The sequence below is a fragment of the Scyliorhinus torazame genome, chromosome 11 (assembly GCF_047496885.1).
Source record: "Scyliorhinus torazame isolate Kashiwa2021f chromosome 11, sScyTor2.1, whole genome shotgun sequence".
Lineage (NCBI taxonomy): Eukaryota > Metazoa > Chordata > Chondrichthyes > Carcharhiniformes > Scyliorhinidae > Scyliorhinus > Scyliorhinus torazame.
The window spans coordinates 19402434-19638805 of NC_092717.1; the positions used below are offsets into that span (position 1 = coordinate 19402434).

At 48.1% G+C, this 236372-nt stretch overlaps 2 protein-coding genes across 2 annotated transcripts; one reads left to right on the plus strand and one right to left on the minus strand.

The window, feature by feature from the left end:
• Positions 1–67399: 67399 nt before the first annotated feature.
• On the plus strand, positions 67400–100653 carry txndc5 (thioredoxin domain containing 5). Its single transcript, XM_072467004.1, has 10 exons — positions 67400–67758; positions 70908–71057; positions 71850–71955; positions 83727–83823; positions 88255–88367; positions 89929–90015; positions 90698–90853; positions 92273–92355; positions 94595–94724; positions 99446–100653. The coding sequence occupies exons 1-10, from the start codon at positions 67580–67582 to the stop codon at positions 99566–99568; spliced, it is 1224 nt and encodes a 407-aa protein (XP_072323105.1). The 5' UTR covers positions 67400–67579; the 3' UTR covers positions 99569–100653.
• Positions 100053–236164, minus strand: bmp6 (bone morphogenetic protein 6). The gene is made up of 7 exons (XM_072467003.1): positions 235520–236164; positions 179799–179991; positions 167731–167879; positions 147824–148021; positions 118587–118663; positions 105451–105561; positions 100053–101234 (listed from the first exon to the last, which is right to left on the minus strand). The coding sequence occupies exons 1-7, from the start codon at positions 235965–235967 to the stop codon at positions 101085–101087; spliced, it is 1326 nt and encodes a 441-aa protein (XP_072323104.1). The 5' UTR covers positions 235968–236164; the 3' UTR covers positions 100053–101084.
• Between the last annotated feature and the right edge of the window lie 208 nt (positions 236165–236372).

Below are 236372 nucleotides of genomic sequence, written 5' to 3' on the forward strand. Positions count from 1 at the left end.
CTGGGTTGCAGGTGGAGCAGACGGTGGTTGGAGGAGTGGGTGGGGGGGCCTGGGTTGTAGGTGGGGCAGACGGTGGTTGGAGGAGTGGGTGGGGGGGCCTGGGTTGCAGGTGGAGCAGACGGTGGTTGGAGGAGTGGGTGGGGGGCCTGGGTTGTAGGTGGAGCAGACGGTGGTTGGAGGAGTGGGTGGGTGGGGGGCCTGGGTTGCAGGTGGAGCAGACGGTGGTTGGAGCAGTGGGTGGGGGGCCTGGGTTGTAGGTGGAGCAGACGGTGGTTGGAGTGGGTGGGTGGGTGGCCTGGGTTGTAGGTGGAGCAGACGGTGGTTGGAGGAGTGGGTGGGGGGCCTGGGTTGTAGGTGGAGCAGACGGTGGTTGGAGTGGGTGGGTGGGGGGCCTGGTTGTAGGTGGAGCAGACAGTGGTTGGAGGAGTGGGTGGGGGCCTGGGTTGTAGGTGGAGCAGACGGTGGTTGGAGGAGTGGGTGGGGGGCCTGGGTTGTAGGTGGAGCAGACGGTGGTTGGAGGAGTGGGTGGGGGGCCTGGGTTGTAGGCGGAGCAGACAGTGGTTGGAGGAGTGGGTGGGGGGCCTGGGTTGTAGGTGGAGCAGACGGTGGTTGGAGGAGTGGGTGGGGGGCCTGGGTTGTAGGTGGAGCAGACGGTGGTTGGAGGTGTGGGTGGGGGGCCTGGGTTGTAGGTGGAGCAAACGGTGGTTGGAGGAGTGGGTGGGGGGCCTGGGTTGTAGGTGGAGCAGACGGTGGTTGGAGGTGTGGGTGGGGGGCCTGGGTTGTAGGTGGAGCAAACGGTGGTTGGAGTGGGTGGTTGGGGGGCCTGGGTTGTTGGTGGAGCAGACGGTGGTTGGAGGAGTGGGGTGGGGGGGCCTGGGTTGTAGGTGGAGCAAACGGTGGTTGGAGGAGTGGGTGGTTGGGGGGCCTGGGTTGTTGGTGGAGCAGACGGTGGTTGGAGGAGTGGGTGGGTGGGGGGCCTGGGTTGTTGGTGGAGCAGACGGTGGTTGGAGGAGTGGGGGGCCTGGGTTGTAGGTGGGGCAGACGGTGGTTGGAGGAGTGGGTGGGGGCGGGGGGGGGGGGCTGGGCTGCCACGTGTTTCTTTTGCCATCGCCATTTGGTTTCTGCTTCGTCTCGCGATGAAACTCCAGGTGTTCGGTTCCTACCCGGATGCTCTTTCTCCGCTTCAGGCAGTCTTGGGCCAGGGATTCCCGGTGTCAGTGGGATGTTGCACTTTTGCGAGGAGGCTTTGAGGGTGTCCTTGAAGCATTTCCTCTGCCCTCATGGGGCTCGCTCGCTATGTTGAGGTTCCACGTAGAGCGCTTGTTTCGGGAGTCTAGTTTCAGGCATGTGGACGATATGGACCCACCCATTGGTATTGATCAAGCTGCCCTGTTCATCGGTGGTGGAAGGATTGAATGTTTGTGGAAGGGGGAACAATCAACATTGAATGTCAAGGGGCAATGGTTAGACCCCCCCTTGTTGGAGATGGTCATTGCCTGGCACTTGTGAGGTGCAAATATAACTTGCCACTTGTCAGCCCGAGCCTGGAGATTGTCCAGGTCTTGCTGCATTTGGACAGGGACTGCTTCATTATCTGAGGAGCCGCAAATGGTACTGAACATTGTGCAGTCGTCCGCAAACATCCCCACTTCTGACCTTATGATGGAAGGGAGGTGATTGATGAAGCAGCTGAAGATGGTTGGGCTGAGGACATGACCCTGAGGAGCACCTGCAGTGATGTCTTGGAGCTGAGAATATTGACCTCCAACCACCACAACCATCTTCCTTTATGACTCCAACTAACGGAGAGTTTTCCCCCTGATTCCCATTGACTCCAGTTTTGCTAGAGCTGCTTGGTGCCAAACTCGGTCAAATGCTGCCTTGATGTCAAGGGCAGTCACATTCATTTCATCTCTGAAATTCAACTCTTTTGTCCATGTTTGAATCAAGGCTGTAATGAGGTCAGGAGCTGAGTGACCCTGGCGGAACCCAAACTGAGCATCCGAGAGCAGATTATTGCTGTGTAAGTGCCGCTTGATAGCACTGTTGATGATCCCTTCCATCATTTTGCTGATGATTGTGTGGTAACAAGATCAGAAAGCCACAGTTTGAGACAGGAGGAGGAAAAACCAAGGAGTGCAGAAAGGGAGGCTGAGGTTCCTGTTGGTCAAAGTCATACTCCTGGGTGAAATATCCTTTCCTCACAGTTTTACAATTTTTAAAAAAGTGTTTGGGTTCCTCGTCTGGTGTCCTGACAAATGTTGGCGTCTGCTCTGGGATCTTAACACTTCCTTGGTTAACGGTGGTTGATTTGCCCCATTCCTAGAATCCTCCTTCCCCACTGGGATATATCTTTGTCGTGAGTCATTAACTATTTTCAGAATTGTCTGCTATTGCTGATCAACCACCCTTCCTGCTAAATTCCTTTCCCAGTCCGTTCCATCATCATAGAATTTACAGTGCAGAAGGAGGCCATTCGGCCCATCGAGTCTGCACCGGCTCTTGGAAAGAGCACCCCACCCAAGGTCAACACCTCCACCCTATCCCCGTAACCCAGTAACCCCACCAACACTAAGGGCAATTTTGGACACTAAGGGCAATTTATCATGGCCAATCCACCTCAACTCAGTCAACTCAGCCCTCAGTCCTTTATAATTACCCTTATTTTAAAGGTAGGTCAGTAGTTTCTGACCCACATTTCTCACTCTCAAACTGAATGCTAAATTTTGCCATGTTATGGTCACTGCTTCCTAGTGTATCTTTTATTCTGAGATTGTTGATTAAACCTGCCTCATTACACATTACGAAATCCAAAATAGTCTAATCCCTGGTTGGATCCACAACATATTGTTGCAGGAAACTGTCCCGAATATAGTCGATGAATTCTTCCTCATGGCTACCTCTGGGAATTTGATTTTCCCAATCTACACGAAGGTTAGAATTACCCATGATTAAAGTCCTGCCTTTTTTACATGCTTTCATTATCTTCAGATGGATTCTCCATCCTACAGTATAGCTACAGTTTAGGGGCCTATAAACTATTCCCACCAGTGTCTTCTTCCCCTTGTTATTTCCTACCTCCACCCATATGGTTTCTACGTATGGGCGGCGCGCTAGCACAGTGGTGAGCACTGTTGCTTCACAGCACCAGAGACCCAGGTTCGATTCCCGGCTTGGGTCACTGTCTGTGCGGAGTTTGCACGTTCTCCCTGTGTCTGCGTGGGTTTCCTCCGGGTGCTCCGGTTTCCTTCCATAAGTCCCGAAAGACATGCTGTTAGATGAATTGGACATTCTGAATTCTCCCTTTCTGTACCCGAACAGGCGCCGGAATGTGGCAACTAGGGGATTTTCACATTAACGTCATTGCAGTGTTAATGTAAATCTACTTGTGACAATAATGAGGATTATTATTATTCCGATCCAAGATATTTTCTTGCCATTGTACTTTTTCCATCTCGTACTAACAAAGCTATTCCATCCTCCTGCCTGTCCTGGTGAAAAGTCACACACCCCTGAATTTTTAGTTCCCAGTTTTGATCTTCCTGTAACCACCGATGCGATTTAACCAAGAGATTTCGAAGTGTCATTTTGAGAAGGTTTGTTGGAGTGTTCCCCACCAGCGTTTGGCGTGCGATCCACACCGGTATTCACCCACACTTGGGGCGTGATCATACTGCCTCGTCGCACCCAACGTGGGATGCGACAAGGCCGTTAAATTTTGCGAGAGGCCTCTCGCGGGATTCGCGACGCTTCGGATGCCTCACTGTGCCACCCTGATCATGCGCCTACCTCGTGAGACATCGCGATCTGGATCTCACCCTCACTGGGCGGGATCCTGGTTTGCATATTTAAGTGAGCAGTTTGGCTCACAAAGCACTGGTTCACGGTGGACCAGGCATAACAGCGCCGGGGTGGGGGGGGGGGGGGGGTCTCCCAGGCTGTCACTGCCAGCCTAGCACTGTCATCTGGGAACCATGCCAGTGCCACCTGGTCAAACTGGCAGTGCCACCCTGGCACTCTAGGGTGCCTGGCAGGCAGGCAGGGGCACTGCCAGGGTATCAGGCTGGTAGGGCCAAGGTGCCGTGGTGCCAGGTTGCTCATGCCGGGGATCGGATCCGTGGGTGCCCTGTCCTTATGAGGTGGGTTGAGGATTCCCTAACACGTAGGTGGGGGGGGGGGGAGATTGACGTGGCATTTCTAAACGGTTCCCTGATCTCTTCCTGTACTGATGAGCTGAGATAACCAGTGCAGGAAATTAAGGTGAGTGCAGCCTCGGCAAGGCCTCCTCACTGAGGCCAGAAAAAAAGAGACCCGTTTGATATTGGGGTAATTCTCGGTGCTGTGGGTGCCAAGGAACACCTCGCTATATGCGTCCAAAACGGGACTCTGTTTTGTTCCTGTTAAATCGCGCCCTTAGTAATATTTTTGGACCTTGGGGAGTTCCTCTTCAGGCTAGCCCACACTCAGAAATGTTTCCATCACTGGGGAGCTGAACTCACTGGCCAGACCGGCTCCTCAGAGATCAGGCCGCCATTTTGAAAGGGTGCCCTAATCTCTAAATCAGCTTGAGGGTCCCCCACACCCCTCACCCATGGACAATGTGACCCCCCCCCCCCCCCTCCCCACCCCCAGTGAGGGTACCCTGCTACTTTCCAGGCCTCCCTATCACTCATCAGGTACTGCCGCCCCCGTTCAGGAATCCCATCCTTCTCTCCCCAATCTTTATGAGGCCCCTTCTTACCCAGCATTCACCCCCCCCCCCACCCCCACCCCCAACCATTCACACTCTCACTCATCCCCCCTTTTATGGGAATACCCCTCCTCAGGCTCTGACCCTTGGCAGTGCCAACGTGGTTATGCCAAGGTGCCAGGCTGGCAGTATCAAGGTGCCCAGGTGGCAGAAGCAGTGCCAGGGTGCCACACTGCCCTGCCCCCCACTACGAAGGGGGAATCCACTCCAATGGCCTGGGACCCCCCCCCCCCCCCCACCCCTCTCTGCTTCCCTAGTTATGCGGTTCGCAAGAACACTGGCCCCAACACAGTTCAGATGCTGGCCGCCCCAGCGGTGTAGCCCCCACATCCCCCAGGACTGATGCCAATGCTGTACAAACTGACACCCACTCTCCCATACTATGCTTTGAGCCACGTACTCATCTCTCTAATTTTATGTACCCTATTCAATTTGCACGTGGGTCAGAGAACAATCCAGAGATTATAATTTTGGAGGTTCTGTTGTTTAATTTAGTGCCTTGCTCCCCAAACTCTGTGCAGAAACTCCTTCCTCGTTCTATCTATGTTGTTGGTACCTACATAGACCATGACAATGGCATCCTCCCCCTCCAGTTGTAAGTTTGTCTCCTACCCGGTGCTGATGTCCTGAACCCTGGCATCGGGCAGGCAACACAGCCTTCAGGGCTCTTGATCCTGGCAACAGAGAACAGTGTCTATACCCCTAACAATACTATCCCCAACTGCGATTATATATTTTTTTTCCCCCCACTTTAATAGTTCCTGTACCATGGTGCCATGGTCAGTTTACTCATCCTCGCTACAGTTCCCGCTCTCGTCCACACAGGGAGCAAGAATCTCGAACCTGTTGGACAAGGGTGACCACTAAAATGAGGTTGTAGTCCAACTGAAGGCTTTAATAAGCTAGATGTTTCCCCAGCAGCTCAGGTACAGAAAGAAGGCTGCTGGGGCGGCACGGGCTCTTATACCCTGCCTTGCAGGGCAGAGCTACCATACAGCTTGACCAATAGGAAACATACAATATCTACCAATGGTGTTCCAGCATTACCAGGTACCGTAATACCTCTACACAGACTACCACATTCACCCCCTGTTAAAAAAGAGTCCAGCAGGGGTAGTGGCTTGATATTACAAAATGATAACGTGGTAGAAATTATAGTTATGGAGGTACCGTAATACCTCCGTACAGTGTTTTTGTCTTATTGCCGTACTATTTACAGATTCACAATTAACTATATACACTTTAAAATGAAGCAATCAGTCGATCGGGGGCCCTGGTCATCCTCTATGATCGTCGAAGCTTCGGTGGTGACTCCGGTGGAGGCTCGGGCGTCTGTGACTCCGGGAACGTGGCCTCGATCTCTGTGGCAGCTTCGACACCCCTAGACGGCGCTGGTGGGGAAAATGGTTGACCTGGGAAGGGAGCGTCTGCGGGGTGCATCGGTGGGTGGGGGGGCCTAGACGGGGCCGGCGGAAGGACCGATCCTCCTGGGAAGGGGGCGGCTGTAAGGTGCACCAGTGGGAGGGAGGGAGGGTGGGACTGGTGGCTGGGGTGTGCGTGGGGATCCGGCGGGCGCCAGGTCTCGAAGGGAGACCGTATCTTGCCGGCCGTCGGGGTACGCCACGTAGGCGTACTGGGGGTTAGCGTGGAGAAGATGGACCCTCTCGACCAACGGGTCCGACTTGAGTGCCCGCACGTGTTTTCGGAGCAGGATGGGTCCGGGAGCTGCCAGCCAGGTCGGGAGCGAGGTCCCAGAGGAGGACTTCCTGGGGAAGACAAGGAGACGTTCGTGAGATGTTTGGTTGGTCGTAGTACAAAACAGTGACCGGATGGAGTGAAGGGCATCCAGGAGAACTTCCTGTCAGTGGGAGACTGAGAGATTGCTGGACTGTAGGGCCAGTAGGACGGTCTTCCAGACTGTTCCGTTCTCCCTCTCTACCTGTCCGTTACCCCGGGGGTTGTAACTGGTCGTCCTGCTCGAGGCGATGCCCTTGCTGAGCAGGAATTGACGCAGTTCGTCGCTCATAAAGGAGGACCCCCTATCACTATGTATGTAAGCGGGGAACCCGAACAGTGTAAAGATGCTATGGAGGGCCTTGATGTCGGTGGTTGCGGTCATGTCGGGACAGGGGATGGTGAATGGGAACCGGGAGTACTCGTCAATCACGTTCAGGAAGTACGTGCTGCGGTCGGTGGATGGGAGGGGGCCTTTGAAGTCCATACTGAGGCGTTCAAAGGGACGGGAAGCCTTTATCAGGTGCACTTTCTCTGGCCTGTAAAAGTGCGGCTTGCACTCCGCGCAGATTTGGCAGTCCCTGGTGGCTGTCCTGACCTCCTCGATGGAGTCGGGCAGGTTGCGGGTCTTGATTAAGTGGAAGAAGCGAGTGACCCCCGGGTGGCAGAGGTCCTCGTGGAGGACTCGGAGGCGGTCCACTTGTGCGTTGGCACATGTGCCGCGGGACAGGGCATCAGGAGGCCCGTTTAGCTTCCCGGGACGATACAAGATCTCGTAGTTATAGGTGGAGAGTTCAATCCTCCACCGCAAGATCTTATCGTTTTTTATCTTGCCCCACTGTGCATTATCGAACATGAAAGCAACCTACCGTTGGTCAGTGAGGAGAGTGAATCTCCTGCCGGCCAGGTAATGCCTCCAATGTCGCACAGCTTCTACTATGGCCTGGGCCTCCTTTTCGACTGAGGAGTGACGGATTTCGGAAGCATGGAGAGTACGGGAGAAGAAGGCCACGGGTCTGCCCGCTTGGTTGAGGGTGGCCGCCAGAGCTACGTCAGACGCGTCGCTCTCGACCTGGAAAGGGAGGGACTCGTCGATGCCGTGCATCGTGGCCTTTGCAAAGTCTGCTTTGATGCGGCTGAAGGTCTGGCGGGCCTCTATCGACAGGGGAAAAATTGTGGATTGGATCAGGAGACGGGCCTTGTCCGCATAGTTGGGGACCCACTGGGCATAGTAAGAAAAAAACCCGAGGCAGCGCTTCAGGGCCTTGGAGCAGTGAGGGAGGGGGAACTCCATAAGGGGGCGCATGCGTTCAGGGTCGGGGCCTATAACTCCATTTCGCACTACATAGCCGAGGATGGCTAGGCGGCCGGTGCTAAACACGCATTTACCCTTATTATATGTAAGGTTAAGGATCTTTGCGGTCTGTAGGAACTTTCGGAGGTTGGTGTCGTGGTCCTGCTGGTCGTGGCCGCAGATGGTGACATTATCGAGATACGGGAACGTTGGCCATAAACCGTACCGGTCCACCATTCGGTCCATCTCGCGCTGGAAGACCGAGACCCCGTTAGTGACACCGAAGGGAACCCTTAACAAGTGGTAGAGCCAAGGCCTTTTTTAAGCGGGTCAGCAGGAGCATCATAGGTTTGTATAGGCGAAAAAGACCCCGAGGGTGAGAAGGGTGTTTCTGGAATGGAGCAGGGACAGAGGAGGGCAAGCGTTGCCTAATCTGTGTGGTTACTACTGGGCTGCCAATGTGGCGATGATACGCAAGTGGGTAATGGAGGGGGAGGGGGCGGCGTGGAAGAGGCTGGAGATGGCGTCCTGTATGGGCACGTGCTTGAGAGCGCTGGTGACGGCACCGCTGCCACTCCCGCTGACAAGGTACACCACGGGTCCAGTGGTGGCGGCGACCCTCAAAATTTGGGGGCAGTGGAGACGCCACAGGGGGGAGGCAGAGGCTTCGGTGTGGTCCCCGATCCAAGAGAACCATCGGTTTGTCCCGGGGAGAATGAGCTGGCACAGGGCAGATATTCGAAGGACGGGGGACATGTTTATACATGTTTATAGATGGGACGTTTGCGAGCCTTGGGGCATTGGAGGAAAAATTCGGGCTCCCCCGGGAAATACCTTCAGGGGGCGGGGACCGCGGCGACTGCACGGGCCTGGCATACCACCACGTAGTGGCCCTTTTTACCGCATCCCTTGCAGGTGGATGCGCGGGCCGGGCAGTGCTGCCGGGGGTGCTTGGCCTGCCCGCAAACGTAGCAGCGGAGCCCCCCGGGGTTGCCAGGCTGGCTTGCAGCACAAGCTTTTGGGGGGATGGGAGATATCTCGGGGTTAGCTGCGGAGGGGTTCCACGCTGCCCAGGGTGCTGCCGCGCGGTCGGGAACGTACGCGCGGGCGTTTTGGGAGGCCACATTCAGGGAGCCTGCAAGGGCCTGTGCCTCCTTGAGGCCTAGGGTGTCTTTTTCCAGCAATCACTGGCGGATTTGGAAGGACAGCATACCTGCTACGAAAGCGTCCCGGATCAAAAGTTCTGTGTGGTCGCTTGCCGAAACTTGTGGGCAGCTGCAGTTTCTCCCCAACACCAGGAGCGCATGGTAGAATTCTTCCAGCGATTCACCAGGGATTTGTCGCCTCGTTACTAGTAGATGTTGGGGGTAGACCTGGTTTACCGGGCGATTATAATGTCCTTTTAGCAGCTCCATTGCTGCATCGACGTCGTCCGCGTCCTCGATGAGGGTGTAAATTTCCGGGCTCACCCTCGAGTGCAGGACTTGCAATTTCTGTTCTCCCGTGGGTGTGTTTTCGGCCGTTCCGAGATATCCTTTAAAACATGCCAGCCAATGCTTGAAGGTTGCCACTGAGTTTGCCGCGTGGGGGCTGAGTTGCAGACACTCCGGCTTGATTTGGAGCTCCATCCTTTTAAATCTAGCTTATTAAATTGATGCACGATCAATGACCACTAAAGCGAGGTTGTAGTCCAACTGAAGGCTTTAATAAGCTAGATGTTTCCCCAGCAGCTCAGGTACAGAAAGAAGGCTGCTGGGGCGGCACGGGCTCTTATACCCCGCCTTGCAGGGCGGAGCTACCATACAGCTTGACCAATAGGAAACATACAATATCTACCAATGGTGTTCCAGCATTACCAGGTACCGTAATACCTCTACACAGACTACCATAAGGGACAAAGGCTGAGGCTCCTGCAGTGCTACCTCTTGGATTTCTCTACCTGCCTCACTCATAGTCACACCATCCTGTCTTAAACTGTGACAGACCCCACTGCCTCTCTGAAACTATGACAGGCCCCACTGCCTCTCTGAAACTGTGACAGGTCCCACTGCCTCTCTGAAACTGTGACAGGCCCCACTGCCTATAAAGAACAAAGAACAAAGAAAAATTACAGCACAGTAACAGGCCCTTCGGCCCTCCAAGCCTGCGCCGATCCAGATCCTCTATCTAAAACTGTCGCCTATTTTCTAAGGATCTGTATCCCTCTGCTCGCTGCCCATTCATGTATCTGTCCAGATACATCTTAAATGACGCTATCGTGCCCGCCTTTACCACCTCCGCTGGCAATGCGTTCCAGGCACCCACCACCCTCTGCGTAAAGAACTTTCCACGCATATCTCCCTTAAACTTTTCCCCTCTCACCTTGAACTCGTGACCCCTAGTAATTGAGTCCCCCACTCTGGGAAAAAGCTTCTTGCTATCCACCCTGTCTATACCTCTCATAATTTTGTAAACCTCAATGAGGTCCCCCCCTCAACCTCCGTCTTTCTAATGAAAATAATCCTAAACTACTCAACCTCTCTTCATAGCTACATACCAGACAACATCCTGGTGAACCTCCTCTGCACCTTCTCCAAAGCATCCATCCTTTTGGTAATTGGCTACCTGAACTGTACGCAGTATTCCAAATGTGGCCGAACCAAAGTCTTATACAACTGCAACATGACCTGCCAACTCTTGTACTTGTACCGATGAAGGAAAGCATGCCGTATGTCTTCTTGACCACTCTATTGACCTGCGTAGCCACCTTCAGGGTACAATGGACCTGAACACCCAGATCTCTCTGTACATCAATTTTCCCCAGGGCTTTTTCATTTACCGTATAATTCGCTCTTGAATTGGATCTTCCAAAATGCATCACCTCGCATTTGCCCGGATTGAACTCCATCTGCCATTTCTCCGCCCAGCTCTCCAATCTTCTATATTCTGCTGTATTCTCTGACAGTCCCCTTCACTATCTTAAACTGTGACAGGCCCCACTGCCTCTCTTAAACTGTGACAGGCCCCACTGCCTCTCTTAAACTGTGACAGGCCCCACCGCCTCTCTTAAACTGTGACAGACCCCACTGCCCCTCTCCCGCTGTGATGGGCCCACTGCCCCTCTCTCGCTGTGATAGGCCCACTGCCCCTCTCTCGCTGTGATAGGCCCGAGGTCGCACCGTGAGGGTCACGCGGCTGGCGGACCAGAGAATCCCGCCCGGGAGTTCTGATACAAACTGGGTGAGGTACATTTGTGTAGTATAAGGGTGTTGGGGTTAGTGAGGGTTAATGTGGAACTGGGGAAACAGTATGACCCACATTAGATGTAGAGGGTAACATGATGGTAGACTGTGTGTAGAGAGCATCTAAAAGAAGCCGGCATGAAAATAGCACCTGGATAGGGCTATACCTTGGAAATCTGTATATAGCTGTGTGTTAGCAATAAACAGTTTATGTTCAAACCTCTAGAACTCTTAGTAAGACACTAAGCAACCTTAAAATTTGTAATGACCTTTCATGCCTATCCACAGAGTTGCTGCTGTTTCCAGCTCCGTAAAATAGGCTTGGCCAGGGACAACAATTGGATTTGAGTCCCTATGCTACAAGAACCATACCCGTGCCTAAATTTGATGCTCTTCCCCGGCAGGTTCTGAGGTCGAGCTGGGCTGCGGGGTCGGGCGGGGTAAAATTGCATTATTGGGGCTCCCTCCGGGATTCCGCCCACACCAACTCGAACGTGATTTTTTTGGTGGGGCACTGGAAGCGCCTCAGAAGGGAAGCCCGCCCTTGCCCCAATTAAGTGGTCGCTTAAGGGCCTTCGTTCACCCAGCCTCCATTTTCAGACTGACGGATGCCAGATAATTCAAGGTGGGAAATTGAAAGAATTTACATCCTCGATCTCAGGTGGGAAGGGTGGGGGACGCGGGGAGTGCACCTCCAATGGAAGCCCTCCCCACATGGACCAGATACCTCCGGACATCATTCCCACCACCCCAGCCTATCCTCCGATAACCCAATTGCCCCTCTAGCCACCTCCAAGGCGTCCCTGCCTGGGACCCCTGCCACTTACCTTCACAACACCTGCCTGCACTTAGTCCCAGCCTCTTCCCGGCCACTGCAGCGGTGTTTCTGGTTGGGATGGAGAGCTGTCGACCAACTTGATTGGCTGACAGCCCTCCCAAACAGAACTTGTTTCCAATTGCAAACAATCATCCTTCCCACTGCCAATCAATGCTCGTTAAAATGGCAGCAGGCCCATTTGAATTGTCGGGATGCATTCTCCATCGACTCTCCAGCTGGTGTGGGGGGTGCCCCCGCCAGCCCCCCTCCATCTGAAAAATTCAACGGAGGATAGCAGAACTGAGAGGTTATACCAAACAGGGAATATTGAACAGGTTGGGGCACTTTTCCTCTGAAAGTGCGACGCTGAATTGTGACCTGATGGAGGCCTTTAAGGTTATGAAAGGGTAGACTTAGGGAAGAAGTTTTCACTTGTGGGAGATACCAAAACTCGGAGCCATCAATGTAAGCTAGTCACTCATAAATCCAATCGGGAATTCAGGAGAAGCCTCTTTACCCAGAGAATGATCGGAATGTGGGACTCGATATCAAACGGAATAGTTAACACTAACAGCAGAGATATGTCTAAAGGGAAGCTTTATGCGAGAGACAGGAATAGGGAGATAGGCTGATAGGGAAGGATGAAGAGGGAAGGATGAAGAGGAATAGGAGGCGGCACTTGTGGAGCATAAACACCGGCATGGATCAGTCGGCCTGTTTCTCTCTTGTACATTTTATGTAATTCTAAGAAATGCAAACTATCCGGTTCGATGATCCTCCTCTCACTGATCTGTTTTATCTACCACTTATTCTTCCCTTGCCACTGTACATCCTACTTTCCTCCATATAATTCTCAGGCAAACTGCCAGAGCTCTATCTCCAGTGGATGCTGTTTTCTCCAATCCCCATTGGTTGAAGCATCTCATCTGCTCTGGTCCACCTGAGATCTGATATGGAGACACAAACGCAGAGGGAAATTGCATACACCCCCCCATTCACAACAATATACTTGCAATTTCCAAATACAATTTCCTGTATTGCAACAGACCCCGCTGCCTCAGGAAGGCAGACAGCATTATCAGAGACCCCTCCCATCCAGGCGTTGCCTTCTTCCAGACCCTTCCATCAGGCAGAAGGTACAGAAGTCTGAAGACCCGCACATCCAGACATAGGAACAGTTTCTTCCCCACAGCTACAAGACTCCTCAACGACTCTCCCTCGGACTGATCTGTTCCCTGTAAGAACACTATTCACGACGCCCTATGCTGCTCTTGCTCATGCATTTGCTTTGTTTGACTCCTTGTTCCCCACTGTAACCAATCAGTTTGTCGATGTACCATTTGTCAATGTACTCTGTTGATTATTCTTTTTGTCTACTGTGTACGTACTGTGTACGTTCTCTTGGCCGCAGAAAAATACTTTTCACTGTACTTTGGTACATGTGACAATAAATCAAAGCAAAAACCCTCAATACTTCTGTTTATCTTCACCTTTCTTTGCTCAACCCAAGGGGCACGCTGATGTGAATGAAATTTGGCCGTTGGTTCTCAGCTTGCTGACCTGCCTGATTCCAGCTACCTCGGCAGCTGAAGTTGTTGAAGGGTTTGCCTGCATTAGGTTGCTTCCTTGCCATAAGTGGCCCATACCTCTTTGAAAAGGCAATGGTCACAATTGTTGTCAGGAGTGCAAGAAGCTATGGGCTCTCTAGTGTGGTCAAAATCATGAATGTGTAAAACCCAGTCCAGGAATGTAACATTGTGTTTCCACGTACCGTCCAAAGATTTAATCCAGCCTCTTCTGCAGTTCAAAGGCCTTCAGTCTGCTCTGTGTTATTCTGATGGTGCCTGCAATCAGACTGAATTCCTTTTGTCCAATCCTCAAATACTGCAGAGGAAATTCATGCTCAGAATTTATCGCTCTGTGTATTCGCAGACAATGTCCTATGTAACTGCAAGTCGTCAGCTTGACATTTCAGATAAGACTTTGGGATCTTCTTTGAGGTTTTGAAGACAAATTGTGGTAAGGAACACGTATAATAGGGCATGTAGCTAGTTCTCAAATGAATTGTGAATTGTCAGGAAGTTAATTCGGGAGCAGACTGTACATCATAAAAATAATGGTATTTCAGCAGTAGGGCGGCACGGGGGCACAGTGGTTGGCACCGCTGCCTCACAGCGCCAAAGACCCAGGCTCGATTCTGACCTCGGGTCACTGTCTGTACAGGGTCCGCACGTTCCCACCATGTCTGTGTGGGTTTCCTCCGGGTGCTCCGGTTTCCTCCCACAGACCAAAGATGTGCAGGTTAAGTGGATTATTCATGCCAAAATTTTCCCTTACTGTTCAAAGGTTAGATGGGGTTACAGGGTTATGTAGATAGGGCGGGAGAGTGGGCCAAGGTAAGGTGTTCTTACAGCGGGTTGATGCAGACTCAATGGGACAAATGGCCTCCTTCTGCACTGTAGGGATTCTGCGGAATAAACATTCACCTATGAGGAACTCGTGTTACAATTATTTTGGAAAATAGGTGTTCATATGGGGTAGTGCAATTCAGGGGTGGAGATACACAACTCAATTAAAGTAGCAACCCTTGTCAATTGGTGCACAAAACTGCAAATTGATCAATGGGTGTTACAAGGTTGTTTGGTGTTTCACTGAGGGGTCTGGATGCTTGTGTGTTTGATCATAGACCATTTATTGTCAACGTAAAACTACATACATATCTCCAAGGTATAGCCCTATCTAGGTGCAATCTTCATGCGATTTCTCTCAGACTCCACATACAGTCTACCATCATGTGACTCGACATCTAATGTGGGCAGTACTTTACTCCAGTTCCACATTGACCCTTGCAATGCTGAACACCCTGATAACATGGCCACGGGGATGACCCGAATGATCTCCCTGTGGGGATCGTGGGTGGAGGCCCATCAGCTGGGCTCACAGAATCAACCTTGGAAAGTCGGCCCACATTGGGACTGGCATGATCCGTAGTCCCGGTTGGGACTATGTACTGTACGCCCCGTTATAAATAAACCTCTGTTTGAATTACCTTCTCGGATCTCCTGAGCTTTTATACCAACATATCTACAATAGTCTTTCTTTATGTGCTGCACGTTCTCTCTCATAATGTGACTGTCTACGTCACAATGTGGGCAATACTGCTCTGCAATCCTACATTAACCCCTGCTATGCCAACACCTTTATACTACACCTCCCCCCCCAAAAAAAATCTTTACCCAACATATCTACAATACAGTCTTTTTTAAAAATCTTTATTGTCAGAAGTAGGCTTACATTAACACTACAATGAAGTTACTGTGAAAAGCCCTTAGTCGCCACACTCCGCCGCCTGTTCGGGTACACAGAGGGAGAATTCAGAATGTCGAAATTACCTGACAGCACGTCTTTTGGGACATGTGGGAGGAAACCGGAGCACCCGGAGGAAACCCACGCAGACACTGGGAGAACGTGCAGGCTGTGCACAGATAGTGACCCAAACCGGGAATCGAACCTGGGATGCTGAATCTGTGAAGCAACAGTGCTAACCACTGCGCTACCGGGCCGCCCGCAGTCTTTCTATATGTGCTACACCTTCTCTACCATCATGTGACTGTCTACATCACAATGTGGGCGGCACTGTTCTGCAGTCCCACATTAACCCTTGCTATGCCAAACACCTTTGTACTACTACTTGAGAAAGCAAATTGAAAAGCAGCAAAGTTATGTTACATTTGCACAGAACCTCCGCCAGACCACATTGTGAATAGTTCTGATCCCAATATGATAAAAATGATATAGAAGCATTGGACAAGGTGCAAAAATGGTGAACTAGAATGATATCAGAACTCGGAGGTTATAGATATCAGGACAGCGACGCCGAGGTCCCAGGTTCGATCCCGGCCCCGGGTCACTGTCCGTGTGAAGTTTGTACATTCTCCCCGTGTTTGCGTGGGTCTCACCCCCACAACCCAAAAGATGAGCAGGGTAGGTGGATTGGCCGCGCTAAATTGCCTCTTAATTGTTTTTTAAAAGGTACAAAAAACTATCAGGACAGATTAAATAGGTTGGAGGGTGATTTATTGGGGGCGGGGGGGGGGGCGGGGTGGTGGTCTTTAAGATCATCAAAGGGTTTGCAGGGATAGGTGTAGAGAAAAAGATTTGAGTTATGGACCAAAACCAGTGGTCACAAATATAAAGATGCTTGTGAACAAATTCATGAGAAGCTTCTTTGCCCAGCCAATGTGGAATTTGCTACCACAAGGACTAGCATGGATACATTTACAGGGAAGCTGGAGAAATGCATGAGGGCGAAAGGAATAGAAGGGTTGATGAGGTTAGATGGGTCAAGGCAGGAGGAGGCTTGTGTGATATATAAGCACCAGCATGACTGTGTTGGGTTCGAATGGCCTCTTTCTGTGCTGTAAATAGTCGGTCGCAATTAAAAAAAAAAAAAATTTAGAGTAGCCACAATTAATTTTTTCCAATTAATAATAATCGCTTATTGTCACGAGTAGGCTTCAATGAAGTTACTGTGAAAAGCCCCTAGTCGCCACATTCCGGCGCCTGTTCGGGGAATTAAGAGGCAATTCAGCATGGCCAATCCACCTACCCTGCACATCTTTGGGTTGTGGGGGGCGAAACCCACGCAAACACGGGGAGAATGTGCAAACTCCACACGGACAGTGACCCAGAGCTGGGGTCGAACCTGGGACCTCGGCGCCGTGAGGCAGCAGGGCTAACCCACTGCGCCACCGTGCTGCCCTTAGGCAGCAATTCTATTCACAGTTGATAAGCACTTTGAAACTGCAGCCCTCTTTGCCGACACTGCTGTGAGACACACCCTGTGAGTGCCACATGACATTGACTTACTTCTAAGCCGATATTTTTGTTTCCCTTGCATCACTTTCACAAGCCTTTTCCTGGTGCTAACTTGGTCTTGTTCGTAGGAGTCAAGATCATCAATGACTCCCCACAGTGACCTGCTGTCTAATGAGAGCAGCCTCCCTAATTAGGAGGACCAGGACAATGTGTCTTCCTCTTGTAAATCTGACGGTCGCGCAGTCTTAATCCTGAAAGAGAGGCACTTGTGAAGTCAGTGTGTGCTGCCTCCCCACACTCTTCCGCTTATCTGCTTTTTATTGAAACGGAAAAGAGATTACGTGGCGCGTCTGCTGGCATCCTCCCCAGGAAAACAGTGTGAGCACGATGGAATGCTACTTTTCCACACTGCTCTGTGTTAATTAGTGTCTCGCCCTCCCATTGTTCTCAATACGAAAGAAAAAAACAGTTTGCAAATTGTCAATAAGGTAGAATTATAGAAAGATACCAGTCAGAAGGCACCATCCAGCCCATCATGTCTACGCCGGCTCTTTGATCTATCCAATTAATCCCATTCCCCTGTACTTTCCTCGCAGTGCTGCAAAGTTTGCCCCTTCTATGCGTCCAATTCCCGTTTGAATTTGCTGCCAGCGTCCTTACAGGCAGCACATTCCAAGGCACGGCATGTCACTGTGTGAAACAGCTTCTCCTCACCCGGCCTCTTATTTCCCCATTTCTTTTTCGGGGGAATAAAATGTCAGCCTTTTTCTGAAATTTTCATTATTTTAGTTGTTGGTTTCAGCGTCAGTTTCCTTTTGTCAGTTCAAAGAGGGGGAAGGAAATAACTCCTGGGTTCCTAGCTGTGCCTGTCGCTGTGAGGAGTTCCATTAGAGCAGGCATTGCCAAACTCGGGGGCGCGACCCGCGGGTGGGTCGGGGGCGGGTGTCGGGAGGGTTGCGGAACTGTCCATTGCGGCACTTCCGATCGCGCAATTCTGCGCGCAACAGCCGCAGCAGCCGGTTGTTAGTAACGCTGGCTGCAAGCGGCCTTCAAAATGGCCGTGATCATGTAAAAAAAAGCGGCCACACTGTGCATGCGTGCCCGATCATCGCCGTGCATGTGCAAAACTATGCGCCTGAGCGCCGATGATCGGGCACGCATGCGCAGTGCGGCGGCTTTTTTTTTTTAACGGTCGCAGCTTTTGTTTTACAAGTTCGTGGGGGGGTTTATTCATTTTATTCATTTATTTTATTAATTTAATTTTTTTTTTACAAGTTCGGGGGGGAGGGTTTATTTGATAAAGTCTTACAGGAACAAAATGCAGTACTTTGGACATGTGGTAGTATGTATTGGGGGTCATGTGGGACTGGAAGCCCTAATGTCATTGGCTGACAGATCCCGGGTCCTGGTTGACCGTTGACCTCAAGCTCCGCCCTGAAGGCGAAGTATAAGAAGCCGGTGTCTTCCCCCGCAGGCCAGTTTACTATCGAGCTGCTGGGGAACAGACACGCTTAATAAAGCCTCATCGACTTCACTCTATTCGTCTCATGGAGTCTTTGTGCGCTACAGGACAGTTGGAGACTCCATACTTTCCGACACCGGAAGGCTTCACCTTCATCCAACAGGTTCCATTGGAGGAGTGTTAGAGGGCCAATGGGACCCAAAACCATTTCCTCCATTTTTGACAGCAGCAAACAAGGTAAGAGAAAATGGTGGGTCGCTCAGGTAGCCCGGAGTGGGTCGCGAATGTCGGCCGGCGTGGGTTGCAAATGTCGGCCGAGTTGGGTCCCGAAGGTTGGCCGTTTCGCAAAAATGTGTCCCCGGAAAAAAAGTTTGAAGAACACTGCATTAGAGCAGTCAAACCTCACTCGCTCCCTAATTATTCACATCTCCCTGAAGCCTCCATTCAGTTGCTTTCGATAATACTGCGGCTCTGAGTTAAGGAGACAATAGTTCTTCCTTGAGTTGCACGTAACAGATTAATCTTACAACATGTCACAGCACCTGTAGCATTAAGCAGCTCCGGAAACCTCGCCCAGGGCCAGGTGGGTAAAGGAATAAAGGAAAGAGAGGCCTGCATTTGTGTAGCGCCTTTCTCAAACTCTGGACATCCCCAAGTGTTTTACAGGCAATGAGGTCATTCTGAAGTGTGCTCACTTGGATGGGATTCATAAGGCGGAACTATATGGCCCTGTCGCGGTGGGGGCGGGACTGGAGAATGCAGAGAGCCATTCATCAGTCCATTGACTACGGCGGAACTGGAAAATCCCACCGGAGGGAGGGGCCATGAAATTCTGCCCACAGTCTGAAGAAATTGGTCTTTGGAAGATTTGGTAAACTAATGGTCTTGCCTGCCCATCATTATGTTTGTATGTAAACAGGAAAACTCAGAGATGTAAATGGAAGGGATCAAATGTTAACATGACAACTAATTTCTTTCATTTTGCTTACTTTGTATTTGATTTTTTTTTAAAAAGAGAGTCTAATCTACAAAGTATATATTGTGCTGTTTATATTCCCAATACATCCAGACTTGTTTGGAGCCTCATACAGTTGAACCCAATTTATGTGACAGGCCAATTCGACATGTCAGGGCACTTGAAATAGCATTCCGTGGGTCGTAGAGGTCAAAATGTTTCTACGATGATGACATAACAAGCTGGAGATTAACTTTCTTCTTGTCAGTGTAAAGGTGGGGGCTTTTTCTTTCAGGGTTTTTCCGTCTGGTAACACACCTTAGTCGAAAGGAATGAATGATTTCTCTGCATTGTTGAACTCTTCCAGGATGGTTGCACCCATGTGTGAAAGGTTGTGTTGAAGGTTTAGCATTCCTCTGTGGCAAAGGGACAAATCAGTGAACTGCTCTAAGCTCAATGGTTGTGACCTGCAACATCACTTTTCTTCCCCAAAGGAGGCCCGCGATTAATTGAAGCCCAAACAGCTCGTATCACTTTGCCGTACGTTGTGAGAAATCACACTGCAAAAGATCCTTCAGTTTGCTGACTCACCAAAATGCTTCGAGCAATGTGAAGTGATGTATGGGTTCCTTCATTTTCACCCGCTGAGAGAGGTACAGATAGATGTTATTCAGCACCTAGTCAGACATTGCAATAGCATGTATAAATTCATGAAGGCTCGGCCTTTTCAACCTTGCCCCTCGCCTGAGGTGTGGTGACCCTCAGGTTAAATCACCACCAGTCAGCTCCCCCCCACAAAGGGGAAAGCAGCCCATGGTCATCTGACTATGGCGACTTTACCTTTCATAGATCTGTGTAATCAGATTAGAGGTACATGGTTCCATCCCAAATCCCCCATCCACTCTACTGATAACTATGTCCAGGTCTTCAGCTCCTGAAGCCTCTTTGGCATTTTCCCTTGGAAAACCATCCGCATCCCTCCCCTTTAAGCCCTCATATCTGAGCTGGCTGAGTGACCAGCCTAAAATCACTCCTCCTTTAAAACTCTCCTTTAACCTTGACTTCTTAACCCAGCTCCAGGCCACACTTTCATAATCCAGTTTCTATGGGTGCGGTAACATCGTAGTCATCATACTGGACTAATAAGAAACAAGGTCAAATCGCAACAGGGCAGCCGAGGAATTTAAATTCAATTAATTAAATCAATCTCAATTTAAAAAAATATCTTGTCAGCACAGGTGACCTTTAGGACGTGAGAGCCAGACTGGGCCTGCGGCTGTTGGCGAGTGAAAAAGCTACTTCACCTCATCCTCGCCCATCTATCCAACATTCTACTGGCAGGAGTGACCACTGCACAGAAGGTGAAGTCCCGCCTTCGCATTGAGGATACCCTCCAGCGTGCTGTGTGGCCCTACCATCACGCTAAATGGAATAGATACAGAACATAGAACATACAGTGCAGAAGGAGGCCATTCAGCCCATCGAGTCTGCACCAACCCACTTAATCCTTCACTTACACCCTATCCCCATAACCCAATAACCCTTCCTAACCTTTTTTGGTCACTAAGGGCAATTTACCATGGCCAATCCACCTAACCTGCATGACTTTGAACTGTGGAGGAAACCGGAGCACCCGGAGGAAACCCACGCAGACACGGGGAGAATATGCAGACTCCGCACATAGAGTGACCCAGCAGGGAATCGAACCTGGAACCCTGGCGCTATGGAGCCACAGTGCTAATCACTTGTCCTACCGTTCTGCCCAAAGAGATTCAGCAGCTCATAACTGGGCATCCGTGAGGCACTGTGGATTATCAGCAGGACCAGAATTATATTCAACCATAACCTGTAACCTCACGGCTCGCCATATCCCCCTCTCTGGAATCACGCTCAAGCCAGTGGACTCCCGATCACGCAGGCCTGCCTGCCTGGTCCTCTGCAGCGTTGCCTCAAATTAAAAGCGGCCTCTCTCATTCTCCTTGCAGCCTCAGCAGCGGCTACTGCCCCCGGTGGCGATACCAAGTCTGCAGAACTGCCAGCCCTCTGATTGAGCCGGAAGACTGCAGAGCCTGTCCGCCAACCTCAATTACCTTGACGGCAGCCAATTAAGACGTCGCCTCTGGGAACATTGCCACCTGGTCCCGCTTTACCCCCTCTCCTCAAGACCCACCGATGTTCCCAACATCGTGGCTTATCCCTTCCCAAGAAAATCCCGGCTGGTATGTTTATCCATTGCGAACAGTTGCTGATGTGCCAAAAAAGTCTTAGCTGTACATTCTCTTCCCCAATCCTTTTCTGCACCTTGATTTCATTCCAGTTTTGACAGCTCTTCAAAACCTATTTCCTTTACCCCCAACTCCTGCCACTTCCCCTGACCCAGCTCTGTTCAAGTTGTTTTTCAGACTATTTTATCAGCCCACCTCCCACATCACGCAGTATTTTAATTATTAGTCCCACTGCACTTGGGAATACAACTGCTATTGTTGCAATATTTATTCGAGTGCTTTATTCGGCCAACTAACAATGACCTGGGTAGGGAGTTAATGCAACCAGTCGCCTAGCCCGCTGTGAGACATGGGCCAGTATAATCAGGGGAGAGGCTGTGCGGCCCATTTCTACCCGAAGGAAAGATGATCCCCATTTAGTCCATAGCACGAATTAGTCAAAGCAAGAACTCTGCCCAATGGATATCTAGGTTCATTATCGAGCCACTTAGAGTCCATTATCCTTGAGTCCACCGTGATTTAACGAGCGAGCAGTGATTCCCCGAAACGCGCTTCAGTCTCCCGTGCGTCATGACAACCGCCCAACCCAAACCTATTGAGCATTTCCAGCATTTTCTGTTTTTACGTTAGATCTCCAGAATCTGCTGTATTTTTCTTTTACATTATGGCTCCTCATCAGCAAATGTCAGGCTCTCCTGTGTTCGCTTGCTATCAATCGAGTAAGTTATACACAGGTAAAGGGCTTTTATGAATGGAATATGCTGCATTAATCTCTAATGCTTGCAATGTAGAAGTAATGTGTTGGTAAGGGGTGATCGCAAGACCCAGCCTTGTGAAGGGGACGCCCACCGAAAGCCCCCCCCCCCCCACTTCCCATGCCTTTGCATCTGGCCCGCACCCACCTGTCTGCAGGGATCCAGCAATGCTCCGTGGTAAAGGCCTCAGAGCTTTACCAGGGGCTGCCACCACCCTCGGTGGTGCTGCCAACGAGGAAGAACTGTCGACCTCTGATTGGCCAGTGGCTCGAGGGCAGTGTTCTTCAAACTTTTTTTCCGGGGACCCATTTTTACCAACCGGCCAACCTTCGCGACCCATGCCGGCCGACCTTCGCGACCCATGCTGGCCGACCTTCGCGACCCACGCCGGTCGACCTTCGCGACCCACGCCGGCCGACATTCGCGACCCATGCCAGCCGACCTTCGCGACCCACGCCGGCCGACCTTCGCGACCCACGCCGGCCGACCTTCGCGACCCACGCCGGCCGACCTTCGCGACCCATGCCGGCCGGCCTTCGCGACCCATGCCGGCCGGCCTTCGCGACCCATGCCGGCCGGCCTTCGCGACCCACGCCAGCCGATCTGCGCGACCCACCATTTTCTCTTACCTTGTTTGCCGCTGACAAAAATGGAGGAAATGGTTTTGGGTCCCTTTGGCCCTCGTATACGCTCCTCCAATGGAACCTGTTGGATGAAGGTGAAGCCTTCCGGTGTCGGAAAGTATGGAGTCTCCAACTGTCCAAAGTCCTGCACTTTTTTCCTGTAAAACAATATCAAATAAACCCTCCCCCCGAACTCGTAAAAAAAAATGAATAAAATAAATGAAAAAAATAAAAATTAAATGAATAAAACAAATGAATAAAACCCCCCCGAACTTGTAAAACAAAAAGCTGCGACCGTTTAAAAAAAAGCGTCCGCACTGCACATGCGTGCCCGATCATTGGCGCGCTTGCGCATAGTTTTGCACATTCGCGTCGATGATCTGGCGCGCATGCGCAGTGCGGCCGCATTTGTTTTACATGTTCGTGGCCATTTTGAAAGCCGCTTGCAGCCGGCGTTATTAACAGCCGACTGCTGTGGCTGTTGCGCGCAGATTTGCGCGATCGGGAGCGCAGCAACGGACGGCTCTGCGACGCTCCCGACACCCGCCCTCGACCCACCTGCGGGTTGCGCCCCCGAGTTTGAGAATGCCTGCTCTAGGGGACGGTATTTCCACCCAATCTGGTGAAATTCTGTGGGAGGCCTGATGCTGCCCACTGAAGTGCCTGATTGCAACTTGCATTGGGCTGGGCGCCCTCTGGAGGGCTAACTCTGGTTTCTCACTGCTTCCCCCATCGATGGGCTGAACCCGCATCGCCGACACTTAATTCCGTCCATGCTTTCTTTAAGGCATACAGTTCATCTCAAGATTACTGATTGAGGTTCCGGGTGTGATGAGGCTTTGGGAAAGCCAAGTTTCTGGTTGATGCAATCTCGCAAAATTAACACCAGGGGATGAATTTGTCGGTTGTGCATATAACTGGTGTCACGGATCAGTCTCAGAAACTAAGAATTGTGACAATGCAAAGGGAGGCCATTCAGCCCATGCACTGGCTCTTTCAATCAGCAAAGCAGCTGGTGCCATTTCCTCACCTTCACCCTGTAACCCTGACTTGCTTCCATTTCAGGTAATAATCCAATTTCCTTTCAAATGCCTCGATTGAACCTGCCTCCTCCACACTCTCAGGCAGCGCATTCCAGGTCTTTCACAAGTAGGCTTACATTAACACTGCAATGAAGTTACTGTGAAAATAACCCAGTCGCTACACTCCGGCGCCTTTTCGGGTACGCAGAGGGAGAATTCAGAATGTGCAATTCACCTAACAAGCGCGTCTTTCAGGACTTTGTGGGAGGAAACCGGCGCACCCGGAGATAACCCACATAGACACGGGGAGAATGTGCAGACTCCGCACAGACAGTGGCCCAAGCTGGGAATCGAACCAGGGTCTCTGGCGCTGTGAAGCAACAGTGCTAAACACTGTGCTACCGTGCTGCCCATAACTACTGGCTGCATGATAAAGTTTCTCCTCAACTCTTCATTGCTTCTTTAGCCAATTATCTTAAATCTGCACCCTCTCGTTTTCGATCTTTCTACCAATAGGAACAACTTTTCCCGATCTACCCTGTCTAGACACCTCATGATTTTAAATGTCTCTCAAACCTCCCAAGTCGCCCATTGTAGTCACTGATCTTGGAATGAAAATTAGGCATTATCTGGGAATGGGCCTTTGATCAATAATTCCTGTTTCGTATCCGCCTTCATTCGCCTTTTAGAAACAAAAGTACATCGAGCAAACCTCCTGTCATTTTGCAATTCTTGAGAGGCAGTTCGTCGTTCTTAACTCTTCTGAATCGGAGCAGTTTGTTTTTTATTCTGAGATCAGCTTGCATCTCTGCCAGCCACAGCCTGACAGAAACCAGCCAGCAATAACAATGGCCTTCCTTAGTCCGTCAGTGTAGAACAATTGAGCGTAACCTACACGGCGAATGACTTATCGTTGCTGACCACCGCGGTCACACTGAAAGAAACAGAGTTCCGAGAAGTAAAGGCTTGTTTTTGTCTTTACCACGGAGTCCGTCTGACTTCTGTGCCAATATATTTCAATGCCGTACATGCAGAGACAATAGCCTCCAGCGTGGATAGGCTGCAGTTAACAAACAGATACTTTGTACAGAGCCAGACCCAAGGTCACAAGACGTAAGTTGAGAAAGTAAGTGATATAGTGGTTTTCGACTATATATCTGTTCAATGTAGGACACTTTGTTTGCAAACAGTTCACAAACACAGAATACCCTGAACGAAACTGAGACATTGTGAATGACATTACACTGATTCCTGTTTGGTTTAACACAAGTGTATGTCTGCTTTGAGTTCCTGCATGCATGGCACACACACACTAAAAGGCAATTCTGGTATGTACATAACAGGGTAGGTGGATTGGCCACGCTAAATTGCCCCTTAATTGGAAAACCCCCCAGAATTGGGTACTCTAAATTTTATTTTTTTTAAAGAGTAGAAAAATATCCACTGTAGAAAAAATGCAGTCAGACAGGACACCTGCTCATTAATTTAATGGACCATGAAGTGCTATAAAAACAAAGCTAATCCCTTATTTTAGATAGCCATCAGCTGCCAATCAAGACATTTGGAAAAGTCAACGGGGTAGGAAATTCAATGTAAACAACCAAGTACACAGGGATAAAAGAAGGCATAGGTAAAGTCGCCATAGTTCCAGATGACCTTAGCCTGCTTTCCCCTTTGAGGGGGGGAGCTGACTAGTGGGGATTTAACCTGAGGATCACCACACCTCAGGCGAGGGGCAAGGTTGAGAAGGCGGGGCCTTCATGAATAACCTCAACAGGAATTGAACCCACGCTTCTGGCCTCACTCTGCATCGCGAATCAGCTGTCTAGCCAAGTGGGCTAAACCGACCTTCATAAGTACTCATGAAGTAAAAGAAGAAAATGTGCAATGATGTTGTCTTCCTGTGTATGCTAGCAGACTAGTCAACAAAGTCAAGAGGGAAAGTAAAACAGTGAAAGAGCTAGGAAGTTTAGCACCGTGAAGGCAAACCATTGGGAGAAAAGAAACAACTTGCATTAACCGCCTGTTGTTGGCTATTCTGGATAGGTGGCTGTGTCAGACCTTCGCATTGAACCACCGCAGTGTTGGTGCAATGGTGACTTTACACCGTATCGCCAAAAGCTGTCCTAAGGTTCAGTTGATTCACTGTTTTAATGAATTTTCAAAAGGTTTTGGGCATATGCCTCAGGTGGCTCACATGCCAGCAGGAGGCGATCCTGCCATGTGTCAAACATTGATGCCAATGGAAAAGGTCTCCACCATTGGCAAACTCAAGGGCGACTATGGAATGGCAATAACTGCAGGCTGAGCCAGCGATGCTCACCTCCCATAAGTGAATGAAAAAAAGACAATGGTCATGGAGGTGATGAGGCTGGAGTTTTCGCACCACAGGTTGTTTGCACATCTTCCCTTCCTTTTCTCTTTCTAACTCCGTCAGTCACGCATTCCACACTGAACACGACATTCCTCTCATCTGTCAGTGTTTATCCTTGTGTTTGCATCTTAACCCTTTGTGGTAGTACCAGGTATTGCGGTACCTGAGAGGTGGATGACCATTGGTTGGACCCAGGAGTCTACCATTGGCTGATGTACGTAGCTCCGCCCTGAGAGGCGGAGTATAAGAACCGATGCCGTCCCAGCAGCCTTTACTTTCTGTATCAAAGCTGCTGGGGAAGAGTTCTAGCAGATTAAAGCCTTCAGTTATGAATCACCTTGTCTTGAGAGTAATTGATTGCGCATCACCCTTGTCTTAGCCTAGCTCAGTTAGATGACCCCCATTGTTTCAGAGGGGCTGACAAAGCGACCCTTCCAGAAAGTGAGCCAATGCATGTTCTTACCTTGCAAAGCACCAGGAGAACATTCAGCCACCGGGCTGGACTTCAGTGGGTGAGTTTGAGGGGTCAATGGTGTGAGAATCAACCAACCATGAGTGAGCAAGAGCAGCTGGAGCTGTCATGGACAGCCCAGAAAACAGTCAGGGAAGAAGGCACCTTGAGCCCAGCCCTGCTGAAGAGGTGAGAGTTGCTAACTTCAGAGGCCTTTAAAGAAAGATTGATACGTGAGAACATAGAGTTACACCATTCAACACTTCGAACCTCTCCACCCATTCAGTTGGATCCATATCACAACTCCATTCATCCATTTCTGTTCCATATCCTTTGTTTAGTTAGTTACGGGGAGTCCACAGTGAGTAAAATACATGAATTTAAGCCAACCAATATTTACATGAGTCCTAGCTGAACCCCACCAGGTATTCGCTCCCTGACGGCCGATTCCATACTGGCTGATCTTTTATACAAGTACGGGTAAGCTTCCCCACCCCTGGAGGAGCATGGGGAAAAATTAGCCCACACTGTATGTCCCGTGCTGGTTATTGCACTTTGATACCATTACTTAACAAAAATCTATTGATCTCGGTCTTGGGAAAGTTCCAATTGACCGCCCCCCCCCCCCCCCTCCCCTCCCCGGCATCCACAGCCTTTTGGGAGAAGTAAGTTCCAGGTTTCCACTGCTCTTTGTGTGAAAGTGTGATAGATTTCGGAGCACCAACAATTGCTGAATGCACTGAACTGCTTGGCAGGGAAATACTGCAACATGTCAGAGTGTGGCAGAGTCCACTGCCAAACCTGGCGGCTTTCTCACACACGACATTAAAACTCTGCAGTCAACCATGGAGTACATGGCCACAGCCCTGCAGGAATCAGTGTCACCTGTAATAGCCCCCTTCAGGTTTGTTCACACCATGACCATACAAGCTCCTCTGCCTTGAACAAGGCCCACAATGATGCCAGTCAGGTCCGCCTCACTACTTGCCCCCTTGCAACTTTTTCTGCATTGTTAGGATTGCAAAATCTACGGCCAGTGATTTGCCTTTCCAATTATCCACCACAAGGTCTAGTAGCTTATATTTTTAAAAAGTGACTGCTTGCTGCTAGCCCCAGGGGCCGCTGAGGAATCCTAAGTGGAGCAGTCTTAGTTCCTGCCCCATCCGCCCGCCCATCACCAATCATTTTTAATGGGGTGGCACGGTGAGGCAGTGGTTAGCACTGCTGCCTACGCTGCTGAAGACCCGGGTTCGATCCCAGCCCTGGATCATTGTCCATATGGAGTTTGCACATTCTCCCTGTGTCTGCGTCGGTTTCACCCCTGTGGTATTATCATAACTGTAAGAACTGCAAGGGTTAATGAAGTGTCTGCAGTAGCCACTAGAGGGAGCTACAGTTACAACTATACAAGGCAGTGATGCTAAGCCTTGTGGGAGAGTGTGTGCAGGAGTTAGCTTGAGAGAGTCCGAAGTACAGAGAGTGTAACTGAGAGCAGACACAGAGAGTTTATATCAGTAGTGAGATGGGCTGTAGATGAGTGTAGTTTAAATGTTATTAATCAACTGTGTATTCTTTAGGAGTACGTGTCGAATCCACATTAGTAGTGTTAATAAATGTATAGCTTTGTTTAAGTTCAAGCTATTTTGTAGTCTTTGTGAACACTACGCCAACCATCCTGAAATAAGCAACACAAAGAACACCACAACCCCCACAACCCAAAGATGTGCAGGCTACGTGGATTGGCCATGCTAAATTGCCCCTTATTTGGAAAAAATAATTGGGTACTCTAAATTTATAGGAAAAGACTCCAATCAATTTTAACACGAGAGCCTTTAGGTTAGCTTTGTAAGGAGCCTAACACCTGTTTTGGGCAGCCACCAAGAGGTGCATGAAAAATGGTCCCAATTATTTTGGCGATGCCCTGAGCACATCTATTGATTAGGCGTGGGTTACCCAACTGCTGAATTTCTCCATGTTGCCCCCATTTTAACTCAGAAAAATCAGCGAAAATCCGATTTAAGATTAGGGAGGTTATGCTGCAATTGTATAAGGTGTTAGTGAGGCCACACCTGGAGTATTGTGTTCAGTTTTGATCTCCTTACCTGAGAAAGGACGTACAGGCGCTGGAGGGTGTGCAGAGGAGATTCACTAGGTTAATCCCAGAGCTGAAGGGGTTGGATTACGAGGAGAGGTTGAGTAGACTGGGACTGTACTCGTTGGAATTTAGAAGGATGCGGGGGGATCTTATAGAAACATATAAAATTATGAAGGGAATAGATAGGATAGATACGGGCAGGTTGTTTCCACTGGCGGGTGAAAGCAGAACTAGGGGGCATAGCCTCAAAATAAGGGGAAGTAGATTTAGGACTGAGTTTAGGAAGAACTTCTTCACCCAAAGGGTTGTGAATCTATGGAATTCCTTGCCCAGTGAAACAGTTGAGGCTCCTTCATTAAATGTTTTTAAGATAAAGATAGATAGTTTTATGAAAAATAAAGGGATTAAGGGTTATGGTGTTCGGGCCGGAAAGTGGAGCTGAGTCCACAAAAAATCAGCCATGATCTCATTGAATGGCGGAGCAGACGGGAGGGGCCAGATGGCTGACTCCTGCTCCCTCCATTCCTCCATCCACCGCCCCACCCCCTCCACTGCCACACTCCTTAAGAACTCGCTCTCCTAAAGGGTGGTGCAAGCAGGGACCAAAGGTTTCAAAAGAAAACTGGATGGGTCTTTCAAAGGAAAAAAAAAAAGGTGCAGGGTTTTGGACACTGAGCGGCAGAATGGGACTAACCGGATTGTCCTGCAGAGAGCGGGCATGGTCTAGGTGGGCCAAACGGCCGCCTTTTGTGTTGTGACGACTCTATGACAATACACAGCTCACGTTTTCAGTTAATAATTACTATCCCAGGACCGTGACTCTGACGGCTCTGGAAGCCACATCTAACAGCCCCGACATAGTGCAACAAAATCAGATAAATAGCGGAGGTTAGGTTCTCCAGGAGATTGAAGGCAAATGGCTTGCTGCCTGGAAAGGTGATTGTTAGTTGAGTGATTGATCAGGCATTGCACGGTTCCTGGTAATGGGAGCTGAAAGTCAGATGACGGGATTAGACTCCCACAGGGTTGCTTTTCAAATAATGGCACTGTGCCAGGCGGAGCTTCCCTTGCTTTTTGTTTTAATTGCCCATTCTTAGGACTGACTTGTTAAAAACAATCATTGAGGCTTGCCTTGTGCTTTGAATTTCCCCCCTCAACCACCCCCACCTCCTCTTATAGCCGCAGGAGCCCCTGCTGGAGTACAGATCCACAGGAGTAAACCAGCCTTTTTGTGTTTTTATCCTTTCACAGTGCGTGGCAAGGCCAGCATTTCTTGCCCATCCCTAGTTTCCCTTGAACTGAGCGCTGATTGCAGAGGACACTTAGGAGTCGACCACATCACTGTGGATCTGGAGTCACCACAGGTAAGGATAGTAGCCGTCTGCGTCACCATCTTTGTGACGCGCTCGCGATTCCAGATTTTTTTCTTAATTGAATTTGAATTCCACCAGCTGCTGGGGTGGGAATTGAACCCATATCCCCAGAACATTAGCAGGTTCCCCTCCTCCTCTGATGCCCAAGCAACCATAGGCGACGGCAGGGGGTGACGGAATTAAAATCAGGCCGGGGGTTCAAAGCGGTCAACAGTGGATCAGTCACCCGTTATAAATTCTGCCTAAATTTAATTACCCCTGTACCCCGGATAGTGTGTAATTCATTCCCCCCCCCCCCCCCAACCTCTTCCCACCCCCACAACCTATTCTTTCTAGAAATGGCTGCAGGTTTAGCACAGGGCTAAATAGCTGGCTTTTAAAGCAGACCAAGGCAGGCCAGCAGCACGGTCCAATTCCCGTTCCAGCCTCCCCGAACAGGCGCCGGAATGTGGCGACTAGGGGCTTTTCACAGTAACTTCATTTGAAGCCTACTTGTGACAATAAGCGACTTTCATTTTTAGTTACAAGTTTAGACTGGAAAAGTTGGGGTTGTTCTCGTTGGAGCAAAGGAGATCCGGGGGGGAGATTTGTTAGCAGTGTACAAGAGCAAGACGGGTTTAGAAAAGGTAGACCAGGAAAAACTCTTCCCAGGAGCTGATGGTGCAAGGACTAAGGGCAACAGATTTAACGTTTTGAGCAAAGAGAAGCAGCGGGGGTGTGCGTGGAAGAACATTTTTTGCACAGCGAGTGGGCCCGGAACCTCGCTTCCCACCAACGTGGTGGAGGAGAAAACAATCAATGACTCTGAAAGGAAACTTAATGGACAGTGCAAGAAAATAAACTTGTCAGGGCTGCAAGGATCGGGGGATTGAGATTAGCTGGATTGCGCCACAGTGACCCAGCAAAGACTCAATGGGCTGAATGGCCTCAATCTGCACCGTAAATAACTCCATGACTCTAAATGGTTACTTGGTTCTGTTAAGTAATGGGACCCCAATTGCTACTTTTCCCCTCTTTAAAGCATTATAATGCCAATCAGAGCTCCCGCAGGCACCCCAGCTGAGAACTAACCCAGGATGGACAGGGGTCTGAACCTGGCTCCTTCCCAGCTTAGTAAAACCGTAAACTTTTCACACAATGTCAGGAGTAAGGGAGCCAGCATTTGCAGCGTGTCCAGTGTACCTGAAAGTCACGGAGGTCAACATCGACAGAACAAAATTTTTAGATATAAGAATTGTCGTCAGTACATCAGAAAATTGCCAGCTTCTGTTACTCTCAGGAAGATCCTGCGCCAAAAACCCAGTTGAAGAAATAATCCCAGTATTGGCTAACTGAGCAGGCTTGTAACAGAGCAAATGTTCTCTCTACCTGTGTGTGCCGTTCTTTCACCTGACATTAAATGGCCTCCCAAATGTCCCATGTCAGCCATGCTTGGTTTATGAGCAATTGCAGTAATCCAAAGCTTATCATTACCTTTAGATAGCACACTGGTTAGCACAGTTGCTTCACAGCGCTAAGGTCCCAGGTTCGATTCCCGGCTTGGGTCACTGTCTGTCCGGAGTCTGCACGTTCTCCCTGTGACTGCGTGGGTTTCCTCCGGGTGCTCCGGTTTCCTCCCACAAGTCCCGAAAGACGTGCAGGTTAGGTGAATTGGGCATTCTGAATGCTCCCTCTGTGTACCCGAACAGGTGCCTGAATGTGGCGACTAGGGGCTTTTCACAGTAACTTCATTGCAGTGTTAATGTAAGCCTACTTGTGACAATAATAAAAATTATTATTCGATCTTTAGTGGTTAACAGTTCCCGTCGTCTTACACTAACAGGTTTCAGTGATGACTTTGCTGAAGTATAAAATTGCTGAGTCCACCTAAAATATGGGCGCAATAGATTTCAATTTCTCTCAGGTGGATTTGAGACCAGGAAGAGATCAGCCATGATCTGATTGAATGGAGGAGCAGGCTCGAAGGGCTGAATTGCCGACTTCTGTTCCTAATTCCTGTGTTTCCTATGTTATTCATTCTTGGCATGGGCGTGTCACAAGGTGATGTACCGTCAATTACCACGAGATGAGAATGGTGAAACAATCGAGGCTTTATTGAACAAGATGGTGTGCCTCCTGTAGCTGGAACCAGAATGGAATCAGCGCAGGAGAGCGTACACTTTTATACACCGCCTGCTGGGAGGAGCCAGCTGGCAGGGATTTACCGTTGTACCTGTAATATACAGGCAGTGCCGTAATACATACAATATACCACTAGTGGTGTTTGCCACACAAGGTCAGCATTTATTTCACATCCCTGATTGCCTTTGAGACGATTGTGGTGAGCCACCTACTTGAACCGCTGCAGTCCTCGCGATGTGACTGTGCCCACAATGCTACTTTCTATCACGGTTTGATTCCGCTAAGTGGCTGGCTAGGCCATTTCAGAGGGTCGTTAAGGGTTAACCATGTGACTGCGCATCTGGAGTCACATGAGGGCCAGACTGGGTAAGGATGGCAGATTTCTTCCTGTGAACCAGGTGGCTTTTTTGATGACAGTTTCAGGGTCATTATTACTGAGACCAGCATTTTATTCTAGATTTACTAATAAACTGAATTTAAATTCCCCCAGCTGCTGTGATGAGATTTGAGCTCAGGTCCACGAAGCGTCAGTCTGGGCCTCTGGATAACTAGTCCAGTAATGTCACCGCCTATGCTAATCACTAATGTATTTTACACAATGTTGTACTCACAAAATTAACACAGAACCCGCAGCTTCCAAGTTGCTTCCATTGCTATACTTCCCCAAGCCACAGGGAGGCGAGCAATAACAACCTGGGGCCAGTGATTTTCTCCATTGATGGAATAGAGACTAAAATGTCACGCAGTGATTGGAAATCAAACCTACTTCCTTCTTTTCTGCCACACCACAGTCTGGATTTGTTTCTTATAAGGAACGCCCAGTTTCTGGCTGTCTCCCGGGATCTGGCAAATTAACTGGAGGGAGGAATCGCTCCGCTGAATGCCACTTGCAATTTCCCTCCTGTTGTAATCTTTTATAACAAGCACGTCTTTCGGGACTTGTGGGAGGAAACCGGAGCATCCGGAGGAAACCCACGCAGATACAGGGAGAACGTACAGACTCCGCACAGACAGTGACCCAAGAGGCAATCGAACTTGGGACCCTGACGCTGTGTTGTAGTAGTAGGATCTGGTACATAAAGGGTTAATGTGGAACTGAGTGCAGTACTGCTACACAGTGATAAGGCATGTGATCCAGAGCCAGGGTCAGCGTAGAGATGGACAGAGATGTGTAAAGATCAAAGACTAGAATTAAAAGTCCAATGATTGTTGTACAAAAACCCACCTGGTTCACTAATTCTCTTTCGGGAAGGAAATCTGCCATCCTTACCCGGTCTGGTTTACATGTGACTCCACAGATACACAACAATGCAGTTGACTCTTGACGGCCTCGTCAAGGGCAATTAGGGATGCCCATGTCCCATAAAAGAGGGGTGGCACGGTGCTGTGGTTAGCACTGCTGCCTCACGGCGCTGAGGACCCGGGTTCGATCCCGGCTCCGGGTCACTGTCCGTGTGGAGTTTGCACATTCTCCCCGTGTCTGCGTGGGTCTCACCTCCACAACCCAAATATGTGCAAGGTAGGTGAATTGGCCATGCTAAATTGCCCCTTAATTGGAAAAAAAAATAGTTAGGTACTCTAAATTTTAAATGTCCCATAAAAGAATAAATTTTGAAATATAAATGTATAGTTATGAGTTGCTAAGTTTCAGACCATCAGGTTTAAATGGACAAATGTGCCAACCAGTTTTGCACCATTTATTGCCTCTGAAATTTGCTGTCGCTATCCAGGTACTGGATCTGTATGCAACACAACAACAACTTTCGGGAAGGAATTGCAGAACTTCAGGCCTAGGCAGCTGGAGGCACCCAAGAACATTAAGAATTAGGAGCACGAGTAGTGTTGCCAACTGAGATTTAATATATTCCTGGAGGTGTCATCACATGACTTCCCATCCACTCCAGTCATTAGTAGGCCAACACATCTATCCTTGTGATGTACTGCCTTCCAACACCAACTGGAAAGCAAAAAGGCTCATTATCTAATTGCCTGTCGGCCCCCTTTCTTTTCCCCCATTTTCAGTATTTTGATATCTGGTAAAGATAGGGGCTGGTTTAGCACAGGGCTAAATCACTGGCTTTTAAAGCAGACCAAGGCAGGCCAGCAGCACAGTTCAATTCCCGTACCAGCCTCCCCGAACAGGCGCCGGAATGTGGCGACTAGGGGCTTTTCACAGTAACTTCATTTGAAGCCTACTTGTGACAATGAGCGATTTTCATTCTCATTTCATTTCATTTTCAGAGAAATGTTCAAAGAAAATGAAGTAAAAATAATTGTTTTCCATGTCCCAATGATTTTTCTCCAGGGTCGTACACAGCAGTGTTCCTGGACATTGATCTTCAATTCTTGGAGACTCCAGCCAATCCTGGAGGGTTGGCAACCCGAAGGAGGAAAAGGACATTCGGTCCCAAGAGTCTATTCTGCCATTCAATATGATCATTGGTGATCTGATTGTGGCCTTGACTCCACTTTCCTGCCTGCCCCACAGAACCCTTGACTTCCTCAATCGAAAATCTGTCTAACTCAGCCTTGAACATATTCAATATCTCAGCCTTCACTGCTCTCTGTGGAAGAGAATACCAAACTCCAACAACCCTCTGGGGGAAGAAATTCCTCATCACCTCCGTCTTAAATGTGAGATCCCTTATGGCTGCTAATGGTGGTAGTCAAGGATATACAGGAGGCCAGAGAGGGTTGTGGGACAGGAGGAGGTTACAGAGACTGGGTGGGCAGGTGAGGCCACAGAGGGATTTCAAAGATGAGGAGTGGGATTTTCCAGCCAGAATCGTCCGGTCTCACCGAAAGTCACTGGACTTTTGGCCGGGCCGCCAAATCTCCAATGATTGGTCCCGCAATGGTAAGGTCGAAAAATCCCAGCTGAGAATTGTAAAATTGAGGCATTGCATGACTGGATGCCACGGTAAAGCCATGAGCACAGGGGTGATGAATGAACAAGTCTTTGTGTGAATTAGGGTGAATTGGTCGAAGGAAGGAGGTTAGGTAGGAGGGTGGCCAGAGCATTAGAATAGTGGAATCTGGAGGTAACAAAAGTATGGATGAGCGTTTTAGCAGCTAATAAAATAAGTGGAAGGATTTGCATCAATGAGGCTAAGCCTAACACAAGGCAGGGCATAAGTTGTTATGGCAATAGGAGTGGGCGATTTGAAGAAGGAGAGGAAATGGGGTCAGGCCTTCATCTCCGGGTCAAATTGAACAATAATTTGAGATCAGTGTAGGTCAGAAAGTGACCAGGGACTTCCGGTCGCGGCGATGACCAGCTAAGCCGCACGTTTCGGCGGCTCCAGCTCGAACGGACCTTCGGGCTCTTTTAAGAGCCCCAACGGGGAATTTTTTCGGGACGAAACCCGGTGTGGGGTGAGACAACAGGGAGTCCCCCCCCCCCCCCCCCAGCGGAAAAGAAAAATATCGGCGGTGGCGGCCAGATCTCGGAGAATCCTCGAGGGCAGCGGCAGAAGGAAGAAAGGAGCAAGATGGCGGCGGAGGGAGCCCAGGCGACATGGGGACCGGACCAGGACGAATCTTTAAGACGGTGTGTGGAGCTGCTGAAAAAGGAGGTGCTGGCCCCGATGCTACAGGCAATCGAAGGGCTTAAGGAGACACAAAAGGAGATGGAGCTCCGCGTGGTGGAGCAGAAGGTGACGGACAACGAGGACGAGATCCTGGGCCTGGCGGTCAAAATGCAGACGCACGAGGCGCTCCACAAAAAGTGCATTGAAAGGATTGAAGTCCTAGAAAACAGATCACGGAGTAAGAACCTCCGGATCCTGGGTCTCCCTGAGGGAACGGAAGGAGCGGACGGCGGGGCTTACGTGAGCACGATGCTACGCTCGCTAATGGGAGCTGAGGCCCCCTCGGGCCCCTTGGAAGTGGAAGGGGCCCACCAGGTCCCTGCAAGGAGACCAAAGGCTGGAGCACCACCTAGGGCGTTGATCGTGCGATTTCACCGCTTCAATGACAGAGGTGGTTCTGAGATGGGCCAAAAAGGTACGGAGTAGTAGATGGGAGAATGCGGTGGTACGAGTGTACCAGGATTGGAGTGCGGAAGTGGCGAGAAGGAGGGTGAGTTTCAATCGAGCCAAGGAGGTGCTGCACAAGAAGAAAGTGAAGTTCGGGATGTTGCAGCCGGCGCGACTGTGGGTCACGCACCAGGAGAGGCATCACTACTTCGAAACGGCGGAAGAAGCATGGACCTTCATTAAAAACGAGAAACTGGATCAGAACTGAGGGACTGATGTTGGAGGGGAAACGACAATGCTGATGTATATAGAGATGTAAATTGGGGAGGGGGGGACATGGAAAAATGTGGGTGCCGGTGGGGGGGAAGAAGAGACATAGGCGGGGGATGGGGAATGGGAGTGGGGCGGCAGAGGGAGCTGCGCCACGAGGGGCGGGACGGCTCTAGAGAACACGGGGTTTATTTTTCTTGCTCCCGCGCCAGAAAGGTGATGGCGGGAAGATAGGCGCAAGGTGGATGGGAGTTCCCCACACGGGGGGGGTCAAGGAGAGAGCGGGAGAAGCCGGGGTCAGTTGAAGTCAGCTGACCTTCGGAAGCAATATGGGGGGAGTAACCATGCTATGGATGGGGGGATAATTGGGTTGCTGCTGCAGAGATCGAAAAGGAACTGGTAAAAGAAAAGGTGGTCGGGGCGGGAATGCGCCGCCTGGGGAACGGGTGGGTGCGCGGAACCGGGACGTGGGACTGGCCCAGAGAGGGTGATGGCTAGTCGACAGGAGAGGGGGGCAGGCAGCCCCCCAGTTCGGCTGATCACGTGAAACGTACGAGGCCTAAATGGGCCGATTAAGAGGGCCCGAGTGTTCGCGCACTTAAAAGGACTGAAGGCTGACGTGGCCATGCTTCAGGAGACGCACCTGAAGGTGGCGGACCAAGTTAGGTTAAGGAAAGGATGGGTGGGACAGGTGTTCCACTCAGGGCTGGATGCAAAGAATAGAGGGGTGGCCATACTGGTGGGGAAACGGGTGTCATTCGAGGCTAGGAACATTGTAGCAGACAGCGGTGGCAGATATGTGATGGTGAGTGGCAGACTGGAGGGAATGGAGGTCGTGTTGGTTAATGTATATGCCCCAAATTGGGATGATGCGGGATCTATGAAGCGGATGCTGGGACGTATCCCGGACCTGGAGGTAGGAAACCTGATAATGGGGGGGACTTCAACACCGTGCTGGACCCAGTGTTAGATAGATCTAGATCTAGGACCGGAAGAAGGCCGGCAGCGGCCAAGGTGCTTAGGGGGTTTATGGACCAAATGGGGGAAGTGGATCCGTGGCGATTTGTTAGGCCGAAGGCCAAAGAGTTCTACTTCTTCTCCCATGTCCACAAGGTGTACTCCCGGATAGATTTCTTTGTTTTGGGAAGGTCACTGATTTCGAGGGTGGAAGGAACTGAGTATTCAGCCATAGCTGTTTCAGATCATGCCCCACACTGGGTGGATCTGGAATTAGGAGAGGAGAGGGAGCAGCGTCCACTCTGGCGACTGGATGTGGGATTATTGGCGGATGAGGGAGTCTGGGGAAGGGTGCGGGGATGTATCGAAAGGTACCTGGAGGCCAATGACGACAGGGAGGTCCGAGTGGGAGTAGTATGGGAAGCACTGAAGGCGGTGGTCAGAGGAGAGCTGATCTCCATCAGGGCCCACAAGGGGAAAACAGAGGCCAAGGAAAGGGAAAGACTACTGGGGGAGATTTTGAGGGTAGATAAAAAATATGCGGAGGCCCCAGATGAAGGACTATACAGGGAGAGGCGACAACACCAGACGGAGTTCAACCTGTTTTTTTAAAAAAATATGTTTTATTGAAAATTTTCTCGATAAAATTTTTTCCCTTTACAGATCAAACATAACAGTAAAGAAAGTTTAACAATAATCAAATGGCTAATCAACATGGTAATCTAATCGCTTAACATAAACTAAAACTTCCACACCACCCCCCCCCCCCCCCCCCCCACTTCCCCCAGGTTGCTGCTGCTGGTCATCTGTCTTCCCTCTAACGTTCCCCTAGGTAGTCGAGGAATGGCTGCCACCGCCTGGTGAACCCTTGAGCCGATCCTCTCAGGGCAAACTTTATCCGCTCCAGTTTTATGAACCCCGCCATATCGTTTACCCAGGCCTCCAGTCCGGGGGGTTTCGCCTCCTTCCACATGAGTAGAATCCTACGCCGGGCTACTAGGGACGCAAAGGCCACAACGTCAGCCTCTTTCGCCTCCTGCACTCCCGGCTCATCCGCAACTCCAAATAGAGCTAGCCCCCAGCCTGGTTTGACCCGGGCCTTCACCATCTTGGAAATCACTCCCGTCACTCCCTTCCAATACCCCTCCAGTGCCGGGCACGACCAAAACATATGTGCGTGGTTTGCCGGGCTTCCGCCGCACCTCCCACACTTGTCCTCAACTCCAAAGCACCTGCTCAGTCTTGCCCCCGTTATGTGTGCTCTATGTAGCACCTTGAATTGAATCAGGCTAAGCCTGGCGCACGAGGAAGAGGAATTTACCCTGCTTAGGGCATCAGCCCACATACCCTCCTCTATCTCCTCCCCTAGCTCTTCTTCCTATTTTCCTTTTAATTCGCCCACCAACTCCTCCCCCTCTTCCCTCATCTCTCGGTATATCTCTGACACCTTGCCCTCTCCGACCCACACCCCCGAAAGCACTCTGTCCTGAATCCCCTGTACCGGGAGCAGCGGAAATTCCCTCACCTGTTGTCTTGTGAACGCCCTCACCTGCATATATCTAAGGAAGTTTCCCCGGGGCAACTTATACTTTTCCTCCAATGCTCCCAAGCTCGCAAACGTCCCATCTATAAATAAATCTCCCACCCTCCTAATTCCCAACTGGTGCTCCTCCATCAATTCTTCCTGGGGAAACCTATGGTTGTTCCTGATTGGGGACCCCACCAGTGCTCCCCGCACACCTCTCTGTCGCCTCCATTGTCCCCAGATATTCAATGTTGCCGCCACCACCGGGTTCGTGGTAAACGTTTTTGGTGAGAGCGGTAGCGGCGCCGTCACCAGCGCCTCTAAGCTCATCCCTTTACAGGACTTTCTCTCCAGTCTTTTCCACGCCGCTCCCTCTCCCTCCATCATCCATTTACGAATCATCGCAACATTGGCGGCCCAATAGTAGTTGCCCAAATTCGGTAGCGCCAATCCTCCTCTGTCCCTGCTACGTTGTAGGAACCCCCTCCTTACCCTCGGGACTTTCCCTGCCCACACGAAGCTCGTGATGCTCCTGTCTATTTTTTTTAAAAAGGTCTTAGTGATTAGTATAGGGAGACATTGCAATACAAATAAGAACCTCGGGAGGACCATCATCTTAATTGCCTGCACTCTGCCCGCCAACGACAGAGGCTGCATGTCCCACCTCTTGAAGTCCTCCTCCATTTGTTCTACCAATCGTGTCAGATTAAGTCTGTGCAAGGTTCCCCAGCTCCTAGCGATCTGAATCCCCAGGTAGCGGAAGTTTCTTTCCACTTTCCTTAGAGGCAGGCCTTCTATCTCTCTACTCTGGTCCCCTGGGTGTATCACGAATAGTTCACTCTTCCCCATGTTAAGCCTATATCCTGAGAAATCTCCGAACTCCCTCAACATCTGCATAACCTCTATCATCCCCCCCGCTGGGTCCGACACATACAACAGTAGGTCATCCGCGTATAGCGAGACTCGGTGTTCTTCTCCCCCTCTAATCACCCCTCTCCATTTCCTGGAGTCTCTCACCGCCATGGCCAGAGGTTCAATTGCCAACGCGAACAACAGTGGAGACAGCGGGCATCCCTGCCTTGTTCCCCTATATAATCGGAAATACTCCGATCTTTGCCGACCCGTCACTACACTTGCCGTTGGGGCCCCATAAAGAAGTTTGACCCAGCTAATAAACCCGTTCCCGAACCCAAACCTCCTTAACACCTCCTATAAATACTCCCACTCCACCCTATCAAATGCCTTCTCTGCATCCATTGCCGCCACTATCTCTGCCTCCCCCTCCACTGGGGGCATCATTATCACCCCTAATAGTCGGCGCACGTTGACATTCAGTTGTCTCCCCTTTACGAACCCTGTCTGGTCTTCGTGCACCACCCCCGGGACACAGTCCTCTATCCTCGATGCCAGTACCTTTGCCAGCAATTTGGCGTCCACATTCAATAATGAAATAGGTCTATAGGACCCGCACGGCAACGGATCTTTATCCCTCTTCAGAATTAGCGATATCGTCGCCTCCGACATTGTCGGGGGTAAAGTCCCTCCTTCCCTGGCCTCATTGAACGTCCTCACCAACAACGGGGCCAACAAGTCCACGTATTTTCTGTAAAGTTCCACCGGGAACCCGTCTGGTCCCGGAGCCTTCCCTGCTTGCATGTTCCCCAGCCCCTTAATAACCTCGTCCACCCCAATCGGTGCCCCCAGGCCTTCCACCCCCTGCTCCTCCACCCTCGGGAACCTCAATTGATCCAGGAACTGCCGCAACCCCTCCTTTCCCTCTGGGGGTTGGGACCTATACAGTCCCTCATAAAAGGTCTTGAACACCTCGTTTATCTTCCCTGCTCTTCGCACCGTGGCTCCCTTTTCGTCTCTAATTCCCCCTATCTCCCTCGCCGCTGTCCTCTTTCGCAACTGATGAGCCAGCAGGCGACTAGCCTTTTCCCCATATTCATACCTCCTCCCCTGTGCCTTCCTCCACAGCACCTCCGCCTTTCTGGTGGTCAGGAGGTTAAACTCCGTCTGGAGTCGTCTCCTCTCCCTGTACAGTCCCTCCTCCGGGGTCTCTGCAAATTCCCTGTCCACCCTTAAAATCTCCCCCAGTAATCTTTCCCTTTCCTTGGCCTCTGTTTTCCCTTTGTGGGCCCCAATGGAGATCAGCTCTCCTCTGACCACCGCTTTTAGTGCTTCCCATACCACTCCCACACGGACCTCCCCATCGTCATTGACCTCCAGGTATCTCTCAATACACCCCCGCACTCTTCCACACACTCCCTCGTCCGCCATCAATCCCACATCTAATCGCCAGAGCGCTCTCTGCTCCCTTTCCTCTCCTAGTTCCAGGTCCACCCAGTGTGGGGCATGGTCCGAAACCGCTATGGCTGAATACTCAGCTTCTTCCACCCTTGAGATCAACGACCTTCCCAGAACAAAAGAATCTATCCGCTTTATGGACATGGGAGAAGAAGGAGAACTCCCTGGCCCTCGGTCTAAGAAATCGCCATGGATCCACTCCCCCCATTTGGTCCATAAACCCCTTGAGCACCTTGGCCGCTGCCGGCCTTCTTCCGGTCTTTGATCTGGATCTATCTAGCCCTAGGTCCAGCACGGTATTGAAGTCCCCTCCCAATATCAAGTTTCCTACCTCCAGGTCTGGTATACGACCCAGCATCCGTCTCATAAATCCCGCATCGTCCCAATTCGAGGCATATACATTAACCAACACGACCTCCATTCCCTCCAGCCTGCCACTCACCATTACATATCTACCTCCGCTATCTGCTACGATGTTCTTTGCTTCAAATACTACCCGTTTCCCCACCAATATGGCCACGCCTCTATTCTTTGCATCTAGTCCTGAGTGGAACACCTGTCCCACCCATCCTTTCCTTAACCTAACTTGGTCCGCCACCTTCAGGTGCGTCTCTTGGAGCATAGCCACGTCTGCCCTTAGTCCTTTCAAGTGCGCGAGCACTCGGGCCCTTTTAATCGGTCCGTTCAGGCCTCTCACGTTCCACGTGATCAGCCTCACTAGGGGGCTACCTGCCCCCCTCCCGTGTCGACTAGCCATCACCTTCTCTAGGCCAGTCCCATATCCCGCCTCCGCGCTCCCCCCTCCCCCCCCCCCCCCCCCGCTAGATCCCTTTCTAGCGTGATTGCTCCCCCCATATTACTTCCGCAAGTCAGCTGACTTCAACTGACCCCGGCTACTCCTGCTCTCTCCTTGACCCCCCCGTGTGGGGAACTCCCATCCGCCTTGCGCCTGTCTTCCCGCCATAATCTTTCTGGCGCGGGAACATCCCTTTATCTGACCCGCCTCTTGTGGTGCAGCTCCCTTTCCTCTCCCCCTCCCATTCCTCATTCTCCGCCTATGTCCCTTCTTTCCCCCCTCACCGGCGCCCACATTTCCTAGTGTCTCCCCCCATCCCAATTTACTTCTCTATTTACATCAACCATAACAATAACAATAACATTTCCTGCAGTATCAGTCCCTCAGTTCCGATCCAATTTCTCCTCTTTAATAAAAGTCCATGCTTCTTCCGCCGTATCGAAATAGTGATGTCTCTCCTGGTACGTGACCCATAGTCGTGCCGGCTGCAGCATCCCGAACTTCACCTTCTTTTTGTGTAACATCTCCTTGGCTCGGTTAAAACTCGCCCTCCTTCTCGCCACCTCCGCACTCCAATCCTGGTACACCCGTACCACTGCATTCTCCCATCTGCTACTCCGCACCTTTTTAGCCCATCTCAGGACCTCTTCTCTATCTTTAAGGCGGTGAAATCGCACGATTGTCGCCCTGGGTGGTTCTCCCGCTTTTGGTCTTCTCGCCGGGATCCGATGTGCCTACTCCACCTCCAAGGGGCCCGTAGGGGCCTCAGCTCCCATCAATGAGCTTAGCATCGTACTTACATAAGCTCCACAGTCCGCTCCTTCCACTCCCTCAGGGAGACCCAGTATCCGAAGGTTCTTCCTTCGCGCTCTGTTTTCTAGGGCCTCAATCCTTTCAATACACTTTTTATGGAGTGCCTCGTGCGTCTGTGTTTTGACCGCCAGGCCCAGGATCTCGTCCTCATTATCCGTCACCTTCTGCTCCACCACGCGGAGCTCTGTCTCCTGGGTCCTTTGTGCCTCCTTGAGCCCCTCAATTGCCTGTAGCATCGGGGTCAGCACCTCCCTCTTTAGTAGCTCCACACACCGTCTCAGAAATTCGTCTTGCTCGGGCCCCCATGTCGCCTGGGCTTTCTCCGCCGCCATCTTGTGTCTTCTCCCTTTCTGACCCTTTCGTCGACGATTCCTCGCGCTGCAGCCGCCGCCGCCGATATTTTCCTCTTTCGTTGGGGGGGGGGACTCTCTATTCACTCACCCCACACCGGGTTGCGTCGCCCCAAAATTTCCCATTGGGGCTCTCAAAAGAGCCCGAAGGTCCGTTGGAGCTGGAGCCGCCGAAACGTGCGGCTAGCTGGGCATCGCCGTAACCGGAAGTCGGAGTTCGACCTGTTGACCACAGGGAGGGCTGAGGCACAGTGGAGGAAGGCACAGGGGATGAGATATGAATATGGGGAAAAGGCGAGTCGCCTGTTGGCCCACCAGCTGCGAAAGAGGACAGCGGCGAGGGAGATAGGGGGAATTAGGGATGAAATGGGAGCCACGGTGCGGAGAGCAGGGAAGATAAACAAGGTGTTTAAGACCTTTTACGAGAGACTATACAGGTCCCAACCCCTGGAGGGAAAAGAGGGGATGCAGCAGTTTTTGGACCAATTAAGGTTCCCGAGGGTGGAGGAGCAGGAGGTGGAAGGCCTGGGGGCGCCAATTGGGGTGGACGAGGTTACCAAAGGGCTGGGGAACATGCAGGCAGGGAAGGCCCCGGGACCAGATGGGTTCCCGGTGGAATTCTATAGAAAATATGTGGACTTGTTGGCCCCGCTGCTGGCAAGGACCTTTAACAAGGCCAGAGAAGGGGGGGCCCTACCCCCGACAATGTCGGAGGCGACGATATCGCTAATCTTGAAGCGAGATAAAGATCCGCTGCAGTGCGGGTCCTATAGGCCTATCTCACTGCTAAATGTGGACGCCAAGTTGCTGGCAAAGGTGCTGGCAACGAGGATAGAGGATTGTGTCCCGGGGGTGGTGCACGAAGACCAGACAGGATTCGTAAAGGGGAGACAATTAAATGTCAACGTGCGACGGCTATTAGGGGTGATAATGATGCCCCCAGTAGAGGGGGAGGCAGAGATAGTGGCGGCAATGGATGCAGAGAAGGCATTTGATAGGGTGGAGTGGGAGTATCTATGGGAGGTGCTGAGGAGGTTCGGGTTCGGGGAGGGGTTTGTCAGTTGGGTTAAACTCCTATATGGGGCCCCAACGGCAAGTGTGGTCACAAATCGGCAAAGGTCGGAGTATTTTTGACTACACAGGGGAACAAGACAGGGATGCCCGTTGTCCCCATTACTGTTCGCGCTGGCAATTGAACCACTGGCCATAGCGCTGAGAGACTCCAGAAAATGGAGAGGGGTGATTAGAGGGGGAGAGGAACACCGAGTGTCACTCTACGCGGATGACCTACTGCTGTATGTGACGGATCCAGTGGGGGGGATGACAGAGGTCATGCAGATATTGAGGGAGTTTGGAGATTTCTCGGGATATAGGCTTAATATGGGAAAGAGTGAGCTTTTTGTGATACACCCTGGGGACCAGAGTAAAGGGGTAGATGGCCTACCGCTAAGGAGAGTGGAAAGAAACTTCCGATACCTGGGGATTCAGATAGCCAGGAGTTGGGGAACCTTACACAGACTCAATCTGACTCGACTGGTGGAACAAATGGAAGAGGATTTCAAAAGGTGGGACATGCAGCCGCTGTCACTGGCGGGCAGAATGCAGGCGATTAAGATGATGGTCCTCCCGAGGTTCCTATTCGTGTACCAATGTCTCCCTATACTGATCACTAAGGCCTTTTTAAAAAAGAATAGATAGAAACATCACGAGCTTTGTGTGGGCAGGGAAGGCCCCGAAGGTAAGGAGGGGGTTCCTACAACGTAGCAGAGACAGAGGGGGACTGGCGTTGCCGAATTTGGGCGATTACTATTGGGCCACCAACGTGACGATAATTCGTAAGTGGATGATGGAGGGAGAGGAGCGGCGTGGAAAAGGCTGGAGATGGCGTCCTGCAAAGGAACGAGCTTAAAAGCGCTGGTGACGGCGCCACTACCGCTCTCCCTGAAAGTTTTTACCACGAACCCAGTGGTGGCGGCAACATTAAGTATCTGGGGGCAATGGAGGTGAAAGAGGGGTGTGCTGGGAGCCTCGGTGTGGTCCCCGATCAGGAACAACCATAGGTTTGCCCCAGGGTGGTTGGACGGAGGGTTCCAGAGCTTTCACCGGGCAGGAATCAGGAGAGTGGGAGTCTTATTTATAGATGGGACGTTTGCGAGCTTGGGAGCGCTTGAAGAAAAGTATGAGCTGCCCCCGGGGAATATCTTTAGGTATATGCAGGTGAGAGCGTTCACGAGACAACTGGTGAGGGAATTTCCGCTGCTCCCGACACAAGTGATCCAGGACAGGGTGCTTTCGGTGGTGTGGGTCGGGGAGGGCAAAGTGTCAGAGATATACCGGGAGATGAGGGAAGAGGGGGAGGAGCTGGTGGACGAACTGGAGGGAAAATGGGAAGAATAGCTCGGGGAGGAGATTGAGGAGGGTTTGTGGGCTGATGCCCTAAGCAGGGTAAATTCCTCTTCCTCGTGTGCCAGGCTTAGCCTGATCCAATTTAAGGTGCTGCATAGAGCACACATAACGGGAGCTAGGTTGAGCAGGTTCTTCGGAGTGGAGGACAAGTGTGGGAGGTGCGGGGGAAGCCCGGCGAACCACACACATGTTTTGGTTGTGTCCGGCACTGGAGGGGTATTGGAGGGGAGTGGCGGGAGTGATCTTGAAGGTGGTGAAGGTCCGGGTCAAGCCAGGCTGGGGGTTAGCTATATTTGGAGTAGCGGATGAGCCGGGAGTGCAGGAGGCGAAAGGGGCCGATGTTGTGGCCTTTGCGTCCCTAGTAGCTCGGCGTAGGATTTTACTCATGTGGAAGGAAGCGAAACCCCCCGGACTGGAGGCCTGGATAAACGATATGGCGGGGTTCATAAAACTAGAGCGGATGAAGTTTGCGCTGAGAGGATCGGCTAAAGGGTTCACCAGACGGTGGCAACCGTTCCTCGACTACCTAGCGGAGCGTTAGGGGGAAGATAGACGGGCAGCAGCAGGAACCCGGGGGGGGGAGGGGGGGGTAAATTGTTGGTGGTTTTTTTTAGAGGGGGAGAGGGGGTGGGGGGAGCATTACTTCATGTTACTTGGTTAGTTTACTATGTTAGTTAAACAATGTTATATAGCAGTTATCATGTTACCATTTTTGTTGAAAAATTGTGTTTGAAAACTTTAATAAAATATATTTTTAAAAAAAGAAAGTGACCAGGAAAGTGAGAAATATTAACAGAAAATACTAGGCAATCTCAGCAGGTCTGACAGCATCTGTGGAGAGGAAAGGGAGCGAACGTTGTGAATCTGGATGACTCTTCGTTAAAGTGAGGAATAGAATTGTTGGCTCGGAGCAGGGTTTTGAGGTGGGGGCATCAATCTTCCCGATATTTAATAGGAGGACATTTCTGCTCATCTAACATTGGCTGTTGGGGGACAAGCAGCATGACGAACAAGAGGCAGTGGTGGGGAGGGGTCGAGAGAGGTGGTAATGGGGTAGAAACTGACTGTTAACAGTGTAGTGGTGAAAGCTGGCATTGTGTTTTTTAAGTGATGCCAATGAGGGGCAGCAGTGGGGATGAGAAATAGGATGGCATCCAAAGATAGATCTTTGAGGGACTCCAGAGGTTAATTTTCGGGTGTGGTAAGAGCAGCCAATGCACAAGTTTCATTGGCTTCCATCGAAATGGAATGAGCCCCGGCCTTGGATTCTGTTGAACTGGAAGTCAGACATGCCATTGGGAGTTTTGGCCTGGTTGGGGAATCTGTATGAGTTTCTCCAGTTGGAAAATATAAGTTTGTTTTTAGGGAATCGGAAGAGGGCTTTGAGGTATAGTGGAGGCCATTCATGACCATATTTGAGGAACGGTTTGTCGCGGGGGATGGGGGGGGGGGGGGGGGGGAGGGAGGGCTCAAAGGGGAAAAATGTACAAACTGTTAACCCTGTTTTGTTGGAACGTGGTTTTGTTGTTATCGTTTATGTTTGGAATAAAATATTTCTCAAAAAAGAAGAAATGGAATCAGACAAGTGCAGTTCAGCTGAGCAACGGAGGAGAGACTTTGGTGCAAGGTGATGCGAAGGACTGTCTCAAAGACTGCAGAAGAGCAAGGAGAGAAAGTTTACCAAGGCCACAGTTACATTTGTGACTTCAATAAAAGTTGTTTCATCAAGTGGTGGGGTGGAAACTTGATGGAGGGTTCAAACATGGCGCCACGGGAAAGGTGGGCATGGATTTGGGTGGCAACCAAACGTTCAAGGGCTTTTGAGAGGAAAGGGAAATGAGATCATAGTTAAGGATCATAGCTCAAGGGGGAATGATGGCAGATTTGAAGGGGAGAGGGAACAGTACTTAATGAGAGGGAACCATTCACAATATCAGCAAACATGGAGGTCAGGAAGGATAGTTGAGTGGTCAGCAGTTTGGGTGGGAATTATTTTTTTCATTCTTGGGTTGTCACTGGCTGGGCCAGCATGATTTGCCAATCCCAAATTTCTCTTGAACTGAGTGGCTCATTAGGCCATCTCAGAGGACATTTAAGAGTCAACCACATTACAGTGGATCTGGAGTCACATGTAAACCAGACTGGGTAAGGATGGCAGATTTCCTTCCATGAAGGACATTACAGGCGTGAGAGAGTTGTGGGATTCGTGATTAAGCTGAGCTTGGAGATAGGAGAGAAACTCGAAAAAGATGTGAGTTCGGGGCTGGGGGTCAAAGAGAACCTTGGGGGACATTTGGCTTGGTGGGCGAGGGGAAGGGAGGGAAGAAAAAACTGAATGGTTGATCTCAACCTTAATAACAAGGTCGTCACCTGCTCCTCGCATTTGCTGTTGGAGGTAATGATGGAGGGAGCTGGGGCAAAGGTTTAGGAAGACATTTTATAGTGGATAAGAGGTGCCAAGGGTTAGCTTTGTATTTGAGGGCGGCATGTGGTGCAGTGGTTAGCACTGGGACTGCGGCACTGAGGACCCGGTTTCGAATCCCGGTCCTGGTTCACTGTCCGTGTTGAGTTTGCACATTCTCCCCATGTCTGCGAGGGTTTCACCCCCAAAAGATGTGCAGGATAGGTGGATTGGCCATGTTAATTTGCCCACTTAATTGGAAAAAAAATAATTGGGTATTCTAAATTTTTTTTTTAAAAGCTTTGTATTTGAGGATAATCCTGCAATAGTGAATGGTTTTGGCAGGATCTGATATTGGAATGACAATGCGTGACTAAATCAATTGTCCACCATACACATTAAAGTCTGTATCCTTTCAACTTAGGGGTGTAGAAGTGGAGGCTACAACAGGTCCAATGATTGGGGTGACAGAGTTACTGGTTTTAATGGGGACAAGTGCATCAAAGGTAATGGGAGTGAATGAGAAGATTGAAAGAGAGTTCCACTAAATTTAGTGCAGTGTCCTGGAGAGATTAGGTCAATGGGCTGGATGGGGGAATTGTGCTGTGGCCACAGTCTGGCTCATGGAAGTGGGAAAACAGTCCTACATTTACTGAACGTCTGGAATGGGGCGATGTAGGAAACTAGCCCGCTTGCAGCTTGTTAATGAGCCACTTTGGGGAGATGGTGGTGTTGTGATAATCATAGAATTTACAGTGCAGAAGGAGGTCATTCGGCCCATCACGTCTGCACCAGCCCTTGGAACGAGCACCCTAACTAAGCCCACACCTCCACCCCATCCCCACAACGCATCAACACCATCAAACCTTTTTGGACACGAAGGGGAAATTTAGCCTGGCCAATCCACCAAACCTGCACATCTTTGGACTGTGGGAGGAAACCGGAGCACCCAGAATAAACCCACGCAGACACGGGGAGAACGTGCAAACTCCACACAGACAGTGACCCAAGCCGGGAATCGAACCTGGGACCCTGGAGCTGTGAAGCAACAGTGCTAACCACTGTGCTACCGTGCCAGCCACATGTCACTGAACTAGTAATCCAGAGGCCCAGGTTAATGCTCTGGGGGCGTGCGTCAAATCCCACCACGGCATTGGTGGAATTTAAATTAAGTTAATAAAGTCTGACTCAGTAATGGTGACCATGACAATTATCCTCAATTGTTGTAAAAAAACACATCAGGTTCACTAATGTCCCTTGGGAAGGCAACCTTCTGTCCTTACCTGGTCTACATGTGACTCTAGATTAATACTATTGTGGTTGATTCTTAAATACCCAAACAAGCCATTCAGTTCAGGGACAATTAGGGATGGGAACAAATGCTGGCCTTGCCAGCGATGCCCACACCCCGTAAAAGAATAAAAAAAGAAAACCTTAAGACTAATTATCCCTGAGCTCACTGGGATTTAACAGCGTCTCAGGGATCACACAGCCCTCCAAAAGTTTCCAGGAAGCCGCCCACCTATCGGGATTGCCAGCGGTCTGCTTGGGTGGGGTGGGAGGTGGGGGGGGGGGTGCACTCAGTGCCTGATGAGGGACCTGGCATTGGGAAGGTGCAGAAGCCACTGACCGCCAACAGCCTACCCTTGCAACCAATCCCCCTCCCCGCATAGCCAGCATCCCCGTAAACCCCAACCCTTCCCACTCACCTCTTTCCAGGGATCCAACGTTGACCCCTGGTGACGGGCCCAGTGATCAGCCATCCCTCCCGGTGGCACTGCTGGTAATAGAGGAGCTGCCGGCTTATGATTGACAGCGGCTTTTGAGGGTGGGATTTTCATGCCACTTGGGGACTTAATCTAAAGTGAGGCCTGACGCTGTCCAGGCAAGTGCCTGCTAACATTATAATTGCCTCCTGCAGAAAAACGACACAGGCTTCTCACTGATTCTCCAACTAATGGGTGGGACCCCAAACTCTAACACTAAATTCCACCCTAAAAAAATCTCTCTGAGGATCCTGTGCTTTGTGGAGGACTAAAGGATGGATGTAGGAGATTGCACCCTTATGCATGCAGGTATAGACCCTGCCACAGAGTCTTACAGATATGTAGATCCTAAGTAATGTTTCTTCTCGACAGTGTTTTTTTCCCCTGACTGAGATATTCCAGGTGATGGAATGTGGCTTGAAGTCTCTTTTCACCAGGAACACAGCCTTGCTTGTGGTTGGACAGGCAACAGCAGTACTTATCATTAAACACCCTCATGCTCCCATTTGATCCCTGATGTAGGCACATCAACCAGTCAGTCAGTCAGTAAGTCATTGCTGGATTGGTTACTGGAAGGATCTCCCTTCATATGGACCCAAGGCAGAGAGAGTGTGTGTCTGAGAGAGAGTGAGAGAAGGAATGAAAGAGAGAGAAATGGGGTGCCAACGTCTTTCGAGTGGCTGGAGTCCCACAAGTATTGGCTGCCATTTATGTCAACCATATGGTTATACCAACTGACGATCCTATCACTTTCACCAACAGGAAATGTTTGAGATGCATAACAGATTGATTAGCATCTAGAGAGAGGAAAAGCTTGATTAAAGAGTGAGTGTGACATTTTAAAACTGGGGTTTGAAAGCTTTGTTTTGATGATATTCAGTTACCCATATTCAATGTTTATTTAAAAAGGTTACATTAGTATATCATCAATCTGGGTTCCTCTCGGCTGCCACAGGGTCTAGAATACAGGCAGTTACAATAATGAGCCAGGTTGTCATGTGAATGTAGAACGTTCTGCCAGTTAGGGTTATTGTAGCTATGTGTTGGAAAAAGCTTCAGTCACAAATCAACATTATTATAGGAACCTAGGAAATAGGAGCAGGAGCAGACCATTCAGCCCCTCGAACCTGCTCCGTCATTCAACAAGATCATGGCTGATCTTCCACCTCAACAGCGTATTCCCGCTCAACCTCCTTGATATCTTTAATATCTAGAAATCTATCTACCTCTGCCTTGAACATACTCATTGACAGATATATCGGTGGTAAGATGTCAAATAAATGCACCTGGACTTAGTGATCTTGCATTGAAACCATTACATGGTTGCATGAACTTGGATTATATTCCCTCGGGTTGAGAGAGGGCTGATCTAATCTCGGTAAAAAGGATTTGATGGAGTTGCTGCAGAGGTGATAGTCAGAAAAAGAGGTCATTTTAAAATCCTAGGCCATGCTAAATTAGGAATCACTTCTTTTTTTTAAATATAAATTTAGATTACCCAATTATTTTTTCCAATTAAGAGGCAAATTAGTGTGGCCAATCCACCTAGTCGCACATTTTAGGGTTGTGGGGGCGAAACCCACACAGACACAGGGAGAACGTGCAAACTCCACACGGACAGTGACCCAGAATCGAACCTGGGACCTCAGCGCTGCGAGGCAGCTGTGCTAACCACTAGGCCACCGTGCTGCCCTAGGAATCACTTCTTCAAACCTAGGACATAGAACATTACAGCGCAGTACAGGCCCTTCGGCCCACGATGTTGCGCCGACCTGTGAAACCAATCTAAAGCCCATCTACACTATTCCCTTATCCATATGTTTATCCAATGACCATTTAAATGCCCTTAATGTTGGCGAGTCCACTATTGTTGCAGGCGGGTTCGAACCTAGAATTCCTATCAACAGACAATAGATGTGTTGTTGAAATCATTAAGGTAAGGGATGCAAATCAAAGGCAGGTTAGTGGAAATGAGGCTCAAATGAGTTAGAACCTAATTGAACAGCAGAACATGCTCAAAGCTCTGGACACCCTTCTCCCATGTCTGAAATACACAGCAATGAAATTGGTGGAAGCAGATTCAATAGTAACTTTCAACAGGGCATGTTTAGCGAAAACTGTAAATTACTGATACCAATTATGGAACATTAAGTGGCCACTTAAGGGCCTTCATCGGTGAATGGAGGGGTTTACCACCCGAGGCCCTGCCCACCCAGGCATGACATTGCATCTGGGTTTGGGCGGGCGGGTTTCTGGGCGGAATCACATCCATTCAATTTTACGCTCAAAGGGTGGGAGGGAGGCTGCCACTCAACCGAGCCTGGGTGGAGATGACAGAGGCCATGAGCACCATGGGCCCCACCGCAAGGTCCGGGCAGCAGTGCAGAAAGAAGCTGCCTGAAACCCTCAGGGCGGCCCGGATGAGTCACCACCTCTGTGCCCCTGGCACCACCCCATCCCACACTCCCCACACCCATCACCCACCCCCCATCCCCAACCCGGCAGTGCTGGGTGAGGATGGGCAACCCTCCATGCCAGCCAGGGTGAGTCACCAGCTCTGTGCTGCTGGCACCACCCTCGACCCACACGCCCATAACCCACTTACCCAATTTTGCTATACCTGAGCAGGAATATTTTGCAGGGCTAGGAGAAAAGAACAGAGCTGGCACAGGGACGATGGGCCAAATGACCTCCTTCTGTATTGTACAATGAGCAACTACTTGGAGAAGTTTTGCACCTTCACTTTGCAGGATGGAATCACAATGCGCAGTCGACCTGCTTCAACAGAACTGCCCACGCTGTGAAGATAAAAAATTAAGGTCCTTTCATTCACATCTTTAAAATCCTTGTAAAGTGTCCAGGATAAATTATTTTTCACTTGAAAGTCAAAATTACAGCTTGGACCATGGAAAGTGTGAACAATCAAACTGTTTGGAAACTTGTTCCTTCCCTCTGAAAATAAATATTGCGCCATCAATGTTTTTATCAGTAAATTCTAAATCCATCACTGCTGCAAACTGAGCTGTCGTCTATTTTAGGTTTCTCCCAGGCAGTAAAAAACGTTGGAAACATTTGTACCATAAATCAGGACGAGCTGAGTCCCACTGCATTTCACACAGATTCCTGACATTTTGAGCTGTCAGCTTTTATGGATTTGAAGCTTACTTGCTAGACTAAGAGATAATGGTAGTTACCAAATGAGGCATGCAAGGGTGGATTAATGACTAATTCACCAACTTAGTCACTAAGAACTGTGATCTGTCTTTACTGACCGATTCTTGCTTGTGCAGAGCCCTCTATTTGTGATACAAATTCAGGTCATTGTAACATTATACTTGTGGTGATATACATCAGTGTAAGTACACAATGGGTTAATGTACATACACTACACCTAGCTAGACATTAGAGGGAACACCAGAGACATGACACACAGGCAGTCAACCAATAGATCAGTAAGATAGGACACGACCAATGGGCAGTCACGATACACACAAAGGTGACACTACCACAGGAGGGCATTACACCAACCCATAAAAAAGGACACATCACACATGCTCAGTCTCTTTCCAGTGGAGACTCTCAGTAAGTACAGACACAGGGTTGATTGAACATCACTCCCACCACGTGGATTGTAGCAGACTGGTTCGTCAGTCTGAGTAGCTATAGCAGGATTAACAGTAGCGTCGAATCCAAGTAAGAGAATTGTTAATAGTTTAATAAATGTGTTATAGCTACCTCCAAGTCTGAACCTTCCTTTGTCAGAGTGCACATCAAGGATGCAGCTTATGCTACGTCAAGAGCACAACAAAACAATACTTGCAACGGCTATTTAATCGCAACTTGTGATATAAGAAGATGGCGTGTTCTTGCTATGTTGTCAGTGGTGGCGGTCCCCCAAAATCGAGGATGACGCCCACCAGGCTTGGTGACTCTTCTGCTTAGGGAGGAGCCTGACTCTGGTTCCACAAGATCTTTCCACAGAGGGGTCGTGTTGTTGCACGGGGAAAGTAAAGTGCCATACTCACCCCTGTCTGCATCAATGGTGGCGAGGTGGAGATAGTTGACAGCTTCAAATTCCTAGGTGTACACATCACCAACAATCTGTCCTGGTCCACCCACGTCGACGCTACGACCAAGAAAGCACAACAGCACCTATACTTCCTCAGGAAACTAAGGAAATTCGGCAGATCCACATTGACTCTTACCAATGTTTATAGCTGCACCATAGAAAGCATCATATCTGGCTGCAATACAGCCTGGTATGGTAACTGCTCAGCCCAAGACCGTAAGAAAGTACAGAGAGTTGTGAACACAGCCCAGTCCATCACACAAACCCGCCTCCCATCCATTGGCTCTCTCTACACCTCCCGCTGCCTGGGGAAAGCGGGCAGCATAAACAAAGACCCCCCCCCAACCTGGTTATTTTCTCTGCCAACCTCTTCCATCGGGCAGGAGATGCAAACGTCTGAGAACACGCACTAACAGGTTCAAAAACAGCATCTTCCCCGCTGTTACCAGTCTCCTGAATGACCCTCTTATGGACTAAACTGCTCACTCTACACATCTTCTCTATGAGTAGTACCACACTGTATGCTTCACCCGTTGTCTATGTCTTCTATTTACATAGTGTATTGATGCATGTCCTATATTTTTCATGCATGGAACGATCTGCCTGGACTGTACGCAGAACAATACTTTTCACTGTACTTCGGTACAGGTTACAATAAACCCACATTCAATCTAAATCCAATCCATGCTAGCTGGTTGGCTAGTTTAAAAAAAAAAAATTTAGAGTACCTAAATCTTTTTTCCAATTAAGGGGCAATTTAGCGTGGCCAATCCATCTAATCTGCACATCTTTGGTTGTGGGAGTGAGACCCACGCAGACACGGGGAGAATGTGCAAACTCCACACGGACAGTGACCTGGGGCGGGATCGAACCCTCGCCCCCAGCGTCGTGAGATAGCAGTGCTAACCACTAGCTGGTTGGCTGGTTAACGGGAGTGAAGTGAGGGGTGGATCTGTGGAGGGAGTGGGGGATGGGGGAGTGGTTGGGTTTTCTTTTTCTTTGTTTATGGGAGAAGGAGGAGAATGGGGGGCGGGGGGAGTGATGCTGATGTGGGTGGTGTTGATGTGGTGCAATTGGCTAAGGAGAGATGGCGGTGGACATCTTGGGGAGGGCCTGAGGGTGAGCGAGGCATGGACCTGGGGGAGTTGGTTAAAGAGGGGCTATGGCTGATTGGTGGGATATAGGGAGTGGCGGTGAGATTACATGGAACGTTCGGGGTTTGAATGGCCCGTTTGAAAGGTCTCGCATTTTCACGTATTTAAGGGGTTTGAAGGCGGATGTTGTGTTTCTTCAGGAGGCGCTCTTGAAATTGGAGGACCAGATGAGGCTGGGTGGAGCATTCAGGTTTGGATATGAAGACAAAGGGGGTGGCGGTGTTGATGGGGAGTATTGTGACTGACCCCAGGGGCAGGCTTGTGATGGTGAGTGGGAAGTTGGAGGGGGCGCCGTTGGTGCTGGTGAATGTTTATGCCCCAAATTGGGACAATGTGGAATCTCTGAGTGGGGTTTACAAAGATTCCTGACCTGGACCAGCTGATTATGGTGTTGGGGGGGGATTTTCATATGGTGCTGGGCCCTTGTTTGGACCGGTCATGCCCTAGGTCCCTGAATGTTTGGCCATGGCAAGGGAGCTGTTGGGTTTATAGAAGGCATGGGGGGAGCGGACCCGTGGCGGTTTGAGAGGCCGAGGGCAAAGGAGTTCTTGTATTTTCCGCACGTGCACTGGGTGTACTCCCGGATTAGTTTCTTTCTCTTGGATAAGGCGCTGATCAGAGTATTCGGCAATTGTGGTGTTGGACCATGTGCTGCATTGGCTGGACTTGTGCGTGGCGAAGGCGGATGACCAACGGCCAGAGTGGAAGTTGGATGTGGGGCCATTGGCGGAGAAGGGGGTTTGCGAAAGGGTGAGGGTGGCCATCTGGAATTATGTGGAGCAGAATAAGACGGGGGAGGTTTTGGCCTCCAAGCTGTGGGAGGCACTGAAGGCAGTGGTAAAAAGGGAGCTTATCTCAATTTGGGCACATAGGGAGAGGGTGGAGCGGACTGACAAGTTGAGAATGGTGGAGGCCATTCTGAGGGTTTCAAGCTGTTTATGGAACTTTGCTGTGTACAAAAAACTGTCACGTTTATCTCATTACAGCAGCGGCTACAGTTGAAAAAGAGCTTCGCTGGTTGCAATATACTTTGGGATGTTGCGACAGGTGCTTTATAAATTCAAGTCTTTCTTTATTCTCTTGACTCGTCCACTTGAGGGGTTTATTCTGATGATTGCCATGAGAGCCTTGAGGTAGTGCTTCCTTCACTTTCGTTGTGGGCCTTTAGCCCTTCAAGTGTTGGGAGCAATGGAATACAATACAAATTTCAGAAGGCTTTCATTATTGGGAGGAGTAAGTCACTCCTGTCCATGAAAGCTAAGCTGGCTTTTCCTCTGCTTTACTACGAACAGATAACATCTTAGCTAAACCGTGTTTTTTGTGCACTTAATCTCCTAAAGACCGATATCGAATTGTGTGATTAGAGTCACAAAATGGCTGCCTTTAACCCTTTCATTTGCCACAAAAGTAGCTTCCCTGAGGCCACCATGAAGGTTCGTTGAGGAAAAGTGTTGGGCTACTGGTTACAGAACACTAACAGGTTTGAGAACATTTTCAGCAGAGCAGCTTACAGAACAATTTAAGTGCATTTCCAGCACTAATGAGAAAAATCCCGTCCAGGAACAGAGGAAGGTATATGAATTGAATCCAACAAATCTGGTTGAGTTGGCCTGAAGTTGGCACTGTGTTAATTTTGGCTCGGTATTAAATTCTGTTTTACTTTGCAGGTTTGATTTGATGACAAAACACTCCTTCTCAGGGTTCTAGTGCAGTGGAAGTGGGCTGCCCTCACTAAATAACCTTGGATGGTCGCCCAGTGCCCCCGCATGCAGATTTTGTTCTGAAGCTTGAGGAACATGAGTGCTATGCAGTCTCGTTCTGTACTGCAGGGACATGCCCTTCAAACTCTCCTCTTCTAAGATGCTGCTGAGTGGTGTACTTACTCTTTGTGTGAAGGGGCCAAAGACTCTGTTAAGTGCTTGGGCAGTGGTGTACGGTGATACGCACCCACTATCCATAAATAACACTGCGTGATTACATTGCATTGCCAGCTCAGTGAAACAACTATAGTTGCTGAAGTTGCAATTGCTCAAGGGTGTTTCCAGTGATAACCTTGCACTCAGAATTTAACAGCAATTATTTATGAATGTGCAACATTTTTACAGGAAGGTTCAAAGATTAACCGTGGAAACGAGATCCCATACAATTTTAACATTTACATCCTTGTTTTGAAATGCCTCTATATGGCCTCACCCCAAATCACTTCAGTAACCTCCTCCAGGCCCACAAGTCTTGTGTTTTATTTCCCGTGGAATGGAATTAAAATGCTATGCTAAACCTGGACTGAACCTTGGATTGGATTGGATTGGATTTGTTTATTGTCACGTGTACCGAGATGCAGTGAAAAGTATTTTTCTGCGAGCAGCTCAACAGATCATTAAGTGCATGAGAAGAAAAGGGAATAAAAGAAAATACATAATAGGGCAACACAACATATACAATGTAACTACATAAGCACCGGCATCAGATGAAGCATACAGGGTGTAGTGTTAATGAAGTCAGTCCATAAGAGGGTCATTTAGGAGTCTGGTGACAGTGGGGAAGAAGCTGTTTTTGAGTCTGTTCGTGCGTGTTCTCAAACTTCTGTATCTCCTGCCCGATGGAAGAAGTTGGAAGAGTGAGTAAGCCGGGTGGGAGGGATCTTTGATTATACTGCCCGCTTTCCCCAGGCAGCGGGAGGTGTAGATGGAGTCAATGGATGGGAGGCAGGTTCGTGTGATGGACTGGGCAGTGTTCACGATTCTCTGAAGTTTCTTGCGGTCCTGGGCCGAGCAGTTGCCATACCAGGCTGTGATGCAGCCCGATAGGATGCTTTCTATGGTTAGATCATCTTTAGAGTACTGCGTGCGGCTCTGGTCGCCATATTATAAATCGCAGACTTGGCACAGCGCAGAAGAAGGCCATTCGGGCCACCATGTCTGCACCAGCTCGCCGAACGAGCATCGTGACTTAGTGCCATTTTCCTGCCTTTTCCCTGCACATTGTTGCCATTCAAATAATCATCCAATGCCCTCTTGAATGCCTCGATTGGACCTTCTCACCACACTTCCAGACAGTGCATTCGCGATTATACAAAGGACATAGAGGCACTGGAGAGGCTGCAGGCAGGATTTACGAGGATGATACCAGAAATGTGTGGACATACATACCAGGAAAGGTTTGGGACAGGCTGGGTCATTTCTCTTGAAAAAAGTAGGCTGAGGGTCACCTAATCAAGGTCTTTAGAATGATCCAAGGTTTTTGTGGAGTGAATGTCGAGAGACTGTCTGGGATTTTCCAGCCCTGCCTCCCGCCCGGATTTTCCGCTCCTGCCGAATGTCAATGGGCTTTTGGCTGGCCTGCTCAGTGCGGGTCCTGCCCCGGCGGGGCCGAAAAATCCCGGCCAATGTTTCCTCCTGCTGGGAAGACCATATCTAGAGACCATCAACGGAAGACAGTCACCAATACATCCAATAGGGAATTCAAGAGAAACCTCTTTACCAAGAGAGTGGTGAGGATGTGGATCTCGCCTGCACAAGGAGTGGTTGGTGCCGAAAGTGTGGATGGATTTAAGAGGAAAATATACAGGCATCTGAGGGAGAAAGCAATAGATGATTACAATGAGAGGTTTAGATTGGTAAAATTGGGAGGAGGCGCGAGTATTGCATGAATACTGGCATGAGCTGGTTGGGCCAAATGGCCTGTTTCTGTGTTATATATCCTATGTAATCCTACGTCCCAATTCTCTGCGTTTCTCCATCGCTGGCCTCTTGCACATTCCCAAGATTCAACACTCCGCCACCGGTGACTACTAGCAGTGGTGCAGGCCCGAAGCTCCGGAATTCCCTCCTTTCTGCTTCTACACCTCCCATGGCGCAATTAGGAACCTGACACCATTTTAAACCCAATAGCACAGAAGTCCTGCCCACGGATCAGCCTGCAACTAAACCTTTGTGCAATCAGCCTCTCACACCCTTACTTAAAAGGCCTCTGATTGTGCATTGAATTGGATCATTCTGACGTCTGAGCCGATTATCGGGAGAGTTTCCAGTTTCAAAGTCATATTGTTTTCTCTCTACTGACTCTCAGTAAGCTTTTATCTGCTTTATTATTGCCAATTTTATTTAGATAGAAAGAATTAAAATGCTAATCGCATTCGTAATGACCGTGAAACAAAGCATTTGGCTCACTGAGGTCCATCATAGGAGGAAATCTGCCACCCGACCAGGTCTGGCCTCAATGTGAATCCAGAGCCACAGCAAATGTGTTTGTTCCTGTAACCATTGAAGGGAAAAAAATTACTGTGGGTGCATCTACACTATCACCACATAGGCTGTAACCGGCCAAGAAGGTGGCTCTGCACCATCTTCTCAAAGGGCAATTAGGGATGGGTAAAACAATGCTGACAGTGCCAATGATGCCCACATCCCAAGAATGAATGTTAAAAATGCATGCCGTATCCCTGATGAGGATGAGCTGACCTTTTGAACCGCTGCGGTCCGTGTGATGTGGGTAACCCACAGTGCTGTCGGGGTAAGAGTTCTAGGATTCTGACCCAGGGGAAGGGGAACATGGGAGGGAGGGTCCCCAGTGAGGGAGGGAGAGTGGGGTTAGAGGAATGGGCAAGGGAGTGGCTTCCAGCAGGCACCTCGCATCTCACTGCTGAGCCTCTCGATGAGGCAACACTGAGTGTCCTTGAACAAGGGGCTACCTCCCAGAATGCCGGAAACAACCACAGCAAGATAGTGGGAATGAAGCTCTTATTCGGCCATTCCATTGATTTTCCCCTTAAGGGCCTCAATTGACATCCAAGCGGGATGGCCAATGTTGTAACCCCTACGAGACCCATAGGCATGACCCAATTGATCTCTGTGTGCGGCTTGTGGAATATGAGCTCCCTTGCTGAGGGACGGAGGCCCACCAGCGAGGCAGGTTAATCTCACCCGGGAAAAACCGGCCCAGAATGGATCCGGCATCTTCGGATGTTCCCAGCGGGGACCAGCCATGCTCTCCACCACTTTCCGGCTTTACTGTGCTTCAAAACAAAACAAACTATTCTAACCATTATCGGGACCCCTCGTGATTGTAATAACCACCCACAAGCCATCCCAGTCTGGATTTAAGTAGGTGGAGGAGGGGAGGCGTAGGGACCCCCATCCTGCAACTGCCCACCCAATCAAAAGCCCCCTCCGCACCTCAAACCTCACTTCCAGGTGAGGCATTAAATTTCATTCCAGTAAACTATCTCTGAATGTAACCACCTGGCCTGATACTTCAGTACGGTAGTGAGGGGGGGGTTGCATTATCGGAGGTGTCACCTTTCAGATGAAATGTTAAATCGAGGCCTCCTTCTGTCCTCTCAGGTGGTTGTAAAAGATCCCATGACACTATTTTGAAGAAGAAAAGGGAGTTATCCCCAGTGTCCTGATAATTATTTATCTGTCAATCAACATCACAGAAACAGATTATCATCTTGGTGTTTGTGGAGTTTACTGTGTACAAATTGGTTGCTGTGTTTCCTATCTCACAACAGCGACTAAACTTCAAAAGTGCTTGACCGGTTGTGAAACATTTTTGGATATCTGGTTGTCACTAGGCCCTATATGGGGCTGGTTTAGCTCATTGAGCTAGACAGCTGGTTTGTGATGCAGGACAAGGTCAGCAGCGCGGGTTCAACTCCTGTACCAGCTTACCTGAACAGGCGCCGGAATGTGGTTTCACAGTAACTTCACACTTGGTGACAATAAAAGGTTATTATTATTATGGGGCTGGTTTAGCACAGTGGGCTAAACCAGTGATCTTCAAACTCTTTTTCCGGGGACCCATTTTTACCAACCGGCCAACCTTCGGGACCCAACCCGACCGACTTTCGGAACCCAACCGCCCAACCTTCGTGACCCACGCCGGCTGACCTTCGCGACCCACGCCGGCCGACCTGAGCGACCCACCATTTTCTCTTACCTTGTTTGCTGCTGATAAAAATGGAGGTTTTGGGTCCTTGGCCCTCGTACACGCTCCTCCAATGGAACCTGTTGGATGAGGGTGAAGCCTTACGGTCTCGGAAAGTATGGAGTCTCCATCTGTCCAAAGTTCTGCATTTTCCCTGGAAAATTTTATTAAATAAAACCACCCCGAACTTGTAAAAAAAAATTTTTTTTTTAAATGAATAAAATAGATGAAAAAAATAAAAATTATATGAATAAAATAAATGAATAAAATGAATAAACCCCCCCCATAACTTGTAAAACAAAAGCTGCGACCGTTCAAAAAAATAGCGGCCGCACTGTGCATGCGCGCTCGATCATTGGAGCGCATGCGCAAAGCGGCCGAATTTCTTTTACATGTTCGCGGCTATTTTAAAGGCCGCTTGCAGCCGGCGTTATTAAAAGCCAGCTGCTGCGCAGGGATTTGCGCGATCGGGAGCGCCGAGAAGGACGGCTCCGCGACCCTCCCTACACCCGCCCGCGACCCACCCGCGGGTCGCGCCCCTGAGTTTGAAGAACACTGGGCTAAACAGCTGGCTTGTAATGCAGAACAAGGCCAGCAGCGCGGGTTCAATTCCTGTACCGGCCTCCCCGAACAGGCGCCGGAATGTGGGGACTAGGGGCTTTTCACAGTAACTTCATTGAAGTCTGCTTGTGCCAATAAGTGATTATTATTATTATTATAAATGTAACTGAATTCAAACTCTCCAGTTGCCCTTGTGGGGTTTGAACTGATACCTCCAGGTCGTTAGTGCAAATCGCTAATCTCTGTGCTGCCACTCCCAAAGCTACCAGGAGGAGGGTTGGGTGAGGCCATACGCAGACACAGGACACAGTCCAGGTGTTCCTGTTAGGAATCTGTCCTTGGAGCAGTATATAATTGAAGCACTTGTCCGAGCTGGCGCTTGGAGATTTCTGCAACCTCCTGAAATGACTTGCTGGAGGGGGTTGTCAAAATCACCAGAGCACTTTGTCCTTCCTGTCAACCTGTTGCAGAGAATTTCAGCCGCATCTTGCAGTCTGCACAGTCCACATAACTGCATTGAGCAGCTTAGAGATGATGACATTTCAGCTTCCCCTTTCACCTCAACAGTCAGGGTGAGGGAGCACAGGGGTTTGCATCTGGTTCCCTCATGTCCAGTGACTGCACACATGTTGGCCTCACGGCACCAGCCTTTACTAGCAGAAAAGGCCAGCCCTCCATTAATGACCAGGCGGTGTCAGATCTCAGAAATTGATAATGCAAACTTGTGTAGGCAGCTACCACGGCCTATTTACCCACTGGCAGTTCACCACTTTCTCATTATTTTTCCAGGAAGGTGGCAGGATGGCTGCTGGGGGACGAGATGTGAATCACAATTTCCCACCACAACCCCATTACCATTGACCAACACAAGAAGTATCATCCAAGTCACAGGGCTTCCAGGATCGTTAATGACCAGATCACCAGGATGCTGAACTTGAGGACTGGAGAGAGGTCTTCAGGATGGTTTCTGACAACACACCCAACAAAGTGGCTCCCCACATGGTAACGGGGTTCCGTTGCACAACGGAACCATACGGTGAGGCCTGCTTTGAGAAGGCAAAAGAGCCTCAGCAGCGCACACCCGCAGATGAGCAAGTGGCAGAACAGGAGGGGCTACTTCAACGTCAGGCGGAGGCAGGAGATGCGGAGGATCAGCTCGAGATTCTGAGATTCCACAGGCCTGCTCAAGTTCCTGTTCTGACAATCTTACACAAAGGTTGCCTGCATTAACGGTTCCTGTGACGTTCTTCACCAGTCCCCTTAATCCCCCATCAAAGACCAGCAAAGCAATTCTACCACCTATCATATTAATGATATACTGACCCTGCAGACCCAGAAGTTGCAACCAAACCACTCTTCAGACCAAAATCCAGGCAACAACACCAGACGGCATTTATATAGCGCCGCTGACATAATAAAATGTCTTGTGGCACTTCCCAGGAGTGTTCAAGGACACATCTTGACACTGAGCCACTCAAGGAGGTATTAGGACAGATGATTAAATCCTTGGTCAAAGGGGTAAATTTTAAGGAGTGCCTCAAATGAGAAAATTGAGGTAGAGAGGGAGAGGGGTAGAGGGAGGAAATTCTCGAGTTAAGGCAACTCCAATGTTGGAGTTAATCACTCCAATGTTGGAGTGATTAAAATCAGGAATGTACAAGAACTGGCAGAGCCTTGAGATCTGACAGAGGTTGTCGATTTGGAGGTGATTATCGAGCTAGGGAGGAGCCAGGCCAGGGAGAGATTTGAAAACGAGGAGGAGAATTTGAAAATTGAGGTTTTGCTTGATTGGGGCCCAGCGTCATATCAGTGAGCAGAGGGGAGATTGTGGGTGTGGTGAGGAAGCAGACATTTTGCACCTTGAGAGAGGGTAACAGATAGGTTCTATTGGGCGTCTCTCACTCCTTTGAGATGGAGGCTCGCCACTTCCACTGAGCTTCAGGAGGGAAGACTGCAGTGGTAATGGACTGAATGGCCTCATTCTGTGCTATAAGGTTCCATGAAGGTGAGTGTCTGCTTGAAAGCACTCATAGATTAGCTCCGTCATTCTCCCCTGGGTGAATGTCTGTGTTTAGAAGGCATTGCAGAGCCTGCCTGAACTTCCAGCAAAGCTGCCAAGGCTGGTGATGATGATGACGCCATTTTTGTGGACATTCCTGGAGGAGGTCCCGAAAACCGGGCAGAGTGGCCTGCAACCATTTGAGATGGCAGCACACAGGCTAGAAATAAACTCCTCCAGCCACAGTAGTTGTGAGGCTTTCCAGTGCCCGGCATAACGGCTTGCTGAGACGTGGTCGAGCTCCTGAATTTATCATCTCTGTCCTGCTCATTTAAGCTGGGAGAAGATGAGAGGTCCCTACAGTGCAGAAGGACATCATGGCCCATCAAGTCTGAACCAACACTCCGAAAGAGTCCATTCCCTTGTCCACCCTACCCTATCACCAAAACTCTGTAACCTAACCTGCACATCTTTGGACTGTGGGAGGAAGCTGGAGCATCCAGAGGAAACCCACACAGACACAGGGAGAACGTGCAAACTCCACACAGCCAGTCACCCAAGGCTGAAATTGAACCCGGGATCTTGGTGCTGTGAGGCAGCAGTGCTAACTGCTGTGACACCGTGCCGCCCATATCTCCCTGCCACCAGTACCTTCCACAACTCACTGGTGCCTCACCATGTGTGGACCCCTCTGATTTACTGTGTGATTGATATGGAACAGCAATACAATGGTGAGATGGACAGCGTGATAGTTTATCCTTCGGGGATTGGCCTTCTCTGAGGTGTTTACCCCCTGTGGCTTTATAAAAAACGTCATGAAATGTGGGCATCACTGGCAAGGCTGGCATTTGTTGTCCATCCCTAATTGCCCTTGAGAGCAGCTAAGGGTCAGCCACATTGCTGTGGGTGCAGAATCAGATGTAAGCCACACCAGGTAAGAATGGCAAATCCTCTTTATAAACCAGGTGGGCTTTGACAGCAATTAATGATAGTTTTACGGTCACTATTGCTGAGACTAGCTTTCCATTTCAGAATTATTAATTCATTGAATTTAAATTCCACTAGCTGCCATGGTGGGATTTGAGTAGTTCGTCGTCTTGGTTTAAAAAAATTGAGATGTGGGTGTTGCTGAAAAAGACGACATTTATTGCACATCCCTCGTTGCCCTGAGATTGTGGTAAATGTGCTGCTTTCTTGAATAAAATTGAGGGCAGTAAAGAATCAATTGATTTGGCGTCACATATAGATCAACAGGTTTCCTTCCCTCACGACATTAGTGGACCAGGCGGGTTTTGAAGACAATCCAGCAACTCGATGGCTGTTCTTGTTTTCAGCAGCTTTTGATTTTCAGCTTTTCAAAGTTAGTTTTAAATTGCCAAACTCATGTTCAGGCCCCTGGCTAACCAATCTTGCAACATAGGGGGAGGTGGTGGCATTGTGGTATTGTCTCTGGACTAGTAAATCAGAGACCTGGAGTACTTTCTGGGGACCTATGTTCAAATCCCGCCACTACAGATGGTGAAATTTTAATTCAATAAAAAATCTGGAGTTAAGGGCGTGATTCTCCGAGCCCCGCTCCGGGCTGGCGAATCGCTGCAACCGCGGCATGCCGCCCCCGTCGCCGGTGCACGATTCTCCGAGGTTCGAAGAATCGGCGCCATTTGCGCCGGCCCGAATGGGCCGAGCGGCCGCATGGAACAAGCAGAGTCCCGCCAGCGGCGTTCACCCCGGTCGTTGCCGGCGGGAACTCTGCGCGAAGGGTCGGGGGGAACCGGGAGGGGCCTCTGATGGCGCTGGCCCCCTGTGGGAGACAGAATCGGTCGTCCCCACGCCCGTTTCCGACGGCGTTCACAACGGCGTGATCACTTAGTCTCCATTTTGGAGAATCGCCCCCTAAAAGTCTAATGATGACCATGCAACCATTGTTGATTGTCGTAAGAGCCCATCTGGTTCATTGATGTCCTTTAGGAAGGAAATCTGCCATCCTTACCTGGTCTGGCCTACATGTGACTCCAGATCCACAGCAACATGCTTGACTCTTAACTGCTCCCTCAAGGGAAATTAGGGATGGGCAATAAATGCTGGCCCAGTCTGCAATGCCCACATCCCATGAACGAATAAAAAAAATAATCACTGCATCACTATAGCCCGTGTATTTTATGTTGAAGGATGAGTCAGAGAGGAAGGAATTGTGGTCAGGGACTCCCTATCTGCATAACTATCGACTGTCTGTCTCCCTGTTGCGTTTTTTCTAGATTCCCCTTCAAGTCACTCAGTTGGGAGCTCGCTCGCCTTGGGAGTCACCAGGTTGCAGATTCAAGTCCCATTCAAGAGATTTGAACACACATATCTCGGCTGACAGTCCGGTTCATCACTGAGGGTGTGCCGCAGTGACTGAGGTGCCATCTTTCGGGTGTGAATTCGTCCCTCTTGGGGTGCATATAAATGATTCCACGGCACTATTGGAAAGAAGAGCAGGGGAGAGTTCTCCCCGATGTCTTGCCCATTGCTTAGTGCTCAATCAACATTACCAAAACTAATGATCTGGTCATTATTGCATTGCTGCTTGTGAGAGCTGACAGTGTGTTAATTGGCTGCCGCGTTTCCTACATTACAACAGTGACTACACTTCAAAGAGCCATTGGTGCCGAACCACTTTGAGCTATTGTGAAAGTCACTATATAAATGCAGGTATAAAAAAATGCATCTTCAACAACTTCTTAGTGAGTTCCACATTCTCACTCCACTGTGAATAAAGACATTTCTCCTGAATGCCTGATTAGATTTATTAGTGATTTATGTGATTCCTGTAGAAATGCAAACATCTCATTTATGTCCACCCTTTCATATTTATTTGGGGGTAGATTTAATAGAGACATTCAAGATCATTTAAGGGTCTGGATAGGGTAAGTGGGGAGAAACTATTCTTATTGGTTGGGGAGGGGAGGAGGGGGGCTGCAGAATCAGAGGGCACAGACTCAAGGTGATTGGCAAAAGAAGCAATGGCAAAGTTAGCTTGACGCAGCGAGTGGTTGGGATACACAATGCTCTGCCTGAGAGTCCCGGCTTTCAAAAGAGACCATGGGCGGCACGGCAGCACAGTGGTTAGCACAGTTGCTTCACAGCTCCAGGGTCCCAGGTTCGATTCCCGGCTTGGGTCACTGTCTGTGCAGAGTCTGCACGTTCTCCCCGTGTCTGCGCGGGTTTCCTCCGGGTGCTCCGGTTTCCTCCCACAAGGCCAAAGATGTGCAGGGTTAGGTGGATTGGCTATGCTAAAATTGTCCTTAGTGTCCGAAAAAGGTTAGGTGGGGTTACAGGCATAGGGTGGAGGTGTGGGGATAGGTGGAGGTGTGGGCTGGGGTAGGGTGCTCTTTCCAAGGGCCGGTGCAGACTCGGTGGGCCGAATGGCCTCCTTTTGCACTATAAATTCTATGATTTTTAAAAAAGATTTAGAATACTCAATTAATTTTTTCCAATGAAGGGGCAATTTAGCGTGGTCAATCCACCTACCCTGCACATCTTTGGGTTGTGGGGGTGAAACCCACGCAAGCACGGGGAAAATGGGCAAACTCCACACGGACGGGGACCCAGAGCCGGGAGCGAACCTGGGACCCCGGCGCCGTGAGGCAGCAGTGCGCCACCGTGCTGCCCAGTAAATTCTATGGTGATCCGAAGGGGCAAAAGAAAACGGCAAGGCAATGCGGGGGGGGGGGGGGGGTGGGGGTGGAACTAGCCGTGTTGCTCTCGCAAGGAGGCAGCACAAGACATGACGGGCCGAACTCCGATGGAAGGTTTTCACTTGAAGGTTTCATTCAGATGCAGCCGAAATGTCGCAGGAAAAAGCTGGCATCTGTGTGTGTGCATGTTTGCAATCATTGCCAGCAATAGTGCTAACAAAGAGCTGTGTGCAACACCAGAGCTGCGAGCTGTGTAACATCCTGTGCACCACCCACTGGAAAGGCGAAGGTTCTGATTGACAGAGCAGGCGGTGCAAATGAATGTGTGTGTGTACTCCTTTACCCTGTGAACTGGCGTGAAGCTGTGGTAAAGCAGGCAGCTTCCCCCCTATTGAGTCTCTGCTAATTCGTTCAGTTTGCGGCTGCCAGACCACGTCGGCTGTTCCCAGGCACAGAGAGGATTGTGTTGGGTCTGCCCTCGCGTTCTTGCCTCTTGTTTAGGGCTGGTTGTTGATGTGAGTGAGTGAGTGATGGCCACGTCCAGGTACCTGTGCAGCCGACTCCTGTTCCTCTCTGCGCTGCTGGCCACCTTGCCTTTCTCTTCCCAGGATCAGGAGGAGGACGATCACAGCAAACACCTCTACACCACCGAACTCTTCAGCCACGCCGTGCAGACTGCCCCTCACTTCATCATGTTCTTTGCACCTTGGTACAGTTTTGCCATTTCTCTCTCCTCCCTCTTTTGTTAATCATTCAAATCCTTTTTGGGGGTGAAATTGACATTTTGTTAATCATTTAAATCCCTTTTGGAGTGAAATTGACATTTTGTTAATTTAAATCCCTTGGGGGGGGGGGTGCAATTGACATTTTGTTAATCATTAATTGTACAGAATTAGATCCCTTTTTGTTAATTTAGGGGATACAAAACTTTGTAGCCAGAAAAAAAATTACACTTGTGGGAAAGTTGCCTGGGAGTTTAAAATCTCGGGCACAGTTCCCAAATAAGAGGGGAAGGGGCAAGTTGTAAGGGGATAGTTCGCTGCTACAAGTTTTACTCGTTGCATTTGTCAATGTCTCTGTGTTTTAAATTTAGCTGCAGCTCTTTCAGTGTCTCCGCCTGTGTACGTGGCAACAGCCTGAGAATGGAGGAGATTACCTTACGTAACCGTGGTTTGCACATTCCAGCGATCCGTTTGTTTACTGGGGCGAGGTGGGGTTTTTTTTTGAGGACAGTTGTAATAGGAAGTGGCCCTGTTTAAAAAGAAAACCTCTGCCAGTGTAGTAGTGAGTGCGCGCGAACGTAGCTGCGATTTACACCAGATACATTGACACTCCCAGAATCAAACGCTACTGTTCCCTACGCTTCGATTGTTTCTGAGTTCTTGTTGAATGTGTGTGTGCAATGAGGGGAGCTGCTGACGACGAGGCAGTCAGGAGGCGCCTCAAGATCCAATACGTCAACTCCTTCCAATTTATGTTCTCCCTAGCAGGCCCCATGTTACACTGGATGCTGGAAACTCTGCAAGCAGCAATTTTTTATTCAATACTTTTGATTTTTCTTCTTCTGGGCACTGTTTCTTTTGAGTTGTATCAATGCCAGACACGGTGTTGGACATGGCTGATTTAGCAGAATTGCTAAGAATACTTTGAAGAAGTGTTTTTGCACTGTTAGTGCTGTGCGTTTTAAACTTTGAAATTTATTTATTGCAGTAACCCATTTAATTCTGAATGATTGGGAAGAGCAGGCTAGCTTGTCAACTCTTTCGGTGTCAGTTGGTGCAAGATCAATTTTTAAAACGGAGATTGTTAGATTTTTGTTCACCAGAGCTATGGAGCACAGTGGTTAGCACTGCGGCCTCACAGCTCCAGGGACCCGGGTTCAATTCCGGCCTGGGGTGACTGAGTAGAGTTTGCACATTCTCCCGTGTCCATGTGGGTTTCCTCCCGGTGCTCCTGTTTCCTCCCACAGTCCAAAGATGTGCAGGTTAGATGGATTGGTCAAGCTAAATTGCCCCTTAGTGTACAAAAGGTTAGGTGGGGTTTCGGGGTAGGGTGGAAACATGGGCTTAAGTAGGGTGCTCTTTTCAAGGGCCGGTGCAGGCTTGATGGGCCGAATGGCCTCCTTCTGCACTATCTGGATTCTATGATATGGAGCAAAACCAAATATATGCGGTTAGTTGAATGGTGGAACAGACTCAATGGGCTACATGGCTTCCTCCCCTTCCTATGTTCCTGTGAGCCCTTCCTATAACCTAAGTTTCAGAGCCAATTCTGTCTTGGTGGGTTTCTGTCTCCTTACTTTAGTAGTTTCAAAGCTTAAATTCAAAATAAATTCCTAATCCCTGGAGTGGATTTACACCGACAATTCTGGCTTAACTTCACATCACTTAAAAAAAATTGACTGATACCAAACCAGCTACGACATTAGAATTGGGGAATACATTGGCTGGCTGCAGTTTGCTTGAATTTAAATCTCAAATGGATACAGAGATGGTTGAGCTTTGGATGGAAATATCTTTGGATGTATAGAAGTGCAAGCAAAATTAATAACCTGTACTACAAAAAGAGAGGCTGGGTGTGTGTTCCAGTGTATGTGGATGCAACATGTCTGTGTGTATTGCATATCGCAGGAAATGTTCAACAATGAATAGCAAAACTATTTCATGGATTTTTCTTCCCCTGAAAGATTGTCACAAATTTAGACGGATAAAACATGCGGCATGTTGTCTCCAGTGTATGTGGAACATTCAGCTCCAGGTTGGAATATTAATTTCACCTTAAGCTGGCAAACCCGCATTCGACATTCTGACTGAATATACTCATTTTAGATTGGCATAATCTGGACAATATACGACTTGAGGGATGGGGGGAGAGGTTATAGAATCATAGAATTTACAGTGCAGAAGGAGGCCTTTCGGCCCATCGAGTCTGCACCGGCTCTTGGAAAGAGCACCCCACCCAAGGTCCACACCTCCACCCTATCCCCACAACCCAGTAACCCCACCCAACACCAAGGGCAATTTTGGACACTATGGGCAATTTAGCATGGCCAATCCACCTAACCCGCACATCTTTGGACTGTGGGAGGAAACCGGAGCACCCGGAGGAAACCCACGCACACACGGGGAGGATGTGCAGACTCCGCACAGACAGTGACCCAAGCCGGAATCGAACCTGGGACCCTGGAGCTGTGAAGCATTTGTGCTATCCACAATGCTACCGTGCTGCCCCAGGTTGCAGAGTCTGGCTGGGCAATGAGGGGAGCGGGCAGGGAGTTGGCTCAAACTGAAGGCGAGAGGGTGAGAAACAGGGTAAGGTTCTGTAAGTGGATGTGGGCAAGGTCTGAGCCTGTGGGTTTAACGGTGATACACTCACCATCAGGAAATGGAAGTTCATATCAGAGGCATTCAGGCAATATTATTATGTGCCCTGGAGGTTATATGTTTTTCTTATAAATTTGAGATCTGATAGGGCTTTGCTTAATATTTGACCTATAATGCTGCGTGCCAGCATTGGTACATAATAAAGCCCAGAGGAATATTACGTATATGCGTTAATTAGCCAGGTACTCAGATTAAAGTCGTGATTGTAATTGTTTATTTGCATTCTCTTTGTTTGAACGCCAAACATCAGGAAGTAAATACAAATTGGCCTCAAATTGGCATAACAATCTGCGCCTTCTGCTGAAGAAGACATTATATAAATGCAGTTCCTTTCTTCCTGCAGTTCTGCCCCATCACGAGTAGAGTGACGAGAATAAAGTTAACAGAGGTCCACAAGTTTTGAGACTTAAAAAAAAATCAATATTAATTCCATTCACCTGACTGTTCTACTGAATGTGCTGTATATTCTCCACAGGTGTGGGCATTGCCAGAGACTCCAATCAACGTGGAATGAGCTTGGGGACAAATACAACAGCATGGATAAACCTCCGGCAAATATAGCTAAGGTTGATTGCACCACAGATACGCAGACCTGTTCAGATCAGGGAGTTCGTGGATATCCTACGTAAGTGGGGTGTGGTTTTAAACGGGGCGGGGGTGGGTGGGGGGGGGGGGGGGTGACCTTGAATTGAAAAGGTTTTTTTAACATCATTCAGGTCCCAAAAAGATGAGTCACCTACTCAAGGGTATTTGCAACTTACCCGTCCATGCTGGACCTACTCTCTGATGATGTCAGCCATGTGTGACATTCAGTCATTTTCGATCTTGCTTTTGATTTGGGGAGGGGGTGGGGAAAGGCTGGGTTTTTTTAGTTTTTTAACATTTAGTGAGTGCTGGTTCATGTTAAGTTGGCCGTTACGCAACTGTATTCCTGCGATTATTCCTGGTGATTGGGCAGTTAAAATTGTAGAAATGAGAAAACCAGATGATTTAACCAATAAAATGCGCTGTCAAGTGCAGTGTTTTCTGCCAATATTTATTCTTCGTTCTGTCAGCAGATTGAGGGAGATGGCACAAGTTGTAATGTGGAAACGCATTGTTATGATAGATGTAATGTGTAGCTTTAATGCTGTGGTGAGCTCCAACCAACTCAACTGCATCTAAAACACAGTTTTAACCCTTTATCTGCTCAGTCCACCGTCGCCACCACCCCCCAATAAATTTTGAAAGATCACTTGTTCCCTGTGACCTATCCAATGTATTTTTCTTCTTTAATCTTACCCGATGCATTGTGCAAATATTTGTTTGTTACTTTTAAACAAACAGCATTTTGACACAAACTCTAGCTGTGTAGTCAGTTTGCTACTCTGGTTAGTTGATTTTTCATTAAAAAGTGGCTTTTCTGATTATCTGTCAGACTGAAGTTGTTCAGACCCGATCAGGAAGCAGTGAAATATCAGGGACCGCGAGATCTCCAGTCGCTGGAAACCTGGATGCTTCAGAACCTGAATGCTGAACCTGATGTAAGTCTTTAGTAAGCCACTTAATTCTCGTGCTCGGGAGCATTTTAGAATGTACACGGTCACTGAGAAATCAGTGTGGCCACCTGGATGTTCATAGGGCCAACTTGTTCCCCTCTTTCTGAACGAAACAGAGGTTAGAAAGCATGTTTGTTTGTCGCTTGACATTTGTAATCAGCGCACAGCCGACATGTGTAAATACAACTCTACAAATGACAGTTTTGTTCATTTTCACTTAATGCTGTGTATAGTGGGAGCATTTTATGTTGCTTATCCTGAGCAATGGAGGAAGAACGTACTGGGACACGGTCGGGGCGAAAACATGTGATAGGCTGAGCACTTTGCTCCTCTTCGCATATAAGTAGAAGTGATGGCTCAGAATACTTCAGATTGAGATTAAGCCCTGATACAATTTAAGGTTCTTCACAGGGCGCATATGACAGGGGCGAGGCTGAGCAGGTTCTTTGGGGTGGAAGACAGGTGTGTGAGGTGCTCGGTGAGCCCAGCAAATCACGCCCATATGTTCTGGGTATGCCTGGCGCTGGATGGGTTCTGGAGGGGCGTTGCGAGGACGGTGTCTAAGGTGGTGAACACCCGGTTTAAGCCGAGCTGGGGGTTGGCACTATTTGGGGTATCGGATGAGCCGGGAGTGCAGGAGGCGAAAGAGGCCGGTATTCTGGCCTTTGTGTCCCTGGTAGCCCGGCGGAGGATTCTGCTACAGTGGAAAGATGCGAGGCCCCCAAGCGTGGAAGCCTGGGTCAGTGACATGGATTCATTAAATTGGAGAAATTGTAAAATTTGCCTTGAGAGGGTCTGTGCAAGGGTTCTTCAGGCGGTGGCAACCGTTCCTAGACTTTCTAGCGGAGTGTTAGGAGGTGGTCAGCTGCAGCCGAGGTGGGGTGTGTGTGTGTGTGTGTGTGTGTGCTGTACTTTGTGTTTACTACTGTGTTTATTATTGCTTAATGGGGGGTTTGTATATTGGGGGACTTCGTGATGTAGTGGTAAGATGTTTATTTATGTGTTCTTTGTTTTTCTTTTTTCTGTAAGGGGGGGTTTGTTGAAAATATGTAAAAATCTGAATAAAAATATTTTTAAAAATGGAGATTAAGCCAGAAAGTGGTGGAAATTCTCAGCAGGTTGGGGAGCGTCTTTGGAAGGAGAAACCGAGTAATCGTTTCAGGCCTGTGACCTATCATCACAACTGAGAAAAATTAGAGATGTCATAGGTTTTGAGCAAATGAAAGAGGGGGAGCGAAAATAAGAACAAAAGGGAAGGCCCATGTTAGTGTGGTGGACAGAACAAGTTAAATGGTAAAAGACAATAAATGGTAGAAAAGTCAAAGTGGGTGGTAATTCGATACATAAAACAACAAAAGATATTTACAAATAATGTCCCATTATCAAGCAAACTATGGTTTGTGCCTTAAGAAATAACTGCTTCTTCGGGTAGGTCTCGATGAGGTGTGAATGGCCTGAACGTGGAGTAAAGGGATTAAGAAAGAAATGAGGAAAAACCGAAACAGCAAAAGTTACATGAAACAAAATGGGGTGAAGGTAGTCCAGAAGGCTGTGGAGTGCTGAGTTGAAAGATGAGGTGCCGCTCCCTGAGCTTGCTTTGAGTTTCATTGGAGAACTGCAGCAGGCCAAGGCTTTTGGAGCAAGGTAGAGAATTGAAGTGAGAGAGGATGCTTGGAGCCACGCTTTCAAACTGAACGAAGGTCTTCAGCAAAGTGGTTACCCAGCCTGCATTGGGTCGCCCCTAACGTAGAGAAGATTATTTAAATTATACCTGTAACTATACTTTTTGTTTTATGACTACCACAGAGAAGAGCAATATTATAATAAAGTGAGTTCCAATTTTTAAAAGCCTCGAACTATTTGCATTAGTACATGTTAAATGCAGACAATATTTGAAGTGTACAATGGTTTTAATATGATTATTCCGGTCTAAAGTCTTAACAATTATAATTCACTCCAGTCCAAAAAATGTGGCGTAGCTAGAAATTAACAGATAAATGCATCTTTTAAAGATATCAACTATCAACTAGGTACTCCACATATTTATTCAAAGATTGGGAAATGCTAGCACAGTGGGGGGTGCGTATTGGTTCAATACGGGGCAGGGTTGGGCTATAGGGTGATGTTGCTGGGGGGGGGGGGGGGGGGGGGAATTACTCTGGTGACGAGAGAGGGACCTGGGTTCGGTGATGGAGAGGAGGTTGGGGGTGAGGGCTACCTGGAGGCGGGCAGATGGCGGCGCGCGCATGGGCGGGGGGCGGGCCCAGAAAGAGGGATGGCTGATCGGTTTGTGGGGGGGGGGTGCGTGGGCCCCCCAACCAGGCGGATCACCTGGAACGTTAGAGGGCCGAATGGGCCGGTCAAGAGGGCCCGTGTGTTCGCACACCTGAGGGCTCTGAAGGCGGACATGGTGATGTTGCAGGAGATACACCTGAGAGTGGCGGATCAAGTTAGGCTGAGGAAGGGCTGGGTCAGTCAGGTCTTCAATTTGGGGCTGGAGGGGTGGCGATTTTAATTAATGAGCGGGTGCAATTCCAGGCGGGCAGTTTAGTTTCGGACGGGGGGGGGGGGGGGGGAGTGCCGTTATGTTATGGTGAGCGGTAAGCTGGAGGGGAGGAAGGTGGTATTGGTTAATGTCTAAGCGCCGAACTGGGACGATGTTGAATTCATCAAGAGGGTGCTGGGGAAGATACCAGATCTGGACTCGCACAAGCTGGTGATGGGAGGGGATTTTAATACGGTTATCGACCCCAGCCTGGACCGGTCGTGCTCGAAAACGCGGAGGGTGCCAGCAATGGCAAAGGAGCTGCTAGGGTTCATGGAGCAGATGGGGGGGATTGACCCATGGAGGTTTAGGCAGCCGACGGTTAGGGAGTTTTCTTCCTACTCGCACGTACATAAAGTGTATTCCCGGATTGATCTTTTCATTTTGATTAGGGATCTGCTGGCGGGGGTGGTGGATACTGGGTACTCGGCCATGCCCCACTCTGGGTAGAACTGCAGGTTAGTGAGGAGAGCTTCCAGCGCCCGCAATGGCGATTGGACGTGGGCTTGTTGGTGGACGAGGCGGTAGGGAAGTGCATGCAGGACTACCTGCAGGTCAATGACATGGGGGAAGTCTCAGCAGCGGTGGTCTGGGAGGCGCTGAAGGCAGTGGTGAGGGGGGAGTTGATTTCAATCTGAGCTCATAGGGACAGGACGGACAGGGCAGAGACGGACCGACTGATCAAGGAGATCCAACGGATAGACAGGAGGTATGCGGTGACCCCAGGGGCGGAACTGTTAAGGGAGCACCGGAGGCTGCAGGCTGAGTTTGGGGTACTGTCCACGGGCAAGGCAGTGGAGCAGCTTAGAAAGGCGAGGGGGATGCTGTATGAATATGGAGAGAAGGCCAGCAGAATGCTGGCACAGCAGTTGAGGAAGAGGGAGGCGGCTAGGGGAATTGATACGGTGGTCGACGGAGATGGGAACCTGGTAGGGGACTCGGCTGGGCTAAATGGGGCGTTTGGGGACTTTTATAGCGGACTTTACCGCTCGGAGCCCCCCGAGGAGATGAAACGCTTTCTGGACTGGTTGACTTTCCCGAGGGTGAGTAGGGAGCTGGTGGGCGAGTTGAGGGCTCCGATTAGGGCCAAAGACATTTCTGAGGGCTTGAAGGCGGTAAAGCTCCGGGACCAGACGGGTTCCCGGTGGAATTTTACAAGACATTTTCGGGGATATTAGGGCCGTTGCTGGTTAAGGTTTTTAATGAGGCGAGGGATAGAGGGGTGCTGCCCCCGACGATATCACAGGCCACCATCTCGCTAATATTGAAGCGGGACAAGAACCCGGAGGTATGTGGGTCCTATAGGCCGATCTCGTTGCTTAATGTGGACACTAAGTTGCTGGCCAAGGTGTTGGCCTCCAGGATTGAAGATTGTGTGCCGGAGGTGATTATGGAGCACCAAACCGGATTTGTCAAGGTTAGGCAGTTGGTAGCCAATATAAGAAGGCTGCTTAATGTGATTATGATGCCCCAGGAGAGAAGGGAAGTTGAGGTTGTTGTGGCCATGGACGCAGAGAAGGCGTTTGACCGGGTAGAGTGGGACTATCTATGGGAGGTGCTGGGACGGTTTGGGTTTGGTAGGGGCTTTATCGACTGGGTCAGGCTGTTGTACCAGGCACCGGAAGCCAGTGTAAGGACGAATAAGACGACCTCGGACTATTTTAGGCTGCACCAGGGGACAAGACAGGGATGTCCCCTCTCCCCACTGCTGTTTGAGTTAGCCATAGAGCCGCTGGCAATTGCTCTGAGAGCTTCTAGGGGCTGGAAAGGGCTGGTTAGGGTCGGAGGGGGGGAGGGTGGAGCATAGGGTATTGCTGAATGCGGATGACTTACTCCTATATGTAGCAGATCCAGGGGCAGGGATGAGGGAGATAATGGTGATTCTGGGGGAATTCGGCCGGTTTTCGGGATACAAATTGAATATGATGAAGAGTGAGATGTTTGTAGTCCAGGCAAGGGGTCAGGAGGGCCAGCTGGGGGAGTTACCATTCAGGTTTGTGGGAGACAAATCTGGTGATACATGTGGCGCACGACTGGGGCCGGTTACACAAGCTGAACTTGTCCTGGCTGGTTGAGCAGATGAGGGCGAGTTTCGGAGATGGCATGTGCTCCCGCTGTCACTGGCGGGGAGGGTGCAGACGGTTAAGATGACGATATTGCCGAGATTTTTATTTGTGTTCCAATGCCTCCCGATTTTCATCCCGCGGTCCTTTTTTAAGAGGATCAACAAAATTATTTTGGGCTTTGTTTGGGCGGGTAAGTCCCCACGGGTGATAAAAGTGATGCTCGAGAGGAATCGGGGGGGAGGGGGGGCTGGCCCTGCCAAATTTTAGTAATTATTATTGGGTGGCCAATATTGCAATGATAAGTAAGTGGGTAGTGGGGACGGGGGCGGCTTGGGAGCGGATGGAGGCAGCCTCATGCAGGGGCACCAGCTTGGGGGCGCTGATAACGGCACCGTTGCCGTTCCCGCCGGCGAGATATTCTACCAGTCCCGTGGTGGTGGCGGCCCTGAGGATTTGGGGTCAGTGGAGGAGGTACATTGGTGCAGTGGGTGCATTGGTTTGGTCCCCAATATGTGACAACCATCGGTTCGCTCCTGGGAGCCTAGATGGGGGATTTCGGGTATGGCAAAGGGCGGGAATTGAGAAGATGGGGGGCCTGTTTCTGGAAGGGAGCTTCCCCAGCTCGAGGGCGCTGGAGGAGAAGTTCAGGTTGGCAGCAGGGAATGATTTTAGATATCTTCAGGTGTGGGACTTTCTGCGCAGGCAGGTATCATCCTTCCCACTCCTACCACGAAGAGGGATTCAAGATCGGGTAGTGTCTAGGGGATGGGTGGGGGAGGGGAGCGTCTCGGACATCTACAAAGAATTAATGGGGGCGGAGGAGACGCATATAGAGGAGCTGAAGCGTAAGTGGGAGGAGGAACTGGGGGGTAAGATGGAAGACGGCCTATGGGCGGAGGCGTTGAGCAGGGTCAATGCGACCGCCACATGCACAAGGTTCAGCTTGATCCAATTTTCGGTGGTGCACCGAGCGCACATGACAGCGGCCCGGATGAGTAGATTTTTTGGGGTGGAAGACAAGTGTGTCAGGAGTGCGGGTGGACCAGCGAACCATGTCCACATGTTCTGGGCATGCCCAAAACTTAGGGGATATTGGCGGGGGTTCGCGGATGTCATGTCCAGGGTATTGAAGACAAGGGTGGAAATGAGTCCGGGGTAGCGATCTTTGGGGTGTTGGAAGACCCGGGTGTTCAGGAGAGGCAGATGTTCTGGGGGGGTTAGGGTAGTATAGAGTAGGGGGTTAAATAGGTGGGCCTTGGAGGGACGGATGTCAGCGGTTGCCTTTTGATTGCTGTTCTTTGTACTCTATGTTTTTGAACTGCGGTTGTTTGTTATGCCAAAAATACCTCATTAAAAATTGTTGAAAAAAAAAGATTGGGAAATGCCAGTCTCCTAAAACAGCTTATTTTATAGTTTTGTTTCAGCTACTTGATTTAAAAAAAAACCTAAACGCAGAATAAAAATCAATCTTTTGCTTGCTTGATTTCCCTATTTACGCCATCGTGCCTTCCACAATCTTATTTGAGGTCTTTGTCTCAGTTCTAACTTGTGCCCTTTGCCAACTTCTGTGTAACCTATTATTTGGAAATATCCACAACACATTTCACTTTGCCTGTTGGGGTTTTCAAATGGAGAATCATCATCGAGAAATGGTGTACGTGTCTTTTTTGCAAAATGGCAATCGTACGATGAACAGATAAAGCTTGCGCTACCCGGGTCCCTTGAGAGTTTGGTTTTTGTAAAATTCGTGAAAAGGAAATTCATAATTGTGATGACTCAGTAGCTCAATAAGCCAAGCTGTTAGTTTTGCATCCAAGAACCATCAGCAAGCGTGGATTTTTTTCAGCTTCTCGTCTTCACCATCATATCAGTCCCCTTCCTTGTGAGATGTGTGGAATAACATCTACTCATCGAGATACTGAGGGCTGTCTGGATAATTCACAAGTGTTTGAAATCAAAAGGGGAGCTTTGGGTTTCCATCAGCTAATTACACTTTTATTGAGGTCTGGTTTTTGTGGCCATGAAAGTCCAAATGATGTTCGGAGTTCATTGTCTCAATCCCTTACATACTCTGTTGAGCAATCTCGGCAGTTTTGTACTAATCGGTGATTACTTCTATTCCCACACCATCCAAAATTCATTAACTCCATTCCAGTGCCAGTTTTGGTAAGCTGCTCACTCTTGAAAAAGATTGGGAAAAGGATAATCCTTGAGTTTGCACTTGGGAACGGAAGAGAATAATAATTATAATAATCTTTATTAGTGACATATTGTGAATTCAACAGGAGTTCCTCATGTTGTGTGTCAATGTGTGTGTTTTTTTCAAACTTGACATCGGAAGGTCACTTGTTGGCTTAGGGACCCTGACAGCACAGTAATATTGCACCATTTTGGCACCAAAGCTGGTCAAGCCTCCAGATATCGGTTCCTTATTTTCAGAAGGTGAAGCTTTTATATTTAAAGAACGGTAGATAGGAAGGGGCTATTGTGCCGCGAAGTCATTTGCATGGCTGCGGGAGAAGTATGCAAATGTATTGCCCTGCAGCGTCAGCACTCCGTGAACATTGTGATAGTCCGAGTTCCAGCAAAAGCAAGTGAGGGTTTTTGTCAGGGTCTTCACTTTGCATTGTCTGACCTTGTTGTGTCCAGCTTTACCTTGTTCAAATAGCTTCAAGGAACTCTAGCAGGATGGGATAGATCTGAACCTCTAATGAGGGCAGGGGTTTGTCTGACAGTGATGACGCCCGTGTTGAATAACCCACTGACATCTCCTGTATAATCTCCTGTGATGACTGGCTACTTAGGTGAGATACACTTTGTAATGTAGGAACAGGAGAGGTCATGGCAGGTCTACTCCCATTTGTTTGATTTCTCCCCATGTCGAAAGAACCAGAGAATTCCTACAGTGCCCATCGAGTCTGTGCCGACCCTCTGAAAGAGAAACCCAACCTAGGCCCACTCCCCCACTCTAACCCTGTAACCCCATGTAACCTGCACATCTTTGGACACTAAGGGACAATTTAGCATGGCCAATCTGCCTAGCCTGCGCATCTTAGGACTGTGGGAAGAATCTGGAGCACCCGGAGGAAACCCGACGCAGACACGGGGAGAAAGTGCAAACTCCACACAGTCACCCGAGGCCGGAATCGAACCCGGGTCCCTGGCGCTGTGAGGCAGCAGTGCTAACCACTGTGCCGTCCCGTGAAACCTTTAACCAATAGAACTTTTATCGGACTCGTCTTGAAATGTTTAACTGTCGTTCCATCCAACATTTTGAGGCAGCGAGTTCCAGATTTCCACTGCCTCTGATGTGACAAAGTATTCCCTGGCTTCACTCCTAAATGGCCTGACTCTTAATTTAATTTAATAATCTTTAATAATTTAATAATCTTTATTGTTACAAGTAGGCTTCCAATGACACTGCAACTGAAGTTAACTGTGAGGTTATGGGTGAGATTTTCTGCCCCAACCCCCTCACCGTGGCGTGTTTTCCCGCAGCAGAGGTGGATGGCCCTGTCAACGTCGACGCCATTTTGTGAGATTCACCTGTCCTGCCATTGTGGGTGGGAGGTCACCTTTGGCGGGACAGGAACGTCCCACCAGCGGGAAGGGCCAGAAAATCCTGCCCTATGTCCTGCTCTGGATTACTTAATGAACCCCTTAATCAGTCAGGTACCCACTCCACCTTCTATACTCCAAAGAATAGAAGCCAGGTTTGTACGACCTATTCTCATAATTGAAGTCTTGGTATCTGTAAGGAGCTGTATCCCAGCACAAGACAGCATCTTCAAAACAAGAGGAGGACAAAACTGGCCAAGTTACTTACCTTAATCACACATTTATTTGAAGTGAGCTGCTCACAGTCTGAAAATGGAATGTGTTGTAATGGGGGAGGACTCTGCCTGCCATTGTACTTGCTATTCAGAGTATTTCTGCCGGTGCTGCCTGCTGTTGTAGGAGGTGATTGTGGAAGAGGTGCCTTATTGTTACTCTCTGTTCGAAATGTCACCCACCCCCCGCGTCAGCCCCCGGCCCAACCTGTTCAAGAACAGACAAAAAAAAACACATTCTGCACCAGAGTTCAATGGCTCAAACAGGCCAGCTGGGGTGACGTATGTGACATTGGGAATTGCAAGTGTTATCCTTTGGCCTGTCCTGAAGTGCTCTACATTAGCTCAGAATTCCCCACACTTTCGAGCCCTGGAAACCTTGGTGACCTCCCAAGAGCGTCGGGGGAACCCCAAGCATTGTCATAATGTCGACTCCCCTTTTTTTTGCCGTGAAATAGGTGTGAATAATGGCGGCGCAGCGGTTAGCACTGCTGCCTCATGGCGCTAAGGAACCGGGTTCGATCCCGGCCCCGGGTCACTGTCCCTGTGTAGTTTGCACATTCTCCCCGTGTCTGCGTGGGTCTCACCTCCACAAACCCAAAGCAGGGTAGGTGGATTGGCCACACTAAATTGCCCCTTAATTGGAAAAAGAAAAGAATTGGGTACTCTAAATATATATATTTTTTAAAGAAATAGGTGCGAACAGAGAAATCAAATGTAAGCATCCTTTACTAGCCGTATCTATGCACATTTTGCAATCAGGAAGAGATACACAGTCACAGGAACATTCGGCAGCCACACAGCCCTCCTCACATTAACCCCGGGGCAAACCACTCTTCCGTGGCCCCTTGACATTAACCCCTGGAAGTAATCTGTTAATAATAGTCAGCCTATCAGCATCCAGAGCTCCAGGAGACTGTGCTCTGATTGGCCTGTTTGATTTCTTTAATTATTTTTAAACACGTTCGAACCAGCGCCCGCCGGTCACATGCTTTGCAGATCCCCCTCCCGGAGAACTTTCACAGACCCCGGGGGTCTGCGGACCCCAGTTTGGGAATCCCTACATTAACACCATTCCTCGTATCAGAAGAATAGAATGAAGTACTTTTGGAGAATAGTCACCTTTGTAAAGTCGGAAATGCGGCATCCATTTGTGCCCAGCAAAGTCCAACAAACAGCAGTGAGTTAGGGAGCAGATAACCTCATTCTGTAATGCTGCTTGAGGGATGTATTCTAGCTGGGAGGCGGAGGAGGAATCCCTTGCTCGTCTTTGATCAGTGTCTTGGGATCATTTACACCACCTGAAAGGCGCTTTAACGTCTCGTTAATCTCTGACAGTGCAGTGCTCCCTCAATACTGCGCAGCGTCAGCTTAGGTGGCTGTGTTCAAGTTTCTGGAGTTGAACTTGAACCTGCAATCATCTATCTCTGATGTGGGAGTTCTATTGTGGAGCTGAGGTTAATGCTCGAAGCATTTAATTCATCACCTGAAATTCTAACCTTGATGTTGCATTGAAACTCCTGCAGCTGGCCATTCCAATAGTTGCCCCAACCCGTTCATAAGCTAGAGAGAAGTGGAATAATGGCCGCCTTGGGCTGCTGCTACTTTGAAGGTTGCACTGAAGTATTTCCTGATCAATGTGGGTTTCTGGGTTAAACCATAAATCCATAAGACATAGGAGCTGAATTAACATCATGGCTGATATGTTTCTCATCCCCATTCTCCTGCCTTCTCTCCATAACCCCTGATCCCCTTATTAATCAAGAACCTATCTATCTGTCTCTTAAAGACACTCAGTGATTTGGCCTCCACAGCCTTCTGCGGCAATGAGTTCTACAGATTCACCTCCCTCTGGCTGAAGAAATTCCTTCTCATTTCAATTTTAAGGATCATCCCCTTAGTCTGAGGCTGTGCCCTCATATTCTAGTATCTCCTACGAGTGGAAACATCCTCTCCACGTTCACTCTCTCTAGGCTTCTCAGTATTCTGTAAGTTTCAATAAGATCTCCCTTCGTCCTTCTAAACTCCATCGAGTACGACCCAGAGTCCTCAACCGCTTCTCATATGACAAGTCCTTCATTCCGGGGATCATTCTTGTGAACCTCCTCTGGACCCTCTCCAAGCCCAGCACATCCTTCCTGAGAAACGGGCCCAAACTGCGCACGATACTCCAAATAGAGTCTGGCCAGAGTCTTACACAGCCTCAGAAGTACATCCCTGCTCTTGTATTCTAGGGTTCTATGTTTAGGAGAGAGTAACTGCCCGAGGGTTTGCTGCTGAATGAATTACCATTGGAATTGTAACCACTACATAAATATTCGAAGCATAGGCAAGTAAGTCCTGAAGAGGGACCACTGTGGAATCTCAAGGCTGTTGTGTTTTCACTGGGATGTTAACATGGCACAGTGATGAGTGCGGAAAACCTATATGTTCCACATGAACTGTGAGAAGTGACTAACATTACGTGATGGATTTTTACCCTTTAAAGCTTGCGTTACACGCGGCGAGAACATTTTGAGGTACGTAGCAATAGTATGAGACATTTACCGTAGAGCTAAGACAAAATGAGACAAAGAATTCGGTCTGAGCCAGGTGACATATTGCACATTAAAGCGAACTGATTTAAATTGTGTTCACCAAACCTGTACCCACCCAGGATTATGTTGTCCATCTCCTAAATGAACCTACCGATGCTCAAAATGTAAGCGCAAGTCTTTTTCACTGAGATTATGTTCCTGGATCCAAGGTTTCCCTTATTGTCTTTCTTCCCAATGCTGTCACACTTTGGAGATTGAAGTTGTCTCCTTATACGTGTGTCAGTGTGGTCGGTATTCATTCATATCTGGTGTTTCTGCCGGGAGTCTGTTTTGTAAATGATCAGGCTTGATCTCAAAGGAAGTATCTGGTGCAGCATTGAGCTTTCGTCTTGATGATGAGTTGCTGCTGTTGACAGTCAAAGTTGCTTCCCTTTTGTTGGTTAAGTTTGTATATTTGCCCGTTCCCTATCAGACCGCTGGGTGAGCTTCACATCAGGACCTGGCAAGGGAGATACACAAGACTTCCTCACGTAGCTGGACTAATTAAGTTTGAGGTGGGAGAACGAGTGGCGTGGACTCCTCACCTGTCTCTCTTGCTGGGAGGGGAGTATTATCATCAAATGCAGCGTTAAGTAGATGAAGGGAGATAGTGTGTTATCCAGAGATACATCTCCTTTAAGGCAAAATCCGTATTGCTGAATATGTACTTTGCAATTTTGTCTCCCAATAACTAAGAAATGAATGCTGATTTTAAAACAATGTTATTTACCCTTGGTAGCAAGAAGAAACTGAACTGGAACCACCCACTGTCCCAGAAGCCAAGCAGGGTTTGTTTGAACTATCAGCCAATAACTTCAAACTTCATACGACACAAGGTATGTTTTACACCAGGTTATGAATTCTTTGTTTCTTTGGTGTTTTTAGGTCAGGATGAACTGGAGCGACATCATGGACTTTTAATCTCTGTTAGCAGTTTGTAGAATAACTCTGATCTCATCTAAAAGCAAAATATCGCAGGTGCTGGAAATGCTCAGCAAGTCCTGCACCATCTATGGAGAAAGAATGAGAGTTAACATTGGGCGCGATTTAAAAATAAAAAGTCCCATTTTGGGCGGGTTTAGTGGTGTCCTTCCCGGGAACAAGTGCCAAATGCACTCAGTCGCATTTTTTGCTCAGCTCACCAGTGCAGGATGAGATTGGGGCACCGTTTTCATCTCTTGAACCCCCCCACCATGACCCCCGAAACCACCCAACACCAAACTCACCTGTTGGGGGGGGGGTTGTCAAGCCATCTCATGCGGACAGGGCACTCCCGTGCTCCATCCTCAGCATAGGCAAAATGCCACACTGGTGTTAGACGTTTTAGTTGCTGTGATATGAAGAGTCTAAATTTCTGTTCCTTTTTTCACCAACACACATTTATTTCATTCCAACAGACTTTGCACAAAACTCTAACTCCACATCACCTGACAGAGGCCACCTGAAGCCCGTTTACATATCAGTGCCAATTAATGGATACTTAACATAAATGAGACAACTAATTGCAATGTCTCTTAACCCATTATCTAACAGTCTCCCCTTCCTTGGAGAAAAAATAATAATTAGGTGAAAACAAAATTTCAAGAAACTCAAAACACACATGATTTCCCCCCCTTTTTTTTACAGTTTTGTTCTGTTTGGATGAGAAAGAAAATAAAAAATAGTCACAGAAACAAGCGCCCTTCATTAGCAATATCCAAAAGTTTCTGTGAACTCCCCCCTCTTTTCGTAAAACAGTCTGACAGTTGATAGCTACTGTCGACCCATTTAATTTTTGTTATTTCTCCTCTGTCCAACATCTGCTTCATACTTGCGATGTCTATCCGTAACCACTTTTCATTGACACTTTTTGTAGAGTGCACATTTTCCCACAGGGATTTATTGTCAATGTGACAGTCAATAGGTATATTACCCAAATCCCCTAATCCCAAAATTTCTGTCAATATCTGACTTATATAAAAGGCCATATCCACCGCCTCTACAAGGCTTAACGTCTCAGCAGCCAAAGTGCTTTTACCACTCTCCTTATTTTCTTTGTTTCCCACACAAGCGGGCAACATATACCATTGTTTCCCAAAAGCAAAATTATAAAACCTCCTGCACTTGAAACCCCATCACATAAATTTGCGTAGGACGCATCACTATAAACTATGAGTTTCAAGTGCCTAAGGTCACCTAAAACCGTGAACGTCAAAACACACTCCTGCATTTTTAGTTTGGCCAACGCTTTATTTGCTCTTATTATGTCTTCCACTTTGGGATCATTCATTTTTGTACTCCACTCTAAGACATCAAAACTCGCGTCCGGTCTAGTCTGTCTACCTAAACCGTTCAGTTGCCCAATTAAACTTCGCAGTTGCTCTTTTTCTATCTTTGAACCATTGCGTCTTTTGTGAAACTTGGCCACGACTAATTGCTATTGGGCTGATGCTTTCCAAATAAGATTGCTGACGTAAAGTTGCCCCTAACTTAGTCTGTCCAATTTCCAGTCCAATATATTTAAATGCACCGGAAGCCTGACTTCCAACCCTGAATCTTTTCTCAAACCAGAGATTACAATAGCTTCAAAATCACTAGTCCCACCCCACAAAAAATCATCGACATGCATCATAAAGATGCCAGACAGATTTCCTTTATCGTGCCAGTAAAACATTGCAGGATCTGCTTTCAACTCGCAACAGCCTAACTTTAACAAAACTGACCTAACCGAAAAATACCAGACTCTAGATGCATCATTTAATCCATATACACATTTGTTCAACTTCCAGAGTACCCCTTCTGTGTTAGCTGCTCCTTTAGGAGGACGGAGAAAAATGTCTCTCTGGAGCTGATGCCCCTGCAAAAAGGCAGCTTTTATATCTATAGATTTGCATTCGCATGCCTTTGTGGCTAATAGAGCCAAGAAGATCTTTAAAATAACCTTTCCTGCTGTAGGTGAATCTACCCTTAAATCCTGATCTTCTAAGGTTTCTTCAAATCCCCTTGCACAAGCCTGGCCTTTGCCTTATAAGTTCCATCCGGAAGAACCTTTTCCATGCAAATCCATCTGTGGGATATAGCTCTTTGTCCTTATCCGGTACTTCCTTGTATACCCCAAATTTTCTCCAACTATGCAATCTTGCTGTTTAGGCATCTTTAATAACTTTTTCATCTCATTTATTTGAAGCCACCAAAATCTCATGTGCATGTGGGCTTCTACTCCTATTGGTATTCGTAGTCTTACTCATTTTCCGAGATCTTGATAAACTACGTCCCCCTCCCGCCTGGGTATCTCGTTCTGTACTGATACTGCTTGATCTTTCCCTTCTGCTGTGGGATGTCCTTTCAATAGTTCTCGACCCTTTTCCTGCGGACCTGTTCACTATCCGATGTAACTGTCTGAACTGGCACTGCGTTTCTGTGCCCTCCATTTTTAAACTTCGTTTTCCAATCCATTGTCTTGACTCCTTCCCCTGAATGCTGTACATTCAACCAATGTTTATACTTTCCAGTGCCTTCCCTGCTCTACTAATAACAGTTGCATTCTTCATTGACTAGACTCTTCAAGCAAGTATGTCACTTTTGTACCAACTTTTGGCAGTTGCCCTTTCGGAAAAATGACCTGTTCTAATTCATCAGAAGTGTTGTGTTCCTCTACAGAAACCCTGTCTATATCAGTTAACTGGTCCTCATAGTTCTGTAACACATGCATACCAGATGACTCTGGTTCCTTGTCATGTCTGTCTACTCTGTCTAAATTTGAAAATTTGTAATCTGTACCCATTATCCTTGATGAATGTACCCTAACAGTTTGATTACCATGTTGCAAAATAATTGTTTTGCCATCTATGCCTATGATCTTCCCTGGGCCTTTCCATTCATTAGAATTGTCTCTCTTATAGTATACCATGTCTCCTTGCTGAAAAACGGCATCTGATGGCCGTACGTTATGTCTTAAAGCTCTGCGAATTCTTTCAGAGACTTCTGCTTCCAAAAAAGCTTTTCTACTGCTATGTAATACATTTAAATGTTCAGCAAAACCAGAGCTAATTGTAGTCCCCTCCCAAGCTGGAGGCTGGTCATCAAAATGGACGGAATTTTAGGATTTCTACCAAACACTAATTGATAAGGACTATAGCCCCCAACCTCCATGCTAAAGCTGAATTTAGCTTGCATTTGGTCGATCTGCGAAATATTCCGAAGCATGTCACCGATGACAGCATGATCTCTTCCACAGACACCATTACTAAATGGGCTTTCTGCAGCCGTATTCATAACTCTGATATTCACGTTTTCACACATATCCTAAACTCATCATTAGCAAATTCTCCCCCATTGTCCGTAAGGAATTTTGCCGGTGGACCCATTCCCTGTCCCTATCCATTTTTCCATGATTTGATCCAGAATTACTCTCCTTTCTTTACTTCGTACAATCGTTGATTGACTAAACCTGGTGCTAAATCTACAAAATGCAAAATAAATATAATATTTGCTTTATCCCAGATCTTAAGGTCAATGGCCACAATGTCATTAAAATCCCTGGCCAAAGGTAGGTTAGTATCGGTCATGCTGGTGTCTTTCTGTACTTCCTACAAATTTCATAGCGGTCACTAACCTGTTTCTATCAGTTTAATATAGTCGACATCCCTTACCCTGCATCCTTTAATAAATTTTAATTGAGGCATTCAAGATGATCAGAGGATTGGATAGGGGTGACATAAGAGCCTTTTTCCTCGGATGGTGATGTCTGGCACGAGGGGACATAGCTTTAAATTGAGGGGAGATAGATATAGGACAGATGTCAGAGGTAGGTTCTTTACTCAGAGAGTAGTAAAGGGCGTGGAATGCCCTGCCTGCAACAGTAGTGGACTCGCCAACACTAAGGGTATTCAAATGGTCATTGGATAGACATTGGACGATAAGGGAATAGTGTAGATGGGCTTTAGAGTGGTTTCACAGGTCGCGCAACATCTTGGGCCGAAGGGCCTGTACTGAGCTGTAATGTTCTATGTTCTACCTGACAGCACAGTGGGAGGCAGTTCAAGGGGACCGACCCGCTTTCCACTGGAAGCTGGTGTTGCCAACAGTGCCAGCAACCCAAATTATTCTTTTGAACCCCCTGTCAGTTTGCCTCTGTGGTAAGAGCCTGTGCTTTTTGAAGAACAATTTTCCCCGCACTCCTTTCTAGGTGAATTCTCAGAAATTATATTAGACTTTCATGTGCATTCTTTTATTTTGAGACAACTTGTGTAACATGCGACGTTTTTAACAAAACATATATTTTCCAGGTTTTCACTTCATTAAGTTCATTGCTCCATGGTGTGGGCACTGCAAGGCTCTGGCTCCAACCTGGGAACAACTGGGCATCGATCTTGAGCATTCAGATGTGAAAATTGGCAAGGTGGGCGCTTCAGAAGCAACTCTCTCTGAGAGTTTTGAAGAGTACGCTTAACAAATTGTGTGTGTATAGCTGCGTGTACGTCAGATCACAGGATTTAATAGGGATGCTTGATTATTGATAAGGATTTGTTCAGCAGAGAGGAATTCGGACATGGAAAGAGCCTGATAGCCCACAACATTATTTGTTATTAGTGCAAATTGTACAGACCCGTTTCCTTTTATATTCGATTGCAATTGAACATAATTATTGGAAAGTAGAAGTGAGTGGGGTGTGGCAGAGAAATCTCAGAGATGGTTCTCTGTATTCACTCTTGGCTGCAAACTTTACCTGGGAATCTGTCATAATCCCCTGAGTTACAAGATCACTGGGGGTGTCTGATGATCCCGACGCTGAAGTGTGGAATCTTTAGACCGTGCTTCCTGCAACCCTAGATCATTGGATGCTAATTGTGCCCAACACAGTGTCTATTCCCGAAGCCCAATTCTGTTAGAGCTTTGTAGCCACCACAGCAGAAACACCTGTGGTTCAATTGTTGGGATTCAAAGCATTGAAGAACCCGTACAGTGCAGAGGAGGCCATTCAGCCATCGAGTCTGTGCTGACCCATGCAAAAGAGCACCCTACCGAGTCCCACTCCCCTGCCCTATCTGCGGAACCCCACCTTGAGCTTTGGACACTGAGGGCCAATTTAGCATGGCCAATCCACCAAACCTTACCCAATAGATTGGAGCAGCATTAACATCATGCGACAAACCTGATCGTGAAGCGCATAAATCGCACCATGTCCATAATTATTCTGGAGACCCACCGCCCCAGCCCCCCCCCCCCCCCCCCCCCCCGCAGCTAAATAGTTTCCCACTGCCCTGTGAAGCCACAGTAGACCAAGGGGCATTTGACCTCCGACAGTGGTCCCACTACACCAGGGCCGCTTTTGTGAGTCATTGCAGCCTCTTGCCGTATAAACTAGAGCGATGAAAGACGAATGCTCTCTCAGGAAAGGCTTTGGATGGAAAGGTGACTGGGGCTTCTTGTACAATCCATGGCACATCAACAGGCTGTAACTTTGAGCAGCGTGGCTGGCTAGGTATGATTTCGATTTGTGGTTTAAGGACTTTGAAATGAAATGAAAATTGCTTATTGTCACAAGTAGGCTTCAAATGAAGTTACTGTGAAAAGCTTTAGCTCCCCCCCCCCCCTGTGTTCTGCGGCGAGGCGGGATCTTCCGGTCCTGCCAATATCTGTAGCGTTTTGCATGACTCGCACTGGGGGGGGGGGGGGGGGGGGGGCGCGCAGGGTTGGTCACCATTGCCTGGCGGGACGAGTGGGAAAATTCAGCCAATTGATTTAATTTCCACTCGATCAAGGCTGTTGCCCTGTTAAAAGGGGGAGCTGTGCACACCTTTCAGTCACATTTTCTCCCAGGTATACCTTGCAAGTCAAAATTTATTGTTAAAACTGGGCATTTTGCTGGCTAATATGCGTGTGTTCACTTCAGATGTCAAAACTTCCCAACAACTTGTTCATTTCTTAACTGCAGCGTTTTCCTTCCAATCTGATTCTAGGTTGATTGCACTGCCCACCAGCAGTTGTGCTCAGAGAACCAAGTGCGCGGGTACCCGACTCTCCTTTGGTTTAAGGATGGGGAGAAGGCAAGTATCGTTTTTACTTTAAGCAGTGTTCGATGTAATTCTCCCCCCCCCCCCTCACTCCTGGCCTGATGCAATCATGTGCTGACTTCCCTGCAAATCCGGGGCTTCCACTGAGCTTTGGGACAGTCACGGGTTTGTCCTTGGTGCTCAATATGTGCAGAAGTGATATCTAAAGCTTGTCCAACCAGGTCAAACCCTGTCCACAGTGGCGTGGGCAGATGTCCACCTGCGAGATAGCATCTCCAAACGCTTTGGAGCACCCATCCATATTAAAATGTGCTTCTTTATGTTAACCAAATAAACTAAATCAACATTGAACTGTTGGGGTGAATTAAAAATGCAGCTCCATTAAATGAAAACTGCATCGAAGTAAACAGAATCTCTCAAAGGTAAATTAAAACATCAAAACAAAATGTGAGTAAAGGGATTGATGGCGGACCCCAGTCCCCACGATGCCCACCGGGCACGGCATCAAATTGTGTGCACACATATCCAAGTGTGTAGTGATGGAAGAGGCAAGGGAAAGGCATTCTATGGGGGAAATGTGCACGTTGTGTGTTGCTTTTTGGCTGTGATCGCAACAATCTCTTTGGGTGGTGCGAAGGGTAGAGTGTCGAATCGTGAAGAGTGGTAAAATCTCTCTCCAAATGCCCAAGTGAATTTGACGTTGCCTCTCCCTTAGGTTGATCAGTACAAGGGAAAGAGAGACCTGGACTCTCTAAAAGAATATGTGGATTCCCAGCTGAATGCAGCTGAGGCAATTGAAGAAGATCAGGAAAGCGATGAACATATTGAGGAAGAGGACCAACCAGAGGAGGAGGAAAAGGAGCCGGAACCGGTACTTTAAGATATTTAGGGTGGTTTCGGACAGCGGAGTTGCATTAACAATGTAGTTTTGACCGCTTCTTGCTCTGCACTTGGGAAATTTCAGTTCAGCTGTTCTGATTCATTTAACAATGTTTGATCAGATTAAAGTGTAGGGAATTTTCACAGTAACTTCATTGCAGTGTTAATGTAAAGCCTACTTGTGACACTAATAAAGATGATTATTATAATTATTATTAAAATACCATCTTCCAATCTTTCTAAGCATTGGTAACTGAGGTCATTGAACAAATGTAAGATGTGTCTTTCGTAGGGTTGATTTGTTTTGGTCAGATTATCACAGGAGATAATTTTGCAGGTTTAGGGTGATTAATGGTGCTTATAAATAGATGGTTGAAATCAATATATTTTTATACTGGGGGCATGATGGAAAATAACCTCAGCTGAAATTGTTCATGTTGTGCTGAGCAACACGCAGCAGTTCCTTCAGAAAGGGGAAAACCTTAAACTCGGTGAATTTAGCTTTTCTCTGATACTGCCCAAGCTAAATATGCAACAGGTTTTCATGTCTGCTCGCGCTTCTAATTTTAGTCTTATCTTGCAAAAACAGTAAATAAGCTGCAGTTGAGAAATTGTAGGAGTTGAAACAAGGGTGGGTGGGCCAGTCCAGATTAGCTATCAGCAAGTGCTTTTTAAAGGTTTTGTATGTAAATATTCTATTCTTTGGGGATGTGTGGTTTCTGTACAAAGACTCAGCAGGGTTGACTTAAAAATGAGCCATGTCACATCGCAATGGGCGTGCCATTTCTATTCATTGCTCGCCGCAGACTGGAGATCTGTGTCCCATCATGGGGGGGGGGGGGAGACAAGTTACATTTCCCCCTACGTTTGAGGAGGAGTTACTAGGCTAACCTAGTAGATGAAAACGGAAGTGTTACGGAGGTTTCTCAACTTGCCATCCAAACAGGGCCTAAGTTATGCCTCCGGGTTGCTTGAATAGGGTGGAACAAGAGACTTTAGGATTATTTTGGTCTAAAGTTGTGATGTGTACCGGGCGGCACGGTAGCACAGTGGTTAGCATTGTGGCTTCACAGCGCCAGGGTCCTGGGTTCGATTCCCCGCTGGGTCACTGTCTGTGTGGAATTTGCACATTCTCCCTGTGTGTGCGTGGGTTTCCTCCGCGTGCTCCGGTTTCCTCCCACAATCCAAAGACGTGCAGGTTAGGTGGATTGGTCATGCTAAATTTCCAATAGTGTCCAAAAAGGTGAGGTGGGGTTATTGGGTTACGGGGATAGGGTGGAAGTGAGGGCTTGAGTGGGTCGGTGCAAACCCGATGGGCCGAATGGCCTCCTTCTGCACTGTACATTCTATTCTATTCGACGTATGCTTTACGCTCTGAGTGACTGTCTATTCTTTTTCCTCCTCACTGCAGTACAGTGTGCTGACCTTGACTGAAAGTGACTTTGAGCAGACCATAGCCATGGGGGTGACATTTGTGAAGTTCTTTGCTCCCTGGTAAGTAATGTGTTCTTCTGTGGTTATTAATGAAGGGGAATGTGGGCCAGGTCGAAAGGATCGAGCGAGCTGAGTTTATTCAGAGAACTCCCAGCTCTAATCAGTGTGCAGGCGAGAAGCTGTAATCTTGCACTGATTCACAGCTCGGCTGCTGAAGGGAATATCTTTTCCTGTGTGTGTGCGTTGTGGGTGGGGGATGGACTGGAGTTGGAATTTGACACTGTTGATGTTGTCCCACAAAAGAGAAACCTCGGGCCAGAATGTGATGTCATGGAAAACCAAGTGAGGAGTCTGGGAGAGTTGATTTGCTGGCAGTAGCTTCAGATACTGCCCACATCCCCCATGGGACAATAAACTCCCCCCCCCCCCCCAACCCCACACAGGGCATGACTTAAAACGGTGGTTGTCGGTTTTATACTAGCACGGGATTTTCTGGGTTTCATGCAAAATAACACCAGGTCCCTGTCTCAGGCCAGTTTGGAAAGATCTGATTCTTCAACTGCCATCATGCTTGACCCCCGCTAAACTTTTACCTGATTGCATCCTTGGAGTTGATACAGAGCATCGTTTGGCTCATATCGTGAACCCAGGGTACAAAGGTACCACTGGAAAGAAACACCAGCAACGTCCCACAGATGGAGAATGGCCAGAGTTTGGTGGTATTCTTTTGAGGGAGCCTGGGACGCCATGCTCTCTGAAATATCCACAAGATCCTCAACATCCACCTGATCGGACAGGATGAATGTCCTGCAAAGATGTTGCAGCCCGTCACCACCGGAGTGTCGGTAGAGATTTGTACGCCTTGGTCCTACAATGGGACCTGAGCAACCTCTTGACTCTCTCAATGACATAACGTGGCCTTGGGAGTCTTTCGACGGAATATTATGGCAGCATATATTCAGCAGTGGCTATGGGTTTGCACTTGTGGATAGGAGGGAGAATTGTGGTGGGTGGGGAAGGAAAGGGGTGGGGGATATTGCATATCTCCCAGTGACTAACCTCAGAATGGCATTGGCAGCAGTCTTCAGAGACATTTGATCACGGCTACATCTTTTGTAAGTGTGCGCATCAAAAAACCCACTTGAGTGAGAAGATTGGCCCTCAAAAAGTGCTGTCGGGAGGACTACAATATTTCCTTGAATATAAGGCTGTCAGCGGAACGAATGGGGCAAAGAAATCTATTCTAAAGTGCCCTGCAGTTTCGGAGACCAGTGAGATAACTTACTGGCACCAGTATTTTGAACATTGTCAGGAGTTACAGTCCTCTTGTCTACAGTGCAGACTTAGATTCTCTATTCCTGTTCTGCCACGGATTAACTCTTTCGGAAATAAGGGTGCAGGATCCTTCGAGATGTGCCAATAGTTACAGCAGGGGATCAACTGGGCAGTATGGAGTGAGGCACTGCGGAGGGTAAACGGGAACTCCTCTTGTGCAAGGATGAGCCTGATACAGTTTACGGTGATGCACAGGGTGCATATGACTCGGGTGAGAACGAGTGGGTTCTTTCAGGGGGTGTGGGCGAGTGAATCATGCGCACATGTTTTGGGTTTGCGAAAAATTGGGAAGATTTTGGGCGGGAGTGTTCGCGGTCTTAGCCAGGGTAATGGAGAAGGAGGTGGACCCGGACCCTTTGATGCCGATATTTGGGGTCTCAGAGAAGCCGGAGCTCATGGAGAGGAGGAAGGCCGATGTCGTGGCCTTCGCCTCTTTGATTGCACGGCGGTGAATTTTACTGGAGTGGCGGTCGGCATCGCCACCGGGGGTAGCGGCTTGGTGGGTGACCTGTACGACTTCCTGCCGTTAGAGAAGATAAAGTGTGAGTTAAGGGGCTCTGCAGGGAGTTTGAGAAATGTTGGGGGATGTTTGTGACCATGTTTGAGGAGCTGTTCATCGCCGGGGCGGGGGGTGAAAATGGGGAAAAATCTGTATAGACTGTACAGTTGATTGTTGGGAAGTATGTCTACTGGGGTGTTTTTTTTTTTGCTGTAACCTGTTTTGATACATGTTTGTAATAAAATACATGTATATTAAAAAATAGTGACAGGAGGGACGGCGCCCTCCCGCTTGTTGACTAGTTGAAAGTCTAATCACAGATATTCCTCTTCAGGCACTTCAGTGCAGCGCATGGAAGAGGTTCTGCACTTCAACGCCAAGTACCTCCACCAGTAATTGGAAGAGGTTCTGCACTTCAACGTCAAGTACCTCCACCAGTAATCCACACTCTTTCTTTGTCCATAGGTGTGGCCATTGTAAAAGTCTAGCACCGACCTGGGAGGAACTTGCAAAGCAGGAATTCCCTGGTCTAAGTGATATCAAAATTGCAAAAGTGGACTGCACTGATCAGCGAACCCTCTGCAATCAGTACTCGGTGAGTAAGAAGCTATTACTCAGAGATGTTGCGTTGGCGGGCTTTTCCCTTTTCCGTTAGTCATTTTTCACATAGTTCAAACTAACTAAAACCGCGGTTTAAAAAAAAAATATTTATTTCATTTTATGTAGCTGGTTTTGAAAAACTCAACACTAATGGAGGTTTCAAAGGCAGATAAAGTCAGGGCGGCACAGTGGCGCAATGGTTAGCGCTGCTGCCTCATGGCGCCGAGGACCTGGGTTCGATACCGGCCCCGGGAGTTAGCACATTCGCCTCGTGTCTGCGTGGGTCTCACCCCCACAACCCAAAAAAGATGTGTAGGGTAAGTGAATTGGCCACGCTAAATTACCCCTTCATTGGAAAAGAAAAAGAATTGGATACTCTAAATTTAGATAAAGTCAAGGCTGACATTTGCACACTGGTTAGGAATACTTCCTTTTAAATTCATTTCCGGGATGGGGGTGTCGCGCCAGCATTTATTGCCCATCCCTAATTGCCCCCATGATGGTATTTTTATGTCAACATAATTGCTGTGCGCCTGGAGTCACATGTAGGCCAGACCAGGTAAGGATGGCAGATTTCCTTCCCTAAAGGTCATTAGTGAACCAGATGGGTTTTGACGACAATGGTCGTTCCGGATTTATTTTTGAAAACTATTGAATTCACCTGCCGTGGTGGGATTCAAACCCGGGTCCCTAGAGTACTCTGGATTGCTAGTCCAGTAATAATACTACTCCGCCACCGCCTTCCCACTGTGCAGTAGTAAGAATGTCCACCAGCAATTACAGTGAGAGCTGCCCACTGACAAGACTGTAGAATAAACACTTATTGTTTCTAAATTTTACGGACAATATTTTAAGTTGACAGACCCCTTCCCCATTCCCACTTTCACTCTGGGATTTAAATTGAACAAAGGTCTAAACAATGCCAACTTTTTGTTGTTGCAAACGATCTTGTGCCAAGGTTTTGATGAGCTAGATTGTGCTTCGTCCGTCAAGCTGGTCCTATTCTACATTTTGCCAGCCAGTAGCATTTTGGTGCCAATTTGCCAAAGTCCTGTCCAGTGTGCTGGAAACTATGGTTTAAGTAGGCTAGAGAAGTAGGCACTTTATTTTAATAAAAGTGCAGCTGTTTTAGGGTGAATTCTAAAATGGATTCTACAGGGATGGGGTCAGAAGCATTGCTCATTTTATAATTCTCTTTGAGTTTGTTGCCCGTAGGCAGGTCCGCCCAATGGCGCTGTGATCTCCACCAAGGGTAGTTTTCTAATATTTAAAGAAAAATAGGATCACAAAAGCTTCTGTTTAATTATAAACGTGTCAGAACTTTTAATGTGGCGAGTGGAGTGCCCCCGTCTACATTCCATGCTGCGTTTTTGGCTTAATTACCATAAAATCGATTTCTAAGCAAATGATTGGAGGATCCAGGTTCATTTAAGTAAATGCTCAAGTAATCCATAATCAAGTAAATGCTTTCAATTCGACGCAAAACGATAAGGGCCTTCAGTTGTTCTCGCTATCTCTTCCTGTGTTTAAATATATCGGAACAGAGAAGGGCTTCAGCAGAACACAGAAAATCAGAGGGCAGTTACTGCGTTTGTTCTTTCCTCTACCTAAAGGATTGACCTTGCTTGGCTATGGGCCCTACGCCATCGGTCACGCTCTGAGCAAAAGGGCAGTTTGTGTGAACCCTGACAGTTGAATGATGGTGGGTTATCGGATCACTTGGGGTGTCTCAGCCATGCTGGAGCATCCTGTCCATTTTCAATAGGTGTTGCTGGACCGAGGATGCAAACGTGGAATCCTTTGATCTTCTTGTGCATAAGTTCCCAAGAGATAGTGCACTTGGTAGTTGTAACATAGGTCAAATTCTTGTCAACAGTTGCCACCCTGTCCATGATACAATTTGGAGCAATTGTATGGCATTGGGTCCAAGACAGCTGTTCGAAACATTTTGCCCCTCGAGGCAATTCCACAATTGTGAAATCGTCACTAATCGACAATTAAACGCCATGTACTTCTCTTTGCCCTGTGGTGATATACATCACTAAGTACACAAAGGGTTAATGTACATACACTACACCTAGCTAGACACTAGAGGGAACACCAGAGACGTGACACACAGTCAACCAATAGGTCAGTAAGATAGGACACGACCAATGGGCATTCACGATACACACAGAGGTGACACTACCACAGGAGGGCATTACACCAACCCATATAAAAGGACACATCACACATGCTCAGTCTCTTTCCAGTGGAGACTCTGCGAGTACAGACACAGGGTTGATTGAACATCACTCCCACCACGTGGATTGTAGCAGACTGGTTCGTCAGTCTGAGTAGCTATAGTAGGATTAACAGTAGCGTCAAATCCAAGTAGGAGAATTGTTAATAGTTTAATAAATGTGTTAAAGCTATCCCCAAGTCTGAACCTGCCTTTGTCACAGTGCACATACAGGAAGCAGCTTATGCTACATCAAGTGCATAACAAAACATGCCCCACATCCCTTAACAAACAAAAAGCTTATCAGTTTTCAAATTGATCCAGCATTTTCTGCCTTTTAAGCTCCAAACTTTTAGCACACTTTTTTGAAAAAGTGCATCCTAATTTCACTTCCGATTGCATGTGTGCCCCCGTACTCCTATGTGCGGGCTGACCCGCCTCCCCCCCCCCCCCCGGGACCCCTGTAATAGGGGGCACTCCAGGGACCATTGTAATAGGGGACCCTCCGTCTAAAGGAACCACCTCCAGACCCCCTCCCCCAAAAAAGAGACTCCTGTCTGGAAGCTAGAGAGCACTAATCCTTAACTTCCAGCTCCACATGTCCATTCCTCAAAGGAGAGCAGCTGTGTCTGGTTCCCACAGATCCATTAGCTGCAAGCCATTCATAGCTTTCAAGTAATGGGATTTGAGTGACAGCTGGCAAAAAAAATTTGATCCATTCATATGCTTTCACGCTTCAGTGGCGAAACATTGATCACATCAAAGACAGGCAAGTGCAGTGAAATCATACACTTGAGTGATTGGAATGCACTTACATCTCTTTGATGTGGTCAATGTTTACAAGCATTTGGATGAATCCCTTCGCCACAGTCAGAGACCCCAGGCAAGCGCTGTTTAGCACCGGTCTCCACAATCTGGGATCAGGCGAACAGCACTTGGTGGAGGGGGGGGTTTCCTGGGTGGGTGGGTTCTGGGCAGGGTGGTACCATGGCACCCCCGCTGTCACCAGAGTGCCAGCCTGGCACTACTAGGTTTCCCAGGAAGCAGGGGCACTGCCAGGGTGGTGTTTTGCGCTGGGGATCGGTCCTGGGTGTGCACAGGCTTATTAGGTGGGATGTGGGAGGCTCGATGACACCCTTATAGGTGAGCTGGGATGTGTGTGTGTGTGTGTGTGTGGGGGGGAAAGAAAGTAAAATTGGGGTTTGCGTTGGGGAGATCCTCGAGATCGGGGGCTATTTAAAAATGGCGCCCCGATCTCTCCCTGCACTGACGAGGGGAGCGCGGCCTCGACGGGGCATACCCCACTGAAGCCCCAAAGTAAAATGAGACCACCCCTAGGTCGTGGGGTCTTTCTCAGCACTGAGTGCGCCAGGAAACACCCAGCTGTACGCACTCGGCCTGGGATTCGGTTTCATTTCTATAAGATCACGCCCCAGATCTCTCCAGGAAGCTGTAGTCCTGTTGCGAAATTAGGAAATATTCGGACTAGATGCAATACTATTATATTCAACAGAGACTGTTTAAAGGGAAATTGAATAAGCAGTCAGAGGCCAGTGTGTAAATAGTGGACAAACATGTCTATTGGCTGACAAATAGATAACAAAGAAACATAAATTATAAATTTAGGATTGACGTAAAGGGGAAAGTGGAATGCATTATCGCAGCTGGTATTCAAACTCATTTGTAATGGTATTACACAATCTGTTGGAAGCTATTGAAGGGAACGGGAGAATAAAACAGTGGAATTAGCGTAGCGAACTTCAATGTGGATATTGCAAAAGGACAGAAGAGGAAGGTGGTAAATATGATGGAAAAATCTGTCTCTTATTGCCTCAGACCAGAAGCAGGTCCAGTGGAATTCACCGTCCTCTGCAGTGCACTTTTTAAACTACACGTTTTGGCAAAATATATAGAGAGATTGTTTCCTCTACACATTTGTCCGAAGAAAAAGTTCCCTCACTGTCCACATATCAGGAGGCTGTGCAGGGTACGGTGGAGCACTGCTGCCTCGCGGCACCGAGGACCACTGTTCGATCCCGGCCCCGGGTCACTGTCCTTGTGGAGTTTGCATTCTCCGCGTGTCTGCGTGGTCTCACCCTCACAACCCAAAGAAGTACAGGGGAGGTGGATTGACCACGCTGAATTGCCCCTTCGTTGGAAAAACAAATTGGGCACTTTAAAGTTAAAAAAAACACATATCAGGAAACTTTTTAAAAGAGAATTTCCATATTACAGGGCGATTTAGTATGGCCAATCCACCTAACCCGCACATCTTTTGGTTGTGGTGGTGAGACCCATGCAGACATGGGGGAGAATGTGCAAACTCCACACGGTCAGTGACCCAGGGCCAGGACGAAAAGGGGTGCTCAGCGTCGTGACGCAGCAATGCTAACCACTGCGCCATCGTGACACCCTAGGCTGATAAACATGTAACTTAAAAGAAAAGCAACTGAAGCAACTAATTGTGTGCATGTATGTTTTTTTTTTTTAAAAAGGTGCGTGGTTATCCAACGTTGCTGCTGTTCCGTGGTGGTCAGCAGTTAAGCGAGTATAATGGAGCAAGAGATATAGAAGCTCTTCACAACTTTATCCTACAGCAAGCCAGGGATGAACTGTAAAACAATGTACTTTTTTGCGCAGCCACCACCTCGTGTCACTGTTTACAAGAATTAAGTGGTTATTTTTTTTGATGTGTAAACTCTTTTTCCATTGTCATCAATAATGGGTTAATGCCAACTTACCAAGCTTCTTCTAAAAGATGGAAGTTGGCCGCAGCTTCCACTATATATAGTGGTGCCTTCTACGTATGTTGTACTGAGCGATGAGAATTTGCTTGTTCCGTCCACCCCTATTCTGCCATTTTTTAACACTTCTGTGGATGTGGTTCATGTCTAGCTTGTGAGGTAAGCATGGCACAATAGTTGTACCCGATTAGTAATTAACAGTACTGTGGGGGAAGAGAACTAAACAAGAATACCTCAGTGTATGATCGAGCCACATTCACAAAGTATTATAACAGGAGGTCAAGCCAGTTTATAACGCAAATGTGTGTGTGGAACTTTGTATTGAATAACTTGCAGTACCAGACAATAATATACTTGCTAGGGTTAATTAAATTTGGTTGAAGGAAGAACACGTTTGAGTGAACAGAATTTGATAGCGTTGCCTTGTTTTATACTCTTTTACGTGTTGCATCCCCTTTTGAGTTAGAAGTTGAACACTCTGCTCTCCGTTCAATTTAATGAATGCATTTTCCTTTTGTTTTCGAAAAACCATGCACTAGAGAAAGTGGTTGAAAGAGGTCATTTTTACATTTATGACAATTTCTAAATCAGACGATTTCAAAATTAAAGCGTCCCACAAGCCAGATAGTTGAGTAAGTCGCGGCTGTCGTCGAAGTACTTCCTCGAGTGCTTGAGAACGCAAGCCCAAAGATCCATAATCGTTTCGTTATTCATGCAAATTGAGTGAGAAAATAGCACAGGAAAACCACTTGATTTTTTTCACATTGTTTATTGTTAGCATGTGTGTGTATGGAGAATTTGAATTGTTCTCCAAGAGGGTAGGGGAACAGTAAGTGTGTGTGTGTGTGTGTGTGGTTGGCACTTAGCTTTTTTGTATAAAAAGAATCATTAAACAAAATGTGATACTATGTCAATAGTTTCCACTACTTGGCAATTTCTAATAAAGTTTCTTAAGAAAATGATTGTCCAGAGTGCATCTTATAAAAAAGATAATGTGCAGAGAGTCTGTCCAAACTAGGGGCTGTGGTGAGGTGGTCTCTCAGCTTTTCCTAAGGTTAGAGTTTGAAGGTGTAAAGCAGTTTTCCTCTGAATCACACATACTGCATTGTCCAGCGCTAAAACCCAGTGGCTACTCTCATCATCATAATAGCCCCTAGTTACCAAAAAAAAAATCCCCCAAAACAAATAAATTACATTTTTTATGAAAACTATGTACAAAATATATTACAAAAGCCTTTTTAAGTAGAAACCTTTTTTAAAAAAAAACCCAAAACAAATTGTAAACATTATTTACAGAGGTATTGCTCCAGGGATTTATATCGCTATGTATTGAGGATGCAGTTACTTTCCAGTAGTCTCACGTCGTCAGGATGAAGAGCTCCTTGTCCTTTTAATGGCAGCCACAGGCTCTGACCACCATGTTCCTGTACTTTTTCAATATAACATTCGAGCTGTCGTCGAAGAAAAGGACAGAAATTGCATTCAGCTTGGTGGGGGCACAGCATGGTTTTGGAATGTATTCTGGGTTCATGAGGTGGACCTACAGTCAAAAGAAATTTGGGATGATTAGGTCTGTGCGTGCAGGTACATCCTGTAAAACATTTTCACCCTGCCTTTCGTCGAACTCCTGCTGTTGGCTTTTTAACGCAATATTTGACGTTGGTATCAAATCCTACTTCCCGGCCAGGCAAAAAACACTCATTGCATTGAAATTTGACAGAAACCGCTCCCAGAAAAATGGCCCTCAAGTATTAGGAATTTTAAATTGCTATTCTAGACCAATATTTAAGTGCCTGTGCAGTTGGGAGAATATCAGACTCGGTCAATGTGGCTTTGAGCAAGCGCACTGACTTAATCCTATGACATTTTGTTCCTTCATTCTTTCCTGGGGTGTGAGCATTATTGGCAAGGCCAGCAATTGTTGCCCATCCCTAACTGCTGCTTGCTGGGCCATTTCAGAGGATGGTTAAGAGTCACCCATATTGCCGTGGATCTGGAGTCACCTATGGGCCAGACCAGACAGGATTTCCTTTAAAGAACAAAGAACAATACAGCAATGGAACAGGCCCTTCGGCCCTCCAAGCCTGTACCGGTCATGAGACCAACCTTGGCCAAAACCCCTCAGTACTTTGTTGTGCCGTAGCCCTCTACCCATCCTATCCATGGATTTGTCAAGATGCCTTTTGAACGTAGTTAATGTATCTGCTTCCACAACCTCCCCTGGCAACATGTTCCAGGCACTCACCACCCTCGGTGTTAAAAAAAAAAAAAAAAATTGCCTTGCACATCTCCTCTAAACTTTGCCCCATGGACATTAAACCTATGCCTCCTGGTGACTGACCTTTCCACCTTAGGAAATAGTGCCTGCCCATCCACTTACCCATGCCCCTCACAATCTTGTCGACCTCTACAGGTCTTCCCTCAACCTCCATCATTCTAATGAAAACAGTCCGAGTCTATTCAGCCTCGCCGCATGGCTAACACACTTCAGACCAGGCAACATCCTGGTAAACCTCCTCTGCACCCTCTCCAAAGCCTCCACATCCTTCTGGTAGTGTGGCGACTAGAATTGTGCGCAATATTCCAAGTGGGATTACCAAGGTTCTATACAACCGTAGCGTGACTTGCCAGTTGTCTAAAGGACATGCGTGAACCTTTTTCCAACAATCGATAATGGTGGTCATGGTCACCATTATTGAGACTAGCTTTTATTCCAGATTTAACAACGGAATGTAAATTCGGCCAGCTGCCGTTGTGGGATTTGAACCCGCGTCCCTATTGCATTAGAGTGGGCCTCTAGATTATCAGGCCAGTGAGTTTACCACTGCGCCACCCCTCACCCAGTGTAGCAGAGAGTGAGATTAGATTCTTCCTGGATGAAAATAATATGGAAGCAAATCCAGAAATACAGCTGGGTGGAGGCGAATTAATATTCCAGCAGGAAATTAGAACTTTAATAACTCCTGAGTCCGGTTTGCGGGCATGGGTTGAAAGCGGGAGGTCCAGAGTTTACTTTGTAAGGTTTGTACAACCAGTTGCATTGAAATGGCATGTGTTCCATCAGAGGCATCACCTCAATTACGACTCTCTACACGTACTTGATATTCCCATTGTTGCTATCTTTCCACAATGAAATTGTTCAGGTTCTCTCCTGGCCTTCTCTCAATTTGCCTTTTCTTAATTTAAAAAAAAAAGTCACTAATTAAGAGGGGTTATTGGGTTTCGGGGATAGGGTGGAAGTGAGGACTTAAGTGGGTCGGTGCAGACTCGATGGGCCAAATGGCCTCCTTCTGCACTGTATGTTCTATGTAATGATTAAATCGTTCAAGTATTTAGTCCCATCCCCATTTGTAAACTGGTGTTTATTTTAACCCTCGCAAAAATTGCCAGACTGTCCCCAGAAGAGGCATATGGACTTGAAATGTTAACTCTTGTTTCTATTATCTTTATTAGTGTCACAAGTAGGCTTACACTAACACCGCAATAAAGTTACTGTGAAAATCCCCGAGTCGCCACATTCCAGCGCCTGTTTGGGTACACGGAGGGATTCAGAACGTCCAATTCACCCAATAAGCTAGTCTTTCGGGACTTGTGGGAGGAAACCGGAGTACCCGGCGGAAACCCATGCAGACACGGGGAGAACGTGCAGACAGTGACCCAAGCGGGAATCCAACCCGGGTCCCTGGCGCTGTGAAGCAAGTGCTAACCACTGTGCTACCGGGCCGATGCTGCCAGACCTGCTGAGTTTACCCAGAATTTTTATTTCAGTTCTTCTGCTGCTGCATTCCTGATTCATGCCGTTATCATCTCGAGACTTGACACTTCTGACGCACTTCTGGGCGGCCTCCCACATGCTGCCCTCCACAAGCTTGAGGTCCTCCAAGGCTCTGCTGCCCTTGTGTCCTCTGACCTACATTAATTTCCAGCGTGTCTCCATTTTAAAATTCTAATCATGGTTTTCAAGTCCGTTCCTGACCTCGCACCTTTCCCATTGTCCCTCCGAGATCGGTGTGCTTCTCTCATTCCAGCTTCTGGTGCATCCTCAGTTTTAGTGGCCATGCATTCAGCTGGCTGGCCCTAAACTCTGGCATTCCCTCCCTCAAACTCCCAGTCACTTTCCTCTTCTGAAATTCCGAAAAAGCCCTCCTCTTTGACCAAAACTTTGATCACCTGACCCAATCTTCCAAGTGGCTTGGTGTCATGTCTTCTTTTCTCATGCGCCTGTGAAGCACGTTGGGTCATTTTGTTATGTTAAAGACGCTATGGAAACACAAGTTATTATTTGATGGTTGATTTCACCAGAATTCAGCAAGCACAATTTGATACGAGGTTATGATGACTTTAATCTTAACGCCACAAAATGGCACACAACTTCCCTGGATCAAAATTAACTTTGCCGCAACTTTATTAAAAAAAAAAAATATATATATTTTCGCAAGGTTGCATTTTGTGGAGCAGGTAGGGAAGATTGTGTGGGACGTCGCAAGACAGACTCCCAGTGAAGGCAAAACTTTTCATCAATTAGGTCATCGGTGATTAGGTCGACAAGGGAAGGTAACAAAATGGAAAACTTGCTCATGAGCAGCAGGAAGCTCATTGATGTGCTTAATAATCTATTTGCATATAATTTACATTTTTATTTGGTTTGATTCGATTTATTGTCACATGTACGGGAGTACAGTGAAAAGTATTTTTCTGCGGCCGAGTGAACGTACACCGTACGTACATAGTATACACAAAGAATAATCAACAGAGAACATTGACAAATGGTACATCGGTTGATGGTAAATGGTTGAAAGCAATTCAACCCTGCCTCTCGGATTTAGAGACTCTCTCTCATGCTCTCTATAACCTGCTGAGTAAAAGTTTTTCTTTAAGGAGCAATTTAGCGCGGCCAATCCCCCTATCCTACACATCTTTGGGTTGTGGGGGAGAAACCCACGCAGTCACGGGAAGAATGTGCAAACTCCACATGGACTGTGACCCGGGGCCGGGATCGAACCGGGGTCCTTGACATCGTGAGGCAGCAGTGCTAACCGCTGCGTTATCGTCCCGCCCGCTGTGACTTCCTCGACTCACTTGGACTTCCAGGAGATTGAGTCACGGGGCACTGGATTGATTTAAGAGATGGTTTCTCTGAGCACAAACTTGCTGAGCTGACACTTTGATGGAGGGAGTCTCGGCAGCAAATTCAAAACCCAGAAGAACTGTGTTCTAAATTTACAAAGGGAAGCCCATAACCAAGGTGAAGAGAGGCCGTCCCTTAAAGCACCATCACAGACCCTTAAAGCGGTACCACAGATCTGGACACTTCTGAGGCTACCTGCAAAGAAAGTGAGGGGTAGCGACAGCATGGAAATCATCCATCCTGTCCTCCTTTATCCTCCAGCGCTGACTAGACTATGACGTCTCAGAACTCAGTCGACCCTGCTGATGCCATCCAATGATGATGAGAGATGGAGCGGGAACCTTCTTCACTGCTCTTGGGGAAATTCAGATGACTGGGGATTTAAGCTGTAGAGCTTCCTTCAAAAGCCTGGCGGGCAATCTCCAACTCGGACACCAGGCCTGGCTACCTTTAAATATGGCAACAGCTACTGCTTGGCCATTGGGTGACTTGGGTCCAGATGTCAGGGTCACCCTCCCCCTGCACCGTGGAAGCCCTAGTCGCTCGCACTAATTGTCCACGCGAGGTCCCCGATGATTTCTGGTGCAGCGACAGTAGGACGCAATCCAGTCCCGTGTGTTTTACTCACCAGTGTCTGTACAATTGCATGGTTTGTGGCATTCATGTGTGCATTTAAAGGAAATGAGCACTCTCCATCGCAGTAATACGCTGCATATCCTTCAGGTGCTATTATCCAGTCCTTTGAAATCAAGAATTGAATTATAATATTGATAATCTTTATAAATTTTCATTAAAACATACTTTGAAACCGGTTGACTGTACCAGTGTCTATTTCTTTCCCTGTCGGCTAAATGTTTTGTCTCATCTCATCTCATCTCTAATTGGTTATTTTTACAGTTGGCCCCACAAATCTTCCTCACCAAACAAATTCTAGCAAGAAAAATTCCCCGGTGTCATACAAAACCAAAGTGGCAGGTCCCTCAATCGTGTAGTACCTCAAAAAAAACACTTAATATACAGTTCATAAGAAATATTAGGAACTGATTTGTCAATTGGTCCTAATAGGCCAAGGAGGCCATTGGGTCTCATTAACATCTATAGGTGAGCACCTGGTCACAAAATGGCATTTATTTATACCATCCAGCCACTTAAAAACGTGACTAAATCGGTGCTTTAAAATACTGAATATAAATCATTAAATTTAAAAGACTGTGGATTTCTCCCATTTTGAGACTAGGGCGGGAACATAGAGTGTTTCTCGCTGTGGGGCTGGAAAAGACGCCAAATCCTCTGGCCTGACCTCATTAATTATGCACCTGGATGTTTCACGCCATTTTCCATGGTGGGAGCAGGCCTAGATGGCGTGTAGTCCACCACGTGTCCGGGCGCCATATTGAAAAGATGCCCACATTACTGACCCACTATTGAAGAAAGAAGGTGGACAAGCTGGAAATGAAGGTAGATCTCCCGGGGACCAGACGATGGACCTCCCGAGGATGAGGATAGATCGCCCGGAACAGTTTGGGCCTGGGAGATGGACATCTAACCTGGAAAGTCCACTTCCAGTTGCTCCCCTGATATGCTCCTGGGTCACTGGCAGCCTCCCTGCTGGACTCTGGAAGCAGTCCCAGGCATTGTTCAGGTGAGTACCCACATTGACACACCACGTTGTTCCAAACATGTTTCAGGCCTGCAGAGAATCTGGCGTGGGGGGGTGGGCGAGGCCTTCATGAGCATCCCATTAATTTCTGGGTCTGCTGCCCCGCCCCATGCCCACCACTGAACATGCTGGCGGGGGCTTGGGGAATTCCACCCATTCATTCTATGAATACTGCAGAACTGTATCAGGGTTCACAGAGTTCTTTCAAATGGACTGCAGTTGGGAGTTTTTCCACTGTAACTCAGTACCTTCTACACGGCATGACACTGCTGCCTCACAGCGCCAGGGACCAGGGTTCGATTACGGCCTTGGATGACTGTGTGGCGTTTGCACGTTCTCCCTTTGTCTGCGTGGGTTTCCTCCCACAAGTCCAAAGATGTGCAGGTTAGGTGGATTGGCCACGCTAAATTGCCCCTTAATGTCCAAAAGTTGGATGGGATTACAGGGTTATGGAGATAGGGCGGGAGAGTGCGCAGAGGTAGGGAGCTCTTTCAGAGGGTCAATGCAGACTCGATGGGCCAAATGGCCTCCTTGTGCACTGTAGTGATTCTATGGATATCTGTATCTCTTCTGTTCATTCCTAACCGCTCGGCCTGTGATTGAAATGTACGCAGACAGGATCTGACTAAATCCGGGGCCTTTTTAAGCAGACAGCCCAGGGTGATTCCACTGCACCTATCGTGCCCGTGCCCCCCCCCCCCACACCTTTCACCCACTCCTGAGACCAGGTGGCAAACTGATTTGCGAGTACCCGCTCCGGGACCATTTCCCACTTAGAGAGAGAACAGGAACAAACCATGAAACAAAAAAAACAAAAAAAGAGGATGAAAGCTAAATTCCAATAGGAATGGGAACAGAAAAATCTGCCAAAGACCAACCAGAAAGGGGGGGGGGGCAAAAGGGGAGAGAAGAGGATGAGAGTAGGGGAAGCAGAAAGGCTGCACAGATGAAAGTACTGGAGAAGGTGAAGGTGAAAGGCAAAGGGATGGAAGGAGTGCTGCAGTTGAAAGGGAGGGTTGAATAAAATGCAATGAAAATGAGGAACGAGGAAGAAACGATTGAGTGACACACACACACACACACACACACACACACACACACACAGTGAGACTGGAGGGAAAGAAGGGAGAAGAATAAGCAGTGAAGGAAGAGTCCTGCCGCAAGAGATCGAGGCAGAAGGTTGGGAAGAGGTGCAAAGAGGGGTAGGTCAAAGACGCACCTTCATGGGAAGGTGATGTCAGATTCAGAAGGAAAGCAACAAATGAGATGAAACCAGCCCAGATTTCCTGCGTTTTGTGCTTTAAATGAAAGCAAACAGGGTGCGGAGGGTGGGAAATATGGGGTAGGAGGTAGGCATGCTTCTTACCAGCATTGCATTTGGTAGCACTGTTCAGGTGCCACCCTATGGAGCAAACGGGTAAGTAAAGAAACAGGGCTCTGTTTTAATGCTACAGTGCAGTAAATGTCAAATGCAATGTTTCTAACCCCAGACTTACCAGTACCCATCGATACAGAGGTGATTTTTTAATATTTAAGTGGAGCCAATTGGAACCAAGGTTTTAGTTTTAAAGACAGCTGTTTAATGAAGACTGTTTTCTCGGAGTGACAGGGATGTACGATGTACGAGCCAGCTGCATGTTTAGATGTTTTTGATGCAATGCCTGAAGGGGCAGTGGGCTCAGATACAATAATTGGACAAATACATGAGGGAAAAAGGGCTATAGGGGAAAAAGCAGGACTAAGTGGACCAATGAGCTAGCAGGGACTCGATGGGCTGAATGGTCCCTGCACTGTTGCGTTCTGATTCCATGAACAAATAAAACTTCAGCGTGCCCTGGACAGGAAGCTGAAGAAATGTTTTTTCTATCCAGTAGCTCATTCACTGCAGCTTCGGGATGAAGTTCCAATGTTAATCTTTGAAGTTAACACTTGAAGGGAGCAAACAGAAAGTGGCAAACATTGCACGGAGAGGAAATAAAGTCTGAACATAACTGGTGTGAGCAGGAGGATCTTATGAATTAAATGTGGAGGGGGGGGAGCTCACAGCAGGAGAATCATAGAATTTACAGTGTAGGAGGAGGCCATTCAGCCCATACTATGTTAAAGGTTCCATACAAATGCACACTGTTGTAGTTTTAATGACAAACAAAATTCATTCATGGGATGTGGGCATCGCTGGCTAAGCCAGCATTTGTTGCCCATCCCTAATTGTCCTCAAGGTGGCGGTGGTGGGCTGCCTTTTTGAACCGCTGCAGCCCACGTGGTACACCCGTCGTGCTGCGAGGGAGAGAGTTCCAGGATTTTGATCCAGCAACAACGAAGGAGTGGTGGTACATTTCCAAGTCAGAATGTTGAGGAGCTTTCAGGTGGCGGCGTTTTCATGTGTCAGCTGCCTTTGTGCTTCTAGATGGTAGCAGTCATGGGTTTGGAAGGTGCGGTCTAAGGAGCCTTGGAGAATTGCTGCGACACATCTTGTAGATGGTACAGGCAGCTGCTACTGTGCGTCGGTGGTGGAAGGTATGAATGTTTGTGGAAGAGGTGCCAATCACCTCTACATATAAATACTTTTCACAGCAACTTCATTGAAGCTTATGGGCAGCACGGTGGCACAGTGGGTTAGCCCTGCAGCCTCAGGGCGCTGAGGTCCCAGGTTCGATCCCGGCTCTGGGTCACTGTCCGTGTGGAGTTTGCACATTCTGCCCATGTTTGCGTGGGTTTCACCCCCACAACCCAAAGGTGTGCAAGGTAGGTGGATTGGCCACACTAAATTGCCCCTTAATTGGAAAAATTAATTGGGTACTCTTAAAAAAAATTTTAGGGGCTGGTTTAGCACACTGGGCTAAATCGCTGGCTTTTAAAGCAGACCAAGGCAGGCCAGCAGCACGGTTCGATTCCCGTACCAGCCTCCCCGAACAGGCACCGGAATGTGATGACTAGGGGCTTTTCACAGTAACTTCATTTGAAGGCTACTTGTGACAATAAGCGATTTTCATTTTCATTTTTTCAGGCTTTGGGAAGTCAGGAGATGTGTTACCTGCCACAGGATTCCTAGCCTCTGACCTGCTTTTGTAGCCACAGTATTTATATGGCTAGTCCAGTTCAGTTTCTGGTCAATTGTAGACCCTAGGATGTTGATAGTGGGAGATTCAGTGATGGTAATGCCATTGAATGTAGAGGGCGAGAATTAGATTCTCTCTTGTAGGAGATGATGATTGCCCGGCACTTGTTTTTAAAATAAATTTAGAGTACCCAAATCTTTTTCCCCCCTAATTAAGGGGCAATTTAGCGTGGTCAATCCACCTATCCTGCACATCTTTGGGTTGTGGGGGTGAGACCCACGCAGACACGGGGAGAATGTGCAAACTCCAGGGCCGGGATACAGGGCTAAATCGCGGCTTTCAAAGCAGACCAAGGCAGGCCAGCAGCACGGTTCAATTCCCGTATCAGCCTCCCCGAACAGGCGCCGGAATGTGGCGACTAGGGGTTTTTCACAGCAACTTCATTGAAGCCTACTTGTGACAATAAGCGATTTTTCATTTCATTTCATTTTATACCCGCGTCCTCAGTGCCGTGAGGCAGCAGTGCGAACCAGTGCGCCACCATGCCCATAAGCGGAGACAGTTGGGCTATTTTAGTTAAGAGAAATGCAAATTTGGAAACGACATGCAAGAAGCTCTCAAAATGGAGAGGAGATTAAATTGTCAAATTGGATAGGTTTCTGGAAATGGAAAAGATTGACAGGAAAGGAATAAAAGACAGACTTGTATTTATACATCACTTTCCACAGCCACTGGACATCTTATAGTGCTTTGCAACCTTTCAAAGTGAGGTTACTGTCAAAATGTTGGAAACACAACTTCCAATGTGCACAGCAAGCTCCCAAACAGAGCAATACGATAACGAGCAGATAATCTGTTTTGTAATGTTGACTGATGGCAAAATACTGGCCAAGACCCCGGTTAACTTCCCTGCTCTTCAAAATAGCACCGTGCAACCTTCTGCATCCATTGAGGCAAACAAATGGTGCCTCGGTTAAACGCCTCATCCAAAACTCCAACAGCACAGCACTCCCTCAGTACTGTAGTATCAGCCATGATTATTGTGTTCAAGCCCTGGTGTTGGACTCGAACCCCCAACCTCGTGACTCAGCGGAGGGTGTGTTACCAATGGAGCCATGGCTGACACTTAAAACTAAGGGACCGGTGCATTGAACTCCTGGGGAAAACAGCAATAGAGGACTATTCCTTCTCACAGTCATCACCGGCTGGATGGGATTACTGACGTGGGCAGTGAGCATGGATTTCCTATTGTTATTAAAGAGAGAAGGACAATTTGAGTTAGCTGTGGGTAAGGCCCACCCAGGGGACACCACCTTGTAAGTTTGCGCCTACTGTGAAGAGCCCAGGTTTCAGATGGTGAGGTTCTGTCGAAAGATTTGCCTTACTTAAGATAACAGTAACAAAGTAGGAGTATGAAAACAGGAAGAAATTATACAACCGGGGCCTCTTGGAATCGTGGGCTGATGGGACCCCGACTTGTTGTGAGATGGGTGATCGAGACACCGAGAAAACACCCCGACTGCTAGCCCAGGGTCTAATTACATACAATCTGGCCTTACCCCCCGAATATTATTCTGTTATTAAGCATTTAGTGTCTGCTTCTCCCAGCTACAAGACCAGCTAGTAGCCAAACAGCTTGCAAGCTCAGTTAGTATGCCACACAGATATCTTAACTTGCCATAAAGAGGGATGGTGCGAGAGGAATAAGTCAAGCTTTCTTTCTTAATTAGCATTTGAAGGAATAACAGGTCACCACAGTCTCCTGGGGTTTGCCTTAAGGAGTATGGGAGAAATATTCCAGGACATTTTCCCCCAAACTGATCAGGATTTCTAACCAAACCCCCCCCCCCCCTCCCCATCCAGAAGACTGGGGGATTCGGAATGGGTGGAGGAGGGAATAATCCCCAAACTGAATTCAGTCACTAAGAACTTGTGCAACGCTCATTCCTCGCACCAGCCTGCACATGTATCCTGATTCCGATTACTGACTGATTCAAAGCTTCTGTTAAGAGTTGTCATGTGAGGCTCCCTATAAGAAAAGTGGGTTTTATCAAACGGCTGCAGTGATGTCACTGCGCGGGTGGAGCTGGGCTGTGATTCTGTCTTTTACTTTCGTTTTGAGCTGGAAGCTGCTTTGTGGCTCTGCGATTTTTGGTTTCGTTTTCAGCTGGGAGCTGCATTCCAACAAAGCAGGTGTATTTTTGGTCTCTCTCTCTGCTTGCTAAAGAATGTCTCGAGACCACTTGATAACTTCAAATTAATACCTGTTTTCTGTAAGGAATGCAAACCTACTGTTTTGTAGAAAAGGGTGTTTGGCTTATGGATGGTGTTAGGAAAGTTATTAAGGGTTACCTATAGAGTACTGTATATTTGGGGGGGGGGGGGGTATTTGTGTTGGTAGTTGATAAGATGTTTACTGTGTGTTTATAAAATGTTAACTGGATTCATAGAATAAACATTGTTTTGTTTAAAAATACTTAAGATCTCTGTTGCATCAAACCTGGAAAGTGGGCCCTTGTGCTCCTCAACCAAAATCTATTAAAGGTTGTAGGTCAGGTGAACTCCATGGTATACTTTGGTATTCTCTAAACTCTGGCCCATAATAGAATATAAAACAATCCATCCTGGTTGAACCTCGTGCACCATTTTTCCCTCATAAATCCCTCAAAGTTTCCAGCCAGAGGTTTTCGATCATGAGGCCCGGGACTCTCTGGTGGCGGAGGAAGAGGAATTGAAAGTTATTGCCAGCGCCCCTGCCATTTCCTCCCTTGTCTCACTCAACAGCCTGGGATGCATTTCATCTGGGTTTGTCCATGAGATTTAGAGTTAGATTTGGGCTTATGGTCAATTTATATCAGGGGGACATCATTTGAACAGCACCTTGCTGCAGCTCTCTGGGGGTAAAAGTTTACAGGAGGTGGGACCATCCCTATGGCTTCTTCCTTAACCATCGGCACCAGCCACTAATCCTGACACAAATCATCTCAGCTATTTGTGTGCAACTTGTTGGCAAACCTTTGACAAGTTAACTAGCTAGCTCTGAGGTCTCAGAATAACTTTTCAAATTTCTGACACGAGGACGGAGTGACTGTTCCTCCCTCAGAATGGTGAATAATTAAAACGGTGTGTTCTCTCACCATGTTGTGGGGGTGGACAGTGTATGTGGCAAGGTTGTTGATGTGTTCTATCGGACGTACTCAAGATCTGTCACCAATGCCACCAAGTTCAATGTCAAGAGTTTCCCTAGGGGGCAACCGGGGGTTGGGAGCTGAATAGACCTGCCACGCCAGTGTTACGTCGTGAGCTGACACTCACATGGTGGCACAGTGGTTAGCACTGTTGCCTCACGGCGCCAGGGACCTGGGTTCACCTTTGACCTCGAGTGACTGTTTGTGGAGTTTGTACGTTCTCCCAGTGTGTGCGTGGGTTTCCTCCGGTTGCCTCCCACAGTTCAAAGATGTGCAGGGTAGATGGGGTTATGGGGATAGGGCAGGGGAGTGGACCTAGGTGGAGTGCTCTTTCAGAGGGCCAGTGCAGACTCAATGGGCTGAGTGGCCTTCTTCTGCATTGTAGGGATTCTCTGATTCTATGACAAAAAATTCCATCCCACATCTTTACTAAAAGGCAACATGCTTTGGCCTAATCGTAATCATAGAACATACAGTGCAGAAGGAGGCCATTTGGCCCATAGAGTCTGCACCGACCCACTTAAGCCCTCACTTCCACCCTATCCTCGTAATCCAATAACCCCTCTGATGTGTTGGGTGCTCTGGATCCGTGGAACACATACAGGCCACCAACACTTAAAATAGTGCGACACCATTTTATTGAGCTAGAAACTGTTGAACATACTTTCACTGTGGGTTAACACGATGTTAGATTAAACTAAAGACCTATGCCTGTCCGAACCAGTCTATGCACTCAGTACATGGTGAGGACCTGTGCTGTAAGCTGTAAGCTCTGTCCTTGTAGGAGGCTGCATCCCGAATGAGCGGGAACTCTGATGCCCCCTGTCTTTATAGTGAGTGTGCTCTAACTGGTGATTGGCTGCGGTGTGTGTTGATCGGTGTGTGTGATCACATCAGTGTGTGTGTATCTGCACCATGATATACTGGTGTATATTATGACACCCTCCTAACCTTTTTTGGTCACCAAGGGCAATTTATCATGGCCAATCCACCTAACTTGCACTTTTTTGGACTGTGGGAGGAAACCAGAGCAAACCCAAGCAAACACGGGGAGAAGTACAGACTCCGCATAGACAGTGACCCAAGCCGGGAATCGAACCTGGGACCCTGGCGCTGTGAAGCTACAGTGCTAATCACTTGTGCTACCGTGCTGCCCGTAAGTCCTTCGTTTTAGAAATAAAAGTGGCCACTCGTGGTTCAATAGCAATGGCAAGCTGATCATTCAGAATGCTGCCTGGGAAACTGCGGACCCATTGCGCCTGATTTCATGCTCAATCATCGAGTTGGCATTTAAGTATCAGGAATAAAAGCACTGGGGTAGAAATGAATTTGATTTAGCTGTAACAATCTTTCCTATCGCACGAGCATAACTCTCGACTTATGGGGGTGAAATTGTTACCAAATAAAAAATTATTTAACACTACTATCCAGGCCGCACGGAAAACATGTGCCCACCCGGTCTATACAGTTTGCGTCTGATTAGGTGTCAGAGTGCTCGCGATCCCGGTGAGTTTTTGCTGACCTGATGTGAACAAGTGAAAAATTCCTGGATTAAAATCATGTCACTTTCTATGAGAACAGTCTATTTTGCTGCTTCCTCCCCACCATCTGCCGTGACGAAGGCATCAACTCCTAGGGGATTAGCTCCACAGGAGTCAGGAACTGCTGGGTACAAGCTCAGGACGCCGAACGTCGACTGGTTATCCATCAAAGATGCCTCACGGCCAAGTTCCGATTCTCACCCAGTGGCCAGGCCTCTTTCACTTTCCAGCAGAGGTCACCGAACAGCAATCAGAAGCAGGAAGCCTGGTCCATCTGCCCTCCCCCGTCCTTAGAATAGGGGCCAAGACACCAAGTCCCTCTCTCTCTCTCCAACTACAATACCAGTTCAGTCAGCAGGGAGCAGCATCCAAACTGGAGGCCTTCGGGCCTGCATGCTCAGTCACTGGGGTGAGCAGAGTGGCTCAGCAATGGTCACAGGTAGGACTTAAAGAACCGTGTCTGGCTCCCTGGCCCATCAACACAAAAAGAATTGCGTTCCCTCATATGACATTTGAAATCTTCCCGAAATCACAGAAGGAAGAATACATTCCTGCCCTACTTTCTGGTAATTGGGAGAGATAACATAATTTAGGTAAACCAATCAGTTAAGGAACATTTGTAATGCATTAAGCATATGCACATTCAAATTAGAAAATCCTCATTTATGCTACAGTTAAAGTTGTTGCCATAAAAATGCAGGCTTGAAGAAGATAGTGCACGTGACCTGTTACTGTATTAATAAATGTATATGTGGGGTGGCATGTGACACAGTGGTTAGCACTGCTGCCTACGGTGCTGAGGACCCGGGTTCGATCCTGACCCCGGGTCACTGTCCGTATGGAGTTTGCACATTCTCCCAGTGTCACTCCCACAAGCCAAAGATGTGTAGGTTAGGTGGATTGGCCAGGCTAAATTGCCCCTTAATTGGAACAAAATAATTGGTTACTCTAAATTTATTTTTTTAAAATCTGTTTTTTTTTTCACCAACCATGACAGGTTTAATTTATTCTCTAGATGTTTACCCTTTGTTGGGATCTGATTCCATTGGTACAAACGATTCTTAGCTACCCTGCCCAAGGGACCCCAGTTCAGGAATTAGCGCTAGCAGGTATTTCATGGCAAGAGGACATGAGGGTTATCGCTGAGAAGCACCTCCAACGGAATTCAGCCCATCAAGTCCATGCTGGCCCACAGCACGATCCAGTCAGGCAGTTGAGTAGCCCGTGCTCTCTCCCCACGAGTTTATTTTTCTCGAGGGCCCGAAAAATTACTTTTTCAAATCGTTCATCATCTAAGCTCCCACCACCTTTATGGCCAATGAGTTCCAGATGATTATCCCTTGCTGCTTCAAACAAATAGCTCTTCCTCACTGGGCCTCTTTGCCCAAAATCTTAAATCGGAGGTCTCTCAGCCCGAGTATAGATCAGCAAATGGGAGCTGCTTTTCTTTATCTACCTCATTAAAGTCTTGTGCACTGCAATCAAATTTCTGGATAGTTATCAACAGCAGGAACCATGGCCAACTTTCCTCTTCCTAATGGAGGGCACCAATCAAATGTAGCATTGCTAGCACCTTCTAGTAACCTGCTAGATATTAATACACACAGGCATTATGACTGGCCAGAAGATATTGTTAATCTTTCTTCTCTGCTCCAAAAAACAAATTCAAATTGCAGCCACTTCATGATCCCCACAATACTACATCCAAGTGGACAAGAACACCCAACTCGGGCTTGATCTTAGCCAAAAGGTCGAGAAGCAAAACTGAAACCTAATGCTTACAAGCCATTAGAGGAAAGGAAGAAAACAAGTTGGCACAGAATCAGCAACTCACGAGCACAGAGTTACGAGAGCATCTTTGCAGCCCTGCAATGAGATACGGTGAAGGAGGCACAGTAATCATAGATTATCATAGAATTTACAGTGCAGAAGGAGGCCATTCGGCCCATCGAGTCTGCACCGGCCCTTGGAAAGAGCACCCTACCCAAGGCCAATACCTCCACCCTATCCCCATAACCCAGTAACCCCACCCAACAGTAAGGGCAATTTTGGACACTAAATTTATCATGGCCAATCCACCTAACCTGCACATCTTTGGACTGTGGGAGGAAACCGGAGCACCCGGAGGAAACCCATGCACACACAGTGAGGATGTGCAGACTCCGCACAGTAATAATAATCCTTATTGTCACAAGTAGGCTCCAATGAAGTTACTGTGAAAAGCCCCTACTCGCCACATTCCGGCGCCTGTTCGGGGAGGCCGGTACGGGAATTGAGCCCGCGCTGCTGGCAATGTTCTGCAATACAAGCCAGCTGTTTAGCCCTCTGTGCTAAACCAGCCCCAAAAAGAGATAGGGGCCAGAAATACTTTTCCAGTCGCTCTTGAGCAGATAAGCAGGCACGGGGGTGCACAGAAAAACAGGCCTCAGGTCTCACTTAAATGAGCTGGAGACGCCTGCTGGGCATTCGTAACTAAATTCAGATTTCAGGCTTCTTCATCACCGATGGAAGCATCAGGTAAATCTTTACAGGGGCAAAGGGGCTGCGATGGGCCTGGGTAATGGGAGGGAGACTGGGCAGTCCGCAGTGGGCATCGACTAGAGGCGGTGATCAGTTTGGGCACAATTTGACAGATCATAACTCACAAGTTAATTGTGTATCTGTTCGGAGACCTTTCCAACAATTAACAAACTGGGCTTCTCAAACATTAGGGTAAAAATCACTACCAATCAAGTAGGTTTTTTGAGCCCAGTGATTTCAAATCTGGGTCACGTGGGTTTCCATTGCCGCTGACGTCTATGGTGTTTTGTGTGGCTCGCCCGCCCCGCTACTGGGTAACCCGCCGCAGGGGACACCTTCGGCAGGACCCGAAGATCCCACCGCCAATTCTGCAGAGCAGCAGGGAGTCATCCCCAGTGTTCGGACCAAGTTTATTCCTCAAACAACGGAGATGAATCAGATTACCTGATCGTTATCACAGGCCTGTGGGAGCTTGCTGTGCACAGATTGTCTGGCGCCTTTCCTACATCAAAAGGGTGACTACATTTCAAAAGCATGTAATTGGCTCTAAAGAACTTTGGGACAGGGTTTATGAAAGGCACTACATAAATAGGTCATAACCTGCGCCCGCACGGGACTTATGGGATGGGAACAATTGTATTCCACGTGTACCTTGTGGAATACGGGCTTCCCCATAAATGGGGAGGACGGGGGGGAACTCAATTAACATTGTGTATAAGGTTGGCCAGTTCGGGATCAGCTGTCTCAGACCTGGTTGGGTACCGCCGGGAGCAGTGTATCATAAACCTTGTAAATAAACCTTTGTTTCTTTTGTTATACCTCGATGACGACTCCCCGTGTCTTCATTAAAAAAAATGCACAGTCTTTCTTTCAGCAGATGGTTCCTTAAAGGCAAGATCCACATTCCCTCAAATTTAAAAAAAAATGAGATGTAATCGCATTGGAACGTAAATCGTAATGGGACTTGACAGCATAGCTAGGAGGATGTTTTGCCTGGCTGGGGAGTCTAGAACCAGGGCACACAGTCTCAGGGTAAGGGCTGACCAGTGAGGACAGAGGAGGAGGAGAAACCTCTTCAGCCAAGGAATCTTTGGAATTCTACCTACGCTAGACGGTGCACCGTGTGCTCGGTTGTTGGGTACATTCCAGTCACAGATCAATGGTTTTTAGATACTAAAGGGAATTGAGCAAGACTGGAGGAGTGCAACAAGCTACGAGCAGAGGTAAAAGATCAGCCATGATCACATTGAATGACAAGAGCAGGCTTGATGGGCCGAATGGACTACACTTATCTCTTGCCAGCTTTTCAACGGATTCAATTTTAGGCGCTGGTGCATACGGACCAATTGATATGGTTACTGATCATTATTTCTTTAACAAATGAGTGTTTACGCCAATCAGGACTTCTTGTTTTGTGATATACATTGTATACAAGAACTTTAATTACATGAACAAATAGATACAAAAATATGGAATTATAAGTTTAAACTAGCTGCTCGACTCCCAGAAAAATGCGGGTGTTGGTTGACTTCATTTACGGTGGGAGTTAAGATGAGGATTAAGCAAGTGGCAGAAAATAGTTTTTAGTCAGTGGTCTTGGAAGGGCTTTCTGTCCCGAATGCTTCTAATATCACAAAACATGGCTGGCAAAAGCAAATTTGACACAGGGGTTTCCAGCATCGCAATGACCATATCAGAAGTGATGTACAAAACATTGGGGGGGGGGGGGGGAAAGAGAGAGAGAGAGAGAGAGAGAGAGAGGAGGAGGGAGGGAATAGAAACTGTGTATCTTTTACCTGCCATCCCAAGTCCCGGAAGCTGACATAGAGTTCATGCTTTTTGCAAGCCTGTCGCTGGTCGCTGGTGTTGTATTCTGTTCGAAGAAATAAAATTTAACAGTTTAAAACAAAAACGTCCCAAACACAGAAGGGGGACGCATTTAGCTCAACGTGTTCCTAAAGTGTAAACCATCAACACAGCAACCAAACGCTCCTCAAATGATCCACTCGAAATAGATGCAGGCATTAATGGGTGAATCCCCCTCCCCCGATGCCCAGCTACCCCATCACCATTGTTGTTTAAGCTGTAAATTCAGACATTGTGGTAATCCTTGAATGTGGCGCACTTCTGTCACTTGGGGCCAGCTATTTTGAAGCCTTATGGAATTTTCTATGGATAGGGAGCTCACCCCAATGCCGCTGGTAGGTAACCCGCTGGGGGCAGGAAGGGGGGTAGCCAATGCCATGCTGTAAGACTGTCAGCTTTCACTGCTCGGGCAAGTGCTTTGGCAAGGTGGGGGGGGGGGGGGGGTGGCTGTGGTGGAGAACCTCCTTTGAGGGCCCCCTGGATCTATTGGAGGCATGCACTTCAAAGGTCATCCTTCACTCTTTCACCCAGTCTCCTGAATTTCAAACTTCCCTGTGCTGTTATCTCTGCTCCTCCTATTACCTTGTGCTGAGGAGGTGCCCTCCGTTCAAGGGAGCTATCTGTTAGAACGGCAGGAGGATCCTATGGACACAGAATATGGCACAGAAGGAGACCATCATGCCGGTGTTGATTCTTTGGCAGGCCTATCTAATTAGCCCCACTCCTCAATAGGCCTGTGATCTTTTTCCCCTTCCAATTCTCCTTTGAATGTACATCCAATTCTCCCAGGTTCTTTTGCCAATCACTTTAATCGGTGTTCTCTACTTACCAATCCCTTGGAAACAGTTTTGCCTTATTTACTCCATGAAAACTATTCATTATTTTGATAATCTCGATCAAATCTCCCCTCAACCTATTCTGCTCTTAAGGAAACACTCCCAGTCCTTCCATATATCCCAGGTCACTATTCCGATAAATCTCTTCTGCACTCTCTGCAAGGCCTCAACATCCCTCCTTGAAGGGTTAGGGCCTCACTGCCTTGTATTTCCACAAGTAACAGAAAATAATAATTAGCCCAAATCCCCTTGTGCATAGTGGAATGGTATGTATATCTGTAGATAACTAAAGGGTTAATTATTACATCTGTGTAACACAACCACTAGGGATCCCACTATAAATAAGAACACCTAGAAGATCGTGGTCTCTCTCTCTTCCAACCAGGAGTGACAAGACAGTAGAGTGTAAGATAGACAGATCGCAGCATAGTTTAGCACGTGTAGTTTGAATTAGTTAATACCTTTAATATAAATTACTTGATTACTAGTTATAGTAAACTATAATATTAACTCAATATTAATCAATCGTTACTCAATAAATTAGTTTGCTTTAAGTTCTTCAGAATCACATCATCAGACCATTCTGGATAAGAAGCAAAGAGCAAAGAGATATATTACCAAAAGAGTAATATAACACATAGTACAGGTCATATACTCATGACTTACACTGGAATGTGTAAGGCTTATAGGTCACCTCCGTCACCATTTTGTTGTTGGCATTCACGGGTTTATAAAATAAAAATCGCAAAAACACTTGGTGAGCTTAAAAAAAGACAATGGGAGACTGCAACATCCCCACATCCACTGTCAATATATCGTATTCTTGCGATTAAATAGATTGGGGGGGGGGGGGGGTGGATACATGATACAAAAACACCCAACGTCTATTAAAACTAATCAATGGACAATGTCATACCCTGGGCAGAAATTGCTGCTGACAGGAGTGAAAAATGATCCTCTCAGTTGCAAACCACAAAATGAATTTGGGATTTGTTAAGGGTTAAGCAGAATTTCAAACGTTTTGCTGTTTCATTTCTAAAGCCTCTCTGGAAATAGTGTGTCGGACATGCCTGTGTGTCAAGGTGTTTCCTTGCCTCCCTTGGTGCCGGCCTCTATTACGTCGCTGGAAAACCCTTCATGCCCTGAATTTTATTACAGCTGGAACTTTCTTAAATAAGTGCAGCTGTGGATGCAGGGGCGAGGAGGTACTCCCCACACTGCTGTCCTTGTTGAGGCTCCCTTTCCTGCTGTGTCGGCTACGGTTATCCTGCATTTCCTATTCCTTCACATGAGCTCAAGTGCCCTTGCAGAACTGACAAACATTTAACGGAGGTTAATGCTCGGAGGGATTGTTTGACAAGTCTGGGGCTGCCAAATTATTTAATGCTTCGACATAATTAACAGCCACTGAAGTCACCAAGTTGAAGTAGCTTAAGAGTTCATCTCTTCTTTTTTGAAAAAAAAGACCCGCCCTGTTTATTTAAGTGATCTTACTATATAAACGAGCGGATAAATTGACGAAACATTTTATAACACCACTTAGCTTTGAAACAATCTTCGGCACACATTCTGGGTGGGAACGAGGAAATTGCTAAATGCACAGGATCTATTGACTTAGGCCAAGAAGGGAAAAATGTAGAGCTCTAGTTTGAACATAGAAAAGGTTTTCCTCTTGTTTATACAGCAATGGCTTTCTTTGACAAGAGATGAAATGCAACTTAAGAAGGCGTGAGTGTGAGGGCCAGTCTCTGTTGATACAGCAAGGCTGCGTCATCTTCGGTGTCTGAGAGGGAGAGGATTTGAAACATTTTCCAGAAGTAGCCACATTAGGCAGTGGAGGAATTCTGGCAGCAGACAATACTGGACTGTAGTATGTCCAGCATGGTGTAGGGTGCACTAGGGACTCTGTGACAGGGCGAGTACTGTAAAGTCTTTGGCAGCCGTACATTCCGGATTTGAATGTGGGCAACGCTCTTTGGTGTCCCACGGTGTTCTCGGCTCTCAGTGATATCTCCAAGCAAGAGGTCATGCACGTCAGCGGCCAGACCCTTGTACCGCATCTCAGCTGATGAACTAACCCAAGGGTAATTAGCGGACGTCGCCTCTGTAAGTTCCTGAAATCTGAAATGATGGAAGATCTGAACAAGAGAACAATGGCTCTGAACATGGACATAAGCAAGATGTGTGATGCACCCAGGGCACTCTCTAACAAGATGTGGAGATGCCGGCGTTGGACTGGGCTGGGCACAGTGAGAAGTCTTACAACATCAGGTTAAAGTCCAACAGGTTAATTTGGAATCATGAGCTTTCGGAGCGTAGCTTCTTCATCAGGTGAGCGAAGAGTTAGGTTACACAAACACATATACAGACAAAGCCAATGCTGCAAGACGATACTTTGAGTGAGAGTCTTTGCAGGTAATTAAGTCTTTACAGGTCCAGACGGTGCGACTGGAGAGAGGGATAATCACAGCTTGAAGAGGTGTGAATTGTCTCAAGCCAGGAGGACAGTTGGTAGGATTTCGCCAGCCTGGTGATGGAAATGTCCACTTCCAGTTGGGGAACACTTCAGCAATCAAGGGCATTCAGCCTCTGATCTTCGGGTAAGCATTCTCCAAGGCGGCCTTCAGGACGTACGACAACGCAGAATCGCCGAGCAGAAACTGATAGGCAAGTTCCGCACACATGAGTACGGCCTCAACCGGGGCCTTGGATTCATGTCTCACTACATTTAACCCCCCACCATCTGGCCTGGGCTTGCAAAATCCTGCCAACTGTCCTGGCTTGAGACAATTCAGACCTCTTTAACCTGTGATTATTCCCCTCTCCAGTCACACCGTCTGGACCTGTAAAGACTTAATTACCTGCAAAGACTCGTTTTCAAAGTATCATCTTGCATCATTGGCTTTGTCTATATATGCTGTGTTTGTGTACCTCTTCACTCACCTGATGAAGAAGCTGTGCTCGTGATTCCAAATAAACCTGTTGGGCTTTAACCTGGTGTTGTAAGACTTCTTACTCTACTCTCTGACAAAGCAGACTTGTGACTGGTCACCTCGGTAAAAGATTTGGACCCTACCGAGTATTGGTCCACAGCTAGCAATGAAACCTGGTCACAAAAAATGCTTACAGCCAAAGCAACTGGCACAACACCACACCCAGCCCTTGGTAAGTGGAAGGAACCTGAAGAGACAACAGGTTCTACTATTGAAATCCAACAGTACAGGTGGGAAACAATGTACTAAGGCAGCTAATTCCAAAATCAAACACTTGGCTGGCCTGTGTTTCCTGGAAGCTTTGGAGGACAAAGCAGCTTACCAGGCTGTTGTTTACACTGACATGATAGCAGTGTTAAATCTGTATGTAATGAGAGAGAGTTGATAGCGGTGCAAACACCACATTTTCTCCAGGGTTGAGTATCCTTGGGTGGTCTCACTCCAAAATCAAATTGGGCAGCACACAAGCTCGAGTCAAGTGAATCAGACTTGAAAACAAAACATCACAAATAGCTGGACACTGAAGCAAGCCAGAGGGCTGTATTTGCTTTCTTTAAGAGCAAGTGCTTTATATAACAATGTGTGTATATGTTTGAAACGGGAAGGGTTATCCGAATCATATTTGTGGCTTTTTCTCTGGCATCACAAAGTCCTCTGCATTATACATCATGTTTCGACCAAGTCGGCTGTCGCCTGCATTACATCAGTGGCTGTACCTCAAAAATACTCCAGATAGTCTTTATTTACGAAGTTTCATTCTCAGAGTTTTCTTTAAAGTGTGATGGGAACCACAACGGGCTGACCTGACTCGAGGCAGGGAATTAAAAGGAAGATCCACTTGTACAAGGTCAGAGACGAACCGAAAGGCTAAAAGTTACATTGCAGTTAAACTTGGTGTGTAAAAATGAAAAGGCCCTGTGTATAATCTTTTGTAGTTTCTGTGGAGGAACAGCAGGTAGGGCTCACGGCCTTGGCTGATGGTTCCAAGTTCAAGTCCCACTCTAGAGACTGAAGCACGAGATCAAGGCTGAAACTCCTTGCGGTACCGAGGGAGTGCGGCACTGTTGGAGGTGCTGCCTCTCAGGTGAAGGTGATATATCGATGCCTCGTATCCTCTTTCAGGTAGGTGCGCGACATCCCATGGCACTGTCATGAAGAGCAGCAGAGGGGTTCTCCCCCAGTGTCTGGGTGGTGTGGGGGCAAGATTTATCCTTCAATCAACCGCACAGGTAGTGATTATCTGGTCATTATCTCTTTGCCGGTTGTGGGATGTTGCTAGACATAAGTTGGCTGTTACCTACATTTCAATAGCGACTGTACTTCAAAAATACAGCATTGGCTGTGAAGTGATTTGGGATGTCCTGAAGTCACGAAAACACCATATAAATGGAACTCCTTTCCATATTTGATGCACGCCTCGCAAAAGCAAAGGTAGTAGACACGGAATTTACATATTACAGTTTGATTATCCTTTATCTAAAACCCTTGGGGTTAATTGTGTTTCGGATTTCAGATAATTTCGGTTTTCGTAGGCCGCATACAAGACTACGCCTACTTACATTGCAATAGCCGAAGCCTAGGCTAGCTATACTCTAAAAGTCAATAAAATGGATAGAAAAGTATCAGTGAATGATAAATACAGGGTACCCGGAATGTTACCTGGAATAAATCCTCACCCGTGGTGCCTTCTGGGGTTCTGCTTGTCGGTGAGGACTCGCACGGTAAGTTATGCTGACAAGGATTGCAAGGTAAACAGCGCAAACAATCCGGTTTCTTGCTTTAAAGGTCGGGTGCGGTTGGCGAGTTCGAGTTTGCTCGGGTCGTGTTGGCTTGGGTCCAAGACTTCCCATGAGAAAGGTCGACGAGGTACAGAAAATGTGGGGATTTTGGATTTACCAATGTACGATACTCAGCTTGTATGCGGTGTGTAAAAACAGGTAGTCACGGAAACTGGGCGCCCATTACGCACCTCAAATAAAAAAGGAAAATTTTGGACACCGGCTGCTATCCGCTACCACCCGTTCTAAACCTCTGCCAAAGGTAATCTAAAACTGCAACGGCCCAACACTGAGCCATCGTACAGCTCTGCAGCCCCAGATATCACATAGAAGATCACAGAATTTACAGTACAGAAGGAGGCCATTCGACCCATCGAGTCTGCACCAGCCCTTGGAAAGAGCACACCTCCACTCTATCCCCATAACCCAGGAACCCCCTCTAATCTTTTTGGACTCTAAGGGCAATTTATCATGGCCAATCCACCTAACCTGCACATCTTTGGACCGTGGGAGGAAACCGGAGCACCCGGAGGAAACCCACGCAGACATAGGGAGAATGTGCAGACTCCGCACAGACAGCGACCCAAGCCAGGAATCGAACCTAGGACCCTGGCGCTGTGAAGCAACCATGCTAACCAGAACATGTATCTTTTACTGTGGGCGTTTTAAACTCTTGCGATTAAGACCAGGACTCTGTTCCTCCTGGCCCACAAGGGAAGTAAAAAAGATTGAGCTCATTGAGCCACTCCCACCTTTGATCCTCTTCTTCACTACTCTGGAATCTCACTCCGTCCTCCTGCTCACGGTGCCAAGTTAAAGTTACCACTGATCTAGAGTAAATTATCGGGACCCTTCACAAGCACGTGCTAAAATGGACCCTGGTGGCCACGGCGGGCCTGCCTGCTGCACATCCAGTGGCGTAGGTTATAATCGCAATCAGTCAGCTTCCCACTGCTGTGGGGTGGGTAAGTAAGCTGGGTGATTTCAGTAGCCCCGCCTCTGCCCAGTTTCTGCCAGGGCTGGTAGGGTTAAAATCGCCCCCTTTGAATTTGAAAGTGGCTCGGCCTCTCTCTCCGATGACCCTCAGTGGGAATTTTGTTCCAACCTGGTTCATGAAAAGTTGAGAGATTCTGTGACAGATACAGGAACACCACACTGTCGAAGGTCATGTACCATTTTAAAGGGCTCAGTCAGAATGGATGTCAAACCACAGGATAGCTCCCACATCCACGGGCTTCAGTCAAAGGCTGGTTGGCATGAATATAAACGTTGGTTAAAATGTAAGATGTCAACGGTGTGACAGTGTTTAGAGTGGAGCTGCCATTCTATTATAAAGGAGCCCTTCAAATATCTCCGGTAATGTTCTATTATAATCCGAATCTGCCTGTTGTCAGGTGGGAAACAGCATTGTTACTGCGATGCTCAATCCTACATCCAGGACTGAAAAAACTATCCCAAAACTTTGAGCTCAATTCCCTGGGTCACGTGGCAGAAACTCAACCAAGAGTTGAGCCGAAAACCAGTGTTGGTATGGAATGATCAGACTGTCTGCTTTTTTACATTAACACCCTGTGCGCTATTTCTGGGCATTGTGTGGTTATCGGGCAGGATTGCCGCTCCACCCCCAGCGGTGTGTTTGGTGTCGGCGGGTTCATAGGAACAGGATTAGGCCATTCAGCCCCTCGGGCTTGTCCCACCATTCAACGAGATCATGGCTGATCTGTGACCTAACCCCCATGTCCTTGCCATAGGCCCATATCCTTGAATATCTTTGCTTAATAACGTCATCTCAGATTTCAAAATCGACAACTGTTCCTCCGTAAACTACTGTTTGTGGGAGAGAGTTCCAAACCTCTACCACCCTTTGAACGAAGAAGCACTTCCCAACATCTCTCCTGAACGGTCTAGCCCTAACCTTCTGTTCCCGCAGCTGTCACCAAGTCTTCCCGTTGTTTGCACTCTCCACCGCTGGGGAACCCACAACTGGGGGGGGGGGGGTGACCATGGGCGGAACCGGAAGATTCCACCTGCGGGAACAGATGGAAAATCCGGCCCATTGCGTTGTACTGTATTTGATCCACCGCTCTACCTGCCTTTTCGGGAAGGAAAGCTGCCTTCTTTATCTGGTGTGGACTACTTGCGACTCTAGACCCCACAGCAATCTGATGTAACCGCCCTCTGAAATGGCCCAGCAAGACACTCAATTTAAGGCCGATTAGGGATGAGCAACAAAGGCTGGCCTTGCCAGTGACAACCCCTGAAAGAATTAAAACAACTTCCCGTCTTCCACCCTACCACAGGTTCCTTTTCCCCTATTTGCTTAAAACCTGCTAATCTCTTTACTTTTTACAGATCTGACAAAAGATCATCGGCCTGAAAAATTAACTGTTTCTTCCTCCACAGATGCTGCCCGACCTGTTCAGCATATCCAACATTCTCTGTTTCGATTTCAGATAGCCAGCATCGATATTATTTTGCTTGGTGGACCATCAGTTGATAGGCACCAAGTTTAAGATTGAATCCGAGCAGCCGACAGAGCAAACTCCAGCCCCCCGCCCCCCGACTAGCTACTCAATAAGGTACCGGTCAGCTCTGGGCAACAATTTGTGGGTAGGCCTGTGATACAAAAGTTGGGATAACATTTTCCACAGACCTTCTGCCAATTTCCTACTGTATAATCGCCCGACAATCCAGAGAAACTGCCAATCTTCCAAAGTTCGAGAAGGAAGTCCCCCGTGGAAATTTTACCTGGCTGCATTCAAACAGCCACCTGAAAGATGCATTTGAACCACTAAATTCCCTTGCATGAGTGGTTCTCAAACCACAGGACACGTAGGGAGTTTAAGAAATGGAGGTGCAGAGAGAGCGATGATCTCTCAGCAAGCCCTGCTACATCAGGCAAGTTTCAAGATGCACCAAAGACACAGAAAATCCAGGTAGAATTTAGCCAGGATTCTGAATCAGAGGCTTTGATGGGAGCTCAGTGGGGAGGAGGTTAGACCACGAACGATAGTTGGGGATGTGTCAGGGTAGTCGGAGGGAAACCATTCTTTCTGATGGGCGCCGGGGGGGGGGGGGTAAAATTTTATACCAGCTGCCAAGTCAAGTGGGAAAGTAACATTTTGTGGCGTCAAGAGGTTTCTAATGAGATAGCTTGCCCTGGAAGGAAATACTAGTTGGGGAGAGTTATAGAACAAAGAGATCTAGGAGTACAGGTTCATAGCTCCTTGAAGGTGGAGTCGCAGGTGGACAGGGTGGTGAAGAAGGCATTCGGCATGCTTGGTTTCATTGGTCAGAACATTGAATACAGGAGTTGGGACGTCTTGTTGAAGTTGTACAAGACATTGGTACAGCCACACTTGGAATACTGTGTGCAGTTCTGGTCACCCTATTATAGAAAGGATATTATTAAACTAGAAAGAGTGCAGAAAAGATTTACTAGGATGTTACCGGGACTTGATGGTTTGAGTTATAAGGAGAGGCTGGATAGACTGGGACTTTTTTCCCTGGAGCGTAGGAGGCTTAGGGGTGATCTTATAGAGGTCTATAAAATAATGAGGGGCATAGATAAGGTAGATAGTCAACATCTTTTCCCAAAGGTAGGGGAGTCTAAAACTAGAGGGCATAGGTTTAAGGTGAGGGGGGAGAGACTCAGAAGGGCCCAGAGGGGCAATTTCTTCACTCAGAGGGTAGTGAGTGTCTGGAATGTGCTGCCAGAGGTAGTAGTAGAGGCGGGTACAATTGTGTCTTTTAAAAAGTATTTAGATAGTTATATGGGTAAGATGGGTATAGAGGGTTATGGGCCAAGTGCGGGCAACTGGGACTAGCTTAATGGTAAAAACTGGGCGGCATGGACTGGTTGGGCCGAAGGGCCTGTTTCCATGCTGTAAACTTCTATGATTCTATGACTAGTTAGACCATTAAGCAACCTGGTCTCAAGTTATTTCTGGATGCAAAGAGTTGACATTGGGCTGTAATTACTGGGATAAGATTTTCAGTACTACGCGAGGTTTGTAAGAATTATGTTACAGCTGCTTCATTCTGATTTTTTTTTTTAAATTTTAGAGTAGCCAATTCTTTTTTTTTCTAATTAAGGGGCAATTTAGCGTGGCCAATCCACCTAACCTGCACATCTTTGGGTTGTGGGAGTGAAACCCACGCAGACATGGGGAGAATGTGCAAACTCCACACGGACAGTGACCCAGGGCCGGGATTCGAACCCAGGTCCTCAGCGCCGCAGTCCCAGTGCGAACCACTGCACCACATGCCGCCCCCTCATCTGAATTCTTTACAAATGTCCAATACACCTTGCCTGAGGAAGAGAGCCCACTCCTTCTCCTGCTCGTTATCCCCCATTACAGACGGTGTCAGGATCAATAATCTAAATGACTTGGCACAGTCCCATGGCATCTTTGTGCTGGGGTCCTGCACAAAAAGGTGTTCAGAATCACGGAGATGAGATAATTATGTTGGTTTTAGTACGTTTGTTACAGCAAATGTTTTACCCAGTGAAAATGTGTCCATCAGTTTTCTTTCCTTTGGGTTAGTGGGATCCCTTTTTGGTGTCTACCGAGATTGTCACAGTTCCCATTCCCCACGCATGGCATTTTCCTGAAGCATCAGAATTGGACACGATGTGCCAGCAGAGATCTGCGATTTATAACGGGTGAGCAGAACTTCCCTCCTGTTGTTACCTGTGCCTCTCTTTCCAGCAGCATTAGAGTTCTCAACCGGTACTTTTTTCGGCCTTTTGGGTGTAAAGGATGACAGGCTTCAACAAGTCACGGGCAGCAACACTCCCGCGGATCTTTCTTCCCTCACTCCCCTGACCATATCCCTTCTTCCAATCTCGCCCCTTGCCAATGCCCTCCAGCCTTCCCCTCTCTGATCCTAAACAATCTGTCCTTAGCAAAGGCCTCAGCTTCATCCCCTTACAATCCCACTCCAATTAATTCCAAGATCAGCACGACTCTACACTAATTTTCATAGAATTGGTACAGCGTAGAAGGAAGCCATTTGGCCCATCGTGTCTGCACCAGCTCTCCAAATGACTCTCTTCTGACTCACTTTCACATCCAGGAGATTACCCCTACACAGAGAGGACCCTTTTATTCTTCCACAGGAGTCCCTCTCCATCTGGACCCCTTCCTTTGGCCGTTTACCCTCTCTAGATCTCATCACCAAGAACCGCTCACAAAACATCAGCCATCTCAATTTCTCTGCTCCCCTGGCTCATTCTAACTTGGCTTCCTCTGAAATTGCAGCACATTGGTGTCTCAGGTCTAACCTTGCCATTGTTATCAAACCCACTAACAAGGGTGTTGCCACCCTCTCAACCTTGCAGAGACCGCACAACAACTCCTTAACCCCAAGTGTTGGAAACTTTGCTCTTCCTGATTTTATTGGTTCATGCCCCAGACTGTGACATGGCATGACTTCAAAATTTGAAGATGATACAATGATTGGAAGCATGGTCAGCTTCAAAAGGGGGATTGGGCAGACATGCTGGTGGATTGGGCAGACAGGTGGCAGATGAAGTTAAGTGCAGAGAAGTGCGAGGCGATGCAGGAAGAAAATGGAGGGACAGCATAATATAAAGGGAGAATCTCTAAAGGAGGTGCAGGGACAGAGGCACCTTTGTGTATTTGTACACAAGTCATTGAAGGCGGAAGGGCATGTTGAGAGCAGTTAATAAAGCATATAGTGCTGTAGGCTTTATTAATAGGGGCGCTGAATGTAAGAATAAGGAGGACATGTTGAACTTATATATGACACTAGTTGGGCCTCAACTGGATTACTGCCTCCTGTTCTGGGAACCCCTCTTGAGGAAAGATGTGAACCACCGTTGGAGAGAGTACAGAGGAAATTCCTAAGAGTGATTCCAGGGATAAAGAACTGGAGCTAAGAGGATAGATGGTAGGGGATGGGACTGTTTTTCTCGGAGACAGGAAGGCCGAGAGGTATTCAAGGATATGGACAGGGTAAGTAGCGAGAAACTGCGCCGACTGAAGAGATCAAATACGAGAGATAGATTAAAAATAATTGGCAAAGTATAAAAGTGATGCGAGGACGTTCTTTATTCACCGAGACGGTGGTTGGAGTCTGGAACGAACTTCTTGAGAGGGTGGTGGAGGCAGGTTCAATGGAGGGGTTCAAAAGGATTGCGGTCTGAAAAGAAGGAATGTGCAAGGGAACAGGGATAAGGCAGGGAGTGGGACGGTGCAGGTGGGCCAAATTGCCTTCTGCACTGTAAAGATTCTGTGGTCCCCGGATACATTCTTCTAGCTAACCACTGGGCCATGACCCCACTACCAAACATCAAGTCATTGTATCCAGGACTGTAACTGACTTCATCTCCTCTGGAGATCTGCCCTCCACAGCCTCCAACATCATAGTCACCCGACTTCGGAACATAGGAAGCCAATCAGCTCATCAGGTTTGCTCTGCCATTCAATATCATGGCTGATCATCCATTTCAATGCCTTTTCCTCCCTACACCATCCCCATAATCCTTTACGTCATTGGTATTTAGGAATTTGCCAATCTCTGCTTTAAACACCCTTGATGCTTTAAACACACGCAAGTGGCTTCCCCCTTATTTTGAAGTTGCGTCCCCTGATCCTAGATTCCCAATCGTCTTCCCCATTTCTGCTCTCATTCCTTCCACTCCCTTCCAGAACCCAGATAGGGTAACCCCTGCCCTCATCTTTCACCCCACCAGCCCCCCACTGCATGCAACAGGGTGTCCTCTGTCAAATCTACCACATTTTCCCCTTTTCAGCATTGCGAAGGGGTAGTTTCCTTTGCCACACTCTGGTTCATTCCTCTTGCCGCCCCCAAATTTCTATGGCATCTTTCCACACAAGCCCCTTCCCTGCCTCCTCCCTTCTCACCATCCAGGGCCCCCAACACGCTTTCCAGATGAAACAGTGGTTTACTTGTACAATTTTCAATACAGTATCCCGTATTTACTGCTCACGGTATGGTCACGGGAGGTGAAACACAGAATGGATGAGCATTTTGAGGAACAGCTCCGTTCAGTCCGCGTGCACTACCCCGAGCTTCCCGTTGCCTGTGGTCATTTTAATCGTCCACCCAATTTCCACTCCGACCTCTCTGTCCTCGGCCTGTGTTCTGTTGAAGCTCAATAGTAGCCGGAGAAACATCACCTCATTCATCAGCTGGACACTTTACCGCCTTCGAGATGGAATTCAGAAATTTAAATCTGCCCCCATTTTGTTTGATATTGCTTCGCCAATTTTTGTTTTTTCCCCTCCTCTACTCTCTATTCATAGAACACAGTGCAGGAGGCCATTCGGCCCATCGAGTCTGCACCGACCCACTTAAGCCCGGCCACTTCCACTCTATCCCCGTAACCCAATAGCCCCTCCTAACCTTTTTGGAGACTAAGGGCAATTTATCATGGCCAATCCACCTAACCTGCACATCTTTGGACTGTGGGAGGAAACCGGAGCACCCGGAGGAAACCCACGCGCACACGGGGCGAACGTGCAGACTCCGCACAGACAATGACCTGGTGGGAATCGAACCTGGGACCCTGGCGCTGTGAAGCCACAGTGCTAATGACTCGTGCTACCCTACTCCTTAGCTTTCAGACAGCAGTTTGTCAGGATGCTGCCATTCACACCTCCTCTAGGCAGATCTCTATCTGCCCCCATTGCCACTCCCTTCGGCTTTGCACCATGAAACGTTGCCTTTTAATCTCTCCTACCTTCCACCCTATCACAAATCTTCTTTCTCGTTTATCACCCTCTCCCTGCTTTTCGCTTGCTTAAAACTCTTTACGTTTTTAAACTTTTCCCAGTCTGATGCAAGGGCAAAGACCTGGAATGTTGGCTGAGATTTTTGCTGTGACGGTCGGGGGTCCACCATAGAGGTCAGAAGCAGAGGAGGTTGTGACCCCACACTGGCAGGCGAAGAGACCCAGGGCCTCACTTTACGGACATCGGCCAATCAAGTGGTCGCTGCTGGAGCTGCCCTCCTGCTAATATGACGGTCACCTGCAAGAGCTGCTAGAAATTACTGGGCTGGCAGCTCAGCAGTGCCACTGGTGGCCACTGCCGGCACTGCATCTGGAGGAAGAGCACACGTCGACAGAGGTGCAGCTTCCCAGGGGCCCCGCAGAGGGGATTTGGGGGGTGGTCACAGAGGGCAGGTGGCACTGGTGCTGCTGGGGCCCTTCATGTGACAAAATGAAGGGCCACCATTCACCCGCTGGAGCCTTCTAGGAGGCTGCCAGCATTTACCTGATGGAAGATCTCCCCCCCCCCCCCATCTCTGGGCAAATGTCGGCAGAGGTGGGGAGAGGTCCATAATTGGCGCTTAAATAGCTCACTTAAGCTCCTGGTGGGCGAGCCATCTGCCACCTTTCCTACCGCTGGCAAAATGGCAGGAAGACACCAGATATACGTTCCTGCATCATTTTTCAAGGCTTCCTGCCTCAGAACCTGTGCCCAAAGGCCTGAAACATTTAACCCGCTAATTGTTTCTCTCTGCACGCATCTTCCAGACCTGCGGAGTAGGTCCAGCATTTTCAGCTCTTAGTTCAACTTGTCCTGCTGCCTTCAGAGGTGCATGTGTGTGTGAGCACATAAATCTTTGTTCCTGCATCCCCCGGGAAACTGTGCTACTGCTTTATATGGCCTCCCCTCATTCTTCCTTCCAAAATGCATCACGTCATGATTCTCTGCGTTAAACTGGATCTGCCGTATGTCTGCCCCTTTCACCAGTCTATGTCACCGTTGGCTACATTTTGTGTCACCTGCAAACACTGAACAGATGCCCTGTAAACACAAATCCAGGTCACCAATATATATTTGAAGAATGGTCGGGCACTGCACTGCCCATTTTCCTTTAATCTGACAGCCAGTCACCCTCCGTCCTTCCCACCCGCCTCCAGTTTTCCTCCCATGGGCACTCTGTATCTTCCTTCCTCTTCTGCATTTCAACCAAGATAGTCTGAAGTTTGGCACGTTAGGTTTTTGCGCTTTTCTCCCTCTACCTCTTTGCACTATCCTACTCTTCTATTTTGTTTTTGTTTAGAAAGGCTCCTCTTGATACCTCGCCATCCAGGTTTGCCAACTCACCCAGCTAAAAGATGGCCCCACAGTAACTTTGGACCCAAATTCAGCTGGAAGTGACCAGAGGCTGTGCAGAGAGGACTGGAGCATCAGTGAGGCTCCTCTGACAACCCCGCCCAAGGACAGGTTGTTAGCCTATCAACAGAGGCTACAGCTTGAAAGGTGCCTCTCCACATCAGGCACGGCTGACCAGCAGGCTCTCCCACTCTTACCACCTGCGGATTGGAAAGATTTACAGGTTAATGATCGAATTGTTTCGACCGCATTACCCAGAACTTCTGGACAAGAGACTGGGGGGGGGGGGGGGGGGGGGGGGGGGGCACTACCCACTACGCCACAGGTTGCCCTGTACAAAGTCGCTGACAATATTTGCATTTATACAGCAGTTTTGGTGCAGTGAAACAGCCCATGGCACTCCACAGGAGAGTTAACAGACAAAATTAAACAGTACCAGCAGCCGGCAAAAGACATGGCCACCTATGGAGATCAGGGATGGCACAGTTGGCTTAGATGTCCTGTTCTGCGGAGCAGGCTCGAAGGGCCAGATGGCCTACTCCTGCTCCTAGTTCTTTCTGTGCCATATATATCCTATGTAATCCTATGTGTGCCAAGAGGTTATAACTTAACAAAGATGGTCTTTTATAGGTTTGCATCTCCACTAGAAAGTCGTGCCAAATAAAAAAAGGTCCAGCCAGCATTGGCCTCTATCTACGTTGCATGGTATAATCATGTTCTGCTTCTTTTATGAACTTGGTAGCGCACACCCCAGGCAGATCGAACTAAGCAACCACTTGACACCCATTATTAACTTAACTAGCCGAGCATCCAGATCTTCAGTAATACAGTCCCGAAAAGGCCACAGTGCATAATCAGTGATCTGACCCACACCATACATTTTGAATGCCCTTTCCACTGCCTTCTGCCCCAATACCATTACCTCTGTACTCATTTAGATAAATGGTCACATTGTCAGCGGAGTGACCTTTTTACGCAAGCTCAGGCACCAATTCAGACCCGCGACAATTGTTACTTAATGTAGACAAGCAAATAAAAGGATTTGGGTGCCTACAGGGTATTCCCATTAAGGTTTTTTTTGCACATTAGCTATGATTGCAGCCATTTAACGGAATGTTCTGTCTTCTCCACGCGTGTGCACTAATTAAACTTTAATTAGGATCACTACAGATGCATTGACCATCGTGTCGTTAATCGATAATACAGTAGTTAGTGTTGCATTTCCACACGCACACCACTGGATGCCTCATTAAGCTAAACAAGAAACTGTCTGCTTTGAGATTCCACTGATAGTAAATGCTACAAAGTGGCACCAATAAAAATTAAAAAAAAGAGTTTCTAGTTTACTTCCTGCTCATAAACATTTATGCCACACATTAAATGGCCGGATCTGCTTCTAACAAGCCGCTGAAAGAAAGTCCCTCAAACAGCTACAATTAAGCTCAAAGGTATTTAATAAATGTTAAGTGACAGCTTAACAAAACAACTCCACAAAAGGTATTATTAACCCTTTTGCCAAGCCCTTTGCTTTCTGCCAGCATCCTTGTGAAGATGGTGAACACTGATTATTCTGCCTCAGCCGGGTAACAATGAAGGGGAAGGGGTTCAATTCCATCAGGAGCAGTTTGAGACGGAGATTTCAGGCGAGGGCCCATTTTTTGGGTCCTTTTTTTTTTTGAAACAGTATTTCCTTCAGCCCAATACTCGGGCAGAGGTCGTCCGCACAGCTTTTAAGACATACAATTATGTCCACATTTTCCTGCTTTGCTAGTTGAGAAAAAACAGGGGCCGGTCGCAACTGAGTGGAAACATGGATTCAGCCCTATGATTAATGACTTTCCGCTGCTTGCATCTTTTTTTTTTTAAAAACTTGAAAAAAAGGACAAAATATTTTCTCCATTTGGGGCTGAATGAGTTCCTCACACTGGTCAGCCAATCGCTGGATTCCTACCCAGAGCTAAAGAACAGGAGAGAGTTTTGGATTGAACGCAGCAACACTTAGGGTGCCGCGGTGGCACAGTGGTTAGCACTGCTGCTTCACAGCTCCAGCTACCGGGTCCAATTCCGGCCTTGGGAGACCGTGTGGAGTTTGCACTTTCTCCCCACGCCTGCGTGGGTTCCCTCCGGGTGCTCCGGTTTCCACCCATAGTCCAAAGATGTGCAGGTTAGGTGGATTAAAATTGCCCCTTAAGTGTCCAAAAGGTTAGGTGGGGTTACTGGGTTAGGGTGGAGGCATAGGCTTAAGTAGGGTGCTCTTTCCAAGGGCCGGTACAGACTCGATGGGAAGAATGGCCTCTTTACGCACTGTAGATTTTATGATCTATGATCAGGTGGATTCAGGGGACCGTTGGCAAGGTCCCACGGATTTCACCTCACCCAAAATGATCTGGAATTTGGCAAACTGACAACGCAGTTTCCGGTGGTGAGATTTTGCAGCAGGATGTGTGAGGCGCGCGATTTACAAAGTAAGCAACAACAAAAACAAACACGACAGATTCAGAGGCGACATTCCCATTTCCTGAGGGGTGCGGGCCAACGTGATTGTGCTTCAATCAGGTGGGGGTGGGGATGTTGATGGGGCCACGCGCAGAGCACGTCTAATGTCATGACTAGAGTTCAGCTAAATCAGTGGCCAAACTTTCCTGGCCCTTCCCACCGGAATAGGGTGTGGGGCATGCAGAACCCCCCCCCCCCTCCCCCCGTAGACATCGGCGGGCCCAGAAGATCCGGCCGCTGGCCAATGGCGGGCCAGCTTCGCCGCCGGGAAGGCTGGAAAATCCCGTCCCTCAGCTCTTTAGTTGACTTTCCTCCCCAGAAGTTGCATTGACGGGAACGACACCAGGACAAGGGCTTCTTGGGATTTTACAACAACAAATAGCACCGTTGGCATAATAAAACATCCCGGAATGATTCACCGGAGCATTATAAAATAACCTGGCACTGGGTGACGCGAGCAGATATTGGGTCAGCAGGTCAAAAGCAGGGTCAACGAGGAAGGTCGAGTGTCTTTAGGAAAGAGGAGCGGAGAGGTGTAGGGAGGGAATTCCAATGTTAGGGTCCAGGCATCTGAAAGCATTAATGGTGGAACAATTATAAATCAGGAACACACAAATGGCCAGGATGAGAGAAGAGATACTGGACAGCTGTGCGGCCTGGAGGAGATTGCAAGACTAAGGAAGGGCCGAAGGGATTTGAAAACAAGGGTGAGAGCTATAAAGGCAAGACACTGCTTGACCAGGAAGCTATATAGGTCAGTGAGCACAGGGTTGATAGGACAGCAGGACTCGCCAAGAGTTAAGACACAGGCGACAGACTTTTGATTGACCTTAAGGTTTATGGAGGGCAGAATGTAGGGAACCAGCCTGGAGTGCACTGGATTAGTCGGGTAATTGATTACACTTATATTAATTCGGGGTGGGTTTACAATTAAATACATCGTGCCATGACACATGACCCACCAAAAGACGAGAGATGGGGTAAAAATGCAGTAAATCTGCTCGCTCGTGAGTGTATCAGCTGAAAATGCAGAAAGGGACAAGCTTGTAGTTGGAGGGTGAGCAGTAAAGAACAAAGAACACAGAAAAGTACAGCACAGGAACAGGCCCTTCGGCCCTCCACGCCCGTGCCGACCATGCTGCCCGACTAAACTATAATCTTCTACACTTCCTGGATCCGTATCCCTCTATTCCCATCCTATTCATGTATTTGTCAAGATGCCCCTTAAATGTCATTATCGTCCCTGCTTCCACCACCTCCTCCAGCAGCGAGTTCCAGGCACCCACTACCCTGTGTAAAAAAAACGTTCCTCGTACATCTACTCTAAACCTTGCCCCTCTCACCTTAAACCTATGCCCCCTAGTAATTGACCCCTCTACCCTGGGGAAAAGCCTCTGACTATCCACTCTGTCTATGCCCCTCATAATTTTGTAGACCTTTATCAGGTCGCCACTCAACCTCCGTCGTTCCAGTGAGAACAAACCGAGTTTATTCAACCGCTCCTCATAGCTAATGCCCTCCATACCAGGCAACATTCTGGTAAATCTCTTCTGCACCCTCTCTAAAGCCTCCACATCCTTCTGGTAGTGTGGCGACCAGAATGGAACACTATACTCCAAGTGTGGCCTAACTAAGGTTCTATACAGCTGCAACATGACTTGCCAATTCTTATACACAATGCCCCGGCCAATGAAGGCAAGCATGCCGTATGCCTTCTTGACTACCTTCTCCACCTGTGTTGCCCCTTTCAGTGACCCTGTGGACCTGTACTCCTAGATCTCTGTGACTTTCAATACTCTTGAGGGTTCTACCATTCACTGTATATTCCCAAACTGCATTAGACCTTCCAAAATGCATTATCTCACATTTGTCCGGATTAAACTCCATCTGCCATCTCTCCATCCAAGTCTCCAAACAATCTAAATCCTGCTGTATCCTCTGACAGTCCTCATCCCTATCCGCAATTCCACCAACCTTTGTGTTGTCTGCAAACTTACTAATCAGACCAGTTACATTTTCCTCCAAATCATTTATATATACTACAAACAGCAAAGGTCCCAGCACTGATCCCTGCGGAACACCACTAGTCACAGACCTCCAATTAGAAAAGCATCCTTCCATTGCTACTCTCTGCCTTCTATGACCTAGCCAGTTCTGTATCCACCTTGCCAGCTCACCCCTGATCCCGTGTGACTTCACCTTTTGTACTAGTCTACCATGAAGGACCTTGTCAAAGGCCTTACTGAAGTCCATATAGACAACATCCACTGCCCTATCGGCATCAATCATCTTTGTGACCTCTTCGAAAAGCTCTATCAAGTTAGTGAGACACGACCTCCCCTTCACATAACCATGCTGCCTCTCACTAATACGTCCATTTGCTTCCAAATGGGAATAGATCCTGTCTCGAAGAATTCTCTGGCCACAGCAGGCGAGAGCGAGGAAGTGGTGGGCCCCAGCAGGCGAGGGCGAGGAGGGGTCCCAGCAGGCGAGGGTGAGGAGGGGCCCCAGCAGGCGAGGAGGGGCCCCAGCAGGCGATGGTGAGATGATGGCAGTTCCCAGCAGGCGAGGAGGGGCCCCAGCAGGCGATGGTGAGATGATGGCAGTTCCCAGCAGGGGTGGACGGGCCCCAGCAGGCGAGGGGGAAGGAGGGGCCCCAGCAGGCGAGGGGGAGGAGGGGCCCCAGCAGGCGAGGGGGAGGAGGGGCCCCAGCAGGCGAGGGCGAGGAGGGGCCCCAGCAGGCGAGGGCGAGGAGGGGCCCCAGCAGGCGAGGGCGAGGAGGGGCCCCAGCAGGCGAGGGCGAGGAGGGGCCCCAGCAGGCGAGGGGGAGGAGGGGCCCCAGCAGGCGAGGGGGAGGAGGGGCCCCAGCAGGCGAGGGGGAGGAGGGGCCCCAGCAGGCGAGGGGGAGGAGGGGCCCCAGCATGCGAGGACGGGCCGCAGCAGGCGATGGTGAGACGATGGCAGTCCCCAGCAGGCGAGGGCGTGGCCACAATGTGGCTGGCCCCAGCAGGCGAGAGTGAGGTGGTGGCGGGTTCAAGCAGGCAAGGGCGGTCTCCAGCATGCGAGGGCAAGCCGGTGGTGGGCCCCAGCAGACGAGGGCGAGCCGATAGCGGCCCCCAGCAGGCGAGGGCGAGACAGTGGCGGGCCCCAGCAGGCGAGGGTGAGGCGGTGGTGGGCCCCAGCAGGCGAGGGCGAGGCGATAGCGGCCCCCAGCAGGCGAGGGCGAGACAGTGGCGGGCCCCAGCAGGCGAGGGCGAGGCGATAGCGGCCCCCAGCAGGCGAGGGCGAGACAGTGGTGGGCCCCAGCAGGCGAGGGTGAGGCGGTGGCGGGCCCCAGCAGGCGAGGGCGAGGCGGTGGCAGCCCCCAGCAGGCGAGGGCGAAGGTGGCCCCGAGTAGGCGAGGGCGAGACGGTGGCAGCCCCCAGCAGGCGAGGGCGAAGGTGGCCCCGAGCAGGCGAGGACGAGACGGTGGCGGGCCCCAGCAGGCGAGGGTGAGGCAGTGGCGGGCCCCAGCAGGCGAGGGCGAAGGTGGCCCCGAGCAGGCGAGGGCGAGGACGAGACGGTGGCGGGCCCCAGCAGGCGAGGGCGAGGAGAGGACGAGGCAGTGGCGTGCCCCAGCAGGCGAGGGCGAAGGTGGCCCCGAGCAGGCGAGGGCGAGATGGTGGCGGGCCCAGGCAGGCGAGGCGAGGACGAGGCGGTGGCGGGCCCCAGCAGGCGAGGGCGAAGGTGGCCCCGAGCAGGCGAGGGCGAGTCAAGGACGAGACGGTGGCGGGCCCCAGCCGTCGAGGGATAGGCGGTGGCAGCCCCCAGCAGGCGAGGGCGGCCCCCAGCAGGCGAGGGCGAGACGGTGGCGGCCTCCATCAGGCAAGGGTGAGGCGTCGGCGGCCCCCAGCAGGTGAGAGCGAGTCGGTGGTGGGCCCCAGCAGGCGAGGGAGAGGGCGAGGCGACGGCGGCCCCCAGCAGGTGAGGGTGAGGCGGTAGCGGCCTCCATCAGGCAAGGGAGAGGCGTCGGCGGCCCCCCGCAGTTGAGGGTGAGGACGAGGCGGTGGCGGCCCCCAGCAGGTGAGGGCGAGACGGTGGCGGCCCCCAGCAGGCGAGGGCGAGGCGACGGCGGCCCCCAGCAGGCGAGGGCGAGGCGACGGCGGCTCCCAGCAGGCGAGGGAGAGGCGAGGGCGGCCCCCAGCAGGCGAGGGCGGCCCCCAGCAGGCGAGGGCGGCCCCCAGCAGGCGAGGGCGGCCCCCAGCAGGCGAGAGAGTGGACGCTCGAATCCAGCGGAAATGGGTTGCCCAAAAATGAAGCTGAACACAGGAGGCACTAACTGTAAATGCACGTTGCCTTCATTGTAAAATATCAATAAATTATCTCTTGGAATTAGCGAAGATTTTCTCACATTTTATTTCTCAACTGCACGGGCCCAATTTCAGCCAAAATTTAAAATAAACAAGCATTCTGATGTCATGTTCGGCATGATGAACTTAGGAAAAAAAATAGCATCTTCCCCAGCACCGCACTTCTTTAACACGTGAATGTGATTAAAATGTAACAGAAGTTTTGCATTTTTTTGCACAGAGAAGTTACAGCTGTCATTTCCCACATCGCTGTGCAGATATCATAATACAAAGCAATAGACAAGCTATTTTCGCAATCTATGCTAACTGGATTTAAAGATTACTCATTCTGTAGCCTGCCAGAAATTAGAAATCAATGAATTAATTAACACCTGTTGGCTGATGTGGCAAAATTAACAACTTCACATAAAACGAGAATGACACGTGCTTCACTCTTGGTCGATTGACTTGGCCAGTTGAAAGGAACAGAGACCTTCTACAAACCTCATGATAACTAACATCTTTATGAGTAACAGGATTAAGGTTAAATTAAACATCCTCCAGATTTACATAAATCTTTAGTCCTATTGATACGATCCGACACAGGAAACTGTATCTGCACCATGAGGTCCGTGCCTCCACCTGCGAGGAATGAGGAGGCAGAACCATTTTCGCATCAAAAATCCTGGAGGAAGATTCCATTCATTTAAAGAAAACCTTTTTGGAAGGGTGCAAGATTAGCCCAATCCAACTGCCTGAAACCTCTTGCGATAATGTGCCGAAACTGAAAATTATCCCATACTTAAATTCTCATGGGTTCAAGATCAGCACACAACAATCAATGGAAACGAAGATTAAAACCCAACAATGACACTGAAAATTGAAAAAAAGCCCGAGCAACAGGGACTCCACTGTAGATTTTCCATTTACTGAGTGAGGATAGCTACAATTACAGAATGATAGATCACTAAAGGATGCCATTCAGCCCATTGCGACGCGACTGCCTCTTTGGCAGAGCTGTCCAATTCATCCATTCCCCGTCTCTTTCCCAATTCCCACAGTTTCTCCCCCTTCAACTATTTATCCAACTCTCTTTCGAATGCTCCTGTTGAAACTGCTTCTTAAGGCAATGCTTTCCTGATCACAATCAGGCACGGTGAAAACCTGCTCCCTCAGGCCATCTCTCATTCCTTTGCAAATTGCTTTAACTCCATGCCCTCCGGCTTCCAATTCTTCTGCTGCAGTTCCACCTCAGCTGCGCTATGAACACCACTCAAAGATTGTGAACACCTCAGTCAAATCTCCTCTTAACCTTCTCTGCTCCCAAGAAGAACAACCCCTGCTTATCCACTCTCTCCGCGTAACTGAAAGTCCCTCAATCCAGGTGCGTTTCTCATAAAGCTCCTCTCCCTCCCAATTCTTCCCAGATTGTGGTGGCACAGAATTGAACAGGGCTCAGCCGAGGCCTATCCATATTTCATATTCATGTAACCTCCTTGCTCTGCTGCTCCATTCCCTTATTAATAAAGACGGTGTTTCAAAGTTCTTTCAAAAAAGTCGCAACTTTGCCTACACCGTCAAATGTTGTGTACATACACCCAGATCTCTGTACACGCTAAAAATGGTACCATTTTGTTTATTCTGCCTTCTCTTCAAACGGGAAGGTTAGTGCAGACTAGATGGGTCAAATGGCCTCCTTCTGTACTGTCGAGATTCTATGTGATTCAATTAAAAATGGTCTATTCTACAATGGGTCTATACCAAGTGTCTGGACATTTTGCATCAGTGTACTAAATGCTAAACGTCACTGAGAAACGTTCCAATTTTAACTCGAAGTTTGGCTAAGATTTTTGATTTGGGGGTCATAGATTATAATTAGTTTGCACCTCACTTACAATCAAAGGGAAGATCGATTCATTTTGGACTATTTATTGCAGTGTTTTTGTCACCCCACTGCCATTTTTATGATCTTTTAGATTTGCGCAGCCCCCCCAACCCAAACGGGTCAACTGACCCATGCCCCAAACCTCCTGTTCATCATGGTTGAGAGTTCAAATGGTGCCTCTGCGTGCATCAGTGATCTAGCTTTTCTTTGCAAATGGATTTGAGTATTAACTGGGTGATGAATTTTGGGAGTAGGTTTTCAATTAAGCTTGTAGGTTTAAGAACAAACCTCTTCATTTTGGCAGAATGGTTAAAGGGAGGATGGATTTTGTTTATCTGGAGGTGTTGGGGTCTCTCTCCTGGGAGTGAGGGGGGATTTGACAGAGGTGCACAAGATTATGACAGGTTTAGATGTGGTGGACAATGAATAGCTGCTCCCATTAGCCGATAGTACAAGGACTAGGGGGACATGGATTTAAGGATTTGGGAAAAAGGGATGCTGTGGGGATGTGAGGAAGATTTATTTGTTTACAAAACGAGTGGTAATGACCTGAAAAACTGCTGCCCATAAAGCTGGTGGGAGCAGAGATGGTGAACGATTGGTAAAGGAAATTGTTCGGACTTTTGGCAGGGATAGGGCAGGAGAAATGGAAATGACTGGGTTGCTCGGGAGAGAGCCGGCACGGAGTAGGTGGGACGAGTGGCCTCCTTGTGTGTCGTACTCACCCAATGATTCTACAACTCTTCAGGTAGCCACTTGTAAGCTTAAGATGGCCTACTCTCGGCCCCTCTCCCCAAGCACTGGTGACAGCAGAAGCAGGCACAATCCCAGTACACCAATGTGGGTAGCACAGTGGTTAGCACTGTGGCTTCACAGCACCAGGGTCCCAGGTTCGATTCCCGGCTTGGGTCACTGTCTGTGCGGAGTCTGCACATTCTCTCCGTGTCTGCGTGGGTTTCCTCCGGGCGCTCCGGTTTCCTCCCACAAGTCCCGAAAGACGTGCTTGTTAGGTGAATTGGACATTCTGAATTCTCCCTGTGTGTACCTGAACGGGCGCCGGAGTGTGGCGACTAGGGGCTTTTCACAGTAACTTCATTGCAGTGTTAACGTAAGCCTACTTGTGACAATAAAAGATTATTATTATTACTGAGCATGTTTGTTATTTTTAAAGTTATTGTTCCAATGAACAATTGACACCAAAGCACAAATCTCTTCACAGCTCTCGCTGGTGAAGACAGATATTTAAAGAACAAACATGTAGTTTGATTTATAAATAAAGACTGAAGGGAAGGTATTGTTCTAGAACTGGTGTACTGCAAATGAAAAATAAAAAGAACATGTCGAAATATGTGTCGAATGATTTTACTGCACTTGGGTGGGGCTGGGAAACACGCACATTTAGAAATATAGCCGGTACAGTATCAGTAAAAACTGAACAAGCCAAACTTCAATTGTTAACTTGCAATTTTGCCAGACGATCGGACCATAATTTCGACATTCACAGGGCAAGCTGTGCCCTTGGAGAAAGCGGATAATTGTAAAAAGATCTCTGTACTAACTTCACCATTCTCATCTCAGTGGCCTATAGTCCACACCGCACATGCTCCCCTCCCCATCTTCTTCCCCCTTCATTTCACCCCCATTTATACACACACACACACACACACACACACACACACACACACACACACACACGAGATCACTGCCACCCAGTCTCCTGACACAGAATAATTAAAAGAGAATCCACAAAACACAGTTGTTACACTGCAGGAGGCCATTCGGACCATCCTGCCTATGTCAGCGCTCCGAATGAGCCATTCACCTCGGACCTTCCCCCCTAACTCTGTACGCTCGTCATTTTCAAACAACAGTCAAATTCCCTTTTGAATGTCCTGATGGAGCCTGCCTCTGCCCACACTCACTCAGCTGGTGCGTAGCCGATCCTAACCACTCGCTGTGTGAAGACGCTTTTCCTCAGGTCTCAATAGCTTCTTTGGCCAATTATTACCACAAGTCTGTGTCCCCATGTCCTTTTATGAGCGGGAACAGCGCCCCCCACCATCTACTCTGGTCAGGCCCCTCATGCTTTTGAACACCTCAATCAAATCTCCGCTCAGCCTTCTGTTCTCCAAGGAAACAGTCCCAAATTCCTTCCATCTACCTTCGCAGCTGAAGCTCCTCATCCCTGGAATAATTCTCCTGCATCTTTTCTGGACACTCGTCCATGCCTTCACATCTTTCCTGAAGTACGGCACTCGGAGCTGGACGCAGTGCTTCAGCCGAGGCTGAACCAGTGTATTTTTACAAGTTCAACACGGTAGCATTGTGGATAGCACAATTGCTTCACATCTCCAGGGTCCCAGGTTCGATTCCCGGCTTGGGTCACTGTCTGTGCGGAGTCTGCACGTCCTCCCCGTGTGCGCGTGGGTTTCCTCCGGGTGCTCCGGTTTCCTCCCACAGTCCAAAGATGTGCAGGTTAGATGGATTGGCCATGATAAATTGCCCTTAGTGTCCAAAATTGCCCTTCGTGTTGGGTGGGGCTACTGGGTTATGGGGATGGGGTGGAGGTGTTGACCTTGGGTAGGGTGCTCTTTCCAAGAGCCGGTGCTGACTTGATGGGCCGAATGGCCTCCTTCTGCACTGTAAATTCTATGAAACATCACCCTCCTTGCTCTGGTAACCCATGCCCCTATTTCTAAAGCCCATAATGTTGTCTGCTTTATTAACTGTTTTCTCATCCTGTTCCATTACCTTCAATGCACATGGATACCCAGGTCCTCTTGCTCCTGTACCCCCTTTAGATTTGCACCCTTCATTTTATACTGTCCCTCCATGTTCTTCCTACTAAATGAATCACCTCACACTTTGAACTTCATCGGCTACTTGTTCACCCATTCCACCAACTCATCTGTCCTTTTTGAAGTTCTACACGACCCTCCTCACCGTTCACACTGCTTCTCAGTTTCTCATCATCTGCAAAGTTTGAAATTGTGTCCTGCATACCAAGGTCGAAGTCTCTGATATACATCAGGAAGAGCAAGGGTCCCAATACAGACGCCTGGGGAACTCCATGACAAACCTTCCTCCAGGCGGACAAACATCCATTGCCCACTATTCTCCTTTTCCTGTCACTCAGGCCATTTCATATCCATGTTGCTGATGTCCCTGTTATTTCACGAACCATAACTTTGCTCTCAAGTCTGCTGTGCGGCAGTGTGTCAAATGCCTTTTGAAAGTCCATGTACACCACATCACTGGCATTACCCCCATCAACCCTCTGTCACTGCTTCAAACTAAATTCCAGCAAGTTGGTTAAACACGATCTCCCTTCAACAAACAAATATTTCCTTAAATAACCCGCATTTGTCCAAGTGACGAATAATTTTTTCCTGAATTATTGGGTGAGATTCTCCGTTTGGGAGACTATGTTCTCCCGCTGGAGGTGAATCCTGCTTCCATTGTGAGCCCGATAGCAAACTCCAGTGGCTGGCCACCGCACCTCCTCCCCCACGCAATTCAACTCCCCCATCCCCCAAGTACAGGGGTGACATTCAACTCACTTTGAAGTGGTTGATGTTTGAAACATTGGTTGGAGCATTTCAGAGTTACACGGCCGTGAAGGAAGATGAATAAAGCAAGGCTGACAGCTGCGTGTGTGTGTGGAAGCTGTCAAACACAGCCCAGTAAGAGAAATGAATGAATGGCTTATAGCTCAAGGATCTGAGGGGTTTAAACACAGGTCATTGGTTTCTCCTTCCAGGAATTGGAGGGTGCTGCTTCCTGTGTGAGCCAGTAGGTATATTTCCCAGTGTGTTACAACAGTATTTTTTTCCCACTGCCCCTGTTTGGACTGCTACACTCTAGCTTCCAGACAGGGATTGCTTTTCTGGAGGGCTTCCTCACAAGGGTCTCTTTATTTAGGGGGTCACTGGGGGGTCTTGGGTGGGCAGGTCTTGCATTGTGAGAGGGGTGGGGGGGGGGGCTGGTTTCAGATGGACTTTGAAGGCAACTTCCTTAAGGAGTTACCCTCTTAACCTGTCGTGAGGTCCACCATGCCAGGGCCACACTGGGAAATAGCTGTAGTAAATCCCGCCCACGTGACTCCCGGCCGGAGAATCACGAGGGCCCGAGAACATGGTGCCCAGCCCACTAAGTGGCTGCAAATGGGACATTAAGACCTAGTTGCATCTTCCCGCTGGCGCCTGGGCGCAAACCTTCATCCTGCCGCTAGCCGAGGACCGGAGCACCAGAAATGGATCAGCGCCCGACGCCAAATCCATTTTCTTCACAACGTCCAATTCTCCGCTGCATCGGGAACCCCACAGCAGATGGTGGAGAACCCAGCCCATTGTTTCTGCCCACCATCCCAGTTAAACCGACTGGGCTGTAGCTGCTGGGCTCATTTTACATCTTTTTTAAGCAAGGCCAGAACATTTTCAATTTTCCAATCCTCTGGCACCACCCCCCGGGTCTAAGGAAGACCGAAAAATTATGGCCAGTGCCTCGACGATTTCCACTCACTTCCTTTAATATTCTTGGATACATCTCACCTGGCCCTGGGGCCTTCTCAACACAGACAGACAGCCTATCCAACACCACTTCCTCATCAATTTTTAATCATTTTAGTATATGCGTTACCTCCTCTTTCACTTTACTCCGGAAGCATCTTCCTTGTTGAGGACAGATGCCAAGTATTCATTTATAGTTTAGCTATGTCCACTGCCTCCAGGCACAAATCCCCTTATCGATCCCCAATCAGCCCTCTCATGTGCAAAGATGTGCAGGTTAGGTGGATTGGCCATGATAAGTTGCCCTTAGTGTCCAAAATTTCCCTTAGTGTTGGGTGGGGTTACTGGGTTATGGGGATAGGGTGGAGGTGTGGGCTTGGGTAGGGTGCTCTTTCCAAGAGCCGGTGCAGACTCGATGGGCCGAATGGCCTCCTTCTGCACTGTAAATTCTATGAAATCTACAATGTCTCATAGACGACTTTAGGATTTCATTAAATGTTAGCTGCCAGTCTCTTTTCATAATCTCTGTTTGCTTCTTTTATTTTCCCTTATGCTTCCCCTCAGCCTTCTATATTCAGGCTGGCTCTACGTTGGGTTGACTCTACTTGACATCTCTCAGAAGCACACTTTTTGTTTGTTAACAAAGCACCATTTAACAATTTTCAATTTAAATATTCTGCCCTTCATGGTCAAATCAATTTGGAAGATGCAAAAAGATGAGACAAAATACATCAACAGAACTGCACTTTTGGAGCGACTTGCAAGGCCGATTTTAAGGCAGGAATAAACCACATTTAACACAGCTAATGGATATTGCTGAAAGTGTACGCACTAATTAATATTTTGCCGTAGAGTTCTTATTTATAGCTTCAGAGGAAGTGAATTATTTAGTACATGACAACATTACATTATCTTTTCTCCCCAACCCAGGCCACTGAAGGACTCGAGAAAGTTTGTACAGTTTAAATTGAATTCCCATTAGATATAAGCCTGCGGCACAAAACGTCCTTTGACTCAGGAATAAACTGTTGGAAATACATCAATGTCTTTTGGAAGGACAGATTGCATACTGCAATAACAAAAAGTTTTATTCAGCCCTCAGTCAAAAAGAGGCGTTGCTAGTAAGTGCGCTTTTTAACAATCAAAAATAAAACCCGCTCTCCCACAAATGGGCAAAGAATGAAAGACTTGCAAGACCCCCCCCCTTCTCCGCCTGCTGTTATTTACCAGTTAGGCTTGTCGCTCTGGGCGACTCTTGAACTGCTGCAGATTTGGTGCGGCCTTGGTGCCTGCGTTTATTGGTAGCCGACCGTGTTGTTCGAATGTGCACCTCACTGACTTTGAAGAAAACCACCATAAAGGGTTGTTTGTCATGCGGCCCATGCTGTCCAACGAGTCCTGCCAGTTTGGGGTTGATGCTTTGACCTGCAAGAACACGAGATTCCAATTAGCATGCTGAATCAAAACACTTGTTGCAATCTGTACCTGCTTCCTGCAGCAAGTGCTAGTTTTTATTTTCCATTTCAGAATATAATTAGGAATATTCCAGAGGCTGCATATTGACACCGTTTTCTTACAGAAACAAGTAATCTCAGTGGGATTCTGGGTTCAAGTCCACTAAATGTTCTATGTTCTAAATGGGCAAACGTCTCCCTGACTTGCATCCAATAATCCAAAATTGATTTGGCTAGTTCCAAGTTAGCTTCCAGAAGGTTGGTGGGTAAATACCAGGAATGGGCGGCAGTGGTTAGTCCTGCTGCCTCACAGCGCCAGGGACCCGGGTTCAATTCTGACCTTAGGTGACTGTCTGTGTGGAGCGTGCAGTTCCTCCCTGTGTCTGCGTGGGATTTCCTCCGGGTGCTCCGGTTTCCTCCCACAGCCCAAAGATGTGCAGGTTAGGTGGACTGGCCATGGTAAATTATACCTTGGTGTCCAAAGGTTAAGTGGGGGTTACGTGGATAGAGCAGGGGAGTGGGCCTAAGTCAGGTGGAGGCTCTTTGAGGGTCGGTGCAGACTCAATGGGCCGAATGGCCTCCTTCTGCACTATAGGAATTCTATGATTCGATGAATTGAACCACATCTGTTTAGCTCAGTACGATTTATTGCCTTTTACCGCAAATATGTCAGTGCATGCCTCTTTTGAAATGCTTTTGGTAGAATCCCTTTAAACACAAGATTGCTGCTTGCCAGGTGTACCTGGCCAAATGCTCTTTTATAGCCCTGTCCCCATCAACATTTTTAATACTGTGGTGACATATTCTAAAATTAATTGCTCCAGAGTTGTTTTGCAATTATATCCCGATTCGCCACAGTCATATTTCATTCAAAAGGTGACATTCTTCTGTTGAAAGTCTACAGCTGCGAGTCACAAGGCATCAATTATTGGCCACGGACGATGGTTCAAGCTCTGGAATTCCCGGCCTATAACCCTCAAACTCTCTCTCCTCCTTTAAGCCTACCACATTGACAAAACATTTCACCTGTGCACCCCCAATATCTTTTGATGTTGACCTACGAGGCGAGAGAGCAAGCGAGCTAGACCAATGAGAGGTGGTCCCATTGATATTCTCAATGGGCTTGACAGGGAGGATGCTGGGGCTACGTTTTCCCAGCTGCAGAATCCGGAATCTGGGGCCACAGTCCCAGGAAAAGGGCTCGGCCATTTCACAATTCCCATCGAGGTGAAACTTCTTCGCTCAAAGGGTTATGGAAACAAACGTATCAAGACATTATGGAGATACGGTGAGTGGGGTAGCATGCTCAAAAGGCCGAATGGCCTACTCCTGCTTCTTATATTCTTTTGTAGCTCCATGTCAAATTTTGTTGCATAATGTTCCTGTGGAGCATGCTGCAATGTTTTCTTATGTTCCAGGCACTTATTAAATGAGAGAAATTGTTATTCTTGCATCTTTTGAAAATATTGATGCAAATACGGTGGTGCTATTGATGACTGAGAGAAACAATTGTAATCGGAGGGAAGTTACCGAGCCAACCTCGGGTGGCTGGGCCTTGACCCACGATGACCACTTGTTCCACCCGAGGCAGGGGAACATTGCTGGTGATGATGCCTCTCCGATTCCTATCTTTTACGCTGCGAGATAATGCGACGGTCGCTGCGAGATAATGCGACGGTCGCTGCGAGATAATGCGACGGTCGCTGCGAGATAATGCGACGGTCGCTGCGAGATAATGCGACGGTCGCTGCGAGATAATGCGACGCTGCGAGATAATTCAGTTCCCCCATTTCATTTCTTCTTAGGATTTGGGTAACACTGGGAAGACGGAGTTTTCCAACCCTTCAAGCCGGTGGAATCTCCTGGTTCTGCTCAAGCCGACCCACGTCACAGGTTTCCTGGCGATGGCGGACACGAGAGTCTTCCAAATTGCCACTGATTTCGGCAGGACCGGAAGATCCCGCCGGCAGCCAATGGCGGGCTGTCTCTGCTGCAGGAAAACCCGTGTTTATTGCCCATTCGGAGTTTCTCTGAAGTGATGGCTGTGGCCCTTCAGCAGCTGCACAATGTGTGGTGACTGTTTCCACCAGAGGCTGACTTGCACCTCTGGGGGCCCCACGCCCTCTCTCTTTGCGGGGGCCCCCACGTCACACACCCCGCCCCCTGGTGATGTGGCAGCTCACCCCCCCCCCCCCATGAAGTTGAGCCCCGCCCCAATGACAGAGTTCCATTCCAAATGACATCAATGCCCTCCTGACTCTACCCACCCCCTGCTCACACAATGCAAGACACAGAAACCCAAGATCACTGCTCGACAGACTTCAATGTTCTTTAGCTTCTGACAACGACAATCTTGTACATTTGATACCGCACATGCTCCTGGCTAGCTGCTGCCGCTGGCTATCCGGCTTGGCCTTGCTTCTCTCTCGTCCTCACCGCCCAGTCCGGTTACTGCCCAGTTCAGCCCCCTCATTCTGCCTGACAGGCCTCTGGCTCTGGTCACATCGTCCCGTTTCCACTGGCTGCTGCTCCCAGCTTCCCTGAGACACAACGCCGGTGCTTGCCTGGCCTTTCTAGTGACACCCGACCGCTGCTTTGCTGACCTCCCGCTCGGGTGGCTGGGCCTTGACCGACGACGACCACTTGTCCTCCTGGCTGGCTCCCTAGCTATCGGGCCTGGTGGCCGCAGTTCTTTTTGGTTGGTTGCCCGCCCGGCCTCCGCAGCCCTGGCCTGGATGTTGAGAGTCTCCCGGCTGTTCCCCTCGGCGGGCATTGGCTCCCCCCCTCGCCTCGCTGAAGGCTTCACAGGCTTGCACCCCAATGTTAGGTCGGCGATCTCGGTTTTGCCTCAGACTGCCTGCCAGACCAAATGCCAGAAACCCTGCTGCTGCTCTACTCGACGAGAGTTCAGAAACTTCACACCAATTCAGATGGTCAGTGTCTGAACTGCTCTAAGTCCCCGCCACCTCTCAACACCTGGCAATCTGTTATCCCGCTCTAAAGGGGAGTCCACCAATCAGGTGGTCTGTATTGCCTGCCGATCAGCGAATTAGGAGCTCCCAAGGCACTGATTGGTGTTCCCACCACAACAGTCACCTCTCCCTAACAGGCCGGGGCCCCACGCTACAGCTGTGTGTTTCATTGAAAATCTGCCTCTGCATTCCACAATAGGCACCTTTGCTACTGCTGCCCAATAGATTTGACTATTGAAGTGGTCATGTAACAAAAATAAAATCACTGAAGTGGATCATTTATTTTGGTGTCTTCCTGATCATCAAACCAATCTGTAAACGGTAATAACTTCCATACAAATAACTCCGCCAAAAATCTAGCAAAATGCACTGCGTTTCAGAACTTTGATATCCTTGAAATTTCTTGTCGGATCAGAAAATAGATTCAGATATGCTTCGTACTTGGGATTGACAGACACAAGTTGTAACAGGACCATCAAGTAACCCTCTTTTTCTTAAAGAAAAAAGTGGAAAATTTTAGGAGGCAAATTATGGGCTAGGGCAGTTTTGAAACGAAACAGCGTTTCTTTATTTCTGGCCTGTTTTTCCGACTTTCTTCCATCGGGGCCCAGGTTCAAAAAGTAAACAGCCCACGCCCGCTCTCCACGGCAACACACTGCTGGACTCCAAGTGTGACAATGGAAGAACTATTTGTGGAAAACTCTTTTTCCCCAGGAGCCTGGGTTTTCCATACGCAGCTCATTTGACTCAGAAGAATAAAGTTAGGCCTGTAATCGAAAGGCTAAACAATTATATTTTTGGCATCTGGGAGTTCCAATGACGGGTCAATCCCAAGAAAGATAAATATATAGATTTTTTTCTAAGTACAGAACTATGTCTAGACATGGGTGACGTGGCAGAAAATAAAAGGAAAATATTTAACTGCACTTCAGCAAATCTGACTAACTCATTACACATTGAATCATACTTTCATATCTTTCACTTGCGTTCCAATTCATGATCTCAGCGATGTGAGCAGATGATATATTGATATGAAATGTTTTGGGCCTGTATAAACATACCGCTATGGACTCCCTTTGATTGACCAGCCTACCCTATCAACCAATGAGATCCCAGTAATGAGAACTAATCCGATTCAGGGACCGTGCCTTAAATATCGGAATAACCCGCTGTTCTATTTAATTACCCATCTCGTTCTACTGAGAAAAGTCAACAACTCAGAAGAAAATCTCAAAATGTATCCATAAACCTGTCGTTAAGCAGCCACCACTCACTGAAGGGTATCGTACTGTATGCCCCCTCATCGGGTCAGCTGATGTCTCAACCTGAAAAGTCCGGAGAAAGATGGGACACATGAAACGGAGGTGAAAGAGAAATGTGAAGAGTGTGTGAGTGGATCAACTTTTACAATGAGAATATTGAAACGTTGGAATGACTGAATTCGATTAAGCCTTGTGCAAGTCCACCCCATCAGAATACACACTCAGCAGCCACAGCTACTCTGCAAAGCTCCTCAGGCTTGAACTTTGTAGAGTTCACGTCACACTCAAGACCAGGTTGATGCGCCAACGCAGTGTTGAAGTTAAGAGGTGCTGCACTGTAAGAGGTGCTGTCTTTCAAGTGAGGTGCCAAATTGAGGCCTCTACTGTCCCCTCAGGTGAATATAACAGATCCTGGGCAGGATTCTCTCAGCCCGGGGCGGGGCCAGAGAATTGCCGGGACTGCAGAGCGGAGAATCGGTGCCAGTGTGGTCAGCGCAGCACCGGTCGTGGGCCACTCTATGCGGTCCCCCCCCCTCCCGCCGATTCTCGGCCCAGGATGGGCCGAGCGGCCATAACAAAAAAAACAGAGTCCCACCGGCGGCGTCCAGGTGTGGTCTTACCCAGCGGGACCTCGGCGTGGAAGGGTCAGGGATCGGGGCCCACCAATCGGCGGGCCGGCCTCTTGGGCTGGGGGCCTCCTTTCTTCCGCGCCGGCCCCTTTAGCCCTACGCCATGTTGCGTCAGGGCTGGCGCGGAGAAGGGTGCCACTGCACATGCGCGCGTTGGCACCGGTGCCACTGCGCATGCGCTGATCCCGCGGCACTCAGTTGACGCAGGGATCAGCAGCTGGAGTGGCGTGGGTCGCTCCAGTGCTGTGCTGGCCCCCTGTAGGGGCCAGAATTGCTGATCCTGAGGCCATGTTGACGCCGTAGGGAAACGCGACGGCGTTTACGACGGCGTCAACACTTAGCCGCAGGATCAGGGAATCCTGCCCTCTGTGGCACTTTTCGGGGAGCTCGATCAGCATCCTAGGCAGTATGAAACACTCAAAACCACATCGCCAGTGTAAGGTCATCCGGCCATTGTCACGCTGCTGTTCTGTGGGACATTGCTGCGCTCAAATTAGCTGCCGTGTTTCCAGACTGTGCAATTCCCGAAATTACAACAGCGAGCATATTTCAAAAATACCTCATTAGTTGTAAAGTGTTTGGGACGTCCTGAAGTCAAGAAGAGTATTGCACAATTGCAAATTGTTCTTCATATGACTGGAGATAGTTATGCAAATAACGCAACTATCAGCTTTGGACTGAAAGTCAATGTTGCTTCACAGAGCAGCATTCTTAACCTGCTTACATGTAAATGTCAATTAATGATGGCAAATTGTGAAAAATTAAAATGGTAAGCAATTTATAGAACTGTACCAAGTATTTTCAATAAATTCCAAAGAGAAAACACATTGATTTTTTCTTGGTTCAATATGACAGCTCTAACATGATACGATTCAAAAAGGGATAGTTCTGACTTTTTTTTGTCAGGCCCACTGGATGCTCAGAACGTGACTTGTCAAAGGTTTCCTCTCTCCAATTGTACTCTTATCTGCATTTCTCAAAGTTATCTGAACTGTTTCCAGGTCGGCGGGGTGATTTGCTTCCATCAACGCTGGACATTGAGGCAGCGACGAAGGAGGCAATTCTACACGTTCTTCAGAACCTTTCGAGCCGTTGAGGCCCAAATGCGCTGCAAAGAGAACTAAATTAACTAGCGCAGTTAAAGCTGGACGCTGTCTTGGTTCATGTTTCTCGCCCAGTTTCAGGTGCGTGCATTTCTAACACACAGGAGGGAGCTCTGTGCGAGCTTGAAGAAAGACAGGATTAAAGGCCTTGCTTATGGAACAGGAACACAATCACAAGCGATGCTAAACATGCATGTACTTGCGTAGAATTTAAGCACAGAAGTAGGCCATTCAGCCCAAATGTTCCATGCCGGCCTTTGTATGCTCCAGTCAAGTTTCCTCCAACCCGACATTCAATCATCTCAACATATCCTTCTATTCCTTTCCCTCTGATGTACATACCTAGCCTTCTTTAAGTGGATTCAAGTCGTTTGTCTCAACTATTCCCTGCGGTAGGGAGCCCCACATTCTCGCCACTCTCTGGGTAAGAATATTTTCTCTGTATATCCAACTGGACTTATTGGTGACCATCTTATGCTTATGACCTCCAGCACTGATATTACCCTCAAGTGGAAACATCCATACCGACTGCTATCAAAGCCTTTCAGTTTCTCTCTTACAAAGACCTCTACTTGGTCATCCCTCCGTCTACTCTTTGGTTTTACCAATGTAAGACCGGAAGACTGAATTTGAATCCAGTATCTTATCAAAATCTTCGGGTCTTCACAATGTATTACCTCCAAACTGTACTGCAGAGCCAGATCAGCTTTCCCACTTTGGCAGAAAAATGATTCCCTCTTGGAGAGCTGCAGAAATGTTCAATTTGTGCGGCACAATTCGATTTCCAAAAATCTTCAGCGAGCAAAACAATTTCAGAAAACATTCTCCCCGCGTCTGCGTGGACCTCACCTCCCACAACCCAAAAAGCTGCGCAGGTCGGTGGCTTGGCCACGCTAAATTGCCCCTTAATTGGGAGAAAAAAAAATGAATTGGGTACTCTTAAATTTATGTTACAAAAAACCTATTTCAGAAAAAGAAACACTAGTCAATGCAGCTCTGCAACTTCTTGATATCTCCAGCTGAAAAGTTGCAGAACTGTTGAAGGGAGTGCTGGACTGGACAAAGGTTTTAGTCATTGTATTCAAGACACCCTGCTCTTTCAAATCTGTGGATTTAATTCCTTTTGCTAAATGGTGTGCTGTTGAGACCATTCCTGCCCCTGCCCGCTGACTTTTATTGAATGCACCCATCAAGAGTTTGCACCCACTGGAGCGTAACCGGACAAAATTGGATTTCTTTTTTCAAACCAGGGAACGGTTACGGTGCAGAACGAGGCCATTCAGCCCATCGTGTCGGCGGTGGTGAAAACAAGAGAAGAAGAAGAAACTAGTCACTTGTTTTAATCCCAATGTCCAGCACCTGGTCCGTAGCCTTGCCAGTTACTGCACTTCAGATCCAGATACCTTTCCAATGAGTTTTTCAGCCTCAAACACCCAACAAATTCCAGACGCCCACCACCCTCAGTGAAAAGCTTTCCCATCTAATCTTTCTACCAATCACCTTAAATGTAAAGGCCCTTTTTTTTCATTGCCCCCTCAGCTAAGGGAAACAAGTCTTTCCTGTCTACCCTATCTGGGCCCCTCCATTTTGTACGGCTCAATTAGGTCATCCCTTCCCCTCCTCTGTTCGAGAGGAAACAAGCCTAGCCCATTCAATCTCTCCTCCTAGCTGCAATTTTCAAGCCCTGGCACAACATTTTTGTAAATCTCCTCTGCATTCGCTAGAGCAATTGTCCTTCATTCAGGAGATGTGGGAATCGCTGGGTAGGCCAGCATTTATTGTCCACCCTGAATTGCCCTGGAGAAGGTGGTGAGCCATCTTCCTGAACCGCTGCAGTCCATGTAGTGCAGGTACACCCACCAGGTTTTTGATTCAGTGACAGAGAAGGATTGGCAATATATTTCCAAGTCAGGATAGTGAGTGACTTGGAGGGCAACTTGCAGATGGTGATCCCATGAATCTGCTGCCCTTGCCCTTCTTTTTAGTGGACATGGGTTTGGAAGGTGCTACCCAAGGAGCCTTGGTGAGTTCCTGCGGTGCATCTCGTGGATGGTACACTTTCCATCGGGTGGAAGGAGTGAATGTTTGAGGTGCCAATCAAGTGGGTCGCTTTGTCCTGGAAGGTGCCAAGCTTAGAGTGTTGAAGAACTGCGCTCCTCAGGGAAAGCATTCCATAGCACTCCTCACTTGTTGAGAGCTTTGGAGAGACAGCAGGGCTTATATTATGAGCCCAGACTAGATGTCAATAGTGGCTAGAATACTGGACCACAACCCCAATATTTTATTTTATTTGTAAGACAGTGTGGCGAGAATGATTCCTTCCAGGAGTGATTGCATAAAGAAATAGGAATTTGGTATTTTTTTTTTTTAAAAAAAAACAAAACACGGTGGGTGCAATTCTCTGGAAAGATTTCCAATGGGGTAGTGAATTGGCCCACTTAAAGAGGCCTCACAGGCTTCTCGTCGCAAACAAAAGCTCACCAGGTTGAGCAGCACTTAAGCTGCACTTGCTCAGCCACCCCAGCCAGCTCGCAACATTGGTGTCCAGGAGACCAGCCCCATGATTCAGGGACGCTGATCTGGGAGGCTGCCATACGCTGTGGAGGTAAGGGGGGATTATCATAGAATTTACAGTGCAGAAGGAGGCCATTTGGCCCATCGAGTTTGCACCGGCTCTTGGAAAGAGCACCTACCCAAGGTCAACACCTCCACCCGATCCCCATAACCCAGTAACCCCACCCAACACTAAGGGCAATTTTGGACACTAAGAGCAATTTATCATGGCCAATCCACCTAACCTGCACATCTTTGGACTGTGGGAGGAAACCGGAGCACCCGGAGGAAACCCACGCACACACGGGGAGAACGTGCAGACTCCGCACAGACAGTGACCCAAGCCGGAATCGAACCTGGGACCCTGGAACTGTGAAGCAATTGTGCTAGCCACAATGCTACCGTGCTGCCCTCCTGCCAGGGATGTTCTGTCCACCCCCACCCCGAGGGTACTGTAGAGTCAGCCACAAGGCAGCCAGTACTGCCTCGGATGAGGTGGCGGCAGCTGTGAGCTCGGGGAGTTACCAGGAGGACTGGTCTCCAGTTCCATGAAAATGTCAACGACCTGCACCGGGCAGCACGAGTGAGTTGACAACCCCCCCCCCCCCCCAGTCCCCCACCCCCACACCCAGGGAGCATCGCACCCCCCCCCCCCCAATTCCCCACACAACCTCCAGCCCTTTCTCTATTCCCCCCCACCACCACCACCGTGAAGCACGCATGTGCTAACGATGCCCTCTCGGTTACTCCTCAGGAAAAGCTCCCCCATAATCGTCAGCAAGGGCCCAGACTGGCGGTGGGGTGCTGGACTTAAACATCCTCACGTCCTTCGAGGAGCATGTCCTGGAGGTGGTGGACAGATCGGTGTCAGCTGTCACACTCACCCTCCACCAGTGCAGATATGCACACCTCGGTGGGGCATGTTACTGGACAGGCTTCTGGGGCACAATCCAGTGAGCACCATATGGCTGATAATGTACATCAGTTGGAGGCAGGAACCCCCAGGCGAGCCAGCAGTCAGAGTTCTGCTGGATCCCAGCCTAATGCTGAGCCTGTGGAGCAGGGTTACCCAGAGCTGATAGAGACGATAGGGACCAACCTGGACGTTCAGAGGGAGATGTCAGCGTCACTCGAGCAGATCCATAGCTGCTTGGAGGAGTCTCCGGGGCTATGGGCGCAGGAGATGGCGCTGACAATGAGTGGCTCCGAGGTCCGTCAAGGGAATGTCACTTTAAGAAATGTATGTCTGCTCAAGTGGCTGCAGTGTTGTCAGAGTATGGGTGCTTTTTAGTTTCGCTTTGAGGAAAAGCTTGGGTGTGTCTGTGTTTTTTAGTTTCGTTTTTAGTGTTGGAGCTGAAGCCAAAGAAGGTGTAATTTTGATCTCTGCTGTCTAAAGACCATCTCTAGATCATTTGGTGTATTCAGAGTGATAACTGCTCTCAGTAGAGAATTTAAACCAGATGTGCTTCTGTAAAAAAGGGTTTTTTGTCTTATGGATGTTAAAAGGAAAGTTTAAGGATTACTTAGAGTGCTATATTTTTTGGGGGTTGTATTTGAATTGATGGTTGCTAAGATGTTCACTATGTTTTAAAAAGGTTAACTGAGTTCATAGAATAAACATAGTTTTGCTTTAAAAAATTCTTTTAGATTTCTGCTGCACCACACCTGTAGTGTGGGCCGTTTGCTCCCCATACCACGATCTAGTAAAAGTCGTGGGTCAGGTGATCTCCATGATATACTTTGGAGTTCTCTTAAAACCTGGCCCATAACAGGCCAACACTGCTAGGGTGGCGACCGCAGTGGAGAGCCTTGTGCACGACGTCGGCACCATGAGTGAAGGTGTCCAAGGCATTGCGAAGTTGGTGATAACCATGGCTGAGGGTCTCGGCCAGATGTCCGACTTCCTGGGGGATGTGACCCAGTACCAGGCCGGCCTTGATGAGGTTCTGCGGGACATGTCCCGCTCTCAGATGGGAATGGCAGAGGTGCTGCAGAGCACGGTCCGGTCACTGGGGGGGGATGTGTCCCAGTCGTTGAGGAACATCGCCGAGGGTGTTGACATGATGGTGCGGACCACGGGGAACCGCTAGGACTGGCAGTGCCAGATGAGGCCACCGGTCGGGAGGAGGGGGTGCTGGGTGCCAAGCTGGACCCGTCCCAAGGACTGGGGATGTTGGCCAGCAGCTCCTCAAGAGTTCCACCCCTCTGATGAGGTTGCGATTCGCAGTCAGCACACGGGACAGGGCGGCACAGCTGCGCATGTGCCGCCAAGTGAACCGGGGTCCTCAAGCCAGGGGCAATGAAGGCCACAGGACGAGGTAAGTAGCTGGCAGCCTCCATCTTCGATATGAATCCTGGGGAAAAACCAAGACGTGGTGGCAGAGCTAGGAGGGCAAAGCACATTACGAATCATTGAGGGCACCGTCAGGAGTGGAATTTGTACAACACATTAAATACCTTTTTGCACAACCATTATAATGCCTTTGTCACTTCCTTCTGCAATGTAGAACCTTTGCCCATCTCTCCAGGCATTCCCCCCCGACCGCACTCCCCGTGGCACTCACCCCCCTCCGGCCGAGGACATGTCCCCGGAGCGGTGACCCATCCCCTGGGTGTTCGGATGTTGTGTGTGTGGCGTTGCCTCCCACAGTGTTCAGGCAGTGTCCAGGCATCAAGGTGTGATTGGGATGCTAGGCAATGACTCCCAAATACTACGCGGCCCGCCCACCCACGGGAATACAACTGGCACGTGTGAAGTGCTCACTTAACCTCGTTTGCCAATTCGATTAGCAATAGCCTTCAGCTGCACAACCAGAGGCCACATCAGTCAGTGGGGGTAATGGGTGGTTGTTGGGGCAGACGGACAAGGGCAAGGGTTGCCCCCGGAATGGATACACACGACCCAGGGTTGGCATGGTAGTGTAGTGAGCAGTTGCCTCCACCAACTTCTCCTCCCACCCCCACTCCCATGGTGGCCCCGATTGAATGGCGGAACAGACTCGATGGGCCGAGTGGCCTAATTCTGCTTCTATCTTATGGCCCACCTCTATGGAGGGTGCCCCACCCCCAGCCGAGGGTCCCCCCCCACCGAGCACTGGGGTGGCAAGCCCAGCACACCCGGGCTCTTTGCCTGTGAGCAAAGATAACCACGCACCTCCTCGGCTCCCCACAGAAGCCCTTCCACCAGGTTCATGTTCTTCAAAAGGAGCACTATTCGACACTAGCGTAACCACTTGCTGGGTAGGCAACTGAATCGGGGAGGCCATTGGATATGGGGTGGCTCGTGTTAACTGCATGGAAATGGGGCTTAAGTGGCGCTAATTGGTTTCTCGCCTCACGACGGTGAGATCCCAATTTTGCCTACGGAGCGGGCCGGTTGCATCGCAAACTGTTTGCCACCTGACACAATCTCATTTTTGGCCTCTCACACTATTCACCAGCTTTGTTAAGCTTGAGCGAGAGCGCAATGAGGCCAGAGAATCGTGCCCAATGAATACAATATTAAACTCTAACTGCACACCAAAACAACAGCTTACCTTACCCCTTAAACACAATCCCCATTACACAAGGAGAAAAACATACAGCTCTCAATCTATCTTAAAATCAGCATGGCATAGAGTAATAGCTGCTTTTGGAAACAGATTTGGTTCCTGTTAGAGCCCCTTCAGGCTCTGGCTGAATATCTTCAAATAGCTGGTTCACCTGGCGTGTTTCAGCTTCTTCCTTGTCCCATGACAAGACTGCTCTGCATAAGATATTATTACCCTTTTTTAACTATCTACTGCGAGAGAATTGTGGAGTCCGAGTCAGGCAGATCAGACTTCACCTCTTCGCTCTCCAAAGCCGACTCCAAAACTATCTAAAGCTTTTCAAGCTGTCTCTCTTGGCTCCACCCAGCAATGACATCATCTCCCCAAGTTGAAAAAAAAACAAATTAGCTCCACAGACTGTAAGCACATTAACTCCAGAGGGACTTTCCCTAGTCAAGCCACAGTGCATTAGCCCAGACTGAAAACCACATTCCTGGTCAATTTCACCTTCTGGCTCCTAAAAACTCCCAAACTTTTAACAAAACAAAATCCGTAAAAATAAATATGACCTTTGCAGTCAAACACACTATAACCCCAGGCCTTTAACCCTTAAATTGTCCCAATATTTAGAAGCCAATATTCCTAGAATCCTCCATTCAGCACACTTATCACAGGATACCTGGCCTCTGGATTTGATTTATGGTCACGTGTATTGAGGTACAGTGAAAAGTATAGTCTGCGTACAGTCCAGATGGATCATTCCATACATGAAAAAACATAGGACATACATAATACTCAATGTAAATACATAGACACTGGCATCGGGTGAAGCATACGCAGTGTTGTACTACTCAGTAGAGAAGGTGTGTGAAGAGATCAAGTCAGTCCATAAGAGGGTCATTCAGGAGTCTGCTGACAATGAGGAAGAAGCTGTTTTTGAATCTGTTAGTGCGTGTTCTCAGACTTTTGCGTCTGCTGCCCGATGGAAGAGAGAATAACCCGGGTGGAAGGGGTCTTTGATTATGCTGCCTGCTTTCTTAAGGCAGCGGCAGGTGCAGATAGAGTAAATGGATGGGAGGCGGGTTTGTGTGATGGACTGGGCGGTGTTCACAACTCTAATTTCTTACGGTCTTAGGCAGAGCAGTTGCCATACCAGGCTGTGATGGAGCCAGATAGGATGCTTTCTATGGTGCATCTGTAAAAATTGGTAAGAGTCAATGTGGACCTGCTGGATTTCCATAGTTTCCGGAGGAAGTATAGGCGCTGTTGAGCTTTCTTGGTCGTAGCGTCGACGTAGGTGGACCAGACAGATTGTTGGTGATGTGCACCCCTAGCCTGCTCCGTAGCCACGGTATTTAGATGTCTAGTCCAGTTCTTTTTAATAATAATCTTCATTGTCACAAGTAGGCTTACATTAACACTGCAATGAAGGGCACCATGGTGGTGCAGTGGTTAGCTCGGTTGCCTCACGCGCCGAGGTCCCAGGTTTGATCCCGGCTCTGGGTCATTGTACCTGTGGAGTTTGCACATTCTCCCCTTGTTTGTGTGGGTTTCGCCCCCACAACCCAAAGATGTGCAGGGTAGGTCTCAATGGCAGTTGTCCCTTAATTGGAAAAAAATTGCCCCTTAATTGGAAAAAATGAATTGGGTACTCTACATTTAAAAACAAAACACTGCAATGAAGTTACTGTGAAAAGCCCCTAGTCGCCACATTCCGGCGCCTGTTCGGGTACGCAGAGGGAGAATTCAGAATGTCCAAATTACCTAACAAGCACGTCTTTCGGGACTTGTGGGAGGAAACCGGAGCACCCGGAGGAAACCCACGCAGACACGGGGAGAACGTGCAGACTCCGCACAGACAGTGACCCAGCTGGGAATCAAACCTGGGACCCTGGAGCTCTGAAGCAACAGTGCTAACTGCTGTGCTACCGTGCTGCTCTTCAATTTCTGGTTAAAGGTAACTCCCAGAATATTAATAGTGGGAGATTCAATGATGGTAATGCCATTGAGACAAATTAGAAGCATAGATCAACAATCAAATTGGAATTGTTGGTGATAATAGTTACCAGACAGACGGGGAAAATGTGAGAAAGAGTAGCATTTTCTCAGTTAGCATATTGCCACTCCAATAGGAATGAAGAATTACTTAACACAGTTCGTGGTAATGAGGCAATCAGGCAATTTAAAAGTTAGGAGACATTAGCAACTGTAATTTAATTTTTATAGCCTTCCTATAAAGGCACACTACTCCAAGTCAGTTCTGGGATAAGTTGAGCATGAGCTCTTTGCTCTTGCACTCTCTCCCTCAAACTACAGAACCAAAGGTTTAATTTTCCTTTTTAAAGGCAATCGCTCCATTTTTGCTGGTATTGAAGTTCTGGAATAGCCTCCCTACCTCATATTCCTCCTTTATGATGCACCTCAAAACCGATCACTTTGACCAAGCTTTTGGAAGAGGACGGTGTGTGTGTATATACACAAATACGTGGGGGGGCCGTTAGGAAGAGGGGCTTGACTGATGATTCTCCTCACCAGGGAATCATAGAATCCCTGCAGTGCAGAAGGAGGCCATTCAGCCCATCGAGTCTGCACCAAACCTCTGAAAAACCCAATCCCCCACACTACCCCCAACCCCACCTCGGTGCAATTTAGCATGGACAATCCACCTAGCCTGTAAAATCTTTGGACTGTGGGAGGAAACCGGAGCACCCGGGGGAAACCCACGCAGGTAATGGAAGAATGTGCAAACTCGACACAGACAGTCACCAGAGGTCGTAATCAAACCTGGGTCCCTGGTGCTGTGAGGCAGCAGTGCTAACTGTGCCACCATGGAGAGCTGGACTAAAACCTACACCAGTATCTAAAATAATACTATTATTACAAAGTACTTAAAATATAGATGTTCAGTTATAGGATGTATTATTACATATTTAATATGTAAACCTTAATAACGAAATATGTTACCATGCTGTCTTTATGGTGTTTTGCTTTTACTGTTATCTGGCATCATGTTAATTTGAGTGTTAAAATTGGGTTACACTGAAAGATAATTTTGGATGCAGGGAGTTCAATAGTTGTTTGAAGAAAAAAAAAAAAAAGAGGGGAACATTAACAATTTTGAGGCGTGAGCAAGATAGTGAGATGGAATAATTGGCTTATTATTGGGGGTGGGGGTGGGTAGGAAACACCATCAGAATCCTGGTCCATCCTCAAGGCACAAGTCAGGAGTGTGATGGAATACTCTCCACTTGCCTGGGTGGGTGCAGCTCCAACAACACTAAGAAGTTCGATGTGGTGGCACTGTGATCCTGTCACTGGACCAGTGATCCAGAGATTCAGCGTAATACTCTGGGGACCGGGTTTGAAACCCACCGTGGCAGACGGTGAAATTGGAATTCAATAAAAATCTCAAATTAGAAGCCTAAATGATGTGCAGTGGTTTGCACTGCTGCCTCATGGCGTCGAGGATGCGGGTTTGATCCCGGCCCCGAGTCACTGTCTGTGTGGAGTTTGCTCATTCTCCCAGTGTCTGCGTGGGTCTCACCCCCACAACCCAAAGATGGGCAGCGTAGGTGGATTGGCCGCACTAAATTGCCCCTTAATTTCAAAACCTTTTTTAAAAGCCTAAATGATGATCATGAAAAGATTGTTGTTAATAACCCCAACTGCCCTTCAGGGAAGGAAACCTGCCCCCCTTATTTGATGCGGCCTACATGTGACTGCGGCCTACATGTGACTACAGACATGTGGTCGCCCCTTAAATACCAACTAAAATGACTAAGCAAGTTACTCAGTTGAAGGGCAATTAGTGATGGACAATAGGGCGATGCCCACATCCTAGGATTTAAAAAATAAAAATAAATCGTGCTATTGTGCGAGATGTTGCTACTGAACTTGCTGAAAAAAGTGTCATTGGTATCCGGAAGTAGATAATTTTACAAAGTGCTTGAAGTATTCCCGTGAAGACACCAGGAAGGCAATTTTCAACTGCCCTATGCCGCCACCCATTATCTGCCTGAAAAATGGGCAACTGGCAAAGGAAAAGCCTGGAGGGCACTTCAGAAAACCCTTTGGCAACAAGGCCCGGACCATTCGACTGTCGGAGTGTTTCTTTAAATGGGTGCTCGGCACTCTCAGGAGGCAGGTTAGTTATGAAAATAGAGAGTTTCAAATGCCAGTTGTGGGAGATGGGCCACAATTCGTGTAGACAAATGGGCAGAACATGGGCTGCGTTTGCGAGACCCAGCTACACCAGCTCTCGAAACGGCCTGACCAGCCACCCTCAAAGGAGGAACCATTTCGCTTTTCGTTCTTCTTAGAAAAGGAGATTTTTTTTTTTCCTGAGACCAAGAGGCCCAACCTGCTGGCTGATCCGCAAGATGTTCCAAACCCAGCGAGCTACTGAGCTCGGTGCCCGCAGCTCGCTACAGAATTCAAATGAGGCTTCACCCTGAAAGTGGCCCCATTTTGGGCACAGGTTGTAAAGCTCTCTTTGTATGAAGGCAAGTATTATTCATCTGTTTACAAGGTGCGGCTCCCAATTTTGGACGTGGGGGGAGGGGGTCAGATGAATATGGCAAGTGCCAACTGCTTCGGTCTGGCACTAATTCAGTGACCTGACCACCCCCCCCCCCCCCCCATTTCTGTGGGCACAAACCCTGGAGATGGCATTCACTCACACCAGTCAGGGTGGGAGGAGAAACACTGAACGACTGTTGTGCAATCGACCCCCCCCCCCCCCCCCCCCCCCCCCCCCCGACTTGAAAAGCGTTTCCTGCCGTACATCTCTGAAAACTTTGGCTGAAAGTTTTCCAATCTGACCAGACGTTTGGCAACTGCTTGCGGACATGTGGTAAACATTCTTTCACCACGGAGACCAGCTTAGAAACGGAGTTAGAACCGGAATCCCGTGAAGAGGATTTCCGGAGAGGGTGTCACTTGAGACTTTTCCATAGTTCAACCACAAACCTTGGTTGTCCAAAGCCGGGGGTGGGGGGGGGTCCCAATCTGCTCATCATTGTGCCCGAAACATTGGAGAGTTTTGGATCAGTGACACCCTACTTCTTAAGATGACATCATCACAGGATCAGGTCTCCCATTCTGCTCAGTGTTCCAGCAACCCTCATGAATCTATGGCTTCCAATATCAGGAAATGAAGAAAATGGAGCGCTGGGTCTTACTGAGTGACACACAGCTGAGTCCAATGTCAATTCTTGATCGGCGCCATGTTATTTGTAGGGGTGCAGATCATTTGAGACCTCAGACCGGTGGGGGGGGGGGGGGGGGGGGGGGGCGGGGGGGGGGGGCAGGGCAGTGGTGATCACCTCTGTTGTCTTATTTGTGTTCGCATTGATTTAGTCATGAAAGATAATGGCCGACTCCTTCCCCATTTTAGTCCCTTCCCTATTCTGGGCTGGCTGATCCAGGCCAGGTAGGAAGTGTTGCTCTTTTTAGCCTTCGTTTATTAGCTCTGATTACGTCACCTTTGCTCACGAGTCGCCAGGTATCTTTCTGATACCGCCACGTGGTTCAAGTTCAAGTTATGATTAATAAGTTAGCACACCGCTTAGTAAGAATTAAAACAACGGTCATTTATTATATACAACAAGCAATGTTCATACACTAATCCCACTATCTATATAATAAACCTAATCCACGATCTATATAATAAACCTATCAATACTGGCCAATACTTAACTTTAGGAAGAGCCCACCAGGTCAGGGAAACGAATGGCTTATCCAATCGGATCTGGCCCGCGGGATTCAAAGGCTGCTACAGGTCGATGGCTAGGTGTCTCTATCGGATAGCGATCGCTGGATTCAAACTTACAGTTGCCGGTTGCTGTTCTTGCGAAGGTCTCAAGCAGGTGAAGAGGAGAGAGAGAGAGAGATCTGAACTTGGCCCCTCACTTTTATAGGGCCCAGGGGCTTCCCGCCTCCCGGGGTGGCCCTTGACCCAGAGTCCCAAGTGATTGGATTTGTCCCCAATCCCTGGGGTCGATGTGTCCAATTGCGAGGCGATTCCTCGATCGGGGGGTGGTCGTTCACCTGTCTTTGTTTCGGCCACTGCAGGCGCCGACAGGTCTAGCCCGGTATTCAATTGCTAATATGTTGCAATTGTTCCCGGGGATAGCCAATTAAACTGCAGATGTCTGGATGGATGGGCTGTTAAAAGTCCTAAATGTAACTGCAAATGTCTGGGTTGATGGGCTGTTGATAGCCCTGAGTATCGATCTGGGCCAGCTTCCCCAGAGCCGAATATGCAATACTGTCTGTGGCTGTCCGTTTGTGTCTTGTTACCTGCTTTTCCCAACAGCCTTTCTGGTTAGCCATTTCAAATTGGGTTTTGGCCAGATTAATCGGGACGCAGCCATTTTACGTGGCTACAGAAGTAACTACCTCAAGTCCTTCATTTTCCTTTTATGGATCACTTAATTGGTTCTGATTAAACTTGCAGGGTGTAAAGTTACAGAAAGGAATTGGAGGATCCAGAAATGAACACTCCCTGCACCCGAGTCAGAAAAATGCTCAAGCTGGCTTCAGTATAAATAAAAACCTGTCAAAGCTCACAGCCAACTAAAATTAACAGACTCGCGCACGTTAGAAAAACAGACAGTGTACTGTCAAGAGAAAAGATTACGTCTGCAGCACTGTAAATATAGATGGGATGGAAAAGAAAATCTGATGCTAACATATAAAGCAGCATTGGAAGACAAGTCACTACTATTCATGAAGGGACATGCACTCTGCCAATTTCCTGGATATACACAGAATTCTACACATTTTACGGTTCACTAAATAATCCTGCCACAGCCAAGGGATTTCTCTTCAAAATCCTCCCTACAATAATCCAATGGGAAAATCAATTCATTAGAAACTTGCACTCCTGAAATAGTAATTATTAGACTCGGACAGGGGTGAATAAAATTTAACTGATTGAACTCAAACGAGGCAGATGTGATTCAAATTAATTCCAAAAAAATAAAGTTTTTCGGGGGAAAAAACCCAGAAAACGGGTATTGGAAAAACTCGTCAGGTTTTGGAACCAAATACTTCTAGAGTACCAAAGAGGAGTCATGGTGGTCTCAAAAAACTTTAATGCTATTTCTCACTGCAAGAAGCTGCCCAGATCAGATTTTATTCCAGCACATTGTCAGCTTCATTTTCACATACAGATTCAGCTATGAACAGGGTATTAATAAAAGGAAAGGGTAAATCACTCCTAATAACTTACACATCTTCACTGAATATTACTTTGCGCAATGCTTCACAGCGCCAGGGGCCCGGGTTTTGATTCCCGGCTTGGGTCACTGTCTGTGCAGAGCCTGCATGTTCTCCCCGTGTCTACGTGGGCTTCCTCTGGGGGCTCCGGTTTCCTCCCACAAGTCCTGAAAGACGTGCTTGTTAGGTGAATTGGTCATTCTGAATTCTCCCTCAGGTGTACCCAAACAGGTGCCGGAGTATGGACACTAGGGGATTTTAACAGTAACTTCATTGCAGTGTTAATTTAAGCCTACTTCTGACACTAATAAAGATTACTGATAGGCCTAAACTTAAAAGCAATGCAGTTGGCGACACAAGGAAGGTCACCCTCACTTTGCAAGCAACATAAAGGCTTATGGTCTACCCACCATCCAAGGTCTGCACATGCAGCTGGAGTCCAAGGTTGTGGTGTGGGCTCATCACCCATAGATTGCTTGTTGCAGTGATGTCAAAAACCTGCCAGCCTTCTTCCGAGGCCCAAATCACCCGGGAATCCAACAGGAACAAATCTGTGTCGCTGACGGAGGGGAGGAAAAAAATAAGGCAGTGAGTGTTTGAGTCTCAGAACACTCCAGAAAAACCCTGAAGGTTCTCACACTTAATTAGTCAGATTTCTAAAACAAAACTCCAAATTCTTTTCAGACAGAAACTTGTAACGGAAAACCAGATTGCCCAAAATAAATTACATTATGACCTTCCCCCACAATTACTGAACGGTGGATGCTGACAAAATGTCTTGCCGATGTCATGAAGTCAACGGAATGAATTTCAACAAATCCAATTTTCCCGTTTTAATACTGGGAAAACATTCAGTTCCCCACCCATGCAGAAACCAGAAACGGACAGATGCTTTGCCCAAGACAGTTCAGGAATTTTTCCCACGGGCTTCAAGCAGAAGCATTCACACTGCATTGAAAGGAGGTGCAAGAGAAAAACCCATAGTGTCCACCTCATTTGGAAAGAAGCCATTTAAGCATTGGTCACTGCGGCCTTCTAGTTATCAACCCCAACTGCCCCCATGCATTACCTCATCAAACCTGCCATCCAGGATGCAGGAGAGTGGGTGCAATCCTTCATTGTCCCACACGCCCCCACCCCACCCCAATGCTGACACCATGGACTCTGCCGGCAAAATCAAGTATCACCACTTGGCTCTGCATTTCCCTGCAGAATTTCCATTCAATCTTGCGCAACGACCTTGCCATCGCCAAACTAGTCGCCATCCAGTTGGAGATATGCTCAGAAAAACGCATGACTTCGGTCTTGTACCCAATCCCTGAAATGGTAGCAGAGTGTTACGGTGCCGAAGTGATCCAGAAACTGGAACGATTGATCAGAGTTTGAGTTCAAAACCCACAAAGCCAGTTGAGGGATTCAAGCTCAGTTCGTAAGGGATCGAGAAAATTCAAACGTAACTAAGAAACCACCAGATTTGGTGTAAAAAAAAAATTGTTATACAGGGAAGGACAGCTCGTTCCAGTCTGGTCTATGCATGACTCCGGGTGCACGGCAATGCGGTTGACTCTTAACTGCTCTCTGAAATAGCTTAACAAACCACTCCCTTGTTACAAACCGCTAAGTAACCTTCACCACGTGGACTGCAGCGATTCAAGGCTGCGGCGCATCGCCATCTCCTGAAATTGTAACACAATCAAGTGACGGAAAATAAATGCTGATTTTGCAAGCGACACCCACATCCAACCAATGAATAAATAGGAATTCAGATTGGCGATCTGAGTGGGACCCGGAGGCCACCTGCTTGAGTCACGGAGAAAATAAAGTACCTGCATTTCTGAATCGCAGGAAGATAGGAGTAGGTGCTAACTTTGGAAAGCATAAGGGCATGGTTAGCACTGCTGCCTCACGGCACTGAGGCCTCGGGTCATGTCCATGTGGAGTTTGCACATACTCCCCGTGTCTGCGTGGGTCTCACCACCACAACCCAAAGATGTGCAGGGTAGGTGGACTGGCCACGTTAAATTGCCCCTTAATTGGAAAGAAAGAATTGGGTGCTTTAAATTTATATTTTTTTAAAAAAAACTTTGGAAAGCAAGCAAAAGGCCTCGCAGCCATTCGGCATTACTGCAACACCTGACTTTCTCATCTGCTTTCAAAGACAGAGAAGGGAGGGAGGGTGGAATTTTGATCATTAAGGAGGATGTCGTTGCTCTCAAGAAGAATTACTGACTGCAGGAAGGAATCAAAGCAAACTGGGTGCAGCTGGATCAAGTAGTTGGCACAAAACCGTACCGGCTCCCTATCCTCGGGGCAAGAATTCAAGGCAAGGGCATTGTGAGAACAAATATGGGATACACAAGAAAATACCAGCGTTAATTATCCAGTTGCTCAATACTCTGATTGGGGTCAGTCAAATCTCGATGGAGGCAGGGTGGAAATATTTATGAATATTAATACATTTCCCTAATCCTTAAAGTGAGTGTCACGGCTCAGTTGGTAACCCTTTTGGCTCAGAATCAGACGGTGGTGGGTTCAGGGCTCATTCCGGGAAGTGGGAATAAAGATTGAAGCTGGTATTCCAACACAGCGCAGGGAGAGTGCGGCACTGTTGGAGGTGCTGCTTTCCGGTTGAGAATTGTAACTGAGGCCCACTCTCTATTTTAAAAAATTAATTTTTTTTAAAGAGTACCCAATTATTTTTTTTTCAATTAAGGGGCAATTTAGCGTGGCCAATCCACCTAGCCTGCACATCTTTGGGTTGTGGGGGCGAAACCCACGCAAACACGGGGAGAATGTGCAAACTCCACATGGACAGTGACCCAGAGCCGGGATCGAACCTGGGACCTCGGCGCCGTGAGTCAGCAGGGCTAACCCACTGCCCAACTGAGGCCCACTCTCAGGGAGAACTATTCCGAATAGACATCATAAACATAATTTATCTGGTCATTATCTTTAGGTGGGATCTTGCTGTGCAGTGACTGGCAGTCATATTTCCAGCACTGCAAACGCGATTACATTTCAAAAGTATTTCATTGGCTGTCAAGCACTTTGGGACATTCTGTGGTCATGAAAGGTATTATGTAAGTCTTTTGTTTCAGATTCAGGATGTCAGAACGAACTTCAAGAAAAACAATTTCCCGAGTTTTAGCTCTGAGAAATGATTCTACGATGGAGTCCCCGACTTCCGTGTGTGTGGGGGGGCAATGTGGGAAAGTCATCGTAGCCCCGTCAGATTACAATTAAATCAGATGTCACCGCTTCTGACAGGTTATTTACTGCCATGGTTTCTCAAAAACGAGGGGGGCTGATTGGGGGACGTCGCTACGTAGACTTTCAGGCAATAAAGAGTTTCTATTAAATAAATTTAAAATGGCCGAAATTTTCCGACCCTTCCCCTTGCAGGATCTCCTGGTCACACCAATGGCCATCGCCCGCAGCGTGTTCCCCGGCAGCAGAGGATGCGCGGAACGCAAAACCCCGCAGACATCAGCAGGACTGGAAGGTCCCATTGGTGACCAAGGGCAGACTGCCTCCGCCACTGGGAAATACGCCGCAAGTGGGTCGGAAAATCCCTGCAGAAAATGAGGGAGGCAGTGGCGCCAAGGTGTTTTCATTGGACTCGTAATCGAGAGGCCCAATGCTCCGAATACTCACCGTGGCGATGGTGCTGTTTGAATTCAAAAAAGAGCTGGGATTAAAAGTCTGACGGTGACCACGAAACCATTGACGATTGTCGTAAAAGCCCACCTGGTTCACCGATGTCCCCGAGAGAAGGAAGTCTGCCGTCCTTACCCCGTCTGGCCTACATGTGACTAAAGGTCCACAGCAATGTGGTCAACTCTGAAATCCTCTCTGAAATGGCCTAGCAAACCTCTCAGTTCAAGGGCAAGTAGGGATGGGCAATAAATGCCGGCCCAGCCAGCATCTCATTCATGAATAAAGAAAATAAATTCTGTTCAAGTGAATAGGGTACTAAATTGGATACGGAAGGGCACACTGAGGCTGTGGGACATCAATAGGAAATGCAGAACAGAATGCTAAGCTAGATTTCAGAACTCTCTCACTGGAGAGCCACCGACATCCAGAACAGATTACGGAAACATGTAGTCAGTGTGGATTCAATGTCGCCCCACAAAAGGAGAGATGAACGAGCTCCAAAGAATCCAGGAACATCTCAGGCTAATATGGAAGCTGTTGGAAAATAGCTGTAATCAGTGCTGTCAATTAATTATTTGTAAGTGGGCGGCACAGTGGTTAGCACTGCTGCGTCACAGAGCCAGGGTCCCGGGTTCAATTCCGGCCTCGGGTGACTGTCTGTATGGAGTTGGCACTTTCTCTCCGTGTCTGTGTGGGTTTCCCCCCACAAAGATGTGCAGGTTAGGTAAAGTGGCCACGCTAACTTGCCCCTTAGCGTCCAAAAGGTTAGGTAGGGTTACAGGGATAGGGTGGAGGTGCGAGCTCAAGTAGGGTGCTCTTTCCAAGGGCCAGTGCAGACTCGACAGGCTGAAAGGCCTCCTTCGGTACGGTAGGGATTCTATGATGAGACCCAGCTTGGTTACCTTTGGAGTATGGAAAGGAATTTGCCATTGTTGTTTTCTAATGGTTGAATTTTTAATTTCTATCTTCCCTAAAAGGTTGTGTTTAATCGCTCCACTCAATCAGTGACCATGGATTCAGTTGCCTGTCTCCTCCCCTTCCTCCTCCAAAGCTCTGGAATAACCTCCTTACACCTCTCCTTCTTCCTTTAAGACACTACCCTCTCTTTGACCAAGCTTTTGGTGATCTGTCCTAACATCTCCTTGTGACTTCATTCGTTTTCTTACATTAAAGGCGCGGTGTAAAAAAAATGTTGTTGTTGGTATGACAAAGATTGGAAAAATACAAACCATAAAGTAGACAAATAAGGCACGAATGTCAAAAGTGGCAATGGTCTTAATATTGGCATCTTCCGGGCTTTAGTCATTCAGTAGCCTCAGGATTGGCATTGCAGAGCCTGGAAAATCCTGGTAGGATTGAGCAGCCGTTCTTCACGAAAAGGCGCAGTGTCCTCAACTGCACCACAGCGACAGGGGGCTCTTTTATTGGAGTCCCCAAGGTGCGGTCATATACCACACACCTCACCACCCAATCGTAAACAGCCGAGGCTACACCAGAGATGATGCATCAGCTCCCAGCCAGACAGACCGTCTTTCATCAGGGAGGCGGTGGAAGAAGGTGGAGGGGGAACAGCCGTCCTAGTCCATGTCACCGTTCTGTTCCATGAAGGTAATTGCTGCCACACAATTCCAAACAGCATCTCCCCCCCAAAATATCTTTCGAACGGTGGAAGTTGTGGCACCCCCTGGATTTGCTCCGGGAGATGAATGCTGTATTATGCAGCCTGATGCTAGTATTGTATATTTGAGTGAAACGTTTACAGCCATTCAGTGTTTGCTGGGTTTATCTTCCCTGTTATTATTCTCATGGTTTTTTAAAAACAATTGTACAGCAACCAGTTTATCAGGCCATTTCTGCTCTGGATCTTCAATGATATCCTGGTGGGGTGTTTCAGGTAGGTTGCCAGCAATCTAGAGTTATTCCTAGATATGCTGGCTTTGGGTCACCAAGAGGTGTCGCATTCTTGTGACATGTGGGCATGGGGAAGATGAAAGCACAACAACGCTGTCTTCAACACAAAGCTTCAGCCTCCACTTTGTGCAACAGTCACTGATGACGGAGATGCCTTGGGTCAGTGGAGTGCGGCACTCTTAGGCTCTCAGTTTGCACCCTATGTTCATCGCTTAAGAAAAGCCCAGAGTAGTAAACCAGAGTCTAAATCTGGACCCCACAGTTCCTGATTATCCAGGTTTGGGAGAGGTTCACCTGTAAGGTAACAATCTAACAAAGCTCTCTGCCACATTGACGTTGAGGTGCCTTGAACGGTTACAACATAGAAGGAGGTCATTAGGCACCATGCTAACTCTTTGCAGGTGCAACTCACTTAGGTCCCTGCCTTTTCCCCTCAATCCCTGCAAATTCTCTCAGGTAGCGCATTCCAGATCCCAACCAGTTGCTGCACAAAAATATTTTCTTCACGCCCCCCCCCCCCCCCCCCCCCCATTGCTTCTTTTGCCGTTCACCTCAAATCAGGGGGTCCTCTGGTTCTTGATCCTTCAGCCAACAAACAGTTTCTCCTCATTTACTCGCCGTTTTGAACATCTCGATCAAATCTCCCCTTCATTATCTCCTCAGAGAAGTCAACCCCAATTTCACTAACATATTCCTCAGCCCCGGAACCATTCTCCCAAATCTTTTCTGCGCCCTATCGAATGCCTCGACAAATGAAAGAAAAAATACTGTGGAGAGTTGGTACCAGGCGCGGCACGCTTTTGTGGAATCATAGAATCCTACAGAGCAGGAAGTGGCCATTCGGCCCATCAATTCTGCATCGACCCTCTGAAGGAGCACCCCATCCACCTTACACCCGTAACCCCAACTAACCGTTGGGCATTAAGGGGCAATTTAGCATGGCCACTCCACCTAACCTGCACATCTTTGGACTGTGGGGGGGGGGGGAAACCGGAGCACCCGGAGGAAACCCCACCCAGACATGGGGAGAACGTGCTGACTCCCCCTGGACAGTCACCCAAGGCCGGAATTGAACCCAGGTCCCTGGCACTGTGAAGCAGCAGTGCTAACCACTGTGCCACCTGCAGTGATCTCCAAATAGCATTTGACAACAAAAAAAAAAACGACGATTTGCACTTAAAATGGTAAGACCCGAGAGTGGATAAAAACTGGATTGGAAGCTTTGGTTATTCAGTGGAAGAGTTGTGTTGAAGTAGCTGTATCCCCGGACTCTAGCATAGCACAGGAGGCTGCCATTCAGCCCCTCATGCCTCTGCTGGGTCTAAGGAGCAATTATGCTTGGTCCCAAATCCAGTTTCTTTTGTCCTTAACCCTGTAAGTTCCTCATGCTCAAGTACATCCAACTCCCTTCAAAAATCATATATAGAATGATCTCTTGGCATTCACCCACACGCCAGAGGGAACAGTTTTTCGCTATCCACTCTATTCTCTAATAACAGAAGTTTGCCATCCTTGGTAACATCCTGGTGAACCTCCTTTGAAGAGCTTTCCTCGAGTGTGGTGTCCAGGATTGCGCACAACACTCCAGCTTAGGCACAATCCGCTCACTATCACCTCTCAACTACTGAACTGCTCATCATCAGGCATCCGGTTAGCAGATATTTTCTCCAATTCAATGCAGAGAAGACCAAAGCCAGGGGCCTGGGTCCTAAGCTCTAGTATTCCCTCCCGTAAAATCTCCAGCTCTCCTCTCTATTTTGCTTCCCTCCTTCCAGTCTCCCCTTAACACCTGCCTCTTTGAACAAGCTTTTGGTTACCGCACCCACTATTGCCATTTGTGGCTCAATGTGCTATTTTGCTTTATAATGCTCAGGTAAACCCCGTGAGATTATTATAGCCTTCAGTCTCCACCACAAACAACTTGGATTTATATAGCGCCATTGACATAGCATGATGCAAACAGAGACACTTTCCAGGATCATCAAACAAAGTTCGACACAGCCAGGTAAGATAAAAGAGGTTATGTTTGAAGGAATGCCTTAAAATGAGGTAGTGAGGTGGACAGGGTTAGGGACTGGAATCAGGAGCTTAAGGCCCAAGCAGCTGAAGGCACGGCCACCAAAGATGTAGTAATGGTAACAGAGATGTACAAATAGGCCACAATTGGCAGACGGTAGGGAGATTCTCGAGCCAAGCCAACAATGGAGCCCAACGGCAATGATTCCACTGCAGCCGGTGAGATCAGCAGACTTGGCACAGAAGAGAAATTGAACCTGGAATCTTCCTGGTGTGTATACTTTAATAGAACGGCTTATTAACTTGCCCACTCGACCCACAGTGGTAGGTCATTTATCCCATCAAGAACATGGGGGGGAAAGGGGAGGGGAGAGGAGGTTAAGTATTGGAATTAGTAAAAGATTAATTATATTATGACAGCAACCCAGTATCAATGCTGGAATATCGGAGTGCTACAATTAACAAGCATTTTCAAATAATTAGCAAGAGGTCTGACACTTCGATTCGGCAGGTACAACATTCTCTGTTTGGGGGGGTCAATGATCGCGTGCCATCAAAGAACTTCACGGAGGACAAACGGTTAAAATAAATTCCTTTTGCACATTCTCCCCGTGTTTGCGTGGGTTTCACCCCCATAACCCAAAGATGTGCAAGTTGGGCGGAGTGGCCACACTAAATTGCCCCTTAATCTGGCAAAGAGCTAGCGTGCACATAACTGGCCAAATGGACTGCTTCTGCCCTGATTCACTGGTAGGGACTGGAGATTCTTTGTAAAAAAGCTTTTTGTGCAGAGACTGCAGTCTTTGACCCGTCTGTGCCCAGAAGCACTAACCGAATCAGAGGATACAAACACTTTTGCTTGGTGACATGAAAGACTGATCTGGTCTGCCATATTTCCCAAGGCCTGCAGACCGGCTTTCAAAACCTATAATTAACCAGGTGTTTCACAGACTGGTCAGACGCATGTGATGCAACATCTCCACCCTTTCATTTGGTTTTCAGCGCAGGCTACTTTGAAGCCTCCCCATTTGCAGCAGCCTGTTCACTTCAGACTTTTGGGTTCCCCGGCCCTTTTTCACCCACGCTAAAGATTTAAAAAAAAAAAAAATTTAGAGCACCAAATTCTTTTTTTCTTTCCCCAATTAAGGGGCAAAAGGGGCAGCAGGGTGGCATAGTGGTCAGCACTGCTGCCTACGGCGCTGAGGACCCGGGTTCGAATCCCGGCTCTGGGTCACTGTCTGTGTGGAGTTTGCACATTCTCCCAGTGTCTGCGTTGGTTTCACCCCTTGAATCCAAAGATGTGCGCGACAGGTGGATTGGCCGCGCTAAATTGCCCCTTAATTGTAATTGGGTACACTAAAATTATTTATTTTTTTTTAAATTAAGGGGCAAATTAGTGTGGCCAATCCACCTACCCTGGGTTGTGGGGGTGAGACCCAAGCAGACACGGGGAGAATGTGCAAACTCCACATGGACAGTGACCCGGGGCCGGGATCGAATCCGGGCCCTCAGCTCCGTGAGGTAACAGTGCTAACCACTGCGCCACCATGCTGCCCCTCACGGTAAAGTTTAAAACCAAATAATTTCTCAGGATTGCCTTCTTAAAATAAAACCTTTTCACTGGAGTTTATCTAGAGGTCTCCTCACTAAATGAAATGCACCTATCGAGCACAACCTTTAACAAGATGTACAGTGATTAAATACTGTGGCTTCTTTACTTCATAGACTCCAACAGGGTAAATCATGGCTTGTTTCTTTTGTCCATCCCCCTTCCCCGTAGCGATTTCCTAGTAGAGACAGTCGTGCTCTGGCACTTCATCCGAGGGGGGAGTTCAGTTTTGCTTGTGAAAGGGAAAAGGAACACATGATTTAATGCTGACACAATGCCACCCATTGTGTGTGTTAGGCAACCTGCAAGATGTCTTATTTGTTTCTCTCTAACTAAGCGTGAAATTAGATTATTCATAACCTTTGAAAATATCCTCAGAGTGGATGTCTTATATCCATGCCTATTATATACATGTGCTAATAGCATGCCCAGCAGCAACCCCAGCTACAGATTCGTTATGCAGTGAACTGTATTGTAAACCGCGCTACAATCGGCGATAATGACCGGTCGGAAAATCTCTGAAGCCTCCCACCTGTAGGACCTCACAAATTGTGCACGCAGTCGGTTCATTGGTTCAGACGACACCCCACCCCCTTCCCCGTTAAAAAGAAATAGGCTGATTGCGTGGGAATCACAGCAAATCAAATCCTGATCATCCCACCGTTACTTATGGTTTACCAGCAAAGGTTAAGGTTAGATTTGGAATTCAGTCACCTGCAGATTTTACAAAAAAAAACAATTTGAAAGTCGGCGCCCTGCTGCTCACCCCAAGCGTTCGCCAGTTTAAGTCCAGACAAACACACACTGGGTGGGATATTTTCCGGTCCTGGGCATTTACGGGAAAATTTGAGTGGCTGAAATTTAACCGGGACCAGGAAGTCCCTGCCACTGTTAATTCACCAAATGGCGCCTTCAGTGTGGTCCAACATCTCCAAGCTCTTAATAATATTGAGCGTACAGAGGACTAAAACAGAAAATGGAGCTGAGATTTGCTGCTCGGATCAGATTTGGAATTTATTGATGACACTCCTCTCCCTCAAAGGCACAGTGGTTAGCACTGTTGCTTCACAGCACCAGGGACCCTGTGCGGAGTCTGCACATCCTCCCCGTGTCTGCGTGGGTTTCCTCTGGGTGCTCCGGTTTCCTCCCACAGTCCAAAGATGTGCAGGTTAGGTGGATTGGCCATGATAAATTGCCCTTAGTGTCCAAAATTGCCCTTAGTGTTGGGTGGGGTTACTGGGTTATGGGGATAGGGTGGAGGTGTTGACCTTGGGTAAGGTGCTCTTTCCAAGAGCCGGTGCAGACTCGATGGGCCAAATGGCCTCCTTCTGCACTATAAATTCTATGATCTATGACCCAGGTTCGATTCCCAGCTTGGGTCACTGTCTGTGCAGAGTCTGCACGTTTTCCCCATGTCTGCGTGGGTTTCCTCCGGGTGCTGCGGTTTCCTCCCACAAATCCCGAAAGACGCGCTGTTAGATGAAGTGAGCATTCTGAATTCTCCCTCGTGTACCCGAACAGGTGGCGGAGTGCGGCGACGAGGGTTTTTTCACAGTAACTTCATTGCAGTGTTAATACAAGTCTACTTGTGACACTAATAAAGATTATTATTTTAAAAATTGTAGGTCTTTCATCTATTCATGAAGCCCAGTTAAAAGGGAAGATCGGATAATTTGCAAGCGACAATCACACAATCCACTGGTTTTATTTTTAAATTGCTGTAGCGTTTTAACAAAGAAATCATGGAATAAGGAAATCACATGTCCACCGATCTCGGTTACCACAAGTCACACAGCTGAACAAATGCAACATGTCCGAGCTCGGACCACCGAGCAAGATTCCGGTCTTCAGTTCAGAAACAATTTAAAATAATTTGGGAGTTTAAAAAAAAATGCAATTATGCCTGTAAAATAGGCACTTAAAAAAATTTTAGATACGAGAAATTTTAGTTACGGGAGGTGAAAAATAAAAGAGGGAAATCGTAGCAGATCTGCCAAGTGTGGGAAGGGGAGGAACAGGACATCGTCCACTCACAGATGTTTCTGTTTTTGCTTCACGCATCCAGTCGTGGAAACCGCAGGAAATTCCTCGGAGTTGCGCTTCACAGCTCACGCCACAGCGCGGTGTTAATGATCTTTGCGCGCGCCGCCCCCTACCTGAAAGGGCGAAAGCTGATTTTTGTAATATTACAAATTCCAATCATTCCCGCTAGTGATTCAGGCCTGCACTCCCTCCGTCAGGATACAGCAACCATTACAATTTTACCAGAACGAAGTCTGGGTCGGCACAGCATTCCCAGGCTTGCATCAGAGCACAGAAAAGCTGCTCTCAATTACAGCAAGCCACACCAATACCTGCTCACAAATCATAACCCGGTCTCTCAAAAATTAACCCCTCGGACTAGCTGTTACACAAAATCTGGCGGTGTTGGTGGCAGTGGGGGGGCAAAAAAGAGAGAGAGAGAGAGGGGGGTAAACAAAGTTGTTACCCGAAGGGGTGAAATCAACCTTTAAAACATGCCCCTTTGTAAAATTCCATAGCCAATTCAAAGGTGCTTTCTCTGGCCAGAACACACCACTGCCAGCCGCAATGATCACTTATTTTAATCAGGCACAGCCATTTTAGGCCGCTGGGGTGTATTCCTGAAAGATCCAGTTTGCTTTCGGAATTCCTGCACTAAATCTAGGCCTCGGGCAGCACCACCTTTTAAGAGTTTCCATCATTGCTGCGAATGGAACGGTATCGGACAAGCAACTCCAGAGTGAATGGATACATTTGAATAGTGTGTACTTCCCTGGAATCCACTGGGCAAGGTAACAATTAGCACGGTCATGTAAAACAAACACTTGGGAGGGAGCATCAGACATATCCTGTCAGGGGTTAGGTTGAAAAGTCAAACCTGCTGTTAAAAAAAATAATTCCAGCCTGCAATTTAAGTACATTTTTAGATCGCACTGCCACAGAGCACATTAAAAAGTCCAACATGCTGCATCTATACTGCGCAGAAGGAAGCCATTCAGCCCATCAACCCTCCGAATGAGCACCCTAGGCCCACTCACCCCACGCTATCCCCACTTATCCTGCACATCTTTAAGGGGCACTTTTAGCATGGCCAATCCACCTAACCAGAACACGTCTGGATTGCGGGAGGCAAGCTCTATCCCTGCAAACCAGCACTTGATGGCTCATCATCCCATTGGTCCCAACTGGGGCGAGTTAAGTGAACAAAATAGGCAGGGGGTGTTTGGGGGAGGGAAGCACTTTATTCTCAAAGCCCGCACTCACCTGTTCACGCGCTCGTGGAGCACCTGGTAGATGCTGATCTCAAACGTTTCATTCTCGAAACGACCTCTCACCCATTCCTTAAAAATACGAAACTCTGCAGCAGTGACTGCCTCTCCCTCCGGAATCCGGGACAGGTTAAATTTATACTCCTGCTGATGCGGTTGGTAGAGAGCAAAGCTTTTATCGTGCTCAACTGCAGGAAGAAGAAAAATAAATAAATCGAAAATTAAAGAAGTCAAAAATCAAAATGCAGACACTCCCAAGTGCTGTACTTATACAAAACCCCCATGAAAGACCAATATTCTGATGCATTTATTCAGCTTTGTAAATCCACGATGCATAGAGCTCAGTACCTGGGATATTGCAGGGGTACAGTCTGTGTTGGCATAGAAAGCTCATTCAGCAACACACTGATCGCCTGTGTGGCAGAAGCTGTACCAGCTTATGGGTGACGGATACACAGACTGCATTATATTGCTGAGCCTGGCAGCATGGAGAAACGTCCCAGACTCAGAATTAACTTACCCCTTTATCCTTGGCCTTTTGTGACCTCCACCAGAATCGCTCAAGTCTTTGTTCTAACTTTCTTCCCTCGGATTGTTGTCAAGCCACAAAGGCAATAACAAATAATCTAGCACACCAACTGTGCGTTAGCTCGAGAGCGAGAGTCAAAGACACAGGTACGAGAGAACACACTGTGGTCTGCGCATGCAAGTGGAGAATTGTACAAAATGCTAAGTCCTCTTGTAGTGTCTCTAATTTTAGGTGGTCGATCTTGAAATGGGAAAAAAGTGCAATTTCTGTAACAAGAATTTCAACTTGGTTATATAGCACCAGGAAATTTCCCACGCTGTGTTCGAAGGGAATGGAAAGCAAAGCCAGTGCAGAAGGGGGCCACTCGGACCATTGCGCCTGCACCAACCCTCCAAAAGAGCACCCCCCCCCCCCCCCCCCCCCCACCTAAGCCCACTCCCTGTAACCACATAACCTGCACATCTTTGGGCTGTGGGCGGAGCACGCGGAGGAAACCCACGCAGACACGGGGAGAACGTGCAAACTCCACCCAGACAGTCACCCAAGGCTGGAATTGAACCTGTGTCCCTGGCGCTGTGAGGCAGCAGTGCTTGCCACTGTGCCGCCCATCTCAGCTTCCTCCCGACGTCCCCATCACAGATTCCAATCTGCAGATAATTCATTTCACTCCATGTGATATCAAGAAACAGCCGAAGGCACTTTATACAACAAAAGCTTTGAGCCCTGAAAACATTCTGGCTGGGGTACTGAAGGCTTGTATTCTAGATTTAGCCGTGCCCCAAGCCAAGCTGTTCTAGCGCAGCTACAATATTGATATTGATCTGACAATGTGAAAAAAACACCCAGATATATTCTGGTCATAAAAAGCTACCTCTGATTTACAGGCCATCTGATGCAGTTTAAAAGAAATGCCTACCTAGTGGTGCAGTTTCAACAGAGGTTTTTGTTAACATTGCACCAAGGGTTATCATAATTTCATCATGAATTCTTGGCTGAATTTCAAAAGTTAAAGTCATCTCTGCTGAGTTCAGAGCAAACAGTACGAGTGACAGTTTAATTTATGACACGAATAAAGATTATTATTATAAGAGGCTATTAAAGGATTGGTTGCCTTTAATGTTTCTTTTTTTAATAAGAGATTACCACTTGAGGAGATTTAAAATCTTGGTATGGGTTTCATGAATGGGAGTTGCCCTCCCCCATCCCCCACTATCAAGTGTAAGCGTGAGAGTTGTATGAGATTGTTCAAAGTTTACTTTCTGCTACTTCAAATGGCTCCCAAGGTTTATCCCCCCCGGTAAATACTGGGTGAATGTTTATGGGGGTGACACAAGGGGGCATGAGCAGTGAGCATCAGAGGGCGTAATAGCCCCGAAAACAACCCAACATAGTTCCAGAAAACCAAGGCAGGATTTCTAACCAGCCCGCCTTGGCACTCGCCCAACCCCTGAGGTCTGTTCGGCCTGCTCCCAGGGTTAACAGGCCCAACTCGATCCTGCCACCAACTCCTGGAAACAAAATCTGGTTCTAAAGGGGCCTTTTAAACCAAGGCAGGTCTGTCAAGTCAGGAAATTTCCCGACTTGGGCTATTCACATTGGTGGTGAAAATCTAGCCCTATATAATCATTAAAAATGACAACAACAAAAAACAATTCGAGGTTCCTGTAACATCGAGTTAACTCTTCTGGTTTTCACACATGACTGATGTGTTAACGCCACCGGGGGTAGCGGTTTGGTTGGGTGACCTGTACGACTTCCTGCGGTTGTAGAAGATAAAGTATGAGTTATGGGGCTCAGCAGGGGGGTTTGAGGAAAGGTGGGGGGCGATTGTGACAGTGTTTGAGGAACTGTTTGTCACGGGGGGGGGGGGGGGGGGGGGTGAAAAGGGGGAAAATCTGTACAGACTGTATAGTTGATTATTGGAAAGCATGTTTCCCAGGGTGTTTATTTGCTGTAACCTTGCTTTGATACAAGTTTGTCATAAAATACATTTCGGGAGAAAATGACTGGTTAAATTAGCCCCCAAATTTTGAATTGTTTCTTCTGTGGGTGACGAGTTTGAAGCTGTTAATCCCAGCCACACAGGCCAGGGAGAAGTGCTGGTGGGGATGGGAGGAAAACACAGAGGGGAGGTTCTCACGCACCGGCTCGATTGAAGTTTCAGGGCTCATTTTATTTCCAGTTCATAAAGCACAACTTGACAAACCTCCCTGCCTTTCCCAGAGGCAGTGACAATTACACCCTCAGCAAATTCTATCAGGGCCTCAGGACATTCAATTTCTCACATCTCAAACAGAAAATATTTTTGAGATTCTTAAAAGTTTCTAGCACTATTTGAAGTTCACTTAATCTCCATTAAGTTCGCTTCTAACAAATAATTAACTATTTAACATACTTCACTCCCCTATCTGAACTTGTGAGACTGATAAAAAGCAGCCTCTTGTCATTCGCACCCATTCAAGAATTGCCTTATATTGTCACTGACAATCAGGTGTGCTGGATACATATTCTTATCAATTGGTATCCTTTTCAAAGTTCAGCCAGAAAGCCACCCATAATAAGATGTTTTAGGTATTTGACAAGATGCATCTGCTCTGTAAATGCACGGCAGGTGCACAGTGGTTTTGAGAAATGTCTGCAAGCTGAAACAGGAGCCAAAATCCAACCTGACACTTAGGCAAAGGGGAGGTTTTTTTTTTGTTTGTCCATGGGATATGGTTGTCACTGGCTAAGGCAGCATTTACAGGAGGTCTCGCGGCGTAGTGAGTAGCATCCCTGTCTGAGCCAGAAGCTCTAGGTTCAAGCCCACCCCAGGACCTGATGGCCAGGGAAGGTGCATGCCTAACACGGTCAAACAGGTAGCGTGTGGCAACCCGCAAATCCTTCCAAACACGCCAATGGCTGGCGGTACAAGTGGGAGAGACTCCTGGTCAGCCACACTTAATGTGGAATGGCGCCCGTCAAGCTATCAGCCCGACGACAAACTAGAGACCTGTTCCGGGAATTACTAGCCATGGAAACGGAGCTTCTAGCACCACCAGGGGCTGTTTAGCACAGGGCTAAATCGCTGGCTTTGAAAGCAGACCAAGGCAGGCCAGCAGCACGGTTCAATTCCCGTAACAGCCTCCCCAAACAAGCGCCGGAATGTGGCGACTAGGGGCTTTTCACAGTAACTTCATTGAAGCCTACTTGTGACAATAGGCGATTTTCATTTCATTTAATTTCACTAGGTGCGGGTAGAAAATTGGAAGCCAGCATTTACTGTCCATCCCCAATTGTCATCGATGAGGTGGTGAGTCACCTTTTCCTGAACCACTAGTCTGCACGGAATAGGTGCAATTGGGCAAAAAACAAAAAGAAAAGGTGTAGTTCATATTCTGCAAATTGCAATTTGCCTCAAATTGAATTGCAATTTACCTCACATTGAATTAACATTAAGATTATATTGGCACAAAGGTTCTGAAAATGGTTACATCCCCTTTCTCTTCCCCACCCCGACATTAACGCCTTGTTCAACTTCTGTTTAGGACAGAAATGTGACTTAGGAGTTTGTTCAAATATATCTAGCTCCTCTCTCTCTCTCCCCCCCCCCCCCCTCCCCCCAATCAATGAAGTCATTCTGTTGGCATTTTCCAGAGAACTTAGTTTATGACGTGTCTTATCTTCTAGGGCTTTGAAAGGGGCACATATAAGCAAAGTTAAATTCCTACCATTAAGCAGCCTCCTCACGAATTGACTTCCTTTGCTGCAAGCTCATGAATGGTCGGCGACTCTTGGATTTAATGATTATCATAAAGCCACTTCAAAGTTGCATGTCCTTGAGAAACCTTTTAGTGAGATGTTGCTGAATGCCCAATGTAATACGCGTCTCATCCTTTTCAAACCTTTTTGCCAAGTTTAAACCGTTTTTTACTTTAATTTATGGAAAAATAGTTAGCTCCCAAAGTAAAAGTACTTTGGGGGTCAAAGGAAGCTCAGTGGAATCAGATGTTTCCATTGTGCAATCAGTCCATGTGTATTGGGGATTGCCGGGGGCTGGTTCAGCTCATTTGGCTGGACAGCTGGTTTGTGATGCAGAGCGATGTCAACAGCACAGGTTCAGTTCCTCGTACCGGCTGAGGTTATTCACTGCCTTCTCAACCTTGCCCCTCGCCTGAGGCGTGGTGACCCTCAGATTGGGCAGCACGGTAGCACAAGTGGCTTCACAGGGTCCCAGGTTCGATCCCCGCTGGGTCACTGTCTGTGCGGAGTCTGCACGTTCTCCCCGTGTCTGCGTGAGTTTCCTCCGGGTGCTCCGGTTCCCTCCCACAGTCCAAAGACGTGCAGGTTAGGTGGATTGGCCATGATAAATTGCCCTCAGTGACCAAAAAGGGTAAGAGTGGTTATTGGGCTATAGGGATAGGGTGGAAGTGAGGGCTTAAGTGAGTCAGTGCAGACTCGATGGACCGAATGGCCTCCTTCTGCACTGTATGTTCTATGTTCTTAAATCACCACCAGTCTTTGGTCATCTGGAACTATGGTGACTTTACTTGTATTGCTGATTCATTGGGCTTCTTGAAGTTAGTTTGTAGCTTTGTTTAATGTTTTTTAATTAATTTGTTAAATAAATTTAGAGTACCCAATTAAGGGGCAATTTAGCATGGCCAATCTACGTACCCTGCACATCTTTGGGTTGTGGGGGTGAGACTCATGCAGACATGGGGGAAGAATGTGCAAACGCCACATGGACAATGACCCAGGGCCGGGATTCGAACCCGGGTCCTCCGTGCCGTGAGGCAGCAATGCTAACCACTGTGCCGCCCCTAGTAGCTTTGCTGAACAGAATTGCGCAAAATGATCTTTCTTTAAGGAATTGAATTTGATGTACTCAATTGCCCAGCCTGTCAGCCTATTTTAAATTATCTTTCGTAATGCAATGTCATCTTATAAAGCTTAACGTTTAGTGGTTAGCACTGCTGCCTCACAGCGTTGAGGTCCCAGGTTTGATCCCGGCTCTGGGTCACTGTCCGTGTGGAGTTTGCACATTCTCCCCGTGTCTGCGTGGGTTTCGCCCCCACAACCCAAAGATGTGCAGGGTAGGTGGATTGGCCACGCTAAATTGTCCCTTAATTGAAAAAAATGAATTGGGTACTCTAAATTTATATTTAAAAAAATAAAGCTTAACGTTGTTTTCAGTTTGTCGGTATTTATGGGTCTGCAGTTGTGCACGGAGCTCAGGGACCAACGGCAGACCCTAAAGTACTGACATACTGGTACTCCTTAGTCTGCACTTTTATAAAAACAACCTATTTCAGCATTTCTGCTGAAGTTCGATCCTAGTCATGTGTTGGTCGTATGGATTTAGATGGTGTATCTTGCACGTTATGATTTTTCAATTTATTGACAGGGTGTGCATGTTGCTGGCCAGAACTTATTGTCCTTCCGAAGCAACTGAGTGGCTGGTTCGGCTATTGCAGAAGACAGTTAACAATTAACCATGTCGACCCGGTCAAGTAAGGGTGGCAGATGAGGTTCTGTGGCATTCCAGTAGTTTATTTGTCACCATATATGATTGACAGTAAAATCCCAACGGCTGGAATCCCCGGGGATCTGCCCACAAACATGTTCAGCGAAGCTTCATGAGGGCAGAGGAGGCCCCGCTCCCACATAAATGCATCGCTAGGCAACCCGATACGCCAAAGTCAAAAACAACACATTCAAATGCCAATTGAAAACACAGTAAAGCAGTAAATATTTGAAAAAAGTCTTTATTTAATTTGTTCACACCTTCCAATGGCCTGATCTTGTAAAACAGCTGGAGGCTTGCATTGAAACAATTTTGGGAGATTGATCTGGGAAACCTTTTTCTGCTTAGCGCGCTGTCTTCAGATATGGGCGATACAGTTCGCCATGTCGACAATGCAGTCAAACATGTTTTCAGTATTTTTGTCGTGTAATGAGGTCCTCGGTCGAAGAACCCGTTGCATCAACGATTACTACATCCACCAGTTCCGTTATGCAGCGTTCGACATCGTCAACCTCCTCGTACGTTCCCATGGTTCTCTGCTGGAATTTCCATGCCAGCTTCAGCAGCCGAGCGAACAGCGCCTCGTCACTGGTTGGTTGACCTCACCTTGCTCCTCTCCATTCTCAATGTCTTCAGCAGCCGTAACCTGCTTGAACCCATCATGGTGGAAACAGTTAGCAATTGTGCCTTCCGTAACCATCTTCCACCCTCTCTTCATCGCGAACACGGCCTCCAGTACATTTGGATTGCACGTCTGTTTAATGAAAACCTCAACATCCAGAGACATCAGCGGGCTTTCTGTTTCTTAATCACGTCATGATCCACTAACTGAGCTTGGCTGGGGTGTTGGCAGGCAAGAACATCAGCTTGACACACTCGAGGCCCGTCATGTTGGCGGCTTGTGGGGCAGTTGTCTGTAATGGTGACAATTTTCCATTTGTTGATGAGTTTTGTCCACTTTTCTGATCCTCAAGTTAAAAAGTGCTGGAGGGCACCTAGGGCAGTGTTGTTAGTCTCGCAGTGCGTGCGAAGTGTCTCGACATTCGTGAAGCACCATAGCTTCTTGGACTATCGCAGGAAGTGGCAGCTTGTTGGTGCCATCCATGTTGGGACAGAGCAGCGACAAGCTGCTTTCTCAACTTTGCCACCATTTCATGTTTCATCTTTAAAGAACGAACTGGTAAACACAGGAAACAGTCTGGCTTCATCACATTAAAAATGTTTTGTGGTGCATACTTGTTCAAGATGCGGGCAAAACCATTTTGAAACCAATCACGTTATTGCTGCCGTAGCCACTGCACATTCACCACGAACCACGTGGAAGACGGTATCATTGTCTTGTCATGACTCAGTCCAGCCAGCCAGCAGATTACCTGCAGGTGGGCTAGTTTCTTTACCAGGGTGACTTCTCTTCCCTGCAGGGTTGGACAGGAGATGGGAACATTCTCTGCTCGGGCCTCCTTGAGCCATGTTAATAGAGCAACTTTAATGTCGGGATACGCAGCCGTTCGCATCCTCTTCTATGCTGGAGGGAATGGCCACTTGGCGTTCAAAGATGTTCGCCTCATGTATGGTGGACAAACGTGACAGCGGAACGTTCCAGGCCTTCACTATGTTCGCTTTCCACTTCATGCCATGGTTTTCCACTTGCCGAATCAACTTCAGCTTTGCTCCGGCCGACAACACCTTGAACTTTGTCACAGGCTTGGCACATCCTTTCGCAGCGAGGCCTCAATGTCAAATGATGGTCTGCCCATGATTTTGGACTCGTGTGGTTGAACACCGTTCTGGTCAGCTTGGTCGTATGGGTTTAGCCCAATATTAGGGCAGCATGGTAGCATAGTGGGCAGCATTGTTGCTTTGCAGCTCCGAGGTCCCAGGTTCACAGGTGATGGGCAAACTGGAGGCCATCAAGATAAGTGACCCAAAAAATCCCAACGGAATTCAGAAGCATCTTCTTTACCCAGAGAGCGGTGGGAATGCGGAACTTGCTACCAAGGTTGGTAGTTGAGGTGACTAGTGTAAATGCATTCAAGGGGCGGCACAGTGGCGCATTGGTTAGCACTGCTGCCTCACGGCGCCGAGGACCAGGGTCCAGTCCCGGCCCCGGGTCACTGTCCATTTGCCACGCAGCACCAGGGACCTAGGTCCGATTCCGGCCTTGGGTAACTGTCTGAATAGAGTTTGCACTTTCTCCCCGTGTCTGCGTGGGTTTCCTCCGGGTGCTCCAATTTCCTCCCACAGTCCAAAGATGTGCAGGTTAGTTGGATCGGCCATGATCAATTTCCCCTGAGTGTCCAAAGTTGGGCAGATTGGATGGGGTTGCAGGGATGGGGCAAGGGAGTGGGCATGGGTAGAGTGCTCTTTCGGAAGGTCGGTGCAGACTCGATGAACTGAACTGTAGTGATTCTACGGTCTCCTTGCTTATCAAGAATCTATCTAGCTGCCTTAAAAATATTCAGAGACCCTTGCTTCCACTGACTTTTGAGGAAGTAAATTCTAGAGACTCAACCCTCAAGAGAAAAAACATCTCTTCTCATTGTTATGGGTCAGGGTTTAGTGAACCCCAAATGTATCATGGAGTTCACCTGACACACAACCTTTAATAGATCGTGGTTATGGGGAGCACACGGGCCTACTGTACAGGTGCGGTGCAACAGAGAGCTAAAGTACCTTTAAATTAAAACAATGTTTATTTATGAATCCAGTTAACACTTTATAAACCCACAGTAAACATCTTAACAACTATCAACTCCAATAAGTCCCACAAAGAATACTGTTCTCTGTAAGTAATCCTTAATCTTTCCTTGCAACAAACATAAGACAAATACTCTCTTCAACAGACATCAGGTTTAAATTCTCTGAGAGCAGTTATCACTTTTAAATTAGCAAGTGATTGGAAGACATTCCTTTCATGCAGAAATAAATCAGAAGTACACCTGGTTTTGCTGGATGCAGCTCCCAATCTGCAAAACTAAACTAAACACACTGTAGCTGCCTGCTCAACAACGAAAGTGAATGGCAGACAGCCCAGCTCCACCCACATTCTGACATCACTGCAGCTATTTGATAAACACCCATTTCTTAAAGGTACACACACTACAGCTATTTGATAACCACCCATTTCTTAAAGGTACTCTCAAATGACATCATCTTGGTTTAAAATCAGAGACCCTAATTTTTTCAAAAAACAGTGATCCCCTACTTCTAGCTTCTCCCACAAGAGGAAACATCCTCTCCACATTGTGATGGCTTCTCTGGTCAAATGACTTGCTACCACCATGGAAAGATTAGATTGCTTTACAGGGGTTGATTGTGGAGGATGGGGACAGTGAACACAGCAGTCCCATACTATTGGAGCAGAAAAGAGAATCCATTTTAAAATGAGTAATTCAATGCTGGTGCTTTTAGCTGTATTTGTCCGCAAAAGATTTACACAGAGCAACCACTGACTCACATGGCAGCAGGAGGCGAAGTTCTGGGTTATCTTTGGTCGACTTTTAGTTATGCACAAGACTGATTGAAAACCTCATTATAATAATCTTCATTAGTGTCACACGTAGGCTTACATTAACACTGCCAATGAAGTTACAATGAAAAGCCCCTAGTCGCCATATTCCAGCGCCTGAGGGAGAATTCAGAATGTCCAATTCACCTAACAGCTTTCAGGACTTGTGGGAGGAAACCGGAGCACACGGGGAGAACGTGCAGACTCCACACAGACAGTGACCCAAGCCGGGAATCGAACCTAGGACCCTGAAGCTGTGAAGCAACAGTGCTAACCAGAGAGAATTTGTGCCTGTATAATGCTTTTCACAACCACCGCATATCTCAAAAAGAGTTTTACAAGTACTTTTTGAAGTGTAGGCACTTTTGTATTGTCGGAAAGAGCAGCCAATTTGCACACAGCACGCTTCCACATACAGCAATGTGAAAATGATTGGATAATCTGCTCTTGTGGTATTGTTGAGGTAATCAAATACCAGCCAGGACACTGGGGACAACTTGTCGAAATAAGACCCATGGGATCTTCCACATCCGCCTGAGCAGGCAGACCACCTCATCCGAAAGACAGCTGCCTTCAGCAGAGCATCACTCCCTCAGTACTGCCCAATCTTTGGATCACTGCCGTCTCATGTAATTGCCTTAACGCCAACTATTTTGGTCCTTGAGCAGGTTATTTACAAGTGTGCAATAAAAAAGTGCCCAGCGTTCCCCACTTCCCTTGTGGAGCATCGTGGGAGAACGCAGCTGGGCTAAGAACCTGTATTTGCGAATCTTTGGGAATTAATTCAGGACCAAAATCAGGAAGCTGCTTTTCTTACATCGAAATCTGGAACACACGCACAACCAAAGCTTTGTGGACGCTGGAACAATGGAAGCTTTCAAGGCCTGAGATATAGGTTTTTGTCGCACATGCAATGGAGCGAAGGTGGGCAAATAGAGTTCGGCTGCAAATTAGCCATGATCTAATTGAATGGTGGCGAAGGTTTGAAGGGCTGAATGGCCATCTTCTGCTCCGAGGACATTGCTCAGTTCTAATTGGAATTAACCATTGCTCTTTGGTCTCCAAATCCACTGCTCCAAACTTCTCTACCACCTGCAAAACATCATCCAAGGAAGTACTGTAGTTGCATCTACTGTAGTAAAACAAGCTTCAAAGTTGCATTGAAATAATTCAGCATTTCCATTACAACGAGAACCTTATCGTAACTGGCAACTATCTCAAATTCATTTTCAGCCCCCCCCCCCCCCCCCCCAATAATAGAAAAAACACACGCATGAAAGAGATTAAACTAGGAATTGAATTACTGTTTTATAATTTATATTGAAAGTACTGCACGCCAATGTTCTCAATATGCAACTATCTGCATGCATTTGTCCATAAAACAAAGGGCATTATTGAATAAAGCCACGTGAACATACGTCATGGCTTAGGTTTTATTCATGACAAAGATTATAAATGGCTTATCAAATTGCACGAGTTTGATGCAGCAGCGTAACAGGTCTGGGGCGGGGGGGGAGAAAACAGAGGCAGGAGTTGCATTTCCCTCTCTCAGCCCTGCCTCCTACCAGAACAGCAAGCTGAAAGGGACAGTTCCAGGAAGAGTCAACCCCAGTGTCACCAAAACAGGGCAACCTCTGCCCCAATTCCAAAACAATCATGAATTTTCACCCCACAGCAACCAGCCTCTTCAGGAAAAGGGAAACAAACTACACAAGGTAGAAATTACGTGCTCTGGTATTGAACATCACTTTCTTTTTTTACAGTGTGCAGATCTGAACAGCGTTTAATGGGTTGACAGAACAGGCACGAGGGGTGAATGACCTCCACTGGTTTGTCGGAACAGATTTATTTTCAAACTTGTAAATTGCAAACTAAGCCTTCAGGATATCAGTATTGCCATCTGTCGCATTGACAAGTACATTCGGCAGATTTTGTTCCAATTCTTATAGTCGAAAATATTATAGAAGGCTTCCAAATGCAAAACAGCAAGGTGGTTGACTGCATTTGTGCAGTTTTCATTGGCATCATCTCACTCTCCACCATGACGTTGTTCTCAACTCTGACTGATAATACATGCAGCGAAGCAACGTCAGCACATTTGCTGATACTGCACAAACGTGCTAACATTAAGGTTTACCCAGAGAAGTCACGCAAATTATTCACACAGAAAAATAGCATCGATGTAAGCGTCAAAGAAGACGAGGCGATTTACAGATCGGCGCACGGGAAACAGATGTTGAACTGTGAAAGAAATCAGGTGAGGTGAGGGCAATGCCTTGAGACAAAGGGATGGGGCTGAGTTCAGGAACTTTTATTTATAGAGCAGCTTTGAAAATCTCAGACCGTCCTATTGAAATACAGCTGAGAAGTGTGGCAGCCAATTTGTGCAAAGAACAAAGAAAAATACAGCACAGAAACAGGCCCTTCGGCCCTCCAAGCCTGTGCCGATCATGATGCTCTAAATTTTTTTAAAAACCTTCTGCCCTTACTCTGTCTGTATGCCTCTCATTCCTCCCTATTCATGTACCCATCCTGATGCCTCGTAAATGTTTCAAATGTGCCTGCTTCCATCACGTCCTCTAGCAGCGTGTTCCAGGCACCCACCACTGTGTGTGTGAAAAAAGTACCCGGCACATCTCCCTTAAACTTTCCCCCTCTCACCTTGAACCTGCGCCGCCTTGCAATTGACACTTGCACGCTTGGAAAAAGCCTCCGACTATCCACCCGGTCATTCCTCTCAATTTCATAGACTTCTATCAGGTCTCCCCTCAGCCTCCGTCTTCCCGGTGAAAACAATCCTAGTTTATTCAACCTCTCCTCAAAGCCAACACCCTCGAGACCAGGCAACATCCTGGTGACCCTTCTTTGCACTCTCTCCAAAGCTCCCACGTTGCACTGCAAGGTTTCTTTCAATGTGAGGCATTGACAGCCAGTGAGCCAATTCAGCTAAATGAGGGTTTGGTGAGGGGCAAGGGGAACTTGGCATTGGAGGGCATATATGAGATGGAGCTTTGGGCGAATAGGAGTTTATAGAAGATGATTGGCCAGCAACTGAACTGGAGTCCTTGAAAATAATAATAATAATAATAATAATAATAATAATAATAATAATAATAGCTTGTCACAAGGCGGCCTCAATGAAGTTACTGTGAAAAGCCCCTAGTCGCCACATTCCGGCACCTGTTCGGGGAGGCCGGTACAGGAATTGAAGCCACGCTGCTGGCCTTGTTCTGCATTACAAGCCAGCTGTTTAGCCCACTGTGCTAAACCAGCCCCAGTAGTATAGTGTAGTAACTGGGAAGACACAGGGTTCCATAAACAATGGGACCCAGGTAGTGGCAGAGGCAGATGCTGCTGCAGAAATCAAAGTAAATGGTCTTTGTGGAGGAGTGGATGTTGGATTTGATGCCCCGTTCTGTGTCAAACAAGACACCAGAGATGCACAAAACCAGATTCAGTCCAAGACATGGCGCAGTAAGTGTAGACATGTAAATTTAAGTTGTCATTTTTAGTCAGGCTTTAGTTGGTGGTATTCGCACTCAAGTCACAAGGTTCTTGCTTCAAGTTCCTGTGGTGGCACGGTGGTTAGCACTGCTGCCTCACAGCGCCAGGGACCCGGATTTGATCCTGACCTTGGTTAACTGTCTGTGTGGGGCCTGCACCTCCTCCCTGCGATTGCGTGAGTTTACTCCGGGTGCTCCGGTTTCCTCCCACCAACCAAAGGTGTGCAGCTTAGGTGCATTGGCAATGCTGAACTGCTCCTTGGTCTCCAAAGGTTAGGTGGGGCTGCAGGGATGGGGCAGAGAGTGGGCCTGGGTGGGATGCTCTTTCGGAGGGTCGGTGCAGACTCGATGGGTCAATCGGGCTGGTTTAGCTCAGTGGGCTAGACAGCTGGTTTGCGATGCAGAACAAGACCAGCAGAGCGGGTTCAATTCCCGTACCAGCTTACCCGAACAGGCGCCGGAATGTGGCGACGGGGGCTTTTCACAGTAACTTCACACTTGTGACAATAAAAGGTTATTATTATTATTAAATGGCCTCCTTCTGCAGAGTAGGAATTCTATGGTTATAGGTCCCGCTCCAGGGCTTAAGCGCAAAATCAAGGCCGACACTTGGGCGCAGAACTGAGGAAAAGCTGCAATGTGGGAGACGCCATCTTTCAGAAGAGGCATCAATCCCAGGCTGCAATCTGCCTGCTCGGGTTAATGTCAAAGATTCAAAATACTACATCAAAAGAGTTATCCGCAGTTTCCTGGCCAATAATATTTAACCCTCACCCCACATCACAAAAACAGATTCTCCAGTCAGCATCATATTACTGCCTGTGGGAGCTTGCTGTGTGCCAATTGGTTGCCGCACTTCCTACATTACAACAGGGACCACACTTCAAAACACACTTCAAAGCACTTTAGAGATATCCTCGGGCTGTGAAAAGTGCTGGGTAAATGAAAGTCTTTCCTTCTTCCAAAATATTTTAGGACAATAGCTTTACTGTGCCTGACACCCTCGTGGGAACAACAGCTTGGCGACGTGGTTGCTGCAAAGGATCCTTGGGTAAAAATCCCAATGCCCATCGGCAAAACACAAAACTACACTGGGGAGCCTCTCCCCCATAGCAGCGGTTAGTAATAGAAAATGAAAAGCAGGGAATGCTCAGAAAGTGACTGGTGTACTCTGTATCTGTAGGGATGGATATTTTACGTGTAGTACTTGAAATTCAAGAACGTCCCTTCAATAATCACTCCCGAATCTAGCTCCCTCCGTTCACCCAGTCGCCAAGGCAGCTCCCAGTTAATGCCCAGAAAATCCTGAACGTCCATCAGCAGCTGAACACCACGTCACAGCCTCCTTCACAACCCCACAACTTTTGCTTTAAACTCTTGCTGGGAAAGGAATGGACTAAGCAATTGATTGTGCAGCAGATATAAAATGTAAGTAGGCTTTTGCACTCTACTTTGAAGTCACCTGTCATGATATCCATATTAACATATCATGGTGCAATCTCACACACACACACACACACACACTGATGGACAGGTAGACGGACCAATCAACACACACACATCACAGCCAAGCACCAGTGAGAGCATACGCACTATAAAACAGGGAACACCACAGTTCCTGCTCATTCTACCAGGAGATAGCTCAGAGCACAGAGCTCACAGCATGCCACTCAGACATAGACCATGTGCTGAGTGCCTCACTAAGATAGTACTAGGGCTGGGTACACAGATTAACTGGTGAAGTACGAACCACAGCCAGAAGTTAACAGTTATTATTGTACAGAATAATAAAACAGTTGTACCATCTACAACCGTGTTGGTTCGTTTGTGTATCGGAACACCCAACACGACATCACCCATTCTTACATACCTGGAAACACGACTGGAGGCGGCTTAGAGAAAACAGTTCGCAAAGCAACAAGTAAACATTTAATGGAACTGAAACAGGAAAAGAAAGAGGAAGAAAAGGCTTCCAGATCAGATGGCAAACAAACGGAGAATTGTGTTAAAAGAAATGCCAGTTTCAATCTTCACCCTGAATCCAGGAATGCTGCTGGTCTTAAAGGATTTTAGGCAATTAACTCTGTTGAATCACTGGCCGCTCCTCCAAACCTGCTTGCTTCAAAATTCTGCTTGGGTAGAATGGAAATTGTCAAACGATTGGAATAGTGCGATACCCCAGTGGGGCGCAGTCTCACCATCACCCTCCCCGCTGTCCCCATTGCCAACACCCCCCCGCTCCCCCTCCCCGTAGCTCAGTCACCGTCACCCCCCCAACACCCCCCCCCCTCCCCGTAGCTCAGTCACCATCACCCTCCCCGCTGCCCCAACACCAACATGTTACCACCCCCCTCCATAGCTCAGTCACCATCACCCTCCCCACTGCTCCAACACTTCTCCCCACACCTTGTACCCAGATCATTATCACCCTCCCCACCGCCACCAACACCCCCCTTTTTGTAGCCCGGTTACCACTCTTTCCCCCATGCCCCTAACACCAAAAACGCTCCCTCTCTTGCACTCGAGTCACCCTCACCGCCGCTCCCCCCCCCCCCCCTGCAGCAACACTGCTTCTCCCTGCACCTGGGTCACATCACCCTCGCCTGGAGATGCCAGGCTCGTATATTGCTTCACCAAGCCAGTTCAAAACACACTGCATTTCCACAGGTCAACGCGAGGTGACAAAATGGAATAAATCTTTCTCTGCAAGTCTGATACCGAGCACATTCTGACACACAAAACTGCTGGACCTCCTCTTCCCTAACCCCCTGCTTTTATCTGTGGACTGCTGATTACAACGCCTTAGTGGGGAGGGTGATGAATTCAGTGGCATCAGCAGGGACTGTCCAAGCTATAACTGGCTAACATTCATAACAGCACAAAGTGTAAATCAGCCACGTTGACAGAGTTTACGAAGGACATAAAGGCAAGGCTTCAAGAGTTCTCCTGGTCTGGGGCCTAGCGTTGAGAGATTTTAAATGAACAGATAGAGGTGCAGAAGGGGCATCATTATGAATAAAAACTTGAACGCATTCTCACTCTGCATTCAAACTCGTGTTCAATTGAAACCAAAAGACCAGGCTACATTCGGACACAAATCTATCCGCTCTATTGAACTTCCCAACACAGGAGGTTTTCTCCCCCCACAACACTGATCTGTTTATTTTACCGCTTTAAAGAACAAAATGGCTCACCAGGAAATAAAAAATGTATTTGCAATAACAGCGGTCAAATCTGTCAAAAGAGAAAACAAAAATGAAAAAACAAGAGGTGTATCCCCCATACCATAGTCAAAATTTTGAAACACACCGGGTGGATCGACACAAAGCTGGCCAAATTTCAAGCCCTTTTATATTTAGTCGTGTCTCGTGTTGGCGTCGTGGACACATTCCCACGGGAACTGTTGACATTTGGCTGGTCGATTCTCTCATTTAGTTTCTCTACTTCGCCATTTCATATCATAATATTGAATAGAAAAGGAATAGCATCCAAAAGGATTTTGTACAGTCAGATGTGCCACACAGCTGGAGATGGTATTTTGAACCCTCTTTTCCACGTGTTGCATTTGGAGGAAAATTGAAATTACACGCAAATCCTTTGTCGCTGAAAACGTCAACCTACTCTATGCCATCTTTAAACGTGCTGCCTACTTTACTTCCATTCGAGTTATGATCGGCAATGATTTTTTCGCCTTCCTGTCAGGGGAACAACCGTAACTAATGTGTGAAACAGGACTTCCCACTTTGACAAATTGGGCCTTTTTAATTGATGGATACATTACCACTTATTTGTTGCTACATTAATGGGTCCAGACACTGGAACCACCGCTAATTGAAAACAGGCAGACACAGTCAATGCTGGCATCCGCTTGGCCACTCGCCAATTTACGAGCTAACATTGAAAAAGCTCTTCCCACCTGAAACTATTTAGCCAACAGAAGGGTTGGCCCACGGGGTCAATATGTTAAACGAAGGCTTAAGTGGGGATTCGCACCGCCTGTTGTGGTAATGAACGAAGCCAGCCCTCGAGGAGCTCGTGTCAAAGCTCCGTGCAGTTTGCCAACTTTACCTGGGGTAAGTGTAAACGGAACTTTGCCCAGAATTAGGAAAGAGTTTAAAAAGATAATCAGCCATGGCTCCATCTCCGGAAGGCTACCCCCTGCCGGGGAGCATGTTCACTGGGCGAGAGCAGAGATAACGAGCATGGTGAAGCATGTCTGATGGAAATAGACTGATGGATTCTTGCGGGATGATAACATAATAGGATTCAGCCACCATGCTGCTACAGTTGAATAAATTAATACAGTCTAGGTTCACACAATCAGCCAGTGCCACCTGTAGAATTCTAGTCCACCTTTTGAAGAGGGGGGTGTGGATGGAGAAAGAGGTGCAGGGAGTGGGGAAGCAGGGGAGTGGTTCTATGCAGCTGAATGCAACCCACACAATTATGAACATTGAGGATCTTTAATTGGGAGGAAGGCAAACCCCGTCCAGCTGCAATAACAGTCAAACCATTTTCCACAAATCTGTCACAATTGGGTGCTTCAGAACAGTGTTTTTAAAACTTTTTTCCCCCTAGGACCCAAACCGGCCGACCTTCACAACCCACCCGTTTACGCTTAGCTTTAATGTGCCGGCCGTCACAATCTCACTTGCTTTGTCATTCAATGTTACATTTCTGCTAAAGACTTCAGTTGATGATTTAAGTTCTCACTGCATGCCTTAAAAAAAATAGAGGTTTGTCCTTAAACTCGCCACCCTTAGTCTTCATGCACCATTGAAGTTTGGAGGGTTTTAAACTTTCATTTACCAGTACATCCCTGCATATAGCATATTGCATCCTGATTTGCAGATGGGCCAGATGGTTTACATTGGAAGACACCATGGGAAGGTGGAAATTGTGGGGGACCAGATCATAATCTTCAAATCCTCCTTCGATTCTGGGGTGGTGCCGGAGAATTGGTGGATTGCAAATGTCGCATCCTTGTTCACAAACAAAAGGTGCAAGGACAAACTCAGCCAATACAGGCCAGCCAGTTTAACATATTGAGTGAGAAAGCTTTTAGAAATGACATTGTAGGATAAAATTAACAGTCACTTGGACAAGTGTGGGCTAATTAAGGAAAGCCAGCACAAACCTGTTAAAACGCAAATGAAAACAAAAAAATGCTGGACTGCTCAGAAGATCAGTCAGCACGTGTGGAAGGATATTCAAAGTTAATGGGCCATGATTGCCACCCGGTGCTCACTTACCGACATGGATTGTTTTCCGCTCCTGTCCCGCTTGACCTCCTGACTCGGGCGTAGCGAGGCCCTGACAACACCGCTGGTCCTCAAGGCCCAGCATCAATGTATAGCTCAGTCGGATTGAAGAATCAGCCCAGGTAAGTTTAAAAGTCTTCCACTGACAGGGCAGGGAGCAGATAAATCAACAGGATTTGGCCCAGGGGAAGGATGGGGTTGGGGGGTCAGTCTGGGTCTTTACAATATTGACACAGAAATTAGAAGACATTTTAATTCTACTAGTCAACTATTTGTCGAACATGGTTGGAACAATCCAAAGTTGCGATTTAAACTGCATTTTTGGATGGTTCCCAAGGTAGGGCAAATGGCCAGAGGAGGTTTGCACATCTGGGCAAAGTTCTTAAATCTGATGCTGAATGTTTCATCAATTGCAGCTACATAGTTCCAGCACTTTCTGCTTTTAGTTCAGAGTCATCAGCTGTATGTTGCTTCTGTTTTGTTGAGGGAAAATCGTATTTAACTAACTCCACTGAGTCTTTTTGATGAGGTATCAGTGAGGGGTAGCACGGGTAATGCAATTGGTGTCCTGTACAGTACATGGATTTTTAAAAGGTGTTTGATGAAGTGCCTCACAACAGCTCGTCGAGTAAAAGGGACAGAGGCAGCATGGATACAAATCTGGTTCCATGTCAAGAGGCACGAGTGGTGAATGGCTGTTTTTCAGATTACAGAAAAATTTCCAGTGGGACTCCCTAGGGCTTGATGTTTGGACCAATGCTTTTTGAAAGAATATATATTAGTAACTTAAACCTGGCACATTTTTAAAATGTGGATGTTTTGTGAACTATGTGGCCATTAAAGTGATAGATTTCAAGAGATATCAACAAGTTGGTGAAATGGGCAGACACTTGGCAGATGAAATTTAATGCACAAGTGTGAAGTGATACATTTGAGAAGGACGAACTAGGAGCGGTTAATATAAAATAAAGACTATAATTCTAATTGGGGTGCAGGAGCAGGGATCTTTGGTCTAGAATTCCTGCAGGTTAAGGAAGGGGTTGATAAAGCATATGGGATCCTTGGCTTTATTAACTGAGGGCAGCACGGTAGCATTGTGGATAGCACAATTGCTTCACAGCTCCAGGGACCCAGGTTCGATTCCGGCTTGGGTCGCTGTCTGTGCGGAGTCTGCACATCCTCCCCGTGTGTGCGTGGGTTTCCTCCGGGTGCTCCGGTTTCCTCCCACAGTCCAAAGATGTGCAGGTTAGGTGGATTGGCCATGATAAATTGCCCTTAGTGCCCAAAATTGCCCTTAGTGTTGGGTGGGGTTACTGGGTTATGGGAATAGGGTGGAGGTGTTGACCTTGGGTAGGGTGCTCTTTCCAAGAGCCGGTGCAGACTCGATGGGCCGAATGGCCTCCTTCTGCACTGTAAATTCTATGATAATCTATGAGAGTACAAAAGCTAGAGAGAACCTTAATAAAACATACAACTAGAGCAGCACTCCAATTCGGGCACCACACTTTAGGGAGGATGTGAAGGTGTTACAGAGACAGTCCAGAAAAGATTCATCACAGCATCACGGAAGCCCTACAGTGCAGAAGGCCATTCAGTCCGTCGAGCCTGCACCGATTCTCCGAAACAGCGCCTCCCTTGGCCCACTCCCCCGCAAACCCGTGACCCCGCCTAACCTTTGGACACAAGGGCCAATTCAGCACGGCCAATCCACCTTTATGGAAGTGGTGCCTGGGATGAGAAGCTTCAGTTGCATGAATAGATTGAAAAAGCTGTAGGGTGGTCGCCTTACGGAAGAGAATATTTAAGAGGTGTTGAGAATCACGAGGGGTTCAAATTGAGCAAAGCCATTTTCATTGGTGCAAGGGTCAAGAAGCAGAGAACAGGGATTCATGCTGATTGGAAGGACATGGGGGGGGGGGGGGGGGGGTGGGGGGGGGGAGAAATATTTCCACACAGCGAGTGGTTAGGATTTGGAGCACCCTGTAGCACAACCAATAACTCATGAGACGAGAAGAGATGGAGTCAATCAATGGCGTTATTAAGCAGACTTGTTCCCCAGCAACACAGTTACAGAATGCGGCTGCTGGGAGAACCCGGGCTCTTATACTCCGCCTTACTGGGTGGAGCCAGTAGGCGGCTGATCCAATCGGGACCCGGCGTCGATCCACCAATAGCCTCTCGGCATCACAGGGTACCGTAATACCCCTAATGCACACCACCACACACCCTGCCTGAGACTCTGGAAATTCAATTTTAAAAGAGGATTGGAGAAGTATCTAACGGGAAAAACAAAACGCACAAGACTCTGGGGAAAGGAGGAGGTCGGAGGGGAGCGAAGTCGCTGTTATATTGAGCCAGGTGACCTCCCGTGTGCTATAATGATTCTAACTCAGCTGCTTGCAAACTAACGACGCATAAACATATCAATTTGATTCCTTTTATTCGAGGTTCAAAACTAAAAGTAATCAAGTTGATGAAATGAACCACCCTGGGAAAACCGGGAACATCACAGCATCGTTTCGTGCGGCTGTTCCATGGCGCTGAGAAATACAGGAACAAAAATTGAGGGACAAAAAAAGCTGGTAATACTCAACGGGTCAGGTAGGATCTGTGGAAGAACAGAATTCTGAGCCAGTGGTTCAGACCTCAAAAGATGCTTCCTCAGGAGTGGGAGATATTACAGACGAACTGCAATTAAAAATAGCACAAGGAATACAACAAGGGAAAGGGGGAAGCGAGAGGGGGAAAATGGGAAACAGAAAACACAACCGCACAACTAAAGAGAGGTTTAGGATGCGCTTGGGTGGAGAATAGGAGACAATTAAATGGCAGGAATGATATCGGCACAAGACAAAAAGGAGGCGTGATGAGAGAAATCAACTGCCATCTAGGAGACACAAGGAAAACCGGAGATAAAAATGGCGGGGCAGGTTGTAATGGCCCCAGAGTCTGGCAAAGGCAGGCAGTGTACCAAGGCCGCAGCCTATTCACCACTCGTGCTGGAGGAAGACTTCTCGCAGAGTGGTGGTGAATTTGTGGAAGTCGCTGCCCCATGGTGCGGTGGAATCCGAGACATTAAATGGTTCCGAGATGAAGATAGATATATTTCGGATTTAAAAATGGGTTAACGGGATATGGGGAACATGTGGGGAGGTGATTTTGAGACCCGGAAGAGACCAGCCACGATCTGACTGGATGGTGGAGCAGGCTCGAATGGCTGAATTGCCCACTTCTGCTCCTATGTCCCGAGGTCCCCATGTCCCTAGGCCCTCCGATCACCAACCCACATTCCTAGAAACACCAACAAATCCATACTGCCAGCACCGGCTGCCAGACAGAACATTGGAGCCACCGTCACGGTCTGAAGTTGTTGAAAGTCACTCTGTTGGGCAGAATGCTGCAAAGTGCCCAGTAGACAGATGGAGACATTTTTACCGCGTTTTCACCAAACCTCACTGGAACAACATCTGGCGGTGACAGTTGTTGGTGGCCGAGCATGTGCAGTTCACCAAGGGAGGGAGGATGCTCCGGTCCTGGGCAGTTGGATGGCACCACAAACCTGGTGGTGGCGAGAGCAGTGACTTCCTATCCACCCCCACTCTTTAGAGGTTCGCTGTGCTCCACACGAGTGCCATAGGTAATGAGGCGGACAGTAATAGATCAACCATCCTGGCCCTCCGTTCCTCTCCCCTGCTAAATGGGAATCACTCCCAGGCTCATCACCGAACTTGGGGGTCCAAAACAGAAGGTTCTGCCCACAGATTGTTTTTAATATAAATTTAGAGTACCCAATTATTATTTTTTTCCAATTAAGAGACAATTTAGCGTTGCTAATCCACCTAACCTGCACATCTTTGGGTTATGGGGATGAAACCCACACGCACAGTGACCCAGGGCCGGGATTCGAACCCAGGTCCTCAGCGCCGCAGTCCCAGTGTAAACCACTGTGCCACATGCCGCCCTATGCCCACAGATTTTGAGGCGCTTAAGAGCGGTGTAGGAGGAGACAAAGGTGCAGGTGTTGCCATCTCCTACACTTACACGGAAGGTACTAGGGGGTGATTGAAGGGCCAGTTAAGAGGTCATGCAGGGAGCAGCATGTTGGGCATGTGGAGAGGAGGCAGAGCAAGGAAGGTGGTGGGATTGGGCAGCAGAAGGAGGCTGGGGTGAGAGGCCCAAGTTTTGCACAAGTCGCTGAATTCCGTCTTCCCCCCCCCCCCCCCCTCCCATTCTCGCTTAATGTGCTCCTTTTAAAATGTTCTCATCTGCAACATGTTCTATTTCTCCGATGTCATCTGAAACATCCACTGACCATTTCTCTCCGTGGCCGCTTCCCACCTGCCCAAGTATTTCCAGCTTTTCCAGTTTATGTTTCACGTCACCAGCATTTGTCGGGTTTGTCATTTTTCTTTCTGCTAAATGCAGATGTTTATTTTGAGGTCGATGCCCGGGGCCCCTCAGTCAGCAGCAGGACAAAGTTTTCCAGCAATCAGGCGTTGGCAGATAGTTGATGGGGCGATTGGCATTCCGCCAACAACCTGCATTCAGAGAGCACCTTTAATGGGGCAAAAGTGTCCAAATACCCTTCCTGGGAGCATTATAACATCAGCACAAAATAACCAAGAGAAACTGAAGTTTTGGATAAGACTACAATAGAAAATGTGTCTGCCTTGCCTGGATGGCTGCAAAACATGTGTTCTGAGAATGGACTCCCGCAGCTTGCCAGAATCTAATCTGGTTGACATCACATTCTTGACATCAATGTTAAAACTACTTTGCACCAAATTTAATTGTGTAATATAACCAGCCTGCTCGGGAAACTTGCAGCCCGTCAGAGAGTTACCGCACTTTAACAAGGCCATATTCAGTAAATAAACCTCACAGCCTGTAGCCTTCCTGTTCCCGTGAATGTTACACCTTGGAAATGTTTATATAGATACGAGTTTTAAAAGTATGGAAAATATAAAAGCGGCGATTGGCAGCTCTAGCGGAACAGTTTTCCAAAATATGCATACACCATTCAGAAATACCTAACTCACTATATCCAAGGCTTTAAAGTCATTATTGTCCTGACGTAGCGCAAAAACTCTGTGAAAACCACTCACAGTACTTCGAAAGCAAGCAAACTCCCAAAAGGCTAGGTAACAATGTCCCACTGTAAATGGAAAACTATCATACAAAGAGCAACCCAAAGAGGGAAACTGGAAAGAACTTGTGAATAGAAGCTTGATAGTGAGTAACAGCTAGAACAGACAGATATAAATAGGTGCAGTTGCCAAGTTCTTTCAGTACTGGATAAGCAACGCAGAGATGGCGTTTTCAAACTCCACCATGGCAGGTTGTGAAAATGAATTTGATAAACTGGGTAGAGATTGCAGCACAAAAGAAAACGATTAAAAATTGCTTGATTAAATCTCTGCAGAGATGAGGACTCGCAGAACTGGCCTACACCAGGCTCCCGTCGGAAATTACATGGGTTCTCTTCATGTCCACTGCAGTGGAAAGTTAAACAACGCCTGGATCCACACACGCAACAACCCCAGCAATGGACAAGATTTCAGCCCCGCCAACCCTGCAAGAAAGTCCTCATTACCATCATGCACGGACTGGCACCACAGGACAGTCGTGCACACGTGGGTGGACACGTCTGTCAGCTAACTTCCCAAAATTTGCCCATAGCCATCCCTCAGCAAACCCAGGGCCACGAGAGGAGACAGTGTTTACACGGCTGGGTCAGCTTGGCCCTGGTTTCCTGGAATCTTTACCCATCAATGTCTGTCACTCAGACTTAACCAGTGACTAGCGCTCCTCTGCGAGCACGGCTATGAAGAAATCGGAGGACAGAGTTGATTTGAAGGGGTTAAGAGAAGAGCAGAATTTTTTTTTAAAACCTGCATTTATATAGTGCCTCTCCCATCCATCGGACATTTCAAAGTGATTGACAGCAAAGGACTTTGAGCATTTTCTGCACTTACTTTAAGCAAACCTATTTAAGTCCAGTCTCTGCAGCCACAAACTGCAACGTGGTAATGAGCAGTTAATCTGCTTTTGTGATGTTGATTGAGGGAGAACGCCCCTGTCGCTCTTCAAGATAGGGCTACGAGATATTTTATGACCAAGCAAACAGGCTGCAGTTTAACGTCACATCCAAATGACGGCAGCTCCAACAATGCAGCACTCCTTCAGTACTACAGTCCGAAGCTGTGTGGGTTAGGTGGATTGGCCACGATTGAACCAGTGGGGATAGGGCAGGGAAGTGGGCCTCGGTAGAGTGCTCTTTCAGAGGGTGGGTGCAGTCTCAATGGGCCGAACGGCCTCCTTCTGCACTGTGGGGATTCTATGCATTCACTGAAGGGTCAAGCTTGGATGTTTGTGCTCAACCTTTGGATTGGGGTTTTAACCCAGAACACTGCACGGTAGCATGGTGGTTAGCACAATTGCTTCACAGCTCCAGGGTCCCAGGTTCGATTCCGGCTTGGGTTACAGTCTGTGCGGAGTATGCACGTTCTCCCAGTGTGTGCGTGGGTTTCCTCCGGGTGCTCCGGTTTCCTCCCACAGTCCAAAGATGTGCAGGTTAGGTGGATTGGCCATGCTAAATTGCCCTTAGTGCCCAAAATTGCCCTTAGTGTTGGGTGGGGTAACTGGGTTGTGGGGATAGGGTGGAGGTGTGGGCTTGGGTAGGATGCTCTTTCAAAGAGCCGGTGCAGACTCGATGGGCCGAGTGGTCTCCTTCTGCACTGTAAACTCTATGATATTGCGACTCAGGGATGTGGGTGCTGTGAGCTGTGTTGCAGTTGATCCTGGTTACTGGAGAGTTCCACGGTCAGAGGAGAAAAATAAACTTCCAAGCTCATTTAAATTCTCAACAGAGAGACTTCAACCATAGTCCTTTCCCTTTGCATATTCCTCAATTTCATAGAATCATAGAATTTACAGCACAGTAGGAGGCCATTCTGCCCATCGAGTCTGCACCGGCCCTTGGAAAGAGCACCCTACCTAAGCCCACACCTCCACCCCATCCACGTAACCATGTGAACTTTTTTTGACACCAAGGGCAATTTAGCATGGCCAATCCACCTAACCTGCACATCTTTAGACTGTGGGAGGAAACTGGAGCACCCGGAGGAAACCCACGCACACACGGGGACAACGTGCAAACTCTACACAGGCAGTGACCCAAGCCGGGAATCGAACCTGGGACCCTGGTGCTGTGAAGCACCTGTGCTAACCACTGTGCTACCGTGCTGCCCATGCTTGATCTTTGGCCCTCAGCTTCCCAAACCACAAGATAATAATCCAGACCTCAAATACAAACATTCCTGAAATGGACCAGACTCTTGACAATAACGGTTAAAATCCTCCTGATCTTTACTCCAGACAAGACTTGAATCCACCATAAATCTTTCGGAAATCAAGGGTTAGATTCCGACTACCCTGATTTAATTTTGCAACATAAACATTAAAATGGAACGATTCAATGGTCGCCTGCACCCCACCCCCCCCTCCCCCCATGGCAAAAAAGATCAGAATTTCCTGAAAACCTGCACCATGGTAATGACATATGCACCACTGTTAAGTGCAGAAGGCCCAGGAAACTATGACGCAAGTGACTTAAGCCATTGTGTACCTCATTTGCTGGGATTTTCCCACTGCTCCAGAGACTGAATAGGTTGCACCGCCAATTATCACAACCCTGCTCCCCCATTAAGATCGCGTTGGCAGAATTACACAGCTATTGTGTAATTACCATGACCAGTTAGACCATTTCAGAATGGTTCAGGTGGGCTTAGAATGTCCGCTGCTCTTTAGAGGAATAGGTCGCTCTCTTGAGCTGAGAAATAATAGTTCGGATTACTGAGGGAGCGCTACTGAGGGAGCGCTACACTGTCAGGGATACCATCTTTCAGACGAGGTTTTAACAATGTATTAGACCCCGCGGCTCCATTTCGAAGAGGGGCAGACAAGCTACCTCCCGGCATCCTGGACAATATTTCTCCCTCAAACAAAACAAAAACAATTGTTCTGGTTAATGCCTTTTCTGGAACCTTGCTATGCACATGTTGGCCATCACCCGTCCTCCATTCACACAGTGACCACACTTTGAAAAGTGGCTAGTTTGCTGTTAAGCGTTCAGGATGTCCCATGATTACAAAAGATGCTACATCCTGGCCTCCTGCCGGACGGCCAGTGGTTGGGAAGGAATGCTGGCGACAGGAGATTACATTTGGGAATAGTCCCCGGCAATCAAAAGAGGGGTGAAAAGAACACCAATCTAGGTGAGGGGAGACCATCGGCTTGCTCGGAGGGCCAGGGATAAGTAAAGCCGGTTTAGCTCAGTGGGCTAGGCAACTGGTTTGGAATGCAGAACAAGGCCAGCAGCACGGGTTCAATTCCTGTGCCAGCCGCCCCGAACAGGCGCCGGAATGTGGTGACTAGGGGCTTTTCATAGTAACTTCATACATGTGACAATAAAATATTATTATTATTATTATTATAAGAGCGCCTTGGTTTCTCCAAAGGGGGGTTCCATTACATCCATGTACCTTTGGGAGAGTTCCTGCCTCCATTTCACTGGCAACATTGCTGATCCCTGGGAACCCTCTGCAGCAGCAATTAACAACAAATTGGGCTCCCAATTGCACTGGAGGGGCCCAATTGAAATATACCAAGTGTCTCACCCCTACACGGCAGAACAGTCAAGCACGTCGCCAAAAAATGAAGGTGCCCACAGGAGGTCGGGGATCACAAAGCACACATTGGTTTTTATCCCCCTACCTCCTCATTACCACGATTCACATGTGGTGTGGGTTCATATCTGGCAGGAGGAAGATGCAAGATTCTAGCATGAAACTACCACTCAAGCAGTGTTGCGAAATCACAATGTGCCCTTTTACACCTATTTAAAAAACTAAATATTACCCATAATTGTTCGCTCGGATGAATTAACCGGACGCAGAAAAACGGTGATAATAACAATAATCTTTATTATTGTCACAAGTAGGCTTACATGATCACTGCAATGAAGTTACTGTGAAAATCCCCTGGTCGCCACACTCCGGCGCCTGTTTGGGTACACGGAGGGAGAATTCAAAATGTCCAATTCACCTGACAAGCACGTCTTTCGGGAATTGTGGGAGGAAACCGGAGCACCCGGAGGAAACCCACGCAGACACGGGGAGAATTCAGAATGTCCAGTTCACCTAGTAGCATGTCTTTCGGGACTTGTGGGAGGAAACCGGAGCACGCGGAGGAAACCCACGCAGATACAGGGAGAACGTGCGGACTCCGCACGGACAGTCACCCAAGCTGGGAATCGAACCCGGGTCCCTGGTGTTGTGAAGCAACAGTGCTAACCACTGTGCTACCGTGCCCGGCATCTTCAACGTTGCTCCAAATTCCAGGCCACGGTTATCGTTTGGACATGCAAAACAATTCACCTTTTATTGTTGTTTTTTGTCCATCGGCGATTTTGTGGAATATTCCACGAAATTCCCGTTTCTCCCAAAAAATCATCCTTCCAGCAGTTGAGGCAACAAATCACAACTTGATTGCTGCACAGAAGCCAAGAGGTACTCGACGACACTGAATCAGCACTCATTCACAAAGAAATAAGGATGAGATTGTTAGGATAAAAGTGCCTTTCTTTAAAGAACATAACTCTTAAGTCTGGTAACCAACAAGACCCGAGAGTGAAAGAGTCAATTTTGTCACTCAGTCGACCTCCAAGGCAGGCAACTGTAGGAATAATGCAAACCTCAGGACAAATTTTTGTTTGCATCTAAAAACTGCATTTCCATAGACCTTGCACAATATGGGGGGGGGGGGGAAACAAAGTCCAAAGATGCGCCAGAAATGCAATCAGAAAATAAATTTCTGCTGCACAAAGGAGATATAACAAGGTATTACTAACAAGCTTGGTCAAAGAGGTGGATTTTACTGCAAGTCTTCAAGGAGGGAGAGGACTCGGAGCGGTTTAGGAAGGAATTCCAGAGTTTAGGCCAAAACAGTTGAAGGCCTGCAACCCCCCCCTATTTGTAGGGCAGGAGGAACGATGGATGCACAAGATGCCCGAGAGAATTTCCCACTTCATACGCAGTCTAAAGATCTTGGCACGCGCTTCATAATTAAAACCAAGTGCAACAGCAGAGCAAAAAAAAATCTGAAATAGAAACAGAACATTCTGGAAATACTCGGGTCAGGCAGTTTCTCGGGCGAGAGAAATAGTGTTAACACTTGACGTGAATTACTTGTCTTTCCGCAGACGCTGTGACCCGAGTATTTGCGACTTCTTCTGTCTTTATATTAAGATAAACGCTCATGAACCTGCTTGTAGGGGAGTTGGTTGAGGCAGAAGTGTTGTATAGGAGATAGCCAACTCTTTGGGCATGATTTTCCAGTCCTGCCAAAGACAAGTCCCCCCCCCCCCCAGGTTGACCAGTTTCCCCGGTGGCACAGCCGGTGAGCAACACAAATGACCATCAACTTCGGCAGGACCAGGAGATCCCCACCATTTTGGGGGGGGGGGGGGGGGGGGGGGGTGAAAATTTAATTGCATCCGTTCAGTAGGTCATACAATCTCTCACATTCTCCTCAATTGGAAGACGACGCTCCGCTAGAGCATCTCAACTAAAAAACTGAATTTCCAACTGTGCTATATTGTACTGAGGGGCCAGGAGAGGTTTTGGATACTGTATTTTGGATACAGACGGGGCAAAGAGGTTGTGATTCTAGGGAATGACTTAAAATAGGAAAAGGTGATGGAGAGGCAGAGAGGTTTGGAGGGGGGATTCCAGAGTTTAGGGCCCAGACAGCTGACATCAATGAAGGAATGATTAAAACTCGCAATGTGCAAGCTGCCAGCAGTTGAAGAATGTGGAGATCTTGCAGTGCTGGAGGATTACAGAGACAAGGAAGAGGGATGTCCATGGAGGAATGCGAATAACAAGAGTGAGAGCGCTTAAAATCAAAACGTTTGCTCAATTGAGAATCAGCGAGCACTGGGCGGTGGGCCGGGGGAGTAGGTGAATGGGGCCTGACACAAGCGAGATTACACACAAGCTTACGGAGGGTGGAAGTCGAGACACCAGCTGGGAGTGCTGTAAAATAGTCAAGTTTAGCAATAGCAAAAGGGCATGGGTGAGGGTTTCAGCAGCAGGATGTGCTGAGGCAGGGATGGCATCAGACAGCGTCAGAGGTGGAAATAGCGATGGTTGTGGATATTTGGTCGGAAGGTCATCTATGAGCCACATATGACACCAAGGTGGCATGTAGTCGGAATCAGCCTCAGAAAGCTGGAATGGAATCAGTTGCTAGGTAACGGGGTCTGCGACAGGGCACTGCCTTCAGTCTTCACAATATTTTGCTAGGAGGAGATCCCTGCTCAGCCAGTCCTAGATGTTGGACAAGTAGTCTGAATTTTTAAAGGCAGTGGAAGGAGATGGCGATGAGGCAGAGTTGGGTACTGTGAGCGAACACGTGAAAATCGACTGTGACTCCAGGTGATGTCACTGAGGGGTACATGTAGATGAGCATTCGGAGTGGTGACAGGACAGATCTGTCAGCCCTTTGTGGTCAGCATGTTTCCCCAATTCTGGTCTCTCTGCACCCGATTTCTTTCACCCCACCATTGGCAGTTGAGCCTTCAACTGTCTCGGATCGAAGCTCCTAACCTCCCCCCCGCCCCCATCCATTTATCTGCCTCTCTACCTGCTTTAAGGAACTCCCTTCAACCAACCACCCATCCCAAAATCTCTCCTCGTGGCTTTTTTGGGCGGCATGGTAGGACAGTGGTTAGCACTGTTGCTTCACAGCACCAGGGTCCCAGGTTCAATTCCCAGCTTGGGTCACTGACTGTGTGGAGTCTGCACGTTCTCCCCATGGCTGCATGGGTTTCCTCCGGGTGTTCCGGCACAGGTCCCAAAAGACGTGCTGCTAGGTGAATTGGACATTCTGAATTCTCCCTCAGTCTACCCAAACAGGCGCCGCAATGTGATGACGAGGGGCTTTTCACAGTAACTTCAATGCAATGTTAATGCAAGCCTACTTGTGACAATAACGATTTTTATTTCTGTTCAACTTTGCTACACAATGCAAATTGTTCAGCTGTTAAGAGCTTATCCCTTTAAGAAACCCTCTGCCCCAAGTTTTATTCCACATTGAAAAAATAAGCAAAAGGCATCGGCCACTGAGACTCCTGTGTATTCACCAGTTAGTTGTATATTTCAAATATCTGATTCACCTCAGAGCAATGTAGAGATGGCGCCCCTTCTAAGTCCACATCAGGTTTATTTACAGAACCTGGATGGCTCCACACACGCTTAGAGCTCTGGTTTCTCATGTCTTTCTCTCAAAGTTTCAGTTTACTTCAGCCCTCAGGGGCTACACCCAGGCTTAATAAATCTAGCACAGTGAATTTATATCAGTCAACAGATTAACATAATCAAAAACAGGCCAATTAAAGTACTGAAATGTACAAGATTTGATGGATGCAAGATTTGCCAGATAAATTGTGTATGAAGCGAAGTGTGTAGTTATTTCGTTGTTGGAAGCATAAGTTTGGTATAGGCACACGGATCAAGAAATCCCAACTTTTTGTCCCCCGCACGTAAATTAACCAGTATCAGGCAAATATTAACCAAAACATCTTGGCAAGGTGGCAGAGGGCAGAGTAAGTCAGCTGCCAACTCCTGTTTATGTGCGTCATTTGATGAATGACAGGCCACTTCAGCAAGGATTGGCAGTGTAACCCCAGGCCACTGATACTCCCAGGTATGCCCAGAAAACAATGCAACTTGCTCCCATTCTTACAATTCCTTTCACCGACCACTTGAACCGTGCAACAGGATCCCTCATTGTAAAAATAAACCTGCGGCCTGCAGATCATCACGGTACCATTGTGGTGCCGGTGGAGACGTTACAAAGGATACTGGTGCCTCTTCACTAAAGAATTAACAACTCAAAACAGAATTGTGAAGTCCCACTGGCAGTGAGACTATGAACTGATATCAAATGTGTTCCGAGTGGAAAATAGGAAATGCTGGCCTGTCAACTGTCGAAAACTTTGAGAAGACAACAAGAAAATGTTTTGGGCGGGGGCCGTTAGTGAAGGGTCATTTATATTTTGTCTTTTTTTATACCCATTGAAGTAGTATGATGGTAAAGACTAAACAAATGAGAAACATTAAAAGATTTGATGGGGTAGATATGGATAAGCTATTTCCTCTTTTGTTAGAAATCAAGAACAGAGGATGCATAAATTTAAAACTAGGAGTGAGGGCATTCAAGTGCAAAATTCAGAGCATAGGGGTTGGTGTAGCCCAAATTTAGGAGCACATTTCTCTCAACCTCCATAGAGGGGTTGATGGAAATTTGGAGCTCTTGCGTCAAAAAGGCTGGGGAATCTCCACAATCAGAGCTGTCAAGGCTGGAGTAGGTGTTTGTGTTAGGCATGGGGGCATAGAGCAAGACCCTATTCTCCTACAACAAGCTGCCACAAAAGAGCCCAAGTCACCAATCAAAGGGGAGTTGGGGTAATTGTTCCGACCAACATTCCTCACTAAAGCAACACAAAAAAAGGAGCAGACCAACTAGTAATTCCTCTCTGTTGTTTGTGGGGTCTTGCTGCGTGGATATTCATCCACAAACAAAGCAATAAGTACCACACTTGCGAAACAATTCAATGGCTGCAAAACAATTTGGGATATCCTGAGGCAACATACAAGTGCAATGCCTGTCCTGTCCTTCACTGCTTAAGATCAATAGGTTGAGACTCGAATATGTTGTTTGGTCAAGGACTGACTTTCAATTCTCCATTCCACACAACAACTTGGTACGAGGAATATCCGTAAGCCTCAAATCCATCATGTCAAATTAATACATTTTAAAATATATTTGTTAATGTGATGTGGACGTCACTGACTGGCCCAGCATTTCTTACCCGTCCCTAATTGCCCTGCAACTGAGTGGCTTGCTGGGTCATTCAAGAGTCAACCACATTTGCTGTGGGTCGGGAGTCACATGTAGGCCAGACCGGGCAAGTATGGCAGATTTCCTTCCCTAAAGGACATGAGTGAACCAGATGGGTTTTTGCGACAATCTGCAATGGTTTCATGGTCATCATTAGGCTTTTAATTCAAGATTCTTATTGAATTGAATTGGTGGGATTTGAATCCAAGTCCCCAGAGCTTGGCCCTGAGTCTCTGGAGCACCAGTCCAGTGTGACAATACCATTACGCCACCACCTCCCCAAAGTAATTAAGAGTATTCAACATTCTTAACGAAGGTAGTAATTTCACAAGTCATCGATGAACCCATTTAGTGATCTTGTTAAAATTGTATAACTATTAACTAACTCTAGCTATGGTGCAAGTTCAAATGGGTTACAAGCCCGTTTGGGAGAAAGTAAATTGTACAGGAACTGGAACTCATCTGGTATATCTCCCTCCACAGGTTTCCGGCCATCTTCTCTCCGCTAGAAACCATCCCAGACACAGATCCAATCAACACCTCGTCAAAGAAACCTCCGCCCTACCGAAAGATGGCAATTAGCAAGGGAATGAAAAAAATGCCATTCCACCCATCCTGGCTGCTCCTAGCGGGGATAGCACGCGATCCATTCTTTCGCAAAACCATTCCACCTACACAATCTCGAGGAGGGGAAATCCTGCCCAAAACTCCCCAGTCCCTGGAGTTAATTAAGCAACTGGGCAATAATCCTCCCAGCTCACATTGAGTTCGTCAGTGTTCTCCACATCAGCTACAGAGACCAGCACATGCCATGAAGTACTAGTCAGTCTATATTCCTCAATAACATAATAGTTATGCTACCAGACCAGTAATTCAGAGACAGGAGTTCAAATCCTACCATGCCGAGGTGAGGAGGAATTTCTTCTCTCAAAAGGGTTGAGTGCCTTTGGAACTCCTTGTCACAGGGAACTGTGGGGGCACATTCTGTGTATATTTAAGGCTGGTTACGGGGAAAGGGCAGGAAAGTGGACGTGAGGAATGTCGGATCAGCCATGATCCTATTGAATGGCTCAAGGGGCTGAACGGCCTATTTCCTATGATCTTATAATAGCTCGAGAATTTAAATTCAACTTTCATTGCATTTTGGGGGGGGGGATTTGCTGTCCTACAGTGCAGGAGGCAGCCTGTCAGCCCATCGAGTCTGCACCGACCCTCCGAAAGAGCACCCTACCTAGGCCCACTCTCCCGCCCTATCCCCATATTCCCACCTAACCTGCACATCTTTGGGCTAATAAATAAATTTGTGACATTAAGCCAACATCCATAATGGTAACAAATTGTCCATGAGGAAAAGGTCTACCTTGTACATGGCTCCAGATCCACAAGAATGAGGTTAACTGAAACAACCAAACGAACAACCAAGTTGCATCAAACAGTCAGGAAAATAATTTAAAATTCAAACTGGACCAAAGACGTGTTATCGACCGAGGTATCAGAAACGACAAGGGCACACCCAAAGCCTAGAATTACCCGGGGAGTCCTCAACATTGATTCCGAACCCCATGACGCCTGGTGGCATCAGGTCAAACTTGGGCTTGGAAACCTGCCGATTGGCTCCTATTGCCCCCCCCAGTTGATGAATCAGTGCTTCTCCATGTCGAACATGGACGTGGAAGAGAAGCACTGATGGCAAGAACACAGATGTACGCTGGACAGGAACTTTCAATGTTGTAGACCACTGCTGTTCGAGTTGGCTGGAATCGGAGGACATCTCGGTCAGCTGGAGCCTGCAACAAATGGAGAGAACGCCAAATTGAGGGAACAACCTGCTTGATCGCATTCGTACCAATTTACCCATCGATGAGTGACCACCGCAGCCCTCGTGAAGAAATAGTCCCGTCTTCACAGTGAGAAGAATCTCCATCATATTCGTGTGGCATTACCACGATGCTAAATGAGAGAGCCAGATGAGGCCTCGCAACCCAAAACAGGAGGCGTTGAAATGGCAAAAGCTATGAGTTCTAAAGACTTGTGCTCCAAAACTGGTCGTGTCTCTAGCCAAGCTGTTCCAATACAGCTGCAAAACTGGAATCTACCCTGGTATATACTCTTCACAAAAGCCAGGCAAATTCAATCTGACCCATCACTGCCCTACTGATCTACTCTTGATTTAGCAATGGTAATATCACTGAATGTCATGGAGAGATTGGTTGGATTTTCTCATTGCCTGGCACTTGTGGGGCGCGAATGGTACTTTACCATTTATTAGCCCAAGTCTTAATGTTGCCCAGGTCTTGCTTACTATAACGGGTACATGCAGCAAGACCTGGGCATCATTCAGGCTTGGGCAAGGAAACATTGCGGCATTACCACCACTGAATCCCTCACCATCAACATTCTGGTCCAGAAACATAACTGGGCCAAACGGATAAACAATGTGGTTACAAGAGCAGGTCAGAGGCTGGGAATCCTGTGGTGAGGAACTCGCCTCTAGATTCCCCAAAGCCTTTCCACCATCTACAAGTTACAAATCAGGAGTGTGACAGAATAGTGCCTCAATGAGCGCAGTACCAGTCAAGAAACTGGACACCATCCTGGAAAAAGCTGCCCAATTGATCGGCACCCCATCCACCTCCTTAAACATGGACTGTAGCAGTTCATGGTGGCAGCTCACCCATTACCTTCTCAAGGGGCAATTAGGACAACAACAACAAAAAAATTGACCTTGCCAACAATGTCCACATCCAGAAACTAAAACAAATCCCAAAACCGGCACTCTCCCCAGAGATTGGTGCTCCAATGTATTTTAAAAGGATTTAATCAAGATAGGAAAATGCTTTTTTCTGCCACAAAATTCCACTCTTCTGTGGTCTGGGTCAGACTGTTAGATTTCCTCTTCCAGGCCTTTGGTTTGCCTCGTTTCCAGTCATACGTAGACAAGCATCAGGACATCATCCAAACTAAACAAGTCACATTTATTTACCAGACACGCAGTTCAAAGAATGGATCCCTTTTATTGAACAAAAACCAATTCCTCCTTCTGAAAAAAGTAACTGAGCGTCTGGTGCTGAGGATTGGGGAGAGGGTGTAGAGCTTTGCTCCCAATTACTGTATAAACTATGTAATGGAGCCAAGTTACCAATTATGACAATCACAGACACACCCACTCCCCAGCTGTTAATATGGCTCTTTGTATTGTCCCGTCTCAGCCTTTTACAAGTGGGAGCCTCCCGCATGAGATCACTTATTTACACAAAAAAATTCAATAAATCCAAAGAACATGTTGGCTATTCACGCGTATTATCATTTTTTTTTTAAATAAAGGATGGCACCAATGGGCAAGACTATTTTTACCCTCAAATTTTCACCCCTCATCTCCTGAAGGGATTGACTCATACTGAGGTTACATTCTCTATGTGCCAGTAGTTCCCTGGTACTATGCCCAAGTGCGGGACCCGATAGAGTGGTGTCAGACTATTGGAACAAGGATGGGCAGCACAACAGAGCCAAAACCCTGGGAATGGAGGGAGAGGGGGGGGTTGGGTGAAGATTAGAGGCCGACAGGGCCATCTAAATGCGCGCTGGCCAAAATACTGCAACATGAATAAGAATCAAACCTGGGCCTTGCTGGTTTGTACGACATGGTGGTTGTTTTACTCAGAGGATGAACTTTTCGGTTATATAAAAAAAAAAGGGGGGGGGGGCACTGGGATATTTCAATGGAAAAACATTTGAACTAGGTTGTTAGAAGGCAGGTGGGAGAGATAGAATTTGCAACATGGTCACATTCATCGCAAGAATTGTTCATGAGCGTGAAAGACTGCGCTGCTTCACTGGTGACTCAAAGGCTCACGCCAAGCTCGAAGACAATTCCCAGCCGTAACAAATAACTACATTTTACAATATTTCACTTGCGCCATGCAAAGTAAAAATCATTGGCCCTATACCCGTGCTTCACTGGTTAGTTTCCTAATATTAACCCAATTTAAGTATAATATGTGCTTAGTTATAATCGCTTTATGGTGAATCATTAGAATTCTTCAGCTTAATTGTAGTGCCCGGGTCAATGTTTTGTTAGTAAAGGGTAAACATGATTACAATGTAGATAAAAGCATTATTAATATGCAGCATTAGAACACATGGTATGCAAATTCTCCTCACAACAGAAACCAGTTAAGCAGCCAATGGAAAACAGTTCAAGAATGTGGCTAAGGAAATACGATACTGGATACACAATGGGAAGCATGAAAAGAAACACAAAATTACATTAGAGATAAACAACTAAACACCACAGTCACTTATGGGCTGGGAAGATAAGGCCCATGGAGAGAATAATGCAATTTTAAAAACACAGAAGAGTGAGGTAGTGCAATACCCCGAGGAGGAAAATATTTAACCCAACCCAGTCACTTAAGCCTTTTATGGCAAGTGGTTTTCAAACCTTGTTGCCTACCGACAACTTGGGTGAGGCAGATGGCCAGGTGGTCCGTCGACTGGTACTACCATAGGACCATAAATCCTAGGAGCATAATTAGGCCACTCAGCCCATCGAGTCTGCTCCACCAATCAATCATGACTGATATTTTTCTCATCCTCATTCTCCTGCCTTCTCCCCATTACCCCGATCCCCTTATTAATCAAGAACCTATCTATCTCTTTCTTATAGACACTCATGCGGCAAAGAGTTCCAGAGATTCAATTCCTCTGGCTGAAGAAATTCTTCCTCATCTCAGTTTTAAAGGGTCGTCCCTTTACAAAGAACAAAGAAAAGTACAGCACAGGAACAGGCCCTTCGGCCCTCCAAGCCCGTGCTGACCATGCTGCCCGACTAAACTACAATCTTCTACACTTCCTGGGTCCGTATCCCTCTATTCCCATCCTATTCATGTATTTGTCAAGATGCCCCTTAAATGTCACTATCGTCCCTGCTTCCACCACCTCCTCCGGTAGCGAGTTCCAGGCACCCACTACCCTCTGTGTAAAAAAAACTTGCCTCGTACATCTACTCTAAACCTTGCCCCTCTCACCTTAAACCTATGCCCCCTCGTAATTGACCCCTCTACCCTGGGGAAAAGCCTCTGACTATCCACTCGGTCTATGCCCCTCAATTTTGTAGACCTCTATCTGGTCGCCCCTCAACCTCCGTCGTTCCAGTGAGAACAAACCGAGTTTATTCAACCGCTCCTCATAGCTAATGCCCTCCATACCAGGCAACATTCTGGTAAATCTCTTCTGCACCCTCTCTAAAGCCTCCACATCCTTCTGGTAGTGTGGCGACCAGAATGGAACACTATACTCCAAGTGTGGCCTAACTAAGGTTCTATACAGCTGCAACATGACTTGCCAATTCTTATACTCAATGCCCCGGCCAATGAAGGCAAGCATGCCGTATGCCTTCTTGACTACCTTCTCCACCTTGGCTGCCCCTTTCAGTGACCTGTGGACCTGTACACCTAGATCTCTCTGACTTTCAATACTCTTGAGGGTTCTACCATTCACTGTATATTCCCTACCTGCATTAGACCTTCCAAAATGCATTACCTCACATTTGTCCGGATTAAACTCCATCTGCCATCTCTCCGCCCAAGTCTCCAAACAATCTAAATCCTGCTGTATCCTGTGACAGTCCTCATCGCTATCCGCAATTCCACCAACCTTTGTGTCGTCTGCAAACTTACTAATCAGACCAGTTACATTTTCCTCCAAATCATTTATATATACTACAAACAGCAACGGTCGCAGCACTGATCCCTGCGGAACACCACTAGTCACAGCCCTCCAATTAGAAAAGCATCCTCCCATTGCTACTCTCTGCCTTCTATGACCTAGCCAGTTCTATATCCACCTTGCCAGTTCACCCCTGGTCCCGTGTGACTTCACCTTTTGTACTAGTCTACCATGAGGGACCTTGTCAAAGGCCTTACTGAAGTCCATATAGACAACATCCACTGCCCTACCTGCATCAATCATCTTTGTGAACTCCTCGAAAAACTCTATCAAGTTAGTGAGACACGACCTCCCCTTCACAAAACCATGCTGCCTCTCACTAATACGTCCATTTGCTTCCAAATGGGAGTAGATCCTGTCTCGAAGAATTCTCTCCAGTAATTTATCTACCACTGACGTAAGGCTCACCGGCCTGTAGTTCCCTGGATTATCCTTCCTACCCTTCTTAAACAGAGGAACAACATAGACTATTCTCCAGTCCTCCGGGTCATCACCTGAAGAGAGTGAGGATCCAAAGATTTCTGTCAAGGCCGCAGCAATTTCCTCTCCAGCCTCCTTCAGTATTCTGGGGTAGATCCCATCAGGCCCTGGGGACTTATCTACCGTAATATTTTTCAAGATGCCCAACACCTCACCTTTTTGGATCTCAATGTGACCCAGGCTATCTACACACCCTTCTCCAGACTCAACATCTACCAATTCCTTCTCTTTGGTGAATACTGATGCAAAGTATTCATTTAGTACCTCGCACATTTCCTCTGGCTCCACACATAGATTCCCTTGCCTATCCTTCAGTGGGCCAACCCTTTCCCTGGCTACCCTCTTGCTTTTTATGTACGTGTAAAAAGCCTTGGGATTTTCCTTAACCCTATTTGCCAATGACTTTTTGTGACCCCTTCTAGCTCTCCTTTAGTCTGAGATGGTGTCCTCTGGTCCTAGTTTTCCCTACAAGTGGAAACATCCTCTCCACGTCCACTCTATCCAGGCCTCGCAGTATCCCGTAAGTTTCAATAAGATCCCCCCTCATCCTTCTAAACACCATCGAGTACAGACCCAGAGTCCTCAACCGTTCCTCATATGACAAACTCTTCATTCCAGGGATCATTCTTCTGAACTTCCTCTGGACCCTTTCAAGCCAACACATTCTTCCTTAGATACGGGGCCCAAAACTACTCACAATACTCCAAATGGGGTCTGACCAGAGCCTTATATAGCCTCCGAAGTACATCCCTGCTCTTGTATTCTAGCCCTCTTGACATGAATGCTAACATTGCATTTGCCTTCCTAACTGCCGACTGAACCTGCACATTAACCTTAAGAGAATCTTGAACACAGTCTCATGGCGCCGAGGTCCCAGGATCGATCCCGGCTCAATTATTGTTTTTTTCCCCAATTAAGGGGCAATTTAGCGTGGCCAATCCACCTAACCTGCGCATCGTTTGGGTCGTTGGGGTGAAACCCACACAGACACGGGGAGGATGTGCAAACTCCACACGGACAGTGACCCAGGGCCGGGATTCGAACTCAGGTCCTCAGCGCCGTAGTCCCAGTGCTATCCATTGCGCCACCGTGCTGCCCTGTATTTGGTCATTTCATAAACACAGATTCTCATTATTTCCCAGCAGACCTGGCACAGAAAAGACTAGTCTTCCAATACTTTTTCTTGTGCTGGTTGGCTGAAACGGCAGCCCCAAAAGAAGTAGGCCCAAAAATCCTACAACCCAAAGATTAATTATAAATATGAGATGGGATGTTAGCCTCACTTGGGATTAACAGCCAACCCTTTTATCATTACGCTGTACCAAAACTTGTACACAGATGCTCAACTTTTATTGGCTCCTGCAAACGGACAGAAATGCTTTTTTTTTTGTTAATTGGCACTACACCCTTCATGCCACCATTGGCATCGTCTTACTTAGTCTCCGTTTTTCCTCTTCTATTTTTACCCTCAATTTCTCCTCCAATAGTTGCCAGGTCAAGGCTGCCGGGTCTTTATTCCAAATATTCAGACTCGCCGATCTTTCTCTCTCTGATCTTTCTCTCGCCCTCTCTGTAGCATTACAAGTTTATTGTTAAACTACGATATGGTTCATTGCACAGCACTTGCATCAGAATGCCAGTAATAGGTGCACGGATTGCCTCCATGTTAACTTTTGATCAGAGACGTGGAGTGGTCAAGACGTGGAGGGAAAATAGAGGATTAGTTTGGTAACGCTCAACTGGCCCCCCATGCTCCGTAATTCACCCTCAACCCATTCAACGCCCACTTTGTAACTGTAAACGTAGGTCGGGGTTTCTTTCTCTCTGTTCGCTAACCTTTCGAGTTTCCCCTCCACTAAGATTAATAAGGGTGGGAACTAGGAGCTGTTGAGTGAAGGGACGGAAAAGTCTGGCTCCTATTAATTAAGCACCAAATTTGCAAGCATGTTCTGTGTTGCTACGTGCCAGTCTGCAGTGGGCAGAGAGGAAATAATATATCATAGTGTAACTTTGGGAGAGCAGCAGGTTTTGAGTATCGCACTGCCAGGGCTTGACCTGAAGCAAAGATTTAATAATAATAATCTTTATTAGTGTCACAAGTAGGTTTACATTAACACTGCAATGAAGTTACTGTGAAAATCCCCTAGTCGACATACTCCGCCTTTTTACGGGTACATAGAAGGAGAATTCAGAATGTCCAATTCACCTAACAGCACTTCTTTCGGGACTTGTGGGAGGAAACCGGAGCACCCGGAGGAAACCCACGCAGATACAAGGAGAACGTGCAGACTCCGCACAAGCCGGGATTCGAACCTGGGCCCCTGGCGCTGTAACGCAACAGTGCTAACCGCCATGCCACCCCAATTTATACAATGATAGCAAATGCTGGTTTCCATTAGCATTAGGTCCACCCCAGTTAATCTGTGCCAGGGATTCAGTAAAACAAGAGTGGGGGCAGGATTCACATTTGTGCAGTTATTCAAACTTTGCAATCACTTCAAGGCCACTGCTCTTGTATGTGCAGGCAGGCAACCTGCATGGTTGGATCCAGGGGATCAGACCACCCACAGTCAGACCCAGCAATACTGACATGCATGCTGCTGGTCTCTGGAGTCAGCAGTACTTTTGTTCTAAGGAAATCTCACACGGCTCAACACCAAGAGTATCAAGTCACTTAGCTAATCTGATAAAGCTCTTGCTGTTATAGGTTATTCAACAGCATACAGGGGTGTCAATCTCAAAAAGCACCATCCCAAATACAGAGATGGCTGCTCCATTTCCCACTGCACAAGAGACTCGAATTGTACGCCTGATTCAGCATCAATTATTTAATCTTCTGAAGTTGTAGACATTTTGCTCATCGAAGGAAGGATGGTTGATCATGTCAGTCTGTTGGATATTAACACCATTCCTGGGGTGAAATAGATTGAAACACGCATCCCTCAGAGTGTCTGGAAACCTTGGAAATTAATGTTTGAATGTGGCAAGTGTAGGGTCTTTTGTGTACACTTGGCCAAGAACAGTGCCAAGTTCTTAATGACTGTAATGATGGGTTTCTATTGTCCTCCCAAGGATATTAAGCTCTTTAAGGGCATAAATAGTCTGGCTATACCAATAACAAACTACAACAATGTTCTATACAACTTCCAGCTGTGGCTCAGTTGGTCGCACACTCACCTCTGGGCCAGAAGGTTAAAAACCATAGAATATCTGGAGTGCAGTAGACCGACATTCGGCCCATCGAGTCTGCACCGACCCTCTGAAAGAGGGCCCTACCTTGCCCCAATCCCCTGACCTATCCCCATAATCCCACCTAACCTGCACATCTTGGGCAAGGTTCTGGGTTCAAGTCCCTTTCCAGGGCTTGAGCACAAAAATCAAAGCTTACTGGCAGAGGTGCCATCTTTTGGATGGGAATTTAAACTGAGGGGGTGGCATAGTGGTATTGTCACTTGACTGGTAATTCAGAGTAACTCTCTGGGGACCTCGGGTTAAATCCCACCATGGCGAAATTTGAATGCAATAAAAATCTAGCTCGTCGCCATCATGGAGGGTTTGTGGACGCAGACTCAAACTGGCCCCAGTTACCAAAGTTCTTGGAAGTAATGGCTTGCAGGGACAATGCACTCGGGTCTGTGTGGAATTTATGATGACAGCAACCAATCCATCATTCAAAATATGAAAGGACAGTCCGTGAGGCAGATGCGCTCACACTTTCGGAATCGGAGCGAGAAGCAAGATTACGATGACAGATCAGCAAAACCGATGTCATTCGAAGCCACTCTTGAAATAATTAGTTATGGACGTTTTCACAAACATTTGACAAAATGGGACAATGAACATCCATGAGTAATCTTTTTATTAAAATCTAATGATAACCAAGAAACCATTGTTGATTGTCGTAAAACCCCATCTGATTCAGTCATGCGTTTTAGAGAAGGAAATCTGCCATCCTTTTCTGGGCTGGCCTACATGTCACTCCAGACCCAAATGCCATCTGAAGTGACCTAGTTCAAGGGCCATTAGGGATGAGCAATAAATGCTGGCCCAGCCAGCAATGCCCACATCCCATTAATTTTTTTTAAAACTGCCTGCTCAGATAACTTCCCATGGCAATAGTTTGAAGCGGTTATTCCCAGTGCCATCTCGGTGTTAATAATAATAATAATCTTTATTATTATCACAAGTAGGCTTACATTAACATTGCAATGAAATTACTGTGAAAATCCCTTATTCGGGTACACAAGAGGGAGAATTTAGAAAGTCTAATCCACCAAACCTGCACGTCTTTGGACTGTGGGAGGAAACCCACGCAGACACGGGGAGAACGTGCAGACTCCGCACAGACAGTGACCCAGCCGGGAATCGAACCTGGGACCCTGGCGCTGTGAAGCAACAGTGCTCACCACTGTGCTCCCGTGCCACACATTTTAAGTCCTTAATACCTGTGGTAGTATGCATTAGGGGTCATGTGGGACTGTGAAGCCGTGATGTCATTGGCTGACAGATCCCGGGTCCTGGTTGGCCGTTGACCTCTAGCTCCGCCCTGAAGGCGGAGTATAAGTACCAGGAGTCCTCCCCCGCAGGCAGTCTACTACTGAACTGCGGGGGAACAGTCACGTTTAATAAAGCCTCATCGACTTCACTCTATTCGTCTCTCGGAGTCTTTGTGCGCTACAATTTATTAAGCGTGACTAAAGGACTATGGAGCTCAGGATCATCCCGGAATGCCTGAGGATCAGCCCCCACGCAGTGAACGCAGCTGCAGCTTTCAAGCACTGGCAGACTTGTTTCGAGGCCTACCTCAGAACAGCCACCGGCCGGGTCACAGAAGACTAAAAACTACAGGTCCTGCACTCGAGGTTAAGCACGGAGATTTTCTCCCTCATCAAAGACGCAGAGGATTTCCAGACGGCGTTCGCAGCACTAAAAAGTCTCCATGTTAGCCCAGTAAACCAGATCTACGCTCGCTATCAACTCGCAACGAGACGGCAAAGTCCCGGAGAATCGATAGATGAATTCTACGCCGCGCTACTAATTTTGGGACGGGCCTGCAGCTGCCCGCCGGTGAACGCAAATGAACACACGGACATGTTAATGCGCGATGCTTTTGTGGCAGGTATGAACTCCTCCCAAATCCGCCAAAGACTTCTAGAAAAAGAGTCGCTAGGACTCTCAGAGGCACGGGCCCTAGCAGCCTCCCTAGACGTAGCCGCGCGAAACACCCGCGCCTACTGCCCCGACCGCACGGCAGCCCATTGGGCTCCGTACGCACCCGTCGCGACAAACCCACCCACCCCCCGGACACCCCACAGGCTTGCGCGGTTCAAACGCCAAGTCGCACCGGGGGAGCCCGCTGCTATTTCTGCGGCCAGGCGAAACACCCCCGGCAGCGCTGCCCGGCCCGCGCAGCGATCTGTAAGAGCTGCGGGAAAAAGGGCCATTTCGCGGCTGTGTGCCGGTCCCGGGAGGTCGCCGCTGTCCCAGGAGAACAGGGAGCCCTGCACGCCGTTTACGCTCCCCAACCCCTCCACCCAGTGCCCCATGTACGACCCGCAGGCGCAACCACTCTGGGTCCCGACCACCGCTCTCCCCGGAGAACAGGGAGCCCTGCACGCCGTTTACGCTCCCCAACCCCGCCCCCCCCCCGCGCCCCATGTATGACCCGCCGGCGCTACCACTTTGGGTCCCGGCCACCGCTGTCCCCAGAGAAGAGGGAGTCCTGCGTATTCCTAACGCTCCCCAACTCCCCCAGCGCCCCATGTGCGACCCGCAGGCGCCGCCATTTTGGGTCCCGGCCACCACGAGGGGAGGAAGGGCGCCGCCATCTTGGACCACCCCAGACCTGTGTGACGCATGGGGGTGGCCATTTTGTCCACCCCCGCCGCCATCTTGTGACCCCCCAGCCATGTGCGATGCATGGGGACAGCCATCTTGTTCACCCCCGACGCCATCTTGGACGGCTCCACGGGGTTCGAAGAAGACGCTCAACCATTACAACCACGTCTGGCTTCAATGACGCTGGACCAAGCACGGCCCCGGACGCTCCAGACGACGACGACAACGGTGCTGATAAACGGGCACGAGACACCATGCCTGGTCGACTCCGGGAGCACGGAGAGCTTTATCCACCCCGACACGGTAAGACGCTGTTCTTTGACCATCCGTCCCAGCGCACAAAAGATTTCCCTAGCTGCAGGATCCCACTCCGTACAGATCAAAGGCTTCTGCATAGTTACCCTAACGGTGCAAGAGAGGGAGTTCAAAAACTACAGGCTCTACGTCCTTCCCCAACTCTGCGCCCCCACATTACTGGGATTAGGCTTCCAGTGCAATCTACAGAGCCTAACCTTCAAATTCGGCGGCCCAATACCCCCACTCACTATCTGCGGCCTCGCAACCCTCAAGGTTCAACCCCCATCCTTGTTTGCAAACCTCACCCCGGATTGCAAACCCGTCGCCACTAGGAGCAGACGGTACAGCGCCCAAGACCGGACCTTCATTCGGTCCGAAGTCCAGCGGCTACTAAAGGAAGGCATAATCCAGGCCAGCAATAGTCCCTGGAGAGCACAGGTGGTAGTAGTAAAGACAGGGGAGAAGCAAAGGATGGTCATAGACTATAGCCAGACCATCAACAGGTACACACAACTAGACGCGTACCCTCTCCCCCGCATATCCGACATGGTCAATCGGATTGCCCAATATAAGGTCTTCTCCACCGTGGACCTCAAGTCCGCCTACCACCAGCTCCCCATCCGCCCAAGTGACCGCAAGTACACAGCCTTCGAGGCAGACGGGCGATTATACCATTTCCTAAGGGTCCCATTTGGCGTCACAAACGGGGTCTCGATCTTCCAACGAGAGATGGACCGAATGGTTGATCAACACGGGTTACGGGCCACGTTCCCGTATCTCGACAATGTAACCATCTGCGGCCACGATCAGCAGGACCACGACGCCAACCTCCAAAAATTCCTCCAGATCGCTAAAGCCTTGAACCTCACGTACAACGAGGACAAGTGCGTTTTTAGCACAAACCGGCTAGCCATCCTGGGCTACGTAGTGCGCAATGGGATAATAGGCCCCGACCCCGAACGTATGCGCGCCCTCATGGAATTTCCCCTGCCGCACTGCTCAAAAGCCCTAAAACGCTGCCTGGGGTTCTTTTCATACTACGCCCAGTGGGTCCCCCAGTACGCAGACAAGGCCCGCCCCCTAATACAGACCACGACCTTCCCTCTGTCGACAGAGGCTTGCCAGGCCTTCGGCCGCATCAAAGCGGATATCGCAAAGGCCACGATGCGCGCCATCGACGAGTCCCTCCCCTTCCAGGTCGAGAGCGACGCCTCCGACGTAGCTCTAGCGGCCAATCTTAACCAAGCGGGCAGACCAGTGGCCTTTTTCTCCCGAACCCTCCACGCTTCAGAAATCCGCCACTCCTCAGTGGAAAAGGAAACCCAAGCCATAGTGGAAGCGGTGCGACATTGGAGGCATTACCTGGCCGGCAGGAGATTCACTCTCCTCACGGACCAACTGTCGGTAGCCTTCATGTTCGATAATGCACAGCGGGGCAAACTCAAAAACGACAAGATCTTAAGGTGGAGGATCGAGCTCTCCACCTTCAACTACGAGATCTTGTATCGTCCCGGAAAGCTGAACGAGCCGTCCGATGCCCTATCCCGCGGCACATGTGCCAACGCACAAATTAACCGCCTCCAAACCCTCCACGAGGACCTCTGCCACCTGGGGGTCACTCGGTTCTACCACTTTATTAAGTCCCGCAACCTCCCATACTCTTTAGAGGAGGTCCGTACAGTCACAAGGAACTGCCACATCTGCGCAGAGTGCAAACCGCATTTTTTCAGGCCGGATGGTGCGCACCTGATTAAGGCTTCCCGCTCCTTTGAACGCCTTAGTCTGGATTTCAAAGGACCCCTCCCCTCCACCGACCGCAACATATACTTCCTTAATGTGGTGGACGAGTACTCCCGCTTCCCATTCGCCATCCCCTGCTCTGACATGACCGCGGCCACAGTCATTAAAGCCCTGAACACCATATTCACACTGTTCGGTTGCCCCGCATACGTCCACAGCGACAGGGGGTCCTCCTTCATGAGTGACGAGCTGCGCCAGTTCCTGCTCAGCAACGGTATAGCCTCGAGCAGGACGACCAGCTACAACCCCCGGGGGAACGGGCAAGTAGAGAGGGAGAACGGCACGGTCTGCAAGACCGTCCTACTGGCCCTACGGTCCAGGGACCTCCCAGTTTCACGGTGGCAGGAGGTCCTCCCGGACGCCCTCCACTCCATCCGGTCACTACTGTGTACCAGCACTAACCAAACGCCTCATGAGCGCCTCCTTGTCTTCCCCAGGAAGTCCTCCTCTGGAACGTCGCTGCCGACCTGGCTGGCGGCCCCAGGACCCATCTTGCTCCGAAAACATGTGCGGGCGCACAAGTCGGACCCGTTGGTCGAAAGGGTTCACTTCCTTCACGCGAACCCGCAGTTCGCTTACGTGGAGTACCCCGATGGCCGACAGGACACGGTCTCCCTGCGAGATCTGGCGCCCGCCGGCAACACACACACCCCCCGACACCAATCACCCCCTTCCTGCCACCGCCGCACCCCGCGACCGCCCCCTTCCCAGGAGGATCGGTCCTCCTCCCAGGCCCGACCAGGAGTGAAGCCCAAGCTGAAACCGTAAAGCTCCCGTAGACGACAACACCGGAACAAGCACCACCACCACCACCGGGGCCGAGGCGATCGACACGGACGACCAGACCGCCTCATCGGCTTCACTCTATTCGTCTCTCGGAGTCTTTGTGCGCTACAATACCAACATTATTACTCCTTTTGTCTAGTCTCACAGAGCATTATCGCATTTAAGATCTCTTGCCCTCTAACCTATCCCTGACCTTTTACCTGTACCTACCCACTTCTTCAACACCCTTCACATTTCTACCTTTTCCCAGCTTTGTAAAGAAGTCATATTGGACTTGAAACGTTAACACGGTTTCATTCTCCATAGATGCTGCAAGACCCACCAAGGCTTTTCCAGTATTTTCTGTTCTTTTTAAATCCACCGTGTCCCGGCCACTATTTATCCCTCATTTAACACTGCAAGGGGAGATAATCTGATCACCCAGCGCACTGCTGTCTAGCTGGGAGTTTACCGAATGCAATGGTTCCTCCATTGCAACAGTGGCTGCACCTCAGAAATGCTTCCTTGGCTGTGAAGCACTGATACCATCCAGTGGCTGTGAAAATGACCATAGAAATGAGTGTCTTTCTTTTTATGGACAAAGTTATCGACACACACTGGCCTCCCCATCAGTTCTCCCTGCAAACTGCACCTTCCCATTTCCCGGCATGGCACGTGACAACAAAGGCCCTGCCTTGTGGTGATAAGGCCCTTACAGGCAAACCTCTAATCCATGGCTGTGAGGGGCCAGGACTTTTCAAAGCATTTTACAGCAGCTTTCATTTTTAATTATTTCCTCCTCTCATTTTTCACACACCCCCCCCCCCCCCCCCCCCCCACGCACACACACACACACACACCCACAATGCACCAATCAAGCATTTCTGCCACACAGATGGAATTCCACGGGAACAAAACAAAATCCAAGGCAGAAGCAATTATCAAGTGCTTAGTGCTGATAAAGCCAGGAGTTGCCTCTGGGAAAAGAGCAACCAGTATTTCTCAAATTCAGGAATGTTCTGCAGGCTAGATTCAGCACCATGTTAATATTTCACTTCAAAGTGTTTTAAAACGTGCAATTCTTCCTCTCGACAGGTCAGGCTCTACATTTATAACAAAGAGCCAACTCTGACGAACCTCGACAAAGAGTCATCCAGGCTCGTGAAACGTTGGCTACCTCCTCTCTCCACGGATGCTGGCTGACCTGCTGAGATTGTCCAGCATTTTCTGTTTCTCTCCCGGCTCTACATTTGTTTTCGCAGTCAGGAATCTACTGTCAATTACACATTTTTCCGCGCCATTTCAGATCAGGCTCCCGAACCCAAATCTCTGCCCGCCCCCATTACTACAGCTCCCCACGGGTAACTTGGCAGCACAGAAATCTCCCCCCCCATTGCTGTCAATACCAGGCAAGTTGGGCCGCACCTCTGGTGAAAAGGTCACCTTTCTCTCCACGGGTACTACCAGTCTTGCTGTGTATTCCCAGCATTTCCTGTTTTGATTTCAGGTATCCGGAATACTTTGTTTCAGCGTCAGAAGATTAATTGCGTGATGTACTGTGGGATGTTCGGATTGCACCAAAACCTAATCTTTTGAAAAACAAATTCCAATTAAGGGTCGATTTAGCATAGCCAATCCACCTAACCTGCACATCTTTGGGTTGTGGGGGTCAGACCCACGCAGACACGGGGAGAATGTGCAAACTTCACACGGACAGTGACCCAAGGCCGGGATCGAACCAGAGTTCTCGGTCCTGCGAGGCAACAGTGCTAACCACTGCGCCACCGTGCTGTCCTTTTAAACTTAACACCATTTTTTAATAAAACTTTCCTCAACTCTAGGTTACATATTTCAGAAACAAAAGTGAAATTTAGACCCTCATGCAAAACAGAATCTATAGACCTGTAGGGCAAACACTTCCTCCTTACAATTCTGTAGATGAATGTTATTTATATTCGATCCAAATGTAACCAAGTTGTATAGCGACTGCCCGTGGCTATCTGATTCAGAGGTCACTGCTGGAAACTCATGGATAAATTTGCATCTCTGTACGCCTTGCCTTTACTGGATACCACCAGCCTGGATTCCCCACCTCTGAATCAATTAGAAATACTTCCAAAAACCCAAAACAGCAATCCATTGTAACCACGTAACCACTGTATCTCATCAGCCTTAAAACAGTATTCCACAGAACCACCTTGTAAAATATCTTCTCGCCTGTCGATCCACTGCTAATTTTTAAAATGTTTTTGAACTAATTTTCAGAATAGGTTAAAAAAATAAAAACGTAGTGGATGGTGTGAGAAGTAAAACTGCCATATTCACGGTGGTGTCAACTTCTATTTGGATAGCATAATGTTTCTTGATGTGTACTATGTTCATGTGACAATGCGTATGAGCACGGACACCTCCCTCTGAACAACTTAATCGATGACAGTTCACAAAGACTGAGCACTGCTGCCTCATAGCGCCGGGGACCCCGGGTCAATTCTGGACTTAAGTAACTGTCTGGGTGGAGTTTGCACATACTCGCCGAGTCTGCCTCGAATTCCTCCAGGTGCTCTGGTTTCCTCCCACTCTCCGAAGGTGTGCAGGTTAGGTGGATTGGTCATGCTAAATTGCCCCTTAGTGGCAACTGGTTAGGTGGGGATAGGGCAGGGTGTGGTTCTAGGTAAGGTGCTCTTTCTGAGGATCGGTGCAGACTCAGGTGGGCCAAATGGCCTTCTTCTGCACTGTAAGGAATCTAGGGATTCATGGGTCAGGGTAGCGTAAAGTTTCTTGACCTGTACTATGTTCAATTGACAAAGTATATAACTGTGTCCCCTCTCTCGGAACAACATACCCACTTAAGCAACGACAATTCACAGAGGCTTCATGTGTTGTAAGTAAAGTCTGAAGAGGAGGAGAGAGAGATAGGGTGATGGAAAGATTTAAATCAGGAATTCCAAGCGGGATCCAGGAGGCTGAAACTCAACCTCTAATGACAGTGAAGGAAGGAGGCACTAAATAAGAGGGGGAGAGTCAAAGGACCACAGAGTTCAGGGTGGGGACTGTAGGCCTGGTGGAAATTAGAGATAGGGAATGCCAAGGAATGACTTGTAACATGTATAAGAATTCTGAATTTGAAGTGTTGGGTGATGGGACGTCACATGTGGATGGCAGGGGGAGGTTCCTAACCAAGAGGGGCTTGGCGGAACTCTGGATACGTTGAAAATTCTGAAGCGTGCAGGTCAGGAGGCCGACAAGGAGAGTGTTGGATGAAAGATGTCAGGAAGTGACAAAGAGACGCTTGAAAGTTTCAATGGTTAAAGGTAGGGCAGAGACGGGTTTCATTATGGAGATACGGGGAAATAGTCTTTGTGCAAGATGATATGGAGTCAAATGCTCAGCTTGGGTGTGGTTGAACTTTACTTTATCATCATGACAGCACTAACCAGAGGGATGCAGATGATGGTAGACGTCCGGAGTCTGTGCTGGGGATCAAAGACAATGGCTTTGGTCTTCCCAATGTTCAAGTAGATGACATTATGGTCCATCCGAGACTGGGTGCCAGACAGACAGCCCAATCTCCACTATGCTCGGCACAACATACGAGGGCCAAAGGGCCTGTTCTGTGCTGTACTGTTCTATGTCCCTCTCTAATTCATTCTGATCATTCAGCCAGGCAACATCAACGCAATATTTGAGAGGAGTGATCATGTCACCCTCTGCGCTCCATCTCTTGTTGCAGCACAATGATTTTGCTTCCTTGTCTGTATGCTGCCATTCAGTGGCCATGTCGTATGGGGTCAGCTTCCACGCAAACGTTGACAGCATCCACTCCCACCTCTCCTCTAATTCTGTCTTTGAGTATCTCAGTGTTGTCTGACGCCTTAAAGGAAATCCGGGATAAGCCACAATTTCTGGCAATTGAACCTTGCTTTCAGATCACATCAAAAAATCTTCATCCTTCCCACCAACTCAATCGATTACCCAGGATATTTGCCCAGGCATAAAAGGTGGTATGGACCCATTCTGTTCCAGCCAAGACAGATTTTGAAATGTCACATTCCATCTATCAGCAAGACCTTCTCCATCCAACTCCATCTACCCTTACTTCCCCGGACAGAAACCCTAAACAGTGCCTTTGTCATCTCTACATTTGACATCTCCCACACTGTCCCAGTCTGTTACCCAATCTGTCCTTCATAAAACCTCATATCACCTACAATTTTATTATTCACATCCAAGAATGAATCCCACAAACCTATGATCCCTCAGCCGCGCTGACCTATATTGCCCCCAAATAACCAATTCCTTAACAGCAGTGGTGGGAAACTATGGCCCACCTGGGTGTGGCAAATTGTTGAACACTGCCCACAGACAGGGATGCCACATTCCATTGATTTCCATCCATGTAGTTTCGTTCCTACCGGTATGACTGAAGTGATACGCACGTAAAGCGAGGGCAAGTGAAGTGCAAGCTGATTGCTCACAACAGTTGGCACGGTGGCACAGTGTTTAGCACTGCTGCCTCAGTGCCAAGGACCCGGGTTCGGTTCCGGACTTGGGCGAGTCTCTGTGTGGACTTTGCAATTTCTCCCCGTGTCTGCGTGGGTTTCCTCCAGGTGCTCCGGTTTCCTCCCACATTCCAATGATGTGAAGCTCAGGTGAATTGGCCATGATTAATGCGTGGGGTTACGGGGTTAGGGTGGGGGAGTGAGCCTAGCCTAGCCTTTCAGAGGGTTGGTGCAGACTCGAAGGGCCGAAAGGCCTGCTTCTGCGCTGAAGGAATTCTATGAGCATTGACTGCGAGAGCTGTGAGCTGCTTCTGCGTCCAAAGTAAAATATTTGTTTTGTTTTTACCATTTGAACTCGATGGCAGCTCTATTAATATATTTGTAAAATTAAGCATTTTCTCTAACTAGGTATGAAATATTTGGTGTGTATTAAATGCATTTGATCCTATTCATGGTGTCATGGTTAGTGAAGAAGCCGGATTTCAGTCTTGCGACCCACTGAGATGAAGACGGGTCACTCATGCGGCCCACTCACCAGCCCAGGTTGCCATCAGTGCAGTACCGCCTCAACACCTTCCAACAGTGACTGCACTCCCAATTACTTCACTGGTTCGAAAGCACTTTGGAATGTGAAGGGCGCTACATAAATGTAATCCCCCCCCCCAGACCTCCTTTCCCTCTGACATTCTCTAAACCTCCTCTTTATCTCTCACTCACTCCATTCCATCTTAAGTGACAAAACCTTTAGCTCCCGTGACCCTCCTCTTCAGAGCTTTCTTAGTCACAAGGTTCCCGGTTCAAGTCCCACTATAGGGCCGTGGCACAAAAACCGAGGCTGGCACTGCAGTCTAGCACGGAGGGGGTGCTGCACTGTTGGATGTGCCAACCTTTGGTTGAGACATTGAACCAAATTCCATCCATCTGCTCAAATGGATGCCAAAGATTCCCAGGGCACCATTTTGAAGGGCAGGAAGCTGTCTTCAGTGTGATGGCCATATTTATCCCACAGGCAACAATGCAAAAAGGACAGGTTGCCCAGTCATCATCACATTGCTGTTTGTGGGATCCTGCTGTGCATAGTGGAGCCTCCACATTTCCTGCACGACACTTCAGAAGTTCTTCACCGGCTATCAACCACAGATATTCGGTGGTGGTCGTAAAGAACGCGGTACAAACAAAAGTATTTCCCCCCCCCCCCCCAATTCCAAACCTCCCCTGCCCCACGCCCTCCCACCCACAGGCTTTCAAACACTCCTCAAAATAAAACAAATTTGTGCATCCGACATGTTTCAACTGGTGACCATTTATGGCAACTGTACGCATCCAGGGAATGTGCATACTGAACAAACTGCATTGCTGGTCTGTTCAAATGGCCATGATATTAGTTTCCCCATGACAACTAAGATGTCAAACACTGATGTTGAGCTGTGCTTCCTTCAGTGACCAAAGTTACCATTATTAAATTAATTGTGTAAAACGGACAGCTCAAGATGCTAATAACCTGTTTTCAAATATTGAATTCGAAACAATGTGCGAGGGAATGGACATTAATGTAAGTGTTGCTGTGTGCTCCCAGACAAACCTCCTGGCCATGCGTCCTACTCTTAAGTTTAGGAGCATTCTAAATCTCTGGAGTGTATTATTGCCTTGTAACTGCCCCGAGCCTCTTATTCCCTATGTTTATTCTCCCAGGTGCTAACATTTATTGTTGAATTATCGACACGGCTGCACAGACAGCATCCCAATGGCACATCTATGGGTACAACACCTGCATCAAGATAATAGGATACAGTCACACATCAAGCAGGCAGACGAAACAAAAAACACCAATACTTCTCTGCATAGGGAAGATGGGTTCTACATCTCACGACATTACACATGTGACAGCCCCATACCATATAAAGTGTACATATTTCCTGCCTACTGTTTTGGGGGCACAAGAATTGTTGGGAATCTGATCCATTGACTGGGTCGAGTGGAACGGATCCACATTGCATCATCTCTAGCTGTTATATGGGATCCAAATCCATCTATAAGATGCACTGCAGTAACTCACTAAGGTTCCTTAGGCAGCACCTTCCAGACCAACGACCACGACCATCTAGAAGAACAAGAGAACCCTGGGAATCCCATCACCTGGAGGTTCTCCTCCAAGTCACTCACCACACCGTTCCTTCACAGTCACTGGGGCAACATCCTGGAACTCCCTTCCTAACAGCACAGTGGGTGTATCTCCACCTCAAGGACTGTGGTGGTTCAAGAGGGCAGCTCATCACCACCTTCTGAAGGGCAACTAAGGATGGGCAATAAATGTTGGCCTAACCAGCGACACCCACATTCCGTAAATGAACAAGCTAAAGAATGATTGTAATTTAGGGGTGGGGGGGGGGGGGCAGTGTGGGTACAAATTTCAGAGGTAACAGGATTTTATTCTTTTATTATCAGCGTCATGCTGGATTTCTCCAGCCTCAAGCCAAACCTCAGCTCGCGTTTCAGGGCAATTAATTGTCCCCTATCGCCCAACTAACAAAAGGGGACCATCCGGTCGCAGTCACATTGCTGGCTGTGTGAGCTCAGTGTGCAAACTGGCCTCCCACGTAAAACAGTGACTACAGCTCAGAAATATTGGCTGTCAAGCACTTTTGAGACAAGGGGCACTACAAAAATGCAGGGCTCTCTCTCTCTGAACTTCATGCAGGGGAGGCCCAGTGGGATGGCCAATCCCGATTGAAACAGAAACTAAAGGGTTTTTGTAAATTGTGCAATTGCCATAAATCATCAGCTGTTTAATCTCTGCACTAGTTAATTGCACTGGTGACTGAAACCGCACTCATGTGAAATGTGTGCCTACCCTGTGCTACACGAGAAGCCATGAACCCGTCCCTCACCCATTATAATCAGCAGAGAGTATTTACCAAGTGGAAGTGAGCAGTAAAAGCAATTATGTTAGGTTTCTGCCACTGACATTAACCACACAACTGCCTCCCTCCCGAGCCCAGCACGCCAACTTTATTGAGCAAGTGTCTGCAGCTCTATCTACTCCACAGGAACGTGTTTTATCCGCTGATTTCCAGCCACTAATGCTTTGTAAATACATACATCTCATAAATTATTCCCTCCTCGAAACCGGCTCAACTGTGCACCCACACGTGAACCCGAGATTGATAGCGAATAGACAGAAGAATTTGATGCCAATATTTTGCGGAGACGAATTTATTGCCAAGCAAGTCCCCCCGCCGAGCAATGCGAACACAAACTACGAGACCACGGTTCATGTCAGAGAGAGAGAAATCTGTTACATTTTTGGGTCGGACACTAGGTTAATGGTATGCCTGTAGCTAATCCCTCCCAGATACATTCCAGCTCTCACAGCCCCGCAGGTGCGGCATCCAGGGGATTTGGCAATGTTGCAGTCTGTTGCAATATTGCTGTTATTTCTTTTTAAATCCAATTTATGAATGGAGTGCTGCTCTCGATTAGATCAACGTGCCTTCACCGAACTGTAGCAAAGTTACGGCACAGAGAGCTCTGTAGAAGGTTCATTCCAGAGTGGAAAGTCAACTCCTCTTTCCCTCTCCACAGATACTGCCAGACCTGCTGAGTTTTCCCAGCGCTTTCACTAATTCAGCCTCAAAGTTTTACTGACACAAATGGACGGCAGGTGCCCCTGCATTCCACAACTCAAACATCTTTCGCCAGGGATCATATATTTTTTAAAAATGGAGACGTGTTAAAATAAATCTGCTGTGCCTGTTATATTTACAGCACTCATTGATAACAGTACAGCGCCCTAGTAACTTAAAAAACCCAACCTAAACAGAGAAAGAGAAAATATAAATAAGCGCCCCCCCCCCCCCCTTGTATCCAGACTCACTATCAGCTTAGGGAGGGAGGGGTAAAAAACAGTATAAATGACCATCTCCCTCATCATCTGCTGAGGTTAGGTGTTGGGGTTAGGAGTATTGCAAAGTACTGACTTGTCTGCAAGCTTGAAGCTACTTGCACAGAGAGGTGGGGGGTAATAAAGTTTCGCCTTACCCAAGTTAACAAAACTCATGACCATGTCGGCGCGGTTGAGGAAGGTGCTGTCCTGCAGGCTGGCCAGCGGCGGGCTCTGCGTGGTGAACACGGCTCGGTAGCGGGGCGAGAAGCCCTCGCCTCCCTCCTCCTCCTCCTCCTCCTCTCCCCCTCCTCCTCCGGTGGACATGGCATTGTACAGGTCGAGCATGAAGAGCGGCGCCGAGTTCTGCTTGCCGTGCGAGTGCGGCCGCGGCCGGTGCGGCAGCCCCAGGATGGAGAGGATCTCCCGCTGCATGTCCCTCTTCTCGTGCTGCTTGAGGCGCCGGTGTACGAAGCTCGAGTGCATGTCGCCGGGCTCCAGCAGCAGGCTGGCCCCCGCCACCGAGAGCCACTCCAGCAGCAGGCAGCCGCTCCACAGCAGCCCCACTCCCTGCTCCATTGAAAGTGCTCCCATTGTCCAGCGCATGGTGGAAAAAGGACAAAGAATGCCAAACTTTGGGGATGAGGAACGAGCGGGAAAAAAACCTTATCTATTTAATATCAATATGATTGCATATATATTATAAATAAATAAGACACGAGCACTCTGGTTGCAGCGAGCCTCTGTGTCTGGCGCGCTCTCTCCCTCTCTTACACACGGGTCTCTGCTGCTCACATCTTGTGAATGAACGATTCGAACCTCGCAGCAGGTAACACTCCAGACCCTTTGTTACGTCACCTGATTGACAGCCCGGGCGGCCGACACAACGTTCCATCTGCGCTCGGCGGAGGCGGGCATTTCTGCCGCGCTCCCCATTCATCAGTCTGGCCGCTCGCAGCTCCCAGGGAAGATAGATACATGTTTCTTAAGTTACACCACTCAATCCTTGCA

Excerpts from the sequence above, each read along its gene's own strand:
- txndc5 (XM_072467004.1), top strand. The coding sequence starts at position 67,580 with ATGGCCACGTCCAGGTACCTGTGCAGCCGACTCCTGTTCCTCTCTGCG. Across the intron at positions 67,759-70,907 it reads ATCATGTTCTTTGCACCTTG|GTGTGGGCATTGCCAGAGAC; the intron begins GTACAGTTTTGC and ends TATTCTCCACAG. Across the intron at positions 83,824-88,254 it reads CAAACTTCATACGACACAAG|GTTTTCACTTCATTAAGTTC; the intron begins GTATGTTTTACA and ends TATATTTTCCAG.
- bmp6 (XM_072467003.1), bottom strand. The coding sequence starts at position 235,967 with ATGCGCTGGACAATGGGAGCACTTTCAATGGAGCAGGGAGTGGGGCTG. Across the intron at positions 167,880-179,798 it reads CTCCACGAGCGCGTGAACAG|CGACACAGATTTGTTCCTGT; the intron begins GTGAGTGCGGGC and ends CCCCTCCGTCAG. Across the intron at positions 148,022-167,730 it reads GCATGTGCAGACCTTGGATG|GTCAAAGCATCAACCCCAAA; the intron begins GTGGGTAGACCA and ends GTGTTCTTGCAG.